The sequence below is a fragment of the Podarcis pityusensis genome (assembly GCF_964106645.2).
Source record: "Podarcis pityusensis genome assembly, chromosome: 1".
NCBI classification, from domain to species: Eukaryota; Metazoa; Chordata; class Lepidosauria; order Squamata; family Lacertidae; genus Podarcis; species Podarcis pityusensis.
The window spans coordinates 56,670,941-56,939,559 of record NC_138028.1 but is presented as its reverse complement, the minus strand read 5'-3'; the positions used below and the strand labels follow the sequence as shown (position 1 = coordinate 56,939,559).

The 268,619-nt window shown below is 42.5% G+C and overlaps 1 protein-coding gene and 2 long non-coding RNA genes across 5 annotated transcripts; 1 reads left to right on the top strand and 2 right to left on the bottom strand.

Annotated features, from left to right (window-relative positions):
• Positions 1–45,895: 45,895 nt before the first annotated feature.
• LOC308464988 lies at positions 45,896–102,379 on the bottom strand. The gene is made up of 3 exons (XR_013980211.1): positions 102,224–102,379; positions 46,351–46,575; positions 45,896–45,929 (listed from the first exon to the last, which is right to left on the bottom strand). It is a non-coding gene; the product is annotated as an uncharacterized lncRNA (long non-coding RNA).
• Positions 101,786–226,560, top strand: LDLRAD3 (low density lipoprotein receptor class A domain containing 3). 3 transcript variants are annotated; one of them, XR_013980081.1, is made up of 7 exons: positions 101,786–101,915; positions 131,059–131,205; positions 165,166–165,291; positions 167,172–167,306; positions 222,502–222,847; positions 225,027–225,949; positions 225,983–226,560. XR_013980081.1 is itself a non-coding variant. In XM_080983861.1 (6 exons), the coding sequence occupies exons 1-6, from the start codon at positions 101,882–101,884 to the stop codon at positions 225,286–225,288; spliced, it is 1,050 nt and encodes a 349-aa protein (XP_080839987.1). In that variant the 5' UTR covers positions 101,786–101,881; the 3' UTR covers positions 225,289–226,560. The 3 variants fall into 3 exon arrangements, 2 of the variants coding, with proteins under 2 accessions (XP_080839987.1, XP_080839988.1); XM_080983861.1 differs by having other exon boundaries at positions 225,027–226,560; XM_080983862.1 differs by lacking the exon at positions 131,059–131,205 and having other exon boundaries at positions 101,867–101,915; positions 225,027–226,560.
• A 1,706-nt stretch (positions 226,561–228,266) lies between these two features.
• Positions 228,267–237,324, bottom strand: LOC308464917. The gene is made up of 2 exons (XR_013980185.1): positions 230,213–237,324; positions 228,267–229,848 (listed from the first exon to the last, which is right to left on the bottom strand). It is a non-coding gene; the product is annotated as an uncharacterized lncRNA (long non-coding RNA).
• Between the last annotated feature and the right edge of the window lie 31,295 nt (positions 237,325–268,619).

Below are 268,619 nucleotides of genomic sequence, written 5' to 3'. Positions count from 1 at the left end.
AGCACATCCTTCACAAGCTGAAGGTCCCAGCTCCGAATGGCATCTCCAAGTAAGGCTGGCAGAAACCCCTGTCCAAAAACCTTGAAGAGCTTCTGCCCGTCAACATAGACCACAGTAGGTGGACCAGTGTTCTGGCTTCGCATAAGGCAGCTTCCTATGTTGTTTTGATTACTTCCTATTTGTTTAAGTCTCCTTGCGTGGACTTTCTACCCTGAAAGTTGGCCTAAAAATATTCTTAAAATTATCATGGAACTTGAGAGTAATAAACTTGTGACCCTTATGAGGGAAAGGTGGAAGCAAATGTTTTTCCACATAGGAAATGTTTGAGGAAGCTGCATAACTGATTATTTAAAGAAAGGATTTGGGAGTGTTGTGGTATTTTTTTAAGGAACGGCACACAAACCATCAAGGAAGTGCAAGAATGGTGGTTTCTAATTATAGCAAGTTAGACTTCTCAAGTTAATGCTTTCTAACTGGAACAGAGGCTCAGTGAAGAAAGGAGCCCGCTAGAAAAAGTTCAGATCTTCTTCAGAAGACTACGAAGGTGGACATATCTGAAAGGACTCACTGGCCAGCATCCATGCAGCGGTGGTTGTGGAAAGTGGTGTGCTAGTGTCCTGAGTGCTGCTATCATTGAGTAACAAGGGGAGAGATGAACTGTTATGCTGCAAGTGCTGCAAGCAGATAGCAGAGCTTCATGGTGGAGAAAGCATCCCATAAAGTCCAGTGTAGACGAATGACATCAGCACACCTTGAAACTTCCTCATGCATTGTTCTGTGAACTTACCTTCACAATGCAGCCTTGGCTCCCCCCTGCCCTGCCCTCCCCCCACTGCCTGTTACAAAAATGCCTTTTTCAGGATCTGTTTTTATTTTTTATTTTTGTTGATAATATGCATACTCTTTCTGCCGTGCTAAAGGCAGGTAAGCTGAAAGTGATATGGAAGCGATGGTTTAAATGTGCATTTCCAGGTAATTAGCCCAATGTCCTTTGCTATGGAAATCACTTGGTGAGATGCCAGTACATTTTGAAGTGACCGTCCCTGGCCCAAACCAATTACCCCTGCCTTATCAATGAGGCTGACACTTGGAAGTGATAAACTGCAAGTCCAGACTCTTTAATGTTTTAAGGAAACACAGCTGGGAAATCTCCTTAGCACAGTAAGTGAAGGCTATTTTTTTATTTAAAAAATGGTCATGGCCACCTGACTTGCACTGAAGTTAGCATCTTAAATTGGTTCAGTTCCTAGAAGCCAGCTCCCATGGGGCTAATATATATATCCCCTTTCCTGGGATTTTTTGTGGGTGGGGCAGGAATGGTTTGGTTTTTTTGTTTTTGTTTTTGCTTATAGATGCTGCCAGTATTCCAACCAGAAATTTTTGTCCATCTGATTGCTAAAATGTGTAATTCAGACTGACTGTCTGGCATATAACAACCGCATTGTAAGGCTTATCTATAGAAGTTAGTTTTTGTTTCTTTTCTACTGTTTCTAGTGTCTTCCATACACAATTGCCTGTGTTATGTTATGATTTGCCTATATCTCTCCATTATCAATTAAAACTATTTCCTCCATTTGCTGCATTCTAGATTGAGCTGAACTAGCACATTTCTCAAACCCATGAACATGCTTAGCTGTTTGGCAACATTTCGGACATAGAATTGTATAGTTGGAAGGGATGTGAGAGGAGTCTGTAAAGGGAGGGTTGAAGGACCCCGGTACTGAGAGAGACAGTATGATTTTATGCATATGTGTGCTAGGCTATCCTCCTTTCTACTTTGGGAGGAATCAGAAAATTTAATTAGAAGGCTGGTAGTAACACAGAACTGGGTAGCTTAGGGGCATGAAATGTGGGGACACAAAACATCTTGGGGAAAAGAGTGGTTTCCCATGACAGGCATATATTCTGCTTGGGCCCCTCTTGTTAGGGCACAGTTTTCCCCCTTTCTACTACAACCCATCAGTTAGCCTTTCTCCATTTGCTGATAACCCTATGGAATCCTTGGAAAATTTAGAGGAAGTGTCACTGTGCTGTAGATAGAACGGGACAGAGATATATGTTGGAGGGAGGCAAATTATACTGAGGGTCTTTCCAGGCAATTATTTCCCCCTCTCACACAATAAAGGTATAGTTCCAGGTTCCAGGCATACTCTTATCAACATAGTGCTTCTGTTGCAGGGATAATATTGCATTCCCCCCCCCCCCATCACTTATCGCTTAGAATTTGGTTGTGAGCATTTGGAAGGCATCTAATGAGTAAGAAAAAATAGGCACATCAGTCCCTTTTGAGGTGTTAATCATGCAAAAAGGGATCTGTGCATAGAAAGGGGCAATGTGTCAACATGTTGAGCATGGGCATTTGAGAATGGGAAGCATACGCCCAGATCATTCTGGGTTGAGAGTTTGTGTGGAATGCTCTGCACTTGGGCTTCCTCTTCTCAGCCCTCCATCACACATTGGAAAGAGTGGGGTGAAGAAGCCACTTGACACACCATGTCATGGTCAGGGGTCAGCTTTGCCTGCTGAACAGCAGCCTGAAGGGGGAGAAGGTGGAGCGACTCCACCTGCAGCTGATCAGCCTTCAAGGACACAGGAAAAGGCAACGATGAGAACCAGCTGACTTCAGCCTTCTTAAGCAGAGAGCAGTCAGATGCTGGAAACTATGCTTGTAGTTCCTGGCCTTACCTTCCTTCCTGCTCATCTTGACCCTTGATCATCAGATTCCCTGACCCCTGATCATCTGACCACATGGATTGCTGTTTCCTTGACTTTAGGACTGGACCTTTACTTTGAATGTTGACTTTGTCTCCAGGCAGGTACACCTCAGAGTCTCTTCTGGTTGGCCTCCCACTCCACTGAACTCTGCACGTCATTTCTCTGCAATGAGACTACAACACACCATACATTTCAACGCATGAATCATGTGACTATCACATGATTGGGCAGACCTCTCTTGGCCCAGAAGTGCAGGAGATAAATTTGATGGTTTTTCAAGCCAATGGCTCTCCAGGGGCATCTGAAAAACATAATTTTTATATAATGATTGACAACTATATTTGAGATTCTTATTTCCCTCAGACACGTAAAAGGATGCAGTATGTGCTTTGTATGAAAACAGACAATAAGAGATACCAGTAATTCTGAAAAAATAAAATTACAACTTCAAAACAAAACTAAAATATAGGCAAACACCCCCTCTCCACTGTCTTCCCAAAAGAAGGATTTAAGTGGCTACTAGCCATAAAGACTATCCTCTATGTCTATTGGAGGCAATATGCCTCTGAAAGCCAGCAGGAAAAAATGGCAGGAGGGGAGAGTAATGTTGTGCTTGGCTCCTTCTTTTAGACTTACTATATGCATCTGTTTGGCCACTGTGCAGGATGCTCTTACGTTCCTCTGAAGCCTCCCATTTGTCTCTTGCTTTTTCTCGAAGAGTCTCTCTCTCACAACTTTCCAAGATGTTCATATGGGCCACTCTTCCGACATTCATTCAGTGTTGTACATTGGATGGAAAAGCTGCTCTCCAGCATCTGTTTCAGCACATACCTCTAGGTATGCTAGCTTGTCAGTTGACCAGTTGTATAACTGCACAAAGCAGGAAAGCAGGTTGCTTACCTATAACTTTCTAGGGTGAGCACCTTGGGCAGTCACACAAGTCACCCTCCTTTCTCGCCGATGATGTTGTGGCTTTTTGGGCCCTGGAATTTTCCTAGTAGGAAGAAAACTGCTAAGGTTGTCCTCCATCCCCTCTACTCATGCACAGGAAATATGAAGATCTGTACCCTAGAAGAGTGAGTACAGCTCCTTCTCTATAGACAGATTCCCAGGTACTGCACAGGTAAAGAACCAGCAGTGTCTGACCAGATAACTGCTTGAAGAGCAAAAGTTACAGGTAAGCAATTGGTTGTTTTCAGTGGCTTTTGTGGTCACCTGTTGTATCAGTAAAGCACAGGTGTGCTTATTCAGCTCTTTTCACCCAGAGAGAGCAACAAAGACCAAGAATGTTTGCAGAGAAATGGTATTCCCAGGTGAAGTTGTTCGCTGGAATTGGGAGTGGGAGTTTAGAGTATTAAATGAAAATGATGTTAAGCTTTCCGCAACTGGACGTAACAGGCTAGTTGTCATAGTGCTTGCAATGGAAATTACCATACTGAACCATTAATGTCACCCAGCCACTTTCATCACCTCAGTTATTAGTAATATATATTAGCCACACGCTGCTTAATGCCAGCATAGACTTCTAAGTGGTTTCCAAAGTATAAAAACCAGTTAGGCAAACATAAAAATGTAAACATCCATACTTAAAATGCACAATAAATCCCATTTTAAAAATTTAAATATAAACATATATAATTAAAATACCTAATAAAACAATCCCATTAAAACAATGCAGCAATTCTACAATTAAATACACAGGGCTCCTAGAATTCTGCCAGTGACCACCTTTCCTTACAACACAGAACGTCCCATAAATTGTGGCTTGGCATACAGATTCCTAAAGTCTTGTATGCCCATCATTCAACAATATTTGGGTGTGTATTTTTAGGAGGCAGACAGTGGTATTGCAAAGTCTGCTGCAGCTACATGCTACTACCCTTGGATAGAGAAGAGCAAGGGCAGCATTAAGGAATAAATCCAGGGGTTTTTAATCATCTGAAAAGGCTTTCTTGTCTATCACAGATACGATGCTGAAGACATGCTCTGAAGGAGGTGATAAAATGTTTATTGGATATAGGAGGCTTTTGGCTACACAAGGGCTTTCCAGGGTAAATTGCCTTTCGTTGAGCCGATGGCTATTCTCAGTAAGAAGCTTCTGTTTGGTCTTGTTGGCATGGCAAACCCCCGCACCGTTTGCCCAGGGTCCTCTTTTAGCACATTATCAGTTTCCTTTCATGCCTGGGCTGAGTGACACCTCTTCCTCATTTTTGGCTCAGTAAAAATGACACGGAATTCAGTTCTGGCCTTCTAAGCAAAGAATCCAGTGGCAGAGCTCCCTAAGCAAAAGGGCAGCTCCAAACCCTCTGCAGTGTGTCCAAGCCACTGCCAACACTCCCAGCAGACGCTCCCATTTAAAATGACAGATCAAATAGTGCAAATGCCTTTTGCCCTTGAGATGGGATGCTGTCTGCCTGCATATAAAATATTAAATTCAGTATCAATTATAAGAACGTTGAGCTGCAAAAAAAGAAATGAAATGCATTCTGTAAGTGAAGACTCTAGGCCAGAAAAAATGATTTAAAATGGGGTGTTGTTGTTTTTTTAAAAAAGAAAGCAGCCTTTTAGGGGTTTTTTTTAACTGCTCTTAATTATTGAAATAAGATGTTGACAAATAAATCCTTGAGAGATAATGAGGATACTAATGAGAAGTAGCAACATAAATATGTTCATAAAATATATATTGAAAAGTAACAAAGGCAAGGGAATTTGATCCGGAAAATTAGCCTCCTTTCAAAGAGCAAGCTAATTAAGTAAGAGAAAATAAAGCATAGGACTAGATGACACATGGTTCAATATTAATAGCTACTGCTCAAAGCTTCAAACACATCCATGCCAGTCTGAAACTGGTTTCCAGTGAACAGAAATGGGTTGCGTAACTTCTGGTCTGAAACCAGTTCAATATTTTCTTCTAACATCAGATCCAACAGCAAACTAAAGCAGTTCTAGGCAGTTGTGTGTCACTGTTGTTGTTTAGTCATTTAGTCGTGTCCGACTCTTCGTGACCCCATGGACCAGAGCACGCCAGGCACTTCTGTCTTCCACTGCCTCCCGCTGTTTGGTCAAACTCATGCTGGTAGCTTCGCGAACACTATCCAACCATCTTGTCCTCTGTTGTCCCCTTCTCCTTGTGCCCTCCATCTTTCCCAACATCAGGGTCTTTTCCAGGGAGTCTTCTCTTCTCATGAGGTGGCCAAAGTATTGGAGCCTCAGCTTCAGGATCTGTCCTTCCAGTGAGCACGCAGGGCTGATTTCCTTAAGAATGGAGAGGTTCGATCATCTTGCAGTCCATGGGACTCTCAAGAGTCTCCTCCAGCACCATAATTCAAAAGCATCAATTCTTCGGCGATCAGCCTTCTTTATGGTCCAGCTTTCACTTCAATACATCACTAGGACACGTGTAAATGGGGAGTTGCCTGTATTCATTTTGCAAGGGGGTGAGGTGAGAAGAAATATTTCCAGTACTTACAGGAGTAAGAACATAAGCCTGCTGGATCAGGCCAAAGGACCAAAAAGTCCAGCATCCTGTTCTCATAGCAGCCAACCAGATGCCTGTGGGAAGCCTGTAAGCTGGACAGGAGCACAGCAGCACTCTGTGCACCTGTGATTCCCAGCAACTGGAATTGAGAGGCTTTCTGGCTCTGACCACGGAGGTAGAGCACAGCCATTATGGCTATAGCAAAAGACAAGTGTGCATTTATTTCTGTGCCTTCTTCCCCTGTCTCCCCATTTCCTATCTATGGATTAAACAACCCACGCTGAATATTATTTTGGACTTTTCTAGTCGTGGGTGTATGCATATATAGCTGCAGGAGTTCAAGTAAGATGGTGAGCACCAGGTGCTTCAACAATAATATTAATATTCAAAAGGGTTTCTTAACCAATATTAAGCCTAAATTCCCCCGGGGGAACTGCTTAATAAAAGTCAGGATCTTTGTGCCGAAGGCAGCACATGACAAAATGGGGTGAGGAGGGGCGAGGAGAGGAGAGCCCAGCCCCAATATTCATTCACAACTTCACAAATTACGGTTTATGGCATCTCAAATGGTTGTCCAAACGAGGCACTCAGTGCAGTCATTAATTTCCACCCCCTTAATTGAAGTTTGCGTCCTTCGCATTACATTATCCAAACTGTAGTGGCTTCATTCTGGGAACATAAAATATTTATATAGGGGGGAAATAGCCTAGCTGCTATTTGTTTTAAGAACTGCAGCATCCAGGGTGACTTTCGGGGAACCACACAATACGAATAACTTCTCACGTAGATGCAAAAACTCAACCGATGCAGACGGAGAATAGATTGTAACTTGAATCTCCTGAGGAATGCTCTGCGAGGAAGGCAAGTGTGTGCTTGCTTCACCCCCTCCCTCAAGTGTTCAAGCTAAACGACTCCTGTGTCAGTTCCTGTGCTACTGTAATGGGTTTCAGATGAGCCCCATGAGCTGTCTCTGTTCTGGAAGTTAATATTACATTACCAACCTATTGCTGAGACACATGGTTCAAATTATTATCAAAGCGCACTCGCCATCTCCAATGACGACGGGCTGTTTGCACATTGGCTTTATCACTTAATAACAGCAACATCAATTGATGCCTTGCATATGGGAAAGGGCCATTGCAGATATAACACATATATGACCTTACATAATGCTTTTTGGTGGCATTCGGTTTATGAACCAAGCCAGGAAGAAGAAGAAGAAGAAGAAGAAGAGTTTGGATTTGATATCCCGCTTTATCACTACCCGAAGGAGTCTCAAAGCGGCTAACATTCTCCTTTCCCTTCCTCCCCCACAACAAACACTCTGTGAGGTGAGTGGGGCTGAGAGACTTCAGAGAAGTGTGACTAGCCTAAGGTCACCCAGCAGCTGCATGTGGAGGAGCAGGGATGCGAACCCGGTTCACCAGATTATGAGTCTACCTCTCTTAACCACTACACCACACCACACCACACCACACCGGAGAGACAATGGCCCCCACCATATTTGAGAGATCTGCAGGCATTCGTTGTTTTTTATTTTAATTCCCCCCCCCCCCATTTTCTTGAGTCCAGGCAATGCTTAATTTTATCCCCCATGTATATCCTATTAGTAAAGCCTCAGGTTTCTGGTGTGCTACATGACAACTCACATTGGGTTTTTGCCCTGTCTGAAAAGTCCCATTGCTTGATATGCAAGATCTGCAAGAATCCAGCATTGCAAAGGTTCCTCCATCAATTGTGGCGCTCTTGCAGAAGGGTAGAGCCAGGAGACAGGATCTTACAGCTCTGGAGGTCCTCCTTGCCCTTTTGGGATCAGGTACCTATGCTGAATGCTTTTGACCAGGGGAAAGAGTAGAAGAGGGCTGAATCGCAGAATCATAGAGTTGGAAAGGGAGCCAAGGGTCATGTGGTTCAACCCCCTGCAATACTGAGTGGTTACCATTTTAAAGGTTATAATATGGGCCAAACAGAAGTACTTTTTATTCTGTTGGCTGATGATGGTAACTTTGCAGCTGCAGCCCCATATTTCTGAAACACCATCATGTAACCATCAATGGGTGTATTAAAAAGAAGTCAAGATTTTTCTCTCTAAAAGCAAGCAAGCAAGCAAAGGAAATAATGTATTGGGAAATTTAGCTTTGTAATAACCTTCAGCAATTGTGTGGGGACCATCTCGGCTACGCGAGTGCTCAGCTTTTTATTAAATGTCAGTTTCCTGTTCCCTCTAGGAGTTTGCTCTCAGAAGCAACTCAGAGTTGCAAGAGGGACTTTGGGCATATTTCAAATAAAACCATATTTAATCACTGAATTATTCAGATTTTTCTTTTTAAAAAGTTTCACGCCGATACAAGTTTTCAAGTGAAAACTGCACTTCAAAATTAGAAACCCTACAATAATCTGTAACTGGGCAGATCCCAGGCTGAAAATCATCCTAATGCTTTTGGAATCGTTTCCAGACTCTTCTTCCTGTCTTCTGCTGTCCAGAACACCTGATGAAACTTGGAAAGAGGACATTCGTTAAATACAGCGCAGTGGAAATGTGCGGGGTTTCTGCTTAATGCATTTTTATCAGTTTAAACCCTGCCCTATTCCTCATGATTGCTACAGCAGGTTCTCATAAACTCTTCGAGTACCACATTAGTCCACGAGCGAAAGAATTACATTGTTTCCATTTTGTTCTGAGGCCATGCTGTGCAAGCGCTGATGTATTATTTAGATTGGGCTGAATTATGTTTTGATTTGACAGGGACTGCGCTGCTCAGAGGAATCCTGAAGAGGCCTTTATCAGGAAAGCAGAAAACAGCCTCCCTTGTAATGATTCATAGCTTAATAAAAAAAAGGGGGGGAGGCTGTTGCTACATAGACTACAAAGACAGGAGTTTATGTAGTATGTGGTCGGGCTTACAAGGGAATTGAGAGGCACTCTTCAGATCCTGGGATAACAATATGGCTTGGTCCAGCTCTGCTTGCTTGCCTTCCTTTGTGCACTGCTTTTCTTCCCAAAAGAGATGTTGCCATCAAATGAGAGAAGCTCCTCTGAAGTGTTGCTGGTTTGAAAAAGTGGACCAGCAAGCTGCCTGTAGTGGCATGACAGATGTTCTCAGGGCCTCACACCAGAGAGTAAAGGAGAGCCATAGTAAGCAGAGCCCTTTGCAGACAGCCTGGAGAGGTACTCGGATTTGTTGCTTTGGCTAATGGCAGTAGGGAAGAGGCAGCAGCTTAAAGCCTACTAGTCAGTGTAAGCCTGAGGGCAGTTTTCAATGTGGACACGGGCCCCATCAACTATTCCAGGAGTTTGGAGAGGCCTTCCGTACCATAGTGACTCAGAAAAGGTAAAAGAATGAAGCAAGAATATGAAACTTGATGCTATTTAAGGTACCACCCGATCCACTGCTTCACCACAGAAATGAGAGTCCATTGTTTTGTTTTTTTTATAGTCCATAATTCAGTTTAATTTTATTTTTTACAATGATTTTTTTAAAAAATATTTTATTAAGGATTTTCTTGTTTTACAGAAGTAAGTGTAATGCCTCGTACTTTTCCCCCCATGTAACATTTTTACAAATCCATTTCATTTGTTGAGGCATTAGGGGGAGAAGAAAAAAAAAGAAAGGAAGGAAAAAGAAAGGGGGGTGGAGGGAGGGAAGATGGATGGGGGTGGGGTCGGGTGGTGATGTTTCTATTATGCTTAATGTATGTAGAGTTTGGTGTCAGCGTTACTTGTGTTCCTTTGGTGGTGAGAGAGGTTGGGGTTGGCCTAGGGTGTGATTGGCTGTGGTGATCTTTGTTTTCGTGTGTGAGTGAGGTGAGTGGGTGTTTTGGATCAGGTTAGCCATATTGATTTGTATGCTGTTGGTGGATTATTGTCATTGTCTTGTTGGGCTGTGTATGTGATAAAGGGGAGCCATACCGGGGTGAAGGCGTCTTCTTCTGTTTGTCCCCGTGTCAGTTTCAGTTTATTAGTTAATTTTTCTAGTAGGGCTGTTTCCCATACTATTTGGTACCATTGGTCCATGCTTACTCCTGACAGGTCTCTCCAGTGTCTGGTTATGGTGTTTCTGGCTGCTGAAAGTAGGTGGGTTATGAGTTCTTTGTGGTGTAAATGGGCATTGTTGTCTTGGAAGATGTTTAGTAGGGCCAATTCTGGGGTGATATCTAATACTTGCTTAGTTATTTTACATATTTCTTGTATGGCTGTTGTCCAGAATAGTTGGATTTTGGGACACTCCCACCACATGTGGAGGTATGTGCCTGTGGAGGTGCACCCTCTCCAGCATTTTGGTGAGGTTCCTGGGCGTATTAGCACTAGTTTCCTTGGTGTTAGGTACCACCTGTAGGTGAGTTTCAGTGTGAGTTCTTTTCTTTTCGTTGATATGGATTTAAAGGGGGGTTTAGACCACATTCTGGTCCATTGAGTGGGGTTAATCTCATAGCCTATGTCATTCTCCCATTGTTTTTTGATTGTGTCTAGGGGGTTTGTGGGATTTTGGAGTAGTATTTTGTATATTGTGGATACCGTCCCTTTACCGTTTCCCTTTGTTGTTAGGAGGAGGTTTTCGAAGGTTGTCAGGGGCCTAGTTGCTGCTAATTTTACTGTTGGGTTGTTTAAGAGGGCATGTAGTTGGTGTTGTGTTAACCAGGGCATTTGGGTGTCTTCTAGTTTGTTTTGTATTTCTTGTGTTGACAAAGGTTTGTTATTTTTATAAAAGTCTATTAGGCGATATAAGCCTTTGGTTCGCCAGGTTTTTATCTGGAGGTTTTGTGCTGCATGGTGGAATAATGGGTGGTACGCCAGGGGGATTAGTGGGGATGGGGTTGGGGATAGTTTGCCTATTTGTGTTTTCCATGCTTTGAGCATGGTCTGTGTGTACCTGTTGAGTGTTGTGGGAATTTTCTTTAGTTTGTTTGGGAGGAGTGGGTATGTTGTGGTGCAGGTATTTTCAATTGTGTCCCTCTCTAGGTGTACCCATTGTTTTCTCTCATCTTCGAGTATATATGGGATTATATGGCGTATTTGGTTGGCAATGTAATATGCTTCTATGTTGGGGATTCCCCATCCTCCTTCTGAGGTGGGGAGGTGCACATATTTGGGGCTTATTCTTGGTTTTTTATGTGAGAAGATAAAAGAGTGTAGTTTTCTCTGCCAACTGCGCAGTTGGGTTGAGGGGATCCAGATTGGGAGGGTTTGGAATAGGTAGGTTAGTTTTGGGAGTGTGATCATTTCGATCATGGCTATTTTGTCTGAGAGAGTGAAATTCATGTTATTCCATCTCTTTAGGTCTTTGTTAATTTGTCGCCACAGGGGCTTGTAGTTGCGGAGGTGCAATTTATTGAGGTTTCTGGTTATTTGTACCCCTAGGTATCTGAACTTGGTGTGGCAAAGTTTTATTTTGGTGACCTTCGTGAGTTCTTTTTGGGTGTGGGGAGGGGTGTTGAAGCACATAGCTTCTGACTTTGTAAAATTTACCTGTAGGCCCGACACCATTGCAAATGTGTTGAGTTCTCTGATTAGGGAGGTTGCTATGCTTATGGGGTCTGGTGTTGTGACCATTAGGTCATCTGCAAAGAGCCCTAATTTATAGGTTCTGCCTTTTATTTCCACTCCCTTGATGTCTGTGGCTGCTTGGATGCGGATTGCTAAGGGTTTCAGAGCCAGGATAAATAAGAAGGGAGACAGTGGGCATCCTTGTTTCATGCCTCTTTGGATAGCTATAGTATTAGAATCCATATTGTTAGTTCTGCATTTTGCTGAGGCTTGGGAGTATATTTGTTTGAGGATTTGTAGGAAGTTGGGGCCAAATTTCATGTTAGTTAGTACTGCTAATATGTATTTCCACTCTAAGCAATCAAAGGCTTTGAGGATGTCTAGGGACATAATTGTCAATGGGAGTTAGTTGCCTTGCTATGTTTGATCAGGTTCAGTAATTTCCTGATGGGGTCTGTTATATTGAGGCCAGGGACAAAGCCAGTCTGGTCTGGGGCTATTAACTTGTGTAGGAATATTTTTAGGCGGTTGGCCAAGATTGATGTGAGTATCTTGTAGTCTTGGTTTATTAATGAGATTGGGCGGTATGATTCTACTTTGAGGCTGTCTTTTAGTGATTTTGGGATGGAGACTATTTTGGAGTGGGTCCAGGTTTTGGGGATGGGGCCCCCTTTTATGATGTCATTGAATAGGCGGGTCAGGTAAGGCATCAAGGGTTCTTTGAATTTCCTATAGAATTCTGCTGTGAAGCCGTCTGGGCCTGGGGCTTTGTGTGGTTTCAGGTTTTTGAGGACCACATCTATTTCCTCTGGGGTGATAGGGCTGTCCATGAATTCCTGTTCCTCGTCAGTTAGGGTAGGCATGGTCAGTCCTGCTAGAAATGTTCTGATTTCCTTCTCTGGTGGGTTATGGGAGGTGTATAGGTTGGAGTAGAATTCTGCAAATTCTGAGATTATTTCTTTGGGGGAGAATGTTATGTTGCCGTCTTTTCTGGTGATGCAGTGTATTGTTGTTTTGAGTGCTTTTTTCCTACATCTATTTGCTAGTAATCTGGAGTTTTTCCCTCCATATTCATAGAAACGTTGTTTAGAGTATAGAATGTTGATCATTGTTTTGTTGATTTCTAGGGAGTCTAGTTCTCTCCTTTTTTGTTCTATAAGTTTTAGGAGTTTTTTAGATCCTGTTTGTTTGTAGCGTGATGAGAGGGCTGTGATGTCTTATTCTATTTTGCTAATTTTTGAGGAGGTTTGTTTTTTAAGGAATGTTTTCTCTTTTATGCAAGCTCCTCTGGTGACCGCTTTCATTGCGTCCCATAGGAGGGAGGTTGTTATATTGTCTACATCGTTTTCCTTGAAGTAGTTTTGGAGGGTTTTTGTGAGACTCTCTCTAACTTGTTTGTTTGTAGTTAGGATGGGACTGAAGGACCATGATGGGGTGGTTTGTGTTCCTTCTCCTATTTTAACGATGACTCCTACTGGGGCGTGATCTGTGATTTTAATGTTACCTATGTTTGTTGATTCCACTGAGTGGATCAGACCCTGTGTGAGTAGAATGCTGTCCAGTCTGGACACTGTATCATGGCGTCCCGATTGGAATGTATGGCTGATGTCTCCCGGGTTTTGCTCACCCCAAATGTGGTAGAGACCCCTGTTTTTTTAGCAATTTTAGTAACTTGTAAGAGTTCCTAGTTGTTGGAGGTTTCCTTCGGAGGAAGGTTGCCCATGGCGTTGTGGGGTGGATATCTTTCAGGGATATACCTTTCATATTTAGATTGAGGTCCCCTCCTAGGATTGCTTCCCCTTCAGAGAAGGAGAGGAATTTGTTTAGTGTCTTCTGGAAGAATTCTAATTGTTTCGCATTTGGGGCATATATGGAGCCGATTGTCAGTTTGATTTTGCCATCTAGTGTCCCTTTAGCGAAAATGAATCTGCTTTTTTTGTCCTTGAGGACTGTTGTGGCAGTGAAGTTCAGGTCTCTACTGAGTATTATGGCTACACCACGAGCTTTTCCTGAGCCTCGTGCAACCCACTGTTGACTGAAGCGGGGGTCGCTCAGGAGTTTGCTGCCTTTGGGTGGGTTGTGTATTTCTTGTAGGAAGGTGATGTGTGGTTTCATGGTGTTTATGTATGAGGTGATGCGTTTTCTTTTGATGGGGTTTCCCAGCCCCCTCACATTTAATGTAATTGCTTTTAGGTTAGCCATCTTGCTTATCTATTATGTGGGGCGATTCCCTGCCAACCCGTTCGGGTTGTCTTGTATCTCTCTCTTCGTGTTGTTTAAAGAACCAGTGGGGTTGCGCTGACCTAGGGTGTGGTGGGTGGGGGGCTAGTGGGATTAGAGTGAGATTTGGGTTAAAGAGTAGGGGGTAAGTTGTAGAGAGTTTCCTATATGTAGTCATATAGGTGTTTGTTTGGGGTATTTTGGGCCATCTAGCATTTAGCCGGTTGGTCCTAGGTCTCAGCTGGTGTGGAAGGCCATGTTCAAGGACAGGCCATCCCCCCTGTTGTTTGCGATAGGGGGTGATCAGCGAGACAGTGTGAAGTGACTTTGTAACGTCGCTGTCAGGCATAAGGTTCGTAAGCAATGTTGCCAATGTTATGAGCAACATTGTTGGTGTGTTGGGTGGGGATGTGGGTGCTGGTACGCTCTGGTGCCACCATAGTGCTGGTTGGGTATCAGATTTTAGCCTGATTGTGGGTTGTGTTATTAAGGTTGGAGTTGTTTTTCCTTAGTATGGAGTATGGGGATGTTGAAGGTGTGGGTGATGGGGAATGTGGTTGAGGTCGTCTGGACTGGTGTTGGGGTGAGGATTTCTGTGGGGGTGCGGGGCTGGGGGGGATGTTGATGGTGTTAACTAAATCTATGTTTTGGTGGGGGAGAGGGGGAAAGGGGGGGGAATCACCAGTCCTTCAGTTTGTGTTTTTTTCCTGGTTGCTTCATTCAGCTGGGGTTGTTGTTGTTGTAGGGTTGTCCATCTGCGATGAATTGGTTTGGTTAATCTTGGTCTGGTTTCTTGTGTCGTATGGCCGGCGGGACGATTCTGAGCGTGATGCTTGTCTGTATTGGTTTGCATTGTTGTGCCGCTTCTGTTGTTTCTTTTTCTTCTGTACCGTCGTCCAGTTGTTTGCTGTTGTTTCCTCGTGGTTGGGGCTGTCACTTGGTGGGTTTGTCGGTTGCCATTCCGGTGGGAGGTCGAGTTCAAGGTTCTTTAGTAGTTGCAGGGCCTCAGGTATGTTGGTAGCCATGTGTTGTGTTGTATTGGTTGTTACAATGAGGCGGAAGGGGAAGCCCCATCGGTATTTGATCCCTGCTTGTTGGAGATGCTGGGTGCATGGGTGCAGGCTTTTCCTCCGGTTTAGGGTATCCTGAGATAAGTCCTGTAAGGCCAGAATGGGGGTTTCTCCATATCGAAGGTTGGTTGAGTTTCTGAGGTTGTTCCATACCTCTTCCTTCTTTTTGTAGCATGTGAAGCATACAATGATGTCTCTTGGGGGGGGCGCTGGGTTTTGGCATAGGTTTTAGGGCTCTGTGAGCCCTCTCCAAGTCATCTGCCTCAAGTTTCAGGCTTGGGATTGTGTTTTTCAGCCAGCGTATAATTAGGTCTGCTGGGCTTTTCTCCTCCGTTTTTTCAGGAAAGTTGCGGAAGCGGATGTTACAACGTCTATTGCGGTCTTCAAGGTCGGCTTGCTTAATTTTCATCTCTCTGTGTTCTGCTTCCATTTGGTTTACCAGTTTGTCCAGTTTCTTGTTCACACGTGTGTTCTCCTCCCGGTATTGCTCTATTATTCTTTCTTGCATTTGGTTCTTGTTCTCTAGAGCTTCCACTTTGGAGGTTAGATTGTTGATTAGTACCTGCATGGGAGCCATTGTGGCCTTCAGTGTTTCTTCTAATCTTGCTTCTAATCTTGCTTGCATTTCCCTCAGGTCTCGTTTCGTTACTGGGTGGTCATCATCTTGGAGGGGAGTTACGGTCTTAGAATTGTTTGCCATCTCCTTGGTTGGTGTCATCTCAGTCTCCCTAATGGTTTTGGTTTGAGGTTGGCTTGGCGTCCTCTTGGAGAAGGGCATGTGGTGGTTAGGAGTTGTGGCAGTGGTGGTTCCTGGGTATTGCTGGGTTGCTGAGCTGATCAGGCGTTCTTGGCTGGTGGCTTTTACAGAGCGTTTGGATTAGGTGGTAATTTGTGTCACTTCTAGCCTGTGTTTTAAGAACTTCTCTAGGGTTTCTGTAGTTGCCTCAGCGATGCCACCAAAGCGGGGGCGGGGGGCAGGTAAGCAGAGATGGGTAGACTAATGGACAGACAGTTCATATAAAGGGAGGGGGGTTAGCAAGTAGAGATGCAAAAGATTAGAGGGGTGGGGCCAGGGGAAATATGTGTTTAGGAGGGGGTTGTATATACCCAAAAGGGGTACTGGGGTCCAGTTAAGGTGGGAGTTGGGGTTGGGAGTGCGCTCAGAAACAGAGACAGACAAATAGGCTATATGTAAAGGGTGGAGGGAGAAAAAGGAAAAAGAAGAAAGAAAGAAGAAGAAGGGGGGAGACGGGGGGAGAGGGGAGATTGGAGTAAAAGAGAAGAGAGAGAGAGAGACAAAAAGAGAGCTAAAGAGAGAGGAGAGATAGTACAGTAATATCAGCGGTAATAGATTGCAGCAATAGTTTTAGCTATAGTATGAGGGGGGCAAAGTATGATACGGTGATATGAATGTGTGTATCATGAGAGTCCATTGTTCGGCACAGGAACCTTGGCAGAGAGTTTTGGAGATGATGTAGCAACTATTAGGGAACCACGTGAACACCACCTTGGGCTCAATGGTTTCTCCAAAAATGGGATATAAAAGTAAGTAAATAAATAAGAGTTTTCCTTTTTAAAGTAGAGATGGCGATCAATATGTGAGATCTGAACAAAAACTACAGTAAATGACTGAGATAACTTAGTCAGTAGAACACCAGACTCTTAATCTCAGGGTTGTGAGTCTGAGCCCCATTGGGCAAAAGATTCCTACATTGCAGGGGGCTGGACTATGGTGCCTTCCAACTCTACAACTCTGTGATCCTTGATAGAAAACATAAGAAATACAGTACTGCCTTATACTTCTCTTGCTTCAGCAAAAGGTTGTTACATGTTATTATGTGAATGTTTTTTAAGTCTCAGGAGTGTCGGCAGGAAGATAGGCACACGCAGCTCAGTTACTGACCATTTATCTTTTTTAACATCCCGGAAAGCAAGGTATTTCTGCAAATCTTTCTGTTCCAGTTTTTGGCAAGCCTACCCCTGTTCTTGAGTTCTAGTGTTTCAGGAAGGATGAAGATATGAACTCCCAATGAATCTACAAAAGCCACAAATCAAACCGTAACAAATCACAGCAGAGCAGAGTGATATATTCTCATTACTCACCTTGGGGTGACGTGAAGAGTCAAACACTTTGAAAGGTCAGAAGCTTCATTTGTAGCCATGAGATCTGTTCACTAGTTGTGCGCCTTTTGTTCTTCAACCTGTCAACTCTGAAACTGTGGTGCATGATTGGAGCAAGGAAAAAAATATGCCCTTCTCCTCTAGCAGGGATTTATATACTCCCTCTGTGAACTTTTGGGTCTGTAGCACAACATCCTGCAGGGAGCATGTTCTTTTGCAACCGTGCAGAAAGCCACTCCTAAGGAAAAAAGCAACTCTATTGTTAGCTTCTTCCCAGAAAGCTGATGATGTGTGCTGCTTTTAATTCTGCATAACTTAAGTTTTTGTGGCAGGGTTTCAGTGCGACCTGGCCTGCATCCACTGACAAAAATCAGTGACAGAACTGGCACACTCTTAACAGCCATATTAAATATTTTTATATATCTGCAGAAATTCACCCCGTACCTCTGCCAAAGGACTATACTGAAACACTTTGGCTCAATGAAAATGATGCGATGGAAGGCAAGCATCTCTGCTTCCTGCAGCCTTAGAATCAATTCTAGCAGCCAGCTTTGGGAAGAGTAATTTGACAATATGAAGCCAAGGATACACTGTACACATAGCACCTCTTTTATTCCATCAGTAGTCTTGGATTTGGCCTGGAGAAACCATTGAAACACAGACATTTGCATGAGCATCCCAATCCATTGCTTTGTCAGCAGGCTGGACTAGGAAAGTCCCGTCCCCTGCCAACACATGAGCTTTAATGATACATAAATAGCCAGATGCTAGAGGTGGTCATCACTGCAGTTTGGCCAAATATCTAATGGGATGCTACAGCAGGGTGAGAAATTTGTGGACCTCCAGATGTTATTAGGCTCCTGTCATCCCTGAACCTCAGCTATGCTGGCTGCGGCCGATGTGAACTGGAATCCAGGATCATTTGGAGTCCCACAAGTTAGTCATCCCTACTTTCAAAGATTTGTGCCTGTGGAACAGCTGCCAAGAGCAATGGATGAAGATGAAAAATGAATGTGCGTGTGAGAGAGAGTTTTCTGGTGATATGAAAATACTGAGTTGCTAACTGCTATTAGTAGAACATTAGGTAACCCAGATAGTAAATAGGTTGCATGGAATTCAGTGTCAAACTGATACAATCATTCTATTAGCACCATCTTTTCTGCTTTCCAGATGGAATTATCTCAACTTTCCTTCCATCCATGCACTGGATGGAAGAGCCAGTGTGGTGTAGTGGTTAAGAGCAGTAGTCACGTAATCTGGGGAACCGGGTTCGCGTCTCCGCTCCTCCACATGCAGCTGCTGGGTGACCTTGGGCTGGTCACACTTCTCTGAAGTCTCTCAGCCCCACTCACCTCACAGAGTGTTTGTTGTGGGGGAGGAAGGGAAAGGAGAATGTTAGCCGCTTTGAGACTCCTTAAAGGGAGTGAAAGGTGGGATATCAAATCCAAACTCTTCTCTTCTTCTTCTGTTCAAGGTGGGCAGGTGGGTGTTTTCGGACCCTCCAGAGTGAATTTTGGGAAGCAGGTGGGTGTTTTCAGACCCTCCAGAGTGAATTTTGGGGAGGTGGGGGCATGCAGGAGGAGGAGTGGGCATAAGTCCTGTTGTGCTAGTAGGAGTCCATGTGCTGGCTTCTCCCAGTGCACCAGGTGAGTTGAATTTGGCCCATCCTTATTAAATAAAAGCAAATGAGAATTTAATCATTCCTTATGGATTCCGGTGAACTATCTCTTTGCAAATGGAACATGAGCCACCTCATCTGTTCTTAGCAGAAAATTCCCCATCAATGATGGGATTGAAAAACAGCAACTTATCAACTGCTATTAAAGAGCACTATCAGTGTTATTAGTGGTTTCGGGGCTAAGCTGTTAGGGGACTAAGCTGTTAATCAGAAATTCACCTCTACCAGAAATTGACTAGATGACTGGCACCCTTCCTCCAAGACAATATATGTGAACTATTTTAACATTATACCATATGCTAGTATACTTGTGTGCGCACAACATGGGGAGTAGCCCAAAATGACAATGAAGAAAGAGAGGAAATATATGCTGGGAGCAGAAGGAGGTTATAGGAAAGGCAACAAGAGCACCATACTGCCTCAACGTAGAATCAGATAATTGTAGGGTTGGAATGGACCCAGTGGATCAACTAGTCCAACCCCCTGCAATGTAGGAACCGCAGCTCTTGTTTGTAGGAACTTTGAGCAGAACCATGAGTCAAACTGCAACTTCTAGTGCTGTTTCAGCCAAGTCCAAGGAACAATGGGAATGTTGTACAACAGGGATGCAGTGTTAGAAACTGAGATTTGAAAGTTAGGAGCTAAATGGCATCTTAAACCTAAGTTATGGGTGCAACAATGGAATGTCTAGGTGCGCTTTTTTAATAACAACAATACAAAGCTGAAAATGAATGAACTGCAGCTAAAATATTATGTTCATTTTTCACATGGTCTAGTCCTTCCCCTGCCCACCCCATATATATATATATATATATATATATATATATATATATATATATATAATGTTGCAATACATACCCCCCTGATATTCTTAAGAGGGTCTCTTCTCCAGTCTTCAGAATAGCTGCAAGTGGGGAGGCAGAAAAAAGCCCTCCTTTCCTTCCACTGCAGTTTTAATCTGAAATCTTAGGCTCAGTACTGCACCTAGACCTCAGAAACTGCTTGCACTAATGAAATCCCCTGTCACAAAATGCGCCTAGAACAATGGGAGTTTCAAACACGGCAGGGATGGGGATGTTGTACAGCTGGGAGGACCATTGGCCATGCTGGCTGGAACTGATGGGAGTTGGAATCATTCAACAGCTGGAGGGCCATAGGTGGTTGTTATTGTATTAATCATCTTCTATGCAATCATCTCAAGGCTGACCAACCTGAGGTAGAATGTTGAACTAAAGACTGGGGTACTAAGCTTTGAAGCCTCTCTCAGCCACAAAGCTCACTGAATGCCTTGGGTCATTCACTGTCTCTCACCCCAACTTATCTCATGGGGTTAGGCCCACCCCAACCATGAGATGGGGTGAAGCAGCCATCTCAGGCGGCAGAAGCCCCCGAGGTGATGCTGCCACAGGTGCCTTGCCCACCCTGCTACCTCCATTGCCAGCAAAGAATCAGCACTGGTGGAGAAACTTGTTTCTGGCAAGATCTCACAAGATCTCATGGAGTGCACAAAATCTCACCAGAAACCCGTACCGATGCTGGCATCACTTTTCTGCCAGAGATGGAGGCGGGAGGACAGGGGGGCGGCAGCTGGGTGGAGTGGCACTTCCTGTTTTATCCCAAGTGGTAAAACAGGATGTGCTTCCCCTGCATAGGGTTGTTGTACTGAAGATGGGATGGGGGGGGGCGATGACCTTGTAAGCCACCCTGGACTCCTTAGTGGAAAACTAGGGTAGAAATGTAATGAATAAAGCTGAATAAGCATATGCTTAAGTTTTCTCGGTTGAACTCAGTGGGACTCACTAACATGGTCAGCTGCTGTCTATTGTCCCAGTAATGTCTTAGTCCTGGGAAACCACATAACAAGTGGCTCATAAACTACCCATCCAAACTCGACAGTCTCCTCTCCACTGAAAGGTAAGATGTGATGCTGGATCAGGGGAAAGAATAAATCCTTCTGTGGAAATGAGCAGTGCACTGCTACTCAAGCTGGGAGGAATATTTCTTCCCAGCGCCAGCTGGTGATCAGTTTATTCCCTCAAATCATGTGGATTGATGGACCTTGTCATCTTATCCTAGTCTCTGGAACTGCAAATGCAATCCTGGTTCATATGAAAGGACAGGCCTTGTTTAAAACTTCCTGAGTCTTTTGCCTCCTGCAGGATTTGATGCATGTAAATTCCAGAGGCTCTAGAAATCAACCCCAAGTGGTGGTGATGGTTTGGGGTAGGGGGGAGCCTGTCTTAGGATCCTCATTTGGGGATAAACTAGGTAAGATGCAGGAGAGCTGTGATCAGGTTCTCCCTACTTTAGATATGTATGGAACTAATTAGCAGGCCCTACATGGCTACTTTGAAGATCAGGGTTGTGGTGCTTGGGAAAGAAGCTACACTCTTCTCAATTAAACCTCTCCTCTTGAAACTGCTTTTAACTCTGCAACGGGGAAAACACTGAGGTGTGTGTGTGGTACCTGAATGTTTTCTCTGTGAAACTAATAGCATCTTTCAGGTAGCTGTTGTAACAAACAATGGGGTTGCAAGTCACCACAAGCTACAAAATCAAGTGGGTGTGAGTCAAACGTGTGGCCTTGCAACCCCATTGTATTATTAGTTTTCCATCTGAGTCTGAAGAGGGCTCCAGTCATGTGATACCTTTTAAATATTTGTGTATATTTAAAATAAAGTCAGTTGCATAGATAAGGGGGAAGTGATACTTAGTGGATTGACCATCTTGGTAGCCCCCACAACATAACTGAGTGCATCTACATTCTGCAACAAATTTCAGCAGGAGGTAGGGAACGCCATCTGTGAGACTCTGAGCTAAAACAGTCAAGAATTCAGCTTCTCTGCTTGCAGGTTATAACCAGTCTTACTGAAGCTAGTTTTCGTACAGTGGTACCTCAGGTTAAGAACTTAATTTGTTCTGGAGGTCCGTTCTTAACCTGAAACTGTTCTTAACCTGAGGCACCACTTTAGCTAATGGGGCCTCCTGCTGCTGCCCCGCCGCCAGAGCATGATTTCTATTCTCATCCTGAAGCAAAGTTCTTAACCTGAGGTACTATTTCTGGGTTAGCAGAGTCTGTAACCTGAAGTGTCTGTAACCTGAAGCATCTGTAACCCGAGGTACCACTGTACTTATTTTGCTCTCTTTTTTTCCTGTGGGTCATCAAGGGTGGTGGTGATGCTGTTAAGAGCTGTGGGAGAGGCATTCAAACTTCCCCTCCCGCCCCTTCTGATAATTGTAAATCCTACTAAGTTTTCACTCTGTCTGCCAAGAGTTTTATCAGGGATTTGCCACATACTTTTGCACACTCTATCTAGCCATCGAAACAAGAAACCGAATGTGTGTGTGTGTGTGCAGTGCTTTTTTCTGGGGGGATGCAGTGGGGCGCATACCCCTAAACATTTTGTGAATCTAAGTTTGGCCTCATTGAGGGGCAGTATTCCAATATGAGTAGGAAAATGAGAGAACCCCTAAACACTTTTTTAAAAAAAGCACTCTCTCTCTCTCTCTGTGTGTGTGTGTGTGTGTGTGTGTGTTTTTAAATGGAATCTAAAATGCTCTATTTTATGACCTCTGAGCTCAGTACTATATTCCATGGCTGTGCAGAAATGGATAATGTGTGCACCCTTGCCACAGAAAGAAGACAGAAAAGATGTGACCAAGTAGCATGAGGGAGGGATGGAGAAAACTCTGTTCAGGCCTCAAAACATGGCATGTGGTGCCAGCTGAACATGAGCTCTCTCCAGGACAGGGTTGTTGGACTCCAGCTTCCATCAGTCCCAGCAGAATGGCCAGTGGCCAGGGTTGATGGGAGCCAAAGTCCAACAACATCGGAAAGATAATAGGTTAGCCCCCCCTGCACTAGGCAGGGAGTGAGGGTTGCTGCGGGCAACTGCTTAGAAACCAGAGGAAGTTAATAAGTGCTATGTGATCACTTGGCAAGCTGCTGAACTGTGTCATCCTGCCAAGTGGTAAAGACAATAGCCTTGTGCAGGCATTACCAACAGGGAAGCAAACACACTGGGTATGTGAAGGGGAGGAAGCGGGGGGAAATGCATGAGCTCCATCCCTCTTTCTGTCACCTTCCAGCTTGTGGGAAGTGCCTGTGTGAAGCAAGGAGCCATTTTGTATAGGAAAGTGCCTTATACTGTGTCCCCCTAGCTCAGCATTGTCTACACTGACTGGCAGCTGCTCCTTGGAGGCTTCAAACATGGGCCCCCCTGCTTTCTTGACCCTGCCTGGAGTTGCCATTGATTGAACCAGGGACCTTCTACATGCAAAGCAGCTGTTCTCCCCCTGAGCTGCAGCCCTTCCCCAACCATGGATCCTCCCCAGGTATTTTAGAGTTCTAGAAGGTGCGAGATGCAGCCCCTGCTACAAAAACGTTCCTTGCTTCATACAGTCACATACCACTAACTGGAAGGCAACCGAAACAGTGACAGAGCAAGGGCTCTCATCCCACTGCCCACCTCCTATAGGAATCTAAGGAACTTGGAGATTTGCATAATTTTCCTCACTGCTCAGCAAGACAAGGGCCTCGTCCACACTTCTGCTTGTCCCATACATAGAAACCATGGACTTAAGCAGCTTTCTGCTTGCTCTGCACTTTCTAGGCCTGGGTCCAAGCAGTGTTGCCTTTACCCGGCCGCTTTCCCCCGGAAGATGCACTCTTTAGTGCTAAACTGGAACAAATGGCAATCTGTGGCGAACCTGACTGCTGTTTGTTCCGATTCAGCAGGAGACCATGCATTTTCCCTGGGGGAAAGTGGCAGGCCTAAACAGAGTTTGGAATAGGCCCAAGGTGACCAACTGGGTTACTTGGAAATGGTGGTAAAGTGCCCCTGTTGTCTCCATTTCACCTTCACAGAAGCCTATAAACCTGTTTGCTTAACACATTTATTTCCTTATATGAAGCCAGTGACGCCTTGAAGAAGTTGGGCTGGCAACATGTCCCTCAGAAGCGGTTTCTCTCATTGTCACGGCACCTGTGTGGTGGCAGCTACTACAATAGTGAGGGAAGCCACATCTGCTCAACTTTGTGACTCTGCCTGTGCACGGTTCAAAGGACAAGCAGTCCTGCTAGAAGTGAAGAAGAAGAAGAAGAAGAAGAAGAAGAAGAAGAAGAAGAAGAAGAAGAAGAGTTTGGATTTGATATCCCGCCTTTCACTCCCTTTAAGGAGTCTCAAAGCGGCTAACAATCTCCTTTCCCTTCCTCCCCCACAACAAACACTCTGTGAGGTGAGTGGGGCTGAGAGACTTCAAAGAAGTGTGACTGGCCCAAGGTCACCCAGCAGCTGCATGTGGAGGAGCGGAGACGCGAACCCGGTTCCCCAGATTACGAGACTACCGCTCTTAACCACTACACCACACTGGCTCTCAGCGAAGAAGAACAGCGAGAGGCTTGGCCAAGCCTGTATACCACGTGCTCCACTTTCCACTTGCTTCACCTGGAGCACAAGCCATTGTAAAATGTCTCTGAAAGCTTAAACCGCTCTTTCCATCTGGCTAAGTAACTATGGGAAGGAAGCTGGACCACTTCACTGGGCCTTGGATGACAAAGTGGCTCTTCAATTTATCTTGCTTGTACAATATTTGATTTGCTATCCAGCCCTTGCTTGACATTTATTAATGTTTTCTTCCACTTGTGCCGTCCTGCAAGCTTTAGGTGAGTGTTTCTTTTCAGTGCATTCAATTTATTTTTCTGCACAAAGTTTCTATTAAACATAACCTCTCTAACAGCAGGCGGGATTACGTCGTAATAGGATCCTGTAATAGCATAAACAGTCGCAAAGACGAGAGGATGAAAACTGGCTCAAGCACATTTGCTTCCTAGGATCTGACTTCCAAGACACAATCCAAACAGGGTCCAAGAGGAAGTCTATAAATTCTGGGGGCTTTAGTGTTGATGCCTGTTATGCAAAGTCAAGTCCAAGTGGGGAACAAATTCAGTGCATATTGCTTGCGAAAAGGAGATGCTGCAAACCATATTAAAATCCAGAGAGGAAGGGGCCTGCCTTTCCCAAAGATGAGCATTCCCTGGAAATTTCAGAGGACTTATGCATTTGGAAATGACAGACAGAGTAATGGATAGATGACAAAGTGACAGGTGCATGGCATTTCTTATAGAGCTGAAGCACTGCACTGAATCATGGTGTTTTGCTTTCCCAGGCAGTCTTTTCAATCTTCCCTTTAAGACTTCTGGTTTCATTTCATTTCATTTACATTTCATTTTGGTTTCATTTACAGATGTGCATTTAGAGCAAGAGTGGGAAACCATTGGCCTCTCATTCTCATCGGCTGTGGCCAGCATGGTCAGGGATGGTGCAATTTGTGGTCAAACAACATGGAGAGGTGCCACAGGTTCCCTATCCCTGATTTAGTGGGATTGGAAACATAGAAAGATGTGTGTGTGTTTGTCTTCTGTGTAGAAAGGAGCACTTTGGCAAGTGCAGCTTAACCTGCAGATGTGGGAAAAGCTGAATCTACTGATATCTTCTCTTCCGCATGTTAAAGGTACAGGACCCTTGGGTCCTTTTTGCACTGGCCTACCCTAGTCCTAGATGTTGAGTGCAGTCAAAAGGACCACAAACTCATGAAAGTCTTTGCAAAGGTCTGGCAAGATGGCTAAGCTGCAGACAACTGAAAAGATGAAGGCACACAGTGAGGACATTCATAGGCCACATCATATGGTGTAAAAAGGATGTGGTTGTTGCTGGATGCCGACCATGTGTCGTCATATTCCAGTGGAACCCATCATGTGACATTCACTTCCCCTTTAACCATTAGTGTTCACTAGGACAACATGCAGCAGGTTGTTGCCAGATTCCAAACCAGAAAATATGGGTGCACTTTTAAATTCCTAAGCAGAGAGTCAAAATAACCAACCACAACTGATCCTTTTTGCTTCCAGTTGACCTGTTGGTTTTTCAGTGGTGGTCTTTCTCCTCCTAACACAGCAGAGAAACTTATCTGCTGTTGCATGCAGGAGAATAGAGTAGATCAGAAGAGCTCCTCCTTTCCCCCCCTGCTTCATCAAGGAGTTTTGGGGCACACACCAGTTCTGTGAAGCAGTCCTCAGCTTATCTGACCTCAATTCACATTTTAGCTTGTTCATGTGAAGAGTCCCTGAAGTTAACTTGCTTCTACTTAAGAATGTAAAATCCAAATTCCTAACCGAGTCTTTGGAACCCGGCAACCAGCCCTCAGTGATTGCAATGCAGCTTATTATTGTTTCAAGGATTAGAAGGCAAACTTTTTTCCCCCCTACTCTGGTGAGGAGAGAGCTGTGGAATGCTGTCTGGGGCCATCTCAGGCAAACAAAGATCTCCCCAGACCAGGTGCTTAATGCCTCGTGGATTCAGTTAACCACTTGCATGCTTCCATTGCAGGCCATTTTTAAACTACTGTGTCTAAATAGAACTCTTAGCCATGGCCGTAGTAGTCAAGGGGGGCAGGGGGGCAGGGAGGGGCAGCTGCCCCCCTAAATCAATAAAAATGAATAAAATTACATAGCTAAATGAGGTCCCTCCCCCCCCAACAAAAGGCTTGCCCTCCTAACAAAAATCCTGGCTACACCCATGCCCTCAGCCCCAGCTAGTAGACACCCAGTAAATATTATTTGTGTACAATACATTCGTGTAATGATATTGGGAGGAGGGCAAGTAATCTAACATCACATTCCTGTCTACTCAGAAGTAAGTCCTATTGAATTCACTGGGGCAGAACGTACTGCCAGATAAGCATGATTTGGATTGCAGCCCATACCCTCCAGCATTTCCCCAATGAAAGTAGGGACGTCCCATTCCATAATGATAATTTTACTATTTATACCCCACACATCTTACTGGGTTGCCCCAGCCACTCTGTGCAGCTTCCAACATATATAAAAATGTAATAGAACATTAAATGTTAAAAAAAAAACTTCAGACGGCTCGGGGGCTGGATAACTCCATACCCTCCAATGAAAATAGGGACATCCTAAGGAAAAGTGGGACATTCCAGGATCAAATCAGAATCTGGGATGGCTTCCCTAAATCAGGGATGTCCCTGGAAAATAGGAACATTTGGAGGGTCTGGCAGTCTATGAGAGACTATGAAGTAAAGAAATAAGATGTTTAAACATGCAGGGTGGCATTCAACTAACTTCTATTCAAGGCGAAGCTATTAAAATTAATGGATTTAATAAGGCATGTTTGTTCATTAACTTCAATAGGTCTACTCTGAGTAAAAGCTATTTGACAAGCACCCACATTTTTAGTAACATTTAAAAAGCATTTTAAATTAAATTGCAAGGCTTACTTCAATTGCTGTTAGTAGTTGTATAGCAACTATTAAGTATATAAGCAGCACCAAAAACATGTTAAAACTCTGGGCATGGAGTGGATTCAGATGAATCCCAAATCTTGAATCAAAGTGAGATTCTGGGTTTGCCTGAGGTGAAGCAGGATTTGCCTGAGGCACCCTGAACTGATGTGAAGGCCTCCCAAGCTCTTTCCAGCTGCATTGTGGGTGGACAGTGGGTACCCAATTTTTACTTTTAAATGGTCTGTCCATTGTCAATAGACACAGTGCTCTGAGTGTCAGGCCTGAAAATGTTTCAGCTGACCTCCATGAATTGGAAAGTGAGACCAAAAGGCACCAAACTCAAACTGGGTACCCGGATGATATATTAGTGCATTTTACTGATACTTATACCTAATAAGCATGGGATTCCATTTTGTTCTTTACTGGATACCACGTATTACTTTGCAAATGAGCAAGAATCATTTTATTCGCCTTCAGACTTAATTTAACCTCAACTGGCTAAGGGACTTTATACGTTTATCCTATACTGCAGCCAGACAATCATCTGGAAATGTTGCCTGTCCCTTTAGAAACGCCATGGTGCTAAGAAAGAACAGAGCTCTGCTGGGCCCACCATCCTCTACTACCTGCCTGGAGAATCAATCAGGTCTCTCCTTTCTCCTACAGCAGATAGGAGAATGGGAGAGCAGCAGTCTGATACACCCATTTTCAGCCTCTCAAAGCTCTTTAAGGGACAGGCATATCAGAACTTTACATAAGAAATATGCTGAGACAAAGGCTGACAATCCTACTTCCACACATCAGGAGGGTGCATCCCTGTTCCTTTTTTAAATGCTACATGGAGCCAGTAATTTAGCAGAGAAATTCAACTGGCAAGACTTTTCCAAGTTTTGAAAACGATGCCTGCTGTGTAGCTTGAGAAGTCCAGTGGACCTGCCAGGAAAAACAACAACAACATGGTACCCTTTTATGTAGTACAGTTGTACCTCAGGTTACAGACACTTCAGGTTACAGACGCTTCAGGTTACAGACTCCGCTAACCCAGAAATAGTACCTCGGCTTAAGAACTTTGCTTCAAGATGAGAACAGAAATCGTGCTCCGGCTGCGCAGCAGCAGCGGGAGGCCCCATTACCCAAAGTGGTACCAGGTTAAGAACAGTTTCAGGTTAAGAACGGACCTCTGGAACAAATTAAGTACTTAACCCAAGGTACCACTGTACTTGTATGTGACAAACCTATGAAGAAAATCAATTATTGTTTTAAACCGACAGTAGCAGAGCAGAATACTGAACTAGGATCTGGAGAACTAGAGTTTGAGTCCCTGTTCAGCCCTGAAGCTCACTGGGTGACCTCAGTCTGGTCACGATTTCTCAGCCTAACCTACCTCACAGGACTGTTGTGAAGATGAAAGTGGGAAGGGAAGAAACTACGTATGGGCTTCTGAGACAAAAAATGGCATGTGATGATAACAGCACAGGAAACTTGTGAACACTGCAATTACACGTTGCTTTTGTGCCATTTCATTTTTTTAAAAATTACAGGATTACACCTGCCCACTGCAGAGGGTGAAATGGGGTAGGGGGTGGGTGGAGGATCATTGTTTTATTGCTCCTTAGACATCTTAGTTAATAGTAGCTGAATTCTACATAAGGAGAGGAAGGAGAGATTAGGCTCCCATCCCTTCTTAGTGCTTATTCCATTTTATAGAAGAGCCACCCACAGAGCACTTATGAAAGAGAAACAAATCTGGGGAAAGCAAATGCAAAAGAGGCAGGGATATGCCACCTGCCTCTCAAAGGAGGTTTAGATTCTCAGCTTCAGAAAACAACAGGCTTTTGTATTTTTTGTTGTTTCTTGTTTTTCTTCCCTTAAACTGCTAAATTGCCAGTGAATGTTATTTCATGCACGTATACATGTGTGTCCAAGCCTGCCCAGCTTATTTGTAGAGGAGCTAAAAGATTTACAGTAGGAGGACGTGGTGTTGGTTTAGTTGGTGAAAACTTGTAGCACAGAACTGGAAGAACTCTGAGGATGTGGTTTTGGGGGGATGGTTACAGCAAAGGGTATGACAAATGGCACTGACCAAGAAGGCACATTCGGGACAGACACCCCCCCCCCCCAGTACTCATGGGAAATCTGGATGGGATGAGACAATAAGACAGACAGTATTTGGTCAAGAAGGAGAATGGTAGGGTGTGTGTGTGTGTGTGTGTGTGTGTGTGTGTAGATAGATGATAGATGATAGAGATAGATGATAGATAGATAGATAGATAGATAGATAGATAGATAGACAGATAGATGATTGATAGATAGATAGATAGATAGATAGATAGACAGATAGATGATAGATAGATAGATAGATAGATAGATAGATAGATAGAGATAGATAGATAGATAGATAGATAGATAGATAGATAGATATAGAAGATGATGATAGATAGATAGATAGATGATAGATGATGATAGATAGATGATGATAGATAGATGATGATAGAGATAGATAGCTACATAGATAGATGATAGATAGATAGATGATAGATAAATAGATGATAGATAGATAGATCGATGATAGATAGATGATAGATAGATAGATGATAGATTGATAGATAGATAGGTAGATAGATAGATATAGATAGATAGATAGATGGTTGGAGGTGGTGGCTGAACAGGGGCTGGGCATGTGTTCACATTTAACTCATATCCATGTTTGTGCCACTATTTTCCAACACAAAAGGCAGCCCTGCTTCTGCATTTTGAACAATAACTGGGGATGTGCAGCAATAAAACAAGTGGAACTTTTCCTAGCAGAGTCGTGGACAGGGAAGAAGTTACTAATGGAAAAAGCTTCATTTGCTTCATTTCTACAGGTTCAGCAGTTGTAAAATATGCAGGCACAAGGCAGCAATTAAGTGGGTGGACTAATTCCGCCCAATTCATATTTTGGTAACCAGTCTTTTGTCTAAACAGAAAGCCCAGAACTTGAATGTGATCCTTTGTTAGTGCTAGGATTAAAAGGACTTTGCTGTAGATCACAGAAGGATCTTTCTTTTATATGAACAAACAGAAATAGCTCAAAAGAGAATGATATAAAAAATACAACTGCCTCATAATTTGAACTTGATGAGAACCCGCACGTTAAATGAACCTGTTTCTAATCAATATTGTCTTGAATGCTGCTCGTGTTAAATTCTTCAGAAAGCCTTAAATTGCCCGGTGAACTCTATGACCCACTTTTATGAATTTCATTTCTGTCCTTTCTTGGAACCTGTTTCATTTAACCGAAGAACCGCCGTTGTGAGGGCATGACCTTCTTCTAGCTCTCCCCAACATGCTCAGAAGAATATTCTGTCACAGTCAGCTGCTCCTTCCTAAAGCAACAGTATCTAAGGGCCGGGACACAAAGCCACTCCTTTCCTTTTTATGCAAGAACAGACATTAGCATTCAGCAGAAGCAATCCCATTTATGACTGTGTGCCCTGCAACAACCAATGATTGTCTAGCCCACTGGCACCATCTGTGCCATGTCACCTCTTCCAAGTTCTGGGTTCAGTAAATGGAACACATGCCTAACAATGGGATATGGCCTTGCTTATTAGCCTCACAAAGCTTGGCCTCCCCACCCCGCACTCTGCCTTTGTTTTCCTCACCTTGGAGAGGCCTCAGTTTAACACAATCCTAAAGTGCCTTGCTGGCGGGTGGCACTGTGGTCTAAACCACAGAGCCTAGGGCTTGCCGATCAGAAGGTTGGCGGTTCCAATCCCCGCGACGGAGTGAGGTCCTGTTGCTCGGTCCCAGCTCCTGCCCACCTAGCAGTTCAAAAGCATGTCAAAGTGCAAGTAGATAAATAGGTACCACTCTGGCGGGAAGGTAAATGGTGTTTCCGTGCGCTGCTCTGGTTTGCCAGAAGCAGCTTAGTCATGCTGGCCACATGACCCGGAAGTGGTACGCCGCCTCCCTCGACCAACGAAGCGAGATAGATGAGCGCTGCAACCCCCGAGTAGGGCACGACTGGACCTAATAGTCAGGGGTCCCTTTACCTTTACCTAAAATGTCTTGCTAAAGTATTGGATCAGCTATAGCTTTGTGGCCGACTGTGTAGTTTGCATATACAAGAGCATACGTATGACCCACCTCCTACAACTCCAGTTAGAGGGTCTCAATTGGTAGGCCCAGGACAGTCATTCCCCTGAAACCATGAGAAGATGGATACAGGATGGACATTGCAAAACTTGATAGGTGAAATGGGAGACAGAGCTCCTGAAGATGTAATAGTTGCATACAAGATTTCTCTCTTCTACACAACTCTTAAAGGTGCAGGAAGATTTGACTGTATAGATGTTGCTCAACTACAGCTCCCATCAAACCCAGGAAGGTTGGCCAGTGCCTAGGGGAGTTGTAGTGTATGAGGAGTGAATTGTAGGTGGGGTCCCACGAGGCAAGACACAATGAGAAGCAAGAACCTTTAATGAACTAACAGAACTGAACAACAGAGGCAAAACAGCTGCTTATATATACTTCTGAAGGCCTGGGCCACACCCACTCCCAACATGATTGGCTGTCTAAACTTCCAAGCTTCAAATCATAACTCAGAGTTTAAGGGCCAATGACATAATGACAAATCATAACTCAGAGTTTAAGGCCCAAATCCTGAAATGTTCTGTGATTGGATATCATGTATCAAATCAGAACACAGGGGCTCAGAATTCTTAGTCCAGACTCAAGCTCAGGCAAACACAGGGCACTGAATACATAACAAGGGGATTAATGTTTTGGTTTGTTACAAGAAGCTACAGTTAGAACTGGATATGGAACAACTGATTGGTTCAAAATTGGGAAAGGAGTACGGCAAAACTGTATATTGTCCCCCTGCTTATTTAACTTATATGCAGAATTCATCATGTGAAAGGCTGGGCTGGATGAATCCCAAGCCGGAATTAAGATCGCCGGAAGAAATATCAACAACCTCAGATATGCAGATGACACAACCTTGATGGCAGAAAGTGAGGAGGAATTAAAGAACCTTTTAATGAGGGTGAAAGAGGAGAGCACAAAATATGGTCTGAAGCTCAACATCAAAAAAACGAAGATCATGGCCACTGGTCCCATCACCTCCTAGCAAATAGAAGGGGAAGAAATGGAGACAGTGAGAGATTTTACTTTCTTGGGCTCCATGATCACTGCAGATGGTGAGAGCAGCCACGAAATTAAAAGACGCCTGCTTCTTGGGAGAAAAGCAATGACAAAGCTAGACAGCATCCTAAAAAACACAGACATCACCTTGCCAACAAAGATCCGTATAGTTAAAGCTATGGTTTTCCCTGTAGTGATGTATGGAAGTGAGAGCTGGACCATAAAGAAGGCTGATCGCCGAAGAATTGATGCTTTTGAAATATGGTGCTGGAGGAGACTCTTGGGAGTCCCATGGACTGCAAGAAGATCAAACCTATCCATTCTTAAGGAAATCAGCCCTGAGTGCTCACTGGAAGGACAGATCCTGAAGCTGAGGCTCCAATACTTTGGCCACCTCATGAGAAGAGAAGACTCCCTGGAAAAGACCCTGATGTTGGGAAAGATTGAGGGCACAAGGAGAAGGGGACAACAGAGGACGAGATGGTTGGACAGTGTTCTCGAAGCTACAAACATGAGTCTGACCAAACTGCGGGAGGCAGTGGAAGATAGGAGTGCCTGGCGTGCTCTGGTCCATGGGGTCACGAAGAGTCGGACACGACTAAACGACTAAACAACAATTTTTTTGTGTGCATCAGAGGCATAGCATGCATTCAAATGTTTTCTCGACATATAGGTAAATATACCCCTGACCGTTAGGTCCAGTCGCGGATGACTCTGGGGTTGCAGGGTTGCGGCGCTCATCTTGCTTTATTGGCAGAGGGAGCCGGCGTTTGTCAATAGACAGCTTCCAGGTCATGTGGCCAGCATGACTAAGCCACTTCTGGCCAACCAGAGCAACACACGGAAACGCTGCTTACCTTCCTGCCAGAGTGGTACCTATTTATCTAATTGCACTTTGACGTGCTTTCGAACTGCTAGGTTGGCAGGAGCAGGAACCGAGCAACAGGAGCTCACCCCATCGTGGAGATTTGAACCACCGACCTTCTGATTGGCAAGCCCTAGGCTCAGGGCCACCCGCATCCCGAAATAGTTGTTTTGATTTCTTCAAACCACCTGCTTCCTGAATAACTCAGCTGGAATTGGTGAGACTACTCTTGAGTAAGTGGTTTGCAAAAGAGAATTTAATTGGGGGGCAGCATGGGTGGAAGCCCACCATGATGGAAGGCATTTTTGGTCAGTTGAGGAAAGTTTATCTCTGACAGCTAGCACTGCCTTTGGAGGAACTGGCCTCCACCAGAGTTATAGAGCACTTTCAGATGACCTGTTTATTGAGCATTTATCCTGATTTGTTTGCAGGGAAATGAGGCACAACTGGCTATTTAATGAACACTCATTCTGATTTACTTGCTGGAAGGTTAGATGGCGTTGCACCAAAGCAAGAGTTATCCCACACTTTCCAGGGAATTTTACTGTCTCTTTATCGCAAAAAGTTCTGTATTTTGGGGGGAGCAAGTTCATTGTTCAAGACCTCCCAATCCATTATAATTGTGCAACCTAGATTTGCCAGCATGTGGTTGAATTCCACCTGGATATAGCAACCATTTGGGAGTGCCTGTTGTCATTAGTCATCAAACTTTGGGCTAAGAAGAGACTGCCCCACACCCCATGGTGATTTAGTGTTCTTGCTACCATCTCAGGTCACAATTACTTCAATTTTCCCAGGGCTGGCAGAGAAGCGGAATAAAGAGGGAGTGGCACAGGGGTCAACCAAAGAGAAGAGAAGGATCCCCTGGGGAATAAACATTCAGCAGCTAATGAAGTGTGAATCCAAATGGAGGAAGGGGGGAGTGAATGGCAAGACATTCATGAACTGTAAGAGCTACACTTTAGAACATGATGGCCGCAGTCCATCTAGCTGAATGACTAACAAGGAGTGTGGCTTGATAAAGTGAGATAATCGATTGTGTGGGCTGAGGATTTTTGTGCTGTCTTCTGAATTCAATAGAGGGGGAGGGAGGGTTGCAAATGCTTTGCTTTAGGGCTTTGCTCATGTGTATCTGTCCTGTTTGTAGCATGGATGCTTGCGGATGTAAACGAGGATTGGACCTAAGAAGGAGGGGAAATGGAATCTCTCTTGAAATATTTTGTCTCTTAAGGGTAATAAGTAAAATGCTTTAAAATAACAAAATTGCACAGCTGAATCACACCGCTGCAAATGTCTTCGATCCAAGATTCAGGGACGGTAGTGGCAGTGATGATAACTAGTTAGTAGTTGTTGTGCAACATTCTTTCTTTAAAAATAGAAATAATGATGATAATGCCGGGCTGAGTAATCTTAATCCCTAGATGTGCTGGCTAGAGGGTGTTAGGATTTGGGTGAAGGTGCCTCCCCACTAGGGGATAAGAGTTCAGGTAGCAATGAGGGGACATGTCACTGCAGAGGCCCCTGTTGTCCATGAAAAGTTTTTCAGGTGTAGGTCTACAGAAGCTGGCATTAAGCCCTGAAACACGGCATATCAGGGGGTGAGGGGTAGTGGGGGGGAGTCAGGTAGAAGAGGCATTGGATTTACTGAACCCCAAAACCCTGCTTCTCTGAGACGCTTGAGGACTAGGACCATTTCCTGGAGCTGTCATAAGTAATGGGGGGGGGGGTTTAAAAATGTGGAGGGAAAGAATATGCATTATCCTCTTACCCTGGTAGGGATTGTCTACCACTTCACTGCCTGTACCATTTCGGATTGTCCTGCAAATCAGACTGCAATGAAATGTGTTTTTTTGCAATGCCAAATGTCAAATGTGTTTTTTCTCTGGTTGCTTGAAGAACCAGTCTGGTCCCTTTCAAAACCATTGTACTTTAAATGCCAGGCTATTTTTTTGAAATCTGATCTAAGTATTGCATGTCACGATTAGCATTTGCAGACATTTTTCCTAATCAGTATTGATTAGGAAGCTTCATCTCGCAGTGTGAGCTTATGGATGTCTCCTTACTATGGCAGCCTTAGATTTGTATAATTGTAGATTTCCTTAGATCAATCAATATACATAATGTTAAATTATGATGGCAAGAAGGAAAGGCAGGTTTAGTTTCAATTCTTTCACCACAGCTGCAGATTTACTGGACAAGAATGCAAACTGATTAACAAGCTGCAATCCTGACCCTACCCAGTGGCGTACCGTGGGGGGTGCAGGGGGGGCCGGCCGCACCGGGCGCAACATCGGGGGGGGGCGTGCTCACACTCGCAGCTCTCTGCCCCTACTAAAATCCACGGGTTAGAGGGCGCAAATTACTTGCCTTGCCCCGGGTGCTGACAACCCACGCTACGCCACTGACCCTACCTACCTGGGAGTAAGCCCCAATGAATTTAGTGGGACTCAGTTCTGAGTAGAACTGGCTAGGACCCGCTTTTATTATTTTGTCAAAACAAGTTTTATTCTGCTTTTCAATAAAGTGTCTTCAAAGTGCCTTACAAGAAAATATTGTTTCCACTTCAAATCCAAGTATAGTTGGAACCCCTTTCAGACATTCTGAAATAGTGTCAGATTAACAGTGGTGAACGGAGGAAGGAATCTGGGATTGCACATCCCAGATCTTCATGCATTGATCATTACTTGAGGGACAGAGTTTTTGTCATAGAGAAGCACATTACCTCAAGCTTTGGGTGGCAAAGTGGTCAGTGAAACTGTCCTTGACTGCTGGAATCTGAGAAAAATGACCCCCCCCCCCCAGCATATTATTTTACTGGGGGAAATGTGCTTTGACCTGCTTATTTGTATACAGAATTCACCTGTTGGTTTTCTGTCTGCTAGGCAGCTGTTGAAGGCAGAGAAGCCTTTGCAAAAGGACGTGCTGGAAGCACTTTGCAGCAAGATAAAGGCTCCACACGCTATTTTGATTTGTCACTACAATTCCCAACCATTCCAGCAGGGGGGCTGGTAGCTTCATTCTTTTGCGGGGGGAATATACCCACCTTCATCCACACAGCAAAATATAGACACAGCTCTCTCCCGGATTACAGCAGCTATTGATCAGATTCTCTCAGTGTAAATCCTGCATCTTATTTGACAACTTGGGTGTGCAACAATAACCAGACTGACTTTTGTCTGGAGAAAGAAGTAAATCAAGAGATTGATTTCCCCACCTTCTCTGGAAGGTTGCTCTGTAAGCAAAGCTCTCCTGCTATCCAAAAAGATATATTCCTTAATCTAGGCTAGTCATTGTAGACAAGTGACTCTCAGCATCTGTGTTAACTGCTGTTTTTCTAAAAAAGGAAACCTCAACAGAGCAATTTAACCCAAACTGCATCTTAGAAAGCATTCATTTGCACATATAGGGTGGTTCACAGACATTGAATCTAATAGAGCCATGAGGAAAAGGAGAAAATCTAACATAACAGGGAAGACATTTACCTGAAACCACCATCCCTAATTTGCTCTCCATCCACATACTGTCAGTTTTGACATGAAGTCTCTCACCTGTACTCATAAAGGGTATATTCCCGGAAAGACTATCTCACATGCTTAGGGCAACCTGTTTAATGAGCATTTAGCCTGACTTGTTTGCAGAGAGATAAAATTGATGTTGGTTGTGGGATGATGTTGTGTCAATCGTTATCCTACATATTCCAGTGCATTTTCTTGTCACTTTCCTTATTGCAGAAAGCTTGATCTTTGCCAGTTTGTTTGTGAGAGCTCCAAATCGGCTTTAATTGCACAACCTGGATTTGCTAGGATGTGACTGCCTGGAAGTGTCCTTAGTCTCAATCTTCAATGGGTCAAGGCTGGCCCTACCACCAGGCAGGGTGAAGTAGCTGCCTGATGTCAGGTGTCATGAAATGACAACAGGTCATTAGCTGTTTAATACTGACATATTTCCCTTTTTTTTTTTTTTACTGAGAGGGAGAAGTGCTTGTGAGATTGTCTATCTGGGGGAGTCTCTGCCTCAGATGCCAAAATATTTTCTTCACCTTTGCTGTTCTGCCTCTGGTGGCAAAGTGTCACCAAATATGCCAAAATATTTTGGCCAACCTTGGATATTCTTCACCTTTGCTGTTCTGCCTCTGGTGGCAAAGTGTCTTGAGCCAAACCTGGGCATGATTTCAGTGACATGTTGCTGGGCCTCTCTCTAAAAATGCAGCCAAGTCCTGCTTAGTAATAAAAACTCAGTCCCTTCTCTCAAGGTCTTTTTGCCTCCATGGGAATAGTTTGAATGCTCCTGCACATAAAATATATCTATAATGCATTTAGATGCTAGAAAGGTTAAAACAGAGAAAAGCCTGAAATAGGACCCTTTCCTTCAATACAGTATCTTTCCACAGAGAGAAAATATTTTTATGTAGTGAAGCATTCAAAAATATATGACCTGCATTCTGAACTGGTACAGTCCTTGGTACATACAGATTGGCTCTCAAACACAGTGTTGAGAGTTCCTGCTGAACTGACTTTCAGTGGTGTTTTGAGTACAGTGCTACCTCGAGTTAAGAACTTAATTCGTTCTGGAGGTCCGTTCTTAACCTGAAACTGTTCTTAACCTGAGGTACCACTTTAGCTAATGGGGTCTCCTGCTGCCACCGCACGATTTCTGTTCTCATCCTGAAGCAAAGTTCTTAACCCGAGGTACTATTTCCGGGTTAGTGTAGTCTGTAACCTGAAGCGCCTGTAACCTGAAGCGTCTGTAACCCAAGGTATCACTGTACACATAACTTACAGTGGATCATGCCCTATGCTTAAGTCTTAATCTGTTTCTAGCAATTAATTTTATTTACTCTTTGTAAATTTACATCTGTGCTTCCAGTGAACCATTCATGGAGGTCATGATATAAATTGCATCCGCAGTATATAGATATGTGATAGAGCTTACATCAAAATAATTAGGATACATAAAATTACAGAGAGCTAATTAGAAATGTCTGCCAGTGGCATCTAAATATCTGCAGGCCTGAGGATAATCAGACATAGAATCATAGAATCATAGAATCATAGAGTTGGAAGAGACCACAAGGGCCATCGAGTCCAACCCCCTGCCAAGCAGGAAACACCATCAGAGCACTCCTGACATATGGTTGTCAAGCCTCTGCTTAAAGACCTCCAAAGAAGGAGACTCCACCACACTCCTTGGCAGCAAATTCCACTGTCGAACAGCTCTTACTGTCAGGAAGTTCTTCCTAATGTTTAGGTGGAATCTTCTTTCTTGTAGTTTGGATCCATTGCTCCATGTCCGCTTCTCTGGAGCAGCAGAAAACAACCTTTCTCCCTCCTCTATGTGACATCCTTTTATATATTTGAACATGGCTATCATATCACCCCTTAATTTGAACATGTGGCTATCATATCACCACATCTTCTGACAAATTGTTACAAAGCCTCAAGGCCACTGTTTTTGGGAAACATTTATGTTGGAGTGCTATAAACCCATTGCAATGGGCCCATTTGGTTCATAAGCATTGGATTGTATATTAAAATATTTTACCTCACCTTCCTGTCATTCCAGGCCCCTGAAGTGGCTTATATTAAGTTTACAAAAAAAGAAGCAATCATTATTTTTTAGTTACCCATTATTTTATGGTTTTCTTGCTGGTTTCTAAAGGCATCGCTCTTTCGACAAGCTTTCTAATGTCTTTAACCAGTTGGTATCTGTTTCATTTGCACCAATTGTATGCATAGGCTGCTGTTTTAAACTAAACTTATAATAGTTTTTTTAAAACTGTTTTTATATATGTAACTGTTTTGATATATGTTGTTATATTGCAAATCACTTTCTTCTTCATTGGTGATCACTCGTAGCCAAGTAAGATTGTCTTCCATGAACAGTTTTAACAGTTGAGTCCGTAAATGACTGTGGAAGCCAATTCTGGATCCACACATCCTTCCACAGTGGGGACATTTGTTCCCAGGTGGGAGTTGATCACAGTGTGGATTTGCCAAACATGCCTTCCTCTTAGCACATTTCTCCCTTTCATCCTGAGTTTGAGTGTCTTCAAAACCCATGGCACCTTTGGTAAAGACTTTTCTCCAATTGGAGCACTCGCAGGCCAGTGTTTCCCAGTTGTTGGTGTTTATACTACATTTTTAAAGATTTGCCTTGAGAGAGTCTTTGATCCTCTTTTGTTGACCACCAGCATTACGCTTACCATTTTTAAGTTCGGAATAGAGTAGTTGCTTTGGGAGACAATAATTAGGCATCCGAACAACATGACCAGTCCAACGAAGTTGATGTTGAAGAATCATTGCTTCGACACTGGTGATCTTTGCTTCTGGCCTGGGGCGGGGCCTGAAGCCTCACAAGGACTGCTTGCTGCTTGCTGCCCGGGAGGACTCCCCTGAGTGAGTGCTTGAGGGCACTGCTTTTGCCACTTACCATCTGGCCTGGGGCGGGGCCTGAAGCCTCACAAGGACTGCTTGCTGCCTGCTGCCCAGGCGGACTCCCCTGAGTGAGTGCCTGAGGGCCCTGCTCTTGCCACTTACCATCTGGCCTGGGGTGGGGCCTGAAGCCTCACAAGGACTGCTTGCTGCTTGCTGCCTGCTGCCCAGGAAGACTCCCCTGAGTGAGTGCCTGAGGGCCCTGCTCTTGCCACTTACCATCTGGCCTGGGGCGGGGCCTGAAGCCTCACAAGGACTGCTTGCTGCTTGCTGCCTGCTGCCCGGGAGGACTCCCCTGAGTGAGTGCCTGAGGGCCCTGCTCTTGCCACTTACCACCTGGCCCAGGGCGGGGCCTGACAGGCCTCACTAGGACAGTTGCTGTTACTGCCGGAGGGGCACAGAGTGTTTTTAAAAATTTCTTTTGGATTTTTTGTATGTGGAGGGTGGGGGTGGGATGGATGTTTGGTTGGGCTTGGGGAATTTTTTTGATTTTGATCAATTTTTACAGTTTTTTGTAATTTTTACAGTTTTTTGTTTGTATTGTTTTATTGGTTTTGTTTTGTTTGTTTAAGGTGTTATTTTGTTCTTAAGGGGAGGAGTCAGGGCTGCCGGGGAGTGGGCCCCAGCCCACAAAATGGCTGGGGCATGTTCCACAGGGGGGGGATGCACTGGGACAACCGATCTCAGTGATCACAGGTAGGAGGAGGAGTTACGCTAAGACTAGACCGTGTCATTACAGAGGGGGCAGGTTTAGTCGTTGTCTGAGGACTATTCCTGCCTCCAGGTCTGGTCCTGACCGGATGGATACTAGAATCAGCAAGGGATACCCACATGACCTGAAGGTGCTGCTGTGCAATGCCAGGTCAATGATTCATAAGACCACTGCCATCCATGACTTGATCATGGATGGAGGATTTGACCTGGCATGTGTAACAGAGACTTGGTTGGATGAAGCAGATGGGCCTGTCCTTGCCACTGCTTGCCCACCAGGTTTCTCTTACGCACAGCAACCCAGGTCATGTGGGCGGGGAGGGGGGGTTGCAGTGATTTTTAGGAAGTCATTAGTTTGCACCAGGCATCCTATTGGGAAGACCCAGTTTTCCGAGTGCATGTTCTGGAAGTTGGGCAATAGGGGCAGTACAGGATTCCTTTTGGTGTACCGACCTCCCCGCTGCACCAAGGATTCCCTGCCCGAGCTGCTTCAGGTCATGGCGGATGTTCTCCTGGAGACACCTAGCTTGGTCGTCCTAGGGGATTTTAACATCCATGCCATCACGACCTTACAAGGGGCCGCTCGGGACTTCGTGGAAAGCATGGCCTCCATGGGGCTGTCCCTGAATAAGTCTGGCCCAACCCATAGCCGCGGACATGCCTTGGACCTGGTGTTTACCTCTATGGATGTTGGTGATCTGACACTAAGTAAAAGTGAAACGAAAGAAGTGCCATGGTCAGATCACTTCCTGGTGCAACTGGACTTCTCTGCGACCCATCCCCTCTGCAGGGAGGTGGGACCAATTCGGATGGTCTGCCCCCGCCACTTAATGGATCCAAATGGCTTCCAGAGAGTGGTAGGGGATACTTTATCCCATGTTGATGGCCTTTCAGCTGATTCCCTGGTGGCCCGCTGGAATGTGGAGTTAACCAGGGCTATTGACTGTTTGGCTCCGAAGCGCCCTCTCTGATTGCATGAAGCCCGGACAGCCCCGTGGTTTTCCACGGATCTGAGGGCAATGAAACAATCATTGAGACGGCTAGAGCGCCGGTGGCGGAGAACTCATTCCGAATCTGACCGGACACAGGTTAGAGCTCAACGTCGAGCCTACCAAGTGGCGATAGCGACGGCGAAGAAGAATTTCTTCACCGCCTCTATTGCATCTGCAGAAAACAGCAGCAGGAGACTTTTTCAGGTGCTTCACAATTTAGCGGAACCACCTGCAACACTGGGGCCCAGTACGGGCCACATGTTCTCCTGCAATGATTTTGCAAAGTTTTTTGCAGATAAAATCGCTCAGATTCGGGAAGAAGTAGACTCCACCGTGGGAGCAGGGCCGGGGCAGGAGGGTGCTAGAGTTTTGTCTAGTCAAGTTGAGTGGGATCAATTCCAATCTGTTACCTCCGAGGATGTGGACAGGCTGCTTGGACGAGTGAAACCAACCACCTGTCTCCTGGATCCTTGCCCATCCTGGCTTATAAAAGCTAGCCGGGAAGGACTGGGCGATGGGCTTCGTGGGGTGATGAATGCTTCCCTCCGTGAGGGAGCTTTCCCAGACCCGCTGAAAGAGGCGGTTATTAAACTGCTTCTTAAAAAACCATCTTTAGATGCGGCCACAATGGCCAACTATCGCCCAGTCTCAAATCTTCCATTCTTGGGCAAGGTGACTGAGCAAGTGGTTGCTGAACAACTCCAGGCACGCCTGGAAGAAGCGCACCATTTGGATCCCTTCCTCTCGGGATTCAGGCCTCATCATGGGACTGAAACTGCCTTGGTCGCACTGGTTGATGATCTCCGGCGGGCTAGGGACAAAGGTGAGAGTTGTTTCCTAGTTCTGCTGGATCTCTCAGCGGCGTTTGATACCATCGACCATAACATCCTTCTGGACCGTCTTGAGGGGCTGGGAGCTGGGGGAACTGTCATACAGTGGTTCCGCTCCTTCCTCCTGGGCCGTGTTCAGAAAGTGGTGGTGGGGGATGAGTGTTCAGACCCCTGGGCTCTCACTTGTGGGGTGCCTCAGGGTTCTGTCCTCTCCCCCATGCTTTTCAACATTTACATGCAGCCGCTGGGAGAGATCATCAGGAGGTTTGGGCTGGGTGTTCATCAGTATGCGGATGATACCCAGCTCTACCTCTCTTTTAAATCAGAACCAGTGAAGGCGGTGAAGGTCCTGTGTGAGTGTCTGGAGGCGGTTGGAGGATGGATGGCAGCTAACAGATTGAGGTTGAATCCTGACAAGACAGAAGTACTGTTTTGGGGGGACAGGAGGCAGGCAGGTGTGGAGGATTCCCTGGTCCTGAATGGGGTAACTGTGCCCCTGAAGGACCAGGTGCGCAGCCTGGGAGTCATTTTGGACTCACAGCTGTCCATGGAGGCACAGGTCAAATCTGTGTCCAGGGCAGCTGTTTACCAGCTCCGTCTGGTACGTAGGCTGAGACCCTATCTGCCTGCGGACTGTCTCGCCAGAGTGGTGCATGCTCTGGTTATCTCCCGCTTGGACTACTGCAATGCACTCTACGTGGGGCTACCTTTGAAGGTGACTTGGTGTGATGGCCTGGGATTCCGAGTCTGAGAGTGAACCGGAGGAATCCCAGCCGGCACAGGAGTCCCCGCCTCCAGGGCCGGCTGAACTGGGGCAAGGCCTAGATGCTGAGGAGCCTGCACCTGTGCCAGATCCTCAGGGGCAGGCACCAGGTGAGACCATTCTGGCCCCAGAGGTGCTGGAGGACTCAGTGGCTACAGGTGAGCCTCCCCCGGGGCCCAGTAACCCTTCGGCCTCTCCTGAACTGCAGAGGCTTAGGGCAGAGAGGCGAAGGGAACTGGTCTCTCCCAGGAGGAGTGCTCGCCTTAAGGCCAAGAGAGGCGGGGCTCCTGGGGGCCGGGACCGCCCCCGGCCTTAGAAGAAGATAAAGGTCAGGCAGCCCGGTCCCAGGTTGCGGGAGCAACGTCGTTGTGGAGTACCTGCTTTACCCAGACCTAGATCTGCACTCCCAGTGTGCCTGTTCCACGCCCGGCTTCCTGCTCCTGACTCTCCGGTGTTCCTGTTCCTCGCCCAGCTGCCCGCTGCTGACCCACCAGTGTTCCTGTTCCCCGCCTGGCTCCCTGCTTCTGCTCTACCAGTGTTCCTGTTACCCGCCTGGCTTCCTGCTGCTGCCCTACCAGCGTACCTGCTCCCCCGCCCGGCTCCCTGTTTCGGACCTCGCGTCTCATCTAGTGATTGTCTACCCTGCTAGTGACTCTGGACTGAACTTCGGCTACGGTATTAGTACCTTTCCCCCCCGGGACCAGCACACTCGGAAACTACAACTAATCCAGAATGCGGCAGCTAGACTGGTGACTGGGGGCGGCCACCAAGACCATATAACACCGGTCTTGAAAGACCTACATTGGCTCCCAGTACGTTTCCGAGCACAATTCAAAGTGTTGGTGTTGACCTTTAAAGCCCTAAATGGCCTTGGTCCAGTATACCTGAAGGAGCGTCTCCACCCCCATCGTTCTACCCGGACGCTGAGATCCAGCACCGAGGGCCTTTTGGCGGTTCCCTCATTGCGAGAAGAAAAGCTACAGGGAACCAGACAGAGGGCCTTCTCGGTAGTGGCGCCCGCCCTGTGGAACGCCCTTCCAGCAGATGTCAAAGCGATAAACAACTACCTGACATTCAGAAGACATCTGAAGGCAGCCCTGTTCAGGGAAGTTTTTAACGTGTGATATTTTACTGTATTTTTGGTTTCTATGGAAGCCGCCCAGAGTGGCTGGGGAGGCCCAGCCAGATGGGCGGGGTATAAATAATAAATTATTATTATTATTATTATTATTATTATTATTATTATTATTCCAGTACACTGGCATTAGGATGCCTCATGCTAAGCAATTCAGAAATGAAATGAATAATAATAATAATAATAATAATAATAATAATAATGAATCATCCAGGAACAGAATATGTTTATAGATTAGTGAATATTTTGAGTTTTGTAAGTGCTGAACGTTCCTCTATTGATGGACCCTTCCAGAGTCCAGATAACATATTTTATAATGCATTCAGTGTGAATTGCTTGCACAAATCTTACACAGAGGCTAGGCTATGTTCTGTCTTTATTGAGCATTCATTCTGATTTGTTTATATTACGGTAACATAACAGTGACCATTCTTCCTGATTTGCTTGCAGGGCACTTACATGTCTTCCCATTAATCATTGCTCGTCCCACATCTTTCCATGTTTTTCTGCACTTTCTTAACAACAAAAAGTTAATTTTCTTAAGAACAAAAACTGAAGGTGGGATTCTCCTAATGAGTCCTGTCAGATGAAACCCAGCACAAGTGTGTTTTATTGCGCAATGGGGCTGTCATCCTGTGTGCCCCTAACATTGGCCGTGGTTCCCAACATGGGGCACCCCCCCCACAGGGAGGCAATTTGAGTATTAAGGGGGGCTATTTGAGAATGAGTTATTAATAGTGAATGGCCTTTCAGGCTTCCTCCATGTGAATAGGAGTTCACTTTTTGAATAATAAGAATTATATGTCATGGGGGCGGTGGCATCAGGATTTTAGAGATGCTTAGGTGGGGCATGGCCAAAAAAAGGTTGGGAACCACTGGTGTAGGGGGAGGAAGGTAGAGATTGTTCCATTTGGCAAGGTGAAATGCCAGCCCTGGCAGAACAATTACCTTAGTGAGGCACTTAATTCCTCTTTCATTGTGCAAACCCAAATTTGTGCTTGAACACTCCCACAAGATTGTAACAGTCTGAAGGCACCCTTGTGTTAGTTGTAGTGCCACCATATCGAGACCAGAACACATTTTTCTTTCCAAGCCAGATACTCTTCCGACTCTGCCTTTATTTTGTCTTCTCAGTTTGGTTAATTAATGAGCTTTACAGCAGTCTAATTCCCAAAATCTTTTGTTGCTGAGATTTGTGACATCACAAGTCTGCAAGCTTTATCCTGCTGCCTAGGGAGGGGGAAGATAATCTATTTCTAGTGTTCACCTTGCTCAAGTTCCAACTCTCGTTAAGCTCTGGCGCTGCCACAGCTCCCCATTGGTAGCTAGTGGGTTTTCTGCCAGGATTATGTTCTACACAGTTGTATTCGCTTCGTTTCACTTCGCTTCACTACTACTGATAAAGCCAATGACCACAGGGAGATGGGAAATCAAGTGAGAATGGCTTTCCGCTTGTGAGCGTGACCTGAAGCTTTTGCCAAAACGTTGCTTGTCTCCGATAAGTTTCTGTATACCTTTGCATTTGAAGAGTTCGTTTCGCTTCCTGTCTGTGCCACTCATCCACTCTGTTTCCTTTCTGGAGAACCCTGCCTTAGGCAAAGCCTGATCAGATGCAATGAAAGCCAAGGTTCTATTAAGGTTACATGGAAGAGGGAATTTCATCAGGTGCAAGTTGTCATCCCGTAGTATTGCAGGAGTGTTAAGAGCAGTGGACTTGTAATCTGGTGAACTGGGTTCAACTCCCCGCTCCTCCACATGCAGCTGCTGGGTGACCTTGGGCTAGTCACACTTCTTTGAAGTCTCTCAGCCTCACTCACCTCACAGAATGTTTGTTGTGGGGGAGGAAGGGAAAGGAGATGGTTAGCCACTTTGAGACTCCTTAGGGTAGTGATAAAGAGGGATATCAAATCCAAACTCCTCTTCTTCTCTTCTTCATGTCTTCTTGGCTGCCATGATGACCATAGGGCTGTCCCAACGCATGTGGCAGGCCACATTCTGGACCTTGTTTCTTCATTTATTTATTTTTTAAATGATATTTATTAAAGTTTCAAAAAATACAAAAAATACAAAATACAGAAAAAAAGAGTAAAGTTTTTTAAAATATAACAAAAAAGTAAAAAATAAAAGAGAAACATACAAAATAAAACAGTTTAAAAGACATTAATTTTCCAAACCTATCTTCCCTAGACTTATTTCCCTGGACCTCCTCATACCTCCCTTTTTTGTATTCCAGTTCAGTTTGTTAGTTCAGCAAATCCTTACCATTAAACTTTTGCCCAATTGTAGACCTTTTTTTTTTTTCATACCTCTTAAAGCATTACAGCTAAAAACCTCTTAGTTTCTATCCAATATCCTTCTAAGATTCATTAATTTTACAATATTTCTGTAAATAGTCTTTAAATTTCTTCCAATCTTCTTTGACCTTGTTTCTTCAACTGGGCAAGAAGAGGTTGATCCGGATGTGAGGAATATTGACATCAGTTCCTTGTCATCATGGGGAAGCAGCATCCTGTGGGGCTCTCCTTCCACTCACCTCCTCCTCCTCCTCACTGGTGGTGGTGATAGTGGTGCAGCCATCACTCTTCCCTCATTTGCTGCCTCGCTCACTGGCTCGCTCTCCCCTGCATGCAGCTGGCATGACAACAATCTAGTGCAAATACAGAGAAAAAACAATAAATAATAAAAAGAACATCTGTAACCATATACATATCTGCCTATCTGTCCTTCTCTGAGTATATTTTTTTGTGGGTGGGTGGGTGGGTGGGTTATGAGACCCTGGAGTTTGCCCCCAAAGATCTAGACTTAGCTGCACTACTGCTTATCTCACTTGTTTTTTGTAAATTAGTCCACTCTCACTACCAGACTATGGATTACATTCTGGCCTAATAAAATGTATCTCTCCCCCCCCCCCCCCCGCCACCAAGCTTCTACAGTGTTCTCTTTCCAAAGTATATCATGCTTCCATAGCATGTGGGCCTTGAATTTTCCTTTATTGGCTCAGGAGCATTGCCAGCAAGGAATTTCTCTCATCAGTTTGTAGGCATAAAGGCCATACGGGCCAGTCGTGTCCCACTCTAGGGTTGTGCGCCCATCTCACTTAAGAGGCTGGGGGCCAGCACTGTCCGAAGACACTTCCGGGTCACGTGGCCAGCGTGATGAAGCTGCTCTGGCGAGCCAGCACCAGCACAGCACATGGAAACGCCATTTACCTTCCCGCTATAAAGCGGTACCTATTTATCTACTTGCACTTAGGGGTGCTTTTGAACTGCTAGGTGGGCAGGAGCTGGGACCGAAAGATGGGAGCTCACCCCGCCACGGGGATTAGAACCACCGACCATGCGATCAGCAAGCCCTGGGCGCTGAGGTTTTACCCACAGCGCCACCCGCGTCCCGCGTTTGTAGGCATAGAGACATGCTATTGATAGTGAGGAAGTGGAAACTACCATGTCTCTTCACTGTTGTGTGAACACCAATGACTAGGTTCATGCATTTGATCTTCAGTCTCATTGACCATACTTTCTGCCTGCCATCACTGATATCCCCATCCAGCCTGACATGCAGTCTAGCAACAAAGCCTTTCCCTGTGCATATATTAACTCCAGTTGATGATAATGCCAAAGGGTTGTCTTCCATCATTGTCTGCATGCAGCTTTCTGCGGCTGTCATATCTTATTCCTGCTGCAGGGCTGTTCCTTGCTCTTGTGCGAGGGCACTGGGGTTAGCTGAAGCCACAGTAGCTTAATGAAATGTAATCTTTTCTGACATCTGTAACATCTGCATCATGGCAAAGGAAAATGCACACCTCCATCGCTCAGATATGAAGGAGCCCAGATTGTGAAGGAGTCTGCTCCAGCCGGTTTAGAGCCCAATAGGCTACAAAGTGAAAAGGTGTTTGTTATGCTGCTGAATTACTATGTATACAAATATTTAAATGCATAGGCTGCCCTTCCACCGGAGGACTCTCAAAGCAGCTGACAACCATCTAAAAATTATGAAGCACAATCAGATAACAGCAATGAACTAAATAAACAAGTAAAACCCTTCACAATACAAAACACACAAAGAGAACACCATGAGTCATATTAAAAGAAAAAAAGAGAAAAGCAACAAAAATCCACTATCATAGCAGCAAAGCAATCAGGGACTGGATAGTTGTCCTAGATCAAAGTGTCCCTTAGAATAATATATCCTTTGGCAAATTATTAAGGAGGCAGCCAAGCGACAGAGCATAAAGTGTAGGTGCCACAGCTGAGGGTGCTTCCAGACTGTTATTCTTTTCAGCTGAGATTTGAGGACTCAGCTAGATTGGTAAAGAAAAAGTGTTGTATATGTGATATAGCACTGTGACACCAGATGGCGCTGTGGAGTCCCATCTTTCCCTACCGGATTTCCCTGTATGGATTTACAATGCGTTTAATTGAATCACTTCTTTAACGTGTCTAGATCCAGCCACATACCAGCAAATCCAAATGAACTGCTGCTTCTCTATGAACTCCCTATCAACCACTCTACGCAGGGGGTTGGACTAGATCAGGGGTTGTCAACCTGGTCCCTACTGCCCACTAGTGGGCGTTTCAGGATTCTGGACTAATTGGTCCCTTCCAACTCTACAATTCTATGATACCTTCAGGCCCTGGACTGATTCTATCCACCCTGACTGACCACTGGATCCTACTGGGCAGGAAGCAGTATATTAGGGCTTCCTGTTTCAGCAGAGTCTTGCTCTAGCAACAAGTTCCTCCTGAGCTTTGACATCTTCTTGCATCCTTGCACATTCTTGCAGCTTACTCCTCTATTCTGCCTGCCAGTTCATTCTTCGATCCTGACTTACTCTTTGATATTGACCACTGGCTGGCCCTATGGTTCCAGCTGCCTGTCTGTGACCCAGTCCTCCACCTGCACTATGCTGATAATAATACTGATTTCACCTTCTGTGATTGTTGTTACAAGAATGGCCAAGATACTCCCTGAGCTCCTTGGTGGAAGGAGGATATAGAAATGTTAATGGATTGACAATGAAACACTCTGAATGCTCCATAGCAGCATTGTTATAAGTTTGTGGGGGGTTAGCGCGGGTGGCGCTGTGGTCTAAATCACAGTGCCTAGGGCTTGCCAATCAGAAGGTCGGCAGTCCAAATCCCCATGATGGGGTGAGCTCCCGTTGTTCAGTCCCAGCTCCTGTCCACCTAGCAGTTTGAAAGCATGTCAAAGTGCAAGCAGATAAATAGGTACCGCTCTGGTGGGAAGGTAAACAGCATTTCCATGCACTGCTCTGGTTCACCAGAAGCGCCTTTGTCATGCTGGCCACATGACCTGGAAGCTGTCTGCGGACAAACGCCGGCTCCCTTGGCCTACAGTGCGAGATGAGCGCCGCAACCCCAGAGTCGTCCACGACTGGACCTAATGGTCAGCGGTACCTTACATTTACCTAGACTCCCCCAAATTCCTGGAAGCAGGAAATGGTTAGAATTCAACCAAGTCCCATGAGTGTTTGGAAGTGGCAGGGATTCAGTTGCTGAGTATGGCTGAGTTGTTGAGCAAACAAAGTCAGGCGCCATTTGCAGAGACTCTGTACCAGGCAGCAGAGGGCTGGGTCCCCTTCTTCAGCTCTGTGTTAGTTAGCAGAGTTGCATTTAGGATTGCAGTTTGCCTGATGTGAACTGGGGGGGGGGGAGGAGTCAGTCTGCAAGTGGCAGCAGGCTGCAGAAAGGGGGGTCAGAGCACCACGTTGGCTGACAGTTTGAATCCAGGACTGTGGCCATGGAAGAAACAGGACCCACCTGGAGTGTGCTATTGGAAGCGCCTCCATCATAGGCTCAGGTTGTATATATGTGTAAATAAACCATATATCACAAAGACACCACTGTCTCCTCTGTGCCTCATTTTTCCAAAAGGAAGCACAGACCCTGGTAAGGGCACCTGGAGCTCCCTGAAATCTCACACAGCTATGGAGATTGGGGGTGGCATGTAACAATATAAATCCTAGGACTATGATGAGGGTGATTAATCGAGGCACTCAGGAAGCATAGTGGAAATTGGTTGCATTCTATTTTTTCCCCAAGAGTGGAAATATACGAGCTGCGAGTTCTGAAAAGGAAGCAATCAAGGATGAGGAAGGAAACTGGCGAGGAGCTGTCGAATGTTTCACAAAGTGCTTATTCCGTCACTTTTTACAGCCAGTACTGATAGGATATACAGCCTACAAGCAGATTTAACGCACAGAAAGTGATGCTTCTTGTAGGCATGCATGAAATAGATCAACCGTCCAGAGTAGTTTCCCTTCCCCACCCCAGTCCTCCTTGCCAAATCATCCTTATGTCTGCTCGTTTGGAAATTGCCATGATCATCCACACTCATTCACTGTCTCCCATGACATGTGCGTAATCAGTTCCATAGCCTGTTCCCTTCCCTCATTCCCCATTTATATCAATGTCACCTCACGTTCTTTAATATTCCAGGCAAAAATTCAGCTTCTAAGCATTTTGGATGCCATATATTCTCCTCCAAGCTACCTGTATAGCATACAGGCTTTTTTCTGTCACCATGAAAAACAGCTTTGCAAAGGCCCATCAGCAGTCATAGTGCAATTCCTCTACTCCTTCCAATTTCTGTGTCCTATTTGCTCAGCCCGACATATTTATTACTAGTTTCAGTCTTGCATGATCAACCTATCTAATGTGCTGTGCAGTGCAAAGCAGTAGGGAGAACTCAATAAAGGCAAGTCAGGAGTGCCAAGCTATTCCTTGGGGCTTTAGAAGAGGGAAACACTGCAACCATGAGTTTGTTCCCCTGCACAATGCTAACAATATGCCTGCCGATATTTCTTGCTAAGGAGCAAGCCCAAGATTACTTGGCAGTGGATACTGAGAGATTTTCATTATTTACAATGGGAGATGGTTCCCTTAATACCTGCAGCCAAGTGTGTAAGCTCAAAGGGATGTGGCTTTTTTTCCTGAAGAAGGTGCCAATTTAAACAGAAGGAAAAGGATGTGAGACAGGGGACTTAACATCTCCTGGGACCAAGAGGAAAAGCATAAATTTTCACTTGTAGAATTTTGTACTAGCCCCAAATGCCAAGTGAGTCAAAACAGACATAGTATTGGGTGTTAGAACTTAAGTCTGCAATTCTAAACTTGAAACTAAGTTTCACTGAAATCAGGCTAATGTGCATAGAAACTGTGCTTTTTGTTCCATAAACACTACCTGAAGATTGGCACAATTGGAAGCTACTCTATGTTGTGCTTTTGTTTATATTTTTAAATCTGTTTTCAGAACTGGTGAAAATGCAGAGCAGAGGGAACCCCCAGTGAGATGGAGTCAACTTTTGCCTGGATTACCATGATTTTGCCACATGTAGAATGTGGTTTGGATTAGTTGCTTGAGTCCTTTGGCACTGCAGCATATCTACATTGTCTCTTTTCTACGTTTGTTGAAAATTGCAGATTCTACATTGCACTGATCATGCAGATTAATCTTTCAAGAGATGAATATATGAAGCTTCCAATCTTTATGCAAGGGACTGATCTAGGTAACTTTTAGATACACCAAACAATGATTATGTATTTTCTTTTAACAAGACACAAGACAAGACTATGACACAATTCATGCAGGAACAATTCAATTAGTGTGATCATGTTGATCATCCAGAGATCCAGAAATAGGATGCTTTCTTTTGTTTACAGTGTGGGAATACAGAATCACAGATAAATGTTGACCATGTAAGAATTCCTTAACATCAAATCCATTGGCTGAAGGCATGAAACAATTTGTGTCCATTTCAAAGCATGGTCAAAACCAAGAATTTTTGGAAGTGATTTTCCTTGTAGGGATCATGGTTTGATCTCCTCTCCTTCTGCATTATTATATTTTATAATTATCCTTTAAATTAAAACCTGTACAGTGGGAAAAGAAGCAGGGTAATCATGAGAACATATGAAAGGGTGTGAATGCTCCTTTTCAGTGCTCCAAAACTGATATGTAATAACCACTGCTGCTGTCTCAGGCACAACAGAAAGAGATAGGGCAAAAGTAAACCACTACGGTCTTTGCTCCTCTAACTAGTACAAACCAATAACTTAGAGATAAGAGAAATCACAGGTGTCAACACATAACAGAATTGTTTTTATTCTTCCTTGGGAGAGTATGTGAACTCCACTGGGCAAATTCCAAGGACCAGCAACGTTGTCCCTAGGCAGAAGCTGAGAGTGCTCCTAAAGAAGTAGGAAAAGCAACCCCCTTAACCAAAGTGCTGTTGATACATGTTATCTCCCTGGATTTGTTATTGAGTGTTGCTGAGAAGCCCAGCCTCTCAGGGTAGCTGCACACTAGATCAGCTCTGCTTAAAGTCCTACCTTCAATTATCTCTAGACACTGACATATCATCTGGTCTCAACACTTGGTTAAAGTGGATTCCTCCTGTGGAAAAGAGGCCCTAAAATGTCCAGGAGATTAATAATACTACTTAGCATTTATAGTGTGTGTTCTGAGTGTTCAAAGCATCTGACATGCATTATGCCATTTACCCTGACAATACCCAATTAGGGCAGGTCAGTATTGTTATCTCCATATTGCAGATGGGGAGTTGAAGCTGAACAAAAGTGTCATGCTCAAAACTACCTAGTGAGTTCACAGCTCAGCAGATATTTCGGCTGAGGAGCTCAGTCCAATGGGCCCACTAATACCAGGCAGGTGCTTTGTGTAATGTTGCAATCCTATGCATCCCCATCCCCAACAGCAAAGCAGAAGGCACACACAACTCCCCCTACTTGGTGGGCCTCAACCATACAGTTCCTGACTGGAAAAAATATCAAGAGCCACAACTTCTCCTTTCACAGTAGAGAGGCAGGGGTGGGAGATGCAATTCAGCAATGCAGGTAAGAACAGATGTGTAGATTGTTTGGATTTTGGCAAAGGCATTTTAAGAAACTGCCTAGGCAAACTCGCTTCCACCGCCGAGTGACAGCTGAGTCTTTGAAAGGCTGAAAAGATTTAATCAGTGAGTGATTGTCTATGGTCTTTACACAGTTGTGATTACTTTCCTTGAGAGCAGCACCTCTGAAATCCCTCTGGGTGATTATAATAATGCAGCCTTTAGTATTTGTGCTTCTTTTTGACTCTGATCCCATCAAAGGACCTCAGGCTGTGCCTCCCCCCCAGCATCTGTTTACTTAGTACCTATGAAAACCATGACACTGTTTCCAATATCTTTTCTTGAGATCATTCTTCCAGTAGCACCTTTAAGACCAACTAAGTTAGTTCTTGGTATGAGCTTTCGTGTGCAAGCACACTTCTTCAGATACACTCTTGAGATACAGATACACTTCTTCAGATACACTTGAGTGTATCTGAAGAAGTGTGCTTGCACACGAAAGCTCATACCAAGAACTAACTTAGTTGGTCTTAAAGGTGCTACTGGAAGGATTTTTTTTATTTTGACTATGGCAGACCAACACGGCTACCTATCTGTAACTTGAGATCATTATTAGCTTTAGTAAGTCTTGTTCAAAATACACTCGTGCACTGTTATTTTACCAGTAAATGTCTTCAGGTCTGCTTGGATGAACTGATTAAAAAAATAAATAAGCTGGTTTCCAACCCAGCTGCAAGGCTGAGACTACCTTGGTTGCCCTCACCACTTGGATGGGCTACACCAGGAGATGTTTCTTTTTGACCTTTCAGTGGGTTTCAGTACCAGCAGCTATCATATCCCTTTGGGTCAATTAGCAGGACTGAGGCAGGGACATACTGTTTTGTGTTGGCTGAAGAGAAGGTCCCAGATGGTGGTGTTAGGAAGGTGCCCTGAGGATCATCTGGTCCAACCCCCTGCAAGGCTGGAATATGCAGCTGTCTCATACAGGGATTGAACCTGCAACCTTGGCATTATCAGCACTACACTCCAATCAACTGAGCTATCCATTGAATTAACTCGTTATTGCTTTCTGCTAGCTAACAGGTGAGTGTTGCAACCTTAGATCAGGTGACAAAGGTATTGGGTTGCAAATCTCCATTTTAAAGGGAGTTGCTTTTGAGTCTTTCATCTCAAACCCTGTGGAAGTAAGGAGGTCTAAATGACCCTCTCTGAGTGAGAGAGAAAACATCTCCAGGGAAAATGGATGCTGTGGGAAAGATAGACCTTTGCTTATAGGTCTAGTTAGATCATTTCATATTTTCTAAGGTGCTGAGCCTGTGCTGGACAGAACAAGATATTGTATGGATATTTTTGGATATATCATTTGATGTGTCTGTTTTGTTTTGAAGAATTCTGCAAGTAAAAGTTTGAATAATATTTTTATGGATCTGGACAATGATTTCTTCCAAAAGGAGTCAGTTATTACGCTTCTAGTTCCTTCAAGCTGTGCAATATTAGTATCTGCAATATTCTGCACGTAAAGGATCAGCTTCACCAATGAGCTGTGGTCCATCCTCTCAGGTATGAAGCCTGCCTGAGAATGTCATTACATTAGTGAAGCTGTGCTTTATGGCCTGCTGAATTGTGGTGATGAGCACAAAAGACAGGCCTTTTCAGCTTTGGCACCCAGATTGTAGTTTCTCACTGAACCCAGCTTCTATATTTTACCTGACAGTTTTCAATGACTGCAAAGCTGAATATTTCATAAACAACAGCTCTTGTGTTCAAGTCAGTTGCTGGATTGATAGTACAAAACAGTGAGCTAAAGCCTTTTAAGTTGAGATCTTTCCCAGTCTGCATCAGTATTGGAAATGTTTTAAATGTTTTTATTGCTTGGACTTTGCCAATGTGGACTCATTTGGGTGGAAGGGTACTTTATATGAGAGGGGGGGAGGGAGGTGTGGCTTGAGAAGACAACTCAATGGTAACCAGGCCTTCTCAAGCGTTGCTTCCATTTTTGAAATGATCTCACTCACGGTAACATCATAACAATTTCATTTACCTTCTTGAATGGACATTTGATTCTTTTTTGCCATCACTAAGATTTCAGCCATCTCCTTTTAATTCAAAGGCCTCTACTATTGCAGCATGTGGAGGTTATAAATCTTTCCATACTCCTCCTCAGGGAGGGGGCATAATGGGCACTCTAAAGACTCTGAGATGGTGGAAGCTAAGAAGAGTGAGGGGATGGCTCATCAAAGAGGCCCCTGGAGAAGTATTTGCCTTTGTCAGCTCTTGAAAGATGACCGGCTGTTAGATTAATCGTCCATAAAATATCATTTAGGCCATAGCGGTTTAGCTAAATATGTGGTCTTAAGAATTTCCTATGTTCCCCTTTTGGTTTTACCACAGATAAGAATAAAGAAGCCCAAGTTAGATATATCAGCTTTTTTATTGTGTATACTTTGAAGAGGAATATTCTGTCAAATATCCTGTCATACAATTTTACTGCATTTTATTATGAAAGTCATAACCACAGACTGGCCCAATATTCACCGTCTCACTTGACACACATTTACCCTAACAAGCAAGTGTGACTCTAGTTCATTTGAGTTAAGCTGCTATTGGAAAGTGACCGAAAAAGAGCAGTCCATGGTTGATGTCAAAACCAATGCTGCTTTGCTCGCTCCTTTACAGAAAGTCACTGCTGATCATTTCATAGCACTTGTGTGGATGGAAGATATGAGGAAAACATCACACCTGGATCAGTATGATGCAGATATACAGAGGAGGCCAAAACTCACTCCAAATAACATCTAGTGATCAGGAAAGGCACTAATTCTCACCAGCTGTTGCAAATGAACAGGGCGAGGTCTAGGCACTTTGTAGACTTGTTATGGTAACTGTTAATGAGGTAAATCTTTGCTGTCACTTCAGATTTACGCATGGGAAACTGAGCCTGATAAATAGAGCATAGAGCGCTTTCAGGTCTAACACTGTCTGAACAGATTGCATATTTTATTTAGTAGATTTTATTTAAGAGATTGCATGGTATCTTCACAAGGTGGCGCACAACATGGCCAATGACAAAAACACAATCTATTAATGTCCGCAACATTAAGCAGCAATAACAATAGGACCACATTAAAATTAGCAGGAGAAGATACAACAGTTAATAAAACAAAAATGCTGACCGGAACCAGAAAGCCAACAAATAAGGGGCTATATGTATTTCCATGTGTACCAGCTGAAGTTTCCAAATGGCCTTCCATGGCAGTCCCTTGTAGAGCACATTAGAGTAATCTAACCAGGCCATAACTAAAGCATCCATCACTAAGCCAAATGGGAGGCATGGGAACTGTAATTCAGCAACATCTGTATACATGATGTACTTGTTAAAACCATAGGCTCATATACTAAGAGGAAAAAAGAAGCCAAATTCTCCAGTTCTTTGGACTTGATCTTACTGCTACCCAAGATACAGAAGTAGAAGCTGTTCCCACTTGCAATTGTAATAAAGATCCATATCCCCGCCCCCACAAATAATCTAAATGTGAAAAGCTTTATTGTCCTGAACTGCTACTAAATTGAGCCGACCTGCCTTGCCTATAATCAGACTGTAATATTGTGGTGGTTATGCAGTTAAACATTTGTCCAAGCCACAGCCCTGCCATCTGCTCCATATAGAAGGTCACCCTGCGGCTCGCTCCCATTTCTCATCTCCTTTCTTCCCGAAAACAGGGAAAGGCCTATTTGAACTATTGTTAATTAAACATTTATGATGAATGAGGAAAAGAACTTAAGGCCGTGGCGGCAGCATTTCTAATCTGCCCTTTTTCAAGGCAGAGACTCAGTGGTGAAAAGAGTAGGCTGTTCCTTCCTGAACGCACAGTAGCCACAAGCAATATAGTGCACATCTATGGGAAAGTTTGTAGCATTTCTCTGCTGGGGAGGGAATGGAAGTTTTATGGAGCTAGGCTAATGGACGGTTAGGAAGTAATGGACGGAAACTAGGTTTGCAGAACTACAAATATGTAAATGCTTTTGAGCTTTGTTTGTTTTAGTTCCTCGTATTATCACATTCCTCATAGTTCCTCACCCAAAGCAATCCTACTCAAGCATAAGGTTAATAATTGTTTGTTCTTGGTTTGTGTTGTTAAACAAAAAGTGTTGCTAAAAGGATGAAGAAAAATCTGTGCTACGAAGGAAATTTAACACAGCCCCCGAGCACACTAGGAGCTTGCTTTGGGTTAGCGTGCTGCTAAATTGCACTTGACTTGCTCCTCTTGCACTAAACCTCTGGGAATTGTGATCCTTGTGGTGCGAAGAGGACTGGAAATTAGACCAATTTGTATGTGTACGTATAAGAGGAGCAAATTATTCTCTCTTTTTTGGCACTTTTTAAAAAGCATGCTCAAAGTAGCAGTTTTCATTTGGAAGACAAGTAGTTTTCCTCTTACTGCAAATAGCTGGTGCAAAGGGTTTTAACTTTGTGTCAGCCACCTTTCCCTTATGCCATGGTCCTCATCTATCTTCATCTCCTCTTTCATACCAGCTCTGCCCCCCTCCCCCCACTCTTAAAGCACTCACTCCAGAGCTAAAGACATGAATGGCATCAAACATAGTTTGACCATTCTTCTCACTGCAGATGCTTAACCAGACTTCACCTGTGTGTACTACAGTAAAGGAGCAGCAGGCATCCTTGGAGGAAACTGATAATCTAGGCCCATTCCAATCTTGGTTCACACCCCGATTCAGGACTGAATCTGCTTTGATTGCCCTGATGGATGGCCTCTATAAAGAGAGGGGTGGGGAGAATGTGGTCCTGTTGCTCTTACAAGATCTCTCATCAGCTTCTGATACCATTGATTATGGTGTCCTGGATCATCTAAAGGAGACCGATATCAGGGGCACTGTTCTGCTGTAGTTCTGGTCTGCAATACTCTGGGGGTGGTTACAGGAGGCCACATTGGATGAGTGCTTCTCTGCCGCACAGGGCTCTATATTGCCTTTGTTGATATTAAACATCTATACGATGCTCAGAGCAATCATTAGGCCAGGCTTCCTCAACCTTGGCCCTCCAGATGTTTTGAGACCACAATTGCCATCATACCTGACCACTGGTCCTGCTAGCTAGGGATCATGGGAGTTGTAGGCCAAAAACATATGGAGGGCCGAGGTTGAGGAAGCCTGCATTAGGCGTTGGGAAGCAAAGTGTCATCAGTATGCTGGTGATACTCAACTCTAATTTCTCTTTAACATCTCAACTGGGAATGCCTGAGAAGGTGCACTGGTGGGATGGATGAGGGCTAATAAACCGAGTCTGAATCATCACAAGATAGAAGCTCTGTGGGTCACTGGTTTCTGTGTTCAGGAAGCTGCTAAGTTACCTGCCCTGGGTGGGGTCACACTCCCACTGAAGGAACTAGTGCATAGTTTGTTGGTACTCTGAATGCAGCTGTCACTGGAGATGCAGGTGTCCTCGGTGACTAGGAGTGCCTTTTCCAACTTTGGTTGGTAAGATGGTTTCAGCCTTGCCTAGATCAACCATAGCTGTCCATGCATTGGTAACCTCCTGGTTGGATTACTGCAACACACTCTGTATGAGGCTACTCTTGGGGGTTGGTCTGGAGGCTGTAGTTGGTGCAGAATGTGGCTGCTAGGTTGCTTGTGGAGCAAACTGCCACCAGCATATAACACTTTGCATACTCAGAAATGTGTGAAGAAGTAGGATCATGTCTGTTGGCCACAGACCCTGAAGCCAGCATAGCTATCTGTTCAGCTCCTCCACACGAGCAGGTACCTTGAGCAGCTCTAAAGTCTGAACTTAGTCATCTAAGGTCTTCTTCCTTGATGTATGCCAATATCAAAGTCAAATCTATGTCTTTATCACATATTTGCGTCCTGTCCTGGCTCCACCATGAACATAGACTGGTTAGTAGGTTAAATGGAGATACGTCTATCCCAAGATAACCCAGCAAGCTTCATGGTTGAGCAAGGATCTGAACCGGGATCTCTCAACTCCAACATGTTATCCATAACACCACAGTGGTCTCCTGACCACTCAGCAGTGCCAAGCCTCCAGGAGGGTTCTGCATATTCCCCGTGGACATCATTCAGTATAACTTAGGAGGACCTTCTCTTTCAGCTCATCTCCAAAGCAACGTGAAAGCTTTGCCTGCCAGAGATGCCTGTCATCACAAATGAAACTCATCTCTTGGAAGTCCTCGGAGGGACGGCACTATTGAAAGTCTGACTGCTGTTCATATATTTAAAGTACATTCTCTAGCATGCTGTCCAAGGAAAAGAATCAGGTTACCAAGCAATGCGAACTGATGCCAAAAACCTGCCTTATAAAATTACCTGTGGAAAACTTTCTGTTCATGCTAAATACACGTACCAACTTGCCAATTCTCTACACAGCTGTGTCTGGTTTCCTGTTTGATGATGGCCAAGAAGAAAAGGAATTTGCCCGGTGTTTGTGTTTATAGTTAGAACTGCTCTGTATTCATTCCAGTGCATGTTCTGCTTCCCTTTACAGGTGTCCTGCAATTGGACAACCAGCAGAACACACAGGCTCCTTTTGACTTTAATTATGTTTACCAGAAGTTTGGTTATAGGATGTGGGGGAAGGCACACCTGCATCCTAGGCCTTGAACAATCCCTCTTCCTCACATTGTTTAAAGGCAGTTCAAAGAGGCTTATCTACGGATGCTTTTGTCTCAAAGGAAATAGCATGAAGGCTTCACACATTTAAAGCTGAACTTCCTTGAGTTGCTTCCTGACCACTTATAAGTGAAGTGGAGAAGCACAGAGTTTTAAAAGATGTCATCCCAGAGAGGCAGGAAGTTTCAGGTGTGCTTTGTGCAGCAGAATGCAGATGCATCTCATTTGCTCAGGATTGAGAAAAAGCTGGACTTGACAAGTTGCATCCTATCCAGGGAACATTCACATGTCTTTAAATCCCCAATGTGGTATGGGACTAAGCAGCCACAGCTTCTCCAACCCAGTAGTCTCATCCACCCTCTTTTCCAGGACTCCAGGTGTACTTGCCAGAGGTGGTGGGTGACAAAACTAGGAATGAAGGGAGTTAGAGAAGCCATGGTCTCCTAGACTGAGGCATCATTAGGAAATCTGAAGAAATATGAATGTCCTCTGTGTTGCTGCGTGACTCGCATCCCTAGCTTCTCCTGCTGAAATTATTTGCATCTAGTGGTCATCCTAGCTGGGATTCTTGTTGTGAAACTATCAGGAACTGATTACACTGGGCAGTCCAGTTGACTTAAGTTGACATAGACTGAATGCCCTCTCAATGCTTTTCAAAATGAAAGAGAAATGAGATTTAGGACTCCAATCACAGCACCAAGGTCTTCCAGTGTTTTGCTGAATCCTGGGTAACAATATGAATAGCTGCCCCCACACTGTTCTGTTCTGCAGACTATTTAGTCTTGAGTGCTAAGATTCATAATGTTGTATTCAGTTCCTATTTACAATAGCATCCAGTACAATTCCCCTATCTCATGTGTGCTTCCTAAAGGACCTTACACATAACACCCCCCATGCTCTCCACCTGTGAGCTATTAACCTGTTCTATAGTTTAAATATGCAGCCTATTTAGTCTTGAGTGCTAATATTCATAATGTTGTATTCCGTTCCTATTTACAATAGCATCCAGTACAATTGCCCTATCTCATCTGTGCTTTCTAAAGGACCTTACACTTAATGCCCCCATGCTCTCCACTTGTGAGCTATTAACCTGTTCTATAGTTTAAATATGCGCTGCATGAAGAAGTCCTGAATCTTCTAACATTCAGCTTCATTGGCTGTCAATGAGTTCTAGTGTTATGAGAGATGGAAAAAAACCTGTTCTCTATCTACTTTCTCTATGCCATGCATCATTTTATAAACTTCTATCATGTCACCTCTGGAGGTGCAAAAACTCTTTTATTCAAAATTTGGTTCCACTGCCCACATAGGCTGCCTTTTACGTCCTTTTGCAGATGTTCATCAGCAGAGGTCCATCATCCTTTGCAATCGAGGATCTGGCCCATGTGTGCAAAAACTGCATGTGCACATCAAGTTTCATGCAAGGTTCTGAACTGGGTGGTGGTCTGTGGAAGTCTTGCAATGTAGCTTTGTGTGTGCTAAATAATGATACCTGTTAATAGAACGTCTACTTATTGTGTAGGTGGTTATTCAGTGTCCAGTTGAACAATCTCTGCTTCAACAAAAATATGCACTTGAGATGGATGTGTTCACAGACAGAAAGTACAGTGGTACCTCAGGTTACATATGCTTCAGGTTACATACGCTTCAGGTTACAGACTCTGCTAACCCAGAAATAGTACCTCGGGTTAAGAACTTTGCTTCAGGATGAGAACAGAAATTGTGTGGTGGTGGCGCAGCGGCAGCAGGAGGCCCCATTAGCTAAAGTGGTGCTTCAGGTTAAGAACAGTTTCAGGTTAAGAACGGACCTCTGGAATGAATTATGTACTTAACCTGAGGTACCACTGTAACACGGAACGCGGGTGGCGCTGTGGGTTAAACCACAGAGCCTAGGACTTGCCGATCAGAAGGTCGGTGGTTCGAATCCCTGCAACGGGGTGAGCTCCCATTGCTCGGTCCTTGCTCCTGCCAACCTAGCAGTTTGAAAGCACTTCAAAGCGCAAGTAGATAAATAGGTACCGCTATGGCGGGAAGGTAAACGGCGTTTCTGTGCACTGCTCTGGTTCACCAGAAGCGGCTTAGTCATGCTAGCCACATGACCCAGAAGCTGTACACCGGCTCCCTCGGCTAATAAAGCGAGATGAGTGCCGCAACCCCAGAGTCGGTCACGACTGGACCTAATGGTCAGGGGTCCCTTTACCTTTACCACTGTAATGTCTGTCATGAGAAACTGCCACTCAAAGTATCATTGGGAAGTGTGTAGGGGACTTTTAATGAAATCCACAAAACCCACACCCTTACTCCACCCAGTTTTAGGCAAATCATGCTACCCAATAAAGATTTTTAAAAACAGTCACTAAGATGGGCATCAAAAAAGGTAAGGGAGCCAAGCCCCATCTAGGCCACTCCCTCCCCAAATCTGAAGTAATGAAGCAAATGATTCTTGGGAGCCTCATATATTGATTTCTCCATGGATAGAATTCCTCTGCTAAGCCATCACCACACTGGGTGGCCTTAGGCAAACCACTTTCTCAACAGCAGTTTCTCTTTCTCTAATATGGGTCTTATAATAATCTATTTCATAATGTTTTTGTAAGAAAGAACAGAATAAAGATTACAAATGAAGTAATAACATTCTGGTTCAAAGGCATCAACAGAGTTTGCTGAATGTCAGAGAGCCGCAAATGAGCACTAAGTGGTAGATGCCTAACCCAAGTCTTGGATAGGGACTGGCAAATTCACTTCCCAGCAAAGATATTGGCATCTCCTTATTTATACAACCAGCAAAGACCAAAGACCAGCACTGTGTTTTCTGGCTCAGTGATCAAACTGAAAGATAAGAAGGGTTCTTTGATCTCTGCTGAAAAGATTAATGTCAATGCAGGAGGATTAGTTCACTGCAGAGCTGGAGATTAAGTTTGCAAACTTTCCCATTACTGGCTCCCTACCAGGCGATCCCAACAGGCCACCAGGACCGTCCTTTGCCAAGGCCCAGTCTCCCATTCACCCATGGTTTCCTCTTTCACACTCGCCATATTAAAAGAATCCTCACACAACTGGATTTTCCAATATTTTATTTTTATTTCAGACCCTCCAAGTGTCCATATTTTCCAATTTTCCAATTTCTGATTTAGAGAAGCTGTCTGGTTTCTGATTTGATCCCAGAATGTCCTGCTTTTCCTTAGGATGTCCCTATTTTCATTGGATAAATGTTGGAGGGTATGGACTTATCCAACCCCCAAGCTGTCAGAAGGCAATTCTGTATAGGGAAGGGGTTTTTTTAACGTTTAATGTTTTATTGTGTTTTTATATATGTTGGAAGCTGTCCAGAGTGCTGGGGCAAACCAATAAGATGTGTGGTGTATAAATAGTATAATTACCATTATGGAATGGGATGTCCCTATTTTCATCAGAAAAATGTTAGAGGGTATGTTCTTTTTTTAAGCAATTCCAGTGCATAGCATTTCAGTTTAACCATATGCTGCAAAGACCTATAAACATACTGAGGTAGATGCTTTTGACCATTATTGGTCTCCCTTTCTCCTTCTCTGCTTTCTCACAGCCTAGCTCACAGATAGGCAAATCTGCCCAGCCAAAACATTTTCCAAGGATAGTGGGGTGTTGCTGCTGCTGTTGTTTTTGCTTCAGAATAACTGCCCATTAAGTGTACTAAAGTGGGGCTACTCAGACCTCAAAAGCGTATTTGGCAAGCGAAATATGATTTATGGTGATCACATGGGCTATTGCACGGCCTCCTATTTGAAGGGCAATCAGAAAGGTCAGTTCTCTGATGATTTAAAGATAAAGAACTGTAAAAAGGGAGATAAGTTCTTTAAAATAAGTGGACCATGACTTATTGCCTACTTTCTCACACTTCTAGCTGCAATCCTGAGCCCACTTACCTGGGAGTAAGCTGTATTGAATTCAGTGACACTTACCTTTGAGTAGGCATGTTTAGGATTGCAGCCTTGTTAGGGAACTGCTTGGATTAATGGGACAATTTATTGCCTTAGTAGCAACTCCTTTTCAGGGCTTCCTGTGGACCCACAGATCTTTCCACAAACCATATCAAAGGGAGCAAAAGAATACAAACAAAGAGGAAGTCTTGGAAACAACCAGCTCTGGACCTTGGAAAGGTACCCCCAAAGCGGCCAACATTTGCAGTATAAGCAACTAGCAAGTGCGCCAGATGGAAAGCAAGAGAGATGTGACATTGACGAGGGTGCTGACAGGCTCTGAGTTCACGCAGTGTTCATTCATACCGTGGAGCACTCAAGCAGCTGCTATTCATACAGATAAGATATAGGCCTACCCGTTTCATTTAGAAGCAGAGGTCTATATGGGCTTGCCTGCATTACTAATTTTCTATGCCTCACTGCCACTCAGAAACATCTGTAATCCATGTCCAATGTGCACCATCTGCATTAACAGAGCTTGCTCTATCAAGCAGAGTCACAGCCTGCAAGAGTTAATTCACAAGATATAGCCCACAGGGCAGGAGATTCAGCAGCAAGAACTTTGGAAAAGGGTAGTGAACAGCCTTGTCTCAGAATGAGCCCAGCCATGCTAGGAAAACCCATGGGGATATCAAAGTTGTGTTTCCAATGCAGGGAGCACTAATCATATGGTGAGAGCAATACAAACAAATGGCACATCAAACAGAAGCAAGTGAGCCCGCTGTGTAGCTAAGCTTTCTCTTAGGCCTTGTTCTCACAAACAACAGATGAGACAGTAAACCTCATTTAGGCTACCATGGACTCAGTGCAGTGCTACTCATATCATTGCATGATCCTCCATATAAAAACATTTGCATATATTGATAATAGAATCAAAGAATTGGAAGGTACTTCATTTAGTGACCGCCCTGATGGGTGGCCATCCAGCATCTAACAGAGCAGAGTCTACCACTTTCTAAGGCAGCCCAATTTTATACCCTCAGAAAGTTTTTCCTGGGCTGGATCTAGACACATCAAAAAAACATTTCAGGAAAATGTGTTGTAGACCTCATAATGGGAAATCACGATCTGCAAGAATACTTCTGGCACAAAGATGGAAGCAGGAAGAAATTCCAACTGTGGAAGAATGGAGAATGAAACTGACTGAATATGCGGAACTGGATAAATTGACTGGGAAGATCTGATATCAGAAAGACTAAAAGTTTATCGAGGACTGGGGGAAATTTACAGATTATCTGAAAAGCATATGTGATGCACAGACAACGCTTGTTGGTTTTGAAGAGTCTCTGTGAAAAATTAAGAAATATTGTAAAAAAGAAAGTAGGAGAAAGGAAGAGGAATGGTTAAAGGCAATAATAAGTTCAAAAATGCGTTAACAATAGAAATGTTAACGAAAGATTTGCAGAGAAACTGAGGGAAGTCAAAAATTGATGAATGTGAGAGTTAATATGAGTTGATTGTATAAAAATGTTTGGAAAATGAATAAAAAATTATTATATAAAACATAATGGGAAATCACGTTGCTGAAAGACAGAACTCCATGGTGCCATCTGGTGTCACGGTGTTAAAGTGCAGTTAAAATGCTTTTTCTTTACTAATGTAGCTGAGTCCCTGAAGTTTAGTCTTAGGTTGCAGACACACTGTAAAGAAAGGACTGAGATGCTCACCATTTCCCTAAGCCAAGTCATCACATATCTGCTGCTAGGCATCTTCATGTGCAAGACAGCCTACCTGAGGAAGTGGAGAAAGAACCAAGGCATACACCATGAGCAGGAAAAGAGCTTTTAAAAAGCTGAGCTACTTCTTGCAGCTCTTTCCCCTCCAATCGTCAGGGGATACAGTTCCCTTTCCAGCACCAGGGTTCCATGATAAGATCTTCCATGAAGCTGTCCAGTCTTGCTGATTCTTTGTGAGTAAACTTGAATGACGAGAGTAACGAATAGACTAGGATTGGTTCAGTTTTAGAGCCACAGTGCTTGGGTTTATTTTGTACTCTGTTTGTACCCTGCTTTCCCCTTACCTACTAGTTTCTAATAGTTTCCTAATTTGACTGTTGAAGTGTGTATGTTGCCAACATCAGGGTTTTAGAATTCCCATGTCCCTGGACGCTTGGTATTTCATCTACTGGGAGTTTAGGACTGGAATTATAAGTGACCAGCACACTCTTTTGAGTTTTGGAAGAGACTCAGAGAGAATTTGGGCTGATGCTACACTCTGAGTAAATCACAAAGGCACAGGTTGGACTGAGGAGTGCTAGGGCACTGGCTCAGAACCTTTAAAAAAGTCATTGCTTTAGTTCATCACCAGTTCTTCCCATCTGTGTTACAGAAGTAAGTGGGCGGGTGGTAGCAGCAACTACTGGAGAAGAAGACCCACTGGCAGACCTGCAGGGCTGTTGTGTTGCAGTTGGGCAGCAAAGGGGATGTGAGAGGCTTTCTTGGGCGTACCCCCCTTTGTCACACACACTAAAAAGTTTGTTGCACCAAAGTGCCATTTTTCTCAATCTGGAATCACCCAGGACTGCAATACGTCAAGGACCGCCTCCTTCCATATAAAGGAAGTAGTGATCTTTGTATCTGCTCCCACAACATTGTTGGGCAGGTGTGGATTCCACATCGACTGCCCGGTCACAAACAGGCACACTGCAGGATAATACAGACTCAATCTGCAATGAGGTTTTGTTTTTGAAATGAAATCAGTTTCTCAAGTTTCTTTTCAGGGGCAAAAAAGATGTAGTAAATCTAGATTGTGTGTGGACCATGTAGGGGAAAAAACAAGTACCGTATTTTTTGCTCTATAAGACTCACTTTTTCCCTCCTAAAAAGTAAGGGGAAATGTGTGTGCGTCTTATGGAGCGAATGCAGGCTGCGCAGCTATCCCAGAAGCCAGAGCAGCAAGAGGGATATTTTTTTTCTTGTTTTCCTTCTCCAAAAACTAGGTGCGTCTTGTGGTCTGGTGCATCTTATAGAGCGAAAAATACGGTACTTAGTCGGCATTGATTCTAGAATAAACTGCTGTGTGTATGCAGCCTTAAGGCTGTTTCTTGTAATTTGAAGCTGTTGGTTCAGGTCCTATCTGAAGAGAACAAATGTTTCCTCCACATAGGACACAAGCAATCTAGGTGAAAAGGTAATGCTATATCCCTTTATTCATAATTTTGTAAAGTGTCATTTAGATGGATGGTGATATATAAATAAAGGGCTAGGCAATCATGAGAGAAATGGTAACCCTATTGATTCCAGTGAAAGGATACTGGACCTTGCTTTGGCTAATCAAGGAGACTGACATGTGCTTGCTTTGAACCTGCATATAGTAATTGAACTGGTGTGCTGTTTCTCAGACTCAGTTCCTTGTTTAGCTAGTTTTTAGCCTGTTTCGAGGCATGATTAATACTGACGTTCTGAGAAAGAAAATGCTCCATAGCGTATTTCCAGTTGTGTCGTACTGCACTTGAGCTAAAGGTAGAATTTTCCATTGATCAGAAATGAGGACCAGCTGGCAAAGAATTGACACTGAATGTAATTATCTCTCTCTTGTTGAGGTTACGGTATTAGTGATTGTCACATTGTCAGGCTTCACAAATAGAACAGTGGGTCTTGTAGATATGAGAAAGTACCATATTTTAGTTATTCTTCTTATCACCATGTAATTTTCTTCTTTCCTTACCCCCAAGTATTATACCAGCATAACAACTTTTTTAAAAAAAGAAGCTTGCTGACAAGCATTAAACACTACTTTTTAGTTTAAAAGTATAAAGAAATACGTTTGTGAGTATTTTTAAGCCATTTATTTCATAGCTACTGGCCATGGTTTCTGAAAAGGTTAATCATGTCAAGCCAACATAATGTCTTTCTTTGGTTAGGCTGCAATCCTAGAACTGTTGACCTGAGAGTAAGCTCCACTGAACTAGGCATCAGGCTATATTTGCCTTTGATGTCCATCAAAAGCAAATACAGAAATCGATGAGAATAATATCAAATGCACACACCACAAAATTAGGGCTAAGTAGCTAATGGGACTCCCAAGTAGAGGTAAGGCCAAGTCTTCCATGGAGATGGTTGGCTCAGTTTTGGATGCTGGGAGATCAGCAATGGGAGCCTACCTTGGCTGTTGCTTCTGAGTTCAGTCATTTCCCTCTTCCCACCAGGCCTGTTTTACAACCCCTAAGCTGTCCTAACTGCTCTCAGTGAAGGATGCTGTCCCATCACCAATGTTGAAGTACTAGTCAACTGACTGTCTGGTAAGCTTTTGTAAGTGGGCTCATTCCACCAAGCATCAAAATGACTTGGGGATGGTGGCCCTAAGGACCTAGGCATACAAAGGATGACAAGTTCAATATGGGTGAAAATCAGTGTAGTGCTAAGCAGGGTATGCATGCAGGAAATGAGGTCCATTTGTGCAACGGGACTCCCTACCCCCTTCTTCAATGTACTCCTTATGAGCCCACTAAACCTGTTCTCAGGGTTTACACAATCCTCCAGGGCTCCATGTAGGGCAACGGAAGGAGGAGAGGGAAAGATCCCTTGTATAAGCAGACCTTGTTCTGCACATGTAAAAAATTAGTTGAATCCTGCCCTGTTTTTCCTTTTATTTTGCTGCTGCATCGAAAGGGCTTAATTATTAGAAATTTGGGGTCCAAGATGGTGTAAATAGATGAAGATTTTTTTTTCCCCTACAGAAGTTCTTAACCCTAAGAGAAGATGGGCCAATGGAACGAGCTGCCTTTGGAAGGTTTCTGGTAGGTTCTTAACAAGAATTTATCTGATGTTTGGAGAATCCTAGCTTGGAGGAAAATCTGAGCTTGATGGTCTTCTGTCTTCTTCCAACTTAAAAGTCTATGCTCAGCATGATGCAGCAAATCATCCCTCAAGGCAGGTGGCTCAACGACACAGAACTTTACGCTCCTTGCTCCTTCTTACAGTTATCTCTGCTTGTCCAGTTTTAAGTGCAGCTTCCCTTTTGTTTGTGTGGGCTGTATGAACCCTTGATTTTCACAAGCTCTTGGTTAGTATCTCAAGAGACATTCCCTGCAGTGTGAGATGAAGTGTGAGAGCCAGGAAAAAAATGTATGAGAATTTATTAATCAAGGAAGCATTGAGGCAAAGATTCTTTTTATTATTGCGCTATAAAATGGATTACTTGCACTTTAATGAAACTTTGCCATGATGGGGCCAGGAGCTGGAGAAATGTGTTTAAAAATGACCTTATTAGCCATTTCTAAAATCCAGGCACAGTTTGGTAACCCTGACAATCCTGTATACACTGACCTGGATGCTTTTCATTCTGGGCTTTTGGCAGCCCCCTTCAACCAGAAAATCTGCTTTAGGTACTCTTCCTATACAATAAAATGGCAAGGGGGGGAGGTATATATGGATTTAAATTCTGAGCACTGAGTATTTGATCATAAGCTAAAAGTGAAGTAATACCTGGATTCTCCAGAGTTTACCCTTATTATGGTCAGAGTTTGGTAACTGGCTTTGACTGGTACTGGTACCAGCTTCCCCTATTTCCTATATGTACTTCTAGAACAGTGTTGCAATAACCATAATGGCATGATGCCCACCACATTCTTAACTTTTTCCCTATTGTTATGCCAATATGTTGGCTGGAGTTTCCCACCATTTGCATACAGAACAGAACAGCATAGGTCTTCAATATAGGGCTGCAACATTAAGCCTAGGAAAGGAGTGGTGTTGAGGGAGAGAGAGAAGTGTTCTCCTGGAAATGGTGAATCTTTGCTTCTGTAGTCTCAATGCAAGTCCTAACTACTCTGCAATAAATAGTTGATTCTACGCTATTCTATGGATAGTGTGGAGGGGTGTGTGTGTGTGTGTGTGTGAGAGAGAGAGAGAGAGAGAGAGAGAGAGAGAGAGAGAAACTGGGTTGCCTCAGCCTCTCTGTTTTCTAAAGGGCAATTTACCTGCAGGAGAAGCAGGGTTTGAGACAACAGTTTGGAAGATTGTGCGCAATACACAGCAGTTAGAGAGAGAAAAAGAAGGCAGAGAGTTAGCTGAAGGTGAAGCAGCTGTGGCTGTGGGAATGAGATGCAAGATAGAGGATCTGCTGCCTTGCTGTTGTGTTTGTTTACCCCCACTTGTGCTCTGCTTGCATATTTATTTATTTCAAAACACCAACTATTAAAAAAGAACTGTAACTCTCCCATGCTCTTTCATTCAAAGAAAACAAGACAATGTGGAGCTCCACTGGAACATCTCATCAGAAGAATATGTAAACCAAAGGTGAGGAAGCTGTGGCCCTCCAGAAGTTGTTGGGCTACAGTTTCCATCATCCCTGACCACTGGCCTTGCTGGGTGGGACTGAGGGGAGTTGGAATCCAATGACATATGGAGGGTCAAAGGTTGCCCCTTCCCTGATATAAATTGTGCGTGTGTTTGTGCCTGCCCATTGCATCATTGTCATCATGTTGTGACCTTTGTTCCTTATTTTCTTTTATATGGACTGGGGTGGTGGTGTACACATGCATTCAAGAAAGAAATGGTGTGAGGGTTATATCCTGCTCCAATAATGCCATACTCTGTATCTGCAGGAGTGGTAGCCAGGTGTTCCACTATTTCCCCTGATCACCATCATCCCGTTATAATCCTCCAGAATCAGATTGATCCTCCTTTCTTTGGAGGCCAGAACCTGGCAGTAGCTCCCATCTTCTCGCCAGATCGTCTTCTGCAACCGATTAGCAGTTTCCCCCCTCCGAGACTGGCCTGTTGTCAGCAGCCCATGCCTCTGTGCTTGGAGCTGGAGAATGAACTGCCACCTGGCAAGTTTGGCTCCTGCCGTTTCCTCCTCACAGTACTGTTCTATAAATCAACATATAATGAGTTAGCTAAAGCAGACAAAGGATTTTGCTAGATTGAAAGGAGCACAGTAGGCCTGGAGAGGCTGGAGTAAGTGGAAACTCTTCTATAAATATCCTTATTATTCTGAATTTCTGCCTTGCCCTGTGATTTGTTTAACCTTTTCAAACAAAGGAATATGCAAATAATAAGCACACAGAGTGATCATCAGCTACTATGCGGTGTCTCCAGCTGTTCCCTAATACACAGAATCAGAATGGCTTGGATGCTCTGAATTACGAGGTACTTGTGTCTATTAGCCAGCTCAACAGGTCACACTATACTGGCTAAGCCCCATCTCCCAGCTTGTTGGGCCTCTGCTCATTGCCCTTACCATTCTGGGCCAAGGTGATTGTGACAGTGGTGGATGACCAGCTGGAGGTATGCCTGGAGGAAATTATCTAGACCCATTTCAGTTGGGTTTCAGGCCCAGTTTTAGCACTGAAGCAGGCTTGGTTGCCCTGACTGACTTCCTCTAATTGTGGAGGGACAGGGGGAGTGTGACCCTGTTGCTTCTTCTCCATCTCTCAGATAACTAGATAGAGATAACTAGAGCATGCACCACTCTGGTGAGACAGTCTGCGGGCAGGTAGGGTCTCAGCCTGTGTACCAGATGGAGCTGGTAGACAGCTGCCCTGGACACAGAATTAACCTGTGCCTCCATGGACAGCAGTGAGTCCAAAATGACTCCCAGGCTGTGCACCTGGTCCTTCAGGGGCACAGTTACCCCATTCAGGATCAGGGAGTTCCCCACACCTGCCTGCCCCCTGTCCCCCCAAAAGAGTACTTCTGTCTTGTCAGGATTCAACCTCAATCTGTTAGCCACCATCCATCCTCCAACTGCCTCCAGGCACTCACATAGGACCTCCATAGACTTACAACAACCCCTGTAGAAAATTACAATTCAAATGCTGTGCGAAGGCAATATTCTAGCTGGCAATGGATTTACTATAGCAGAAACCAATTAAAATTGCTTCCAGATGCAAGGAGGCCAAGCTACAAAATGATGCTCTGCCCTCAGCAAGTAAATGGGCTGGGTAGCCACAGCACAGCCAGAAGCATCGCCTCAAGCCTTCTGGGCTCCTCTCTCTGCTAGGAAGAAAGGGATGCAATAGATGCAAAGGAGTTCTGAAAGGCAAATAATTACATTGGCTTTAGGACCTCATCAAATCAAAACAAATATCTCCACTCTCCGGTGGAGGAGTGGCTAGCAAAGACCTAGGATAAGAATCATTGTACTCCCAGTATAGTTTTAATAATACAAGGTTCTGGCAGTGAAGAGGACTGATCCTGTTGCCTAATGGAAGAGCAAATGTTACTCTTGATCAATATCATACAATGTCATTGCAGTTTTGCTTCTTGTAGGTTGCATATTTCAAGAAACTTGAATGGCCAGCTCAAGGGCAAAGCTTGTCTGAGAAATGCAGCACCTGTGAATTAAATCCAAAATGTCTGATCCATATACCATAGTTCTTCTGCCAGCACTCATACATATGCAGAGACGTGCACAAAGGTACATAAATAACACCACCACAACCTTCTCCCTTACTCTTGCAGTCTCAGTCCTTGTGAAGTATTCCACAGGACAAGTGCTTCTGATTCTCATGCTGAAGTGGAAAAAGAAAAGACTACATTCTACAGAAGCAGAAGGAGAAAGCAAGCAAATCATGGGTGCATGATATCAATGTATTAAAAGTGTATGTGCATTATGGATTGCATGTTGCTGTAGAAAGTGCTTGTTGCTGCCCAGGAATTCATAGCATAGATAGTGCAACTTGAAAGTTTGGACCTATTACACCAAAAATTGGTCAAAGTCATGCCTAGGTCATGTTTCGGTCTTGAATCAAAATGGCATCCAGAATTCAAACATCAATGAAGATCCCCACACACCTTGTGAACCCTCATGCTGTGCTTGGCAACAATATACTTAGCGGCAGCCAAACCTATGCCAAAAAAGTCACACCAAAGTCACATACTGGTCCACCATCTTGATTCAAAAAAAGGCATCCAACCTCCAAGCAGTGATGACATCCACCAGTCCTACTTTGGGAACCTTCGTGCTGAGTTTGGTGCCGATATCTCGAGAGGCGGCTGACGTTATATCAAAAAACGGGTGAAATCATGCCTAAGTGACATTTTGGTCCACCAAGTGGATTCAAAATTGCAGCAGGTGTCCAAATGTTGATGACGAACACTGGCCCCAGCTCAGGAACCCACTGCTAAGTTTGGTGAAGCTATTTCAAGAGGTGGATGAACCTGTGGAGAACAGTCAAAAAGACAGGCTGACAAACCACTTTCCAAAATATATGGTAGGTTTGTTTAGTATACTGATGAATCTCACCTCAGACAGATACACAAATTGTGTACGTATCATATGTTTTACCTCTTTGCGATAAGGTATAGTGGAAGAACCTTTTCTTTTGCTTTCCTTAGCAGCATCACTTGTGAACACCTGCATAACAGCCACATAAAAAGAGAGTACAGTGTTCCCAAAACTTTTGTTGACTGGACTCCCCAAAAAGGCAACTTTTGTTTATAACCAAGGTATAAAGGCAGCTGTCAGAGAGGATATAGAGAAGACAGACCATGTGGGGCCTTCGGATCATCTGTTTTGTGTCCCAGATCTTGAATCCCTTCAGTTCAGCTTGTCATGTGTTACAATATCACTTCTTGATACATTAAAAACTGCAGGTTACTGGAAAGAAAAAAGAAAAGAAGTGAAGGCTCCAAATGAAATAATGAAACAGAAAAACAACAATGTAGACCTGGCCAGGGCTCCATTTCAACTATGCTCTGCAAAATACCCCCATCCCAAGGTAAGATACAACATACAAATGGAACTGGCAGACATGCCAGTGTGGAAAGGTTTCCACAAAGTCTGAAAACTACTGTGCTATAGTTCAGAGGTATCAGAAGTGGGTAACTGCTTTTCCAGAAAAAAAACACCATTGAAATATAGTGTTGAGAGTCTTCACAGCCTAGCCTCCTGTCACTGGGAGTCATATATTCTACACCTGGATGAGCTGGATAAGATCTTTCTACTGAAACCGGAGATCTCTCCAAGCACCTTAGTGAAGGGTTTACTGCTAAGTGTCTACTCCTCCCTTTTTGAAGAATGTGACTGGGTTGGGAGGAAGGAAAGCTTCTGTATTCAAACAATCAACACTTCTGGCAAGGCACCTTATCTGCTTAATCTCTTACAGAGGAGGGTAACTTGTTCTAGGGATTCACTCCTACAGGGTAAAAGCAGCTCCACCCATAAGCTGGCAGAAATTCATTGATCACATTCTCTGGCATGCTGAAGAAAACAGCTGCAAAACTCCAGCTGACATACTAAGCAGAAATAGTTTGTTTCTTGAGTGACATGTTATTACAGGACTCAGGGTGTTCTGAAGAGCCAGGAATATGAAGCCACGGGACTTGGAAGCAGTTGCAGTAAGTTATGGCATTTTGAATGGATATGTAATGTACTATTCAGTGCTTACGGTTTCTAGGGAGGACACTCAGGAGATTAGCAACAGAGAAGGGGGACTTTTTGCATCTGTAACTGCAATTCTGTGCATAAGGTCAAATGAAAGAACAATAATTTCAGTGGAGTTTACCTTTGAGCAAGCATGATAAAGGTCATATTCAGAATGAGGATGGAAGGATCTTCCAATTTTGGTTTTCTCTATTTCTCTTTTTTCCAGTCTTAAACCCAGTTCTCCACTTTTCTGTAGCAATTTGTGAATTTTTGTTTTTTAAAATGCCTCAGGATTCCCCGCCTCCTGCTTCCTGCCTCCTCCACTCACAGTCTGTACTCCTTTTCTCCAGGCGTCCTGTTTGTTACTCAGTTACAAGCCTCAACTTTCTTGATCCACCCCCACACGTACCATGTTCCCATTCCCAGTTTCCTCTCTATTTTTATAATCTTCATATTTACACTCCCTCTCTCTCTGTTTTGCCTTGCCTTCTAACCACCCCTTAGTATATGGCTCAGGTGAGTCTGTGAACGAGGGAGAGCTCATATCCGGTAATTAAATATCCTGCCAGCAGGTGGAAAGAAGAAATAATTATGCCCACCACTTCCATCAAACAGAAATTGAAAATACCCGAGTCCTCTAATTTGGAAGGTACACAGAGAGACAGATACACACTGAAAAGCTTCATTCGAGATCCTCAGATCTGCTCAAACATTGCACATCTGACAACTGTGAAGATCCTGCGTCTTCGCAGCTAAGAATCCACACTGGTTAGGATGTGTGAGGGTAATGGGTTAAGGAGGGGGAAAGCGGGTGCAGTGAAAAGCTGGTGGAACACAGGGTTGTCTGGCAATTGTAGAAACCAGTAGCGCAAGGGGCTTGAGGCAAAAAGCAAGCACTTATTAGGAACCATAAGTCTATATCTAAGTTCAGCAAGGCTTTTGCGCTGATATTTGTACTAAGAACAAATTCACCAAGGCTCTCCCCACCCCCTCCAGTTCTCTTCCTCCTGCTGCAAAGCACATTGCATTGCATCCACAGTCTCGGTCACTGATCAGAATCAAGTAACCCTGAATGCTAATGCCTCTGTACTGGTAATATATTCTGCATTTGGTGTTGCTGAGAAATGCTTGGCCGGTGCGGGTATAAAAATAGACTCACGAGCCTGGGGAAGAAATAATGAAGGCATCCATCAGGCCCGGCTTAAAGTCATAGGGAAAATATCAAAGTAGCACCACTATTGAAATAAGATTTCTTATTGTTTTGACTGGTGTGAAATACCACTGCAAAGCCCTCCTGGAAATCCAGATCCTCTGAGGAAAGCCCAGTCCTCAAAGTTTCATGCTGTCTCCAAGCCAATGGAAATGAACAGGGTGTGCCTGAAACCATCTGAGGATTGTAGCCTGCCTGTAGGAAGCAATGCCTTTTTTTTAAAAAAAAGAAACTTCCACGGCAGCCTGATACTTTGAGAAGGCTTTGCCAATGCTCGCATAAATCCCTCCGTTTTGCTTCTCCTGGGTGCGTGCTAAAGTCAAGGGCGTGTTCTGCGTTATTAATATCCTTCTTGTTATTTTCCAGGTGCCTTCCCTTGCAGCCTTCTGCTATTTGCCTTAGGGAAATACTTCAGCTTTAGCCCTGGAATCAGATCCATGTGGAAGTAGCTGCCAAATGCAAATCTCATCTGCTTTGGAAAGTTTTGCCGACAGAGCTACCAATCGGTGAAGGTTTTCAAATCATATAAACGGCAGCAATTAAATGCGTTAATGAAGTGTGGCAGCCTCATTAGAGCATCCCCTCTTCTCTGCGGAGTTCCTGGATATAATGCACCCTCGGAAATATTTTGTTCATAGATTAGATTGATCCGATTTGCATCATATTGCCCGTGGCTCCTGGATGACTGGAGAACTGTGAACTCTTAACCTGCACATAGAACTGTCATCTGGCTCAGGATAGGAAAAGCCAAAAATAGTGGCCTTCAAATTCATTAGTATCAGTGCCTTGTACAGTGCCTCTGGTTACAGATGCTTCAGGTTACAGACACTTCAGGTTACAGACTCCGCTAACCCAGAAATAGTACCTTGGGTTAAGAACTTTGCTTCAGGATGAGAACAGAAATTGGGTGGTGGCGGCGTGGGAGAGCGGGAGGCCTCATTAGCTAAAGTGGTACCTCAGGTTAAGAACAGTTTCAGGTTAAGAATGGACCTCCAGAATGAATAAAGTTCTTAACCCAAGGTACCACTGTATTCCAAAGTAGCATGATGTGACTCATCCCAACAATGAAAGGTTTTCTCCTTGCTTAATGGAACTTTCATCCCTCTCCTCTCCCCTGTGTGCCCCCTAAATCAGTTCTAGAACACAGATTTGGGAAGTCTATGTGGGGGTGAGAAAAGGAGTTCATTGTGCGGATGGACACAATGATTCGATACTACCCAGTATATCCAAAGCAAAACCCAGAATAGTTTGATGTGCAAGGTTTGGATGAAACCCCTTTGGGACATTACAAGGACTTATCTGGATCTCAGAATGGATTGTTATGAATGAAATATATTACAAGGATCATTTCGTGCACTAATCTTGACTCCTTACCTGAAATATCATACCCAAGATGATGATTTCATAAGTGACTACAGTGACATACACTTGGTCAAGGTCGTGAAACCCTGTTTAAATTCCCATGTGATGAGTCCACTCTCTCTCTACCAACTGAATAACATTCTGTGGAACTTGGATGCAGAAATAGTCAAGGAAATTGGCTATGAGTAAATATACGTTAACAGTGCAATCCTATACATGTCTGCTCAGAAGGAAGTCCCACTGAGTTCCCAGATAAGTGTATTGCAGCTTAAATGGGGCATCGGCCCTGGCATCTGGATTCAGTACCAAAGTCCAACAATGAAACATTATTTAACTGCTTGTTTTAAATAATTTACATCACTTTTTGTAGAATCTCTGACTGCACCTAAGGAGATCACACAGTACATTTTATATATATTAACACAGAATGAAAGTTTATTTTACCAGTACACAGACATCAAAGCTGTCTCCAAGAGAAAAATTAGATAAAAACACAAAAAATACAAACTCTAAGAAACATGCAAACCTATTTCTACAAACCCTAAAAGCAACAGAACAGCATTTACAGATATGCAAATAATAGTCCATAAATGAGTAGTTCAAGTCAGGGCTTGTTGTTATACTTCTACTTGACCAAACATGTTTATTCTGCACATGATGGTTCTATGAACATGGCTCAGCTGAACAGTGTGCAGAATGTTAGCATCATTAGAATCCTTTTTCTTAAAGTGAATCTCTCTCCGTTTTCAGCTGATCGCTTGCAAAGCCCATCCTTTTCTGTTTGCTTGCCAAGCTCTGCCAGTTAACTTGCCAGTGCCGTTAAGAAATTTCAGAAAAATAAACACAGGCTTTGGAGTGTGCAGGCTTAGGAGTGGGAACCTTTTTCAGCCCCAAGGCCACATTGCTTTGTGGACAACCTTCCAGGGGCCGCATGCTGGTGGTGCACAGAGCTGGAGGCAAAAGGAGATGGACTCCTAGTCATTCCAAAATCAGAGGTTTTTACACACACACAAACAAACACACACAGAGAGACAGACACACCTTTGCATCCAGGCAAAAAGAAATACATTACCATAGTTTAAGGATGCTTTCTAGCCAGACCAAAGCACTGAAGGAAGGCAAGGAGCAGGGCTGGAAAGGGGCGTGGCCTGCAAAGGGGTGTGGCCTAGGGAGAATACCGAGGTTCAGCTAGTGAGGCATTTGGCCCATGGGCCTGAGGTTCCCCATCCCTGTTCAAAAAACAACCCATCATCCTTAAACCTAAGGAATCTTATTGTCCAAAGGGATACAGTTAGCATATCTACAGGGCTACCTCAGTTGTACATTTCATTTTCATTTCTCCCTCATCTGGCACCATGAAGACTGAACTTTTATACAGCTATCAGAGTCCAAAAAAGCACGTCAAGCTGCAACTGCTATGTTTCCCACTTTTATCTCTGAATTTCCTGTTTATCTGTGCTGGCAATTATTTTTTATTCACAAATAGCGCTTCATATGATATATGCCTAAGAAAGGTTCAAGACACTCTGATACTGTCATCTGATGTTTGTTTCTTATTAGGTATATAGTAGTGAGGTATTTACTGACAGTAAATAGAGTGCTCTGTTTATTTATTTTCCATAAAAGTAAGTGGCTTCCATTGACTTCTCTCCTCTCCATCATTTATTTCTTAAACGGTGTCTATTGCTGTACCAGATGCCACACAAAATTAAGTGTTATGAGCCCACCTACAGGCTTACGATTTCATAAAGCACAATTCACAAAGAATGAAAACCAGGGAGGGCAAGAGAAGGGTTCTTCCAGACGACCTGCTTATTGAATATACATCCTGATTTGTTTGCACAAAGCTTATGCAGAGGTCAGATTATGCTTGTTCTTTACTGACCATTTGTTCTGCTTTGTTTGTGGGGAGCTTATACATCTTCCCATCACTCAGTCATTTATTCCACACTTTTAAGCACATTTCATCATCACTTGCTTAACCACAAAAGTTCCACTTTTTTAAAAAGTGGGTTTGCTGCACCAGTGCAACAGAGCACTTTAATCCAGTTTAATTGTGCAAAACTCTATTTCCAGTATGCAACTGAATCCCTCTCATGAATGAGCGATAGTCTGGAGGCAGTCTCTAGCATACTTTCTCATTGTTAGTTCCAGCCTAACAATGACCATTCATCTTGCATTCATCCTGATTTCTTTGTACAGAGTTTCTACATCTTCCGGTCGATCGTTCATTCATCCCACACTTTTCAGAGCACTTCCGCAGCACTTTCCTAAGGAAAAAAGTCCATTTAAAAATGGATTTGCTACACCAGTGTGCTTTAAATATGCAAACCTAAATTTCTTATAGGTGCTTGAATCCCTCCCACAAACTTCTGGTGGTTTGTGGGTGGCCCAAGACTGATCACAATGAAAAAGCAAAGTGGAGAGACATATTTTTGAAAGTGTCTTACATAAAGGAAGATGAGAAGCCAGCTGGATCAATGGTGCAGTGCTCTAGGAATATGGTGTGGTGGGAGGAAAACAAAGTTGAGACATCACACCAGAGACAGAAAGTTGAGAAAGATGACAAGTATTTGAAGACTGACCTAGCCAAGAAGGATGGCAAAGAGAAAGCAGAATGAGTGCTAAGAAAGCTTGGGGCATGATCTGCTCCAGATCAGAGTGGGCTCTGGGAAATGTGTCCTTCAGTGGGTACCTATCTCCATGCATGGTGAGCTTACCTGGCAATGCCAGCGGAGGTAGTCACTGTTTAAATTCCCCCAATGCCCTGGAGCGATGCTATCTCTGGGCAGCAATGGAAATTCTAATGATGCACTGTTTAGAGACTGGGCTAGGAAAGAATTAAGGTGGGTCCAGCAGGTGTCCAACAATGACATCTGCTGCCACATGAGGTAACACAGATGAAATGTTTCAAAATCCAGCCCCAAGACCAGGAAGGCATTTAAAAATGGATAGTTGAGTTCGGTCCCAAGACCAGGAAGACATAATGAATCAAATATGTTTACAGTTAACTGAGATGATTTATGGAAGAAAGAACTATCAGCATGGAGAGAACAGGAGGAAGACAAAATTTATTGTAATCTCAACTGCCTTCCAACTGCGGCTGTAAATCTCCACCCACAGAAGACAATGGGAACCACTGAATTCCAGGAGAGAGGAGAGGAGAGTCTGGGGGAGAAGTGCTAGCAGGTCCTGTTACAGGACACAATGGATCCTAAGATCTCTGCCATACTTGATGTTCGGAGGACATGTGTACCCTGTAACAAAGACTTAATAAATTTCTAATCTGAAAAATCACTTCTGGGGTGTCCTGTCTCACAACAACAACAACAAACTGTGATTTTGCAAAAAGGCACACATATTTTATTGCCTTGCAGGAAGGTTACCTCCCTTTCAATTGTGTGCAAATGGTGCCATTTAGGCAACACCACTGAATTGCAGACTTAGGGGAAATCTAATGCAGCCCACCCTCTATCAGATGATGCCTTGCTGCAACACAATCTGAATTCTATCTTCCAAACATTTTCTAGAACATTTGCATAGTTTTGGAAAGTGGCTGCATGGGTGACATTGACTGTGTTTTCTCCGTTATTATATGTGTTTCCAAATAAGGCAGGAAAACGCACTCAGCAAAAAATGGTGATGATCTGAACAGTCCTCGCCCCTACCTCCAGCAACAGAAACTTTGATTTCAAATGTGCTTTGCAGTAGGATATGTAGAAATATATTTTGTTTGGGCTAGTGCTATGCCCTGAGAGAGGAGCTAAGATTTCCAGTGCTTTTTAGACCGCTCCCATCCTAGTGTTTTGCGTCAAAGGTGTGGCCATGAAGTGGAACTGACACATTTCCCTGCAGCCACGGTATGCTGTGCCACATCCAACAGAGCCACTCGTGTCAGATTGATTCCCTGGTCACAGTTTTATCAAAAGTCAGATTTCAGAAGAGGGTGATGGCAAGTGGGAAACGCCACATTTTCCACGCTGTTGGCAAATTTGCACAGCTTTCAGAAGAGGCTGCATTAGCAGGAGGCTGGTAAGAGACAGAGAAAGGCACTGCTGTTCTCAGGGGTGTTTTCAGAAAGAGCAGGAAAGGGAATGTGCCTTGACGGGTGCATGGGTGTAATCTAATCCAAGCGGGAATTGTTTCCCATTGGCTCTGCACCAGCCAACATCATTAGGCCAGCCTTGAAATCAGATCCTGCCTACTAGTGACATTTTCCTTCAAGCCCTGAACTGTGAACTGCCTCTAAAACTTCCTGTCTGGAGTCCAGCTCTTATAGGATTCTGTGTCCCATTTATCTTGACCCAGACACAGAGCAAAGGCTTTTATCGGCTACTTGCTGCAAAGCAGATCAGTAGTCATTTGGGGACAGAGCAGGTGAGTGTGAACCACAACTCTTCTCCCTGCAGACACAAAATATAAAGCTAATATATTATCATGTTAATATTTGTGGGGTTTTTGTTTTGTTTTTATGCACCAGAAGAATGTCAGAAACTATAAGCAGAATCCTTAGATCCCCTTAATCCAGTCTAGGTATCCTGTATGTGCATAATCTCTAATGCTGAGCAGCAGTGAGCCAAAGATCTTCCCTGGTGTAACTCCCATCCCTCCGACCCTTATGTGACGCCAGGGATGAACTGCAGCCATGATATCTGGCCCGTGGCCATGCAAGCTCATGCTGTGATCTTGTAAGCTTATTAACATGGCTACACCGGTTCACTACTTAGGTCGCAGGCAAGTCTCCCCAGAGTAAAACTGAATAACTGCCTAAGTCTGTCCCCCAAGACTTCATTAGTGTTTATTAATGTCTGTTCAATTGTGATGTGTCTAGTAACACCCACACTCTTTTATGTTAGGTAGGGAAACGTGGAAGTGCCTGCTTATTAGCAACGGATGCTTGATGTTAAGACAAGAAATGTTTCCGCTGTTTCCGACATCTAGGGGAAAATGTCTCTGCAGTCTGGGAACACCCCTTTCTATAGTAAATATGCAACATATTGGGGGGGCTGGTAAGAGAATCTATGCATCATGCTGCTAGCTTCTCTCTATAATCAGTTTACACTGACTGCGCTCAAAGTGAAGCCATGGAGTTTGAGGGTGGACAACAGGTACGAGGATTCTGTCAACTTCTCTTGGTAACATGACGGGGATAGCTCAGTTGGCAGAGCATAGGACTCTTAATCTCAGGGTCGAGGGTTCAAGGCCCACATTGGGCAAAAAGATTCCTGCATTGAAGGGGGTTTTGACTAGAGGGCCTTTGTGGTCTCTTCCAACTCTACAATTCTATGATTCTAAGCATAACCGGGCTTTTGAGTTCTACAAGCTTTGTTAGGCCAAATGGAAACACCACTAGCTCTTCGTCAACATAATCGCCACCACTCCTTCTAATAATGAGCTCGGGTAGAAAATGCAAACAGGACTGTAGCTTGGCAAAGCTATTGAGAAACTAGAAGGGGGCATTTGTACAGCCAGGAGAAATCTGAGGTTTGCAAAAGTGCTTTTTAATTATGAAATCTGAGGAGACAACACTGCCCCTGCCCCTGCCCTGCCCTGCTCCAAAAATCCCAGTTTGATCTGATCATGTTCAGTACTCCTAGAATGTATACAGTCAGCTGGAAAAGAAAAAGGGAGCACAGGGAAAGCGAGAGGGGAATGCTATCCTTGGAGGAAATGGCTGACAGAAACCCTGAACAGGAACACTCCTTTTAGGGGAGGGAAGCACTGCAACCCCCACCCCAACTACTCTAATTTAGCTTTGTAATGCTCTAGAGTGTGCACAGTGTTGCTTAACGTAGATAGCCTCACAACTACCTTGTACAGGGTCAGGTCTGAGAGGCTCCTGGCTTGCTCCGCTGGAGCGGTTGCCGCAGAAATCTTCACAATCTTTTGGTGCAAAAGGCTCCTCTGTTTCTTTCTCCCTTCTCTTGGTCACCCAGCAGCAATTAGGCCTCCCTGTCCCGGCTCCCCTGTCCCTTCCTTTGCTCTCCAAGGGCCTCCGAAGGCCCATCTTGCTGCCTCCTTCGCTTCCCCCTCCCTTCTTCCAGGTTGGTCATTCTTGTGAACCATCCAGCAACATCTGAATAATGTGATCTTGGGTCATCAGTCATGGTCACACCATTGCCTCCTTTTCAGGTATACCTACCATGATCACAGGTTATCTGTCTGTGTGCCACAGTGGGGCAAATCCATAGCCATCTTCTCTTGGTATAATATCCAAGGGACCAACGGGCCTTTGGGGGAAATGGGAAATTAATGATCCATTAATGCTGAAATCCATATGTCAGAGCCACTTCACGGTGTAAGGACAGCTCTGCTGTCATTGTTTTCTGTTCTTGCACAAGTGCACACCTAAGTACAGAGAATATCCCAAGGTAGTCATTGCTGATTCATTAATTTTTCATGCTCTTTTGCTAGGAAGGGCAGTCAGATATTAGACAGCATTAAAAAGCAGGACTTGAAGTGAGACTATAATAGCTAATCCTCAGCCAGAAACATTTGCTTCAGTTACAGTGACTTCAATAAATCTGCATCTGCTGAGGATCTGAAATTGGTTATGTGTGACAGTAAGCAACACAACCTCCAGTCCTTCAAAGCTGCATAAGGTTTTCTCATCATAGAGATGTATTGATCTTCCATATGTAATTTATATGTCAAAAGTGCCAGTAATGGATCTTTTTGAAGCAATCTTCTATATTCACTAAAGGGACTATTTATTGATCTGGTCATTCATTTTATTGATTTTTCACCGAACCGCCAGATGATCCCCGGTGATCACTTGTCTTCATTACATTTGGGGTTTGGAGAAAAGTTTTTTCTAGTTTACTTGCTGTCCATTACGCTAATGGAAATTATTGATATGGTCCTATTGTCTAGGAAGCGAGTTTAGGCATTTACAGATGATATAATCATGTTGCATTTCTTTGTGTTTTCTGTTATGACTGTTCTTGGATAATTAGCAGTAAATATTAGTGTTTTGAGCAGAGGTGGGAAATTAACGTAATTCATTCCAAAAGGAACTGAAAATGCCTTTCAGACAAAACAATGCATGCCAAATGCTCCGTATTCCTGATTAGTTCCTATGAATAAGAAAAATACTTAGGTAGTTTAATTTTAAAAAATCACCCCAGGAAGAATTATGCAAATCATTTGTCGTCTTCTCTAAATAGAGCTGCCAGGCCTACCCTGCAGACATAACTGTGGCTCAGTTTTAGACATTTACTGATCTGTGCTGGAATCTTAGCACAACAGAGAAGCTGACGCATCCCCTCCTTCCACTGTGTACATAATTTCAAGTGTGGATGCTCAGCTACTGCAATTCTTCACCCACAAGAAGGAGGGGAACATCATGCAGTCTGAGTATAAGTGCAATTCTGGACTACCATATGAAAGCAGATTCTGAGAATTTCACCAAATCATTCTAACATATGGGCAAAAACTTCTTAAAGGCCACTGAAGAAGATATGCTAGAAGCCACCTCTTTTGTGAAAGGGATTCAGTTGCATACTCAAAATCATCTTGCAGGACTGATAATACCTTTGGGGAGAGGAGGGCAATTTTGATTGGGAGAATGGCATGGGAGGAAAGGGTTAAACAACCATTCAGAGCCACTGCTCACCCCCCCAATGAAATTTAGCAGCAGAAAAAGCAAACCAAAATATGGACTACCCCATATTATATTTAGCTTGGCCATAAGGAGTTATACGTTAGGATATGTATAAACAAAGAGCTCATTCATTTCTGCAGCTTACTCTTGAGCAAACAACCCTCAGCCAGCAGATAAATGGATTGGCTACAGGAAGCCCGTTCTTGAATTTAATGTGGTTTAACACTTCCACATCTATTTCACTTGATTCTTTGGAAATCTGAATTTGTCCACATTTAGCAGAATGTTCTGTTCCCAAAGAGAGATGTTATCACCCAGTGACAAACGCATTATGAATCAGCATTCAAACTTAAGGGGCTACAGCACTGGGGAGCTTTCTGCCACAGACAAGATTCATTTACAGCACCAAATGAGCTTGACAAATTTATTTAACTGGATTCACAAAGCTCAAGTTAATTAAAAACCAGGTTGTTTTGCTCGGCGAGAGACATGCAACTAAGGGCATTTGAGCTTTAAGAAATGTAACAAGAGGAGCAGACCTACTGATCCCATCATGCACAGGTCTAGAGCAAACACAGATTACAGCCAATTATTTTGTAAAACACAAGAGAGCAAAAAATTTCTGTTCTGTTCCCTGAAATATTGACTCCATAGAAACTATCGCATCTCATTTAATTTTTTTCAGAAGGCAAAGATGACATTGCGTTTTTGATTATTTGTTGCATAGTGAACGTTCCAAATCTCCATGTCGAATGTTCCCATGACACACCCGCATACAAATAGGAAGATGTCAATAATAGGAAGCATTTATGACTCCTAAATAATATTTGCAGCTTTTTTTTTTGTAAAATAAATAAATCCCAAAGTAATCTCTCAGAAATGTTAAATAAAGTCTACAAAAGACAAATCAACATTTAATAGGAAGTATGCTTTTAGCACCAGGAACATTAATTACAGCTAAATGGGTTTTTTAAAAGGTTGTGCAACAGAATACGTTGCTATATTGGAGAAGGGCTGCATTGCAGCTCAGTGGCAGAATATCTCTTTGCATGCAAAATTCCCAGGTTCAATCCCTAGCATCTCTAGGTAGGGCTGGCAACATCCCTTGCACGAAACGCTGCAGAGTCGTTGCCATTCAGTGGAGGCAATACTGAGCCAGAGGAACCAACCATCTGACTCAGTATGGCCCCATCTGCACTATATATTTAAAGTACAGTGGTACCTCGGGTTACATACACTTCAGTTTACATACGCTTCAGGTTACAGACTCCGCTAACCCAGAAATAGTGCTTCAGGTTAAGAACTTTGCTTCAGGATGAGAACAGAAATCATGCTCTGGCAGCATGGTGGCAGCAGGAGGCCTCATTAGCTAAGGTTGTGCTTCAGGTTAAGAACAGTTTCAGGTTAAGAATGGACCTCCAGAACGAATTAAGTACTTAACCTGAGGTACCACTGTAGTATCATACCACCTTAACTGTCAAGGCTTCCCCCAAAGAACCCTGGGGAACTTTAGTGTGTTAAGGTGGCTGAGAGTTGTTAGGAGAGATGCAGGCTTGTCGTGGGAAGCCGAATTAATTGTTAAACCACTTTGGGCATTGTAGATCTCTGATGGGAATAGGGGTTTTCAGCACCCTAAAAAACTATACTTCCCAGAATTCTTTTTTTGGGGGGCGGGGAGTCATGACTCTAAAGTGTTACACTACTGCTTTAAATGTGCCATGCGGGTGTGGCCTCCAAGGCAACTTCCTGTGTTCCCTATGTTGTGCTGTATAGCCAATGAAATTTAAAGGCTCTGCACAAAACAGAGATGATTTGTCAGGTAGTGTGCTGTCCAATGTTAGTCACCCAGTACGCCCACTGAAATCAATATACTGTATTTTTTGCTCTACAAGACTCACTTTTCCCTCCTAAAAAGTAAGGGGAAATGTGTGTGCGTCTTATGGAGTGAATGCAGGCTGCGCAGCTATCCCAGAAGCCAGAACAGCAAGAGGGATTGCTGCTTTCGCTGCGCAGCGATCCCTCTTGCTGTTCTGGCTTCTGGGATTCAGAATAATTTTTTTCTTGTTTTCCTCCTCCAAAAACTAGGTGCGTCTTGTGATCTGGTGCATCTTATAGAGCGAAAAATACGGAACTTCAGTTGGTCTGTGAGTATGACAGCTGGATATCACCCACTGGTAACTATAATGCAACTGGAATTAGAAGCCTTTCAATTGATAAGTATTTATTTAATTTAATTTATTTATATACAGTGGTAACCTCTGGATACGTACACCTCTGGTTGCGTATCCTTCAAGATGTGAACGTGGCAAACACGGAAGTATTTTTCCGGGTCTCGCCCCGTGCGCATGCGCAGAAGCGGCACCTCCGGTTGCGAATTCCTCGGGATCCAACCGGAGCTCTGGAACGGATTCCGTGTGCAACCGGAGATACTACTATATTCAGTTTCTATACTGCCCGTCATCCAAGGATCACTGAGCAGTAAATACATAACATAGTTAAACAAAAACAATACTCCACCCAAGTTTAAAATGCCATAGATTGTTTGATTAACCAAAGGCCTGGAAGAAGGGATATGTAATGAAAGCACTTGTCAAGCTCCTTGGAGAGACCATTCCACAAGCAGGGAACCACCACAGAAAAGGCTCTTTCTTGTGTTGCCACCCTCCAGACTTCTCATGGAAGAGGAACACCCACAAGGGCCTCAGAGGATGATTGTAGAGTCCTGGTCGATTCATATGCTGAGAGACAGCACTATTTAAGTAGTATTAAATTCAAATATACCTGTAAACAGGGCAACAATAAGTTTGTTGTTGTTTAGTCATTTAGTCGTGTCCAACTCTTCATGACCCCATCGACCAGAGCACGCCAGGCACTCCTGTCTTCCACTGCCTCCTGCAGTTTGGTCAAACACATGCTGGTAGCTTTGTGAACACTATCCAACCATCTCGTCCTCTGTCGTCCCCTTCTCCTTGTGCCCTCCATCTTTCCCAACATCAGGGTCTTTTCCAGGGAGTCTTCTCTTCTCATGAGGTGGCCAAAGTATTGGAGCCTCAATAAGTTTACTTAGCATTATTCTGCTATTTTGGAAATGGTGTTGGCCTAGGAACCTTAATAGGAAAATTGAATCAATACTGGTATTACTGTATTATTCTAATATAATAAAAATGCCCCTTAATTTTTAAAAGAAAGTTCTCAAGGCTGTTTTCAGAGTAACTAGGCTCCCACCATTAAATTATAAGGACATTTGGATTGCAGATCATGTAGTCACTTATTATGAATATGAAGCCATACAGCAGTGATTTGACACTGAAGGACCTGAAGTGTCTCTGGAAAAAAATCTTCCTTCTCTTAACCTCCCCAGATACCTCCACAGTGAAAGAAGGGCATCAGTCATGCAGACTGCATAACTCGCTTGGTCAAGTTTCTCCACTCATATGTCACAGGACAGGGGATCAACATGACCTCAAGCCCCTATAGTATGGACTCCCAGAGAAAGGTGTTTTGCCTGAGTAGACTGTACATTTGCTACAATTGGAGGGGAGAACAGAAAAACGTACGGCATGTGGTCTCAGCTTCTTGATAATGTTTTGTTTTGTTTTTCCTGATAATTCTGTTTCTAGCCCCCCAAAGCCTTGAAGAGAGTCAGTCAGATTTCAATACTAGGCAAGGTGCTAGAACAGGTTTCATAGCAGTTAGTTAAGCATATTGATAACAATGCAGTTATTGGGAGAAGCAGCATGTATTTGTCAACAATAAATCCTGCCAGGCTAACCTTTTTGAATTGGGTTACTAACTTAGTTGATTATGGGAATGCTGTGGACATAATTTATTTTTTAAAAGCATTTGACAAATCCGCCCCAGGCTGTTTCAGTTAGTAAAGTGGTTAATTGTGGGCTAGACACAATAGTACAGTCGGATGGATTCATAGCTGATTGGAAACTCATAAAACTGCAGGGAGGTGACAAATGGGGCATGGGCAGGGGGGCAGCTGCCCCTCCCTAAATCAAGTAAATAAATAATAATAACTAACTGACCAATTGTGTTGCAGATAACTCAGTTTTGGCCCCCCGCCCAACATAAAGCCTGCCCCCCCTTAAAATAAATCCTGGCTACACCCATGAAATGGGATGCCACAGCATGCTGTTCTGGGTCTGGTACCCTTCAATATTTTTTACAATAACAGATGAAGGGGTGGAGTAAATCCTTATCAAATCTGTGGATGACTCAAAACTGAGAGAGAAAGCTAGCACTGCGGAAGACAAAATAATCTTGATAGAATGGAAAATCAGACTGAACATACCACAACGAAATTAAGCAGAGACAAGTACAAAATTCTGCATTTGGAGGAAGGGGGTATCAAATGCAAAGATATAAGATGGGGGATACTGGCTTGGCAGCACTACATTTGAACATTATCTTGGAGTCAAGCAGAACATGAGCTAGCGGTGTGAGATAACTACCAGAGAGGTTAATGTGATGGTTTGTTACATTAATAACACTATAGTTTCCAAGACATAAGAAGTAGTAGTTGCATTTTATACTGCACTAGTGTGATCTCAACTGGAGGAATATGTCCCGTTCTGAGACATATTTTAAGAAAGATGTAGGCAAATTGGAATAGGTTTAGGGAAGGCAGTGAAAATGGCTGGCAGGTTGAAAAAGAAGTCCTCATAAGGAACTGGCCCTATTTAACTGGAGAAGACTGAGAGGAGACATGACAGCACTCTTCAGGGACTTAAAAAGGCTGACACTTAAGTTGCTCATCATTTTTTTTTGGAGGGGGGAACTCGGTATGTAGTGAAGGTATGGAGTACAATGGACGGAAATTTTAGTCAAGAAATTCTGGCTGCAGCTCAGTGGCAGAACACACGACTTGCACATGGACGCCCCTAGGTTCAATCCTCCAAATATCCAGGTTGGGCTGGGAAAGATTCGTACCTGAAACCCTAGACAGTGACTGCCAATCAGTGAAGGCAACACTGGGCTACATGGACCAATAGCCTGACTCAGTATAAGGTAGTTTACTATGTTCCTAATGTGTATCTTAACATGAGAAATGTCTCTCCCTGCCTGGGATTTGGGATGTAGGAAGCAGGAATGCTGGCTTCGCCTTTCAATCCTCTCATGAGTCTGCGGAAACCCGTACCTTTGGACCACTGCTTGGAAAGGTAGCTGAGCTCTTTTTCCTTTTCTCTTTTTTCAGCTTTTAGGATAAATTGCTATATAGCTGGGAACACAGAAAAGCTTTCAGCTTGTTTGGATTTGTGAGAAAACTAGATGGTAAATCAAAGTAGAGCTGAACAGTAGTTAAAACTGATGTTGCTAGTGTTGCATGTCACAATTACTGCTTGTAATAGGCAAAAATATTGAGGTAAAATGGCAATTTAAGTAGAGTAAAGTTAAAAGTTAATCCCAATATAACATATTGTGATCTTTGCACTGAACAGCTAATAGATATTTCATTGTGTGGTTTAATAGTGCATGTCCATATTCTCTTTTGTTTTTCATGTAAGCTGTAGCATTTGCCTGCATATAATGTTTGTTGTATTCTCATTCACCCAATATTCGTTTATGTATAATGTGATTTTCTTATAATAGTCTCTGTGGATTATGCTTATACCTTTCATACACTGAAATGCATTCACTGGTCTTTTGCTGATGCATTTTAAATATAGTTCCCAGACTCTCTTTCTCCAACCTCTGGTCCTGTTTTGTTACTACCCTCTCACCCATTGGGAAGGGTGGGGTAAGTTCAGGACCTTAATTTCAACACAGAACAGAGCAAAGGTTCACTGCTGACTCGGAGCATGGAAAGAGGTCTAAGGAGTTTGTGGGGGAGGGGGTTATTTGTTTGTAGGGGGGGTTGTTCTTGTTTTTTTATTATGTATTTTGTGTTTTTATATTGCATTTTTATGTTGTGAAACACCCTGAGATCTACTGTAGACAAATTTAATGAATAATAATATTAATAATGAACCTAAATTACAGGAGAGCAGGCTTAATTGAACATTAGGAGACATTTCTAGTAAGAACAGTTTGACAATTAAATTGGGTACCGCCACGAGAAGGGGAACACTTTTCCTTCACAAGAGGCCTTCAAGCAGATATTGGATAATTGTCTATTGGGGATGTTGAAGCTCTGGTTTTCCTGCAGGAAATCAAGCAGGAAGCTGGATTACTTGACCTACGTACAAGGCCCCTCCAGCTAACTGGGCCTGGAGCACTGGGCCTCTTAATCTCAAACCCTCTTAATCTCAAACCCCAACCCAGCAGTTTTTCCAAAGAAAATCACCTACAGGCCATAACATAAAGGCCTCGCAACTGTACTTGTATCATAGTCACCTTTGCAAACATCTATTTGGGCCAAACTAGACATGACATTAATTAGCTTCAACTGAAAGCTTTTCTCAAAATGCATATACAGTTGTACCTTGGAAGTCAAATGGAATCCGTTCCGGAAGTCTGTTCAACTTCCAAAACGTTCGAAAACCAAATCACGGCTTCTGATTGGCTGCAGGAAACTCCTGCAGCCATTTGGAAGCTGCGGAAGCCCCGCCAGACGTTCGGCTTCCAAAAATAGTTTGCAAACTGGAACAGTCACTTCCGGGTTTGCAGCGATCGGGAGCCAAAACATTCGAGAACTAAGCTGTTCGAAAACCAAGGTACGACTGTAGTAGTTTGGGAGTAGATATTTCTTCTTCAGGAATGTGATAGGGAAAGGAAAAAGTCAATCTTCCTGCTTCTCATGGCACAGACTTTCCTGCAGGTACTATTTACATAACAAAAAAGTGCATGTTAATTGCATTCACACAATTCACCCATGTCTAGCTTGGCCTCTTTGTCACAATAGATTACATCTAGGTGTAGATGTAAAATTTTCTAGTACACTTTTCAAATGCAATGTACAAAATGGCACTTAATGGCATGTAAATGGTGGGAATTAATACTTCCTTAGCCCACATAATTTCCACTGGCTCGCCTTCATGCGGAATATTGGATGACTAATGAAGACCTTTGTCTAGGTCACTGCACCGCACAATTGCCATTTGGGGCTAAATTTTTCCAGAGTCTTTGGAACAGCTCCTAGCTGGAAGCAGAGTTAAAAGATCAAAACATTAGAAAGCCATAATGAAGATGAATTTTAACCGGTAAATGGATATGTGCTCATATGGTAAGAGGCATGGCTGGTATGATAAATGCTAATGAAGAAGTCCATTTTATAAATGTTTCTAGAAGCCACATTTATCATCTCGGTGTGATATAATTAAAAGAAAAGGATTGTTTGTGATTTTGAATCTATCAAAATCCTGCAACTAAGCATGGTGACTAATTCAAAGACTTACCAAAGCGGCAGCCAGACATTTATGAAATACTGCAGTATATTATTATAAGGTTTTGTCCATAATTAACACGACCTCAAATTTTTATACTCATCAATCTGATGCAAGAGGTATGACAACCAAACACATTCCCACTCTCATTTTTTTCAGCCTGTGTACAAAAAAACAAAAAACAAAAACCCAGGTTGAACAAAAACCCTATACTGTTATATATTACATACAAACATTCTTACGTTCTTTGTGGCCTGTTTATGGGGCAGGGAACCCGAAGCTGCATAATAATTTGACTGGAGAATTAGTGCCTATTTAATGTCTCTATAATTGTTAAAACAAAGACCAGGGAGACAGTTGTGCTGGGACTTCCAATCAGATGAACTGGGTGAGGAGTGAGGGGGCAGAGATGGAGAGGGAACTAATAGTAGGGTATAGGAGCTAGCACCTGAGGCAACACCAATAGAAATGCCTGGGTTGGGTAGGTTAATTTTTTTAAAGCCGAATACTGATGTGCTTGGAGGCAAGTGGGTGGTCCTTGTTCTGTTTGTTTGTGTTTGTATTTGTCTGTATGCGTGTGTTTGTACCAGCAGCTGAAGAAAAATAGGGCAGAGGCTGGAGGAAAAACTGTGAGTGGAAGGGTGCCCTTTTCCCATCCTTTGGACCCCCTGGGAAACTCACAAAATGTGCTGTTGTTTCCCGGATATTCTGGATAGAATTAATGTTCAGAGACTAAGACGTATGGTAGTGACTTGCCTAAGACTATATCGTTTATGTTTGGAGACCTCCCCATTTAACCACACAATCATTCTATATTTAGTTAGGTTCAGTTGGTGGTTTAGTTTGTTCATTAGTTAAATGTGTGAAGAGGGAAATCCTGAGATAACTCATCAAGGTTGCCATGGATTTGCTGAGCTAATCTTTCATTTTGGCATCTCTTGCTTTCTCCCCCTCTGCATCTGTCAATTCCATCTGGCACCAAAAATGAGCACATATCCAGGTGAGTCCTTGATGCTACTTGTTTTGTGTTGGTTGTTAGTCAAGCAGTTATGTAAATTGATAGCTTAGGTCAGAGGTTTTCAACCTTTTGAGTCCACTGCTCCCTTGACCAACTACATTACTTTTGTGGCACCCCTGTGGGGCTCAGGAGCCCAGTTATGTAACACCGTGCCTGTAGAGCTGGCAGCCTCTCACTCTTTTTCAAATACCCTCCCTTGTTCCCTCAGCCTTCTCTCCTCTCCCCTCTCCTTGGGAGTCCTCTGGGCAGGCAGCTGCTGCCCCTGGTTGCATCCCTCTGCCCCAAAGAGAGGTGCCTCCTCACACTGCCCCACAGAGGCTTAGGACTTGTCTGTCCATTCCTAGCAGCAAGGGCTGGCACTGCCTGGCTGGGCTCCCTCACCCGCTTGCTTGCTTGCTTGCTTACTCTGAGGCCACTTCAGCTCCTGGCAACCAGCACCCCCTGGCCAGCCCCAGAGGCAGCATTTGCCTGTGGAGCTTGTAGCCAGGGCTGCTGCAACAAACAGCTGTATAAGCCTTTGGGATAAACAAAATAAAAAAAATCCTTCCAGTAGCACCTTTAAGACCAACTAAGTTAGTTCTTGGTATGAGCTTTCGTGTGCAAGCACACTTCTTCAGATACACTGAAACAGAAGTTGCCAGATCCTTCTATATAGTGAGAAGGTGGGGAGGGGTATTACTCATTAATAAATGGACATAAATCTGACATCAAGAATCACAAAACAGAGAAACCAGTAGGAGAACACTTTAATCTCCCAGGACATTCTATACAAGATCTCAAAGTAGCTGTTTTACTACAAAGGAATTTCAGAAATAGACTGGAAAGAGAAGCTGCTGAATTGCAACTCATTACCAAACTTAAAACCATGGAGAAACCTGGTTTGAACAAAGACATTGGATTCTTATCCCATTATACATGACTAAGCCATTTCTCACCTTCTCACCCCTTGCCTTTTCCTGTAAGACCCATTACAGTCGTTAAGAGTCGTCAGCAGGCTCATCCCAGCTATCTGCCTATCTCCCATTCCCACCACCCTTCTGAGTAATACCCCTCCCCACCTTCTCACTATATAGAAGGATCTGGCAACTTCTGTTTCAGTGTATCTGAAGAAGTGTGCTTGCACACGAAAGCTCATACCAAGAACTAACTTAGTTGGTCTTAAAGGTGCTACTGGAAGGATTTTTTTTATTTTGATTATGGCAGACCAACACGGCTACCTGTCTGTAACTGAAGCCTTTGGGAGTCAGAGATGCAAGAGGGCACCAGAGGAGGGAGGGAAGGAAAGAGGGACAGAGGACAGTGTTGCCCGCAGCATCCCTGACCATCATTCAAGACACCTCAGGGTGCCACGACACAGTGGTTGAAAACCACTGGCTTAGGTTACACAGTTGTGATTTCTAAATCTATGAGCTTGAAAACAATACATACATTGTTATGAGTTTGCAAGGAGTGAAGATCCCCTAAAATTCCTGAGTATTGGGATTTCTGCATAATTTCTGAAATTAGAAAATGTGGGGTTTGAGCAATGGATTTAGCAAGGCCTTAAAAAAAAAGTCAAGCCAGTTTCCTCAGTTGCTTCGCTTAGAGAGGTGCTATCAAATAAAGTGATAACAGAATCAGTACCCTGAAAAAAGGTAAGACATTCAGGGTCAGACAAGAAGTGGATGAAATTCCTCCCCCAGCTGTGCATTAGTTACCAAAAGACAACTGTAGATTTGGGAGGGGGAGGTTGCCAGGGTAACAGGGAGTATAATGTCACCACAGGGGGAAAAGTGGCCTTTTGAAAAACAGGTTTGGAGAAAGGAGAAGTCCATGCACACTGGCTCTGTATTCCCTCCATGAAAAGCTCATGTTGTAAATATGTGTAAAATAAACCATATTTCTTAAAGACAATAGTTTTGTCTCATTCTAAAGGAACACAAACCCTGGTTAAGCACCAAGACCCCTGGAATTTTGCTACCACTCGGCAGAGACTGTGGTGGCCAGTAACACTATTAATAACGCAATCAATGAAGGTGGCAGATCAGCAAAGCTCTTTCCACTGGAGTGCTGGAACAACATGATGCCAGCTTAATATGGTCAAAGGTTGCTGATTGGTATGGAATAATCCATCATTTAGTGAAGACATACTCTGGTTCTCATTCAGCATCAATTAAAGACCAGGCTGTTAGACTCACACACAATGCAAACCTAATACCACGTACTTGGAAATATAGGAAGCCCTTTGCATTAGACATGCTTGCAAGCAAGCTCTTGAAGCTGAACAGCTGGCTGGATTGTGTTGGAATGCATTATATAACACTGTATCTTACTGATTTGGGTTTTTAAAAATCATTTAAATATCATTTCTAATGAAGGGTGGGATATAAATCTTAGACTTTATTTGCACAATCCACCTGTAAGTTCTTTTAAGCAAGACTCCACCCTACTGAGGCTTTTGCCTTAATATTGTATTTCAGAAAACCTGGGGGTTCCCCCAACCATGATAATACTTCCCAGTTGTGCACAGATGGTGCTCCTTTGACTTCATAAGGACCCACACTTGCTATTAGTAATATCACATAGGACAATAATGGTCTAATAAGGCTGTAGTAGGGATTACTGAGACTGTGTATATGAGATGCTTTTAACAATAAAAACTGCTGCATGAATGCTAAGCATGACTGCCTCTCATATTCTTTGAATGCATGCTGTGTGGGTGTGTGGATGTGAACAGTCCCATTGTTCTGGCTCCACGTAGTCGAACATGCTCCATAGATGTGTATTCTTCTGAGCTACTAAGAAGCAGCATCTGTGTTTATTTTAATATGTCTGTTAAATTTGTCTTTGTACTGTTAAATTCATAGAATCATAGAATCTTAGAGTAGGAAGGTGCTCCAAGGGTCATCTAGTCCAGCCCCCTGCAAAGCAGGAATCTCAGCTAGAACATCCATGACAGATGGCAATCCAACCTCTAGTTAAAAACCTCCAAAGAAGGAGAGTTCACCACCTCTTGTGGGAGTCTGTTCCACTGCCGAACAGCTCTTACTGTCAGAAAGTTTTCCGAATGTTTAGTCGGAATCTCCTTTCTTGTAACTGAAAACCATTGTCTCATGTCCTTCCCTCCAGAGCAGGAGAAAACAAGCATGTTCCCTCTTCCACATGACAGCCCTTAAGATCAGGGGTCAGTAACCTTTTTGAGCCATGGGCCAGTCCACCGTCCCTCAGACCATGTGGTGGGCCGGACTATATAGTGGTACCTCGGGTTACAGACGCTTCAGGTAACAGACGCTTCAGGTTACAGACTCCGCTAACCCAAAAATAGTACCTCGGGTTAAGATCTTTGCTTCAGGATGAGAACAGAAATCATGCAGCGGCAGCAGGAGGCCCCATTAGCTAAAGTGGTACCTCAGGTTAAGAACAGTTTCAGGTTAAGAATGGACCTCCGGAATGAATTAAGTTCTTAACCCAAGGTACCACTGTATTTTGTTGTTTTTTTTTTTACAAGATATTTATTAAGGTTTTTTAAAATATTACAATAGAAATGAAAAAGAAAAGAGAAAAATACAAAATAAAAACAGTTAAAAACACACATATTTTCAGTTACTTATTTTCCTTTAGCTCGTTTCCCGGACCTCCTCGTACCTTCCTTTTTTGTATTCCACTTCGATTTATTGGTTCAGCAAATCCTTACCATTAGATTTTAACCCATTTATAACCCTTTTTTTCATATTCTCTTAAAGCATTACAGCTAGAAACCGCTTAATTACTATCCAACATCATTCTATCATTCATTAATTTTACAATATTTCTGTAAATAGTCTTTAAATTTCTTCCAATCTTCTTCCACCGACTCTTCCCCCTGGTCTCGGATTCTGCCAGTCATTTCTGCCAATTCCATATAGTCCATCACCTTCATCTGCCATTCTTCCAAAGTGGGTAGATCTTGTGTCTTCCAATACTTTGCAATAAGTATTCTTGCTGCTGTTGTAGCATACATAAAAAAGTTCTGTCCTTCTTTGGCACCAATTGGCCGACAATGCCCAGAAGAAAGGCCTCTGGTTTCTTCGGGAAGGTATATTTAAATACCTTTTTCAGTTCATTATATATCATTTCCCAGAAAGCCTTAATCCCAAGGTACCACTGTATTTTGAAGGGGGGGAAATGAATGAATTCCTATGCCCCACAAATAACCCAGAGATGCATTTTAAATAAAAGCACACATTCCAGTCATGTAAAAACATGATGATTCCCGGACTGTCCGTGGGCCGGATTGAGAAGGCAATTGGGCCGCATCTAGCCCCCGGGCCTTAGGTTGCCTGTCCCTGCTTAAGATATTTGAAGATGGCTATCCTATTTCCTCCCAGTTTCCATTTTTCTAGGCTAAGCATACTCAACTCCTTCAAGCGCTCCTCATAAGGTTTAGTTTCCAGGCCCTTGATCATCATGGTTGCCCTCTGCACATGTTCCAGCTTGTCAACGTCCTTCATTGTGCTCATATTAATGCATGGGGCGGGGGTACATTGAAGTCTGTGCGATTACATGAGTGCATTTATGTATTTTAGAACTGGAATGAAATCCATATATTTTATCTTAATTCTTTTTTTAAAAAATCAAGTTTAACCCAGGAATAAGTGTCCACAAACATTTAAGCTAGGATTCTTATGCGAGAAAACTTAGAAAGAGGACATCACTAATCCATTACAGCAGTGGGTATCTGCAAACACTTAAGCTTGAGTTCTACAAGGGGACTTAGCCTCAGAAAAGCCTCTCTGGTGAATCAGGGGATCCTCCTAAAGGGCATGAGATGAGCTAGAGTGGGCTGCTAGAGAAAGTAGGCGTTGCTTCAAACAAAATGGAGTCAGCCACATTCTGTGCACGAAGCAGAATTTTGTCAATTACCTTCCCTTCTCCCCTGAATCCCATCCCTGACTCATCAGAAGGGATTTTTATGAGGAAAGAGGCTGGAAGAAGGAGGGAATAGGAAAGTGTCCTTGTGTGACCTTCCTTTCCCCCCACAGTTGTTAGAATCAATTATTGATGTCTTTGAGCCTTAGAGATGCTCATTTCAACTCTTGTACATTATAGCATGTTTGACAAAGAGGAAAATGGCATATGGTTACCATGTTTTGAAATGGTATGAATTGTCTTTAAAATCTATCAGAAAATTGAATGGAAGGGGCCCTTTCGGGTATCTTGTACTACAGCCCTACCTCTCTCAAAAATGCACTCTCAGCCCATGGCAGATAAACTTCAAAGCTGGCAAGAGATGTCCCTCTTTCATGCAAAAGTGCTAGCACTTGCACAACACAGCTATTGTGTTTTAATCACATCTAATAGTATTAAATGTAGCTTCATAATAAGCAACAGAGACACTTATAAATTCAGGGTTAGTATTACTTCATCGGATGATGGGAAAGGAGCTATGTTTTGAGACGGGAGTTTCAAGGGGAAGTATATTTGATTATAGTAAAGGGAACCCAATGGGAATATGAAATATATAGGCATACAATTTAAAAACAATCCCATAGCTAGGTTTTATTTTTCTTTTACTAAAGCTTACACGGCATTCTGTATTTATGTTCTGTCTAAGCTTTAAAAATTAAGATAAGAATTAAGAGTAATTCCAAAAGTGTTGCTTTTGCTCTCTCTCAATGACAGGCTTATCAAGATGTTCAAACTACAGTGTTATTCTGCCTGAAGAGAAGATTTGAAACAAACTTATTGTCCCACAGAGCTCATAGTCCTAGTGGCTAGAATATCTTCTTTATTTTTGGCACTAATTCCTGCAGCGAATAGCCATTTTCAGCTCCAGAAATTAACTGCAAGCACTTGGAATTTAATGACTGATGGGCAAAGCTTCACTCAATCTGTAACAACAAAAAAATGCTAGGTATTAAAATAATAATGAAAAACATTCATCCCTCCAAATTATATGAAATCCTCATCAATAAATCTCTAGAACCCAGGCTTCTCAGTTGGCTATATTAAAAATGAATTACACGAACTCAGCTTGTACCCAGCAGTATTTTTCTGCAGATTAGTTGGTGACAGTTTTAAAAACCAGTTGGCAGCTTTAGGCTATTACATAAAGAATTGAGTTCTTGGCTGAAATAAAGTTACTCAGTAGTTTCATGCTCCTGTTAAATGTATTCTGAGGTCTTTTCTGGGAATAAAGCTGTGTACATATGACAGCTTTGCAAAGGCTTGAGGGCAGTATGATAGAGCCACTGCGGGTCATGGTTAAAAGCCTCAAGGTGGGACAGAAAAACAGATACCTGTTAAACCTATTTAACTGTGACAGAAAAATAAACATCTGTAACGCAATCATAGTTATGCCTTTTTTATTTTTTTATTTCTTCATGTGCATGTTTTTTCCCCTTTATCTGTGTGCAAATAAAGTTTCTCAAATACATTATCTTTACATACCCTAAAAGACTATCAATTCACCCCTATACTCAGAAGTCCAAATTAGTGTCTTCAATCCATATGTACGGGAAGCAGCCTATTTTACATATTATTTATTTAGTTAAAACACTTTTATTCCATTTTATAAAGCTGAAGGCAACCTACATAAAGTTATCAGATTATCTCCTATAAATCCCCAGACCTACTTTGCTTCAGCAAGGTTGTTGAACTTGTATCACATGTCTTTAGGCTATACCGTGTTAAAAGATATTTGGTTTGTGCATTATAGAGACCAGTGGAAAATTACATAAATGAGTGACTGAGTTTGGTCCACCAGATGTTAACAATTTCATTTGCAGTTCTGCAGAAAGACAAGAGAAATGGTTTAACTATAAATATTAGTACAGTGGTACCTCTGGTTACGAACTTAATTTGGTCCGGAGGTCTGTTCTAAACCTGAAACTGTTCTTAACCTGGGGTACCACTTTAGCTAATGGGGCCTCCCACTGCCGCACAATTTCTGTTCTCATCCTGAGGTAAAGTTCTTAACCTGAGGTACTACTTCTGGGTTAGTGGAGTCTGTAAACCGAAGTGTTTGTAACCCGAGGTGTTTGTAACCTGAGGTACCACTGTACAGGTTTGATGTATGACTGGCTTGAGACTGCTATCAAACAGGTTTGATGTGAGATTGCTGATTAGAATGTTACAAATGCAGTATTTGAAGAAATTCTAATTGCCTCTTAATAATAAATGCTAGCTGGCATTTTGAATTTCTTATATTCCAAAATTATCTGTATTTCCCCTGAATTACAAAAAAAGAGAGGAAAATTTTATGAAAGAAGCGTTGACATTGCTGGGCATACGTACCAGTCTTTCGGAGCCAAAGCCCTAGTCAGTGAGCCTTAAATATTTAATTATTACTGATTAAAGAAAAAATATATACGTGAAACCTAATGAAACTTGGGATGTATCAGATGTATCAGGATTTGGTTCATAAACATTTGGTCCATATGCCCACACATAAGCTGTGAAAATGCCCTGCACATATTTCCTTAACCGTGAACCTTGGGGAATCTGACTACTTTAGACAGACTGTAAATTCACCAAGAGAATTCTGATTGATTAGTTATGATGAAAAACTCCATTACTGGCAGTCAACAAGAGATTCCAGGAAGATAAATGTGAGATCAACAGATGAAGAATGAGAGCAGATATGCTTTTTGACACAGAAGAAAACAAGAGAGATTGGCTGCACTGTGAAAAGGAACAGGAGTGTAGGTTTCATAGGCTCCCATCTCATTCCTGCTTTCAAATGTGCAAAGATACAAAAGCTGGAAAACAAGCATATGATGTGTTTACTCAGAAGTAAGTATGCTGGGGCCTACTAAACATGCTTGCATTATGGGATGGAAGCCTCAGTAGCTTGGCTGACTGTTCACATAATTGCAAACCGGATTAAGTACTGCTCCAGGGCTTCCTTAAATTGTAATAATAACAAACCACAGAAAGTAGCTATTGACCAACCTACATTGGTGTACAGGAGTTCTATGGAGTTACAGTCACTCATGAATGGAAACTTGAAGTAACAAAATAAATAAGAAAAGAGTTCAGCACTGCGCTTGTATGCTCCTTCTCTCCCTGACTCCTTCTCAATAATTCAGCACTTTTTCCTGTCCTGACAAAATCAGGTCACCGGGTATCCTTATTAATGAATAATGCATATTTACACAACTAGCCCTGTGTCGGATATCCTGAACAGTCAGGAAACAACAAAAGCAATTCAGTCACAAGAAGCCATACTTTCCATCCTCTCCTGCAAGCATGTTTGTGTGAGGAAGGTATAGCAGGATCATTCTTTTGGCCCACTGTGCGAGAAGCCAGTCAACACCACAATAAATATAGACTATGCTTCAGGAATACCTTCCTGATGGTGCAAGCCGCTTGACAGTAGAACTGACTTCCTCAGAAGGTGGTGGATTCTTTTTCCTTAGAGGTTTGTAAGCAGAGGTTGGATGGCCACGTATCAAGAGCAAAGTTGAAGGTTTGAACCACCTGCTGATGAAGAAAACCAGGGGTTGCCCATACCCCTTCCCCAGGATCTTAAGACACAATTCTCTTTTATTTTGCGGTTCATTTTGAATGCTCTCAGCTTTTGGGGGGGCATGCTACCCTCTTTTGCACTGGCCCATTTGGAATTTTGGGAAAGTGGGGGGTGTCCCAGTCCCAAAATAGTTGCAGCAGGGGTGCGTGGCTTAACACAACATGACTGCCACCTTTAAAAGAGCAGAAAACGAAATGGAGCCACATCGGTGAGAAAAAGGGTACTTATATCACCCACCACTGCACTCACTCACAGGAAGAAACTCTTTGCATCTTTTCTCTGCTCTGCACAAAATAGAGGGTGAATGTCCATTCCTGGCATCTAATAACATGTGTGCATGTTTAAGGATGTGTGCAATGTAGGAGAGGTCAGTCCAATGCAAATGGAAACTGAGAAGGAAGAGCAAGCAGCCTATTGTGCACTCTGGATTTTTCAGGGGATATTTTGCAGGTTGCATAGGAAGTACTGCATAGGAGACGCCCAGACAAAATGACCTTTGAGATCCCTTTGGTGGCTAGGTAGGTGAACCAGAAGGCAACAGCATTTTGCCTTCCCTAGAGTTCATTTAGTCTCAGGGTTAGCCAGACTTACTCTTAAGTTTCACTGACTTGAGTGGCAAGCTAAGCCTGAACACATTTACTTCCAAGCAAGCTAAGCCTCCACACGTTTTGCTCAGAGGGCAAGCCCTTGAGTCCGGCGGGTGTTACTCCAAAGTAAGCCTGTCCACGGAGACACGAGGAGGGGAAGCGGAGCGAGCTCGGGGCCCCTTCTCAAACTGGAGCCCTGCTCGGAGCCGGGCAGACGGCGCTCGGGAAACAGGGGCGCCGCGGGGCAGGGCAGGGCGCGGCGGCGGCCGCCTGGGCTCAGGGACGCCGCGAGGGCGGTGCAATGGCACCAAGTAGCCTCGCCACCCTGCGCTCCAGAGGCTGCGCGCGAACGGGAGAGCGAGAGAGCGAGCGCGTAGACGGCAGGCAGGCTGTCTGGCTGGGCGTGAGGGTCCGGCTGCTGGGGAAGGAGGGAGCCTCCCCCTGGCCCTCCTCCCGCTTCCCCCTCCCCGCCCGCACAGCCGCCTGGGCCTGGGCCGGGCTTGGGCCGAGAGGCGGAGGCGCTCGGCAGAGCCTTAAAACTTTCCGGAGCGGCCGTGGCGCTTGGGGGCAATGTGGCTGCTGTGGCTGCTCCTGGGCTCGGCGGGTGAGTCGGCGCCGGGCGCGCACCCACAGGAAGCGGGGAATGGGGGGCGGGAAAGAGCTGGCTGGGGGAAGGGGAGGCGAGCGCGCCGTGGGGACGGACCTGCAGGAACCCCGGAGGGCAGCGGCGCCTCACGCCCCCCTCGCGTTACTATGTCCCCCTCAGGCTGAGGGTGGCGGAGGAGGCGCGGGCTTTGCGAGGGTCCAGGACCCCTCGGTGTGGACTTGGAAAGGGGGGAGAACCGCCTCACACAAAGCACAACACGCGCAGCAACTTGGGAGTGCGTTCGCGTCTACTCTTTCCAGGATTACCTGAATATTCTCGGACAACGCTGCTTGGTTGCGATAGCCCCAGATGGGGATAAGTACTACGATACCAGCTTTTTGGTTTTGTTTGGGGTGCGTGAGTGGTAGAGTTGCTTATTCCTCTCTTCCTCCCCCCAAACTCTTCACCTCAGCTGGAGAGGCAGGCTGGTGACTGGCAGCTCCAGCTCTCCGCTCTGTTCCTTTTAAGTACTGTAGTTTGTTGATAATTTCTGTAGTGTTTTACAAAGTGCCTTACCACGCCTGTCTCTTCTCACAGTTCAGTTTGTATATTATTATTTTTTTTTTAAAAAAACCTATCAGTCCTGTGTTAGGGAAGGGAGAGCTTCTTGAAGGAATATACAACAACATCGTAAAATATTCCACACCCCCACCCCCACCCAGAGCAGTCATAGTACAGTGGTACCTCTACTTACGGATGTGATCTGTTCTGGGGTGCCATCTGCACCCTGAAAAGTCCGTAAGTAGAGCGCCGCTTCTGCATGTGCGCATGATGCAATAGAGCGCTCCTGCGCATGCGCAAAGCACACAGAATGCTTCTGTGTGCGCGCGTGTGTGACAAAACCCGGAAGTATACACTTACAGGTTTGTCGTGTTCGCAACCCGAAAATCCTCAACCTGAACCTAACACAACTAGAGGTATGACTGTGTTCAGAAAGTTCCTTCCCCTGCTCCATTTGCTTCATTTGCTTAGAACAGCCACATAAGGGGTTAAATGTGACCTTAGTGACTTCTGGTGTTGGGGTTCTTCACATCTAGGTGTGGTGCAAAGTGTCATGGAGGTCCTGGGGTAAACCTTCATTGTATTTCATAAAAATACACATGGAACCACAGGGCCCTTCTGTCCCAAAGGAGCGTCAGGTTTTGGTTGGTGTTTGTGTTGACATTCTCCTTCTCCTTCTTGGAGTTTTGGCTGCAACCTTCCTTTCTGTAGAGATACACTACTGTGTCTTGAGAGGCCCAAGTAGTATCATCAGTCTGACTTTTGATGAGTTTTGTTTGGGGTACATCCATCCAGATCCTCTTCCCTACTAAGGGAGTTTGGCAGGAGTTAGAAAGGTGATATGCAGCAGCATAACTCTAGAAAAAGAAGTATAGTTGGGGAGAGAGGAACCAGACATCTCTGTGATACCACATGTTTGGAAGGGTCCAGAAGTCTTCTGCTCCAGCCCCCTGCTGCAAGGCAGGAACTCTTCCTATCCTCTAATTCACCCAAGAAATCCACACCAAAGAGTGATGAGAATAAGTGCTAAACATAGGCCCTTGATACCTGAAAATATGAGCTATGTATTAAGTCTTCAAAACCTGGATCAATGCATCTTTGCATCTCCACTTCTAGCACTTCTAACAGACATTTTGCTACCATTTTCACTAAATCTAGTAAACAGAAATGGCATTTGAACCTGTGTTCAATTCAACCTGAAAGACATTTTGAATTGCTTCTTTGAAAGTATTTATGCTGTCAGAAAGTTCATTTTGTTTTGAGTTGGGCTCCACAAACTCTGCAAATACATAAAATGTGCCCACAGTGGGAACTGGGAGAATTCTATCAAAACTAAGCAAAGTTGGTGGTGCTAGACATAAAACTCTCCTCTTTTTTTTTTTTGCTCTGACTGCACAACACATCATTCCATCTTGGATTTTCCATTCTCATCTAAGCTGAGTGATTTATCTGCTGTCTATTTGTATTTAATAATAACCATGTGTAAATAGTGATACTTTGCTGCAGTAGATGTTGGCAGAAGATGCTGTGGGTGTACAAAGGATTTTGCTGTAGCAACTTTGCGATTTTAAAAAGTGTTTGCAAAGCTCATATACAGTTCTTTATGAGCTTCCCCATATAATATTAGGAGTGCTTTATCTCCAGATGCATTGATGTCACATTAAGTTGCATTCTTTGCTTTCAGTGTCATACAGTAGTTTTACCATTGCAAGCAGCATCACCACCTGTTGCTGTACAAGCAAAAATGACACACATTTATTAACCCATTTTTTTTTTTACCATTTAAATATTTCATATTTGAAAATTGTTGTTCTTTGACTCGTGTAAGTACAGTGTTCTGCTGGATAAGTTCAGCAAACAGAAAAGTAGCACTGGGAGGACTGTGCCATTTGCTACACCAAGTTTGTAGGAGTACTGAGAATTTCACAGCTGTCTTGTATTTTCCCAGGGGCATCACCTGGGCTTTATTCACTGGAAGCATTTGTACACATCAATAGAATTTGGCTTTGGTCAGTCTTGTGGTCTTCTAATCTCCAAGTTGTCTCACTCTTACAGCCTTGTGTTAACTTGAGCCTTGGGGTCAGTTTATATATTATGGCTGCCACTGTTGTCATATTGGAAATACATTTCTGTTCAGCAGCTTGCTATGCTGTTTGGTGATTTTTAAAATGTCATTTGAGAGCTCTCTCTCCCCCCCCCCGCAAAAAGTGTGGTGCTTGGGAGGGGGATAATACATTCTGTGTGGAGAGTTGTTGTGTACATAGCTCTCATGACATGGTCAGGCCAATGGAAGTTATACAGTGGGTGGCCACAATGTGCAAAATGGCCTTTTAAAGAGTCAGGTCCTGCATAACTCTCCAGGGACCCTTTAACCCAGGGTTGCCTTACTTTTACACACTTGTTTATTGCGGCCTTGTACGTAAGTCCACAGAACTTGCTAGTCTGCTGGCAGAGGAGTGTTGCAGACCACTGCCTTTTTGTCCTGGGAGCAAAGGAGGAATGGAGTGTTTTGCTCACCTGCATGTAGTTCCTTGCACTCACTTGGTATGCAATTCATCAGTTGCTAGGAATTGCAAGTGAAGATCGAGCGCTGTTGCACTTATGTTCTGCTTGCAGACTTCTCGTAGGTTGGCTGTTGTAAGAACGGGATTCTAGACTAGATGGACCCTTTGGTCTGACCAGTTGAGCTCTTCTTATATACCAAGTTAGTGCTTCAACACAGGACTTGTAGTGCTGAAGATATTCTGGAGAAGGCTAGTGTATTTCTGGTTTGCTGTTGTTATGAATAGAAAACCTGCAACATAATAACGAATGATATCCCTACCATTTCAGGAACAAGTGTTTATTGAAATAGTGGTTGTGATTTAAGAACCTGTTATTAACAGATGTATGTGGACACAAGGAAGTGTTACTTATTATCTTTGAGATAGCAAGATTTTCAAAGTTTAATTGCACACCTCTAGATTGTTAGGGTTTTGCATCCTTTCAGTATATAATCTAAACATCACACAGGAAAGCTCTGACAGGTAAGAGAACTGAGATCTCCCATGTTGGTAAAATTATTTTTCCAAAAGATTAGCAGGAATATATAATTGGCTAGATAATGATAATGATTTGCTTTGATGTTCATTAATGTAATGGATTAATACTTAATTGACCCTCACTGGAAAACAAAAACATTATTGGGTAATAAATCAGAATGTCAGGATAAAAAATAATAATGAAATGTACAAATACAAGTTGCCATATTGCTAATGAAGGACAGAACACTTTTTACAATAGTGGGCACTTGTTTGTCAAAATCTGAATACAGGCTGAGGGTTCTTTTTGCATCTTTGATGTAGGTATGAATTTATTGTGTGTATGATACCTGTAGGCATTGTGACAAAGTGTCTGTGTAAAATACTGTATTTTTCGCTCTATAAGACGCACCAGGCCACAAGACGCACCTAGTTTTTGGAGGAGGAAAACAAGAAAAAAAATATTCTGAATCTCAGAAGCCAGAACAGCAAGAGGGATCGCTGTGCAATGAAAACAGCAATCCCTCTTGCTGTTCTGGCTTCTGGGATAGCTGTGCAGCCTGCATTCGCTCCATAAGACGCACACACATTTCCCCTTACTTTTTAGGAGGGAAAAAGTGAGTCTTATAGAGCAAAAAATACGGTATTTTTAAGAACCTAAAACCTTGCTTTGTGTAGCTGTGCCTGTTGCTACATAGCTCCTTGATGGTTAAGTGGTGGAAAAGAGAGAGAAGGACCACCACCACCCCTTGATCAAATTTAGTTTTCCCCAATAACTGTCAGCAACAGAAGTTTCTTTGAGGGGAAAAAACACATAGTTGGGATCTTTAGGAACTTATATCAGACATTTGGTCCCATGGTTCTCTTTAACTCCTAAAAATGAAGCAAACAACCATGAAACGTATGCTGTTATAAACATTTGGATTTCACACACTACAGATAGCTTTCTTTGGCTGCATTGAGATGAATACCCACTGTGATCACAAGTTCCTTCTTCTTCAGTTCCCTCTGATAAACAGGACTTTATTCATTGCTTTCTTTCTTTTTGCCATTATGTCTGAACTGTGGTTTGAACAACCCCTCCTAACCAGGATTGCTAACTGTGGCTATTAAGTTCTGCAAAACAAAATCTCAAATACTAGTTTCCAAGTTCCAGATCTTATTCACTGCAGTATTCTGAAAAGTATAAAGTAATCAGGATTGTAAATGCAGAACGCAAAGATGAATGAGAGAAATTAACATTGGGGTGGGGGGTGGGGACAAGGCTTTCCAGTTTCCCTGCATACATATCAGTACAATCACTGTAAGAGAATAAAATATACAAATTTACCTTGGAGTTAAAATCTATTTAATATGGGTAACTTCCAAAACTAATTCTTGAATTATTATGATACATGTAGTTTAACTTGAAATGTAATATCAGCTTCTGCTTTATTTTTCTAGCTCTACTTTATTACTAAAGGGTGATTTTGTTTTCAATACTAGTCTTCGTTTAACAAATGAAAACAGCTTTCTTTGTTTTTATACATTATGTAGTACAGTAGGAAGTTTTTGACCCAAACTGATTACAGACAAGCAAGGAAACACCCAATTAATTCTACCCACTCCCCAAATCTCCTTCAAGAAGAAGCCTGTGCTTGGTGAATGGGAACCATACCACTGAACGTATTTGTGTTTGATCATTGCATAAGGTAGTTGCATATAGTTCTCAAATGGAGGATACATAAACATAAGAATAAAATATGATGTTTGAACTCATTTGTGTCATGTAATAAAATACTGAGTACTTTATTTGTATATCATAATAAATTCAGGAGATAAGTTAAAACAAGGGAATAAACACCTAATTCAAAATAGCTTCCAATTTCTCATCTACAGGTGAAACTTGAAAAATTAGAATATCGTGGAAAAGTTCATTTATTTCAGTAATTCAGCTTAAAAGGTGAAACTAATATATGAGATAGACTCATGACATGCAAAGCGAGATATGTCAAGCCCTTATTTGTTATAATTGTGATGATAATGGTGTACAGCTGATGAAAACCCTAAATTAACAATCTCAGAAAATTAGAATATCAAATGAAATCAGCAAAACAAGGATTGCAAATAGAGCAATATTGGACCTCTGAGAAGTAGAAGCATGAATATGTACTCAGTACTTGGTTTGGGCCCCGTTTGCATCAATTACTGCCTCAATGCAGAAGAGCTGAAGGCTGCTATTGAAGCATCCTGGTCTTCCATAACACCTCAGCAGTGCCACATTATTAATTTGGGGTTTTCATCAGCTGTACGCCATGATCATCACAATTATAACAAAGGCTTGACATATCTCGCTTTGCATGTCATGAGTCTATCTCATATATTAGTTTCACCTTTTAAGTTGAATTACTGAACTTTTCCACGATATTCTAGTTTTTTTAGTGTCACCTGTAATCAGGCAAATCTTAGGACTATGGAAACATATTTAGGCCACAGCTTAGTAGTTTAAATGTCTTTCCTAATGAAGAAACCAGGCATATATTATGATTAATAATATGTCATCAACATAGCGTATCCTTAGTAGGTTTATACCTTCCTGGTACTACAACTATTGTTGCTGAGTTTGTCAAAATACAGCCAGAGACTTAATTCAAAAACACATGCAAACAAATCACCAGTGTTGCAAAGCATTGCCTATTCAAGGGCTCTTCAAAAGACAAGTGGAGATTTGCCTGGAGAAAAAATGCAATGTTATTGCACTGTTAAAAGTTTGCAGGCATTCCACCTGGCTTCCTGCTGTTTTCCACATAGGAACGCTTATGTTGAAATTGTGCTGTTTTTTTCTTGTTTCCCTTTACTAATGAAGCAAAACTAGCCAATGTTTGTGCTTCTCACTACATTCAGGGCAACAAGAGTTGTATCCTGCTCAGAAACAACGCAGGATTCTAAACTTGTTTGTTGCTAGACTAGATTATAACTTCACTGTGTTATGGAACAGCGTTGTATCAACAATCTGTGATGGAAGGGGAAGTAATGTGATATTGCTGCTGTTGCTTATGAATGAGCTAGTGAAAAATGAGTAGCACCTCTACTTCGTTTTCATAATGTAAGAACACAGGAGTAGTAGATGAATAAACGTGCTGCTAAGCAAGTTGGCAGTGACTGTTTCTTTGAATAACATGACAATGTAGGTGTGCACTATGTCAAATGTAAACCAGTATTTTTTGGAAACGTGCTTTGATTTATATGCACAGATAGGAAAGATTAGTACTTTCCATTGTAGGTACTGCATTGTACACCTAAACAGCCACTGGTGAAGTTTCTCTATACATCAACATTTGCAATAGGTATAAAAGATTTGGGAAGGTTGGACTTTTTCAAGTTACTAATATGTACTGGGCACCAAATGGATCCTTACGTAGGGCAGACAGCTGCATGTGTTGGACTCAAATAGCCAGTAGTCACGTTTTCCTGATTCTCATGGGAATTGCTGGTTACCTACATAGACTGGCTAAGAAGTTTTGATGCATAAGACAAAAACTCTAAATGGTGGTTAGAAATATAATTACAGGCACCTCCCACCCCCTTATGCACATTCTACTTGCGCATGGCCGCTTTTACGCAAGCCGCCACGAAATAAATAAATAGATAAATCACTTTACATTATTTCAATTTTGCATGCAGGTGCCTGGAATGTAACCCCTGTGTAAGTCAGGGGGTATCTGTATAATATATTAAATAACTTTCAGCTTGCTGCTGTTATGATAGCATAGAATTTGATTCCAAATTTGGTCTACCTGCCTACCAGTAGAAACTGCTCTGACCTAACCTCTTAGGTGCCTGTTGCAGGAGAAGTTAGGTGCAGGAGAAGTTCAGTGACAAAGCTGTGTAAAGCAAGCTTTCTAATTCTGCCTATGCAAACATTTAAGTTCTGAGACTCTTCCCAGGCCAGCCTGCAGCTCTCAGACAGTGACTGAAGCGTAGCTGCTTACAAACACAGGGCTGCCATGCACTTTTATGTACACTGACATGTAGGACAGATAGTCACATATTTTGTAAGGTTCTTATGTCTTTTGTAGTACTTAAGCATAGCAAAATCTGTGCCTAGGTAAAATGTAGAATGTATGTTTCAATGTTAAAAATGGCATTTTAACAGTTGCAGGAAAGGCTTTGCTTCATGCCAAGTGAAATGAATTTTGCAGGCCCCTGGTTTGTCATCGTTCAAGTCTCCTGTTTCAGTGGTATTCTCTTTTCAGTGAGTGAGTGGTTTGTTAATAGGCACTTAGAGCAGTGTGTTAAAAGTTAGATTTGACAGCAATTTCAGTTCAGGCAGAGACCGTCAGCTTCTGTGTATCAAAAGTTTAGAGTTACTTAAAAAAGAAGAAAATTAAAAAGAGGATGTTTGTCTTGGCAAAAGGGTATGATGAAATATATTTCTACCGAAATATATTTTAATGTATTGAAACAGGAGACATGATTTTAAAATAGTTCACCAGTGCTGTACCTCCAGACCGCCTACTGACATTTAACTTAAATAGACCATGGGAAACTTTACAGGCTAGCATCATTTGTCATTAATAGCAGTTGGATGGGCTATCTCTTTTACTGCTGAGAAAAGTCTTGTGCTTTTCTCCTTCCTCTAGCTAACAAGCCCTTGACTGTGAAGTACTGTTTTTAATTGACTCTGAAGGGAACATCCTATATTGAGGGAGATTTTGAGGCATATGTTTCTGGTCAGTGAACACCCAGCAAAGTAATGTTGTGGAGTTCTTCTGAGATTGTATCACTTCATATAACTACTGCGCATGACAGTTTTTCCAGTGCAGTTTTCCCATAAGAAAATTCCTGTTTATTTGTCAATTGGAAAGAAACATTTGTTACAGACAACTCTTTCATAACTCTAGCTTTTGATGTCCGGGGCATTCAAAAAGCACAAACCTCTTCCTCCATTATTCTTGTGGTCTGAAAAGGTTCTGTCCCAGAAGAAATCTTCACAATGAGATTTGTTTCGAATGTATAGATTCTTAGTCTTTTTAAATCTGGAAAATTGAGCTTAGGGAGTGCATTACCTATTCATCAGTTTTGCATGATTTGCAGATGCTGAAGTCTTCAGGCAATTGCAAGCAATAGGAATTGTAGGTGAAATCTAATATATTGTATGAATGCTTCCCCCCAGCCCTCAAAAGTAGCTTCTGTGGGCGCACAGAGGCTGTAGTGAGGAAGAGTAGAAGGGGAAGTCCTATTTTGTGGGTAGAAGTTTGTTCTGCAAGCAGGTGGACACAATTGGATATTGCCCTTTGCAAGTACTTATGAAAAGCAATTCTTTGGCTACTAAACCTAGAGTGTTAGCTTCCATATATGCTGTCATTTCTGGAGGTTTTGCTGAAATCAGTGGTAGTCAAGAAAAAGTGATTAGCATTTCAAATGTTCTTCCCTTGGCACAGGCGGAAATGGTGATAACTGGCCTTTTAAAAAAGAGCTTTTGCTACCATAGACTTATAGCTGGCACATCTAGTCATTCCTTCTTGTTAATTTGCTTCTTTATGAATACACTTTATTTGAGCTTTTTTATTAGCGAAAGGCATCTATACAAATTATGGTGAAACACATAATCTAATCAGAATGAGTTTCTAGAAGATTCCTAATAGGACTTTTGAATACTTGCCAAGAGAGTTTTTAGGCTTTCTAGTAAATTTCTTAAATGGACCCGCTGGCCTGTTGGTTGTTTGAGAGCCCTCAGGTTAATATCAGGGCACTTGCTTTCCAATTTCTAAAAATCATCAGTGTAGAGATGTCTGGTTCAGTGGACATTATTATGTAATTAGCAGAGTCAAACTATATGTGAAAACTGAAGCAGCAGCTTTGATCACTCTGACAGTATGGTGAGTGCAAACTGAGGTTGAACGGAGGTGTTGCTTGCCCATATAATTTATTAATTGTTTCCTTGGCTGCCGTCCTTCGTGTATTCTCTGGAGGAATGTTGCTTTTAGTCAGCACACTGATTTGTATAACTTCTAAACCAACTTAATTTTATTGTGTGTAGCACTTAAGCTGCATCTCTTAGTTGCTTTTTGAGGCAGGGAAAATTAGGGATTTATTTATTTCAGGATTTGTATGGTGCTTTTCAGGGCAAATTCTCCCAACAGTGTTGAGCAGTATACATAACACACGTATACTATTTAAACATGATATTCCATGCCATGGTGCTTATCAAGGCTGACTGCATGATTTAGGGGCCCTGGAGCACATGTAATAGCAACAGGTGAGTTGGCATCCAATGCCATCTAAAACCATCAGTACCTCTAACACTCAATACCTGAAGTCAAGCCTGCCAATTCTTTACCATTTGAGTGAACAACTGCTCTGGTTCTTACTTGACTTACTTTATACTGGCCATTTGGAACTTTTCACTTCTGCCCAGATCATTTTGAGTCAGGACCCTTCCCAGGGCCGGGATACGTAGCAGCAGCAACAGGAGTGTAGGGTTGATACACATTAAAGGTAAAGGTAAAGGGACCCCTGACAGCTAAGTCTAGTCGTGAACGACTCTGGGGTTGCGGTGCTCATCTCGCTTTACAGGCCGAGGGAGCTGGAGTTTGTCCACTCCGCAGACAGTTTTTCCGGGTCATGTGGCCAGCATGTGGCAAAACCAGAGCAGCGCATGGAAACACTGTTTACCTTCCCGCCGGAGCAGTACCTATTAATCTACTTGCGCTTTTTGGGGTGCTTTTGAACTGCTAGGTTGGCAGGAGCTGGGACTGAGCAACGGGAGCTCACCCCGTCCACCACCAACCTTTTGATTGGCAAGCCCAAGGCTCAGTGGTTTAGACCACAGCGCCACCCGCGTCCCTTGATACACATTGAGATCATGTTACTGTTGTTATTTAATTAACGCTATTACCCACCCTTCGCCAAGGTGGTCCCAGGGCAGTTGAAGCAATTTAAAACTCAGAGTTTAAAACAGCTAAAACAAATTACAGCCACAGGAATAGGGTTGGTCATGAACCCACCCCCTCCTCTGCTGTAACTGTATCAGTTTTAAAGAATAAAATATAGGAGCATAAATGAATATAGAATACAGTAGGGGTGGGAGTGACACATGTTTTTATGGATTCTTTTGTTGATTTCATTCTCATATGTTTTATACTGCCTTGATATGTTTTTATGAAAGTGTGAATTTTAAATGCATAAATAAAAAAAATACTTCCCACCCACATTGCATTTTGTATTAGCATAGCCAGAATGTGGTAATTTTTGTCTACCACAATTTTCTTATGACTGCAGAAAGAGCCCTTTAATGCCAGATTTGCACAGTTGCATATGTCATAACTGCAACTTGATTTGTGAAATTGTTATAATGGAAACAGTCTTGTCCTGCAGGCACAATGCCTGATAAATTTTGTCTCTGCTGCCAAGTGAAGTGTAAGGCTTATCATTGGATTACTTCCACTTTTAATAGGCCATATGACTTAGAATTATAGAGTTGTTGAGTTGGAAGTGACCACGTGGCTCATCCAGTACAATCCCCTGCAATGTAGGAATATTTTGCCCAGGGTGGGGCTCGAACCCATGACCCTGGGATTAAGAGTCTCATGCTCTACCAAGTGAGCAAGGCTAATAATAATAATAAGAGTATTATTATTGCCACTCTGGGCAGCTTCCAGCAAAATACAAAAACATAATAAAACCTCAAACATTAAAAACTTCCCAATACAGGGCAGCCTTCAGATGTCTTCTAAAAGTTGTGTAGTTATTTATCTCCTTGCCATCTGATGAGAGGGTGTTCCACAGGGAGGGTGCCGCTGCCAAGAATGCCCTCTGCCTGGTTCCCTGTAACTTCACTTCTTGCAATGAGGGAGCTGTCAGAAGACCCTTGGAGGTGGACCTCGGTGTCTGGGCTGAATGATGGGGGTGGAGACTCTCCTTCAGGTATACTGGGCTGAGGCTGTCTAGGGCTTTAAATGTCAGTACAGTGGTACCTCGGGTTACAGACGCTTCAGGTTACATACGCTTTAGGTTACAGACTCCGCTAACCCAGAAATAGTACCTCGGGTTAAGAACTTTGCTTTAGGATAAGAACAAAAATCGTGCTCCAGCGGCGCGGCAGCAGCAGGAGGCCCCATTAGCTAAAGTGGTGCTTCAGGTTAAGAACAAACCTCCGGAACGAATTGAGTACTTAACCTGGGGTACCACTGTAACAACACTTTGAACTGTGCTCGGAAATATACAGGGAGCCAAAGAAGATTCTTTAGCACTGGTGTTATATGATCCCGGCTGCCATTCCCAGTCACCAGTCTAGCTGCCGCATTCTGGATTGTTGTCACTCCTTTGGTGAACAAGTGGTACCAGGGATTACTCCTAAAACAGCTAAGGGGGAACCAGCTAGGAAACTGAGGTTAAAAGCATGGCTTTGTACATTGAAAGCAGATGACAACTTTCTGAAATCCAGCCAAGGTTTTTCAGACAGCTTGAAAAAAGTGCCACAAACTGTGATTATTTCTAAATCTCTGACCATGTACACCCATTTTCTTCAATGAAAAAGTGCACTGAATGTACCAGACTTTCCCTTTTTAAAAGAAAATAAGGACGCTATCTGGTCCAGAGCTCTGGGTTGACAGATCATTCTTAAGAGAGTGATCAAATTAAAACAGTAACCTACAGCATCTTTGCAAATTCAGATTTTGGAAGCAGTCACACCCACTTAACAATAATGTGATGGATGACTCAAGAGCATTAGGTGTGCAACCAGAAGCTATTGTGACTTCCAGAATATGATTGCTTGGAGAAGTAAGCAAAGTGAACTCATTCCAGACCTGGGCGTTTACCTGTAAAACATATGTTTCCCAGGATTAAGGCAAGAATATGTGACTGACTTGTGCTTGCAAAACTCCATAGATCTAATTGAATGCACAAAGAAAACTTGGGGGCAAAAGAATTAAAATGTTTCCAATGTTACATTAGTCTGGCCCAAACTATCTTCTTTAGTGTAGTTGCTGCAAAATGATTGACAAAATAGATTTTGGCAAGGAAATTGGTGCTGGCTTCTCTCTTGGCACATGCTGGGTCTCTACATCTACTAGGGTAATGTATGGGTGGAGTACTGTGAAATGACATGCAGCAATATCCTACAGTCAAAGAAATTAGAGATGGAACATGTCTGGTTTATCTTGTTAATTTCCTTCCACAAAGAAAAATTCTTTGTGCATTGTGCAATGCAGATTATTAGGGCTGGCAGCTTTCAATGTCTACCATAGTATCTTTTAATCTTTTTTTATTTAAATGAAGGTGCCGCTTTGTTTGTGGAAAGTAAAAGAAAAAAGAAAAAAAGGTGACTTAACATGAATAGCTCCCAGCCACTACTGAATGCACATGTCATATATTTTCATTGTTTGCTGTGCATTTGAACCTGGAGTCTAGCCCTAGCTCTCACCCTAACCTTTAGGGAAAAGGAGTGGGTGGGATGTTTGTAGCAGACATTTCTTAAGCTGAAATGACCTAAACTAAATATATTAATAAATCCATTTGAAATAAAACGTGCGCTTGAAAACAGTTACATTTTATTTTCAAACATCCCTTATAGCCTTATAAATGGGTTTATACAGTGGACTCTGGTTTGTATGGTCACTAAGTGCTTATATTCATGGACAGGAAGGAGCCTGATCAAATCCTCAGGCTTGCATGCTGCCCTCGCTCCAAAGTGTTTTCAAACAAACTTGGATTAGTTTAACAAGCCAGTTTTATAACCCATGGCTTGAAGCTGACTTGCTTAAAAATTTAGTAGCTTGTTTTAAACCACAGTCTTTTACTCCTACCTGGCAACTAGGATTCTGTGAAGGTAAAAGAAAACACTAGTGTAGTCCTTCTCCCAGCCACAAGAGAGGAGAGAGAGGCTTTGCTTAGGTTCCATTTATCCTGTGCACTAAGTTCTAAACTGTGGTTTAGTATTATCCGTGAAACAACATATTTCCATCAGTTTTACCGGAGTATTAACACTGTCCATTTGTGTCTCTTATCCATTAGCACTGTGTCCCTTTTTGCATATAAGGAGCTCAGTTGGCATCTTGTTTTTAAGAATGAAATGGAGAAAGAGAAAAGCCCAGTAACCAAAGGATGCCATTGCTGTGTTGCATGTTAAAAGCTGTGTCTCTTGGAATGACATGCCCAAGTATTGGACATAGGCTACCCCAGAATCATTCCCCCCTGCTGACTGTTTCTTCTGGAGAACTTTGAAGCTTGTGTTTGGGAGAAGGATATATCAGGAAGGAAGGGGAAATTACCATTAGCTACTGTTTTTAAGCCCCTTCTGAATGTGAAGGCATTCTTCTTCAAAAGATTTGCTCGTTTAAATGCTTGTTTATGTACTTGGTCACACCAGCACAACTTCATTATCAACAAAGAAGTCATACCAACTTGAAAGTGGTGTAACTAACAGGGATTCTGGTCTGAAAAAGACCTCAAATAATTGCTTGCTTAATTTCTATTCCACTCATCGGAATGGCAGAGCTTTCATGTTGCTCTCTGTTTTCACTCTTTTGTTGTGCAATGTTTATTTAGATAGGGTGTTGCTTGATTTTTATCTCCCCAGTGCAGAACTATTTACACCAAGTTTTTAAAAAGTGCTTGAACATGATTCATAGCTGTTAGCAAAGGGTTTTTGCTGGCAGGGTGTCGCTCATAAAGATGTGTCTTCAAGGTTGTCAGTGTAACCTGGGTCATGTTGTCAGTCTGAAACCTCTTCATTTGCTTAGTCTGGACTTACTTATTTGTTCAGCTTTAACACTGCTCTGTTACACAGTGTTTTCATGAGCAGTTCCCGAAAGATTTTTAAAAACAACAATACAGTCAACAACGTGAAATTTACAATAACAATCAACAAATAAATATGACAGGGATTAAAACAACTCTCCAGTTGAAAAGCCAATTCTCTCATTGAAAAGCCAACTCAGTTAACAGTTTAAAAGTTAAAGTGATGGTGAATTTCATAAATGTTGCATTGCTATGGAGAAGGCTCTTAAAAGTCACATGCTGTATTTTAGTCAACAAGCCAATTTATGATAGAGTATCTTGGGACAAATCTGGGAGGAATGGGGGCTTTTAAGGACCAAAACCAGGATTTTGAATCGATCCTACAAACAGGTGGGTAGATTATTTAGGGCTTGTGTTAATGTAAGCTCTGTGAATGACTAGTTAAAATCCTGGCACTCAGTTCTGGACCAGTTGTAGTTTCCAGATCGTCTTGAAAATCAGCCCCATGTATAGTCGATGACAGTAATCCAATGTTGAGGTTGCCAAGGAATGGATTAAGGAGACCTGATCTTGATGAAGGAGAAGACAGCTATAAGACTGTCAAAGCTGGAAGAGGGTGTGCTTGCGTATACAGCTGCCAGCTAGGAATATAGAAGCATGGCTGTGTAAAGGAGAACACTCAAGGTTGTAAATCACCTTCAGGAAACCAGATTGAAATGGATGCAGAAGTGGGTATGAAACCAGATTGACATGAAGCCTGAAACCAGATTGAAACTGATAAGTATTCAAAAGAATCCACCACCTCTAAGTTGCTTGCTCCAAGGGTATATAAAGACTTGTCAGCAACCCTGTGGATCTAAACAGTCCAGGAAAGAGTGCTTTAGGAATGGCCATGTTACAGCTTCCTTAAGAGGTGCAGGAAGTCCTCACCCCATTGTGCTGGTAATAACACTAATGGCCTTGGCCCACCTCGTTGATAAGGAAGAATATATATTCTGAGCACAGGTGGCTAGTTGAACCATTCCAAGAAGACTATCTGTATCCTTAAGTTTACAGTACTGTATCTCCAGGCCAACCAAACAAAAGCAATGAGATAGAACCAGGGATGGCTCCTGTACAGAGGCATCACCTGAGATCTAGCTAACAGTTGAGAGTCCTGTGGACAACAGGGAGTTCAGCCTGGATCAAATGTGAAGGATTGTACCAGTAAGGTATTTGGCAAGTATCTCATTGGAATACAAATCATCAGCCTAATCATAAGAGAGTCCAGGATTAAGCAATGTATGGATGGCTTGGGACTCCAGTACCAATAAGGTACCGTATTTTTCGCCCTATAGGAGGCACTTTTTCCCCTCCAAAAATGAAGGGGAAATCTGGGTGCGTCCTATGGAGCGAATGCAGGCTTTCGCTGAAGCTTGGAGAGTGAGAAGGGTCGGTGCGCACTGACCCCTCTCGCTCTCCAGGCTTCAGGAAGACATCCGCAGCCCAGGCAGCCCTGCGGGAGTTCCCGCAGGGCTGTCTAGGCTGCGGATAGCAGCTTGCTTCCCGGAGCTCCGGGCGCGCTGAAAGCAGAGCGCCCGGTGCTTCGGGAACACATCCGCAGCCTAGGCAGCCCTGCGGGAGTTCCCGCAGGGCTGTCTAGGCTACGGATAGCAGCCTGCCGCCCAGCGCGAGGGGCGCCCTGAAGCAGAGTCGCGAGGGGCGCCGGGCAGACATCCGCAGCGTGGGGAGCCCTGCAGGAGTTCCCCGCAGGGCTGTCTAGGCTACGGATAGCAGCCTGCCGCCCAGCGCGAGGGGCGCCCTGAAGCAGAGTTGCGAGGGGCGCCGGGCAGACATCCGCAGCGTGGGGAGCCCTGCAGGAGTTCCCCGCAGGGCTCCCCACGCTGCGGATAGCAGCCTGCCGCCCGGTGCGAAGGGCGCCCTGAAGCAGCGTGCCCCGCGCGCCGGGCAGACATCAGCCAGCCCCACAAGCTCGGGGGACAGCAGGGAGGCGCAGCGCCGCCATCCTGCTGTTCCTCAACCTGGTTCGGTTTCCCCGACCTGGTTTTGGGGGGGAAATAAAGAAAAAAAATTTTCCCTTTATTTCCCCCCCAAAAAACTAGGTGCATCCTATGGGATGGAGCATCCTATGGGACGAAAAATACGGTACTCTTTGCACACGTAAATACGCATGCTGCTATATAATCTTTGGAGGCCTTCAACTCCCATCTCATAACTTTTAAGGAAAAGGTTTTTTCAGCAGTGCGTTGTTTGTGTAATGTCCTACTATTCTTGAGCTACCTTCAGGAACAAGCAAAGACTTTAAAAAAAAAGTTATCACAGGCCATTTAGCATCTTTAAGTATAACACAATTTAGCATCTGTAAATATATTTAGCACCCTAAAAGAAACATCTTTATGCAGTTCTGCATAGTCAGATTATCAAGGATTGTTTTTCATTATGTCCAGCAACTGGCTAAAATGTGCAGCTAGTATGCTGTGTAAGCCTCTTTATTGCTACTAATGTTTTAAACTGAAAATTTAATTATTTTTAATATATCTTGCTCTTCTATATGTATCTAGAGTGGTGATTTGAACTCTTCTCATTATTCTCTGGGTTTCTCTGTAATAGGCTGCATAAAGAAACCATTTTGTTTATTCACAGCCATGCAGAATCCAGATCCCATAATTGTTGGTGATAATGGGACATTGGTGTGTTCCTCAACTGTAAGGCTCCTCTATGCTTCTTTAAAGGAGGTACTATTCAGCTGAATATTCTAGCAATAACATTCTTCAATATTAAAGAGCCTTTGGGATGCTTGTCTGCCTAAGAACAATGCACAGCGTTTTATTCTGGTGTTGCTTTTCTGTCATCTATATGCTGCACCTACATTTTATGAGGTGTTAATCAGGAAGATGGCAACACGAATGGTTAATGCAGTGAGAGGTCCTTTTGCTGCATGTTTAACTTCCTGAGTCAGGAATACCTATGTAGATTATTCAAGTGATGAGCATATAACTCTGCCTCCACTGTATGTTATAGAGTATATTGCATTTGAACAGAGGGAAATTAATTGCTTATAAGAGGTTAGGAAGATGGTGGGAAAACCTATAACCATTTATCAACTTCTGCAGCGTTAGTGAGCTTTATAAATCTAAGTTACACAAATTATATTTATTCTTTAAGCTTCACACATTCATCATGTTCCTTTTTAAAAACAAGTCTCTCATCCATACAAATGCTCTGTAGTTTCAAGCAGTGTTATTCACTGTAGGGCCCTCCTGGTATTTGCTTCTGCTTTATTTAAATAGAAGCCTATGCTGCCAACATAATGGACAACAGCAACGTTCAGTCCTTAGGAAAAATACTCCAGTTACATGACCATTAATAGCTAAATGATTAATGCAGTGTGTCTTGCAGAGGAAGCTTCTTGACTGCTGGGTATCCTCTTACATTTGGCACGTTAATAGCTGGGAGCAGAGGAACTAGGTGAGAAGCCTTCTAATATGAGCAGGTCTCTGATTCTGAGCTGAGCACAAAGATTGCTGTTTCTGTATAGACCTATTTCTATAAAATTATGCTTTCTGATGACGGAACTTGTATTTTGGAACAAGTGGGATAGATGTGGATACAGAAATGGAACATTATGTTCCTCAGTATCTATCACTGATCCTGTGCAGAAGTTAATGAAACTTGGATTAGGTAAGAGGCACTTACTTTGGAAAATGGGAACTGTTGCCATTTCAGATAATGTGACATTGTGAGGAGGACCAACAACTTCTTCCTTGTGAATCCTAAACAATGCTGCATATTTCCCCTTGCTTTAACAATTAGTGAAACCATCCTGTTTAGCTGATGTGACAGTGTGTCACAGAGCATTAGCATTTACAGAGATGAGATCCTCACCCTTTGGGAAGTTACCCTAAAGGCATAGGAAAGAGAAAAATAATCTGCCTTGATAGATGGTTTTCATTCAGACGTGAAGGCCCAGTTTGGACGTAATGAATAAGCAATGGTTTTTCATTTTGTTCATGAGCCTCAGGCTTGTGCATTCTCCTTAGATGTGGTGACAAAGGGTGGGATTCCCCTATTGAGTCCTGCTAGCAGAAGCCCAGTGCAAAGACTTCCCACTTGTGCAATGCCCCCCCCCCGCAGCTGTGTTTCCCAGGATTGGCGCGCGGGGGGGGGGGGGGATCTCTGGAACAGCATGCTGGGGAGGAGAGGCAGGATTGTTCTGTCTGGCAATTTGAAATGCTTGCCCCAGTGGACAGTTGCCATAGCGTGTCAATGAATTCCCTCCAATGCATTTGAAAGCAGTTGTTTCCTATTTTATTTAACTACAGTTTCATGTTAGGTCCGAAGCCTAAACTGTAATTGATCTTTAGTGTGGTTTACGGAAACATGCCAACTTCATATATAACTTGTTGAAGTTTGCTTGTTTCTGTAATTGAGGGGTGCTTTAACCCTTTTCTGGCTGAGGGCCACATTGACCTATTGTTAACCCTTGAGAGGTTGCACGTCAATGTGAGTGTGGGCAGTTTCTTTTTTTAAAAAAAAGAAGAAGGTGAGGGGGGAGCTTAGGTGTCACAAAAACCTTTTGGCATCTGCAGGAGTAGTTAGTAAACTAAAAAAAAACCCCTTAAAAAAAACTTTTAAAAATGGCAACAGGATTGCCATAAAAAACCTTTCAGTAAGGTACCTATTGTTCATTTAGCTATAGATATAGCTATTTTAAAACTGAAAAATTGGTTGACGCTCAAGGATTACTGAAATGTATGTGCTTTGAAGCCTCAAAGTATATGTTAAGGATAGGCAATATGCTAAGCGGTTTAACAATAAGGAGCAGAGTGTTTTGAAAACTGAAGTACGGTACCAATATTTTTTTATTGTAAACACCAACTTAAACATGTATTAACAATTTCTGCTAAAAATGTGATATTAACAATGTGTTACCCATGTGAATTGCGTATTAGTTCATGCTTAACAAAATAATAAATAAAAAGTGTTGTTGACCCCCCTCCCCAGTGGCAACTAGACATTTTGTTTTGGTGCCCACAACCCAGGTCCCAGAAGCCATTTGGCTCCACGTTTTTCTATTCCAGTCTCTAACACTGGGGGGGGGGGGTGCGGGGAGCCACTGGTGGAGGAAGGGGGTGTGGTGGGTGCGGTCTGCCCCGGATATCATCCGGGGGGGTGTGTGTTTGACATCGCTGCCCCACCCCCCTGGGATACTAGCCCTGCCCCAGGTGCACAGCATGTGTGCCGTTCTGGGTGCTAGAGCAGCTAGCTCCACCTCTGGGGGGAGCTGCCCCTCTGGCTACACCCATGTCCTGTGCCAGATCTACACTTACACAGTCTTGGAGTATTGCATGCTGTATATATGCCATGGAGTCTTCCTGAGTCTTTGTAAAGAAGCTGCAATTCATCATTGCTCTGCTTTGCAGCTTCAATCTTTCCCTTCTGCGCTTCATTCCATTATTTCCTGCCTGTTCATTGCATTGCAAGATACAGCTATCAGTTAAAATGATGTAATTTGAAGCTTGCTTTGTTTATTGCAAGCCATTATATTACTTTCCTACCAATCGCAAGGTTGTCTTAATATATTATATACTTTACTTGCATTTTGTTGTGGCTATTTTTGTCGGCTGGAATTTGTCACTTGTGCCACACAATAAGATTAGCCCTTACTCTTCCCTTCCTTGGCCATTGGAAAATACAGCACATGACAGTGCACATTTATTTCCTATCTGCATTTGCTGAATATACGTCCTGTTGTAATAGAGATATATATTTTCTTTCAGCAAGGGTTTCTGTTGTGATGAATAAGTAGAGTAGATAAGGTGAAATTAAACTCCCGTGAGAAGAATGGGGCTGACTTCAATATAATGCCTGCTGTGCATCTTCATAACAGTTTGTATCCCATTGACAAAATGCAATGCCATTCATTTGTGTTATTGATTTGCTTACAGAAAGCAGCTGAAATGTAATACATGCAGGAAATAACTGGAGTCGCATTATATTTTGCACATATTCTTAAAATTTATTGCTGAATAGAGCATATTAAAAAGCTGAGACAGTGTCGTGTTTTTCAGAGGGTAACTATGAAAGCTATTATTTCCAGGTATCTGGTAATAATTTCAAGTATTATGCTATTTAAGAGTAAATAAAATAACTATTCTTATTCATTTTATACTGCTTTCATCTGAATGTTTCACTTAAAAGCTGAATATATTGACAGACCAGTAGCCACAATTGGGAGAGCTCAGTTAGACACTAATTAGTTTCTGCACACTCAATAGGACTTTGTGAAGTACTTGGGCATGAGGGATACATGCAGAGTTCATTACATAGTTCTCAGAAAATGCCAAATGTCTTCATGCCTGTTTCAAGAATTAGAGACAAAATTGCCTCCTTCTGAAGATGTGTCTGTCATGAATCTCTCATTACCCTAGAGCAGAGATGCATCTTCTCCCTCCCTTCTTAAAATAGTTCATGAATCTGAGAGTAATGGATATTCTCTTGTTCAGAAGGACTGCCTTTAGCTGAGGCACCTAACATGAAACCATAACATGAAACCATGGTTTGTTAAACTATGACAGCAGTGAACTTTTGAAGCTGATCCTGAGCATGTGGGAATGAAAAGCCAATTACCACTTCTAAACCATGATTTGTCTACCATATTTCTGGAAGCTCAAAGTATGGTGTGGGCTCTCAGCTGTGGTTAGCACAAACCATGGTTTGCATTATGTCTGGACCCCAGCTGGAATCATGGAGGGGAGATAACTACTGAGGCAAAATGTTATAAATGGAACACTGGGATTCAACCCTGATGACAATCCATGTTTCAGATTTCTCCTTTCACTCTATAATTCCAATGCTCAGGGAGACTTCACCCCTCCTCTCCCGCTTTTAGGAAAATTATTGCTTGGCATTTCAGCTGAACATGCAAACTACTGTCTGCACTTACTCTGCAAATCAGGATTAAACTCTAGTTTCTAATTGGGGTTTGCAGGAAGAGTGTAAACCATAATTTGTTAATTCAGATGAAACATAAATCAGTGGTGTACCTTAAACCAGGCTATTTACATCTGACACTAAATCATTTCAGTGGCCTTGTTTGACATAACACTAAACTATTATTACAGAAGCAGCTCAGCAAGTCTTGGGCTCACAACCTCCCCTGCCTCCCAAAATGATTGCAGTTTAGAATTATGTCTCAACTAGACAAACTGGTTAACTTTATCCATGGTTTACTAAACAGGTCTGGTTAAGGTTTTTTAATCAAAAATTTAATACCTCACTAATTAGATACCGTAAATAAATACAAACTAGAAGTAACAATTTTGTGGCATTCCAAAAACAAACTGACAGTAATTTTGTGGCATTTTAAAAACAGCAGCAGCAGAAGCAGCAAACTAACAGCCTTATTACGGTACTTGAGCCTTGGTGGGCAAAAGTTCAAATTCTAACAGTTTTTCTTGAACAAGCAAGCCTGTAGATTTGATCACTTGAAGTACAATCCATTTTATTTGTGTAGTCTTCTAGTTAACGCTTAACACCTGTCACATTATAGCTATGGGGTTTGGTTTCCACCCAGTTCGATTTTAAGTAATTCTTGTATCTCCCAGTAAAATTGATGGTTTTACTCTGGAGCTTGAGGGTATCAGTATGCAAGAAGACACAATGCTTTCACAAAATCACAGCCGCAGCTTATGGATTGTGTATATAACATCATAAATAAGTTGCATTATTTTATCTGTTCAGCTTTGTTTTCTTATTGTTCTTTCAGCTAATTAGTGCCAATAAAAACTGCATTTACACAGCAAAATGTGAATGCTTTAAAACAGGAATTAAAAGCAGGGGTAGAATATTAATAAGGATCTGAGTTGGTAAAAGCTTTTCTGAGTGTTTCTGGGAGTAGCTGAATGTCTTTCAGGATTCAATTTGCAATTTTGGACTCTTAATGGTTCCTTCTCTAGTTAAGAATCTTATAATGCATCTTACATTTATCATGGGGATACGTATTTTTAAAAGAAAATGTACCTCTTTTCTTATTGGAACCATTTATCAGTTATGGGACAAATGTGCTTTGAGCACTGTGCTTCACAACTTCTATGCACTTAGTTTTTATGGGTTTATGGCTTCAGATTGCAGCCCTGCAACAGTTTCAGCTCAGCAGTGCTTAACCAGTTTTAAACTTCCATTTCAATTTGAAGAAGCATTTGCTTAACACAAAATGGAGAGTGGGATGTGTATGTGCATGCATAGATGAAAATATACCTAGCTAATAGGACTTACCTGATATATACATTATCATCTGTATATGAATATTGATTTGAGTCTTCTCATATTTGTGGTTATGTAGCCAAAACTGGGGGACGCGGGTGGCGCTGTGGGTTAAACAACAGAGCCTAGGGCTTGCCGATCAGAAGGTCGGCAGTTCGAGTCCCCGCAACAGGGTGAGCTCCCGTTGCTCGATCCCTGCTCCTGCCAACCTAGCAGTTCCAAAGCACGTCAAAGTGCAAGTAGATAAATAGGTACCACTCTGGCGGGAAGGTAAACAGCGTTTCCGTGCGCTGCTCTGGTTCGCCAGAAGCGGCTTAGTCATGCTGGCCACATGACCCGGAAGCTGTATGCTGGTTCCCTCGGCCAATAAAGCGAGATGAGCACCACAACCGCAGACTTGTCCATGACTGGACCTAATGGTCAGGGGGTCCCTTTACCTTTACCTTTAGCCAAAACTAGACTCCAGCATATAAGATAGAAACACTGGCAAACTTGGGGTAAGATTGAGGTATGTACAAGTACACCAAATGGAAAGAAAATCCTTAAGGTAGAGTCCCCCCCCCCAATAGCCCAATAATAACTTATAAAATGTGAGTTCCAACTAGAAATTTGCTAATTTATACCTCCATCTCTTAGTCACTGTGCTATAGCAGGTCTCCAAGAAGAGATTCCAGATTTTTTAAATTCTTCTCCAGTACACATGTGATGTTGTATTGTATATAAATTAGGATCTTTGTGGGGAGACAGTTATCACAGGTTTGCTAGTTTGCCTCTTTATTCCTTTATTTGAATTAATATGAACTTGATGGGGTTTGCCTTCAGATATTTTTCATCCGCCGGCAGTTGAAGACTGAAATTATTCCAAATTGCTTCCCAGTTTATTTTATTTTGTCCACCTTGCGCTTCCTTACAGAAAGCTCAGAGTAGCTTACATGGGACATCCAGTTGCCTCTGTAACCTGCTCTGACCACCAGCTGTGGTTATAGTGTCATATAAGACCTGAGAGATCTAGTCCCCACTTGACCTCATGGGGTGACCATGGGCAGTCACAGTCTGTCAACCTAACCTACCATACAGGGTTGGTCCAAGGATAAAAAATGGGGTGGGGAGAAAACTATGTACACCACATTGAGCTCCTTAGAGGATAGGTGGGATATAAATATAAAAAGAAATTAAATAAATGACAAGAAATCAGATCCAGATTTGGTTCCCTCACTGCTGGAGGTATGCTTCTGAATTCCAGTTGCTGGAAACCACAGGAGGGGGAAATACTTGTGGGCTGTGCATAGGCACCTGGTTGACGGGCTATATGGGCCACTGGCCTGATCTGGTGGGCGTTTCATGTGTTAGTTAAGTCCAGTTCATTGTGAAAGTGTAGGTATTCAAAACCTTATGGTTTTGAAACTCCTAAGAGATTGAGAAGCTTTTAGGGTTTACTATTGCACTCTCTTGTGGTGTCTGAGCTGTGTGTTCCTTCCTGTTTGTGTAAATGCTGCTCACAGGCTCTCTCACAGGTTGCCAATAAAAATGTTAGCAGTTGTGTTTGCTAAGAGAACAATTAGCCACAGATAGACTTAACAGGAAAAGTAAACTGCTGCATAGACAGAGAACATGTTTTCTTAGCCATGCTAGACATTTTCATATGAAAAGTTAGACAATTGAATGTCTTTATGTTCGTTCTTGCCACCTGCATGCTTGCATACATATGCTGAAATTCACTGCCCCAGTATTTAGTGATGGCCATTAGCTTAAATGGCTTTAAAACAGGGTTCATGGAGTATACGTCTACTAAAAGCTGTTAATCAAAAGCTATATGGAAATTTCAGAGAGAACTAGTGGGTGAGGGATGAAACCCTCAAGCTGTGCCTCTGAGCTTCCCAGTGCAATTTAATTATCCTCTGTGGGAAATAAGATTTTGGACTAGATGCCTGATTCAGCAGGTCTGATCTTGTGTAAGAGCACTTATAAAGAAAAGGTTAAATTTGAATCTAGGGCCAAACCAAGTTAGTGAATAATGGGGTATCAATTTTTAGTAGTTTCCATCTCTTACCATCTCATTCATAGCAAGGGACATGGAACAGTGTTCCTTCTGAGGCACGGTGCCAGATATAATGCGAGTAGCCTCCTAACTGCTGTGCAGTCCTGCACTCCCACCCTATGCAATTTTAAACCGCTATCTTTCCTTTACTAGTATTAGCTAAGGTACAGCTCTGTCTCTGCACCAATGGCTTTTAAAGTTGTTGAGGTTTCAGGTTTTTTTGTTTCTCATTTTCTTAGATAAAGCTGATGTGAAGTCCATTGCATGAATACAATTAATGTATATGTTTTTGTGATGTGAATAGCAGCCCCACAGAAGCTTTAGCCTCTAGGTTATGGGGGGCTGGGCAAAGAAGTTTAAACTCTTTCTTACTTTACTGTGGCATAACAAAAATAGGTTTCTCTGAATCTGCTGTTTGCAATCAAGAGAAGCTTCTCTGCAAAATGCCTGCCCTTTGCACTATAGCACGCATAGCAAGGATTTATGTAGAAGTGTCTTCCAGATTGTTAGGCCCCAGCATTACTTAGCAATTAAGTCCTCCAAAGGGCACAAGTGAAGTTGCCAGTTTGCATCCTAGAGAATAAGTTTTACTTTTAATTCTCTTGTTGCCAGTGAAGTGGGATAGATGCTGTTCACTTGTGTTAATATGAATGCAGGCTAAAAATATGGCTACTGCCCAAGCACTGAAGTGATGTAGCCCAAACATCCTCACCCTCATTCTTATTGTATTATTAATGCTATGGTGTCAACTACCCATAATGCTTGCTATGCAGATATTTTATTTCTCTGGTGTTTAGTCAGAAATGTTCTTTCGGAGAGGAGGGGAGAGAGGCAGGGCTGACAAGTGACATCCCTACCTATGGATGTCGTCTCTGAAGCCTTACTAATGCGTCTCCTGGGGCATATCTGTGTATTCGGCAGAGTTGGGCTATCCATTTAGCCCCTCCTCTGCCACTGGGCCTTTTCCTCAAAAGCTGTGTGTTACGTTCAGTTGTCTGCAGATAAATTCAGATGTGCAGAGCCCCTACACGAGAATAGGTACTCACATACTTGATTTTCTCTGCAGGTAATCACACACAACTCATGAGTGTGGTGGAAATACCTGAGGTGGGGCTAAAAGAGTGGCCCAGCTTCACTGTCAATACAATGCCTGACACAAGTAATGCATGAATAAAAAGTTGAAGGAGCAGTCATGAATATGTAGTATATTTCTCCCCTAGTGTTACTTGCTTGGCTTTGTCATAAGTTTTTATCTGGATAACATGAAGCCCTTCTGTAAAATGTTTTCTTTAATGCTCATTAGTGTTGGAAACACTCTTTTTAGGCAACCACATGGAGCTAGTTTCTTACATAAGCAAGAAACCATGACTTGTCTATCTGTTTTGGCTTGGGTTGGACTTTATATTGATTTGATGCCACCCACAGCTTCCACACAAACTTTATTTCCCAACTGGCACATGTTCCTTGTTTTCTCTCAGCCATTAAAGAGGACTTGTGAGCTTTGTATTTATTTTTGTCTCTACCCAAGCAGAAGCAACAGCTGCTGTGGAGACGCTTAAAACCCGAGGCTGGGGATTTCACCAACAATCTCCAACTGTGAAGCCTAGCCATGTCATGTTTGGTGGGATTAAACCAAGCACAGTCAGTTTGGGGATTAATTATTCTTATTTCTTTATTGGAAATTTTTATAAAGGAGAGGATATGAAAGCATGATGGTAGAGCACATTCAGAATGCATCTACGTAATTTGGTACAAAGAATCTCTGGGGCATGCAACCATCCCTGAGGTAAAATACGACAAGCATTTAGCACTTTCATAGAATCATAAAGTAATAGAATTGTAGAATTGGGAGGGACCCCAAGAGTCATCTAGTCCAACCTCCTACAATACAGGAATCTCAGCTAAAGCATCCATGACAGATGGCCATCCAACCTCTGTTTAAAAACCTCCATGGAAGGAGAGTCCACAACCTCCTGAGGGATAATGTTCCACTGTTGAACAACTCTAGCTGTCAGAAAGTTTTTCCTGATGTTTAGTTGGAATCTCCTTTCTTGTGACTTCTCCTACTCTCCAGATCAGGAGAAAACAAGCTTATTACCTCTTCCATGTGACAGCTCTTAAGATATTTGAAGATGGCTATCATATCTCCTCTCAAGTCTCCTCTTTCCAGGCTAAAGATACCCAGCTCCTTCAACTGTTCCTCATAAGGCTTCATTTCCAGACCCTTGATCATCTTGGTTGCCCTCCTCTGCACATGTTCCAGCTTGTCAACATCCTTCTTAAATGCTGGTGCCCAGAATTGGACACAGTATTCCAGGTGTAGTCTGACTAAAGCAGTATAGAGTGGTACTATTACTATAGTACTAACACTATACTTCTGTTGATGCAGCCTGAACTATTGTTAGCTTTTTTGCTGCTGCATCACACTGTTGACTCATGTTAAGCTTGTGTTCCACCAAGTCCCCAGATCCTTTTCACATGTACTGCTAGTAAGCCAGGGGTCCCCCATCCTATATTTGTGCATCTGGTTCATCGTGCCTAAGTGCAGAACCTTACATTTGTCCCTATTGAAATTCATTTTATTAGCTTGCTCTAATAAATTCTGTGGCATTACCTACCCCTACAGTTTGTTGTCATCTGCAAATTTGATAAGCATCCCCTCAATTTCTTCATCCAAGTTGTTTGTAAAGACATTTTAAAATGCAATGTTTGAACTTTTAATGATCAAAATGACAAAGGCTTAAAGTAACATTGATTATAGTTTCTGGTCAGCGCTGTGTTGCCTTTCATCTGATATGGAATGAAATCAGTACTGAAACAGTTAAGATTTATATCAGAATTTTGAAAATCTCAACTTTTTTCTTAAGGAAAGACATGTTATTAAAAATATCTTTGTTTCTCACTATTATGATTCTGAACTCTCTGAAGTTCTGCATTAAAAAAAATTACATGAGATTTTTCAGCTAACTACTTCATAAAAATTAAGGTTCAAGAAAAGCATTATACAATTTATTCAGCATTGAAAACCATGAGGGAATGGGATCCCAGAGCTCAATATGTCTACTTAGATACAGGCAGCTATCATAGTGTGCATACTGTTTACTGCAGCACTGTGGGGACCAAACACTTGCAGTTGTGCCAGAATAATTTTGTACTTTTCAACCATAATGATAAGATGGAAAATTGTGTTATTACTATGTAAAGCAAATGGTACATGAAAGCAGCTTGAAGTATTGGGAGGAGATGTTAAACATGTGTAGACATTAAAGATATTGCTGAATTTCTTAAATGAGGTTGCCCAATCCTTGATTTACCCTTTCATCTTAAGAGATCTTTTTGTATTATTTGTGTATTCCATGGTATGTAAACTGCTTAAGAAATCAAAGGGTCAGCGATAGTTGCCTGAGTAAACATTATATTTCGGTACTGCTGATGCTACCTCTGCATGTTTTATGCTGGTATTCAAAGTATTAAAACATATATGTCCCCATGAAATCAACAACTATAAACTAGAAATCGTATTTGCAGAACTTGCTTCAAAGTTAACACTGAGTCCCTTCTGAAACTGATGACAATGGTTCACTTTGAGATAGAAAACGGCATACCTTAGTGAGCAAGACTTACTTTCTTTCCAATATCACAATCCTCTATCCTCATTAGTATGTATTTTGACTAACAGCAGTCTTGAGGGTTTCATTTAGTAATATCTTTAGGCCAAGTCTAGAGATACTGGGGATTGGACCCGGGAAATCACATGTAAATAAAAATCCAAGTTTGTTTATGCAACTATTCCTCCAATAATTCTTAGTTAACTAGGGTTAAAATAAAATGTCTCTGTCAAATACGGTACACACAGGTTACAAAACTTGGCAAATTCCATCAGTGTGCATGAACCATTTTTTACTATTATCAGAATTTCAAACTGGAATTTAGAACTTTAGAAATAAACTAATTGTATGAATTGAAAAAAACGGTCCCTCTTTTGTACCACCCACTTCCTCTGTGTGAATAGTGGGAAGTGGAATAAGATATTGGGCAGGTGTGATGGAAAAGCTCTAGTCTGCAGTTCCAGTCATAAAATGGATTGGAGAGGGTACTTTGTAGACTGTGTAATCCTATACATATCTACTCAGTAGTAAATCCCATTGACTTCAGTGGGTATGTATGTATGTATGTATAGAACTGCATCCTTAATAATTGTAGCTTCTCCCAATGCAAAGAAATTTTAGCTTGTGAGATCTTTTCATGTTAAGGTGAATGAATAGTGATTCCCTTTCCTTTGAATATATATATATATATATATATGAACTCAGTTATTCAGCCATTCTATCTCTAGCCCTAATCATAATGGATGGCTCCCTTGTAAGGCAGAGACCAAAACTAAGGCCAAACATGGTATTCTTTAAGGCAGGCACTGTTGTGCCGTTCATGGAAGGGCCTTTGATTCAGTGGGTGCCTCTACAAATGGAAAAGGGGAGCCAGCAGTATTGCTTTAGATGTGAAAGCAGTTTCTGCATATGTAAACACTGTGCATTTTATCTTCTTGTTGCAGAAGGCCAACAGTTGCCTTGGAATAACTTCACAAATGAATGTAATATTCCTGGAAACTTCATGTGCAGTAATGGACGTTGCATCCCAGGAGCCTGGCAATGTGATGGGCTGCCAGACTGCTTTGACAAAAGTGATGAGAAGGAATGCCGTGAGTGTCCTCTACTTGATTGCTACCTTTCATATTTTGAATAGCAAGACTCAGCCATGTAAAAATCAAATGCATTTCAGGGATTAGTATTCAACCAGTGTTACCATATTTCTTATTGGTTTGTCTAACTGAAGTGACTGTTCGCTTCTTGCTTGGTGGCAGTACAATTTATTGTAGGTTGACGAAGACAGTACCTTTCTGAAGGGCACTGCAAATTTCATTGCTGGGCTGGCAATTAAATCTGCGTTTGCTCTATCCAAATTTGTCATGAGCAGATGCAGTCTGTTTGAATATTTTTTGTGTCTCAAATTTGCCCCATATTTCAGTTTAACCCACATAATTTCTAAAATTCTGGAACAGGTTTACCATATTTTTCAGTTTGCATCTCCCCCTCCCGCTCACTTTCCTGGTTAGTGATGTGCAAAAGCAGATGAGCTTGCTGAGTGCAATACCTGCAAAAAGTGATCTGGATGAAATAGTGTAATCACATGATTTCACAACAAAAACAGAAGAAATGTGGATCAGTACTTCCCTGTAAACAACATACAGTAATTCAAAATCTCCAAATGCAGAGAGCAATTCATTTATGCAGAATTTCACAATCATACATAAATAGTCTGGTAAGTATTAGCAAAGTTGTGCATGCGACTTTCAGTCGTAATGCTTGCGTATGTGAACATCATTGTTCCTATAAATTCTGTGTATTGTTCTCCACAAGACTGCAATCCTCAGAATGTTCTCAACCCCCTCTTACGCCAAAGGACGGGGCTTAGAGCCACTCCTAGTCTCTGCTCTGAGGACCTAAGTTTATGACTCTTATCATTGGGTCCAAGTGAGAACAGCCTTCATTTCCACACTTCCTTCTTAGAAACACAGTAACAATTTTCACAATTTTTCTGTGTTCTTTCTTTCTGTTCTGTCTTTGGTTTGTCTTCCACAGAGACTATAAACAGCATAGGAAAGAAATCTATTTGGTGAATATTCAAAACTTGATTGACTTCTTTCTACTTTGATTGTGTCATTTCTGTTTGTTTCAATTGAAAACATTTTAGTTGCAACCTCACTTCACCTCGGAACAGGAAGAGAGGTTAAAATAATCATAATACTTCAGGGAGGAATTCAATGTTGCACTAAAATGATCGTTCTGTCAGGGCAGCTGACAGAACTTCAGCTTGAACTTAGAATGCCTTTTCTGCTTTTTATTTGTCAAATAAATGCATGTGGTCTTTGGTTAAATCTTTGCAAAATGCAAAATGAAACTAAGACCCAGCAAGCACCATGGGTCTTGCAAACACGTTTTCTAAGTTCTATATTGGCTGTTTAGGCAAAAACATTCCATGGCACCAAAACCACTACTGTGAGGTAATGTTTGTTGCCTAAAGTTGTGTGGCCCTGATCGCCTGACAACAAAGAATTAACATTAACAACAAAGAGTGGATTGGATTTCCTTTTTGGCTTACAATTGTATCTTAAATTAGGTGTTCTGGGATTGTCATTATGGGACCTGGGATAATAATCTCTGGCCAAGTTTAGGTGTAATTCAACATTCTTTCCATCCACTGTATTCAAGACCAAATCTTATCCTTAAACCCAGTGGAATACATCTCTCTCTCTCTCTCTCTCTCTGTGTGTGTGTACTCAAAAAGAGTACTCAAATAAAAAAAAAAGAGTTTAAAAAAGAGTACTCAAATATATTTTTATTTTCCTTTTCATATAATTTTGTTTATCTCTTCTTTGCATGTTACCTACTGCCTTGAAAATAAGCAATTAATGAAGTGTTTCTGAACAGTCTTCTTTTTTGCTTATGAATAAGTCAGTAATAGTCTGCCAGTGACCATAGACTCAATTCACAATATTCTTTTGTCACTGAGAATAAACTGGATCCACAAGGTTTTGGTAGTAATTAATATAGTATCTGCCAGTAAAATTTAAATAGCTGCAAAACCTCAGTTCATAAAATTCCTTTCGTCAGTTGGATTGGGTTAATGTCTTGGGATTTGTCAATTGATGTTTTTGCAGAACTATGAAAACCCCCCCCCCCCACTTTTCTAGGTGTGTTAGATTATTAAAATATATTAGCTTGGCCATTTTTCTTTCACCCAAGCACAGATAATCATCCTTTTTTGTTTTGTTTTTCCTTACCTTTGTCTGCTAACTTAACTGATCTCATGAATAAATTTAAAAATAATCCAAAGGAAAAGGAATCTGGGAAGCAGGTGATTCATTTCCTGTTATGCCCCATAGTTGACAGGTGAGGTACATGTAAACAGAAGAGACTGTGGTGATAGATTTTCAGTTTTAAATAACTCTGGAGGGCTGCAGACTTTCATTTTAATTTATTTTATACCCTGACTTTCTCATTACAAAATGATGGCGTAACTTGCCTTACAAAATGGAGAAAAATGGCAAGAGCTCTAGCACTGAGTAAATAAAATCAATGGGAAGAAATCAATCCACTGTTAACATGCCAGAAAGCCCAGAAAATTCAAGATGTAAAACTAGTGTTGTGAAATTAAAAGAATGTTTAAGGTGTGTGCTCCAAGTGGGAAGAGCATAGCATACTTAGGGTGCTGCACGACAGCCCTGCTTTGTAACTCACAGGATTTTACTTATCGAGTAGGGTGACTGGATCAGACTTTCCTGTGTAGATTGGCTGGAGGAAGATTTAGATAGCAAAAAGCACTCCTTCCATTATGTTGGGTCCCACTGTGTATGGATTTAAAGGTAATAATAACCAGCATCTTAAATTGTGCCTCAAAGCTGATTGGCAGCCAGTGTGATCAATTGCACTTGGGTCTTTTGCGCTTGACAACTTGCTCCCCACTCAGGAAGACTGGGGAGCATCATCTGTAGTTCTGAGCAGTCTCTAAGGCTAGCCCCTTGCAGAGTTTTAGAGAAACTAACCCTCACACTTACAAATTATACATGATGGTTGCAAGGTTTCCATATAACAATAAGGGTAGAATTGGCATATAAAATACAGAGGACATAAAATGGCCATGCTTCCATATTCTGTTTGCACTACCAGAGGCAGTATGCCTTGGAGCAACAGTTGCTAGGAATCACAAGTGGGGAAGAGTGGTGTTGCACTCAGGTCCTGCTTGTGGGCTTCCCAGTGGTCATCTGTTTGGTTACTGTGAGACCAGGTGGGCTATTGGCTTGATCCAGCAGGCCCTCCTTAAGCCCTGCAAGACATCTCCTATGATGTAGAACAGCATGACTTTCTAGGACTATAAAGAGAAGGAAAATTTAGAGCAAGCTTAAGGCAGACTCCCATTTCTCACATCAAATAAGACAGGTGGTCCAGTAGCATTTGATTGTAGCTTGTACAGATTCTGAGAGTGCAGTCGTGTTTATGATAGGAGTCGCTACAATGTCCTATTCATTTGTTGCTAAAATCGTGCCCTTTAGGAAAGAATTTCTCCAAAATGCATTGGGCCTGAAATACAGTTCATTTTCAGCACCTGAACTATTTGCTGTCTCACTGACCCGCCCCCCCGCCAAATCCCACAGTTTATCCTAAACCCAGATGATCAGATAGAATCTTGGCCTTTGTCTGCAATCTGACTACAGAGGATTAAGAAAATCCTCTTGAACAATTGAGGCTTAATGCCTAATGCATATACTGTCATCTTGCTCAAAAACTGAACTTTTGAGACTGACATATATATATATATATATATATATAGAGAGAGAGAGAGAGAGAGAGAGAGAGAGAGAGAGAGAGGTAGTAGTGGCACCCTCAGTTCCTGAAGAAAAACATTAACATCAAGAAACTGGGCACATCTATCTCAGCATGATTTAACTAGGCAGTATTGGCAAGGGTCAGGTGCACACACAGAGGTTGAATTGATCTAAGTAATAGGACCAACTGATCTTCGCTGATGGTCTACACTCTGCAATGAAACTGAGTACAGTCGTACCTTGGATCCCGAATGCCTTGCTATTCGAATGTTTTGGCTCTCAAACTGTTCCAGTTTACGAACGTTTTCTGGAACCCGAACGTCAGATGCACCTTCCGCACCTTCCGATTGAGTTCAGGAAGCTCCTACAGCCAATCGGAAGCTGGCACTTGGTTGTCGAATGTTTTTGGAAGTTGACTTGCGGAACGGATTCTGTTTGACAACCAAGGTACGACTGTATTCAGTTCATAAGTTTCTTTTTTTAGCCAAAGGCCATGACAAACTTCTAGCAACAGTATAAATAAAATAATACATATATCCATAATATGAGCCACCATCCATGATACAAAGAGAGAGAAGTTACCAGAGAAACCAACAAACACAAATCAAACTTGTTTATGAAACTGAGTAGGTTTTGCAACATTATATTTGCAACACTGTGGGATTCCCCTCCCCCAAAAAGAAACATCTGTAATTAAAAATGTAACTAAGTGTGTGACAGATCAATGTTACTTTTTATAGAGAGCGACTAAAATGTATCTTTTCCAATTGCAATAATTGGGGCACTTCTTTCTGTACTTGTTCAACTTTTCCCCCAGCACTCCAGGGTGTATTCACATGTATCTCTTTAAGGCACTGCTAAATCCAATCTGGTATTAGCTCTTTATTAACTGGCTTAATTAAGTTAAGCTGATTCCCCACAATCTTTTGTCCCTTATGTCATTGACTGCTGGGAAGCTGCCCCTGGAAAAGCAGTGTGTAGTCCCCATTCCACAAGGGGTAACTTAACCATGGATTTCTGTCTTGTATGTCTGGACGAAGTGGTCCTTATAGTACAGCTACAGTGATTATAAATTTGCCTCTAGACAATTTGTTGTGTTGGTTATTATAGACTTAAAACACCTCTTCTGATGAAAACTGCTGTGGATGTAACCAATAGAATTTTAGCATTTGAATAAAACGGGTGAGGAGCCTGTGACCCTCCAGATGAAATGCTACAATTCTATTGAAGAATATCTGGGCCTGACCTGCAGAGCGGTGGGAGATCAGCTTGAGGCCTCAGCAACCTGGAAGAGCAGTGGTATACAGGTCTAACAAAATAAATATATTTAGAATCACGTATACAGTTCTGTAGACTTGGAAGAAGTTCAGAAATGATTCAGGGATTGGAGCTTCTCTCCTATGAGGAAAGGTTGTAACGTCTGGGACTTATTAGTTTAGAGAAAAGGCAGGTAAAAGTTGATTAGATGTTAGAAGTGTAATAAATTGTGCATCACATGGAGAAAGCGGATAGAGAATCCCCCCCCCCCCAACTCTAGAACTTGTAGCCATCCAATGAAACTGAATGTTGGAAGATTCAGGAAAGACAATAGAAAGTACTTGTTTCTATTGCACTATGTTACACCATAGTTACACTATGGAACTCACTCCTGAAGGAGGCAGTGATGCCCACCAACTTGGATGGCTTCTAAAGAGGATGAGATATATCCATGGCAGGAGGGATAATGCTACCAGTGCCTACTAGCTGCAAGGGTTACCCTCTGCCTCCATGGTTTGAGGCAGTATGTTTCTGAATATCAGTTGCGGAAAACTGTAGGAAGTAAGAGTGCTGTTGTACTGAGGTTCTGCTTTTGTACCACTAATTGGCATCTGTTTGGTTACTGTGAGAGCATAGGGCTAATCCAGGAGGCCCTTCTTGTGTATAAGTTACATTAGCTGTACTCTTCTAAGGCATGACACTTCTGAAGTCTTTCGGAGTATCAGGTTTATGGCAGAAAATGTTTGTCTGGGTCACAGAATCCTTATAACACCTATCCCCAAATCACATTATTTTACACTAGAAATATGAGTCCAGAAGCTATCATTCCTTGGTTCACAATTTGCAATTAGCGGAATTGGAATAGTAGAATGGAAGGAATGGGCCAACATTACATAACTAAATTACTAAGTCCAAAAAGCTGAGTAAAATGGACAATTAGTCAGTGGCCTGGTTTATACATCACACTAAGCCAAATCATAGGGACACAGGTGGTGCTGTGGGTTAAACCACAGAGCCTAGGACTTGCCGATCAGAAGGTCGGCGGTTCAAATCCCCGTGACGGGGTGAGTTCCCGTTGCTCGGTCCCTGCTCCTGCCAACCTAGCAGTTCAAAAGCACGTCAAAGTGCAAGTAGATAAATAGGTATCGGCGGGAAGGCAAACGGCGTTTCCGTGCGCTGCTCTGGTTCGCCAGAAGCGGCTTAGTCATGCTGGCCATATGACCCGGAAGCTGTACGCCGGCTCCCTCGGCCAATAAAGTGAGATGAGCGCCGCAACCCCAGAGTCATCCACGACTGGACCTAATGGTCAGGGGTCCCTTTACCTTTACCTAAGCCAAATCATAGCTTGGTAAAAGCAGGTGGGTTGGGGAGACAGGATTGCAGCTGCTTTGCTTAGGTAAGTCATGGCTTGACTTAGCTTATTGTCCAAACTCAGACTTGTGATTTCACTTTTTCCAGACTAACCACAAGCTGTAAACATAGTTTGCCCTGCGTTTATGGCTGGTGGTTTGTACAGGACAGCTAAACCGTGAGCCTGAGTTTGGATGACACACAAGCCATGCAGTACAGCACTGCAGCAGAACAACTGGGATGGAGCACTTTACATATTTGTGCCAAGCCATGATTTAGCTTAGTGTGCTGTGCAAACCAGGCCAATGTATGGCAAATCCTCATTAAGTGCTCCTGGGTGTGCCACTTCAGTAATTCTCTGTACAACCCTTCATTTCTCATTGTTCCAATGTAGGTTAGTTTGACATCTCTTGAAATAGAGAACCTCTTAAATTCCTTTAAAATAGCTGTTGAGGTGGCTGCTACTAGCCAACAAAGTTGTGAAAAGTGTGTAGCCCTGGTGATTGGTTTTGCATCTTATGAAAGCTGCTTGTAGCAGGCGGAAAAGAATTGACCCTAGGTGGCTTTCTTCAATAGAAGCCAAGATTACTCTTGACACATGCAAAATCCCAAACAAAAGCCAGGATAAATTGAAGGAGCTGGAGGAGACTGTTAACTCTCTTGTTTCTGAAGTCTGTTCTGGTCCCAAGCACATTGGCCAGGCTTGTTCACGCAGCATCTGTCAGTCTGCAGTGAGAGGGCACCGAGGAGAAGTGGACCAGTCTCCAGGTCTGACTGCTGATCACATACACAAAAATAGGAAAGTATGAAAAGAAGTGTTAGGGAAACTAAGGTAAACCTGAGGGATAGGATTATATTGTGAAATATATTTTGTTTCTCATTTTGCTAACAGTATCTCTGGAACAGCTGGGAGGTGTTTTCCCAGAGTCCCAAGCACACATCACATCGGTGTTTAATTGTGAATCTTGTCTTCAGCTTCACTGGGAGTAGGATCCTGATCATGCTGCCATATTTAATTTCCCTTTGTGTTCTGTGTTTCATTCTTTACTCCCCCCACCCTTTCTTCATCAAATATAATCTTCTTCTGTCTAAAATAATCTAATAATATGTGAGCATTGAAAGTGGCTTTTGTCAGCTAATGAGCAACAGCTACTTAGAGAGTTGGTAGGTTGCTGCCTTTGTCAGCTAACGAGCAGCAGATGGTGCATTTTCAAAGTATGGCACATCATCCTAGCTTACTGCCTGACACGATAGGAGCCAAAATTAAAGCTGTACCAAATATCCAGACATTTCTGATTATAACCCCCCTCCACCACCACCTTGGGGGAGAAGAAACTTTTTTCTGCCAGTGCTGTATGCTTTCAGAAATGTGTCTGTAAACCAACAGTGACACCCAGTGACCAGCCACGTTTATCTTTGCTATGCATGACCATTGCATTTAAAGGTTAGAATAGCTAAGCAGAAATGGACTGAATACTAATTTGGTGCTTAATTTTGTGGTGCTTTTAGTGTAAGAAGGAAGGAATTTGTGAATGCCTTCACTGCAATCTGTTCTTGGAATATGAAAATAGAGCAGACTTTATGGCATTGTAAGCGGTTTCTTAAATATTCAGATTAAAATGAATAGTTGCTGATTCACAATGCACCTGAAGACTGCTTTGTGGGAGGGGTGGATGGCATGTGCATAATCTGTTGCTCTCAGATTCCAAGGTCTTCAGCCTGGACTACACATCCCTACTCTACTGTTGCTTCCTTCGGTCATGTGGTGATTCACCTATGGCAGCTTTGGGGAACTGGATCCTTCCAGCAGACTGGATCCTCATCTCCACACATCTTACCATTCACCAAGTCTGACAGGTAGGGCAGCCTACCTGTCAATCACCTGACATCACAATGATGACCTGTGGTTCGAAATCAAACCATGCTGGCAAATATGGGGGTGCAGTGCTTCCCAAGAACCAACTGGTTTTTGTTGCTTGGGAACAGCGGCACAAGAAACTTTGCAGGCACAGCCGATCAGCCTGCAAAGCACCACCTTTTGTCCAAGCACCACCTTTACCTATCCCATTTCTGGCATCATATATTGCTGTGATTTGTTTAAAATGGCCCGGCGGCCAAATGGAGAAACCGGCAGGCCTAATTAGGCCCATAGACCAGAGGATCCTCACCCCTGACCTTTGAGGTTGCTACTCTGAAGGTACAAAAGGAAGCCTTGGCAAGCCACATGTAGTCTGTGTTTTGTTGTTGTTGCCTTAGGACACACGCTGAAAAAACCCAGAAAAGGGTCCTATTAGAATACTCCTCATTAAGAAGTTACACCAATGATCCATCTAGCCCAGTTCAGCAAGGCAGTGCTGGGGTCTTTTATCCGCACTACAGTAAACTTAATGCACATATGAGGTTCTAGTTTAAGAAATTGAGGTTCAGACCTCCAAGAGAGCATCCTGGAAATACTGCCTGTTTCAAATGTAGGGCTACCTAGACAGGCAAAGACAAATGGGACAATTTCATATATCACAGGTCTACCAATGACTAATAGCTACATGGATTTTTCATGTTTAGAGGCATAATACCTCTAAAAATCAGTTGCTAGGGGATAAATAATGGAGGGAGGCTATTGCTCTCAAGTTATTTGGTGATCCTGTCTGTCTGGCCATGGAATCCAGAATCTCATTTCTGTTTCTCTGATCTAGCAGGGTTCTTCTTACTTAGCCTTGTCTAGCTTTATCTGCTCTGTCAGTTGTTCGCCATTGTCTACAGTGGGGGTATTTCTCAGCACTGTGAACTGAGATTCCATAACTGCAAGCTATGAACCACAAAGCTGGAATCACTCGCTACTTCCTGTCCAAAGAGCACCATTAGAGCTGATTATCATTTATTTCAAAGTGTTCAATAAAACCACATACTTTCATGTCTCTACACTTAGCACTTGAAAATTTGCTTCTTCTAAAAATGTTGGACAAATGTTCCCAAGAAGTAGGAAGAGAACTCTACTGAGTATAAAATTGCTTGCAGATCAACCAGGTTTTTTTTATCTAGCTCTCATGCCGTGACAATTAATAGTCTGGTTGAGCAAATTCCCATAGAAAGTGCTCCTTTTACTGACTTTCAAGTGCCCTCTGAGTTTATAGTATAATGCTTTCTTCACCTTTTGATTGAAGAACCACCAACCAGGCAACATCATCTAATGCTCTCATTGTCACTGTATACATTTGTAACAGGTTTTGCTGCCTAACAAATTCACAGAGAAAGAACATAAAGAAAATTGTACTAATTATATACACAATGTTATCTGAGAAGATGAATACAGTATTAAAGGTTTAGTCTGCAGCCAGGACTTTTGATTGTTGTACTGTTAAAAGTACATCAATACCAATTTTAGCTCCAAATTCTGAATTCAAACAGAATAATTTATTCTTGAACTATTGATATAACTTTTTAAAGGGCACATTTACTGAAAAGGCCACAAGTGAGTAGCGTTTAAATATATTTCATATTACAGACTTCCGGGGGCGGCGCGAACGGCAATGGCGGTCCTCTTCTGAACGGGAGAGGAGGCTCCGCAGGCAACGGGTCGTCCGCTACGGCGAAGCGGAGACCCACTCTGGAAAACCCCAGGCGGCAAGAGCCTGGGGTCTTGAGGCTCGGTGGGCGCCTTGAGCGACCCTCCAAGTGCAGAAGGAACCCCGTAAGGGGCTCCGGAGCGCGGAGGGGGGTTGCGGCGCTGTGAGCTGTTTCACAGCCTGAGGAGTGAAGCCGCGCTGCTACTGTCGGTGAGCGCTGATCCCTTTTCCTGCTAAATTACGGATTCGGACGAAAAAGCAACTAACTTGTGAGTAAAAGACTGAGTCACTTGAATTTGAGACTTTGAAAGAAAAACTTAAATTGGTTTGAACTTGGCTGAAAGCGGAGAGACGTGGAAGCAGGAAGTCCGTCTTCCGCAGCCATTGAACTTGAAAAAAAGCAATCAGCTGGAGGAGTGGAGGCTGAAAGAAAGACTCTAAGTTTTACAGATCTAAGCATCTATTGAACCATTTTAAAGTAAAGACTTTAAGCTAAAGATTTGGGATTTTTATTTGCACTTGACTTTCCTCCTTTTATTGGATTACAAATCAGAAGGTGAAACCCAGAGTCAGGAGCTGCCTGAGCACTAAGGGAGCTGTCAGCACTGCAGATTTGGATACTGTATATTGGAACTTGAAACAACCTGAGGGTATTGAGACCTTTTAAATTTGAAACATTCTTTTTGGAGATAAATAAGCACTGTCTGCAATAAAGTGACCATTTATAAACTCTGCTAAACATTTGTATTTGAAGGTTCTTGGACATTAAATTAGACTTTGAAAGACAGATTAAGCTCCCTCTAGAGGATTGGATTAAAACAGTGACTTTACATGTACTTTTTACTTTCGATTCCCTTGCTGTTTGCTTGCTCTGGACCTTTCCATTTCCATGGGAATAACTCAGTGTGACCTTGACTGATAGATAACGTTGGAATGAGTGGCACAAGAAAAAGAGGGAGAGCTAAACAAACAACTTTAACAACTCTAACCTCAGCCTCACAGACACGTAGATCATCTGTGCCTACTTTGCCCTCAGAAGTGGAGGGAGAGGGCGAAGCAGAGCAGTTACAATTGGAAGATATGGCCTCAGGAGCATCTGTTTCTGTTCTAGACAAAATTTTTGAAAAATTGGAAGCTTTGGACAAGAAAGCAGATGCGCAATCAGCAAAGATTGATAAAAACACAGAATGTCTAAATAAATTAACCACACAAGTGGCACAGAATGCACTAGCAATTGGACAGTTAACGGAGGCCTCAGCAGAAAATCGGAAATTGACTGAGGACACCAGACAAAAATTTGAAAATTTAGAGCAAGAGGTAAGACCACTCACTAAACAAGTCGGGGAACACCAGATTTATCTCTCTATGATAGAACTGCGAAACCGTGAGAACAACTTAAGGATTAGATCACTACAAGAGGCAGAAGAAGGGCATCTAACTGAGTTTTTGACCAAAGAATTCTCCAAGTTCTGGAACTTGGAAGAAAAGGACTTTAAAATTGTGTCAGCTTTCAGACTTGGAAGATTTATAAAGAAGGAGAGGCCCAGAGACTGTTTGATAACATTGAGATCAAAGGAGGAAAGGGATAAGATTTTGGGACTACATTTTGTAAAATCACTGGAGGTTTTGGATAGAAGAATTGAAATTTATAAAGATATCCCAAGACTACTGCTTGATCTTAGAGCCGCCTATTCTGAACTTGTTAAACTACTAAGGAGCAACGCAATTCCATTCAGGTGGGAATTTCCCCAAGGAATATCTTTTACCTTTAGAGGGAGAAAGGTTAAAGTGAGAACACCGGAAGAGAGAGACAAATTCTTGACTACATACGGAGAGGACCTTCAAAAAGGAATTGAACTACCTTCTGGGCCTGAGGCAACGCCAGTACCAACATCAGCATCTGTGGAACCTGAAGACCCTGAGAAGATACCACCCCTTGAAAAATAACCAGATAGTTCAGGATGTCTCTGCAACTGTTGAGCTGGAATATTAATGGTTGTAACATTCCGGAAAAAAGGAAGAAAATATTTCATATATTAAAAAAAGAACAATTGGACATTATTTGTTTACAAGAAACACATGTGACGAGGCTCCACAGAAAAGTGTTAATAAATAAAAGATTGGGCCAGGAATTTGTATCGTCCGACAAAGTGAAGAAGAGAGGTGTGGTGATATATGCAAAAGAGAGCCTGTCACCTAAATTCCTATTTAAAGATGAACATGGAAGAATTTTGGCTATTGAGATACAACATCAAGGAGAGAAACTGCTGATATTAGGAATCTATGCACCTAATGAAGGGAAATCGGAATTCTACAAGAAGTTGCAGGAGACAATGCTGGACTACCTAGACTATAACAACATCATAATGATGGGAGATATGAATGGGGTCGTATCAACTAACATGGACAAGTCACAAAGTCAAAATGTTACAAAAGACGGCAGACTACCTAAAACCTTTTTTGAAATGACTGACAATATGGATTTGATTGACATTTGGAGGACAAAGAACCCACTAGGAAGAGAGGGAACATTCTTTTCTGAAGCCCAACTGACCTGGACAAGAATCGACCAAATATGGATCTCCAGCGGCCTGGCACCTAAGGTCAGAAAAGTGGAAATCTGCCCAAAGACCTGCTCCGACCATAATGCAGTAAAGATGGATATGACATTATTACCAACTGGATCCTTTAGATGGAAGATGAATGACAATTTGTTTAGAGATCAGGAAATTACCAAGAAGGCCCAAAAAGTCTTGAAGGACTACTTTGAGATAAATATGAATAACATGGTGGAAAAAAGAATAATCTGGGACGCAAGTAAAGCTGTAATGAGGGGATTCTTGATACAACAGAATGCAGTAAAGAAAAGAACACAAAATGAGAAAAAAGATAAGATCTTGGAAAAAATAAAAGAATTAGAGAAGAAATTAAGAGTGAATCCGAAGTCACAGCCAACTCTGAGAGAAATTAAACTTTATCAAACACAATATTCTAAATTGATAAATCAGGAAATTGAATGGAAGGTTAAATTAATGAAACAAAAAACGTTTGAGTCGGCGAATAAATGTGGAAAACTGCTAGCTTGGCAGTTGAAGAGAAGACAAAGATTAAATATTGTTACAAACTTAGAGGTTGATGGAAAAAACATCCAGAATCCAGTGGACATTAGAAAGTGTTTCCAGAGATACTTCAAAAAATTATACACCCAAGGGCCGCAAGATGATGCTGAGATTAAACAATTTCTGGTAAAAAACGGCCTATCTAAATTGTCACAAGAAAATAGGACAATCCTGAATTCTAAAATAACACGACAGGAGATCGAACAAGCTATCCAGAACATGCAACTTGGCAAATCTCCAGGACCAGATGGGCTGACCTCCAAGTACTATAAGACATTAAAAGACTATTTGATACAACCTTTGATGGAGGTCAGCAATGAAATTATGGAGGGGAAGAGGGCACCGGAGTCGTGGAAGGAAGCGTTTATCACATTAATACCAAAGTCGGAAGCTGAAAAGACACAACTTAAGAACTACCGTCCCATCTCTCTTTTAAATGTGGATTACAAAATATTTGCAGACATTTTGGCAATTAGATTTAAAAAAGTTTTAAATGAAGTAATTCATAAGGACCAGGCCGGCTTTCTCCCAGGAAGACATCTGTTTGCTAATACAAGGAACATTATTGATATCTTGGAACTTTTGCAAACAGACATAAATACAAAAGCAGTCCTAATTTTTATAGACGCGGAGAAGGCCTTTGACAATGTCTCCTGGAAATTTATGATGGGAAATTTAAAAGAGATGGGAGTGGGACGGGGTTTTGAGAATGGGATTGGGGCAATATACTCAGAACAGAAAGCTAAACTGATAGTTAATAATGTGGTTACAGAAGAGTTTAAAATTGAAAAAGGGACACGACAAGGTTGCCCTATTTCCCCTTTGTTATTTATTTCGGTTCTGGAAGTGCTATTAAACATGATTAGAGAGGATCGGTTGGTGGAAGGAATTCAGGTTGGTCAGAAACAATATAAATTAAAAGCTTTTGCAGATGACCTGGTTTTGACCCTGCAGAAGCCAGAGCCCAGTACGAAAAGAGTATTACAACTGATTAATGATTTTGGTCGGGTGGCTGGATTTAAACTAAATAAACAGAAAACTAAGGTTTTGGGGAAAAATTTGACTGATACAGAGTCAGAACGGTTTCAGAATGAGACGGAACTTAATGTGGTTAAAAAAGTAAAATACCTAGGGGTAAACATAACAGCAAAAAATCTAAGTCTATTTAAGGACAATTATGAAAAATGCTGGACAGAAATTAAGAGAGACTTAGATAGTTGGTCAAAATTGAAACTTTCTTTGTTAGGCCGAATTGCTGCTATCAAGATGAATGTATTGCCAAGGATGTTGTTTTTATTTCAAACACTTCAGGTCTTGGACAAAACGGGGTGCTTTCAGAAGTGGCAGAGAGACATTTCTAAGTTTGTCTGGCAGGGCAAAAAGCCCAGAATTAAGTTTAAGATATTAACTGATGCAAAACAAAGAGGGGGCTTTGCCCTGCCAGACTTAAAGTTGTATTATGAAGCCGCAGCGTTCTGCTGGCTAAAAGACTGGCTACTTCTTGAGGACACTGATGTGTTGGATCTGGAAGGGTTTAACAATGCTTTTGGATGGCATGCATATTTATGGTATGACAAGGTTAAAGCAAATAAGGCCTTTAAGAACCATATTGTCAGAAAATCATTGTTTAATGTCTGGACAAAATATAAAGACTTGCTGGAAAATAAAACACCAAGGTGGCTTTCACCTTTGGAAGCCAAGGCCCGAAAAAGACCCAATATGGAGGCTAAATGGCCAAAATATTGGGAAATACTAGAAAAGGATGGAGACAATTGGAAATTGCAGAGTTTGGAGAAAATGAAAGACAAAGTGCGAGATTGGTTACATTACGCTCAGATTAAAGAAGTTTTTAAAAATGATAAGAAACTAGGGTTCCAGGTGGAGAAATCGAAATTAGAAACAGAATTGTTAGAACCAAAGATTAAGGTACTTTCAAGGATGTATAACTTGCTGTTGAAATGGAATACACAAGATGAAACGGTTAAATCGGCTATGATAAGGTGGGCACAGGACATTGGGCATAATATCATGTTTGAGGACTGGGAGAGGTTGTGGAGCAATGGATTGAAATTTACTGCATGTAACGCTCTGAAAGAAAATGTAATGAAAATGATTTATAGATGGTATATGACCCCAGTCAAACTTGCCAAAATCTACCACCTGTCTGATAATAAGTGTTGGAAATGCAAAGAGTGTGAGGGAACGTTCTTCCACCTCTGGTGGACTTGCCCTAAAGTGAAGGCGTTCTGGGAAATGATTTATAATGAACTGAAAAAGGTATTTAAATATACCTTCACTAAGAAACCAGAGGCTTTCCTTTTGGGTATTGTCGGCCAAGGGGTGGCAAAGAAGGACCAGACATTCTTTATGTATGCAACAACAGCAGCAAGGATACTTCTTGCAAAACATTGGAAAACTCAAGATCTACCCACACTGGAAGAATGGCAGATACAACTGATAGACTACATGGAACTGGCTGAAATGACTGGCAGAATCCGTGACCTGGGAGAAGAGAGGATTGAGGAGGACTGGAAGAAATTTAAGAACTATTTACAAAAGTATTGTAATTTGAGTGAATGCTAAACAAGATGCTAGATCAAAATAACTGAGCACCACTAAATTTAGAACTTTTTAAGAAAATAAGTAAGACTGTGAAATTTAGCTCCTTCTGAGAATTATAAGATTATGAAATATAGAAGGGATATAAGAATTTAAATAAGATGATAAATTGCTGACAAAATGTTATAACGATGAAAATGGGAGCGGGAGATGTGAGGAAGTCCAAAGAAAATGTGAAAATATGTTAAGATGAATGTTACATTGTTTATTATGCCTATTTTTATTGTAAAATTTAATAAATTGCTTTAAAAAAAAAAAAATAAATAAAAATAAATATATTTCATATTACAAAAACTTGCAACTGCTTTTTAAATAACATTAAAGGAGATATGAAGGCACTTAAAATTAATAAATTCTGCCACTTCTTGTTAAAAGGAAAGCTTGTTTTAAGCATCAGTCCCTGTTACTGTAACAGACCAGAACCCAAACAGCTTCAATGATGTAAGCCTCATCTCCATATCCTGTACAAATGTTGACCTTGTAAAGAAGCAACTGGTATGGAATGAAAACCAACTAGCCGTAAGTAAAGTCTGGAGAAGCCCTTGTCATCTTTGCTGTCTGGACTTCAGATTTTAGAAGGAATTATTTCCCTGGGGAAACGGCTAAGATCACTAAGTTTCAGCTCTCATGATCAAAGTCTCTTTCCAAACACACACCATTTTTTATGCAAGCTGAATGTTCCCTTCTCTTCAGTCTACCTTCAGGACCTTTTAAAAACAGGAAGGGGAACATCAGTAGAGCTTGCTACCCCAAAGGAAGTGCCTTCTGCTGTCCTCCTGCCCATTTTCGCTGGACTGGATATCCCAGTATTGCCTTGAACTGACACTTTCAGGAGGATTCTGAATAAGCTGAACATGTAGGGACACAGTCTAAATGGATTCAGTCTTCATCAAGCCAGGGACTATTAAGGCATAAAGCTTCCAATAATGAAAATGTTTTTGAAATCAACTGCATCATTAGAAACTTAAGGGCCGGAGCTTACATTCTACGAAGGATGACAGTAAGCTTTTGGTATCCTATTAAATATCGCCTAGTGTTAGTTCCTTAAATGCTACTGTTAGAAAAGTCCCCCCACCAACCAAACTAACTGAACTGTACCTTAGTCATTCTCTGCTACTCAGGACTCCACTGTGCCGTCCCCCAAACATTGTTGAATTCCTTAACTGGGACATGGTGCTTTTGTCAATCTCCTTTCTCTATAAAGCTAGTAGTAGTAAATCAGTTTACATAGAATCACAGAATTGTAGAGTTTGGAAGAGACCACAAGGGTCATCTAGTCCAACTCCCCCCATGCAGGAATCTCTTGCCCAACGTGTGACTTGAACCCACAACCCTGAGATTAAGAGTCACACGCTGTACTGGCTGAGCTATCCCAGCTGCATATCTCAGGCAATATTTGGCTTACACCACCTCTTTAAAAAGAAACACTGAATAATATTAAACAACCACACTAGAAGAGAGTGAAACTGCAAAGCGCTTTCTCTGATAGCTACTTATGATCTTGTTTGCAATTATTTTGGCTGATTTTGCTTGGAATTATCCACACAGGAGTCAGAGGCTAATTAATCAATTTCATGTACAGAAACTCATGAAGGGCATAAATGTAGCTCAGTCTACTCTTCTAGAAATACTAACCTTGAGCACTCATTTACAGGTCTAGGTATTTTGTTAGGCAGAATAAGGATTTAACTTGCTAAGAAATGTGGCTTCTGTTGCAGTAGCAACATGTGAAAACACTGGGGATTGTCTAAAGCTGAGCCTTCCCTAAACAATTCAGCAGTAGCCTAGGAGTCAAAGATCAGCCAAATAACATCTGCAAAGAATGTTGTGGCCTTTTTATAGAGCAACAGAAGTTTGGCTACAATCTGCACACCTACATGGAAGGAAGCTTCATTGGAGCAGTGGGATTTACTTCTGAGTAAGCATGCTGTGGCTCATGCTGTTTTTATTATCCTGCTCTGTCTGAGCACAACATGAACACTCCCAATGTTGATGGCTGGAGAGGGTTAGGATGCAGCATTGGTGAGTTTCCCTTGGCCTCCACTGAATGCCATCACTAGGTGGGTAGAGGAGGTAGTGTCTGCAGGATGGAAGCCTTTGCCTGGTTGGACAGAAAGCTGCCACCCGAAGTAAATTTCAAAATGGGATGTTTCCTAGGCAGGCTGTGGATTTGATGGATCCTGAGGCACCTAAAAAAAGAACACAGGCTGGTGCCACCCGGCAGGATTTAGACAGCGGCTGCTGATCTCCTGTGCCAACCAACCCTTCTTGTCATTTTCCACTTGTCATAACTCTGTGCACAGTACATTGCCTGCAACACTCTACATTGTGTTACCTTGTTTAAGATGGAAACTGTCTGCCATCTGCTCAACTTTAATAAGAACGATGTGCAGTTACAGCAGAAATGGCCATTTGCCAAAGCAAATTAGCAGCATTGGTCCAAGCAGAAGATGCTCTATTGTCACTTAATGGGATGGTCTATTAGAAGCTGGAGTGCATGGATTTCGTATTGGAATGCCAAGATTTAGAATGAGTTCTTCCTGTAGAAAGAATAAATGATGAGATTCACTTGTAATAAAGATCTGGAGAAATCACTGTAGTTCTGTTGGTTAGAGCTTGGGGCTGATAATTCCATGGTTGCAGGTTCAGTCCCCATATGGGACAGCTGCATATTCCTGCATTGTAGGGGGTTGGACTCTACAATTCTGTGATGGGTCACTAGAGCAAGTTGGGCATGTCATGCTGCTGCAAAGATCCTGCATTCAGCACATTGTGGTGTTTTTATGATGGATAGGTTTGGTTTCTATGAATCCTTTCCTTTCCAGGCCATTGTAAGGATCTAGTGGTTTTAAAGCATTGTACAACATACGAATCTGCGACAAAAATGAAATTGTGCTTTATATTGTTATATGTTGAGCCCGAAAGCTTTGAGACTGCTATTCACATTTTTTATTTGTTCTGTGCTTGTTTGGTTCAGTGGTGTTGAGGAAATATGAAACCCATTTATGATCTGAACTGGGGAGAGAAAAGCAATGCCAAGTGTTAATAAAGAAATTAATAGCGTGAGAAGATATTAAGCCCCAAATGTGTCTTTAGGAAACAGCAGCAATGATAAACTGGCTGCAACAACACCATGTAGATGATCCTGCAGGTGTCTGCAATCATGCTGGTTTGCATATGTTATGAAATCAAATATGACAATGTTTGGCTCTGTAGAATATTTTCTGTAATAGAGAATGTAATGATGGAAAGTGCATTGGTTTTTTTCCAGGGGGCTTAGATCCACATAAAGTGCTTGCTCTAAGCAGAATTGCTAAAAATGGCTAAAGTGTTTTCTGCCAGGATTTGATCAGCTTCCTTGGTTACAGTGATAGTGGAGGAGAAATGCAGAGGACCTTTTCAGAGCAGGAGTGACAGTGTCATCTGCTGGAGAGTAGTGAAAATAGATGGACCCTTCTTCATTTGGCATGTGAACAAGTTGATAATGAGTCTTTCAAGCTGGTTTGTGACAGATTGGCATAGAGGAAGTCGGAAGATGATGAAGATAAGGAGAGGCTAGATACTACTTTCCTTTCCTTTGATGGAGTTCCTGTACTTCAGTTTATATGATAATAGTCCTTTGCTGATTAAAAGCAAACCTTTAGGTTTAGGTTGTATTGCAGCTGGCTGAACATCATTTGCTATAGCCCATTGTGTTTTACAAATTGATCCTATGCAGTCAGAGGTAAGTACCCTTGAGCACTGCCTGCATTTTTGTGGTCTTCCTCAGGGTGTAGCTATGGGAAATGTCCTGATGAGCTCTGGTGTTATCACTGATGACAGCTTTCTTTCTTCAAGCCTTTCTTCCTTCTCTTTTTTCTCTTTCTGAAGACAGTTTATCCAGACAGTAAATTCATTTCAGTGGAAGAACTGTAGGGAGATGATTGAAGAAGCTGCCGAGGAGGTTTTTTTTATTAAAAAAATTGGAATCTCCTTGCTAGATGGTGCAGAGTGTAAAACTGAATATCTTAAGAGTGCAGTGTTTATGACTGCCAATAACTTTCTGGGGCCAGTAGATTATTGCACAAAACTGTGTCTCTTTCTGTCTTCATTTTGTGCTTCTCTACTGGATCTACTGGACCAAGGAATAAAATACGAAGTCTGTGTTGTAGAAAAGTCCAAAATGAAGACAGGGAGAAAAAGTTTTGAGAAATAATGAGCCAGATGTTGTTGTTGATGATGATGTTGATGATGATGATGTTGATCATGGGGGTGCATGTTTACCAATTAGCCAATTTTATTGACTTACTATATACCATTAGCAAGATAATTCTAGGGATTATTTTCTCAGTGAAGTATACTTTGAAGAACTAACTCCTAATTCAGACAGTTGCCTCCTCCTCATGTCTCCTCATGTCTCAGTATAGGATGTGAAGACTTAGGAATGATTTTTTACAATAATTTTAATATTCAGTCCTCCAAAGGTTGATATCTTTGCACACTGTGGGGCAGGTTCAGATGTCTGAATGCTTCCACCTATTTCCAAAATGTGTCAAGACTCTTGACTATTTGCTTTCTTCTCCATTTTCCACCCTAAAGGTTTGGCAGGCAGCATCAAGTGTAAACACATAGCAAAGATCTCTTTGCCACCTGGTTGTGACTCAAATATTTATTATTGTGTGTTGAATAGCTAGCTAGAAAGTTTACTCCTGTCAAATTCCGCTTGCATAGTCTGTCACACAATATACCGGGAGTATTTTATAAATAATCATCAATTTAGAACAATGACATCCCTCTGAGATACATAAATACCACCCCTATTTTTAGATAAGTGGCACCAAGACAGGCTTGAATGACTTGCCAGCAAAAGGAACAGAACTCCATGAGCAGTGTTTCCCACTACTACCTGACAAGCATTGGACTGTTCAGTAATTCTCATAAGTACTATAGCAATCTTTTGGAAGCAGATTATTTTCTACTGCATATAGATGAGTACATGAATAAGTCAGCATAATGGAACTGATGCAGAATTTGTCTTCCAGCATGTAATGTTGTTGTTCAGACAAACTTTAGGAAACAGACAACAAAAATAGATCAAAAGTTTTACTTGTTTAGGATCATAACATTGTAGAGCTGGTAGGGACCTTGAGGGATCCCAACTAAAGCATCCATGCTCACCCTCCAGTAAATTCTGTCAATACCCAAACACTCTTATGTTTAGAATTTATTGGAGGATACGCATGTAAGTAGATGCTGCACATTTTAAAGCTGTTTTGGTCTTCCTGTTTTTTGTTGTAGTGTGTACACTTGGTTATTTCATTACACTTAAATCTCTGCCAACAGGGAAACTTTCAGTTTTCAATTTCATTTCTCCCTCTAATCTATTGTTTGTCTTTGGGAAGTTATGACATTGGTTATAACAACAGCCAAAATTAAAAGATGAAAAATGAAACTATAGCATAGGCACATTGGATGAGTAGCTAAAATAACATAGCCCAAGTAAAGATTAGCAACTTTATCAGATCATCTAGTACCATATTTGCCCCAGGCTTGTGACAAGGGTTGCCTTGAAAATGATGGTTCCAATCTATATGTCATAAATGAATGCCAAATCATTTTATATGATATGATATTTTTTTCTAAGTGTCTGGACATCCTAGTCCTTGCTGGAATCTCAAATTACGTGTGACTTTTCTCCATTTTAGCTGTATTCCAGAGTGAGTGGTACCAAGTGTCCAGTGTAAGATTTGGGACTGTTTCCCTTTGAGTTGCAATTACTATTCGTGTTGCCAAGATCAAACAATTCTTTTGACAATATATATACATTGACATCATCAAAAATACTCAGTAACATTGATTTTGGACAACAAACAATAGTTTCCTTAGTAATATTTTACATTTCTGTCAAAATTAAATTCCAGAAATCTTGCATCAACTGACATTCCCACCATAAATGATAATATGTACCAAGTTCATTGCAACCCCTCCCATCAGTTAGGTGACATAGAAGAAAACATTTTTGGCATTTGCCAAGGAGTGCGATACCATCTGTGTAATAATTTTAAGGGGTTGTCCCTCAGAAAACTGGAAACAGATTTTAAGGGTCGTGATTCCCAAATTTTATCGCAGTCCTTGGGAAGAATTTGCGTGTCAATATCAAGTTCCCACATCTTTTTAAGGGTTTCCATAGGGAGTTATGACATTGTTGTCGCTATCCAGAGGGTGTGAAAGTGTTACCATAAAGCACCAATGCTGCAGCAAGCAAAGGCTTTAGCAGCTCAGCCAGCTGCTTGTGGCTGGAAAGCCAGACAGGATGTTTGTGACTGTTGCCATGGAAACAAAGGGGCAGTCCATTCTGTACTGAGCACCGGATGTTAGCTCAGTGTGTGTGTGTTATATGACCTGTGCTGGAAGTACAGGGGAGGAGTGTGAGACTCTTCTGATGGAGTCTGAAGGGAACAGTCACATTTCTATGTACTGTTGAATGACAGGAATAAAACATGTAGAGAGGACTCCTGTCTGTCTCATTTCCCCTCCCTGGGAGAATGCAGGGAGGGAGGAAGGAGGAGGGTGTGTCCTGCTCACGTTTGAGGAGGATCGCCGGTTTGTTTACCTAGCCTGCCGGAGGTCGCAGACGGACGGTAAACATCCAGTATCTCGCTCAATTGCCTCGGGGGAGGCCAGGTACCTCTGCCTGTTGAGCTGAAGATACTGACTTATGGCAGCCTTCGGATGGTTGCGATTCATCGGACATCTGCATGAGAGGCTGGTGGATTGTCCTCCTCTGCTCCAAGGGAGAAGGCAAGCGTCTGAAAGAAGCCAGAGGCTCCACAGACAGCTGGTGGAAAGAAGAGGTGTTTTCCAAGCAACGGAGCTCAAGGTATGCTGCATTTCGGGCTAAAAGTGTGAACGCAGGAAGATTAATTCCCTGGTTCACGGAGCTGCGTTTCAAAGAAAACAAAAGCTCCGGGAGAAGAGGCCTGCATTCCACAAATTCTTGTGGTTAAGATAAGAAGTCCTATTGAAATGCATTGTTGCTAGGTAACGGAAAGTTACTGGCAAAGGGGCTGGACTGTGAGCCTGGGAAAGCGAAACAAAATCAGAGAATGTTTTGGCTACAAAGTTTACGTGCCCTTGGAAGGGACTTTTCAAAGCAGCCAGAGTTTAGCTGCCAGGTGCAAAGAGCGTAAACAACTTGCAGTTTTGCCTGCCTGAGAAAGAAAAAAACAACTGTTGGATTACAGTTTGTTTGACAGTGTGAGAGAGGCTTGGATTCAAAATGGATGCCAAGAAGGGGGAGACTTGCCTAACTCATCTCCCCTGACCAGAGACAGTTATTCATCAGGGTCTGGATGGATAACAACCCCAGAAGGGGTGAGCCAAGATGATGCTGGCCAAGTTCCTAAGAGCTCAACGAAAGCTGAGGAGAGCTTTGACCCCAGAGGGGAGAGTGCAGGAACTGTGGCTGTTGGAACTGTTGGTGTTCCTGAACAAAGTGCAATGGGTGTTGCTGACAGGGGGAGGGAAGAACAGAGTTCAAATCTCCCCACTGATGATGCTACTGGGAAGCATGGAGTAGCATTGAGTGCTGTCCGATGCTATAATTGTGGACAGACTGGGCATCTACAGCGAAACTGTAAGAAGCCGCGCCAGTCAAGAGGAGCAAAGAGCAGCTCTACGAAGCCTGAGGCGTCAGGCAAAAGCCGTACCAAGTGCCAGGTGAAACCTGCAAAGGCTATGATGGCGAAAGGAACCACGCCAGATGTTGGGAACTCGTTCATAATTGACACGGGCGCAACGGTTCACATGTGCCCGCACAGAGCACTATTTTCGACGTTGAAGAAGCAAAGCTTCACTGTGAAACAGGCCAACGGTCAGGAGTTGGAAGCGACTGGAATTGGGACTGTGTATCTTGAAAGTCTGAACTTGACTATAAATGATGTTTACCTGGTTCCAGAACTGAGATTTAATCTGCTGAGCGTGTCGCAGATTGCAAAGAAAGGACTGAAACTGTCCTATGATGCTAAAAGCTGCAAGATCTACAAAGATGGAGAACTGTTTCTTACTGCCAAAGAGAAAGATGGACTGTATTTGTTGACTTTTGATCAAAGTGATTACATGAAATGTAATTCTTCTGATTCTAACAAAATCTCTCTTGCAGAGGTGACCAAGATCAAGAAGGTCGACAGAGCATTTCAGCGGGTGTATGCTGATGTGATTGGTCCTCTAGAACCATCTAGAGGCGGTGCACGATTTTACCTTGTGTGTGTGGATTGTTTCACAAATTATTCTTGGGTTTATATGATGGAGAAACCGCAAGAAACTTTAGAAAAGTTTCAGGAGTTTTGTGACAAGGTTAAAAGTATGCATGATGCTAACATTGATTGTCTTTTCACAGATGACAAACAAGTTTTTCTGTTACAGAAGTTTCAGAAGTTCCTGGATGGAAAAGGGATAGACCACAAAGTTGCTGTCTCGCAGGAAGCGTGGAACAGGGGGGTCTGTGTGAGGGTGAACAAAGAATTGCAAAAGGGGATGCATGCGCAATTGCTGAGTTCACATTTGCCACATGAATATTGGGCCGAATCGCTAGCGTCCTATCTTCATGTGTGGTTGAGAAAAGTCTCAACAGAGTTGGGATGTTCTCCTTTTGAGAAGCTGTTCAATAGAAAACCTTCTGTTGCCTATTTTAAGGTTTTCGGGTCTCATGTGAGAACAGAAGCTCCAGGTGGAGTAAAGAATGCCAGAGGCATTTTTGTGGGATATGAAAAAGGTCTCTACAGAGTAATTTTGTCTGAATCTGGTCAGGTGATTCTCACAAAGTTCCTAGAGAGTGCTCCAGAGCAAGAGCGGGTTGTAGTACAGACATTTCCCACAGGTGACAATTCAGATGATGATGATGATTTTTCTGATGTCACAGATTACAGTGGTACTGACGATGACAGTGATAGCTCAGAGAGTTCAGTTGTAACAGTCATTGAGAGGAAATCTCACACAATGGATAGACCTTCACAGGTGAAGGAAGAACCACTGATAGCTACTGGTTCTCAACAGAGTCCAAAGGTTGAACCAGTGAGCAGAGAGGATCAGAACCTCATACGCAGGTCTGAGAGAGTTACAAAGGGTGTACCACCAAAGAGGTACTCAAAAGAGTTTGCTAACTTAGCTGTTGCATGTGTTGCTATTGTTAACAACTCAAAGCAGGTTGAAGCAGTGTCTAAGTCAGAGACAAAGACACAACAGAGGGTAGCTAACCGAGGTAATGCGAAGTCACACAACCAGAGAGGTACATTGGTTAAACCAGTGGCGGGTAGTTCCAAGGGTGGAACTGAAACAACAGGGGAATGTTATAAATATAACAACTGTTTGTTTTCTTCTCTGAATGACGCTTTGCTCGCAGCACACATTGATACTTTAGGGGGAGTATGTTACCATAAAGCACCAATGCTGCAGCAAGCAAAGGCTTTAGCAGCTCAGCCAGCTGCTTGTGGCTGGAAAGCCAGACAGGATGTTTGTGACTGTTGCCATGGAAACAAAGGGGCAGTCCATTCTGTACTGAGCACCGGATGTTAGCTCAGTGTGTGTGTGTTATATGACCTGTGCTGGAAGTACAGGGGAGGAGTGTGAGACTCTTCTGATGGAGTCTGAAGGGAACAGTCACATTTCTATGTACTGTTGAATGACAGGAATAAAACATGTAGAGAGGACTCCTGTCTGTCTCATTTCCCCTCCCTGGGAGAATGCAGGGAGGGAGGAAGGAGGAGGGTGTGTCCTGCTCACGTTTGAGGAGGATCGCCGGTTTGTTTACCTAGCCTGCCGGAGGTCGCAGACGGACGGTAAACATCCAGTATCTCGCTCAATTGCCTCGGGGGAGGCCAGGTACCTCTGCCTGTTGAGCTGAAGATACTGACATTCAAGAACATGGTATTCAAGAACAAGGAATACTAGTTGCCTCTTCTGTCAAACTGTGGAGCTGTCATACATTTAGCCCCAGTCATATCCAGTGGTGTGATTACTGTATCCATGTAAATGCAAAGGAAAGTTGCCTTGCCAAGAGTAACCACAGTTCTACCTCTGTGAAAATTGGTGAAAAATGTGCTTCCTTGCTGGAGAAGACATGAATATAGCTTCCAAAATGTTGTTTCTCCACCACACCCAACATTTGAGGGTGGGGAATGGGGAACCTAAGGAACTCTGCAAAAACTACAGTTTCCAGAAGGGTATCCAGTTACTTTGTTGTTGAGAAAACAGCAGAATATTGTGGTACCTTGAAGACTAACAGCTTTTTTGTGGCATAAGCTTTTATGGAACAATAGGGGAACAACCTAGCAGGACACACTGTGCTTGGTATCTATACTTGAACAACAACAACAACAACAACAACAACAACAACAACAACAACAACAAAACATTCCAAAATCTCCAGATAGCAATTTATCAGGGAATTCAAATCTGTCACCTCTCAAATGGTTATTGTGAACTTAAAAAAAAAAATCACAATACAAAATTTAATTAGGTTACCAATGCCCCTCGAAATATGGCAAGTACCAACTCTTAGGGTGCTTTGGCTTTTGAGGGCTTATTTGCATGCCCAGGCCTTTAGAGCCGACTTTGACAACTTGGTTGCCCCCCAGATGCTTTGGAGTACAATGTAAAGAACCCTTGAAAACCGCACAGCTATTTAGAAGCTGTTGGTGAAAATCTGCAAGTTCCAAAGGGACTCGGGTAAGATAAGCTGCTGTGTGGATTATCTGACTTTAGTCCCGCCCATGTGAGATGCCTCCGTGTGTATGAGGTCAATAGCCTACCGTCCATGGCACAGAATGGACGAGTTCTCAGCTAGCATACAGAGAGCTCCCCAGCTGTTGCTTATGTTACACATGCCATCAAGCTGAAATTTTTGAAAGTTAATAGAAGTCTGTTTTTAGAAGACTTGAGTGGATTGAAGCAGATGTGGAGCTTAGGGCTAAACTAGACATGACACGCAATTGCTTGCATCCTTCTCCTAACTTCTTATTTTGTTTAACCAAAAGCAGCCTCAGGAGGCTGTGAGTTTGAGCAGGAAAAAAATGACAAAACTGAATGAGCGACTTAACCCTTTCCTTTTGGTAGTTTTCCTGCTCAAAATCTCCACAATTGCTCTTTCCCCATGCAGAAAAATATATCCGTATTTTTTCCACCATGTTTCTTGCATCTTTTTTCTGGTTTTTCATTTTTTTGTAGGGGGTGGAGGGCATCAGGAGAGGGTTAATGTTAGTGGAGAAACAGGACATCTGGGGTGGTGGTGATGAAAATGAGAATGAAAAGTGTTAAGCAGCCATGTTCCTGCTTGAAGTTGCAGCCTCATGAGGCTACAAAAAAAAGAAAAAAAAAGAATTCAGGAGAAAGATATGATCACATGCCACACTTAGCTGAGACTTTACTGTCCTATTCCCAGTTCATTTTAGCCTTGTTTGGATGTTTCCTCTCACATGATTTGCAATTTGCAATCATAAGGGGAAGAATGGGGCAATGCCTGCTTGTCCATTCATTGGGCTAGGGCAGGGGTCGGCAAGGTTTACCTTGCCTGGGCCAGTTCACTCCCACGGAGATCGCTCCTTGGGCCGGATCGCATCTACGCAGATGCAGTTTTCGGCGTCTGCACAGACACGATTTTCGGCTCCGTGGAAGCAAGTTCCCGCTCCGCACTGCGCCGGTTTAGCACAGCGCGCGGGGACTCACCAAGCGAGAAGCTCAAGGGCCGTTTAAATGACCCCCGTGGGCCGCAGGTTGCTGACCCCTGGGCTAGGGGATCTCTGTAGAGGAGAGCTGGGGGTGAGGGTAGGACTAGCCTCTCAGCCCTTCCCACTGTTTATCCTGTATAGCTTTCAAATTGCTTGTTTTAGAGTACTGTTTCCCTGTCCTATTGCTGTGCGTGGATTGAAAATGCTTTGCTTCTGGGAATTGATAGATGATGTAACACAGTGGTTTTCAACCAGTGTGCTGTGGCACCTTAGGGTGCCTTGAGTGATGGCCAGGGGTGACGCAGGCAACAGTGGCCTTTGTCCCTTTTTCTTTCCCTCCCTTCTATGATGCCCTCTCACGTCTCTCCCTCCCAAAGGCTTTCACAGGTGTTTATTGCAGCAGCCCTGGCTACAAGCTCTGTAGGTGAATGCTGCTTCTGGGAGGAATCTCTGTTTGAGGCGGGGGGGGGGGCAACTCAGAGATCAGGGATGATAGCAGCAGCTGCCCGGAGGACTCCAAAGGAGAGGGGAAAGGAGACTGAGGGAACACTCCATAAGGGAGTATGTTCGAAAAAGGGTGAGAGGCTGCAAGCTCTGCAGACAAGGGGTGACACAACTGGGCTCCTGAGCCCCACAGGGGTGCTGCAGAAAGAATGTGGTTGGTTTCAAAAAGGTTGAATACCTCTGATGTAACAAATTAAATCTGGGGATACTAAAGGAATTCTTTTCTTGGGAAGGTTCTGAAAATGTGTTTGTTGAAATTGTGTGAGCATTTACAAGGCTCCTTCCTATCTCTACTGACCCAAGTCATCTTTTGCTTTAGGTAGTTGGCTAAAAGAGTATTCACCCCTTAGCCTCACTGTGAGAAATACAAGCTACCACTACTACTGTGGGCTTTTGATATTCTCTGAATAAATGAGCATATGGGAAATTATGTGCGCGCCCCCCCTTGTAGTTGTGCTGCTGTGTCACATTACAAGGTGCTTTTAAGCTAGTAACTCCATCAAAGCTGTCTGAGGCACCTGATGAATCAAGTCACATGGTGCTGATTTTATGGGAATTCTTCAACATCTGAAGAGTGCCTCTGCTGCAGCAGCACTGCTGGAGTTTGTTGTGGGCAGCCTGGCAGAGAGGGGTTAAGGATGAGTCACTGACATTGAAGCATTGCAGTTCTGTTCACAGGACAATGAGCCTGTGCACCAAGTGGTTGCTTCTGCATGAAAGGGGACCAAGGTTGTAATAGGCCAAATTCATCATCAATTATTATCTGACTGAGACTAATGCTCCTGATACAGCTTCTTCCTGATATTAACCCAGGGATCTCCTGAGGCAACATTCTTGTGTGACACAGTTCTGATAACTTTAATGCATAGTAGTTTACTCTTAGTGGTGATTTGTCACACTAACAGACAATGTTTAGGAGAATTGCTTTAGTAGTTGACATAGTTTGGTGGGAAATATTTGGACATCTAATTTCAAAGTATGTGTTACTGGCCCTAAGAGCTAGCAAAAATGACATATTACCCTTCTGGTTTTTCCAGAGATGTCTGTCCAAGTAGAAGAATAATACTCTATAATTGTCTGTGTACTTCATATTACATCTCTATGTTTCTTCTGCACACTTTTTAAAAAGTTTGTTGCTGGAAAAATCATAAAACAGATTAATCTTTAGAGAGAAGGAAAGTTATTTTTTTTATATATATGCCCTGAAACATAGTAATATGTTCCACTGCTAACCAAGGCAACAGTGTAGTGTTTGCCTTTTCTGTATTGGAACAACAACTACTTAGTTATAACAGAATGCGTTTTATGGAGAAATTTTACCCCCAGGTGGAAGATGACTTGCACAAAGGATCATAAAATAAACTGCAAGTGGAAAAGGTCATTGCATCATTAGATCGTGTTTAAAATGGCATGGTCATTTTTGTCTTAAAACAGAAAAGGTGTTATGAAAATAGGGGTGCTTTGTTAGTGATGGTGGCTTTTATGGTCCATGACGGATTCAAGTGCTGCTGCTCTGGTTTTGGCATAGCACTCAAGGATCTGCTGTAACCATTGCTGGATTGAAGTCTTTCCTTCTTTTCTTTCTCTAACATTTCCCTTCCATGGGTCTGAGGCAGCTTTCTGAGGCACCTGCTTAATGTTGTTGTTTAGTCATTTAGTCGTGTCCGTCTCTTCGTGACCCCATGGACCAGAGAACGCCAGGCACTTCTGTCTTACACTGCCTCCCGCAGTTTGGTCAAAACCTGCTTAATATACATATGGTAACAAAACCCAGTCATGTGCCATGGATGGTGCTTTCCTTGCTTCTTGCTTTTCCCTCTGTCTCCTTTCCTTGTCCTGATGCCATTTGTTCTTACACTATAGTGGGCTTATGTTAGTCATAGAATCCTGACTTCTGTGACTGTCACTGATGTAGATGTTCAGGGATCACAGAAGGACTGCTCTGTCATATTTCAGGCACCTGAGTCTTTAGAGCAGGGATGGAGAATCTGGTTTTCCAGAGGCCGTTGGCCTATAGTCCCCATCACTCCTAATAATTGGCCATGCTGTCTGAGATTGATGGGCATTGGGAGTCCAATAACATTTAGAGCATATTATAACTCAAATTCAGATCCATCAAATCACACCACGTGGCTGGTTATTGGTTGAGTGTACTCAGAACCACTTTACAGAAAGGGACCAGTGAAATCTGTTGCTTATATTAGGGTCACAAATGTGCAGTTAGCCATGTTACGATGTTATCTTCTACAAGGCTATTCCTGTAGGAGGAGGTTTGTCCTATGAGAGTCAACCAAGGCAACCTTACCATTGGATAACACTAGCTATGTGCTTGAGACAAGAGGTCATAGAATAGTTTCTTAGGTTTAGAGTAGTCTATACTGCTCTTATACCTACCCCACTCAACATTGCTTGTACAAGGAATTCTGCTGCTTTAGGAATGGTAGGGATTGAAAGGGATTGAAGGCAGGATGGATGTTGTAGAGCAGGTGTTGCCAACCTTTTTGGAGCAGTGGGCACATTTCGATTGTTGAGAAAGTGGTATGGGCACCAGTCACAAAATGTGGCTGCCATTGGGACAAGGCATAACACAACATGACTGCTGTAGGCATGTCCTAGCATAAAATTAGAGAGAGTACAGTCATTGCTTCTCCCTTCAGGCTCCCTGGACAACTATATTCTTGCTGTGTAAAGTCATCTATCTCCTGCAGATCCTGTATGTGGCGATCACACAATTCTGGCCCTCCTCCCCATGATGCTATTGCTATCGAATTACAGGGAGCACTCCCCAATACTGGGGAAAATATCCACACTCAGGCTTTCTTATGCATACCATAGATACACATCTCATGCACACTTACAGCATACTTGAGTGTAACCCCCCCTCCCAAGTACATTCAGAAAAATTCCTCTGTGGGTGAATGAAGTACCTGGCATTAAAAAAGCCCTACTCCCTCTAAACCCCCCAAACTGGGGGGGGGGGAGCAATCTGGTACATGTGAACACTATGCTGGTAATCTCTGCTGTAGACCTTCTAGCCAAGGTTGTATGCTTGTATGCTACCCACATCAGAACTGCTTATACATGAAACATGGACCTATTAAGGAGTGGAATGTTGTATGAATATGGCCTCAGAGTTCTTCATTGGGTAGTCAGGCTGCTCTAAGAACACTGATTTATTTAAAACCCTGGAGACAGTAGGATTCAGCGTTTGCAGTTTCCAAAAACTCAATGTAAAAAGACCATTCACTCTAAAGGATATATCAACTTGTTGCTTCCCACAAGGGTATTGAATGAGGTAGCAGAACTCAGTGTAACCACACATTCTTATTCATAGTTCAGTTTAATTTAAAATTTGGAAGAGAATTCACTATTCATACAGTATTTCTGTTTAAGAATTTTCCACTGCCAGAATTGGTATGTCATAGCAGTAACTCACAGATAATTTATTTTCCCGTCTCTTCAAAACGATGGCCTCCTATTTCTGAGTTGTCCTTGGTTCCTGGCCAGAAAAATATGGTAGTTGGTGTGCAAGTGACATTTAGTTGATATGTCTCATTTTCTGCTCTACAAGCCCAGCTAAGGACTAATGCATCTGCAAAGGGTGTGTGCCATAAAGGAATTGCATTACTTTGTTTTTGAAAGATAGTAAATCAGTTTAAGAGTTACTGTGGCTGCTTCTTAATAAAAATCCTTTATACATTATTACCTGCCAGCTGGAGAAGCCTTCAGTTCAATGGCAGTCACTTTAGCTCTGAAAAGGATATTTGTCCAAATGGTTGCTCAGCAAGCTCGGCTTTTGTCTTCTCCATAGCTTCTCTCTTTTTTCCCCTTGACCCTTCCTCCATTTCTCCCTTATTGATCTTCATAAACTGCATATTCACACATTCATGTTCATCACTGAGTGACTGCTGATTCATTTTGCACTGGTGAATTTACCATCTCAGATGAAACACCATAGACAGGACATATGCCAAATATAGTGGTTTTTCAAGAGAAGTATCACATATATGCTGCAGATCATTGACTGATACATGCAAATGTGAATCATCTCATTCCTCATTGGCAAAAACCTGGCTGTGTTCAGTTAAGCAAAACACAGGAAAGTCATCATGTTTGCTTTGGCTATGTTCATGTGCAGGTGGTACCCATACTTTGGTCTTGTTCTGTCTCTTTGATTGCATTTAGCATGTAGACTTATATGGCGTATATACTATTTTCAGTACATATGCAGTACAGAGAATTTCTTGCAACATTAAGACTGCTTCATCCAGCTGTACCTACAAGTCTCACCTTTAATTCTTCTGCATAGACTTATATAGTTGTGAGAGCTGGAGACAGAGTCTGTGGGCATAATTCTCTTTCTACATACTGATTATCTCCTGTTTAAGTCAGCTGAATAGAGCTTATGTTGCATGAAATTCTATATACTGCATATTCACTGATAATGCTAGTTAAGTAATATTACAGGGATTCTAGAGCATGATATCACACACACGGGGGGGGGGGGGGGCTGGCTCATTTTAGGCAGCCCTTGAAAACCTTTTTGTCTGGCTCACTTTTATCCGGGTTGGTATTTTATGTGTTTTATGTGTTTGGATGCATTTTAATTGTATTTTTATTTTATTTATATAATTGTTTGCTTAAAGTTGTAATCCATTTTGAGAGGGATTTTTACTGGGAAGGTGGGTTACAAATGCATTAAGTACATGAATCATATAATTAAGTCTCTTTCAGAAAAGTGGGTTCTTTTTCATGTGACCCAGGAAAGAAACCTCTTCGCTGTAGAATAAACCCATCTCTCAGTTCACTGCTAATGGATTACCTATGAAAACGTACTATTGTAATCTATCTCCTTGGTTTGTTTTAGCCAGTTCTGAATCCATTAAATAACTACACTTAAGGTTTCTAAATGATATGCTTTTGGGTGACTTTCTAGCTGTGATTTTGGAATAGAAGAGGAATGTGTCAAAGAGGCCAGAAGCTGTGCAGAACAGATCTTGATGAGGTGGTTTGAGAAATTTTCTTGATGAGCTTGAAAGGCTGTGGAAAAATAAAATGTGGTACAAAGGTTACCACTTTGTCTCTCAAATAATACATTTTTGGAAGGAGGATGTCTTGTTCGTGATTTTTCATTAGTGTGCCTTGTTCAAGGAACAGTGTAGTTGTGATTGCTGTGTGATGCTCTGCTGCTCCCAGTTCTTTCTGTTTCCCCCCCAAATCATGTTCTTATGCAGTGATTTCTGCAGCAACTAGTCCAGGGTTGGGAAATTCTGTTCCTCCAGGTATTGTTGACCAGTCAGTATAGCCAGTGGTCAGGGATGATGGGAGCTAGTCCAGCAACATCTGGAGGGACATGTTTGCTTTGCTTTACAGAGTCAAGGGTCTTTTTTGAAGTCTTTTTTTCATTAATATATAGCAAACAGTTTCGTATCTGTTGAATTGAAATCTTAAGTGCCAGGGCCTACAATTTAAGTTCCCACTTCCCACTCTCCATCTCTCCCAAACCAGCTCATCTGTCCCAAGGGAGAGACAGGTGGGCACAGGGCATATTCAAGCAGGTACACCCAATGCCTTCAGGCCTGTTCTAGACAGAAAAGATAGGCTTGCCTGTTTGGCTCTGAATGGCCAAGTCTCTTTAAACACTTTGATTATGCATCTGTCAAATAATCCCCAGCCTTGCTCCAAACTATGGAACTATAGAGTTGGGAAAATGGCAAAAATTCCTGCGCAACTGCTGTGAAGTTTCAGAGTCTGGCTGATTGTCATACTTGTCAGAAAACAGTGGTCAGAATGAAATCCTGGTGCCAATTCAAACACTGGGAAGTCTTGTGGGTTAAAACTGATTAGGAAATTTAAGGAAGCTTGAAATGTCTAGAACACCAATACAGTAGTGGCCTAGCCCTATGCTATATTGATGGCTTAAAAAAAAAAAAAACACACACACACACACACACACACACACCTGTGTATCACCAGCCAAGCAAGCAGAAGTGACTATTGCGCTTTGACATTAATTAAAATTGACTCTGGCTTTGACATTAATTCTGTTACTAAACATTTAAACTAAGCTTTGGAAACATCCTTATTGGAAGAAGTCTGAGACCCTTGTGACCAGTTCTGACAGAGGCACCACCCATACTTTCTCATTTTCTCCTCCTACAGCAAAAGCCAAATCTAAGTGTGGCTCCACCTTCTTCCCCTGCGCAAGTGGAATTCACTGTATCATTGGCCGCTTCCGATGCAATGGTTTTGCGGACTGTCCTGATGGCAGCGATGAAGAAAACTGCAGTAAGTAGCTTTCTACCTGTGGGCAGAAGGTTTCCCTTTTTTCATAAATAAAGTAATTAAATATATTTTATTAATACCTGAAGCCCAAATTCAGCACCACAATCCTTGCTGCTATTTACAAGTATCTGCATTTGGCTTTGTTAGTGGCAGAACCCATCAGAGGCAAACTGATTTTATAAATGGAAAACTCTCTCTAGAATAACATAAGCCCCAACACCTCTGGAGAATCCTGGAGTTTATGTAGATGAGTAGCTTATCTCTATTGCAGCTTTGCTTTTACAATCCGTGGTTGTATTCCAAGTTTACAAGGCACTTCTCTTTGTAGCTGATCTCTTTTAAATGTTAAGGTCACAATAGGGCAGCTCGTGAACAGGTGGAGTTCAGAATGATAATTCATACCATTTAAGTTACCTGTAAGGAACATTTCTTTTATAAAATAAGATTATTCGTTATTTTACAAAAGAAATGCCACAGTGTATAAAAGTGCATGTTGTTGGAAGTGGGTTGCTTTTTTTTTAAAGCCTCACTTATCTTTGCCACATAGGGGTCTTAATGACTGTCATTCTGTGCAATTCCATATTGCTATATTTCATTCTCTCCCCCCCATCTATCTCTGTTAACATTTCTTTCCACTGCATCTTCTGAGATGTCCCCTGAGTCATGTTGTTCCTTGACCTTGTCAACTAAAAAACAATGTATGTTTCTGTTTAGCCTTACAGAGGCAGCACAAATATGAAATACATTTTCCTCACGCCCGTTGTTGTTGTTGTTGTTAATATTTTTATTATTTTTATTTTGCTTTATATACCACCCTTTATCTAAAGATCCCAGGGGAGTGTGCAACATTAAGTGAATAATTTATGCAACATAATAAAATATAATAACAGTCCCCCCACGCATACACATTTAAGAAGCCATAGTTTATTTAGTGGCTGAAGGCCTGGGTAAAGAAGAATGTTGTTGGCTGGCATCTCAAGACATTTAATGATGGCACCATTTTATATCATCACGCAGTCTTTCTGCAGCTGCAGTTGGTAGAACTGTTGCCACTGTATGATGCATGCATGCATGTATGTATGTATGTATGTATGATACATTTTATGTACTGGTGAAGTGAGATTTTGGGTTGGTTGAAAAGAAAGCTGTTTGCCTGTTTGTTTATATATTTCTCCTGCCATTCTGTTTTCCCTCAATTGTTTTCTTTTAAATATTTGTTCTCTTGAGCCTCAGTCTCTGTCCTGTTTGCCATTTTGTTCTAGCTTTTGCTACGGCCTGCTGCTCACATTGCCATGCATCAGGAAAGTGCAGACAATATAAAAAATTGACATAGTGAAAATACAAGAAGTGGAGACAGGCATAAAGAGAGAAAGATGTGATTGTTTCAGATGCACATATTAAGATTAAGTTGCTGGATTGGTTTCAGTAGAACAAAGCTTTCTGTTCTGTGGAGCTCTGTGTTTCTTGAAAAGTGCCTTTCCCTAAGGAGCAAATGCTGAATGTATTGAAGTGTTGTCCTATGGAAACAGACAGGTTAACATTTGACTCGTGTATAGTGGTAGCTCTGTTGTCGAACGCAATCAGTTCTGGAAGACTGTTCGACTTCCAAAACGTTTGGCCACCGAGGTGCAAAGGACAGTCAGCAAAGTCACTGGAGGAAAAAGAAAAACACGCAGCAAAAGACGTTCGACTTTTGAGGCATGTTCGAAAATGGAAGCAAGTACTTCTGGGTTTTCGGTGTTCAAAGACCGAAACATTCGGCTTCCAAGATGCTTGAAAATTGAGGTACCACTGTACTGTATGGGATTTCCCTTGGAAATCCCTTGCCTATTTGGGTGAAGTCTCAAGTTTAGAGCAAAATGTTGTTCCTTTTGTTTTTACAGCAGCGAATCCCTTGATATGCTCTACTGACCGATTCCACTGCAGGAACGGCTTGTGCATTGATAAAAGCTTTATGTGTGACAATCAGGATAACTGCCATGACAACAGTGATGAGGATAGCTGTGGAAACCCTTCTGGTAAGTAGAATATGATTTTCACAGCCAGGTACTGAATTCTCTCAACCTCATTCTTAATTAACATTATTGCTTTCTTTGCCTGTGTTGAAACATTTTAGCATTCTATTATTATTATATAAATTATATTTAGGGCGTTCTGGACAAACATGTCTATCAGTTTTTGATTTTTTTTTCAGAGCAAGCCTCAACTTTTTTGTCAAAATAATATGCTATTTATCTCCCATAGTGTCTTCTCTGTGAACGTCACAAATTCTTGTAAGTACTGCATGGTGTGTAGCAGACATGTTGCCAGTTCCATAAGCGTGAAGATCATTTCCGATCAAATTCCCACCAGGAAGTTTCTTGGCTTCAGCAAGAGCTTTGGGAACTGTACACAAGGTGTCACAGTCAACAAACCCAGTGGCTTGTTGGTCCTTAGGACGTCGAAAAACAACATGCCCAAATGCCCCTGGAAGTTCAAAAGAAGCAAGGCATTAAGACAACAGCATTCACCTGCTTGTCACCAGTGTTTGGTATTCAGAGGGGGGGGGGAGGTTGTTGACCAGTGCCTAACCTTCAGAAAGCAACATCTAAGAGTCTGTCATACCCAGGTGTTGTGGAAGTGCAGTACAACTCTAAAATCAATGCCTAACCCTCAAAAAACCATGTCTACAACCTTTTGCGGGCAAGTGGCACATATGAAAGAAGGAGAGGAATTGGGTAGAACTGTCTTCAATATTTTTTAAAGGCTAAAACCCATGTGTTATCAACACAGGTGTTGTGGAGGTGTGTACTGTCTTTAATATAACTCTAAAACCAATATTGATAAAGAAGTGTGAAACTGAATAAAACAAACTGTTCCATATTAGTGCTGCCAGATTCCCAATTCTGAGGATTTTCTGTCACTTTGTGTAGGTTTCTAAATGTGACTCAAAGCAACAAAACATGTACAGACAAATTTAAAAGGGAAACAAACAGGTGTGTTTTAAAGATGCTTTATAATGCCATGTGCTATCCATGTGAATTCTAATATATACTTGCAGAATTTCTGAGACCCTGTGAAGAGAATAATTTTAACAGTTGTAACTAATTCACAGAAAATAACTTTGTTAACTTCTCTGGGGGGTTTTGGCTCAGTTTCACCATTTACAAAACCAAGTTGTTCACCCTCTCTTTACTGTTCAGGAGTCTCAGATGGAATACATTGCAATATACTTTTATAAAGTCCTAGTCAAATATACTGCAGAGAATCACAAAAGCTTTGTGGTTATGTTTATTTTTTATTAAGGTAGTTCATTACCTCAAAGCCATATATGGTCCCTTTCAAGCCTACGCCTCCTGTGTTCGTATACGTATTGCTATCTTAAGTTGTATGCTCAAATTGACTTTCTTCTGAGAAGTCCGTAGGTTTGCATTGTAAATCTTTTCTATTTCTTTACCTTATTTAAAATGAAGCGATTGCATGTTCGCATTATCCATTCAAGTATTTCCTTAAATTTAACAGTAATTCTATAGCCGCTTCATTTTTTGTTTCTCAAATGCCCCCCCCCCCCATTTGTGTGTGTGTGTTCTGGAAATAGTGTGTAAATAAAGTCCACCACAAAATCTGCTGTTGCATTAATCCCAACTTTCCTAGTGGACTTCTGTGCCCTCTCACATGCTTGTTAAAAGCTCTTCTTTCTTTTAACCCATTTGACTACTGTGAACTCATTTTCCTTTTATTGCTGTGCTTATTGGTTCCTTAACTGACTCTGAATGATGCTTGCAAAGTGCCAAAGCATGGTAATATCCCCACAATGCTGTTATTAGTTTAATGATAGCATTGTTGCCCAATTACAGGCTGGGTGGTCTGCAAGCCTCATTAATTGTTAGTTCGAGTATTCTATTACCAGGCTTTGAAGACATTCGCCTTCTGATTAGCATTTTGTCTGCACTCAAACCTTTTCCAAGGAAAGAAGAAAAACCTGGCTATTAACCCCACTTGGATCTGCTGAGACTGCAGTCTGGCCTTCAGTGACTACCTTCTTTTAGCCATTTTCCAGTTGCTTAAGGCAGGAGGGATAAGTGATCCATTAAAAGATGCAAGTTTAGTGTTTGTGATTACGCTCAAGTCAGCGGTTCTCTAGTCTCATGCTAACAGAAAGATTGCAGAATCCGATAATGGTTATTGCAGAGCCCTCAACCAATTTGCATGTTACCCATTCAGGCAAGTCCTTCAGCATTTGATGTTCAACACAATCCATATCTCTTCTATTTCTCACATCTTTCCCAATACCAAAAGTAGGTGCCAAACTTATTAAACTTTTCCTGAACACATACTTTCATTTTTGCTTGATAGCGTTAAGAGGAGATAAAACATGAAATTAAATTTCAGAAGTCAGACACATCTCCTTCTATCTTAATACTTATGGAGTATCCCAGCCCAAAGTCTTGTGTTTTCTGTTGAAGATGCTTATAGTCTGATATTGGCCTTTCTTAAGGGCCATCCATCAAGATCTCATCTCTACATTATTTTATTTATAAAAGTATTTATATAACTCCAACTTACATAAAATGCCTTCTATATATATGTATCCTTTATGTGTATCTAAGGCATGTGTGGGTTAAGTCTTTTAAAGCTTCATGGTTTTGTATTATTTTCATGATTTGAAACCAGAGCATTTTAAACCTCTAGTAGCTGCTATATTTTATGTTGGCTTTGGTCTCTAAGAGCAGGCACACACTGTGATATTATTTGATTTTGTAGGACATGAATAATGGTTTCTGGGTTAAGACTATTCAAGGTATGAGTATGCAGCCTTCTCACCAGAAGGAGATGGTGGGAATCATTTCTAGCTGACACTGTGGATTTACTCAGAGGAGTTTGCCAAGGGAACCAAAACCCTCCCAACAAATCTGGGAGCCTTTTCATATATTTTTCATCTGCATGAGCAATCTTCCCTGATAATGTGCTTATGTGGGCAGACCATATGCATGACCTCCACCTTCATCCAGTCTCTGACCACTCTTGACACCACAGGATTGGTGCCAAAGGTTTTGATGGTGTCAAAGCATTACCAAGGTGAAACGAAGTGCAAAGAAACAAGACCGGGATGATTCTTTGAAGAATGATGGACTGTGTACTTTGGAGAACATTTTGACATCTTACTTTCTCTTTACTTTTTCTCAACCAAGAGCGAAGTCAAGCAAGAAGTAATTCGTTAGTACATTACAGGATAAAAAGTACAACTTATTGAAGACACTTCCTATTAGTTCACCCATTGCAATACTAGTTTCCTCTTCAGCTCCTAAGATATCAAAAGTGAATGGTTCAATCCAGAAACTCGACAGTTTACTGAGAAGAAAATGAACCAGGATCAGAACCCTGCTGTGCGGTGGATTCTAGAAATGCCTGCCAAATAGTGCAGGCACATCCTGATTTGCAATGAAATACTCCAGTGTCTTGTTTCTAAAATGGAAATGGCTTCTAGCGCACTCTGACTCACGTTGAGCCTGTAACCAGTCCTTTACACACAGCAGATTGAAATATCCTTAAGCTCACATGGCTGCAATATTGCTTAGACTTCCTGATTCCTTACAGCCCAATTCTGGCTGTGCTAAGTTTCCTTTTATTGAGTCTGTCTTTGGCTTGTTATTTACGTATGCTGTAAACTGAAGCTTAACGTGCAATTACTGTACATCAGCTTAGTCCAAATGCAAACTACATCTGGAGCTTAATAGTTAAAGGCAGACTAAATAAAAAGCAAGAAAATTCTTGAGAACAGATACAAATGAAATGACACCAAAAGCTTAATTAAAGCAAGCCTGTGCTTGTGCATATTTTAGTAGCCACAAATAGCTTGCTTATAGCATCTGGTGCTCAGAAGTAGCTTCCAGAAAGTTTAATCAGCTGGATATAACTTTTCCTGATAAGTTATTCTCTTGCCTATTCCACTCATTTTTTCCACAGTAAAATGTACTTCAGTAGTCTTTAAAAGAATAAGTGATTTTATCATTTTAGGGGACATCTTTTACAAGATGCAAAGCAGATGCCTATGATGAGCTAGTAATTGAATACCATTGTGCAACTATCTTGCACTTGGAGTTGTTTTATTTATTTATTTTACAAAAAATGTCAATTACGCATTCAGTTTTGCAATCTTGCTTGATTTAGAAAGGTGAATAGTTCCGTGTTAATTGGAAAAAAGTGTTCGCTGAAAGCAGGGAAATTTTGATTTGATGGCTCACTTGTCTTGGATAATTCTTTATGTGGTTCCATGCACACTTTTTGTAACCTTTCCTCTCCCCTCGAAAGAATTCATCTCCACAATGCTGAATTTACTTACTTACTCCTTTCCAGTTCATTATTTCCATAAAAGATCAAAATTGAGTTCATTAAGTGGGGCACACCCACCCCCAGTTCCTTATTTGTAATTGTAATCTGAGTTCATCATATACAAACACTGTGCAAAAAATATGGTTTTGATTGGAGAACGTTATTGTGGATCTTAAACATGTGTTTATGACATGGGTTAGATTAAAGCTTATTTTGTATTCTTAGTTCCTTAGTAACTAAACTGCTCTGTTTCAGACTTTTGTGTTATCCAGGAACTGAGAACCAGCAGCTAATTTCTGCATCATTTCTCTCCTAGGTTTTGTAATTATCTGCTCTATCAAGAGAGTAAAGGGAAAGGTTGATTTGTGTCTGGAGATGAATGCTTGCCTCCTAACAGGGTTTGCCACATGTGTTGGTTGCCCACCTGTGTACCCCCAACAGCCTCAGTTTGTCTTGGGATAAGATTGTTGTAGCAGGATTAGAGAACTGCTGGGGCTTCTATTATTGATATCCCCACATCTATATATGTATGTATGGCTTGGTTCTCTGCAGCCTCTTCTCTCAAGCCCTTGGAATTTTAAACAAAGTTGGATGGAGTGCCTTAGGGGGCATTATGGATTGAAATTCCTCCCGAATGATGTCACCTACACTACACAAATACTCTGGGAATGGGATTTTCTGAAGGCCTGCTACACGTAGGCTAGTTTTCAGCAAGCTTTTTTTCTGCCAAAACTCACTGGAAGTCAGTACCAGCACCTCTCAGGTGAGCTCCATTGCTATTCCAAGAGAACAAGGGTGTTCATGGTGAGTTCCGGCACTTCTTTTTCTAGAAAAAAGCTCTCAGGCTAGAAAAAAGTTTTCAGGCTTGACCCAACAATGAATCGTGAACACCTGACCTAAGTGTTCACTACCTAGCTCTTGCTTTTAGGCAGTAACTACAGAGAGGCCTGCCATGCCATTCACGCTCCTCCTTATCCCAGTGGGTCACAATGAGTCAAGTAGTGCTCTTCAACTCCTCCTTTAAAATCCTCATTTCAGACGTGCTTGAACACCTTGGCAGCAAGGTGACCTGCTACTGCTAAATAGAAATCTGTTTCAACTTCTTTGCCTTGACCCACCCTTACTGTACAGGAGTTGGGTTTGATACCATGCAGTTTACTGGATCCTTCTGCTTGCTACCAGGTTTGTTAAACCATTTAGAGTCTTACTGTCGATGGAAACATCAAACTGGTCTTCTGGCAATTAGTAGTAGTCTTTATTACTTTATTTTACACTGAAAATAAACTGTTCAGATCTTCCCTTATGCATTCATTGAAATGTGTAATGCATACATTTTATTTAAATTTGATTCAGCTTTCTTCACTAACAACAGTTTTTCAATAACTTTTTAAACTAAGGCTACCGCTTCAAATCTAGATTGTTCTTCAGAAGACAAAGCAGCTTTGAGCCTGAATCCAGGTGCAGTTGGCAAAGAGCCATACCACAAAGCTGACCACTGTAGCTATCTGGGTGCATTTCACAGAGAACAAAACTGAGTGGGCTACTGTGCTTCCTATAAGTGAACCCTGTAGAATAGCAGTCAGGGAACAGAAAGCTTCCAGAGCAACTGCCTGCAAGGTACTTATGATCTCATAAGGGGTTGTCAGTTCAGACTTTTCATTGCACTAGATTTCACACCAAATAAAACCTAAGTGGATTTTAATATATGCAATATATTAAACTGATTTGTGCTAATGTAATTCTGGTCATTGTGTGCCGATGGGAATGAGTAATTGTTGGCATCCGGCATAAAATAGTACTATCTCTCCCCCTCCTTTCTGGTTTAGAAACTTGCCTTAAATATAGGAAGTAATAATAAGAATCTACTACTTGCATATTATGGTTTTCCCCCTTAGGGAGCTTGGGATGTGTATGCTGTGATACGACTTTGAGAAAGATAGGAATTCAAATAGTTCCTCCTTTTATCATTTGCTTTCCCCCATTTAGTTTGGTTAATTGGTAAATCAATTAAAAACCTCTTGCTATATTAAAGTACCTCTGATTAATTAGGAAATGGGCTTTTTAAAACAGTTAATACAAGTATGTAGGGGGGAAATGCGAATGTCCCACACCATTTTCTCTTTCACGCAGGAGGAAATGCTTCTTTTAGTATGTTTACCTGATGCATTGCATGAATGCATAATATAAAAACAAAGTAAAAATGTGTTTTACTTCAGAACTGTTTTATTAACATGCATACTTTTGAGATATACTCAATTTATTATTCATTCATTAATCCCACGCAGGGTGCAGCTCTGCGCCCACTGGCTCACTAGCTGAGTGGTCTTAGGATGAAGTAGACCCTGCTAGCACAACCACAAATGGAGAACTGCTACCTTCTGCCAGAAACGTACTCATGGAAATGACACAAAGCACTGCAGAAAAGCTTTGACAATGGATTTTCACCCATGGATCCCCCAAAATGGAGTGAAGTAATGGGTGGCATTGGAGAGGAACACATCCATAGGCCCCCTGATTGCACAAACACACCCACAAGAGGAGCAAGAAGTTATGTCTGGATAGACCTGGCATAAGTAATTCTCCTCCCCGTGATTCCAGTAGGAGATTACAGGGTAAAATGGAGGTTACTCCTCCTGCCACACTTTCCCTCTGTTTCTCCCTTCTGAGCTGGGGATTACTTGCAGTTGCGGACATTCTGCAGCTGTAGTTACAGGGATTTCCCCACCCCTTCCAGTGGAAAATATGACTACAGGATTATAGGATAAAATGATTCTCAAGGAGCTGGAGTTTCCTCCCAGATGAAAAGTGCACAACACAATGGCCAATACAGTGGTACCTCAGGTTACAAACACCTTGGGTTACAAACACTTTGGCTTACAGACTCATCCTGAGGTAAGAACTTTACCTCAGGATGAGAACAAAAATCGTGCAGCGGCGGCAGTGGGAGGCCCCATTAGCTAAAGTGGTACCTCAGGTTAAGAACGGTTTCAGGTTAAGAACGGACCTCTGGAAAGAATTAAGTTCATAACCAGAGGTACCACTGTACTAACAACGTTTTGCATTGCTTAGTGTTACGTCTGAACCCAGACAAAATTGGTTAGTCTTACCTATTGTTGCAAGCAGCCAACTTTAAACAATGATTTATGAAGCTGACATGTTTAATGAAGCACATTCAGACATGTGGATGTTGATGTATTTTAATCTTTTTTTTTGTTTACTGTTAATTTTAATTAGCTATTAGATGTTTTAAGTAGTTGTTTTTAATCATTTTTAACCAATAATTCAGATATCCTTTGGAAACTGCTTAAAGGTTTTATTCTAATCAAGTGGAATATACAGTTTGTTCAATAAAAATAAACCAAGATTAACCAGTTTTTTAGGATTCAGATGTGGACTTTGCACCATTAGAGGTAGGGTTGATATCAGCCTTACCTCTAATTGTACAAAGTCCACATCTGGATAATAAAAAAATGGTTAATCTTGGTTTATTTTTAGCTTTATTGCACAAACTGTATATTCCACTTAGTCCTTAGTTATGCTTTGTGATAGGCAGCAGTTGCCCCATTCCTCCCAGGCAGTGTCAACATCCATGTTACACCTACTAGTATATTTTGTTAAGACATCTTCTTTTGGTATAGGAGTATTCACACTTTTTAGTAAGAGATTGCTATAAGTTGAAAGCTCCAACTCTCACATGCCAATAGAAGTTTGCATATTAGGTTGCCTAACCTAACGTCTCAGAATGCAACACACATTTCACCATTTAACAAAGATGTAGAATGGACTTGATTATGGGAACCCTTGCTGGAATTTTCTTGATATTTTGATATGTTAGATTACACCTATGAGCACTGCTGTCTGTGTTAGTACAGTCTCTTGGTTAACAAATGCACATCACACCACAGGTTTCCTTTTGGAAGAGAGCTGGTTCTCAGCAGGAGAGAATCCAGTAATAGAAGCTATGAAGACATAGAGTTTTTCCACTTACTCCCAGTCATTTATCAAACCAACAGTCACACTGAAGCTATGAACACAAAAGGGTAAAGGTGGGGGTTCTTTGCTTTATTGCTTGTTCTATTCCTTACCCTTCTCCATCACTTCTAAGCAACAGGAGATGAAAGCTTGATGCATGGTGATTAATGTTCCGTCTCCTGCCTATTTGGTGATCTCAGTAAGGTGTTTTCTGTCAAAGGCCGGTGGCATGTAGAATGCTTAAATATTCCCGAGACTGTATGATCATCTCTGTGTGAACCAGTCAACCAGATTTGTTCCCTTCCAATATCAGGCAAGAGCAGTCAAAAACCTTAATGGTTTTCTGAATGGCTCTAATGCACCAGAAATATTATGTGGTAGCTATTTCAGTAAGTTAGCTGTCGGAAGGTTGCTTAGAAGAGTTGTGGCCACATAGTGTATCACAGATTGGGGCTGGGTGTCTCCTTTCAGTCTTGGGCAGAACAGGCACTCTTCTGTCTTAAAAAAGACCCTGAAGAAACTCACCTATCTTTCTTTGTCAGGAAGAAAAATATGGTCCACTGGTGCACTAAATGCTTACAGCTATTCAGTACATTCTACTGCCACAGTGCCCAGTCTCTCCTGAAGTAAAGAGGGATTAAATGTCCTCTTGCCATGTGATATACATTGGCGAGGATGGGTGCTTGCTGTACTGTAATTCCTGCTGCTGTCAAAGCAGCCTGTGTGCTGGATCACTGCATAATACTGCTCATATTTTCAACATATGTTCTGAAGTCTTGATGAAGCGCCATAGGTGTATAAATTTCTGTTTGAAGATCAGTTGTTCACCATCTGACCTGCACAGTGGGAATGAAATACTGAGCTGTTCCACTTGCTTTCATCATGACTCATGCTTAATGAGTATAATTGAGAAGGAAGTAGACTGGGTTAAAAATAAAAACAAAATGAACAGTGGAATAAAAGAGACATTTGCAACTCAGTTCTGACAGTGTCATGGCCTTTGCTTGGAGCTTCGAGAGCTTGGAATCGGAGGAGGAGGATGAGCCAGCTGAGTCAAAGGCCGCTGGGTTGCTGGCTAGGAACATGGATCAGGCTTCCAACATTGGACTTGAGGCCCCTGAGCCTGGATCTGGCAGGCAAGATTCTTCAGAAACAGCATCCATTGAAACAGAGCCGTGACATTCAGGAATCCCCTTTCCCTGAGCCCCAAAGGCAGTGTGCCTCCTGACTATCATATCTATCCAGTGATGCTAGGAGAATGCCAGGTGGGGGGTCATAGAGAGAAGTGCCAATCTGCAGACCAGGGGGTTGGCCCTTTAAGAATTGACATCCTTCAAGCAAGTGAGCGGTGCTTAGAGAGGGTAAAGTGGATGTAGGTCTCAGGTCTCTTCAGTCAGTCTTCAAGTTGTTTACTAAGAACTTTCCATGGTGCTGCAGCCACTGGCTTGCCATGCCTTGTGAGTTCCGGTCAGCAGCCAGATCAGGACTGCCAAGATTAAGGGCTCATAATTATGGTTTGGCATGATGTCTGAATTGACAAACCATGGTTTGTATTTGGCTAGCAACCCAAAAACTGGAACCATTCTTTTGCAGATGTGATGTGATGCTCAAATTGACAAACTATAGCTAAGGCTAGAGCATCCTTTCTCAACTGTGGGTCACCAAATTCTGTTTGACTACAACTCCCATCATCCCTTGTAGTCCAACAACATCTGGTGACCCAAGGTTGAGAAAAAAAAGGGCTAGAGGAGCAAGAGAATTGCTAACCGATATCATCTGGTTGCGTATGCGGGTCAGATGACCCTTGGAATCAATCCTCTAGCCCAACTGTGGTTAGGCTTTCGTTTCTCTCTGCCATGATTTCCTCTTTCCTAGGTTTAACATGTGAAGTTGAATGCTGTTACTTTGATTTACTGAATGTGTCACAGGTAATTCTGCTGATGCTTCTTAGTATGCAATTAAGACAGAGGAAGTCATTTCCTGAACAGTTTTGGCATAAAGGGCATGTTTGGCAGCAACATTTTCCTGTATGACTCCACTTTGAACAGAATATTATGGGAAGGGGAGGGAATTTTGAGAAAAGACTAAAAGCATTTATTCTTGGGTTTGACTTGATAGCTTGAGCAGGTTACTGAATTTAACAGCCGAGTTATAGAGTATGCTTTTAAATTTTCCACCCTTGTGTGCTTTTGCTGGAACTGGATCCCAGTCCAACTCAGGATGTGGCTGAAGATTCTTTACAGACAGTGAAGAGTTAGGATCATCAGGCTTCAGATTCCTTGTGTGGCATTTATGGATTTCCCCTGTGAACATGTAATGGGGTTGTGTTTGCTGGTCCCACTGCTGATGTTTGTGGATCCTGCATGTTTATACTTCCAATGCTCAGTCTCTGTCCTGCAAAAACGTAGGATACAGATCAGGCATAGGATGTCTGTATACATTCAGAGGTGCTTGCGGGATGTGAACATATGGAAGTTTAGGGTAGCAAAACTGGGAGGTATAGTCCCTTCCCCTTAGCTGAACAGCTCATATACATCTGAATAGGGTAACTGTATTCTCAGGGCTGTTGCTGGAGGCTGGATACCTTGCAGTCTGGCATCTATACAGGTGTATTTTCCTCTGTCGCCAAAATTGTGCACTACTGTGTTTTGCTCCGTGTCTTGTTTCTGGGAAAAGATGTAACCAGATACCTTCAGCCATGCCAGACAGCTTGTAATCCTATTAATATGTTTCCTGTTCAACTCTGGTTGTCTTTGTTTGAAAAATATCATACAAGAGAGTGAACATGAGCTTGGAAATACCTGGTTCAAATCTCACTGTGTGGTTTTCAGCTAATCACTACTTTTCAGCCTCAGTCCCCCACCCCCCAAATTGTTATTTGGAGGTAGTTATGTTGGCCTGCTTACCTTGCAAAGTTTTTATAAAGATTGCTAATGTAGTGTATGAGAAGAGCCTCTCCTAATTTTTGTGAGGATCAGCAGTAGTCTCTAATTATTATTTTTTCAAGTGCAGCACATCACTTAACCAGGCAGCTGCTGTTCCTCCTTAGTAGGTAAAGGTGGCTGCAGCACATGAAACTCGGAGTCGGTGTGGCATCTGCTGAGCCCTGGGCTGCTGATCTTTCCTCCAAAAGCACTGCTTCCAGCGAAGTAAACCTGCCCTGCAAGCTGTTCCAGTCTCACCCTTTCTCCAGGCAGGGGAGGATTACAAAAATACACCTGCTTCCCTTCTGAGGAGGAGGATACTGTGTGAATTGGTCCTGATTCTAGCCAGTAAATATTTATCAGTGATACAACTCCGTAAATGACCTATTCAACAAACTAACTCAAGGATGGAAAATCTGTGGCTCCTTCCCAGCTATTGTTGGACTTCATGTCCCATCAGTTAACAGCCAGCATGGCCAGTGGTCAGGGGTGATGGGAGTTGCAGCCCAACAACATATAGGTGGGTACGTCACAGGTCCTCCCCCAAAACCTAACTATATGCAATACTTTGCCATACCATTAACACAAGCATACATGCAAATAGCAGGAGTGCAGCCTCTGTAATTCTGATTGTTTAGCTGGCATTTCCAGCCCATTCTCAAACACAGTCAAGTGAAAGCATGTTTTCAGGATTCAGGGGAAAGTATTAGCCAGCCTGAGGGAGGCTTGCTGCTCTTGGCATATTAACCGTCTCTACTTTGGGGGGGGGGGGGTGGGTTACAGTGCTATGTATTTTGTAGTGGGTGCTTATGCCTGGAGTTCCAGTTTCTAAAATAAAGTCTGACTTCTTGCTGTTTAGTCGTTTAGTCGTGTCCGACTCTTCGTGACCCCATGGACCAGAGCATGCCAGGTACTCCTGTCTTCCATTGCCTCCTGCAGTTTGGTCAAACTCATGCTGGTAGCTTCGAGAACACTGTCCAACCATCTCGTCCTCTGTCGTCCCCTTCTCCTTGTGCCCTCAATCTTTCCCAACATCAGGGTCTTTTCCAGGGAGTCTTCTCTTCTCATGAGGTGGCCAAATTATTGGAGCCTCAGCTTCAGGATCTGTCCTTCCAGTGAGCACTCTGGCTGATTTCCTTAAGAATGGATAGGTTTGATCTTCTTGCAGTCCATGGGACTCTCAAAAGTCTCCTACAGCACCATAATTCAAAAGCATCAATTCTTCGGCGATCAGCCTTCTTTATGGTCCAGCTCTCACTTCCATACATCACTACTGGGAGAGTTTTGAGCAAAAGTGATCCACCTGGAGCAGGAACCGGCAAGCCACTCCAGTATCCCTGCCAAGAAATCTCCATGGACAAAGACAACAGGCATATAAAAGTCTGACTATGGTCCCCTAAAACTTCATTCACCCCATGAGTGTGGTTAAATTTAGCCAATCATTAGCAAATGAACAGAGAGACTATTTTATAATATATGTGACTGCACTTTTCATCCTATTTCCTAAGGTACAAAGCATATATGCCATGCACATTTAATTTGTGCCTCACTGTCAGATAAGTGCTGAACTTCTGCTGTGCATTGGAGCATCACTAAATTGTACGTTAGAGATAGTTGCCTGTACTAATTGTTGCCCGGGGGCTTATTGATCGATACTGCTTTATGTTTGTTGGCAGTAAAGTCCAAACCTATCTAAAATGATATATGAGTTGTTAGTTGTTGAAAATTATTGTTAATTAAGGGTCACTGAGGGTATATACATATTTAATATGCTCCTTTCATACTGCAGCACAGACATCTTAAAATGTCCTAAGTTAACATTAAGGCAAACCAGCCAAATTTAAGCACTATGAATTGCTGTTGGTTTTAGTGAAACAAAATCAAGCACATATAGCTTAAACGGGCTCTAAATAGACATAGTTTTCAATTTAGCTTGTAGTTATTGCTTAACTTTTGGTCTTCCTTTATTAGTGTAAACCTGTTTTGTTCCATTTTTATTTCACCATGGCAACCAAAGAGACACTAGTTAGAGAGGCTTGTCAGCAACCTCCAGGTCCAATTGGTCAGCTGTTTCTCAGCAATGCAAAAATAGGGAGTCGGTGAGCCTTACTAAACTAGTGCTATTCATATTTTGTTTTCCATTTTGATGACAAGTTTCAATCACGCCATTCATTCTTGCACAGAGAATCCTTTCTGGATTTTGTTTCTCCCTCTCTTCCCCAGTTTCTATAAAAGCAAACTCAACAAATATGTAGCAGGAGCTTATGCTTGCTGTCCTTTAAATCATTCAGTTCTTTGAATATATTTACAGTGCACTATTATTTAAACCTCTCACTATGCAAAGGGCTAGCATTCACCAGTGAACTTAGTTATACGTTTGTGATTGCTGACCCTTTGTATAGTGGGAGGTTGAAATAATAAGGATGGGAACTGAAAATACTCCATCTTGTGGCAAATACAAAGGCTTGTTATCTCTCTGGATGAAATTATAACTCTTTCCCCCTGTGCACATTTGGTATCTGAAACATCATTTTGCAAATGGGTTTCTTAAGAGAGAGAAAATACTGTTTCCCTTTCAAAATACTGGATAGCTATTTAAATATCCATACAAGCCTCTCAAAAAAGTTGAGACAGAGGCAGTTTTGTCAACTCTTTGAACTCTGCTCTATTACCAGTTGCTATTGCCTTGAAGTCTGGTTTGATTCATCAAGCAAATATGTAGCAAGTATAATTATTTTAGTCCTGAAGGAGACAGTTTCAATGCTCTTCATTCTATTTTTTTTAATTAATTCATATATTCTCTCTTCAGTATAAAGAAGACTCCTTTGGTATAGGTTTTATTTGTGCAGTGTCTTCCAGTTTCTCTGAGTAGCACTGCTGGTAGTGAAAGGGCGCCAGTAGTCTTCCTAAATTAGTACTTTTGTCACAACAGCATTTCTGCCAGATAGAACATCTGTTCCTGAACATCTATTCTTTTCCACCTTACAGCACCTTAATGGTGGATATGTGCATGTGCGTGTGAGAGAAATGGTTTGTGTGACAGTGTATGCCTCCACCCCACCAGATTGAAAATGGATACCAACTGCCACTGAATCCACATAGAGATAAAATTACTCTCAGACCACGCATGCAGTACTTCTAACCTGCCTAACCTAGGATGCAAAGGTCTTTCCTCAGTACCGTTTCACTCTGCACCCATGTTGGTTAAATTTGTATTCTGAGACTAAGTCTTGAAGCCTTAACTTAAATGGTCACATGTAAAAGCACTCCCTCCCATATTGCCAAGGCTCCTGGGAAACTAAGTCTGGAATTCTGAAGAAACTTTCTTACGGTAAGACCAGAGAGCACAGAGTTCCTGCATTATCTTGCTCCAGCTTAGTATAGCTGGTGCTAGTGAATTTTCCATGGAGATTTGCCACACTTTTCTTCCCCTTTCCTCCTGCAACTCACTCAAGGATGGCTGGAGAAAAGCCAGCAAAATTATTTCTTGCTGAGACTTTAAGGCTCCCCAGAGCCACTAGGTCTGTGGAAAAGTGATCTTTCCCTAACAGCAAAACTGTGTAAAATGCTTTTTAGGCCACTTCCCTTAGCAGTCAACTAATGCTTCTTTCTGTTTCATCACTTATTTCCTTGCACGTTTGGTCTTTTATGCATATGTTAACACCTCTCTGTATGCTGCTTTTTCCTCCTTGGCCTGTCTAGAATCCCATTCTTAAAGAAACTATATCTGTGATAGGAAATATGTAGAACAGGCAAACCTAAATTATTTCAGTTTGTGTACTTGTGACAAGTAAGTGAGTTGATGGACAAAGAGTTGCAGGAGTGAGGCACCTGAGTGCTATTTAGTTCTAGAGTCCTGGAGGAGGGAAAGAAGGTTGTGCAGACTGAAGATTTCATGCACCTCTTGCTTTCTGACCTGTTTAATTTTCTAGTAGGTCTGCTTTTAGACCTTCATCGTTTGTAGACTTTATGTAGAAACCTTATAAATGTCATCCTATTCGATGAAATGTTATCAAAATCCTAAGACATACATTGTTGCTGGAAGCTTAAATGCAGCTGCAGCTTTGCAAAATTCTAATGTCTTCAGTTCAGGTTAAGTTTGTCAACATTGCCAAACTTAATTAGAATAGGAAACTAAAAGCATAACATGCATTTAAAATGTATAGATTTTTTTTTAAAAAAATACTGTTTAGTGAAAATGTTGCATATCTAAGAACATGCTTCTTTTCATGCATGCAGTGTTCTCATTAAAATACCATCTAGTAGTTTCCATTCTTAAAAGCAAATTCACTTATTCACTCATTTATTCATCTCTTCATCTCTCATTCATGCACAAGTAGCTTTAACCAGTCTTGAAGAACATCCCTCTCACTCTCCTATTCATTGAAAAGCTTTTCATTTTCCCTCTTAAGGGAGAGTATCTGGAAATAGCTGTGTCTCGTTAGGTGGCCTTCATTTACTGAATGATGGAGGGAGGTCTCTAGTCAATTGGAGGAATATTTTAATGGTTGAAGAGTTCAGAAAGGGCAGATTAATGGATGGATTGGTTTGTTCTTCGTGCTGCTCAGCTCCTTTCTATGTTTCCCTTTAATTAGGAATGTATTCCTGGTCATTTGCAATGTTCTATCAGCCTGAAGAATAGATTCTGATCATCAAAACAAATTCCACTGATGTAACCAGTCACTTATATAAACTGCCTATGAGCTTAGACTTATGTTCGCAATGAGAGAGAGAAAGGTATTATGAGGGAACGAAGTGGGGGTTTCCCTATACTATGAGAATGGTCCCTTTACTTTTTTATACATTTCTTAGGAGCAACATTATATGTCTTTGCTTATATGCTAATTGTAGAAGCTGCCAAGCCAAAATCAATTAAATAAACAGTGCTTAGCATTAAAAGGGCATAGGTATAGGGGGCATATATGAAAGGTGATAGGACAGGGAGACTTATTTAGGTAGAATTGTCCATGAATATAAACCCTATGGAAAGAACAAGGAAAGGTGTATTGGAGGTGGTACTTTTTTGTACTTTAAAAATAGCATAAAATCTAACAAGCTGGAAAAAAGAAATAAAGTCCTTCAAATAATCACTGTAGATTAAATACAAAATAATTTAATACTGGAATCAAACTCTTCTCCCATCTCCTGAACTGACCAAAGGTCTGAGGATGAACTTGGAGTGGAGAAATAAATAACAGAGAAACACACAAAGGATATTGTAACAGTGTACGATTTTAACTATCCTCTGCATCCACTGAGTAAATGTACATTCAAATTGTGACACACACACACACACACACACACCACATTTCTAAATGTGATAAATAAATGTACCATACAGCCAGCTAGTCATGGAACTGACTAGATGAAATGCAGCCCTTGACTATAACCAAGTAGCACCCAGGATCTATTGCTCAACACAAATGTTACTGAGATACCTGGGTATATGTTAAAAATAAATGGGGCAGCAGTCATATTTAACTACAAAAGAGGGAGCTTTTCAAAGATGAGAAGATTAGTTAAAAGAAAGTTGAAATGAAGAGTCAAGAGGGGAAAATGTCTTCAGGATGCTTGGTGGTTAGCATAAAAACACAAGAATAGAAGCGCATATATATATATATATATATATATATATGTGTGTGTGTGTGTGTGTGTATATATATATATATATATATATATATATATTCTCTGTTTTTAGGAACGGTACAGTGGTGCATGGTGTAGTTAAGGATTCACAAAAGATTCCTTTTAAGAAGTGGTCCTACTCAAATGAATAATAATAATAATAATTTACTATTATTATTATTATTATTATTATTATTATTATTATTATTTATTATACCCTGCCCATCTGGCTGGGTTTGGGCAGCTCCCAACATAATATTAAAATATACAATAAAACATCAAACATGTTGCAGCCCAAATTCTGGCGAAATTACCCAAGTGCCCTCACCAATTTAGCCAATCTAATTTGGCTATTTGTTACCATTGGTGCAGTAAGTAGCATTGCCCACGTTGTTCCCCAGCCCCATTGCTATTCTCCGGTCCAAAATGAGTGAGCACATCTTGATGAGCACCAAATTATTCATAAAACATGACCCGCCTGTTCAGTTTGACCCCAATTAACCTAATTTTTAATTGAAAATGAATCTCTTCAAAAAGATTTTTGCAATTCTTAAATGGTAAGAGGTGCTGAAAGATCATATTGTCAGAATGTCTTAACTTTGCTTTGTAAATGGCCTGTTTGAATTCCTTTATACTGTTGTGTTTCAACCCAATATTGACAGACCTCCGAAGGAGAAAAGCTATGTTACAATGTTATATGAAGATCAATCTATTTGTAAATGCATTTAGAACATACTGCCAATTTCCATATGCCAGGATGTATACCTGTGATACGATGCATACCCTTTCTTCATATAAATGTGAATGTGGGACATGTCTTGCAGCAATGTGTCAAACATACACTAAGTAGAAAGGTTCATGATTAACTTGTACTTTCCCTCCCTTCTGTTTGGTGAGGAAAAAGCAACCAATAGAATAAATATTCATGAGTTTCATAACCCCACATTTATATCTTAGATTCAAATTTCAGTGAATACAAGAAAATATGGAATGTGCCTCTCATTTATTTCTGCTTGTGTGTATTTTCATACAATTTTAGTCTTTCTCCCCCACCCAACAACAAAACTTAATGTATGCTTCTTTAGATAAACACAAAATTGGTTTAGTGTTGGCTGAAAACTGTTATTTTCTCCCTAATCTTATCCATTAAGCCTCTGTACAGGGCATGAAGTTGTCAGTTTAATGAATGCTTCCAGCTGAGTATTAATTTTGCAGATTCTTCGTCTAATAGCAGTGCTTGTTGTCTTGAAAAAAGTCTGGTTGTAGCCTTAAGATAATTCATCCAGATTCCTTTCTTTCTGTTTTTCAAGCCAGAGTCACATAAGACCACTGAAGCGCACTGATTCAGCACTGACTTCTCATGTCAAACTCATTAAATATAGCTTCATCATAACAGAATACTAAGGAGTCAGTGTTGTAATAAGAATATTCCCTTACATAAAAAGTGTTTTCTGACCTAAGGGCTCAGCATGGATGATGGTATGTCAAGCCAGAACAAGATGCAACCCCTTTGTCAGTTTTTAACCTCGTTTTCACTTTGTTTTGAGCATACAAGTTGGTAATGGAAAGTGGCTGCTATGGAAGTTACTTTCCATGTGACTGGAAATGGATATACAGTCGTTCCTTGGTTTTTGAATGCCTTGTGAGTTGAATGTTTTGGCTCCTGAATGCCGCAAACCCGGAAGTGAGTGTTCTGGTTTGTGAACGTTTTTTGGGAGCCAAACGTCCAACGCAGCTTCCGCAGCTTCTGATTGAGTGCAGGAAGCTCCTGCAGCCAATCGGAAGCTGCGCCTTGGTTTTTGAACGTTTTCGGAAGTCGAACGGACTTCCGGAACAGATTCCGTTCGAGAACCAAGGTACGACTGTACAGTAGTGTGGCAGTCTGTACAGAGAGAATGCTGAATGCACACACATATTAAAACAATGTTTCCTTGCTTCCAAATGTTGCATTTCTCAGATCAGGTACATCCACATTTGTTTAAATGTAATAAATGAATACAGATCAAACAACTTAAAACCCCCCAAACCATTTCTCAGATCATAATCAGTCTTATATTCATACCTCCTTTCTTAACATGCTCTGCTCCATGTGGATTAAATTTGGGAACCAACAATGCAAACCAGTAGTTTCTGCAGACCTCACTGTTCCTCTCCAGTGAAAAGAGGACACCACCTAAATTCCCAAAAGGAAGTTAGATTTCATGATGCATGTCTTTGGTGCACGTCTTTTGCCTCTTGGGTAGAGCAAACTGAAAAAAAAGATGTGGGCCTTTTTAATACCAGCCAGTGAGCTTCCATTTCCTCTCTGTCTGTATATATCTATTTTCTGAGCTATCCAGTCCCATGGTAGTTAGTTAGATCTTTAATAATTGTCTCCCTTGATACATGGTCTTTCCCCCCCAAGGATCAATCTATAGATGTTTAGTCAGCAGCTTGTACATCGAATGGCAGAGTTTCTATAGCACACAGGTTTAATTGATCTGGATTCAGTCCGTGGCTGACTGGTTCAATGCATCATGTGCATTGAGAAAATTTGCTGACCTGTAATTTTTCCCCAATATTAGTAATGAACCAAAGAACACACTGCCCAATTTTTAGGGGTTTTAAAGGCTCGTTTGTGGCTCTGTGGTAAATAGTGTTAGTGGTTTAAACATATTTACCCTGTTCATATATGTGCTGTTGGGGGTAATATGCACAATCTCTAGGGAGTTGGGAATTTATGAGGTCACACCTGGCCATCTCAGGATTGCCTGCTTAGTCACAAAACTTCCAGCCCCAGTTCTTCCTTGGCAAATTATGCTTTCCCCAAACCATAGTCCTGTCCCCAGCTAGTGGTGGAGGAGCATGGAGGGGAGATGAAGAGCTGTGCTATGGTACATCTAAGTGGGAGTGGGGTTAATATACTACACACACAGGCATTGGCAACAGTTCTTTTTTTTTTTTAAACTTATCTGATTTCTGTGGAAATAGTAAACTTACAAGGAAAAATAAACTTCTTTATAAGTGCCTGGCCATTATGGTAAACAGCCAGCAAATGTAAAGAATGAAAATCACAATTGAATAATCATTTCAAGAGCTTGTTAAATAGATTTGTTATTTGAACTGAAGCAACATAAATACAACTTTCTGAACAAAGAAAAACCGATTTGTTAACTGTGTTTTTTTGCCCTCTGCATCACATAGATATTAATCCCTGTCTTCTGTGCAGTATTTCTGAACATCTAATATTTCCATGGATCTGATTGTTGACAGCATGTTTATACAGATGGTTCCTTTGATGCCATAGGGGCGTGGTAAATGTAAAAAGGAAAATGAAGGTATCATTCCTATAATTTCAAGCTTGAAAGAAAAGCTGTAATGATAGGAAACAGACAGGGAAGGGCAATAAAAAGCTATTGGGGCTAGAAGCAATCTGCTGGTGCTCTTCTCTTGAAGGAAATATGAACAATGCCAGTGGCAAACACTATTTGTTATTGCACTATTGATATTAACAGTTCCTGAACTGCAGAAGTTATTAAAATTTAGAGAGCCAGAAAATACATTTGAAGAACAAGAAAAAACCCTATCACATATGTTGTGCCTATTCCATACCCAACAGCAGCTGAAATGGAGCTGCAGTGGGTCTGAAATCGTAGTAGAAAAGATATGGACTCGGGGAGTGGGAATGGAAGATAAAAAAGTTACTCCCAATGTGGATTCCAGAAGTGCCACAGATCCCAGAAGGCCATGCTGGCACATCCACCAGGCTCTCATTGCTTCCTGGCATGGAGACATGCTGCTGAGACTCTGGCTGAGGAGAGATGATCCTGCAATTTTACCATAGTTTCCACTCTCATTTTGTCAAGCCAAGCGATATGAAAATCTTGTTTGAAGCATGGTATGAAAGTCTCGCGGGTCAGTTGCTTTAAAACAGTTCTTGGGCATTGCACTTTCTACCTGGCTGTCATTTCTCCCTTGCATAGTGGGACCAGCAAGGCAAGGTTTCCAGCAGAGAAGCAGTAAATAGAACAAGGCCGCTTAACCCTTCCCTTCCCTCATTTTCTCTGTGCCTCTCTGCAGGGTGGGTTCCATTTCCATCATATGCACAGGCCTGGAGCTCAAGGTGGGCAGAAAGTGTGGAGGGAAGAACCGGAGGAGGAAGGTGGTGGGCAAGAGAAGGGTCCGTTGGTCTCCTTTCTGCTGCCAGTCACTGCTGTGCAAAGGCAGAGCATACAGCCCTGGCTTTGATTTCCATGGAATGTACACTTGCATTGGTCCTCTGGTCCTCTTGACATCAGGAATTAAAATTAAGTAGTTACTGTGCTGACAAATATAAGCTCACAAAACCTGTATCTATTTACTGAGGAATTGAGTATCATTGAAGATATTTCTGAGTTAGCATTCATAGGATACCTCAGCAACTTTTGTTTATTTAGACTACAGTACTCAGATGGCTGTTTTTAGATGTGCAGCATCACATCATTCCCCATTTTGCCTACTGATCCCAATGTCCCTTTGGTGAAAACATTAAATTGAGACAAAGGCAGAGGCTTGAAATACTTGTCAGGCAAAGGTGGTGAACCTCAGGCTTGGGAGCCAAATGTAGCACTCCAAGCCTCTCTATCCAACACTTAGGACTATCCCTAAGCCACGCCACATCCCCTCTCCAATGGTGCACCTTCGTCTAGTGCTTTTGGCTGACTGCAGTGTGTTCTTTTGTGGGAATAATGCTTGCCTGGATGGAAGGTGGAAACGTGGGGTGGCTGAATGGTGGTGTAGGTGTCGAAACTTCTGTGTTTTGCATGTCTGGAATCTGCAAAGGTAAGAGTCACTTCCAGTGCTGTTTTTCTAGAAAAAGAGGCACCAGAACTCATCATGAATGCCTCCCTTGTTCTCTTATAATGGCAATGGAATCCACCTAAGAGGTGCCGGAGCTGAGTTCTGGCAAATGCCAGCTAAATAAGCACTGGTCACTTCTATTGCTCTACCTACTTTTGTCACTTGTTCCTGCTCACCGCTAGCATACATGCAGCCCACAGAATGTTCTCCACAACATTCTGTTTCTTGCTTAGTTTTTTCCCCTCTTTCTAAAATTCCTTGCCTGGTTGTCACAGAAAAAAAAAAGTGATAGTAGCAGAAGATCTTGCTCTTTTGCCATTTTGTTATGCCTTCTGGCATGGGATGCAGGTAATTGGTGTAGGAGTTGGTCCAGCTTCCTGTATACTGTTGGAGATTTTCTTCTCCCCTCACTCTCGCCTGGTGATGTTCCCAAGTGGCCAGCCTTCTGTCAGACAGTTGTGTTCTTCAGTCCCTCTGGCACAGGAGAAAAAGGAAAATGAGGCTGGAAATCTAACTTGAGATTTCTGTGGCTTTTCCTCTCTGTTCAAACAAATGGGTTTGGTCTGAAAAATGCATCTGTCAGAACTAAAATAGTGTATCGGTAAGCATGCTGTTATCATCCGCTGGGATTTGAAGGAATGTGCCCTTTTGAATATGAATGAAAGTTTACATAATCCTCAGAGACTGCTGTATAGCAGAAGACTCCTAGTCTTTTAGTGAGCGGCTGGAGGAGGAGAGAAGTGTTCACGAAAATAGCTTAAGTATATCCTATTTTTGCTGCTCCTATTTCTGTCACAATCAACAAACATTTCTGCATAGCATCAGCTGTTCCTTTTCAGTCTGCTTAACTCAGATTAACTCTTTTCTACTTCAGGTATAGCTAAACTAAAAGGCCGAACCAGATTAGAAATACTGTCTTTGCTTTGTATCTAATGGCGACTTCACTTTAGCAGAAATGTTTCTGCTTAAATGAGTCAGGGCACCCAATTTTTGTCAGCCCCGCCCCCAATAAATTCTTTCTTCCTGTATTGTCAGGCACTGCTATTTTGATATGAGTTGTTTCTTGCGATTTTTATTTTATGAGTTTAATTTATTACATTTTTTGGTAACTTGCACTGGGACCATTTGTTGGCAGTCTGTAAATACAAATAAATAAATGATGGTTGTGTTTGGGGCTGGGGGTGGGTTGTTCTACAAAAATCAGGTGCACAGATGTGCATGAATGGAAATTCTATGATTGATTTAGGTAATTTATAACTCTTCATTAAAATCAATACCAGAGTGCAGTACAGCATACAAATATAAGTAATACATAGTAAAAGTAAGCACTTGAAAAAACTACTCTTCTAATAATTATTACTGGTAATTATAATGGGGAAAAATATTTCCTTTTCCTTCCTTTGGTTTTATTTTCTTGATCCTCCTCTGGCATTCCAGTGGTCAAAGGTGCTCAGATATTCATATGCAAATGAGCTGGTAGGGCAGTTACAGTGTTAATGATTGTGGTCATTTTGACAGTCTCTGAACCAAATGTAGCTGCAGGGAAATGGTACTTTTCCCACTTCAAACATAGGCTTAAGATAACAGGCAATGATTTTAATTGTGCACCATGTGTCTTTTTCTTCTTATGCATATCAAAATACTATTCCTATGAGTCTGTATATATATGAGTAGTAGCATCATGATATTTTATGGGTGACTACCTACATAAAAATTATTAACCTAGTTAGAATTAATTTCTATAGCACCCTTAAATGAGTCAAAATGTTCCTAATTATTCATCCTCTTAACATCGTAATGAGGTAAGAAACTGTTTTCATTGGACTGCTGAGCTGCAGCCACAGCCAGTGACTTGCCCAAGGTCTTCCAAATACTCCAGGGCAAAAGTGGACTGCGGACTTGTTTCATGCAGGTTTGAATTTATCAGGTGGAATTCAATGCCACACTATGATCCCCTCTTCTCACCCTGCACACTGTTATGATGGTTCTTTTAACACACACATCCCGAGCTGGTTTCAGAGGACATGATGGGAGCAGAGAAGGGAAAATTCCATAGCGCAAGTGGAAACACTCCATATGGGGTGGAGGATACGTGCCTACTCTCCTAAGCCTACATCAGGCGTCAGCAAACTTTTTCAGCAGATGGCCAGTCCCTTGTTCCTCAGATCTACTTGGGGGCCGGACTATATTTTGAAGGGGAAAATGAACGAATTCCTATGTCCCACAAATAACCCAGAAATGGATTTTAAATAGAAGGACACATTCTACTCATGTAAAAACACGCTGATTCCATCCGCGGGCCAGATTTAGAAGGTTATTGGGCCGAATCCGGCCCCCGGGCCATAGTTTGCCTACCCATGCCCTACGTGTTTGCTAGGGCAAGAAATAAATCTCCTATGTCACAAAAGGTTGCATAAAGTGTGGTATTGGGATTTTCTCCTCTCCTAAGGAGAGAAGGTGAGGTAGATTGGGTGCAAGAGGGAGAATGTGACAGCAGTGAAAGAGATGTTTTTAATGCATTGTTATTCAAGCTTATTCAAATATGAGTTATGAAATGAGCAGCAGGCTGTAGCAAAGCTCCCCCATATTGAAAGTACCAAATTCTGATTATGAAAGGAATTCAATCCAGTAACAAGCCATCCAGGGTGCTTCCAGTTTGGGACTTAATTTGCTAACAGATAGTTGACATACTGCAAATGGGTTGTTGGCAACAGATGGGCAACAAGTAAAAAACAATAAAAAATATTTGATTTCCCTGTGAAATAACAAATCTAGATTAAATTGGGGGGGGGGGAGTGGTATTTTGATACCAATAAAATCATGTGGATGTTGCAAAAGTTCTTCATGCATGAGTAGTACAAATCCTACAAAGAATACATACCTGGACGCATTTCAAACCATACATGTGGAGAAACACCCATTCCTGCCTTTGGTAATGTAGTTGGATCTCTCTCTGAAAATTCGTTTATATCTTGCATAAAACCAATCTTTAAAACCACAAAAAAACCTGTTGAAATTAAAATAGCTTTGTTTTTCAAAAGACCTCACTGCTAACCAAATTTGAATTTAATACAAAATCCATTTAGTCTGCAGCATTCTTCAAAAGACAGTTTGCGCTTCAGATGTCACTGCTTCATACATTTTCATTCATTTCCTGCAAGATATGTAAAGGTGCAGTTCCCCTCTTGCCTTTCTATATTTGCATGTATTTTCAATTGACAAGAGTATGAGTAGTGAATGTTGCTGAATGTTAATGCCAAAAATATAATGTATTCATTGTTTTATTCCTCTGCTGTAAGTAAACAAAGATAAATAGAAGTCAACTGCATTTCCACCTTTTGCATTACGTTCTGTACTTTTGTAGGAAAAACTTGAATAGCCAGATTCTAGAAATAGGCTTCCATGAAAGAAAGTCCCACAGAGAGAGATAATTCTATTTTTCAAGCCCAAGTTAAGCATGGCATCCTGAATAACAACTTGCATTTCAGGCCTTTGGGAGCAGACGGGCCCAAGAAAGTATTTATGCACTACTAATTGCTGCTATATGAGTAGAAAGTCACCAACTAAAAGTGAGAGAAAAGCAAAGTAAACTCAGCTACAGAGAAAGGGGTGTGTGTACAGTTCTGAGATTGCAGATTCTGAATCTGCCAAGTCCATTCTACTGCCCACCTGTGACCAGACATGAGATAATTGGCTAGCTAAGTCCTGGCACTACATGGCCTACTCAGTGGTTTCTTTCATCAGGCTAGACATCTTGGATAGGCCACACAGTTTTGTTTCTGCACCTTCGTTTTATACATCTTTGGGTGGACGTTTTCGATAGTCTGTTGTATGGATAGCTTTCGGCATATCTGAATTTTTATCAAGCTGATAGATACAGCAGACTCTGCAGCTTGAAATGAAAACTCATACCCCATGAGGTAATTGGGAAACTTAAGGGAATAAACGAACTTTTAAGAGAGGAAACAATAGCATTTGGATATGTTTTCCTTAGACCAGGACCATGAATGGAATTCCTTTTTTAAAAAAACACCCAAACAATAATATGTGAGAAAACTGTCTGGGAAAGATACAGGAAGTATTGTTATGGTTAAATACCAGATATCTTCTCTAGCCATTTGACAATTTTATTGCAGCCACTACATTTTCTGTAGATAGAAATAATTTATTAACTCTATAAAATCCAGTAGTATCAGCTAGCAGTGGTAGAAAATATGAATGAGAAAGAATTGATGGGGCTTCTTTCATACATCAGATTGTTTGGTGGGATGGGCTTGGCATAGTGTGATTTGTAGATTTTTAAAAATGATTTACGCAAATCATTATTTTGGAAATTTCTTTTTAGTATTGGTTTTAGAATATAGTGTGTATCTATTTTGTATACTTGTGAATTGAAGGTATTCCATTTCCCTTTTGAAATCTGATAGTTGTATCTATCAAAAGATGGAAAGAAGTTGGTGATTATCAGCCTTAACCTTACAAAATTTATTGTATTAGTGCAATCTTCCTTTCAAGCAAATGACTAGTCAGGCAGAAAAATCGCAATGGGGTCAGGAAAATTACCTTGAAGTGTATAACTTCCTCAGCTGAAAAGGCCAAGCGGAAAGAACAGAGACTGGAAAAATTATTGAGTTTTATAGTAGTCTCTGAACAATAAACCACCAATCCATTTCCACACTTCTGCACAATGATTGTGCTTTTAAAATAATTATGATTAGCTATCTGAAAGCTTTGCCATGCTGAAGTCAACCAATGTTGATGAAACATGGCAAGTGCTAGGAGGCAGGCTCAGAGTAGAATAAGGAATCTTTTCCCCCTGTCTTTGAAGAAAGAAAAATTGCTATTTAAATGTTTTGGAAATTTCAACTGGTGTGAATATTGCGGGCTGATGATTAACCAGAAGAGGCTGCAGAAAACATATGCCAGCCTTCTGAAAGTCTTATGGGCTTCCACTTTGTTTCCAGTTGTACTTCAAAATGCTGGTCTCAATCCACTTGACACCAGCCTATGGTACTTAAAGGGAAAGGCTTCTTCTGCAATAGTACCTCCCCCTTTGCTGACAATATCAGCTGAAAGACCTGGTTCAAGTGCCATAGTCTAGTGAGGCTGAAATATGGTGATAAGAAGTGGAGCCTTTTGGGTGGCAGGACCCCTGCTGATCCTCTCTCTGCCCAAAGTGGCCCGCCAAGGAACCTCTCTTCTTGTTTTTAGCCAGCTTGCAAAAATATTTCTGTTTCAGAAGGCTTTTAAATGTCTACGCTGAATTACTGGGTTAAACTTTTATTTACGAATTCTACTATATTTATGTAGGCCGCTGAATAAATAATGCATATTCCCTGGGTAGCTCACAGAAAATTAAAATAAAATACAATGCAAAAGCAAAACCATTGAAATGCGTTAAAAATAGCTCTAGCATTAGAAGAGTCTTGTATTAAAACAGTATAAACAGTGTGAGAATTATTTTCTCCAGCAGAGCAGTGGTTCCCAACTTTTTTGGTATGGCGATCCTCAAGTCCATTTTTTGGGGAGGGTATGGCAGTGCATCATTTTATTGTCACATGAATTTTGGCCCTAAGGTCTTTAGCAGCCATCAGTATCCTGACTTTTAACTGCAAGTTTGCCCATTTCTAACCATTACTTGAGGAGTCAGAGGGTAGCCTCCCTTTTTATCATTACATGCCAGATCCCTTCCCCTCTTCCAGTGTGGCTGCAAGGAAGTCAGCATTGCAAAGTGTGGTTAGTCTTAACTATGATTTCCTAAAATGATCCAACATCTAGCCTTGCTTAATGTTTCAATAAATCATAGTTAAGATAAACGAGTTGGTCTGAGTTGAGACAGAATGCTAATTCTGATCTGACAGCTGCCCCAAGGGAGGAGAAGCAAGGTTGCATGATCCTGGGATGCATCTCACAGAACAATAAGGCATAGTTTATTGTTAGTGAATGCAATCACTGATGACGCAGGAGAAGTGAAAACAAGGAAGTAGATCCAAGGGGAATGAAATTTTGAAATAAGTTGAGAGAGAGAAAAAAAACCTACTGAGAATGCATGTAGGCTTGTTCTTTTTGTTTTGTGGCACAGCTCATATTTGAGCAGATTTTGAGTTCTTCATTTGTCATGTTTGCCTTCTCTCCCCTTAACAAGCCTTGCCTCTCCTGATCTGGTCTGGAGCAAAATGGACAGTCTCTTTCCATCTAGAATAGATGTGTTTTGACTTGCTCAGCCAGCCAGCTTCTGCAGGCACATCTGTCAGGCTCAGGTTTTTCCCTTGCATCATTCCTTCAGTTGAAAATGATTTTACAAAGAACAGGCTACAAGGTCAGAATCAGACAGTGACTGAATTTAAAACAACAACAACAACTTTCATGTGGACTTGAAAATAAAACTATTAGAACATCAACATATGTTGCAGAAAATCCCTGAAGCTCTTCATCAAATAGTGTTCAATGAAGTAGAGTTTCCAGGTGCTTAAAAAATGAGGATGTGGTGGGGGGAGGAATAGGGGAATTAATTGCAACAGTGAAAAGAAATAGTAAAAACCAAGTGGATCAGTATAACATGGATCACATAGAATAGGTGGCTGAGAATTTATTTCATTTTTTCTATATGGAAGAACTTTGGTGCAGAGGTTGGACTAGGAACCACATGCTTGGCAGGAACACTTTTGAATAGAAGAGATTCTGATGCCAAAGAGGCAAGCTGTTGTTTAGTATCAAATTGTGTTTCCCTTCTATGGGGAAAAAAAAAAACCTTTCCTGCTTCTGCAGATACATTCCCTGGAGCTCCTTACTATGATGCTGAGTTACAGGCAAAGGATACATGCAAATATAATAATGGATTGATGGGATTGACTGTATTCTAACAGGCCTTTTCTGAAAAGACCTCACTCATATTTTTGTGTGCACCTTAATTTCCTTGCATTCAGACTACAACAGAACTGCTTGACAGATCAAGGGAAACTGCATTTGTTTTTATTTGAACAAGCTATATTAATGAAAATGCCTCCCGGTGGGATAGCAGTTTGCTATAAGCAGCACGTATTTCATTAGCTTTTTTTAAAAAAACCACAACAACAAGTAGGATCATAAACTTAAAATTGCTTTAGCCTGAAAGCTTTCACAGTTTAATAGATACAGTATAACCCAACAGCAGAACAATAAACATGGGTGCAAACCTTTGAACAGTTCAGAATGTGTGTGTCCTTTAACATAATTGTGTGCGTGCGTATATTTAAATAGCAGAGCAACATGTTGACAACAGACAAAGATTATAAGGGTTAAGTTAAATTCATTCTAAGTTGTGCTATCATAAAAGGGTTATAGTGATCATGATCAATGGTGATGCAGTAGTACTTGATATGAAAAAAAAATTGATATAAGTATTTTTGGAAGGTTTCACAGTTCTCACCTGTCAATCATGAGAGTAAGAAATGGTTATGTGGAAATATCAAGCCCAAGGCCTGAGGCATTCGATGTATTTTTAACTACATGTTATATTACTTCAGGGTTTGTTTCTTGTGCAATTTTTTTTTGAATCCTTATAGTAATAGGTAGCTTCTTGATGAGGTTTGTGTACATTACACTTTCCGTTGAATCCTGTGTAGGAGTGATTGCCAGATACAAAAAACATTTATAGAAGCATTACTCCAGGAAACGGAGGTGGGGGGGGGGTGTTGGAGGAGACTTGAAACCGTTTCATTCCCTACATGGATAATAATAAGTTGCTTTGTAACATCACAATATAAAGAAAACATGAAGCTTTTCACCAATCCACGAAACCACATTTCATTTCATTTTTAATGTGTTCACCACATTTTTAGTTTACTGTACCCAGGGCAGTTTAAATCCCTAGTAATGACAAAGTATTCACCAAAAATCACATTGCCATCCTGTAACATCTTAGCAAAAGGCAATAGCGTAGAGCATGACCAGACCACACCGTGGTATAAATATTTCCAGCGGGGTGGCAATTTTGGTCTCTTGCAGTGAGACTAACAGATATCCAACATTATTCAACGTCGATCCATTGAAATCACTGGACTTAAGTAATCTAAGCCTGTTGATTTCAGTGAATCTGCTACTTCATTATGCCGTGGGCTTATACTGACTGTGCAGACTAAAATCAGCTATAGAACAAAACCAGAAAATTATATGATAAATGAGATGAGCCAACGACTAACCAACTGATTATCATAGAGTTGGAAGAGACCACAAGGGCCATCGAGTCCAACCCCCTGCCAAGCAGGAAACACCATCAGAGCACTCCTGACATATGGTTGTCAAGCCTCTGCTTAAAGACCTCCAAAGAAGGAGACTCCACCACACTCCTTGGCAGCAAATTCCACTGTCGAACAGCTCTTACTGTCAGGAAGTTCTTCCTAATGTTTAGGTGGAATCTTCTTTCTTGTAGTTTGGATCCATTGCTCCGTGTCCGCTTCTCTGGAGCAACAACCTTTCTCCCTCCTCTATGTGACATCCTTTTATATATTTGAACATGGCTATCATATCACCCCTTAACCTCCTCTTCTCCAGGCTAAATATGTCCAGCTCCCTTAGCCATTCCTCATAAGGCATCGTTTCCAGGCCTTTGACCATTTTGGTTGCCCTCCTCTGGACACGTTCCAGTTTGTCAGTGTCCTTCTTGAACTGTGGTGCCCAGAACTGGACACAGTACTCCAGGTGAGGTCTGACCAGATACAGTGGCACTATTACTTCCCTTGATCTAGATGCTATACTCCTATTGATGAGGCCCAGAATTGCATTGGCTTTTTTAGCTGCCGCGTCACACTGTTGGCTCATGTCAAGTTTGTGGTCAACCAAGACTCCTAGATCCTTTTCACATGTACTGCTCTCAAGCCAGGTGTCACCCATCTTGTATTTGTGCCTCTCATTTTTTTTGCCCAAGTGCAATACTTTACATTTCTCCCTGTTAAAATGCATCTTGTTTGTTTTGGCCCAGTTCTCTAATCTGTCAAGGTCGTTTTGAAGTGTGATCCTGTCCTCTGGGGTGTTAGCCACCCCTCCCAGTTTGGTGTCATCTGCAAATTTGATCAGGATGCCCTTGAGTCCATCATCCAAGTCGTTGATAAAGATGTTGAATAAGACCGGGCCCAAGACAGAACCCTGTGGCACCCCACTAGTCACTCTTCTCCAGGATGAAGAGGAACCATTGATGAGCACCCTTTGGGTTCGGTCAGTCAGCCAGTTACAAATCCACTGAGTGGTAGCATAGTCAAGACCGCATTACAAGAATATCATGGGGCACTTTGTCAAATGCCTTGCTGAAATCAAGGTAGGCTACATCCACTGCGTTCCCTTCATCTACCAGGCTTGTAATTCTGTCAAAAAACGAGATCAGGTTAGTCTGACATGACTTATTTTTCAGAAATCCGTGCTGACTATTGGTGATCACAGCATTCCTTTCTAGGTGCTCACAGACTGTTTGCTTAATGATCTGCTCCAGAATCTTCCCTGGTATTGATGTCAGACTGACTGGGCGGTAATTATTTGGGTCCTCTCTTTTCCCCTTTTTGAAAATAGGGACAACATTTGCCCTCCTCCAGTCTGCCGGGACTTCGCCTGTTCTCCAGGAATTCTCAAAGATGACTGCCAGTGGTTCTGAGATCACATCTGCCAGTTCTTTTAATACTCTTGGATGCAGTTCATCTGGCCCTGGAGACTTGAATACATCTAAACTAGCCAAGTATTCTTTTACTATCTCCTTAGTTATTCTGGGCTGTGTTTCCTCTGCTGAATCATTTGCTCCAAATTCTTCAGGTCAGGCATTGTTTTCTATATCGGAGAAGACTGAGGCAAAGAAGGCATTGAGGAGTTCAGCCCTTTCTGTGTCCCCTGTTTGCATTTCACCATCTTCTCCTCTGAGTGACCCCACTGTGTCTTTGTTCTTCCTTTTGCTACGAACATACCCATAAAAGCCTTTTTTGTTGCTTTTAACCTCTCTAGCAAGCCTGAGTTCATTCTGTGCTTTAGCTTTTCTGACTTTGTGTCTACACGTGCTGGCTATTTGTTTGAATTCCTCTTTGGTGGTTTCACCCCTTTTCCATTTTTTGTACACATCCTTTTTTAATCTTTAATCTTAATCTTAACTCAGTTAAAAGTTCTTTAGATAGCCACCCTGGCTTCTTTAGGCACCTTCCATGTTTCCGTCTCATTGGTATTGCCTGAAGTTGTGCTTTTACTATCTCCCTCTTAACAAACTCCCAGCCATCATGAACTCCCTTTCCTTTTAGTATTACTGTCCATGGGATCTCACCCAGCACTTCCCTAAGTTTTATGAAGTCGGCTTTCTTAAAGTCAAGAAATTGAGTCCTAGTATGCTTGACTGCTCCTTTCCGCTGTATAGTAAACTTCAGAAGAGCACGATCACTTGCGCCTAATGATCCTTCCACTTCTACCCCACTAACCAGGTCATCAACATTGGTTAGGACCAGATCTAAAATGGCTGTTCCTCTTGTTGCTTCTCCCACTTTCTGGACAATGAAGTTGTCTGCAAGGCCAGTGAGGAATCTGTTTGACCTTATGCTCTTGGCTGAGTTTGACATCCAACAAATATCCGGGTAATTGAAGTCCCCCATTACTACTATCTCCCTTCCTTTAGCATGCTTGGCTATCTTTCCAGGAAGGCATCATCTATGTCCTCCGTTTGGCTTGGGGATCTATAGTAAACTCCCACAATGAGGTCACTGTTATTCTTCTCTCCCTTAATTTTGACCCAAATGCTCTCACTTTGGCTTTGAGGTTCTAAATCTTGGATCTCTTCACGGGTATACACATCCCTGACATATAACGCCACTCCTCCTCCTTTCTTGTCTGGTCTGTTTCTCTGAAATAGATTGTATCCCTCCATTATTACATTCCAATCGTAGGACTTATCCCACCAGGTTTCAGTGATGCCTATTATGTCATATTTAGTTTGCTGTACCAAGAGCTCAAGCTCATCTTGTTTATTTCCCATGCTTTGCGCAGTGTACAGACATTGAAGTCCATTAATCATTCCCCCGTGTCTCTTATTTAAGGATTTTTTCCTCCCACCACTAGGTCTGCGTGCTGTTTGCTCCATTTGGTCTATGACATTTGGATGATCATCTTCATCAATTGATAGACTCCTACCTTCAGGAGCACTGTCTCCCTCTCCCACATTAGTCAGTTTAAAGCCCTCCTGATGAGGTTTCTGAGATTTTTGGCAAAAACATTTCTCCCAACTGTTGTAAGGTGCAGCCCATCGCTTGCCAGAAGTCCATCTTCAAGAAACTGCAGTCCGTGATCTAAGAATCCAAACCGTTCCTGTTTACACCATTTGCGAAACCAGCTGTTCACTTCCACTATTTTTCCCTCTCTCCCTGGGCCACGTCGTTCAACTGGGAGGACAGATGAGATGACAATTTGTGCATTTAATTGCTTCAATTTCCCGCCCAGAGCCTCGTAGTCTCTTTTGATCTTCTGGAGTCTATTGCTTGCAGTGTCATTGGTTCCCACATGAACCAAGAGGAAGGGGTATTTGTCAGTGGGTTTTATGATTCCTTGCAGTTGTTCAGTTACATCTTGGATCTTAGCCCCGGGGAGACAGCACACTTCCCGAGACATCTTGTCAGGCCCACAGATCACTGCTTCTGTAGGGAATCCCCTATCACCACTACACGCCTCCTCTTAGGTTTGGTCGGGGTTCTTCCGTGAGCTGTCCGTTCCAAGGTCGCCTGCACATTCCCTGAGGACTGTCTTTGCTGCTCGTCTTCATATACCTGATCGACTGTAATGAGGGAGAGATCCTCAAATGGAGTATGCTCTTCGTCTTCCATGCTAGGGAAGACGACCTCAAAGCGATTGTGTATTTCTAAACAATCAGAGCGAACCCTGGGCCTCCTACTTCTTTGAGTCACGTTTTTCCATATATCTGGCTCTTGTGTTGGTGAACTAGCCTCCTTCTCAGGGGAGTCCCCTGTCTCCTCCTTGGTGGAGACGGTGTGCTCTGTTGCTTCCAAGAAGAGCTCCAGCTCTCTAATTCTTTGGAGCGTAGCTAGACGTTCCTCCAGTTGCTGGACTTTGTCTTTTAAGAGGGCAATCAACATGCAATTGCTGCAGGTAAAGCTGCCTGCAACCTTTGGCAAGATGGCAAACATTGCGCAGGAACCGCAGGTGACTGCAGCTGTTTCCTCCCCCTCCATCTTGAGAACGTGTCGTTGGGGGTGGCTACAGCGGTCCTCCATCATAAAAAGCGTGAAGACAGGACAAATAACTCCCCCCCCAAAAAAACCTAGGTCTCCCCCAACAAACGTTTGAGACTAGCTCCCCTAAATCTAAAAGATGGATAAGCTCTGATAAGCTCCTCCCACAGCTAATCACCTGCCTCAACATATACCCTGCCTCCTCTGACCTTTGCACAGGGAGAGCAGCTAATCAGCCACAAAGAAACACACACACAAGAAAACCCTTTTTGCTCCTTCTTCAGCTGCTGCCCTGCAAGCTCTGATAAGCTCCTCCCACAGCTAATCACCTGCCTCAACAGAAACCCTGCCCCCTCTGACCTTTGCACAGGGAGAGCAGCTAATCAGCCACAAAGAAACACACACACAAAATTAATAGTGGTGGTAAAGAGCTGTTTGATGATACTGTTTGTTGATACCTTCAGCATTAGGCTTCAGGTTGTTACTGGAGAGAGTGTACTAAAAGAACATGTATTCCAGGTAGTGGGTCTAAAAAACACAAAGCACAGCCTCATAATAACACAGAATTACTAAAATGGGAAAAATAACATAAAACACAACTGTAAAGGGGACAGTATTAAAATAACAAGCCAGAAGAAGCTTCAGCCAAATGCCTTTTTGAACAGCCTTGCTTTCTTCCTCCAAATACAGAGTTGGTTTTATGTTTTGGTTTAGAAACTGATATTGTTTAATATGAGCCAGAGGCATATGGTTTAGCAGTACAGACCATGGGGCTATCCGGTGTATATTTAACCCTCACTTTAAAATCATTTATAGTTTTAACTGCCCATTTTATCAGGATATATAGTTCATGAAAAGGCTTTATGTTAATTCCATTAAGTGGAGAGAGAAGAAGAAAAAGTATAAATTGCGAAGGAAGACAGGAAGCTATCAGATTTCAGGCAGGAAGATTAATTTCCAAAAGGAATTTTCTCAGCTTGCATACCATGTTAAGAGACGTCTAGAAAAAAATCTTCTCTGCTGCTGAACATCTCAGAGATGGAATATCTCAATTTTTCAGATAGTGGGTTGGGAAAAATGAGAAAGGCGGGGGGAGACCATTTTTAAAAAACTATTTTCACCAATAGGTGCAAATACATCGTAGTCATTCTAACTGAGATAAACATCCAGTCAGGATACCAAGGAAGAGAATCAGGAACACTAAATAGCAGCCTAAAAAGAAAGGCATAAAACTACCCTTTTATAATCAAATATGGTAACTTGAACTTATATTCTGGTATTAAATGGCTGTAAAGGAGCACCCAACATTAACCTGTTTAAATGGAGCTGCTTGGGGGTGCTGAAATGTTCCTACCCACCACCTTCATGTACACACTTTTGGGTGTGCCTGCTCATTGCTTATTCATTCCCCATTGGTTCACCACTTCTAATGAAACATAGGAAGCTGCCTTATATTGAGTCGGCCCATTGGCCTATCTAGTTTAGCAATGTCTTCACTGACTGGCAGCAGCTCTCTAGGATTCCAGGCAGAGTTCTCTTCCAGCCGTCACTAGAGATGCTGGGAATTGAACCTGGGACACTGTGCGTGCAAAGCAGATGCTCTACCACTGAGCTGCAGCTGTCTCTCCATTGATACAGCAAATTGGTAGCAATATTCCTACACTATCTAGCGAATCGGATTTGACTATGTGACTTCTTTCTGAATGGTCAGAGACTCACATATATCTTCACAGTGGAAGGTGTATTATGTCACTATCATACCTTTTCATGAAAAGCCACACACTCCACTGAGCCTCACTTACTCAATTCAGTAATGGCTTCTTCCCACATTGCTGTCAGGGGATCTCTCTCTCTCTCTCTCTCTCTCTCTCTCTGCAGTACCTTCTTTATATTAGAATGAAGCTTAAGTCATTATATGGCAGGAGTGTCTGAGGCAACAGGAATTATTGGAGTAGTAGAAGGCAAGAGCCAGATGAGCTGGGGATTATTTTAGCTCACTTTGATCTACCATAGGACAAAGTTTCCCAGGTTTTCCAGTCTTCCCGGTCTCAATTAGGCAAGTAAGGGAAACATCGTTTTTCTAAGCATCTCCCCTTCCTTTGGCCTGATGCTCTTGGAAAAGCTGAATTCAGGTGATTACTTTCCAGTTCGTAACAATAATGTATAAGGGCAAATGGTGTGGGTATTTACCGTCCAAGTCATGGGTAGGCAGACTAAGGCCCGTGGGCTGGATCTGGCCCAATCGCCTTCTAAATCCGGCCCGCGGACGGTCTGGGAATCAGCGTGTTTTTACATGACTAGAATGTGTGCTTTTATTTAAAATCTCTGGGTTATTTGTGGGGCTTAGGAATTTGTTCATTTTTTAAAAAAAAAATTGTCCGGCCCCCCCCACAAGATCTGAGGGACAGCGGACCAACCCCCCGCTGAAAAAGTTTGCTGACCCCTGGTCCAAGTTGTGCTTGAATAATTACCCCAAGTGTGTGATAAGCTTATGGTAGAGAAAGCCGTAGATGAGACTTTCCCAACCTTGTCCCCTACAGGTGTTTGGGAATCCAACTCTCATCATCCCCAGGCAGTATGGCCAATGATTATAGTTGTAGTCCAAACACACCTGAAGAGCACCAGTTTGGGAAAGACAGTCAGAGATTATCCCAATGAAATGATTTGCTTCATGGAAGAAAAGTTAAGTTGTTGTTAATAAGCATTGTAAAAGGAGCTCCCTGTATAGCGCCTGGGAGAGCAGAGAGAGCCAGTTGGATTCATAGATAAATGGTTGACCCTTCAACTTAGTCAACACAATTTCAGACCTTTCTGCTGTGCACTCATTGCAGGGTATTGTGTGAGTTTCTAATGCAACTGCAGCTTAAAAATAAAATCTGTAGAGTTGTGAGGGTTAAAGCTAAAATTGTAAAGCACTTTGTGAATGAAAAGCAACACTGTTATAGTCATAGTAGTAGCTGCTTACCTATGTGTAACAGAGTTGGGGCGGGGAAAGGATGAGTGGCATATTCAGATCATTTCTGATGCCTTTTCCTTCTGGGTCAAGTCAGGATGCTGAATTGTGAAAGCAAGCAAGCATTCTGTAGTTTGAATTGTGGAGAGCTCATCCTCGACTCTTGTTCTGTAAGGCATGATTTTCACTCCACGGGAACCTGATTTATGGGCAAAAGTCCCCATAGGAGCAACTAGATAAAAGCTGTTGACAATGAAAAACTATTATGTATTCTGGTCTTTGTTTTTTGTCTAGACAGTGTAACACCCCAGGATAGTTCTAAAAATACAGTGACAGGTGGTTATTCTTTCTGAGGGTAAGCAGGGGTGAGGAAGGAAAGAGTGCAACTGGTGTTTTTTTCATACGTTTTCCTGCAACTACTTCTGGCTGAATAGAGCCCACAGCCACATTTGAATGAGTGAGCAAGCAGAGCTTATATCACTGGAAAGATTACAGCATTTCTCTGGTTATGCCCAAAGCCTGGATAAGAAGCGGTTATCCAAAGCACTCTATGAGTTCTACTCAGATGGCCCATGCAGATGTTATGGAACCATCGAGAGCAATTGTAATAGACCCTGCACTTGATTGTTTTTTTCCCTGACAACAGAGATTGAGACCATTTGTCAGGACTCCCAGCTGGAGTAACAACCTGAACTTTGGCTCCAGGGAAGAAAGTCCAGTAGGATTTGTCAGTGGTGTTGGAGACAGATGTCAGGACCCTTGCCCTACGTAGCAGCCTGGGTTGCAACTCTTGACTCAGAGGATCCAATCTATCATTCCAGCATTGTGACTAGACCTAAGCTGCAGCCTGAGGATCAAAGGATATTAAGGTCAGGACCTATGGAATCCATTCCTATGGAGCCAGCCCCCACTGAGAAACTGCCCCTCTCCATACCAGTGACTCATATCCTCATGTCAACGTACTAATGTACCTGCAGGCCTTGTCAGTGTGGAGAGTGCTAGGCTCCAAATCAGATGCCTGCCCCCTTTTAAGGCTTCCCATTCCCCCAGAAAAGGGGTAGAACCAGGAAGAGGTGCTCTGGTCCTGGATGTATGAAAGCCACAGAATTTAAAAGAGCAAGTTGTTCACTGAGACCTACAGTTGCTGCTCCCTCTCCCAGTGCCCTGTGGGCCTCTTGTCAAAACAAGAACTGGACCTATCAAACAGGCTAACAAAGCCTTGTTTAGGGCCTGCGATTTTTGCAGTATGATGCTGATGTAGTCTATAAGTTGCAAGTTCCCTGGTAACAGTTAAAGTAGCCCTTCTTAGCAGCCTGGCTTGGTTCCCATGATTTTCAATTTTTGACAATTTTGAAGAAGAAAAGTTTCTTCAGTGGTCCACCAACCTGCCCCCCGCAGCCTCCCCCCGAGCAATTTTAAAGTGGTGTGAAGGGGGACAAAGTTGGATAACTGCTGGCATAAATGTTTGAGTTAACATAATCTTATGAAGACTTGAACTCCAAAACTGCTGAAGAAAAATAATGACTCAAAGGTAGCACAAAATACTTGACTAGGGGTATATAGAAGCTGCCCACTGTGATGTCCCAGCAGCAGATTTGAGAAGCCCCTGCATCAGTTGCCCTTTGCCCTCTACCCCAGTAAACGTAGCAAGCAATGGGAACCACAAGGGGGAGCTGACATTTCTTTTTCAAAACACTTTCACTAAGTCAGTTAGCTGATGGCACTCAGGCTAGTGATGTGAAACAAGGCTCCAGTGAGGCTGCCTCACCTGCCATCTAAATTTCACCATAATGCCTCTGGGCCCTGCTACTCTAGGCTCAGAGCATTCTGGGAAGATGATGATGGTGGATGACTTCATCCCTGCCTGGTGCTTGACTTTTTAAAAAGAAAAATAGATGCCAGCAACCAGTGTCAGCTCCAGTAGACTTCCTGAGGCCCACGGAGCCTGGCATTTGCACCATTGTGCCAAGTGCCGCAGCTGAGCTTGCCAAGAACACACAGATTTTCATTACCACATGTTATGAATTGTTTGAGCAAATAAGGAGCCCCAGAGATGTCTTCGGTTTCTGTCAGTTCTGTGTGCTTGGAAACGAAAAGGCTTGTGTCCTAATTCACACTCAGAAGAAGAGTCTGAAGAAGAAAAGGCTTGGGTCCTAATTCACACTCACAAAATGGGGCATTCCCTCTGTGGTCCCCATGGCTCATGCAAGTTTGGAGACCCTTGTGAATGGTGTGGGATAGAGCGAGGGATGCAAATTGGGGAGTTGCAAGAACCCACACTTGCATAAAGAGAAGAGTAACTTAGGATTCAAGCCATGTAATCTTAAAAGAGCCGATTCACAGAAGAATTTTATGGGTGGCTCTGTGCTGTGAATATGTACCTCATTTTATATTTATAACTATTCCCAAGCTGTTCTTGCTAATGTATCTATTTGCATTGCATTTAGAAACTTTATTTAAGACAAGGAATCAGTGTTTGCTTGGTACATTAAGAATCCCATTTGTTTCCCCTGTCATGGCATTCTGTTTGGGCGACCACTCTTGTCGTTAAAGGACTTGAAACATGTTTGTAGCTGGACTTTATGGTACTCAGGGATACTAATGGCATTGGAGGTGTGTTCCCAATCAAACGATTTTACTGCATCAGGTTTGTTTTATGTGGCTTGCCAGCACAGGTCAGTGTCAGTATGGCTCTTGCTGATGAAAAAATACAAAACAACTAAAAACCTATCTTTCATTGCTGGTGAAGGAGTATGCAGCCTTGTACTGTTAAAACGGAAACCATCGCAGGAGGTGTTGAAATTTTGGGAGGTTGGATAGTTACAATGGAATGGTGGGGTGCATATTTTTACTCTTATTTATTTATTCTTATTACTTTGTCAAAATATTATTATTTTTAAAGACGTATGCAGCCTTCTGAATTTCATGTACCATGCATGCATTTTAAACATCTGCCAAGCCTGATAAAATCTTCCTCCATCTTACAAATGATTTAGTGGTGATGGTGCAGCTTCCTTATCTTTCCTTTTGTAAACTCCAAAGGTTAAAAATACAACCAAAAGCCAAAGATCCTGACAATGCTTTTCCTTTTGAGTTGCAGCCTCTCGCACCACATCCTATACTTCCCCAGAGGGAAGAACAAGGTAGTTTCAAGCCATGTCAGTCAAGCAGTAGAGCGCTATAGGAATTTCAACAAGAGGGCCAGCGACAGCATGACTTACAAACACTATGTATTTTATGGAGAGCACTATGTTGAAGTTTACAACAATGCACGTGTCTTATTATTGCAAGTAATTAGAGAGTATATTGGCGTTCACTGTTTTCTGGTGTAAACCGTTGTGTATGACTTGGGCAGGGGAGGGGGCACCAAATTTCAAATAAGCATGAAAGGACAAAGTGCAAAATTAACTAACTTGCAATTAATTTCAGTAGTAATTATGCAAAAAATTCCAGGCATGTGTAGAAGACAAGGAGTATGGCATAATTAGTTGTGGTATTTTTTTTTTCCTACTGTAATTACAGTGATGAATATGCATGAGGCAGTTTGGGAAGGCAAGCACAGCAAGCAATTGTATTTAATTAAACTTTTAGCTGCCTTAGCTATAGAAGGTTCTTTTTTTTGTTTTAATCCCCTCAAAACTATTAGAAAATTTCCAGGAAAATAAGCTGTATGCCAGTATATGGAAATGACATTTCATGTTCCATTTTTCACAAGCAGAGTTACTTGGAGCAATATATCATTGCCTGTGCCCTTGGTAGCTATTGTACGTTTATACACTCATTTCTTGATGATTTTAATGTAAAACTCTCTCAAAATCAGGTAAACTTAACGTTTGTGGCATTTAAAAACAAAAGTGTCAACCTTTTTGTGCATGTGAAATGCAGCTTTGAGCAAAGAGTCTTCTGATACCAACAGTGCAGCATTAAAAGATATGCTAGCGTGGTTGGCCAGTTGTCCTACACCAGAAGGAACCCTTAATTATATATATTTTTTAAATCAGTCTGTGGAAACTTTATCCAAAGTCCTATGTGATTTATATATCAGGAAAGTGCTGGTGAGCCTAGTTGCAGAGATGTAAGTAATGAAATTGCTCAAATCTTAATGGATTGGGGATACGTATTCCCTGCCTCTCTGTTCTTTCTATCCAGATCTGAATTTCAGCTCAAAAGTTGTTGCGTGTACATTTTAAGTCAGGAAAAACAGACTTCTGGAGCAAGAGGGTGTCAGTCAATAGGTAGTACTTACTACTGCAGGGTCACCAGTTTATATTCCCAACTCTGCATAATTAAACCATTGCAGTGGTGGGTTTGTATGCTCTTGGAGTGCTTCAAGAAATCTGTGTTAAAGAACCTTGCAAATGACTTCTTTCAGTACATGCTGTTATAGATTTGTGTGTGCTGAAGATAGGGGCACATGCTGTCTTATGCTTGCCCATTATGACTATTATGCTCTAGCTAGGAGGGATTGATTGGGTGGGTCCAGGAAGTGGTTAATGCCTCACATAGGAAGCAAAAGTGGGAGGTGCATTGCCACCTGAAGATTTCCCTGGACCCTGATGTTTCAGATAACTACAGCTCAGTTGTGAACATCTCTTTTCTGGACAAGGTAATAGACAACTTGGTGGCTGGTCAGTAAGCAAATTATCTAGAACCATTTCAGTCTGACATAGTATTGACTTGTTCTTACTGCTCAGGAAGAGCTCCATTCAATCAGACCAAAGGCCCATCTAGTCCAGCATTCCATTTTCATAGTGACCAACCAAATACCGATGGAAAGCCAGAAAGCAGGACATGAGTGTAACAGTGTTCTCCAGCAACTGGTATTCAGAGGCATACTGACTCCAATACTGGAGCTAGTACACAGTCATCATGACTAATAGCCATTGATAGCCTTGTTCTGCACAAATTTGTCTAACCTCCTTGTAAATGCATCCGAGTTGTTGACTATCCCTACATCCTGGGTCAATGTAAGTCTGTGCTCTGTGAAGAGGTGCTTCTTTTTTTCTCCTCTGAATCTCACACCATTCAGCTGCTTTGGATGGGTTTCCTGACTCTTGAGCATAGGTGACCATATTTTCAGGGCAGCACTAGGAGATGTGCTCAGAGTTCATATTAGTCAATGACTACTCCGAGCCAGGAAACTAGTGCATACTGAGAATGCATCATAGTGAAAGGTTAGTGGCTAATTGTGGGGCAGAAACTTGCATTGATCAATCTGTCAATCTCATTAATTAAATTCTGCAATCTTAATAAAATTGTAATATTTTTGTACAGTTCTTGATATTTCCCTTTAATTGCTCATGCACTGATTGCACATTCATCTTTGCAGCATCATACCCACTTTTCCTTCAGATAAAATGCCTCAAACTGGACACTGTACTATAAATGTGGTATTACAAGGTTTCATAAAAGAGAGAACATGTTTTTCTTAGGCTTTAATAATACACCATAGTTACGAGGCAGAATCCTATTAAGTTTCTTGGTATTAATTCTACACACTGAACCTGAACCAAGAATGTGCCATAGTGAAGGTTTTCTCCTCTTGTGTGTTAATAATTCCTAACCTTTTAAACTGGATTTAGCAGTGAATTCGAAACATAAGTAGGCTGCAAACGTATAGTTTAGAGCACTCTCCACCAATTATTCCTACTAGGCAATTTTCTTTTGTTTAAATACGACTTGAATGAATCTCCTCCCCAAGTTACCACTGGAATGGTCAGAGAGCATGCCACAACACTTATCAGTAGATTTGCACCTGTTCTGTATAAGATTTACTATCATGTTGAATATATTAGTCATACTGCTTTTTAATATAATGCTTTTCTCCATATTCTTGATTAGGCCCATATAAATTGTGACCCACAAAGCCAAACGCAGCCCATTAAGGGCTCAATAAATCATGACTGATATAACCCCATTATATTTAGTGTTCAGAATGGGTGGGTGACAGGTTGTTCAGATATGTTGTAGTTTTGAATCTGTTCCTATTAACAATACAACAGAAGTCTTGCCATACTGAATCAAAGTTCCATCCACTCTGTCAAGCATTTTGTCTTCAATGGTATCCAGTTAATTTCACGGCCAAAAGGGAAACCCATTTCCCTGCAAGTGGACAAGCTTGATATGGTCACTTCAATCATGCATTTGCTGTCAAGAATAGTTTTTAAATGGGGGTGCGGTGTTAGGAGGAGAAAAAATTAAAAAAAGAAACTTCCTGCCAAGTGAAGCAGTTTTCTCCTTTTTGTAATTAAAGCAATCTTTTGCTTAATTTATTTCTGCAAAAACTTGCTGAAGTGAGACTGAATCTTTATGCAATGTGTACATCAAATGGGGAATAAGGCGCTTGGATAGAGTCCCAGGGATTGTAATATCTTGATTTACTGCCAGACATACTTTACTGAATCAATCTACAAAAGAAATCCAAGTTAACTTTGCACATCGTTTCAAAAGGCAAGTATTTTTATGTGCTTGTGATTTGCTTGTAAAGTTTTAGAATTTATAGAACTGCCAATTGTGTATAAGTGGTCTAATGAAATCACCTCTGGGATGAGATAATACTTATGTCAAGCACTTGGTGTATTGTATTCCTTTACCGTTTAAATGGAAGACATTCTGAACTTGACCTAACACTGGGTCCTTTTTCTTGTGACAAGATGGATAGAAACATGAGTCCTTTTTCTAATATGTCATTTGTGTGTTTAACTAGCAAAATGAGAATCTATTAGAGAAAATTGTCTTTGCTATCAGTATATAATTAATTATACTCGAACACACACATATCGGTGGCATGTTAATGGCCTTGCTACTCTGCCAGTAGCCAGAAATTCTCAATGCATTCATGCTGATAGAGGAATATTTGGAGTATCTACTCTTTGCATTTGTCAGTGGGATGTGACAGCTTTGCAGGTGCTTGGGTGAATTTGCTAATCTATCTAGTAGTATCCATTCAGAAAGCGGGGGATGACTTATGCTTGAATGGAATTGTCTATCTTCCATGAATTCCATGTATGATTAATAACTGGGAATGGATCTGCTGTTGACTGGGTTAGGCCAGCCTTAGCCACCTACCTCTTTCCCATAACAAAAAATGAGCAAGTTTCACTTCGAGAGAGTATTGGTCAGATGGCACAGGTTGCTGGCAGGGTTCGAAAGTGATTGATTTGTTACATGCACTGGTCGGAATGGAGGCAGATTTCAGCATTTATAGATGGTGGCAACACCTAGAAAGATTCTAAACCAAGTCATTGGCTTGAAAGCATTTCTAATACTTAGTCACCTACTGCTACAGTACTGTTTCAATCTGTTTGCAGATATTAATAATAAAAGACACATGGAAGAAATGCTTTTAAATTGTACACATATTCCCTAAAACATACTTGTATGGATTTCCCTCCTAACTTGTATGAATTTCTCTCCTTGAGTTTGTGCTTTTGTATTATTTTCTATTGTCTTTGTCCATGGAGTTTTCTTGGCAGGGATACTGGCGTGGCTTGCCGGTTCCTCCTCCAGGTGGATCACGTTTGGTCAAAACTCTCCACTATGACCTGTTCATCTTGGGTGTCCTGCTCGGCATAGTTCATAGCTTCTCTGAGTTATTCAAGCCCCTTCGCCACGGCAAGGCAGTGATCCATGAAGGGGACCATAAAGAAGGCTGATCACCGAAGAATTGATGCTTTTGAATTATGGTGCTGGAGGAGACTCTTGAGACTCCCATGAACTCCAAGAAGAACAAACCTATCCATTCTTAAGGAAATCAGCCCTGAGTGCTCACTGGAAGGACAGATCGTGAAGCTGAGGCTCCAGCCACCTCATGAGAAGAGAAGACTCCCTGGAAAAGACCCTGATGCTGGGAAAGATGGCGGGCACAAGGAGAAGGGGACGACAGAGGACGAGATGGTTGGATAGTGTTCTCGAAGCTACCAGCATGAGTTTGACCAAACTGCGGGAGGCAGTGGAAGACAGAAGTGCCTGGCGTGCTCTGGTCCATTGGGTCACAAAGAGTCGGACACGACTAAACGACTAAACAACAACCATTCTTTTCTATGTGTTTTGCCCTAAAATACACATCTGTGTACGCTTTCTCCCACAAAATAGGTATTTTTGTAAATATTTTTCAGAGAAGCAGGCAGTCCAACTGATAACTGCATTCTGATCCATGTATAAGTCCAGGAACTTCACATTTAGGTTGGGTTGCTTTTCATTGTAGACCAACAAAATTCTCCTTCCTGCCTACTTCTGACACTAAAAAAAGAGAAATGTATAATAGTGCCTTAGCTGGTAGATATGAAAACAAGGGAAGTACACTTGTTACCAACCACTTAAATCAATCAGTGAGAGTCACAGCATCACCAATGCTTGCAAGAAATTCAAAAAGAAGTGCACTCAGTAGTTAGCCAATCCATTTCCATAGAGGCACAACAAAGCACAGTTGGAATTCTCTTCTGTCCGCTTTATGGCTTTTTATTTTGTATTACCATCAATACTTTCTATGGATTTGAAATGTTTTTTCTGCTTCCCCTCTCCTCTTTTCTTTTTCTAGGAGAAATATTGATAATGTGGCTATGCCAATATTAATTAGGGCATTACTCATACGGATTGGTTTGCATATCCTTGTGTTTGAAACAGTCCATAAATACAGAATAGTGTACATGGGAACACTATGTGAGGAATAAAACTCGCCTGCATAGAGAAGGAAATGCATAACCATTTGTTTGTGCTTGGAGAACATTGAACCTCAGCTGTGCTTCAAGTTACCTTTAAACTTTTAAAGCTCCGTTGTGGCCAAAGTAATATTTGCTGCTCCCTGAGATTATCTGGAGGATTTAGGGCTAGTCAGCGTTGCCGATATTGCTTTTCTGTCCCCTAGTTTTTGTGTAAGATGTTTGATGAACTTCCTCCCTTGACTAGTGATATTACCTATTAGCATATACCTGAAGTTGACAAACAGTTTTGACTTCACAACCTGTATATTGGGACCTAATTCATGAGTTCTTGAATGGCAGGGTGGTTGCCACTTCTTGGGTAAAGGAGTTGCTGCTTTATCCCCTTTTGGATGGTACCTGAACTGGAGAGGGACATGGGCAAGGATGCAGTGTAAGCTACTTCCAGCCTTGCAGCGTTGGGAAGTGAGTCTTTGTACAACTCTTGTTTGTGGGAGCTATGTAGATAATAAATAGTATACTAATGATTAGATGTTGGAGATAATGTCTGAACATGCTCTGCATGACCTAACGGGCCTTTTTCTTTCAGCTTTCTGGATTGATTTTTCTGCCTTAGTCAAAGGGTCCTGCATATTCTAAATCTTCTGGACACTATCTTTCAGAGAACTAAACCATATGGACTGCTTATCTGACAGCATCTCTTCTCTTGAGCATTTCTTTAGAGCAACTGTGTGTTCATTAAAATAATATGCCGGAGTACATAGATGTTGTGCTAGCAGTTTTTCAGACTGCCACTTTCTGAAAATAAAGTCTTTGAATGACTGCACTACATTTAAAAGTGGATTAAAATACACTTTACAGTATATCTAAATCACGCTTAAGCTAGCAGTATTTCTTGCCAACTGCAGCTGACTCTGCAGGCTCATTAAACCCTTGGATTATAACGGAATCTTATTATCACCCTGCTTTCCCTCCCATGCAAACCAATAGCCTGTAGTATTAATGCAGTATCTTGCTATAAGTTAATTTGCTGTTTCTAGATAATACCAAATATGTTTTCTCTGCGTCCACTCAGTATGCTTAATGTTGGTACCAGAACTTGAAGTTGCATGCTTTCTGTTGTAGCCCAAGAATCAAACTGCATACTAGCTTGGAAAATGTGTATTTCCAAATGTGTGTTTCCTGAAGTGACACAGAGCACAGGGGTGAGAATAGCATTTGTAGGGCTATGCAACAGGCAGGAATTGGGGTACTCAAGCCTTCCTATGCTCACTAATTATCTTCATTGCCATCTTCTTTCAAGCCAGGTTTGGAACTTGACTTGGCAGAGAGGGCTGGGCTACAGGTGGCCAGAGTAGGCATTTGGAGAATTGGTGGGCAGGAAACAGCTAAGCACCCACCCCTCCTGCCCACTGAATTTCTCCTAAAGATGTTCTCCTCGCCCCTGTATGAGACATGTATGAGGTTGGAAACTGTGCTAGCCTTATAAGGTGTGTTTGTATCCCAGATTAAATCTGGAAAGCCCCTGCAGGTTGGTCAACTGTCGGGGTTCCTCACTGAGGAACACTTGCTTTGCAAATGAAATTGTAACAGTGTGTTGCAGTTGATTAATAGTGTTCATTGAACTTGAAAGAACCAGGTGCAAAACCTGGCAGCCATGACATTCTCTGGGTAGCCTACATAGAGACCAGTTTGCACAGTGTTGAGCTGACATCATCCTTTTGCAGCAGATGCACACATCTGGGTTACCAAACAAGCAAGCATGGATGACCTTTTTGCTGCAAGTATCAGGGTCTGGTATAGTTGTGTGAATTATCCCAGAGGCACTGTGCTGTCCTAGCCTACCTTTTAAGGTGATAAATCATTTAAGCTTTGTAACGTGTTTTGTACACCATGGACAGCACTTGATATTATCAAAGCCCATCCCTTTTTATAGCTCTTAAGATTAATTTTAGAACTTAGTATTCATGTGTTCTTGGCTTACTTTCTCACTTTGCTGATTATGTCCTTTCTAGGCCTTTCTTTTTCCCACATTGAAACTGGGACAGGAGAGGTGCTCTGGATAATTATCCAGCATTGTAAGAAATAAAAAGGAGAGAAGGTGAGAGGTGAAATTCTGGGTCTTCTGTCTGATGAGTCAGTGTGCAGTCGTCCTGCAGTGCTAAGCAATAGCTGAAATGAACTATGCAGCCACCAACACTGTTCTTGTGTAGTGTCGCAAGTTTTGTAAAGAAAAGTTCTGTGTGCTAAGGACTAAATTAACAGTTGGCAATAGATTGTGAAAAATATTCCTTTGACTCTGAAAACCTCACACTATATATAGCTTGGTCTTACAGATCCCATTTTCACTTCTACCTATTTGTTAATTGCTGTGATAAAATATAATTGCTGTGGCTTAGTTCAAAGTGGGCAGAATTAATTTGGTTTTGAAGGTTATCATGCTTCATACAGAATTCTGTACGCTGGTTTGGGCAGTTGTGCCCCAAAAGGCAGTTTATAAATCACTTAGTAAAATAAAATAAATAATAAAAACAATTAGATAAATTTATAAGACAATTTTTTTGAATTATGGTGCTGGAGGAGACTCTTGAGAGTCCCATGGACTGCAAGAAGATCAAACCTATCCATTCTTAAGGAAATCAGCCCTGAGTGCTCCCTGGAAGGACAGATCCTGAAGCTGAGACTCCAATACTTTGGCCACCTCATGAGAAGAGAAGACTCCCTGGAAAAGACCGTGATGTTGGGAAAGATGGAGGGCACAAGGAGAAGGGGACGACAGAGGACGAGATGGTTGCACAGTGTTCTTGAAGCTACCAGCATGAGTTTGACCAAATTGCAGGAGGCAGTGGAAGACAGGAGTGCCTGGCATGCTCTGGTCCATGGGGTCACGAAGAGTCGGTCATGACTAAACCACTAAACAACAACATAAGACAAATTTATGGAAGATAGATCTCTTAGTGGCCACTAGCTATGATAGCAACATGTTTTGTTTTGTCTTATTTATTTAAAATATATACCTATTGTCTTCTGCCAAAACTGGTCCCAGAGCAGTTTACTTGTGTAAAATGGAAAAGAAGATTCATCTCCAACGTTTAGACAGCAGAGAGTCTTGTTCCAAAACTCTGTCAGTAAACACCTTCACTGTAGATCCTTTTCATGCATGTGCTGTGACCTTTCACTTTGAGGTCAAGCACTCCCAGCCCCTCACTGAAGGATGCCGCTCAAGTGCTATAAAAATATGTTGCCCAGCACAGAGGCAGGTTCTCTCTTTCTTCTCGCAGGTGGATGGCTGAAGAACTACTTTCAAAGCCAGCACAGCTTAGCCAGACTGATGAACCTGTTTAGCAGCTATCCCCAAGATATTTGTCCAGCCTGTCTACTATTACTGGGATGAACTGAGTTGGACTCACTTTCTCTGAGCAGTTAAGATGGTGACTGGCAACCTTATGGGGGTTACAGATCTTCATGTACAAATGTAGTTTGCACCTGAATACCAGATACTGGAAACAATTAACAGGGCAACCCCTGCCGGCAACCCTTCAGAGGCAACCAGCTATAGACGCTGCTGTACCAAATGGATTTTTGTGTGTGGCTGCCACTGTTCAGGTACATAAAGGAGAAAGAGTCTAAGTGCATGCATAGCTAGACTTACTTTCTGCTGGAATGCCTTGGATAACAAGAGTAGCAAATTGCTATATGTATAGTAAGCACTTGTATATCATTAAAGAAAACCAAGGTGCACACATCATTCACATGGTTGGAAGAGGGGCTCAATGACACTTATGTCTTGTGCCTTTTACTCATTTTCCAGCATGCCAAGAGGTGGAAGCCACTCTAGATAATGCATCTCCATGTCAATGGCTATGCTGTCACTGCTACTAATTCAAAAAAGGAAGATAGGGGATCCTACATTTACCCATCAGCTCTTAAGCAGCACTGCTTCTGAGAGGGGGATTGAGCATCTGTATCAGCAGTGAAGTACACAGAGACAAGTAAGCACGCTGGCTCCTTCCTAAGGGATTTTTTGAGGTCAGGTTCACTTCTTCAAAATTCTACACTTTGTGGCAATAGAGAGACACCCTGAGAGTCTTTTTCATTTCCTCTGCCAATCACTTTGCCCAGTGGCAAGCAGATTCTGACTAGGGACCTGAAGGTGAAAATAGGGCTAGCATGATTATTTGCAATTACCAAGGTGGGGCAAACAAAATTAGCTCCCTGTCCCTCACTCAGCTTGTAATGTCTGGGGTTCTCATACAGTGCATTTTGCTGCACATACTCCAGTACTCCTTTCATGTAAAAGATATGTCCAGTGGTGCTTTAAACGTTATCAGATGTGCAGGGCCCACAGCACTGTGTCAGAACCTCATTTTCTACAAGTTGTATCAAGGACCACAGGGACTTCCAGAAGAGAAAGGGAACAGATCCGCCATACAACCAAGCACATTATTAAAATAATAAGCTGAGCTTTGCAACAGGAGGCTGAGCAAGGCACCCTCTCAAAAACCCTTCTTGGATATTTGTTGCCTGCCGTAATCAGTACCTGCAACTTGTACATTCAGGACTCACAAAGAGCTTGTTTCCACCTAATTCTGATAATAAGATGAATGCAGTGCATGGAGCCTTTGGTTTATGTTTGAAGTTATTCTCACAGAGTTATTCAAACTGGACCTGGGGTGAAGCTGCCTACACCCTCACCCCCACTCACCCCCACCTGTCCTGAAAGCTTTCCCCTTAGAACACACACACACACACACACACACACACACACACACACACTTTACATGGTCTTACTGGATTACACTGGTCAACAACAAATTTGTTGTCTGCATTTTTTCAGCTGATTTAGGACGAATCTGATGCGCTGAATCCAAAAATCACATTGGTTTTGCTCAATCAGGTCAAGTTTTTGAGTTATGGCCACATGTCTTTTTTTACATTTTTGTTCACATGTACGCTTGCGTGGAGCATTTTAGAAGAAGTTGGTGGGGGTAAAATGCCATGTCGAATAATTGTTTTGATTGGAAATGATTATTTTAATGACAAGAAGTATTCAGGTTTGATAGTTCTGGGTGATTATGTCGAAAAGGGATCAGTTTGAAGTCATAAAACCTCGAAATCTTCCATAAATTGGTGCGGCAAAGCATAAAGTTGGGGGATCAAAACCCCTGGCTCACTCGAGTACACTGAAGGAGAACTATGAAGGGGTGAAGTATGTGCTGGAGAAAATTGGTTATGATCAGCATAAGTGGTTTATTTGTATTGACCTGAAGATGGTGAACTTTTTGCTGGGACAACAGTCTGGCTTCACCAAGTACCCATGTTTTCTGTGCATGTGGGATAGTAGGGACCGTGCTCAGCATTACACGGAAGAACGACTGGCCTGTGCGGGAGGAATTGGTGCCTTGCAGAAAAAGGAACGTCATCAACGACCCTCTGGTTGACAGAGGCAGAATACTCTTCCCACCGCTGCACATCAAGCTCAGCTTAATCAAGCAAGCTCTGGACAAGGATGGTGACTGCTTCACTTACTTGTGCCAGGCTTTTCCAGAATTGACCATGGAGAAGTTGAAAGCTGGCATCTTTGACGGTCCTCAGATCCGTCAGCTCATCAGAGATCCAGAGTTCGGAAACTCAATGAACGAAGTGGAACTGGAAGCGTGGAAGGCATTTGTTCTGGTAGTGAAGAACTTTCTTGGCAACAATAAGGCCAGAAACTACGCAGAACTTGTCAACAACATGCTGACTGCTTTCAGAAACCTGGGCTGCAACGTGAGCGTCAAGATGCACTACCTCTTTTCACATATAGACCGGTTTCCTGAGAACCTGGGTTCAATGAGTGACGAGCAGGGGGAGAGATTCCATCAGGACATGAAAGAGATGGAGACCAGGTATCAGGGTCGCTGGGACGCAGTCATGATGGCTGACTACTGTTGGACTCTGAAGAGAGACCTCCCTGCCGCTGAGCATTCCAGGAGTTCCAAGAAACGGAAGTTCAAGCCCTGAAGTTTGAAAAATGGTGAAGCAACATGCAATTTACGTGTACTTACCTTTATCAATGCCCACCATTCAGTTTACAGTAATAGATATTTCTATCAGGTAATCAATATATGTTGTTGGAAAAACTTTTTTTTCTCTTAAAAACATATTTAGGATGATAAGTGTTGACAAAAATCAGCTGATAATGCCACAAAAATGTAATCGATTTTGTCACAAGATCTGATTTTTTTCAAATCAACATAGCACAAAAACCTGACCTGATGGAGAGAAATGGATGCCATTTCCTGATTCAGCAGTGCAAAAATACCCTAAATCAGTTGTAGAAATCTAGACAACATTCAAAAAGTAAAAAATTGTTGCCCAGTGTTATGAGGCAGCACAGAATTAAGGACTATCGGGCAGCACAGAGCCACCCTGAGCTCTTATCCAGCAGCTCTGAGTTCTGTACAAGCAGGGGGTGCTAACCAGCAGGCTTGGTGATTTTGCAGCTGCCACATTTTTTATTTTTTTTAATCTGCTGGAATTTAAATGTGATGTCAAAGTGGTATCTTTTGTTGGGAGATGGGCAGTTACTTGTGTTCATTAAAGCTGCAGATGCCTGCTCCGATTATGTATTTCAAAAGCTTTTAGCCCTGATGAAGTGTGAAACAGCTCGGCTGAGGAGAGACAAAGTAATGGCCTCTCCATTTCCCAGTGTCTTAAGAGGCCTAATACAATTGGTCCTAGACCTTTTTTTAATAATTTTAAGATGGTGTAATTTGTTCATGGATAATAAAACGGTCCTTTGAGTACACCCTGTAATGTTTTTCATTACCATCCCTCTGTTCAGCCATAACTATTTGGGCCTTTTATATATACTTCTATCCTCAAAGCTTCTAGTCTGCACACTCAGCATGTTTTCTGCTAATGAGGTTTAATAGGCGAAAGTGGCATTGATGAACTATCTCTACCTAGTGCTGTTAAAATACATAGATCCTGCTAAGAAAACCAGAGAAGAATGGAAGCCACATGAATCTGAGTTAATTCAGCTTGTCCTCTCTCTCTGTTGTTATGAAACAGAACAAACAGTATTCTAAATCTCCCCGTGTCATCATACCTGGCTCTTCACTGAGAAATGTTCCCTTTGCATTACCAGGAAACTTAATTCAGTAGCTTCATCTGTGATGCATAAGTATTTGCTGAAAGTTATTAGAGCAGAACTAAAAAGCCATAAATTTCTCTAAAATTCTAAACTGAATATCCAGTCAAAATGCTGCCTTATTTCCTTATTTCCAGTCTGGTTTCCAGGTGTGGATCTGACCTCCCCAGGGTTGCTTGGTGGTGCAAGTTGGGGAGGGCTGTATTTAGTGCCTGGGATAGGTGTGAGTACAAGAAGTGTTCCACCAATTCTCCATTTTTCACCTCAACTCCAGGTATAGTGAACATCAACTGATAGCACCATATCATATGCCAATTTTTCTTCTAACTGTTGTCCTAAGATATTTAGCTTTATTGTAATAATTTTACTCCCCACTACTTTTTAAATCTTCAACCCTGTGAAAGAAGCTGAGTTGAGATATGGTGGTTTTCCAAAATCCTCCTGTGTGTTTCATAGTGGAAGGAGGATTTGATCCTACCTATTCCTGATACATATAACATTCAATGCGCTGGTTTTCTTATGCACAGTATACACACTGCCTGTCGTATCATCATTCATAGCTGTCTGTTCTGACAGTGCCAGTCATTGCTGAACATCAAACTCAACCAGTGCGTGATCTGCCCTATCCTAATTGTTAGTGCTTATCTATCCTAGGCATGGGAGCATTCGAGCTCCAGCAGCGAAGTAGCTATGGCACTCTCTTCTGCTTCCTTGGATCACAGCATCCAGGTAGAATTCATGCACCTCTGCTTGCCATCGTATTGGGTCAAGCTGGTTGCTGCAAAAGATGTCTGCTTAATAGTGTGGGCAAGTGCACGACTTAATTCCTTTTGCAAAATAGTAACTGATTTGCTGCTTTTTCTCAAATACTGTACTCGAGTTTCAGGGATTCAGCTGCTTCCATACCCCTGTTTCCAGAGATGTATATATGATGTAGTGGCTAGACTGGACAGAACTGGGAAGTATGTCCTGGGACAAAGCTCAAGAAATGCTAGTTTGCTGGAAATAAGTGATGATGCAGCACCCTAAAGATAGCAGCACTTGTGAATTCATCCCCCAGCCTTACAGGGCTTTAGTTGTGCAGCATTAGATGGCAGTCTAAAACCCTGTTCCATTTTATCTTTCCCCTTTTCCTCTTCAAATTTAGCAGGTGGTGGTGGGAGTATAAGCAATAAGCCCGGAGGCAGCAATAGCAGAAACTGAGTTCTGCTGAGATGAGTGGTTGCCTCACATTGGTGCTTCTTTATTTTAATTTGCTTCAAGTTAAAAGAGGAGAATGTCACAATCAGGTAATCCTGAGTTCCTTAGGAAGGTTTTGACACAATATGCAGCAGGTTAAAAAACAACAACCAGTAATGAAATGCCACAGGGCCATTAGTGGCTCTTATTTCACATTTTTTCAAACAGACACACAAGGGAGCAGTGTGACTTACTGTATGTGTTCCCTAACCGTATTCTCTCATTTCTTTCTTAGCTAGCAAGGCAAGCACTATTTGAATAAATGTTTGGCTTTAAATAATTGAATACATTTAAAATCTGCTATCTTTCTTGACTGGGAATTTTTTGAAGTTGCCCTGGAATGTGCAGACTGCATTTAACAATGTAAGGAGTTGCTGTTTTGAAATTTAAAACAGAGAGGGAGTGCAAATGTTGGCTTTAGGATATTTGGGCAAAGAGCTTTGTGTTGAATTCCAAGAAACCATTTTCATTCTTTACAAAACCATAGAAACGTTTGATGTTTAATACCAGCTGATATGTTAATCATTGGTATCATGTGGCCTGTTGCTTACCAGCATCATAAAGGGCTTTAACAAAATAAATTGGTAGTCCGATTCTCCTATTGCCGCAACACAATATTGTGCTAAGCAAAAGGTTCATTTAGTATTTTATGATGGTTTCATTTTCTTTAAGAGGTGTTTGGTTTTGCTAAGAAACAATTAATGATGTGTATCTTCTTTATGTTTGTTTCAGATTTGCAATGAAACTGTTTGTTTTGAGAAAGATAAGAGAGATGGCACAGCATGGTCAAAATCAATGGCTAACGGAATTGTAAATAGTCGCACACCTGATTGCCTGTAGCACAGAAAATTCACCTCCAGGCAATTAGGCTGGGAAGCTATACAAAAGTTTTCTCTTCTTTCTGCACACAGATAAGCTGGGGGGGGGGAGTGGACAGCTGGTAATTTTTGTGGGCTTGTCAGTTGGATTAGCATCTCACTGGGGTTTAGGCAAGACGTATTCTGTTTTAAGCCTTACCACATGGAAACGGGACGTGACTTTTTCCATTCAGCTGTTTACTAAAAAGTTAAATCATAAGTGCTGATACAAGGCTAAATAAATCTTCTTGTCTTTCCTGTTGACTTTTCTTTCCCTCCACAGCCATGGAGCACATCTGCACAAAGCAGAAACATCTGAGGCAGGCAGAAGGAAATGTGCAATTTCAGTCAGCTGGTCTCCATTTTGGGTGCATATGTTCTTGATAAGCTCATTTTCCACACTTCCTAAAGGAGGAGGAAAACTTGGTGGGAAGCCAGCCAGCGGTACATTAGCAGAGAATATAGCTAGGGAACAGAAGTGCTGCTTCTCTTCCACAGGGACTAATTCTCTCTTTCTCCTTTCTTCTCCCTTGCAGAAGCTGGCAGCGACCAGAATTATGTGACCTCCGAGCCTCAGCTGATCTTCTATCCCAGCATCACCTATGCAGTCATTGGCAGCTCTGCCATTTTTGTGCTGGTAGTGGCCCTCCTCGCCTTGGTTTTGCACCACCAGCGAAAGCGCAACAACCTCATGACGCTTCCTGTACATCGACTGCAGCACCCCGTCCTCCTCTCCCGGCTGGTTGTCCTTGACCACCCACACCAGTGCAGTGTCACCTACAATGTCAACAACGGGGTCCAATACATGTCCAACCAGGCCTACCACAGGCCACCAGACCTGGACTCCCCACCATCCTATTCAGAAGCTGTACTAGACCAAAGGTATGTGCACTAAGCATGCGTCCCAGCACTAGTCCAGTATAGAATAGCTGTCGCTTGGAAACTCTGAGGCACCATCACTTCTGTGCATCGCTGACAGAGGGAACATAGGGTGTTGCTGAACTAGAACTCCCATCTTTCGGAAGCTGCAGTTCAGCAACATCTGGAGAGCCAAAGTTCCTCACAGCTGGCTTTTAGCGCTATTTCTACAAACAATACTTCACTTTTATAGAATACAATGAGAAAGACTGTTTTCTCATAATAGTGGAGTTGTTCATTGTTGTGTTTGAACCAAGAAAGTCATAGGCACTTTTGATGGAAATGGGGAGTGCAGAACTTTCAAAGCACTAAGTATTTTTTAAAATGTGCATAATAGCAGGCCATTGTTGCCAGAGGTTGCGGGGAGGGAGGCAGACTCCACTTTTTCTTCCTGTTCACCATTTTTCCTTTAAGGGGCTACACAAGCACTTTTGCACTCAAATGGTACAGTATGGGAGTCTTCAACCTTTAAAGAATAAATAATTCAAAACAAAATTAAACTTTCAAAAGGTTGCGCACAAGGAAGGGGGCAGGGAATTGTCATTCACCATTAATGGCATCGCTAAGTGCCATGGGGTTCTTGAAACCTTGTTCTGAAACGCACTCACAGTCGCAATTCCCACATGTGGGAGAGGAAATTGCATTTCCCCGACACAAATGCTTAGGTTTGTGCCTTAGGAGAATGCATCATCTCTGTGTGGAAGTGCTACCTTGAGAGAAGACATCTGGAGCCTCTGAAAGAGATAGTACACAAAGCTCATTTATTGTGCAAGGAAGGAAAAAAGCAAGAAAACTCACTTTGTAAAAGACTTTGCCTGTAGGATTCTTTGTTCATAGTTAATTGTGTTGACTAACAGTTAATTAGTGACTTCATGTATTTATTTTGAAATTTGCTTCGGATTTCCCAGATTTTAAAATGTAGCTCTTGAAACTTGCTGGCATGCCGGCTGCACCATCAGACGCTGATCCAATAAAAACATTATCTGCCCACAGTCTGTTGTGGGAGATATGTGGCTACAACAGTGCTTTGTAGGAATAGGAAGCCAATTCATTCATTTTTTGGCTTTACTACCATGGCTGTCATGGCTTTAGTAGTGATTGTGGTGATTGGTGGCAGCAGGCAGCAGTTTTGTAATGTTGATAGATTTCCAGCATGCCTTGAACTTAGGCCAGCAGTCCAGTTCTTCTTCATTGCTGTCCTGGGGCTAGGAAGAATGGCCGGAATCATGTAGAATGAAATGTTCTGTAGCCCAATATCAGCTTGTGCATTTCATTTACCATTTTCATATAGGGGGATGGGGAACGGGAGAATGAAGGTCCTAAATATTCCTTGCCACATATACGCCAAGCATTATTCATGTTGGAGTGCTTACAAAACTATATTTATATAGGACTTGCTATCCTCTCTTATTATGCTACAGAGTAAGTAAGCCCAGCGCTTTCTCTTTCTCTCCCCACCCCCCCATTGGACAGATGGTACTTAACAGCACTTTGAATGCTGATTCAGCCATCTGTCCTGCACCCCATTTTTCTGGCAGGTGGTCCACTTTTAAAAAACATATTAAAATGTATTCATTTAAACTTTTAATTTTTCATTTTACAAAATATTTTTTTTTAAGATTTGCAAAATCATTCCATGGATGGGGCAGATTAAAGTCTTAATGTCACAGGAGTCAGTCAATCTGTGCTCTGCATAGCCAGAACCAAGTTTTCCTGCACGGAAAACAATTTGTGTATAAACAAATACACAACTGGCTTGCCAACTAAGATAATATATGTATGTAGCTAGGTATCCTTTCTCCAGTACATATAAGGTTAGTGTGCTTGGTATACAGTGGTACCTTGATTCTCAGACTTAATCCATTCCAGAAGTACGTTTGACTTCCAAAATGTTCAGAAACCAAGGCATGGCTTCTGATTGGTTCAGGCACCCCGGAAACAATAGCCGACAGCCGCATCGGACATTTGGCTTCCGAAAAACGTTTGAAAACCGGAACACTTCCTTCCGAGTTTTCGGTGTTTGGGTACCAAGGTGTTTGAGTACCAAGGCGCTTGAGAACCAAGGTACCACTGTAGCAACAATCAGATACTTCATGTTCTCTTTGTACCTTTAGTAATTTGCCATCTCATTTATACCTTGCAGCAGACCACCGTGGTTTGATCTTCCTCCACCTCCTTATTCCTCAGAATCAGAATCCCAGAGTCACATAGAACTCCCTCCATATCGCTCTCGGACTGGGAGTGTGGCGAGCACAGATGCTACAGGGGCAAGAAGTCCAGGGACTGTGGACAGTAGTCGAACGAGAAGCACCGCTGCCAGTGTGGACTGTCGCGGCGCACCATGTGAAATTACAGCTGAGCAAAGAGACTCTCTGATCAATTCAGATTCTGTCAGAGTGCTGTAAACAGTAAGGTTCTTATGGATCGACTGCTTGGGCTTGGACTGGACCTAAGAAGTCCAGGGTCACTTGAACTTCTTCTACACAACGACTGCAGTGTATTAGGGAGATTCTCTAGCGCATTCCACACTGAAAGAAACTGGGGCTTTGCAAACACCGTTAACAGCTTTGCCTCATGGGAATGTGAATGACACCAGTGGCCTCAGCCACGTTAGTCTCCAATGTTTTGTTTTGAGCTTGTGGGAACAGTTCTGGAATTTCAGTTCAGATTTAATTTTGACTTTCTGTAACACATCATGCTTTTAAGGTATTTCAAGGGTATTGACTATGTGCATGTGTCGGAATATAATAGAATATATGCACATGTGCCTAGATCTATACCTACATTTCAAACATCTCTATGTGTTTTTTCTTTATTTTTTAAAAAAATGTGTATTTATGTCTTGTAAGTATGTATGTAATATACAAAACTTGCATTATGCAAGTATTGATCTGTGTTGCTGTGGGCTACTGGAATCACCACAAGGGGGCGGGGAGGGGAATCCAAGCCTGAACTGCTATAACAGCCCAATATACCTACGCTACATCCAGTTTGACTTGCTTACTTTGTGCTGGAATACAGAACCCAATTTTGAGGTCAGCTTTATGTCCATGTTTTGATGGTTAGGTGTCAAAATAGCCAGTCTGCAAACTCATCTAGTAGTTGCAGAGTACTTTATGTCAGCCTTTTCCCCAGTGCTTAAGACTCTTAAGAAGTTTCTCTTTCAGGGTTTTGTAGCGGTAATAACTGTGTCTTGGGATTTCAGCTTCCTATCCAGAGTGGGAATGGCTTGACTAGGCATAGGCAAACTCGGCCCTCCAGATGTTTTGGGACTACAACTTCCATTATCCCCAGCTAACAGGACCAGTGGTCAGGGATGATGGGAGTTGTAGTCCCAAAACATCTGGAGGGCCAAGTTTGCCTGTGCCTGGGCTTGACCATTTGGAGGTTCCTTTTGAGTCCCCTGTTCTGATAGATATATGAATGTCTGTCCTCGTCTCAAGATTTTAGGGTGTTTCAGGCTACATATGTGCCAAAATTAATCTTTCTGGTTGCAGTTAGAGGCATGCTTTATTTCCCATTTTAAGAGAGTGAAGTGACATTTTCTTCTCTCTTTTACCCCCTTTCCCTTTTTTATCATTTGAAGTGCCTTGGAATATGCAGGTACCAAATTTCAGAGCTGTAGCTCATCAGGAAATAACTTTGATACTCTATGAATTACAACTGTTTTGATACAGTGGTGGTGGGGGGGGAGAAATCACATTCACTCTTTGGTGTCTGCTGGATGAAATTATGATTCACACTCTATACAGCAAGCTTCATTTGCTACATTTGCACCAGCATTTTCAGGCATAAAGGCAAAGTGGAGGGGCATGTTAGCTCTTTTCTTTGCCTGCTTGCAAACATTCAACTGTCCTGTACAGCACATACCGCTGCAAACACCGGCATACACATAACACTCGCATTGCTGCATGGTGTGACTCAGTCTTTAAAATGATCAGTACTTGGGCATCATTCAGCCCCTGAAATCAAGATACTGTTTATAGGCTTTAATTGGCTGCAGTGTCTCCTCTTTTACCCAATGCATTTCTTTAGGCTGTACATTTGTGTTGAAATATTTAGTTTTGGACTTCTAAAATAAATCCTTTTTTTAATTGTATGTTTGCATCCCTCCCTCCCCCCACAGGTCAAAATAAGAAATGATTTTTTTCCCCTTGGGAAACTAAAAGAAAAGAAAAGAAAGAATAAGCCTGGATAGCTCAGTTGGTTAGAGTGTGGTGCTGATAACGCAAAGGTTGCAGGTTTGATCCCTGTATGGGACAGCTGTATATTCCTGCCTTGCAGGGGGTTGGACTAGATCCCTCCAGATGTTTTTGGCCTACAACTCCCATGATCCCAAGCTAGCAGGACCAGTGGCCAGGGATGATGGGAATTGTAGTCCTCAAAACATCTGGAGGGCCGAGGTTGAGGAAGCCTGGACTAGATGATCCTCAGGGTCTCTTTCAACTCTACCATATTATGATTCTAGGTATAAATAGGGCAGTATAGGAGTATACTGTGCTTTTCCAGCTCACTGCAAGGAACAGCTTGGTAACAGGACAAATACACTAGCATGTCTCGGAACCGTGCACATTTGGTAGATGTTAAAATTTCCTTCAAAGGCAGCCTTATTTTCATATTCATATATCTTAAAATTATGCCTTCTATTGTGGTAACACTAAACCCCTGAAGGGGCTATAACTTTTGAAGAGTGTTGAGAATTTGAATATTTCATAACTGAATTTAACACAAAATGAGGTTTTAAACCTTATTTTAAATAGTAATGCATAAATAGTACATTTCCCCCCTACAGTGCATTAGCTGAGATTCTTCCTAAAGTGTTGCAGTTATTTACATAAGCCAGGATCCAAAGAGCTACTTTAGGCACACCTAAGGGCTTGGGCATTCCTTGTATAGTTTTCTTTTCTTTTCTTACTGTCTGCTATTCATTCTCACATATTTGTCCCTTCAGTTTGACATGGCATAGGAGCAGCTCTTTAAAAAACACAAGCCTGAAGCCTCCATGACCACAAGGAACTTCAGATCCCAGTCAATAGTATTTGCCTAATACAGGGAAGGGGAACGTTTGACACGCCAGATTTTTTTTTGCTGGCTGGGTCTGATGGCACTTGGACTCCAGCAACATTTGAAAGGGTGCAGGTTCCACATCCCTAGTCTAATACATGTTTATTTCTATCAGTGGAGCAGTGCGTATTCCAGGAATAAAAGTTCACATTCTGGTGGTTATATTCCAAATAGGGATGCAATCCAGCAAAACATGGGTGAGCAGACTTAAGGTGTGCAGGATCTACTTTTCATTTTACTAAAACTCCCAAGATCCACGCATTGGAGTCGGGCACAAAAGACTTACACTCAGTGCTATTTTTCTAGAAAAAGAGGTGCCAGAACTCACCCCTTGTTCTCTTATAATGGCAATGGCATCCACTGAGTTGCAGCAAGTTCCAGCTGAAACTGGAACACATAGAATTAAAGAACATGGTGCACATGAGCACCTGCTGAGCCCAGGGACTTGTTTTGAGTCCCAGAACTGAGCTGATGAGTTCCAGTCCTTCACACAAAAATCCATTCCTGGTTATACCCCCACCCACATATCCCTCATTTCAGCAGTCTTAATTTACTGGTGTGGAAGAGTTTTCTTGGCAATCAACCAATAGATAGATCTACCTTCTGCCCACCTCTGATGTATATAATTGAAATGTATTTTGGTTCCCAGGAATAAAAATGGAGTATTTATTCATTTTATTTTATTTAACAATGCTTATATACCTCTTGATTGTAAGTCAATCCTCTAAGTGGTTTACAAGAAATAATCTCCAAATGAATAGTTCAAAACTTCACCAAAACTTTACCCTAAAAGAAGGTTAATATTGGGCAGCAAAAATTAAAATGGCAATCAAGTTGCAGCTTCTGATTTTTAGCTGCGTATTGCTTTTATTGCCTGTTACTAAAATATTGAGTTTGTCTCAAATCTGCGGAATTGCCCTCATTATTTTAAAGATGAAACTGCTGCATGAGCAAGTCAGGCTTTGTCACTGAATGGACACCCACTGTTTTGCCGTGGCTTTAGCTTAATTAAATGAGATGGCAAACATATCTGAGCTGTACAGCTTCAAAATACAGGGGCAGCACACAAAACCCAATGCTTCCCCCCCCCCAAAGAACATATTGTACATAGAAAAAAAATATAATGGAAGCTAAAGCCCTTCTCTCTTATGTTTAGGTTCCTCATGTGCACCCTCTGTATGTGTCCATTTGTATGGACGTTTTTTAAAATCTGAAAGGAACTTAAGTTCCACACAGCGGAAATAGGAAGCAGATTATTGATCATTTCTGGGAAACTTGATGTGCAGACAGCCTTGTGCTATTTTCACTGTCAGATCATAGAGATTCGTGTTTATAAAAATGTTTCATTGCTAGCCATTGGCTGTATTAGTTTTACATTAACTTTAAATTGTGATTTTCACAGGCTTTATAGAATTGTCTGTACATCACTTTGGGAGCAGTTGCTAAAAAGTGCCCTAGAAAACTTGCAAATAAACAGATCTGGTACAGACATGCCCTGAGGTCTCCACTATCAGCCTCTGCATCTTACTCCTTGCCTCTTGAGAAGGTGCTTTCTCCATTATGCCCTCCCCGGTTACAAATTAAACTCTTTATATGATCATAGAGAGATATTGGCCGTCATTCGGCAGGTCTTGTAAGTTATATTCTTAGCAGAAACTCTGCATTTAGAGGGTTTCTTCGGTGCTCTGTTTCTTCTTTGTTGTAGTGGTCCTGAGAAACATTAAACTGCTTTTGAATTCGTCTCCAGTTTTTCCCTCCTTTTTAAAGATCTGAAGTTTGTGGGCAGAAGAGACTATTATGATATATATATAAAATCCATAGCATGTCTTCAGATACTTCTGCAGGCTGTGGCCAGCATATCATACATTTTAAAGGTTCTCCCAACTTTGGCTTAGATTAGCCTCTTGGTAGTCTCAGAAGTGGGATGCGGGTGGCACTGTGGGTTAAACCACAGAGCCTAGGACTTGCTGATCAGAAGGTCAGTGGTTCAAATCCCCGCAACAGGGTGAGTTCCCATTGCTCCGTTCCTGCTCCTGCCAAACTAGCAGTTCAAAAGCACACAGTGCAAGTAGATAAATAGGTACCACTCTGGAGGGAAGGTAAACAACGTTTCCGTGCGCTGCTCTGGTTCGCCAGAAGCGGCTTAGTCATGCTGGCCACATGACCTGGAAGCTGTACGCTGGCTCCCTTGGCCAATAAAGCGAGATGAGCGCCACAACTCCAGAGTCGTCCGCGACTGGACCTAATGGTCAGGGGTCCCTTTACCTTTTCCTAGCCTCAGAAGTGCCCATCTCAGTAAGCAATTCATTTCATCCTTTTGCCTTTGAAGAATGTAGTCTAACAAAACAAAAGCCAGGTCCCTTACGCCTTGCTTGAGAAGGTACAGTAGCAGCAGTGTGATTGAGAAGGTGGGATGTTTATCCAGTTAAAAAGAGCATTGCATCTTTTCAACTGGAATTACGGCATTAAACCTGTATGAAGTCTCTAAACTCAATTTGTACTTTGAACTTTTTAAAACTGAATTGTATCTAAGTATACAATGCCATTGCATCCAGGGTGCAGCTGGGCATAAAAGAGATGGCTGTGGACAGAGGTAACTTCCTTCCTTAGCCAAAACCACCACACAGCACCCTTCAGAAACTATAGTTCCCAGGATTCTGGGGGGGTGCGCTTAAAAACGTGTGGTGTGTGCACAGTCTTGAGCAGGGGTCAGCAACCTTTTTCAGCCATGGGCTGGTCCACCATCCCTCAGACCATGTGGTGGGCTGGACTATATTTTTTGGGGGGGTGGGAATGAATGAATTCCTTGCCCCATAAATAACCCAGAGATGCATTTTAAATAAAAGCACACATACTACTCATGCAAAACCATGCTGATTCCTGGACCATCCGCGGGCCAGATTGAGAAGGCGATCTGATCTTCAGTCTCATGTACGCTCTTCCATTCCCTTTCCACAAGAGTCCTGGTACTTAAAGGGAGCAGCACACCAGGAAACATCCACTCTCAAATGTAACATTCAACGTGTACTGCAAGCTGCCAGCTACACAGTTTTGGTTCAGGCCTCCTTTTCAAGGAATGCAAATGCAGGGTGTATTCAGTCCTCCCTACAAGACTAATATTGCAGCCCAGAGTCTCACTAGCTACGTTTGATTGGTGTATTGGCAGCTTAAGTGAAAATGCTGAGAATTTTATCCCCTGAACCCTTTTATTTTCCATTCTCTCCAACCCATGGAGACAGCCCCCCCCCCTTAAATCGGCTTGGTTTTCTTTTTCACTTTGCTCTCCCAGTTTTATATAAGAAACAAAGTAGGAAGTTGGAGATTTTAAACCCATGCCTGGCTAATGTTACCTGCCAAAAACTGGAAATGTTTCAAATTATAGTCTGGTTTGTTGTCACTTTTGTCAGCTCATTATATAGCTTGGACCATTTTTGCAATATTGGAAGGTCAGCAGCAGCAGCTTGGCTGAGTTCTGATGTATACTTTGTACATTTAACATGTTCTTTTGGGGTTGTTATTGTTCAGCATCATTAAATCTCTTAAAAATGTTGATCTTTCTTAAAGCTGTTTGTGAGCGGGGAAAGGAAATTAATCTAAGTTAGCTGCAAAATGCAGAGAAGTCTCCTTTATTTTGCTTTCCAGTTTTCTGAGTCTCACGTTATTGTCACAAAGGCAGCCTGAAGCCGCGTGTTCTTTTGCCTTTATTAGCTCTCAGCCTTGCCCCCTGATGGCCCCTGTCAGATGCAGGACTTCATTATGTGCAACGAAACTCCTTTAATTGTCTCTTTCATCATACGCTGTACATAAGGGCAAGAAATGTTTTTAATCAAAACTTCTGCAGCGAAATAATTTGGGGAGGAAACATCTTGATGGAAAGGAAAGTTCAGAAATAATAAGGCTTTTGTTGTTTGCTTGATTGCACAGTAATGGCTCCGAGTTCCAGTTTTGCTGACTTGTCTGCAAATGCGCCTCTCTTTTTTTTCCTTTCTCCTGGTGAATTATAACTTAGCAGAAGCTAATATTCACTGGCGTGTTTGGAGCTTTTAAACCTGGTCTGAAATGCCATTTTCCAGCGTTGCTTTACATTTGCAGGTAGCAGAAGGGAAAGGGAACATTTCAGCAATTTTGAGGGGTGGGGACCGCCACCAAGCTTCTGAAACGATGCAACATCATGATGTAAAAAACATCCAGCTTAATGGGGCGTGGTGGATGGCAACACACTGAGAGATTGAGTTTGAGCACCACAAGAACACATGCAAAAAACAACATCCTTCCCATCACTCCTAAGCTAAGCCTTGAAAATCTCAAGCAGTCTTCCTGGTCCCCTAGAAGCTTACCAAAATGGTGCTTCACTTGTACAGCCTGCAAATAAGAACATAAGAAGAGCCAGCAGGATTAGGCCATTGACGCCTCTAGCCCCACAAGCTGTTCTCACAGCGACCAACCAGGTGCCTTTGAGAAACTAGCAAGCAGGATTTGAGCACGCCTCCTGCGGTATTCAGCCACTGGTATTCAGAAGCATTTCTGTCTCCAACCTGTGGAGGGAGAGCATAGCCACCGTAGGTAGCAGCTGCAAAAGTCAGGTAGCATTTTTATTTTATTTTTTTGTCTCGGGTGATCTATTCACATAAGAACATGGGAAATCGCCTTAGACCATTGGTCCATTTAGCTCTGTATTGTCTACACTGGCTGGCTATAATACTTCCCTGATTTGTGCAAACTTCCTCCGATTTTGACAACTCACCGAGATGTGGGAAAATAAGTACAGTGGTACCTTGGGTTACGGATGCTTCAGGTTACAGACACCTGTACCTCGGGTACAGAAATAGTACCTCGTCCTTTGCTTCAGGATGAGAACAGAAATCGCGTGGTGGCAGCATGGCGGCATCAGGAGGCCTCATTAGCTTAAGTGGTACCTCAGGTTAAGAACGGTTTCAGGTTAAGAATGGACCTCCAGAACAAATTAAGTTCTTAACCCAAGGTACCACTGTATGCAGAAATGTTTTCAAACATGAGCTACAGAGTTCAGCATCATTTCTCTCCCTCAGCCCAGGTTAGGATGCCTGGGATTTCTGGACCTAGGTAACATGTTCCCTTCTTCTCTCCTCTGCAACCTGCCTAATGGCAGAGCTGGTCCTGGTTGGCCAGAAACCAGTTCCTGAAGCTAGCTATGTGGTGTGAAATAGCAGGGGGTGGAGAGATGATCCCCCTGTGATCTCTGGTAATATACCTGGCTGGCTTTTTTGCAATATAGCTTGGAGTATTGCAGACATCTCTCTTTTCATGGAGAAACTATTTGATGCTATACCATCAACTAGGCTTCCTAATACTGCTGAATATGTAACTGTTTGACCTGTGCTGATAACATAATAAAATGGGAGAGTGCCAGACGTTTGGGTGAGTCTCACTTGATGACTCAGTTTTGACATTTGCAAATTATATATTTCACTTTTGCTTTTTTAAGTTGTGATGGTTACACTCCATGTGATAAGCTCAGCATTGTATACCGATGAGCTATTCAAGTTACATCTAGAAAGCTGCTCCCAATCAATATAATATTTCAGGCTAGATTACCTGTCAGTCAAAAGTGCCGAAAGTCCCACAAGCTTTGATGTGCTGGATTCTCTGGAAAGATGGTTTATTGATTGCCAGTAAATCAAGGGAATGCTTTCGCATGGAAAATTTAAAGCCCTTTATTAAATATCGCTTTTAAAATCAAAGGCGAGGATTATTTTATTTTTAAATTGCGTACACTTATTCATCAACAATACCAGAGGAAGTAATAATCCATTTAACAACAGAACACAGACTAAGGTACAGTTATATACTGGTAGCTTTACCAAAGTGCCCCAAAGAGACTTGAATGGTCCATTTTTAAGAAGGGGAAAAAAGCATTGTGGCATTTGTGTCACTTGAGTGATGTTAGAATGCATGAAGACAGATTGCACACTTTCCCCTTTAACCTTTTTATTCATTCAAACAGAGCTGGGAAAGACTTCCTGCCAGAAACCCTAGAGAACCACTGCCACTCAAAGTGGACAACACTGACCTGGATGGACCAATGGTCTGGCAGTATAAGGCAGCTTCCTATTTTTCTAAGCTAAATTCTAAATCACGCACGATTTTTGTATACCGTATTTTTCGCCCTATAGGACTCACTTTTCCCCCTCCAAAAATGAAGGGGAAATGTGTGTGCGTCCTATGGGGTGAATGCAGGCTTTCGCTGAAGCCTGGAGAGCGAGAGGCGTCGGTGCTCCGGAGGACGCCCCGTGCTTCACGCAGGTGTCCGCAAGCCTTGCGCGCCTGGGGGGAGTTCCCGCGGGCTCGCAAGGCTTGAGGGCGGCAGCCTGTTCTGGGGGCTGGGGGGGGGAAATAATTTTTTTTATTCATTTCCCCCCCAAAAAACGAGGTCCGTCCTATGGGCCAGTGCGTCCTATAGGGTGAAAAATACGGTACTTTTTAAAATTCTGCTTTCTCCTTTCGTTAAGGCTAGATCTTTGTTTTGGTTTTGTTTAATGTTTAAGGTGTCATCTTTTTAGCCCCCTGTGAAGAGACTCACAATGCTCTTTGTGTTTCAGTGGTATCATCCAAATTTGGTGGCAAGTGTTCAGATATTATTTCATTGTCTGAGAGTTTATGCAATCGATAATATTTTTGCTGGGTTGTGGCACTTACCTCAGGCGGGGGGGGGGGTTGCATATTACATATTCCCCCTGGAATCGAGGGTGCAATGAGATTAAGGGCCACTATCTGAACGATAATCTTGGTCATTTGATTGTCCTTTTTACCAATTGTTGTCTCTCTTTTTTTTTTTTGGTATATATTGCTTGTTTTATGTTGCTATGGCCATTGGCTAATGCGAATAAAGTTTATCTTATCTATCGAGTTCCCCCTGGAAACAAACCCCCTGGACTTCAAACAAACAAACAAACAAACAAAAACAAACAAAAGCAAGCAAGCAAACAAACAAACAAACCTATCAGGGGGAAATGTCAAACCCAGCCTTCTCTGATGTGCTTTTCCAGTGCACATAAGTTTGAATCCAGACTTGGGTAGTCACTTACTAAGCAGTGCACCTCTTGTCTGGAAAAAGCCAGTCAGGGTTATCGGGAAGAGACTTTGGGGCCAGGGTTGGTGGGGCTGTTGAGGATCCATCTGCAGCCTGGTAGGGGCTAGTTTGGCTATTTAGCAGGCAGGGCAGCTTGGAACAAACGGAACTGATGCAGACATAAATCTCAACCTCAGTCATGTAGGGCTGTTTGACTGTTTCATACAACTTGAAAGTAAAAGCAGAGAAGATGGTCCAATGCCAAATGTATTCAGTGAACCACAAGCAGCATCCTTAGGCTGCCTATGGCTACTGATGCCGCTGTGGCTTCCTTTATATATTTGGTCTATGTGAATACTGTAGTTACAAGTGCAATCCAGACCATGTTCTGCTTCAAGAAACTTTTTTGTCATGCCTGAGTGCTAATTCATTAAGTTAAATAGTGCCAATAGTGGTAGCCATTGGCGTTTTTGCTGGAAGGATCCAATTAGAGAGTTGCACCCAATGGGTAGATTGCATAGAGGGCTCCAATGTTAGCGCCATCCTCCTTTTATGATCCATTTTGTGACGCTCAAGCGTTGCACGGAAGCTAATATTGTGCTGATAAACATCTGGCTCTGATTCTTAGAGAAGTCAGTATGGGAAGTGTAGCTAAAAGAGGCTTAATGCCATTGATCTCAGGATTGCACGGCACAGTATTAAAGTCACTGGCCAAATGATGCTGAGTACTCACAGGGCCCAATGCTTATGGTCATCTCCGTACAGTAAGTACGACATCCCAAAGCCCTCTTGGGCATCACCTAAAAGGCGCCTAGAAAGGAAAACCATTAAAATCCAATTGTAGTTCTACAATGTGAATATCACTTCAGAATAACTTTTAACTTTCAATGGCTTGGAAAGAGTAACTGCTTTAAACTAGTGGCCTGAAGGTAGATAAAGCTCCATATCCCATTTGCTGGCCATAGCAGAAGTTCTTACTGTGACCTGCAAATCCTCTGTATTTAAGTGTGACCAATCGTTCAGTAACAAAAGTATGGCCATCAGTTTGTCAACTCAATAACAAGATGTCTTGCCCTCATTTCAACTAAGACAAGTTTTTATTTTTCAACAAAGCAAATAGCCTTCATTTTAATCACAGGTGCCACCTACCACCTTGAATACATTGGCCTTGCAATAATAGTAATGGGAACAATCTATCAGGACCTTCTCCTGCAAGGAACTTTTTGAAATGGACATAAGCAACCAAGCGCAAAAATGGTTTCTATTGCACTCACATTCATTTCAATATAGCTTGTGTATCAGAAATTCCTAATGGGTTGTACACCAGATGTGTCTTTGCTTTAAAAAAAGAAAAGAAACCTCTCTAAAACATAAAAATATTTATCACAGGTGCCCGTGATAGCTTGAAGTTAATCTAGGGCTGTACTACCCCTCCTATTATTGCTCTATGACCAGACTTTCTGGAAACTGGAGGTATATACACAGTGGCTTACTAGCTTCTGACAGACCTAGAGTCTACCATTCATCCTTCAAGTTCCCCTTTCAGATGGCTAGGTCTTAAACAAGCTCTCTAGAAACCACAAGTGCAGTTAATTTCCATTATCATAAACAGGAAGATAAAAGAGCCTTAGAATCATCTCTGGTTTGCTTTAGGTAGCACAAGAAATCTCAAAATCAGGAACATCAGGAGTCCATTTGGAGTTGACTTCATCAATCTCACCTATATTTTGGTTATTAGGTGATGGGCTGCATACACACCATCCATCTGAAGCACATTTAAAACACATTACATCCACCAGAGAATTGTGGGAACTGTAGTTTGTTAGGGCTGGTAGGAATTATAGCTCTGTGAGGCACTACTGTTCCCAGAATTCTTTGGGGGAAGCCATGTACTTTAAATGTGACCTTTTTTTTGTCAGCAGAGGCCAATCAAGGGAAGAATCAAATTACCATTGTTCAAGAATAGTCTCTAAGCAATTTTTTATGTCCCAAAATTGCTGTATCTCTCTTAAGTCAGTCAGAAAAAGCAGACTTTTCATAGTTATTGTCCACCGACAGCATCTGCATCAACACAAAAGACAGACCCACAGCATCAAAGGAGTTTGATGCAAGCAAGAAGTCGCTCCACTGGCCCTGAAAGCTTGTCTGGAATCGATACAGCCTGCATTGATCCTTCGCCTTATAAGACGATATCCGAAGCTTGCGAGAAGAAAGTTGTTAAGGTTGCTTAATTGATATTAATGTAACATCTCAGTGGTGTTGGACTAACCACATGCAGATGCCTGTGAGATTTTCACAGACTGTGGACTAATTATATGTGTCTCCTGTTGTTGCCAATCTTCTAAATGTTAGCACAACACTGCTAATAAACAAAGGACATATCTGACATGTTTGTCATCAGCTTGTTCTTCAAATACCTGAAAGGCTGTCACAAAGATATAGGACCAAGAGCGTAGGAAGCAGCCTTCTACTGAATCAGATCATTGGTCCATCTAATTCAGTACTGTCTGCACCAAATGGCAGCAACTCTTCTGGATTCCAAAGAAGGGATATTTCCTAGTACTTCCTGGAGACACCAAGGACCTTCTGAATGCAAAGTAGAGACTTTTTCATTGAGCTACGGTCCTCCCTCGTCTAATGGGCTTAAGATACAGGTGGGTGGGTTTCTATTGAACCTTAGGAGCAATTTTTGGATGGTAAGAGCGGTTCAACCATTACCTAGGGGGGTGTTGGAGGCCTTCAGGCAGACGCTAGACATCTATTGCTTGGGTGTTCTCTAGCTCTGGATTTCCTACATTGAGCAGGGGGTTGGAGCAGATGGCAGTCAAGACCCCTTACAACTCTACACTAGTGGCCAAAATTGTGGAAACCTTTTGGGAAAAGTGTATTTCTGAGGTTTGATGGCTCATAATACTACTTTTTTTTGGAGTAATACCATAAAATTATATATCAATGGAAAAAATTAAATAAAGAATGTAATGCAATTATCTGTACAGTGGTACCTCGTGTTGTGAACCGTCCCCCTTACGAATTCTTCCTGTTACGTGCTCCACTAACCCAGAAGTAGATGTCCCTTCTTGTGAACTTTGCCCCAGGATGCGAGAGGAAATCACGCTCCAACGGCGTGGCAGCAGTAGGAGGCACCATTAGGGAAAGCGTGCCTCATGTTACGAGCGGTTTCCGGTTACGAACGGACCTCCGGAACGGATTCAGTTCGCAACCGGAGGTACCACTGTATTATATAAAAAGTTATAGCCAAATAACCAGAAAAAGGAAACACAACTTGCTTAGGTTGCTTTCCTTCATTTGAATGTAGCCAATGAGTATGAGTGTTTAGAGAGCCAATCAGGTGTTATGAGCTATCAAATCTCAGAAATACGCTTTTTCCAAAAGGTTTCCACAATTTTGGCCACTTGTGTATGATTCTAAGTTCAGCCTATGATCAGCCATTAGTTGCACTCTTAACATTGCTGTGCATCCCATAGGTTATCGAAAAGTTGTCACTACATGTTTTCTATTGCTTGCCAGTTCCAGGGTGTTCCTTACCACACCCCATGTGTTTCTTGCCACACTTCCCACTTCTATCCCTAATAGGGATAGTTATTTTTGGTCTACCATATGTGGTCTTTTGTGTAACCCTCCTGACAGCTTTAACCATTTATTTGAAAGCAGAACAATTCTTGGCCCCAAACCTTTAAAAGAATTTCTGAACATGGATCTAAGTTCCGTGCCAGAGAAGAACCTCACAGTCCTTTGCTATGGATTTGCAATTATGTCTAGAGGCGAATATAACAACAGGGCTTCCTCATGGCCATCTGCTTAGTTTATGAACAATAGCTCAGTCCTTCTGAATGCTCAGCCAATCCAGACCCAATCAGGATAAGGGTCGTGACTCCCAAACTGAAGAGAAAAGCTTGCAGAGCTTTGCTTCCTGTTTCACCAAAGACATAAATTTACTCAGTGCTAAACTTCACCAGACCCATAAAAATTTGATGGGTCACAGAGAATCCAAACTTTATTTTGAAGGCCAAAAGAGATGGAAAACATACCACTCTCAACGCCATCCAATCCCACATGATTTGTTGGCTGGCTGATCTCTTTCTTTAAAAATTCCCATAATAATTCCACTTACGACTCTGAATGGAATTTCCAGTTAACAAAGGTCTTTGTGAGGATGATCCATGCAGACCAAGGCCAACTGAATTACTGTAATACTGAGCGCATTTAATTCTCAGAAATAGTGGCTCCAGTATAGCTTTCACCTAAGCAGAACCCTTTACATGGGAACATAGGAAGCTGCCTTATAATGAGTCAGGTAGACAAACCAGAGGAAGAAGCCCTTCAACAACACAAGCAAAATAACCAAGTCAAGAAACAAAAAACGCCCCCCTCCAAATAATAAAATAATAATAAGACGCATAAGATCATAACTGTTGTTGATACAAAACATCTCTTGTGGTGGTGTAGTGCCAGTGTGGTGTAGTGGTTAAGAGCGGTAGTCTCCTAATCTGGGGAACCGGGTTCACGTCTCCGCTCCTCCACATGCAGCTGCTGGGTGACCTTGGGCCAGTCACACTTCTCTGAAGTCTCTCAGCCTCACTCACCTCACAGAGTGTTTGTTGTGGGGGAGGAAGGGAAAGGAGAATGTTAGCCGCTTTGAGACTCCTTAAAGGGAGTGAAAGGCGGGATATCAAATCCAAACTCTTCTTCTTCTTCTTCTTCTTTCTTTGCGGTCAACAATCCAAGCAATATACATTGCTATGCATCCTTTTGTGTCTGTTAAAACTTTGGGGTTTTTGGTATATACACTTTGACATAATTTGTATCTGGAGACATTTCTCTTGAATTCTCAGGTGGGTGCCATTGTGGGCCACCTTGAGAGCCAGTGTGGTGTAGTGGTTGAGAGCGGTAGTCTTGTAATCTGGGGAACCGGGTTCGCGTCTCCGCTCCTCCACATGCAGCTGCTGGGTGACCTTGGGCCAGTCACACTTCTCTGAAGTCTCTCAGCCCCACTCACCTCACAGAGTGTTTGTTGTGGGGGAGGAAGGGAAAGGAGAATGTTAGCCGCTTTGAGACTCCTTAAAGGGAGTGAAAGGCGGGATATCAAATCCAAACTCTTCTTCTTCTTCTTCTTCTTCTTCCTGAAGATGATGGTGCTGCTTTGTTTACAACAACCACAGCTTCAGCGAGATCAAAACAGCAATGCATGCGCAGCAGCAGCAGAAGCTGGAGGGAGCACTCCAGCTGCCTCGTGATACAGAGAAGCAATGGTCAAGGCTTGCTTGTCCACAAGGGCACCTGTGCAGCGCAGGCCAGGCTGACGCTGGGGCACATGCCTGGAGGCCGAAGGATGAAGGTGGCGGTGGCTGGATGCTGCCATGGCCATGTGCAACATGGGGGATCTGTGCTACATGGTGGCGCCCGCCAAGTATAGCTGCTTCACACAGTGAGTTGCCTGCAAAGAAACGAGGGTATAAAACAGCAGGATTTCAAGTTGCAGCCTTGAAGAGTATGTACTGTAGACACTTTGCTCTCCATTAATGAGAGAAGGTGCTGGGGGGGCAATCTGAATCTCCCTATAAGATGGTGTAGCCCAGCATCTTGTCACATGGTTTTGGTTTCAAGATGGTGGTGGTGTCAGCGTCTGAGTTGGTGACTGAGGCGATGAGTTCTGGCACTTTTTTTCTAGGAAAAAAAGCACTAATTATAAATATGTGCCAGTAAGAGACCCATGTGCCAGTCCAGTGAAAATGCAAAAAAAAAATGCATAACTAAATCTCAGCAAGTCTGAACTACGAATACGAGTCATTAAGGTTCATATTCTCGGGTTGCCATAGGTCTGGAATTTCCTGGACATAGCAGGAAGCACTGTCCGGGTTGCAAATGCATGGGAAAATCTGAATGTAATGAGAAAAATCACATAAACTTTGCCAAAAGCTTAACAACTTTTGGGTCTGGATTTTCACTTTTGAAATATGGCAACCCTATCATATTCATATCAATGAAATGAATATCATATATAAAAAATACCATGCATCTGTAGAGTTAATGTTACTAGGTAGTAGTACTTAGTAGATTGAACCAGGGATCTTTTGCCTGCAAAGCAGATTCTCCACCTTTAAGCTGCAGCTCTTTCAGTTTCCAGTACGCTTGAGTGCTCCTGTCGTTCACATATGCTGAAACTGGCTTGTACTTGAGCCCTTGTGTGATTCAGATTATATTAATTACTATCCAAATACAGGCAATTCTTCTGTATCATATGTTAAAACATTCTTTAGTACGTTGCTGAACAGAAATCTCACTTATATTCGCAAGAAAGCCATGCCAGGGAAAATGGTATCTGTGCCAAAGCCACCCGTCATAACTGATCACGTATATTCACTCTGACATCTAAACACATTTTCCTGAAAGCAGTGATGGCATTAAAGTTCAAACATCTCTGACTGGTGGTGCGCATTTACTTAGCTTGCAATCTGCAAATGTCGTTCAAAGCTAGTGCCCCTTCCCCTGAAAAGAGTCTCCTGCTCACATTTTAAACTGATGATATTTTAAGGTTCTGTGACTTGAAATTCCGCCAACAGGCACAAGGTGGTAAGTGCTTTGTTAGCAGTTGATACAGTCTGTTCATTGCTGAAACTGACTTGAACTTTAAACAAATGGGCATATCATTTACGGAAGAGCACTGTGGCTACTACTCACTCAGGTCCAGAGCGAAGCATGTCGCATGTAAATGGGGCCTTTACGAAAGCCAATCAAGTTAATTCAGTTGTTGCAGAGGTAAAAACCTTTGACAATTGGGGGATAAAAACTTGCCTTGGGGACAACAGGCCAACCAATGCCCTGCTGACCTGTGCAATGTCCACTCGTACCTTGCATGCATACCAGGGCAACAAACAGCCTGCCCTGATGGGCTTCACACAACATTCCCCTGAGCTCTAGAATGGGGACAATTGCAACTGAGGTTCACAGATGATGGTCCCATTTTGTTTCAAGCATCATTGTTTCAACATAAAGGCCAGTTCGTTCATGAGTATTCAACAACTGATTAAAGCAGTACTTCCCAAAGTGGCCGATACTGCTCCTTGGGAGGTGCTGGAATGATCCAGGCAGGCAGTAGTAGCCTTGGGTGCAATTAAAGGGTGTTGAATAAAAATATGGGCACAGTGGAAGCATAAAGAAAGAAGAAAATTTTGAAAAACCATTTGTACATGTTTTATCTGCTGTGTAATGATGCCTACCACCAAGTTGGGCACCTTTACAGGATGGCAACAGTGCCTCCCCTGGATCTGGTGGTCGTGCTGAAGGCAAGGGGTTTTCCTGGGCTTGGGTGAACCCTTTTCAGGCCAGGAAGTGGATTTCAGCTTTACTATGTTGTAGGACAGGCTTCCTCAACCTCGGCCCTCCAGATGTTTTTGGCCTACAACTCGCATGATCCGTAGCTAGCAGGACCAGTGGTCAGGGATGGTGGGAATTGTAGTCTTAAAACATGTGGAGGGCCAAGTTTGAGGAAGCCTATTGTAGGACATAGGTAGAAATATACATACACAAAAGAACGCGTGTCTATCACTGCATCTTTCAGTTTGTTTGCTTAAAGAAGGTAGGGGGCATGGAGTCTAAAGTGACATTAAGTGGTGACTTTCACAGATCTTACAACATTATGGATAGACTTCTCATCAGTGGGATGCGGGTGGCACTGTTGTCTAAATCACTGAGCCTTTTGGGCTTGCCAGTCAGAAGGTCAGCGGTTCGAATCCCCGCAATGGGGTGAGCACCCAGCTTCTGCCAACCTAGCAGTTTGAAAGCATGCCAGTGCAAGTAGATAAATAGGTACCGCTGTGGTGAAAAGGTAAACGTCATTTCTGTCCGCTTTGTCCACAGACAAATGCCGGCTCCCTTGGCCTGAAAGCGAGATGAGCGCCGCAACCCCATAGTTGCCTTTGACTGGACTTAACTGTCCAGGGGTCCTTTACCTTTAGACTTCTCATCACTTTATCGTCCACTATTTTTGTTTATTTGTTTGTTACCTATGCTAAAACATCTGCATTGGCTGCACATTTGCTATCAGGCCAGGTTCAATGTTCTTGTGTCAATACACAAAGCCCTGAAGAACTTGGGTCCAGGACCATCTGAACCCTTATATCCACCTCAATCACTGAGATCATCTGAAGCAGTGCTATTAGTTGTTTCCCATGCTGCAGAGGCCCAGCTAGTTTCAACCAGAAGTCAGGAATTGGATGGTGTTGGTCCTATGCAGTGGAATGCTCTTCCAGCAGAGATTTGGCAGGGATCTTCGCTTTTGACCTTCAGGCATCTCTTGAATACCCTTTTATGCCAACAGACCTATGTGTCTGTTTTATTTTTATTGACTGATCAATCGATTAGCCAGTTGCTTGAATGATTATTGTTTTTAATGGTGTTTTATCTTCCACACCACTCTTATACATGATGATACAGTGGTATAAAAATACTGTAATAAATAAAAGAAATAACTGTTTGTTAATTGCCCAATAACTTGAGTTCTGTATCTGGCATACAACCAAATCCTTTAAAAACAATTAAAATACTAAATCCATAATGACAATATACATTTTTTTTAAAATAACACAGAATACCTCGTGTTTGCCTGAAAATGACTTCAGGAATTCTCTTTGATGATATATTTGGGGTTCGGGAATTAAAGAATCGTCCCTGCTACCTCTATATTAGCAGAGCATCAAACGCAAGATGACTAGAAGTGTGTGTTGGGGGGGGGGAGCAGAGAAAGTGGATTGAAATTATTTTCAGATCTTTTCCCCCTCCTTCCTTTGAAAATTCAGGTGAAGTTAATTAGATGGAATAGTAGCAGCTTCTGATCTGCAGCAGCTTCTCTTTCATCTTACCTCTCCATTAAAAATAAATGTATTCTCATTTCTAGTTTGAAGAAAGAGAAAAGGGGAGGGACGAGCGAGGGAATGAGGGAGCGAGGGGGGTAACCTGGGCGCCCAGGTCCTGAAGTTCCCCAGATTCATTAAACTTTTCTGGTAAAATCTTGAGGGCACTGGGAACTGCAAGTAACAAATTAATGAGAATTTAGGAACTAATGATCCATTGTGAGGATGGTCAGTGGAAGGAATGGTTCACAATCTCAAAGAAATTGTAAAATATTAATACGCTTCGTAATTTCATTAACATCCTAAATGTGTTCGGCTTAAAACGTTGAGAGCAGCAAGGATGTGGAGATATGATAGGTGTTTCCCTTAATCACGTCTGACAATCTCAGTCAGTCAGGACTCCACATTAACCCTACAGCTCATTAATCACATTTAAGGCACCCCCATTCATCATGATTAAGAACACCCTGCTGCTATCCTAATGGATATTAAAATATTAATAAAGTCGAGCTGGGCAAGGATCGTAGGTTGCCTTTTTAGATTGTATGTGCCTTGGGACGGAGACCTGTCTTCCTGTCACACTGTAAAGCACTATGCATACTGATAGCACTTTTATGAATAAATGCAGGCCCATCCTTTATTTCCAGGGAATGGACCGTGAAACTTTTCTGGTGCAGGAAATTTAACAAAATTAACTGGGCCTTTTGTATCAGAGATTTGTAAGGTGGTCACCTCCTTGTTATCAATTTATACTACTGCCCTGCAAGACTCTGAATAGAGCAGGTGGGATATATTTTAAGGGTGCACACGAGCCCAAAGATTCATCTTGTACATGTATCTAAAAATTCTGATCTGTTTCTTAGCCACTCTCTTTGTTCTCTCCTCTTCAGTCTGTGCTCTGGGTTCCAAGCCACTCTATATAAAAGCTGTGGGTGCCCCATTCACTATATTGGGGAACCAGCTGGCTAGAACTCCCCACCCCCAGCTTTTCCAAAGTGGTTAAAATTGGGGCTGACCTGCTCCAATTAAGTGTACCAAATTGTAAGTACATAGATACATGCAAGGGGTTTTAAGCAAGGGTTCAGATCACCCCCCGGACAGGGGAAACCCAAATTCACTGTTGCAAAGAAGTGAGATGGGTGCTTGATTGATGCCAACATGATATGGACAAAGCAAGTTTCATTCAGATACAAGCAGCTTATAATTTGCAAGCCTCCAAGCTGAGGAGGAAAAAGCTGACAGCGAATGGCACCCCCTGGACTGGTTGTTTGTATGAAGGCAATCAGATGGGGTCACCTGAGGGAGACTGAGGTTGGTGAGGAAGAGTTTCTTTTGCCATAATGATCAGCCTGCACTGCCAGCAAGGCCCCTCTTACCCTAAGAGTTAGTAGTAGACTGTGGGCTCCCCATCCCATTTTAGGGAATGACAACCACTCCACTGACCTGCATAGGGTAAGGCATAGGTAAAGGTAAAGGGACCCCTGGCCATTTTAGGTCCAGTCGTGACCGACTCTGGGATTGCGGTGCTCATCTCACTTTATTGGCTGAGGGAGCCGGCGTACAGCTTCCGGGTCATGTGGCCAGCATGACTAAGCCGCTTCTGGCGAACCACAGCAGCGCACGGAAACGCCATTTACCTTCCCGCCGAAGCGGCACCTATTTATCTACTTGCACTTTGACATGCTTTCGAACTGCTAGGTTGGCAGGAGCTGGGACTGAGCAACGGGAGCTCACCCCGTCACGGGATTCAAACCGCCGACCTTCTGATCGGCAAGTCCTATGCAAAAAAAACCAAGCAGATTTTACTCTCTCTCCACCTAAATCACTATGCTTGGAGTGCACTAGAAAATAATTCACTAGGATTAAAAACTACCAGTAGGTCTTTCTGTCAAAATGAAGAATGATCCTTGAGCTCTGGACATTTCTCCTTTCAGCTTGCTTTCCTTTCTTTGTGGGGGGTGTCAGTAGTGCAAGGTTTTGAGAAACAAAGTCACAGAACCACTCAGAAGCTTAGGGAGGCATGATCCAGCTCAGAAATGTGACAACTGTCCTATAAAATTGTTGTTGTTGTTGTTTAAAAAAAAAGAAATGTGAAAACCTTCCCCGAATCACCCCACCTTGCCTTGTAATTTGAGGTACGCATAGCCAATGCACACACCCCCTAATATATGTTTAAGTGGCTCATTTCCCATAGTGGATCAACCAGTCGGCTGCAGGATGGGAAGAGTCCTTGACATTTGCATGCTGTGCTAATTGCAAAGGGATGGGTCACCTTATTAATTTTTTTATTGGTAAAATTAACAAGGAGAAATGTGAAATAAAATGAGAGGAGAGAAAGGAGGAAGAGAAACAGAAAAAAATGTAAGATACAAATAATACAGTACTATTAACAACAGTAGACTACCACCAGTTCACATTGCAGACATGATGCCCATCAGTGCACAAATCTTAAACAGAAAAGTTCATATAAGTCCCTCAGATGTCCAATAGGTATCCGCATGAAATTGATGCCTATATGAAATACGTTTCAGTGTCGCCAGGGCAGTGATGCCCTCAGACCGTGGCACAATAGACAGTGGGTATTTATCCTTCCAGGCTCAAAGTCTAAGTCTCTTAGCTACCATAAGGACTCACAAAATCCACTTTTGTTGTCAATCTGTTAATCCCCATGCTACAGGAGGGAACACATTTTCCCAGCAATGAAATGTTGTTACTGAGCCCTGAGAAAATATGATTTCCTAAAAAAAACACCGTATTTACTAGCTGAAGGAAATTACATTTGAGTCCTCCTTCAAGTATAAGAGAAAGGGCACACTCTTGCGAGGTAGAACAGAATGAGAGAGGTTTGCTTCTGAATTCCATCGCTGCTGCCACCATGTTGACTCTTCTGAATCTGAAACCAAATATGTGGAGAAGGGGGTAAACCTGTTAGCAGGTTGCCTTTAATTCTCCTTAAAAGCATGCAGCACGGACAACCGATTAGGCAAATGAGAGAGTCAGATCCTGAATGAACAAAGTACCAAGTTACCTCCAAAGTTCAAATTCCAGTCTTTTATTAAACAATTCAAAACGGAGGGAATGAAAGAAAGAACAGTTTGCATTGAAAACAAAACGAAGAACTGTATCTAAACTGATATATTCTCCAAGGAAGATTCAGTAACTTTCAAGCAGAATATCTTTTATGGATGTTCATCCAGGAAACAGACGCAAGGAAACATCTGAAATATATTGGTGTTATGTATGCAGGCATCGTATGCATGCAATGCAGGCCTAGGCCTTCAGGCCTCCTGGCGCTCAGGAGCTTCATCTGCATAACAAAAGACAGAGAGGATTCTAAAACCCTCCAATGACATTGTTAGTAGCTGGCAGGCTGCCAATCCCTGCTGAGATAGGACCAGTGTTGCGATTCGCTAATATGGTGGTACCTCAGGTTACAGATGCTTCAGGTTACAGACTCCGCTAACCCAGAAATAGTACCTCGGGTTAAGAACTTTGCTTCAGGATGAGAACAGAAATCGTGCAGCAGCGGTGCAGTGGCAGCAGGAGGCCCCATTAGCTAAAGTGGTGATTCAGGTTAAGAACAGTTTCAGGTTAAGAATGGACCTCCAGAACAAATTAAGTTCTTCACCCGAGGTACCACTGTATTGGGTTTTTGTTGTTGTTTTTGCCTGGGCCGGCTTAAGGTATATATACTGGGCCAAGTGTCCCTGTTTGTCAGTCGTGTTCTTCTTGTTTCTGGTATTCCAATAAGTCCTTTTGGAACTGGATCTCCATCTTGGGTCATGCCTGAACCCACCTACACTTCAATTATATTCAAAGGAGAAAAGATATTCAATCAAAATGCAGTAAAAGAATATGTGTGGTGTCTGCTCTTTTATGGAAGTGGGTCCTTGTCATTCACAAGGTTTAGGGGAGGAGAAGCGTAAATTGGGTTCCTGTTAGACAGGAAGAAAATAAGCCTCTCGATTTTCCTCTTGAATGAGCCAAAATATGAGGGTAATCGTTGGAATCATCCAAATATATTGATAGATGAAGGGTTTTGCGCTCCTTTGTTCATTTTAAGCTGGACAAAAGCTGTGTACACAGAATATTCATGTACATAAATCTATTTTCCCCCTTTCATTCACACATCAGCACTTTCAGCTGAACTTGGTCTCAGAGTTTCCCATCCACATTATTAGGTGGTATTTGAGAGAGTGTATTGTCCCCTCAGTTGGTACTTTCTTGCTCTCCCTGAGTTCCAGAAACGTGAAGTCCGTTGTAAACCTGCTCACTGGTATTTGCTTACCTGTGCACAAGGGAAATCTTTTTATTAATTTTTGAGGTAGTAGTTTTCAAGTATATCTGACTTGCACAAAACAGTGGGCTAAAAACCAAAAATGTGCCTGTGTTGCGCCTGGTCCCACCAGCAGCCTGCACCACCCATAGAAGTTAGGATTGTGGTGATATACAGCATGCAGCGAAATGTCACCAAACAAGTAGAAAACAACAACAAACTCACACAATGTGCCTCAGCATGTTCACAGTTGGGTTACATGCAGTTTTACATGCCTCTTACCATATTACCTGCCGATAAGGAAAATCCAAATTAAATGGGGGAGAAATGCAGGCTGCCATTTGGACAATGACAACGTCTTGCAGACATAAAACAAAGCATGCAAGCGTGGGATGCATCAAAACTGTGGTTTGTGTACAGTCACAGGAAGGGTTTTATATTTCACCCAGAGAGGTGGACCTTGAGAGTTGATGCAATAATGGTTCCCCTTGCCCTAGTGTTCTATTGCACCAATATCACTCAAGATATTGTGAAGTTGGCCTTGCGAGTGGCAGCTGTCAGCTCTCATTTTGTCTTGCTCTGCAACATTCTGTTTTAGTGTTCCTATCTGGACAATTTGTACACCATCCACTTCCTAAATAATCTGATTTGAGCCTGTCCTCTCTTGCAATTTTACTGGGCCTCTGATTTGATTTAGGCTCCTCCGCCGCACTGGCAGCCTCTAGATCTGCAGGTGAACACAAGAACTTCTCTTCCGGGTCTTCTCTTTACTTTTCCAAAATTCGTGTTGAAGCACCTCACTGCCGAATTAGGCTTTGGGAGGCAGAGCTGTGAACGGAAGGCACTTTTTCTTCCAGCTCAGCAAGAAACAGCTCTCGGAGGCCTTCTTAGATCTCGGGTTGCTGCCGCGTCTCGTGGATATCTGGCATTCCGTGGCGAAGGCATGAGAAATCTCTGCCTTCCACCTCCCTGCTCAGCAGTAGCACTGCGGGTGAAAAATGTGCACTTTTCATGCTTGCTTACCCGCTGCCTTTGTGCATTCTCAAGATAAGCTGCATCTGCCAGCGGCTGCTCGTTAATCACATCCACAGCCAGCCTGTGGACTAAAGCAGGCCTGAAGCGGGCCTACCTTTTCGTTTCCTGGCATCTGGGCACCACCAAGGGGTCCGGGCAGGCAAGTGTGGCTGGCTGACTGGCAGATGTGGAAGGGACAGGGGGGAGGAGGCAGAGAGGAGGAATAATCTTGGCTACTTTTGTACCCTGAAAGCCCATTTCAACTGGAGTTTCTCAAGCGGAGAATACAGATAAATAAACCCACCTAGGTTTTAGCCCAGTTACTCTGACGACAGCTCTTTGAAATGCACCAAGTGTTCCCTTGCTTTATTTATTTCTTTTCTTTTCTCCCGGACTACAAGCAAGCCAGTGTTTTCCAATTAAAGCAGGAGGCAAAGGGAAAGGGATTGGGGGAATCGCAGGAGAGGCCTTCTGGCGCATCTTTCTCTGACAACAGACAAATTGCGCCTCCTTTTTTAATGTTCTGATTGGATATATTAGTTCCAAAGCGTTGATGCGCATTTTTATTTTGAATGCTCTTTTGAACAGTTGACTTAGGCTGCCAGCTAAGCACAAGAGTGGAGAGAGGTCGAAGATGCGGGTGGATTGGAACAGTTCATGGACCCAGATACTGTGAAAAAAATCCCCAATTGATTCCCACAATGGAGAGCTTGCTCATGGCCCCAAACTTGGGTGTAGAAAGTGATCGGAGAGGAACACAGAGTTGTTGCTGTTTAGTATGTCAGCATGAACCCGTTTTGTCTCATTTCTTTCCCCACCATCCTCTTTCTCCAAAATTGATTTCTTCCAAGCTTTTCAGGGCCTGGTAGCAGAGCTTTGGCTCTAACACTCTGTGGGAATTCAAAGTGTTATGCAAACATTTAGGATGGAATTAAGACTCTAAATCCCTGTGAAATGGAGATGGTTGACTTCGCCACTTTAGATAAAAATGCAGTGTTTGCACAGCCTGTTGGAGAGATGAGATGTTTTATCCTGGGCGGTGTTGGCTTTGAATTAAGTGTGCTTATGTTGCGATAATCAGGTACTGCAGAAAGTTCAGGTGCCAACAGTGCTGGGCAAAAGACAATGTGTAGGTACAAGCAGTGGGCAATAAGTCCCAGCACAGGAGGAGGATAGTGGGAGATGGGACATATTTACAACGGTCATCATTCAGACATGTGAGGATGCTTCCATTGTGATAATCACAATCTGAAATGACAAAAAGGTGAGGTGGGTTAAAGGGATGGAGGCAAATAAGTGGGACAGAAAAGGAAGCAATCTAGCATGCACAAAACTCCCACAGGCAAAGGCCTCTCACTTCTCCTAGCTCCTCTGTCTCTTTGCCTTCAGGGAGCCTTGGCCAGCTTGGTGCCCACCAGGGCCCAGACAGAGATGGGGGGGGGCACATTTGCCCCCTGAGCTTGAAGTGCCCCAGATGTACACTGAAAGGTTGTTGTTGGACACAGAGGTCCAGCTCTGGGGGCCTTCTGGCAGTTCTCTCACTGCGAGAAGTGAGGTTACAGGGAACCAGGCACAGGGCCTTCCCGGTAGTGGCACCTGCCCTGTGGAATGACCTCCCATCAGATGTCAAGGAAGTAAACAACTGACTTTCAGAAGACATCTGAAGGCAGCTCTGTTTAGGGAAGTTTTTAATGTTTGATGTTTTGTCGCTTTTTTATATATTCTGTTGCGAGCCACCCAGAGTGGCTGGGGAAACCCAGCCAGATGGGCGGGCCACAAATAATAAATTGTTGTTGTTGTTGTTGTTGTTGTTGTTGTTGCAAACAGCTTCGTGACCGAAAGCACTAGGCATGCTGGCCAAAAACATATATAAGCCTTCATTGTCATATGGTGATAAGATTTCTGGAGGAATTAAAGAAACAGTAAGTGGCAAAGAAGCAAACTTGCCTGAGGTAACAAAGCATCTTATGACAGGAAGGTGCTGAGGTATAATTATATTGCACCTTTTTTACTTCCGTACGAACTGCCTGCATTAACCTTTTCTGCAGAAAGCAGCACTGCCTCTTTTTTTCTTTTTTGGCTGCAAATCTTTATCCAGTTCCTTTCACCAGGACCAAAGCTGACTTTGACAAAGGAGAGATCTTCTGACCCTGCGTAATAATAGAAAAACTGGATATCATCCTATTGCAAAATTAGATCTTTGCCCTCAATCCCCTTCAGGTTTGAGGCTGTCTCTGTCAGCAGAAGTTATATGAAATGTTATTGCTCTTTTCCCTCCGCAGAATAGACATCTCTCCCCCCCTTCTCCGTGATGTTTCCTAAGCAACGGGAAAACGGCTCAGATTCAAGCTAGGAAACCAATAAGGAAAGCGGTCAAGTCAATGAGGCTTAAGCTATTGTCAGACCAGATTTTTAAGCCGATGAGCAAATTAAAAAAGAAGAAGATAATTTGGTCCCCAAATCAGCAGCCCTTCGTCATTATTAAGAACACATCACATGGCTTATTGCACCAGCTGTCCTAAATACTGATGCTGCCCCAATTTGTTTCCTTTCTGCTGGTTTCTCACATTGCATTGTAGACACTGCAGCCAAAGACTGGAAGCGGTGGGAACTACAGCTAGCTTTGCTGGGGTTGCAAACCTTGCTAGAACTCCAGGCAATTAGAGTGCCGAGAGACTGTGATCGAGAAGGTGAAAGGGAGTGGGGAAGGAGGGAATCAGCCAAAAGAGGAGAAAGGGAGAGAGAGAGGTGGGTGGAAGCGACAGTTTTCTCTCCAGGGTGACTGAATTCCTGTTAGGATTTTTGAAACCATACTCAGATTACAGGGGTGCCAGGGGGTCTCCCTTAGGTGCTGCCTTTTGAAAGCTACAAGAAAGGTGTGATTTGGGTGGGGTCAGGGAGTGGGTCTTGTGGATTTCATCGCATCTGCACCAGGCTCTGCTCAGGCCTTGGTGCACATGGGACCAAGCACTCCCCACCTCCCCCAGGGAAAAGTGTTGCACCATCTCTGGAGAAGGAAACAACTTAGACACACGTTGCAGAATTCTCAAAAAAATAGACCAGAGGCAATTGTACTTCATCCAGCAGAGCTTTGCTGCTACGGAAGGCAAACGGGCATAATGGTCACAAATCCAATACATTCAGGATTGGCACAGTCCTTAAAAATCCAGTTGCAGCACTTACAATAAAACTTACAGTGACTTATAATAAAACTTAAACTTAACACTCAGCATACAGAACAGGTCAAAGAGATAGAAGAGAAAGTAAGTGAAACCTAGGCTCCTCTTGGACTGATTATTATTGGCATGACCTTGACAGAAAAATAACAGAACCAAGTGGCAGAGCGTCAAGCTCCGGCGCTTGGGGGGGGGGCGGAGAGCAGGCGGGGGTATTGCTGGCTCGCATCCGGGGGGCATGGCGTGCATCATGGGGGCGTGGCGTGCCGCCTGCAGGGGCGTGGCACCCAGCGCGGGGGGGAGGCAGACGTGATGGCATCCCACCGGGATCGTGCTGCCAGGGGCGGTATGCCCCCCCGCACCCCTGTTCCTCCGCCAGTGAACAGAACCAGTTTAAACAAGATGTACTCAGCTTCCCAGAAGAAATAACCCAAACAAGAACCTTCTGCCTGTTTCTTTCATGTAGAAAGAAAACTTTCCAGAACCCTCTTTAACAAAGAAGAACAGGAAAGATCTCTACACATCATATCAATACTTTCTGTACTAAGAAATGCAAACTGACAAAAAAAACTGGTGCAGTCATAGGAACATTGGAAGCTGCTTTATACTGAGTCAGACCACAGAGCCACCTAGCTCAGCATTATCTGCTGGCACCTGACCTCCACAGATCTGCCCAGAGATGCCAGGGATTGAACCTGGGGACTTCTGCATGCAAAGCAGATGCTCTACCACTGAACTATTGCTTGGTTTTGTGTTCTATTGTTGTAAACCCCTGTGATTATTTTTTAAACAATACAGCAGCATATGAATATTTTTATAAACAAAAAATAAAACAAGCTAAGGTCCTTCATACTGTTTGGATCAATTTTTGAATTTATCCTTTGGAAAGGGGTGAGTTCACCCCATCCAATGCAGTGCTTATTTTGTGGGGGAATCATCAAATTGCATTGCATTGCATTGCATTGCATTGATTGATTGATTGATTGATTATTTAATTTCTTTTCCACTTAACATATTAAAAATACCTTTAAGCTGTGTACAAAACACTGAAGCAACAACAGACAACTTAAATAAAATGTTACAAAAAATACAGCGTTAAATATAAAAATGTTATATCACAACAAAGTTACTAATATCGATAAAAATAAATATCAATTTATTTTCCTTCTGATGCACCCTCCCTCTCAGCCTCCTGGGTCTAAACAAACTCTCAGCTCACCCACAAAAGTCTCACACCTGGAAACAGCAGACATCACTCTAGACTTGCATTTTATGGGCAAACACAAAGAAGATGGTACTACCTCAGGCTTCCCACAGTTGTGTCCCATTCATACAGTTCCAGGTGCAACAGGTTTGTTGAGTTTCTCAGTGGATCCAAAGGACGAGGAAAGGTCTCCCCTCTACTCACATCTCTTTCTTCACCCTCTGTCCTCTCCTCCTCCTCCAGGGGCATACATCCATGTTGCAGTTCCTCCTGACCGGGGTTTCCCTCAAGCTGCAAGGGCCATCAAAATGAAGGCGTGATGCACTCTCAGGAGCTCTGTGTGAGAGCAGGGCTCTTAGTGCTCCCGTGTCAGGTTCAATTATGGCTTCTCTAGATGTGAAAGCTTAAAATACCCTCTTGAACAGCGGCACAGGCCCTTGGGGCAGGGAGAGATGTTTGGGAGATGGGCTTCTTAACTGCCACGGGTAAAGACTTTCTCACTTATGTAAGACAGACTGGCAGAAGATGGAATGCACTTCGTTGTTAATGTCAAACACAAAAAGTGTCCTCTGAGAGATTAAAGAAAGACAAAAAGATTTGTTGATACCTATTACAGGAGAGATGCTGGATGTGGAAATATGTAAGCTCTCCCATCTCTGCCCAACTCTTTTCGTTCTACTTCGCATCCTGCTTAAATTGGGGCTCTGTGAACTAAACGGCAAGTGTCTCGAACTCTTGGCAACTGATCCAACAATGTGCTTTTCACCCTCTTGGGTGGTGTATGTGCCCATACATTTACTGAAAGCATTTCATCCTAGTCTTCAGTCAAAAAAGGCCCCCAGAGCAGTTTACTGAGTGCCATTGATAGGACAGTCCCTGCCCTCAGGTTTAAAATCTAAAAGACATGACAAAAAGGAAAAGGGACTGGGAGCTGGGGGGGGGGGGAGGAAACTCAGGCACTGTTTCTTAGTTACAAGGACATGGGTGGCACTGTGGTCTAAACCCCTTGGGCTTGCCAATCAGAAGCTCGGCGGTTTGAATCCCTGTGGCGGGGTGAGCTCCTGTTGCTCTGTCCCAGCTCCTGCCAACTTAGCAGTTCGAAAGCATGCCAGTGCAAGTAGATAAATAGGTGCTGCTGCAGCGGGAAGGTAAATGGTGTTTCCATGCGCTCTGGTTTCCATCACAGTGTTCCGTTGTGCCAGAAGCGGTTTAGTCATGCTGGCAACATGAAACAGAAAGCTTTCTGTGGACAAATGCTGGCTCCTTTGGCCTGAAAGTGAGATGAGCGCCACAACCCCATAGTTGCCTTTGACTGGACTTAACTGTCCAGGGATCCTTTACCTTTACCATTTTTACCTCTTAGTTAGAGTTCTTGTAATGACCAACTGGAATTTAAAAGTTTCAATAAAAGAAGGAACAAAAGGTTGCTGGCCTTAGTAGCTCAGTGCTAGAAACAAATCTAGAGACCAGTCGCCACCTATAATTTATCAGGCATGTGACAGCCATTTCCTCTATGTTGTTTGCCTAAAGCCTACGTCATGGGTAGGCAAACTAAGGCCCGCAGGCTGGATCAGGTCCAATTGCCTTCTGGATCCGGCCCGCGGACGTACCAGGAATTGCCGTGTGGCTCACCAGTGCGCACGTTCTTTCCCTCTCCCTCATCTCAGGAGGACTGAGAACAGGGCTAGATTTGGGCTTCAAGGCAGACAGAAATTCAACAGAGACCCGGTGGGCAGAAATACAACAAGAGGTGCATTGCAGGGAAAGTGTTTCCTGATGGATTTCTGCCTGTTTGGGATACTGGAACTCTGCCAGAAACAAATCAATAGTGATCACTTATAGGTAGAAAGGATTTTGATAGAGCAGAATAAGCTGGCTGGGACGAGAGTCCACTGAAACTGCTCTGTCCTGTCCTGTCCTGAGGACAGAAAAGGGAAAGCAAATGGAAACAAATTATCCTGGCCTTATTCTCAAGGTGCTTTGGAGCATAGCAGATTGGTATTAAAGTTCACTATATTTATAAATATGTGTGTGTGTGTGTGAAGGGACTAGGCAAAGTGGGGTAAACATTATTTTGCTCAGTCCTATCTGGAAAACTCTTCAGAGAAGAAAGCAGGTTTTTTGGCACTGAATTTTGTTAATGTCTCACTTTTAATGCCTCTGAGCTCTCAGGATAGATCTTCAGTAGATTATGTTGCCTGGCATGGTTTAGACTGGAGTGAGGCAAGAGTGATTAGTTGGGAGTTGGGCCAAGGTTTAAGCACAAACTGGGACTATACTGTGAAAGCACATTACTTGCTCAGCTTCTGTTGAAGAAGACAACCCACCCTGTCCCACAGACCATCCCAGAGCGCTCTTGGTCCTATGAAAAATATACTCATTTTCCCCCTCCTTATCATACAACACAATCTGTAAAGCAATCAGTTTAGCACATGTGTGTTTAGTTTGTATAAGTTAGTTTACGTCATGAGAAACTTTCCAAAAAATTGCAGTGCGGTAAGGACTGGTGAAACGGAATAACATTGAAAGCTGGGGGGGGGGGGGGAGAGATTGTAGCAGTAATGTAGGAGTCAGGAACTAAACTGCCAGCGGAAGACTCAGTTGAACATTTTTTCCTGACATACTAGTTTTCTTTGAGCAGGGAGGTGTGTGTTTATGTGTATATTGTCTCTTCATCTATTAATTGCTTGCCAGGAAATATGTTGCACATTTTCATATATACTGTATAAACAATTGTAATGATTAAAAAACTAAAAACACTTTGATGTCTAAAGTCAGCCTCACATTGACTCACATAATGTAAATCATCTTTAATGCTTATCAGCTATTTATTTACATAATCTGCACTAAGAAAAGGGGGGGAAAGGCTTTTCTTAATCCAGTCTTAAATCATCAACATTTAACAATATTCTTGCCCCCCCTTCTCCTGCTTCTCTTCTTCCATCTTTTCTTCTACTACAGCAGCTGTATTTTCTTCAGTCTTTCACTTCACCTTATTCTGTGTTATTTATACTAAGTAACTTCCTTCCATAATAAAAAAAGATTGCTTAAAGGAGAAGTGCCATCAGTATTGAACTGAGGGAGGGAGGGATTTACCACAGTTGTGCCAAATGCTACAAAATACACCTTAGGTCAGGCCTGGGGAACCTTAGGTCCTTCAGGTGCTGTTGGACTCCAATTCCACCAGCTCCCTCCATCTTGGCCAATGGTTAGGGATGATGGGAGTTGGGAATCCAGCGCCATTTGGAGGCCCAAAGGCTGCCCAGCGCTGCCTAGGCAAAAGCTGCCATATCCCATTCCTGCTAGGTAGCCTTGAGAACTCCATCATTTCCCCACATCTTACTGTCTCTTCCCTCCTTCCCCCTCTCAGCCACTAACCGAAATAAAAACTGTGGTCATCGGAGCATTATTGATGGTGTCACTTGCTTCGCAGCAGTGCCTGCCAGGTGATGGAGAAAACACCAGCCTGTCCGCAGAAATGTCATGTAGACACATAAAGCCGGGATTAACATCAAAGGGCTCCAGTGCAAGGCTCCTGGTGGCAGGCCCGCCCTTCAAAGCATTCTTCAAACTGGCTGAAAATGTGCTAACAAGCCCCACTGAGACAAAAGGAAAACACCAAGCCCGGGAAGATGAGCTGGATTATTTTCAAAGGCAGGCGCACTGGTCTGAGGACTGAGCGATAAAGCCGCCATAGCACCTCAGCCTGCGAACTTGTCAGGTTTCTATTCCTGAGCCAGACTGGCACTGGGCTGAATACAGGGAAAGCAGTCAAAGTACTGTATGGATGACTTGGGATGCAGCACATTGCCCTGGGATACAGTAAAAAGAAACAATTTTCCGCAGCAGAAGCCCCGCAGAGCCCTGCCGCTGGGAAGGCTGCTTTCTTATTACAAAGAACGTGGGCAGATGCATTCATTCATTCATTCTTTCATTTGTTGAAATGGAATCGATGTTCTATACTTCTCTCTCAGGTGAGGATGGTCTAATTCATTGCTGAAAACCACTCCAAGGCATTTTAACAAGGCTAGTAATAATTCAGCGGTCGACCCCAAAGAAAACCACAGCAGTTGTTGTTACTATTATTATTATTATTATTATTATTATTATTATTATTAATACATACATACCCTGCCCATCTGACTGGGTTCCCCAGCCACTCTGGGCGGCTCCCAACAGAATTATAAAAAAGCGACAAAACATCAAACATTAAAAACTTCCCTAAACAAGGCTGCCTTCAGATGTCTTCCAAAAGTCAGATAGTTGTTTATTTCCTTGACATCTGATGGGAGCGCATTCCGCAGGATGGGCGCCACTACTGAGAAGGCCCTCTGCCTGGTTCCCTGTAACCTCACTTCTTGCAGTGAGGGAACCACCAGAAGGCCCTCGGCGCTGGACCTCAGTGTCCAGGCTGAACGATGTGGGTGGAGACACTCCTTCAGGTATACTGGGTTTAGTATCCTCCCTCAAAATACCTATGTGAAAAGACATGCTTTCAGTTGCCACGTAAAAGCCATGAGGGAACTGTATCTCCAAAGAAGGGACCACCATAATCTTTGTGCTTGGATTTCTTCTGCAAAATATGGGGTCTGAAGCCCCCCTCCCCCAGTCCCTTGTCTTCTACCTTGTTCTCAGTTCAAGCAGTCTCCTCACTGCTCTCTCCACTGTTGGCCTTGATCCCTGCCTCAGGTTAACCTCTTGGCATTTTGATTTGCTTTGGCTTCTAGGACACTGGCTTTAATTTCTGGCCTCCTGCCTTTCTGACCTATCTCTGGCCCTTGACCTTAACTGGCTTCCTTTCTCGGCTCCTAATTCCCGAGGCCTTTCAACTCTGGCTAGCCTCAGCAACCTTTCATTGATGATCCCTGACAAATTGCTTTTTCACGCCGAGATTTGGCTGTTAGGTAATCTCTGCTTTATTCCTCCACAAACACTACCATTACGCAGGCTTGCCCGATGTCTCCTCATAAAATGGATTTGGATGTGCCTCTGCATTCCGTTGAAATCTCGCTGCACTTGGGTCAGGAGACCTTCAGTGGCGCGATGGCGTTCTTAATGGGACAGCGTAGAAACTGCCCCCTAAGTCTACCCATATGGAGTGAGCATTGCACATAAGAATAAAATCTGGAGAACAGGGTAGCCCAGCTGTAAAAACAAAACTTTGTGCTAGTTAATCCCGCTCCAGCCTTGATCCATTTAGTAATGCCAAAAATTCCTTTCTGCTCTTGCAGACACATTTGGAATAGCTAAGAAATATGCAGAGAAATCGCCCCCATCCCTCTTCACTTTCATTTTGCCCCCTTAACGGGTCTATAAAGAAGAATGTTAAGAGCACTGAGCTTGCGTGCCATCTGAGGAGTCACATTCTTTTTATCAATGAGGAGTCCCTGGTGCCGGCCGTCACCAGATGTGAAGCATGCTGAAAACTTACGGAGGACAGCTATGCATTCTCAGAAATTGCTGTGTTCTTTCAGGTGTTATGAAGGCCACAAATGTAAGAGACAGCCTGTGATCCTGTGTGCTGCAGGCATGAAGGCAGGCAGTACAGAGATGGTAGTTCTCCAGAGTCTTGGAGACACTGTGGTTGAGTATCATTCCCTATGGCAGTGGTCTGCAACCTGCGGCTCCGGAGCCGCATGTGGCTCTTTTACACCTTTGCTGCGGCTCCGGGGCGGATACTAGCGAGGGGAGGAGGCACATTGTGCACCCCAACACTCCCCACTGTGGCGGGCGCTGTAGTGGCTGTGACGTCGCATGGGGGCCGTCCCGACGTCACCTTCCCGCCCACCCGCCCGCTACATTGTAAGGGGCATGTACGCTGGTCACTGCATTGAAAGGGGGCATGTACGCTGGTCACTGTTTTGAAGGGGAGTGAAGAACACACACACAAAAAAGGTAACTTGTTAATTTAACGTGTATTTCTATGAGGAGGAGTAATTCTGAGGGGTCAAACAAAGAAATAATAAAAAAGTGACAAAAAGGTTATTTTTATAATGACGAGTTTTGCGGCTCCCAGTTTTTTTTTCTTCAGAAACGGGTCCAAGTGGCTCTTTTTGTCTTAAAGGTTGCAGACCCCTGCCCTATGGCATTCAACAGTGCTTAAATTTTTGTGTCCCTGTATGATCCTACGCAATGCCTTTGTATGTTCAGCTGTACATGTATAGGCAGGGGCGGCCCATCCCACGTCGTCACCTGAGGAGAAGCAGGAATTGCCACCTCCTGTCCCCCCCCCCCATGCCCACCACTTTGAGAACAGGATGCAGGACTAAGATGGGCCAGTGGCCTGACCCAACAGGCTCTTCTTAAGAGAAACATTCTTAAGAGAAACATTGGGTGTCACAGTTTTGCCCCTCGTATGTATATGTGTATGTAATGGTACTTGAGCTTAAGAAGCACTGGCATAAAACCATAGAGTTGTAAGGGATCCCAAGGATCATCTAGTCCAACCCCCTGCAATGCAGGAATATGCAGCTGCCCCATACGGGGATCAAACTTGCAACCTTGGTGTTATCAGCATCACACTCTAACCAGCTGAGCTATAGCATGTGTTTCACCCCAGGCCCCTAATATCGGAAGTGCTCATGCGGACTGACCTTCGCCCCTAGCACAGCTGATACAGTAATTGGGAAGCAAGAAAGAAAAATTCACCAGTGGGGCAGCCTCTCTTGCTAAGTAGCAGTTGGCACATGTAACAGGATCCTCTAATCATTCACTACAGAAGGTTTTTACATCTGACACCATTGTCTTTTTCCCAGCTACAGGCGACTAATTTGTCAAGGCTGTACGCAGCGGCTTTCAGGAAAAAATATGCTTAAACTAGTACAAAGCATAACTTGCCCTATTTCCCCTGTGAGGCATGCAAGGAGTAATATTGCATCCATTAGATAAAAAGGGAAATTGAGGACTCCCTCCAAGGATCACACAGCCAGGAGTGATGTTGGGAGTCCGAGTCACAGTTCAGTGGGAGGAAACAGAGGGTAATATCTGTGGTCACCCCATTGTCCTTTCCCTCCCTCCAGCACCCCTGTGTTTATCACAGAGGGGCAGTTATCTGCATGCTCAGTTAAGATACAGCTTGCGATTTGGATTTTTCCTCCAAGCTGCCTTGCCCAAGAACTGTGACTGATCGGATTTCCTTACCTGAAAGTCAAATTGTCTTTCAGGCACTGGTAAACTTTGTGGCTTCTTAGATGATTTCAGCAGAGAGGCGTAATGAGCTTATGAAATTGTTTCCTGCACTCGCCAGTCAGATACAGCCGGGTTCGTTGTCTCCATAGTAAAAATTCATTAATTAAGGTGTCCTTTTGGTACTGATGAAATAATAAAGCAGCAACGCCTTACAAGCAAAGTTCAGCCATCCCTGTAGACAAGCATGGAAACTAAGTGCATGTTATGTGATTCGTTTTTGCCTTTTGTTTCCAATTCATTTCCCCCACCCAGTGTCAGTCTTTTGGATGGGACTCCCCACAGTTCTAATGGCAGGGAAAAGGAAGCTCAATGGGCTAAAAATGGTAGGGAGAAATGCTGTTCTTTCCAGACATCTTCCTAGTCTCCTTTGTAGCCTGAAAATAGGGATAAGCCTGATAAACAGGGGTACTTTGGGGCTAAAATCCAGAGGCAACTGTATACAGTGGTACCTTGGTTTAAGAACAGCTTAGTTTATGAACAACTTGGATTAAGAACGCTGCAAACCCGGATGTGTTTTGGTTTGTGAACTTTGCCTTGGAATAAGAACATGTTTTGCTTCCTGTTGAGTGTGTTCCCTTTGCTATGGGAAAGCACACCTTGGTTTGAGAACGCTTTGGTTTAAGAATGGACTTCCGAAACAGATTAAGTTTGTAAACCAAGGTACCACTGTACATTGTTCCATCTAATGCATGTGAACTGTATTAGGCTACTATTCTAAACACATTTACTGGAGATCAAGCCCACTGAAATTGGAGGGACTTGTTGCTGAGCGTACAGGTAAAGGGTTGCAATGTTGTGAAAGATAACATTTGCCTCACCATTCCTAAGAAGACATGAGTGGCAACATTTTCAGTACTTCCTGTCCATTGATTCTTAAATTATTTTGTGCTGGAAAAGTCAGTGTGGGTTAACTTACATCTTCCTGACAGTCTTCACACTTGATCATTATTTTTCTCACCACTCGTGTGGCAAACAAACCCTGAAAGTTCAGTTACTGGCTGGGACTCAGTGGTAGAGCACATGAGGTGGTATCCAAGTAACATGTTCCATTAGTGCAAGACTTTGCAGCCCTCTCCTCTCCCCACACCTCCCCAAATCTGCTCCAGAGAGTTGGGAAAACCTCTGGAACAGATATAGAGGGTGCACAAGGTGGGGGTGAAGCCACAAGCGGAAATCGCTGTGCTGATGGGAATGTGAATTGGAATAAAACCCATGTTTTGCACGGAGAAGGTCCCCACTTCCGTCCCATGCATGTCTTGGTAGGAAAGCTGCTGCCAGTCATTAAAAAGCAGTGGGCTGGGGCTGATGGGAATGGTAGTCCAAAACACAAAGAGTGCACCAGGATGCAGAAAGATGGTGTACACTGAGCTGGAAAGACCAAGGGCAGCTTCCAATATCCCCCAAGTTCCCTAAGCGAAAAGTGCCTTGCTGCTTCAGCATCTCTGCTATTCCCTCATATCACCAGTTGATAGCCTTGTTTTCTGAAACAAGGGAAGCAATTTGTGTGGAATTATGCACTCTCTAATAATCCTCCCATGCCCTTCCTGAGTATAGCTAAGCTTGGTTATGAGCAACAAATGAAAGCCTTTCCTCCTTTGGGAATCTGGCATCCTCTTCCATTAGATTCAACCCAATCTGGCATGCTGACCCATTGTGAAAAACAAGGTCATGGGAAAACCCACGAGTGAAAACCTGTGTCGATGAATGCTCATATTACTGCTGTTCTACATGGGAACACTTTCAGTGTTTGATGTTTGCCATCTGTGCCCAGTAAAAAAACACAAAAACACAAACCTATCCTAAGAAACAGATGGCTGTGCACATCCCAGCCCTCCCTCCCTCCAACTGCTCCGAATGAAGAGATATGTGTTGATTTAAAATGCATTCATCAATTTTAACATCCTTAGCTCTGTGGACTTCAGCATGAGGTGATCTATTATTGATCTGTTACTGCGTCTGTTTGAATGAAGCACGCTTTCTCCCAGGTGATGTCCTAGCAACATTTTTTAATGCTTGCCAGTGCAAACTGGGAGACACTGGCCTGCGAGCCCTCCACAAGAACAGCCTTTACCAAAGGTGTCATGGGTTTAGAAGACACTCGAACTCAGGACGAAAGGGAGAAACATGCTAAGAGGAAGGCACATTTGGCAAACCCTCACCGTGATCAACTCCCGCCCAGAAACCTATGTTCCCACTGTGGAAGGACGTGTGGATCCAGAATTGGCCTCCATAGCCACTTACGGACTCACTGTTAAGACCATGTTTGTGGAAGACAATCTTACTCAGCAACGTGTGATCACCACAGAAGAAGATATTGAAACAGCAGAGTTTAACAGTGACCAATGTACTAATGCTTCCAAGCACAACCAGTATCCCCACCACTACCATTAAGCAGAAGAAACACCCAGGCACATGGTTCAAATATGTTAGTTAGCACAAGGATGCTATTGCACAAGGAAGCTTGTCCTGCAGTAATTGTCCCCACCCCCATTTTATTGAAGTTGCCCCACTCCAAGAAGTCTAGGGTAGGGTAAAAAAATATATGAAACTACTACATAAAAGCTCTAATTGAAGTTGCCTAAGAAAGGATAAACAAAAGACCATTGTTAATGCCTTCAGCATAATGGCCAAGAGAATGCAATTCTCAACACAGATTGTTGCTGCTAATATTTAATGCACCATCTATGTACATGTTGTTTTATGGAGTAAACAGTTAAGTCTCGTCAAATTTGACTATGGGGTGCGGCGCTTATCTCCGCTTTCACGCTGAGGCAGCTGGCATTTGTCCACAGGCAGCTTTCCGGGTCATGTGGCCAGCATGACTAAACTGCTTCTGGTGCAACGGGACACCGTGATGAGTGCCAGAGTGCGCAGAAACACAGTTTACCTTCCCGCCTCAGTGGTACCTATTTATCTACTTGCGCTGGCATGCTTTCAAACTGCTAGGTTGGCAGGAGCTGGGACAGAGCAATGGGAGCTCATCTCATTGCGGGGATTTGAACCGCCAACCTTCCAACTGGCACGCCCCAATGGCTCAGTGGTTTAGACCACAGCGCCACCCACTCCATTAAGTGAAGAGTTTGCAACCTAAATTTCAACAGTGGCAGTATAATCCCATGCAGGTCTACTCAGATGCAAGCCATGCTAAGTTCAACAGGACTTACTCCTAAGAAAGTGTGCATGTGATTATAATGTGCAGGAAGAAAAGGATGGAGAGGAAATGGATGAACTAAGGACAAATGAACACATGTCCTCAGTAGGACTAGCACTCAATAGTTCTAGTCAAATAATTGTATGAGGGTTAATCAAATCAGCATAGATGTGCATATGAATCTCTCTCTGATTGATACACATATATCAGTAAGTACCTGATCAGTAGTGTTCCTTTTCGTAAAAGAGAAGTAGAAAGTGTCCCTTCAAAGATGCCCCTATACAATTTTTATAGCTGTAAATCAAGAGTAGCCAAAGTTTGCTTTCCAGATGGGGTGAGACTAGAATTCACATCACCTCTGACTGTTGGACATGCTGGCTGGGGATTTATTTATTTCATAAAATTTATACACTGCTTGATTGTAAAAAACCTCAAAACGGCTTACAAAAAGATGAAACCGAGAAAAAATTCCAGTTATACTTTAAAACATACAAAATTTAAAAGACAGTGATACCTTGGTTTACGAACTTAAACCATTCCAGAAGTCTGTTCTTAAATCGAGGCACGCTTTCCCCAATGAGGCCTCCCGCTGCCAGTGTCCTTCCACCATTCGGATTCCGTTCTTAGACCCAGGTAAAGTTCGCAAAACAGGACACTACTTCCGGTTTTGTGGAGTTCTTAAACCGAATAGTTTGTAAACAGGGCTGTTCTTAAACCGAGGTACCATTGTACTAAAACAGATTAAAATTACCTCAACTTTCTAAGCATCTTGTCTAAACAAGAATGTTTTTAGCAGGTGCTGAAATGAGTACAGTGAAGGATCCTGCTTGATCTCAATAGGCAGGGAGTTCCAAAGTTTGAGACGCTGCCACGCTAAACGATCAAGTTTTAACAAATGATGAGAGATCGAACCTAACAACATATGGAGGGAACCATGATGGCTACTTGTGCCACGGAGAATTGAATTTAAAATAATGAACCCTGTAAAACACTGTATTATTATCATTATTTTCTCTTTTTAAAAAATCAGCTGCTAGGGTGGCACCTTTTGAATTGCGAAAAAGGTGTTTAATCATTTAATCATAGTGTACGGAAGTGATTGGCATATCAGGCCAGGAGTTGGGAGACCCAGGTTCAAATCTGTACACAGACTGGTTGACCTTAGGCCTGTCTCTATCCTTCAGCCTAATCAACCTTCCTGCTGGATGGTGCTTTTGATCACTTTCCCATTTTGTTAAAAAACCTCACTTGAGGGCTCTGGTTCTTCTTCTTCTTTTTTAATTATGCAGTTTGTTTCCTGAATCTTATTTGCATAGCTGAGTTATCACCCTTAAATTACAAGAAGAACCAGTGGCAGATTCTACTTAACAACCCCTAATGGATGCCATTATAATTCTGTTGCTAGTTGTTGGCACTGAACTTCCACTGTCTCATCAGCATAAAGGGACACTGTCAGCCTGAAAAACAAATTGCATAGAAAATGAACTTGCCACTGCTGCTATTACAAGCCTTCCCTGAAAGAGATGATGAGGGAGAAGAGGATAAAGATTCCTCTTCTTCCAAGGAAGGAAGCAAAAATAAACTAGAAAAGCTATGCAGGCCGGCAGCTGCATTAAAGAGAAATGAAAGAAGGGGTGAGTTTTTGCTCCTTTTGAGGAAAAGATCGGGACAAATAAATCTTCCATTATTTAAAGTGCTTTGAAGGGTGTCTTTCTGCATGGTTGAACACTGGGGTGGCAAACTGGAGCTGCTGGGGCCAGAAAGTTATTTATTTGTTTGTAATTTTATAGGACAGATTTCCAACCATACACCTTAAAGGCATAATAAAGCAAAACGAAAGACAATCCACCATATGTAGTCACCGCACCTCATCAATGGGTCTGAACTCACCAGAGTGGTGCATGCTCTAGTTACCACCAGCTTCGACTACTGCAACGCGCTCTACGTGGGGCTACCTTTGAAGGCGACCTGGAAACTACAATTAATCCAGACTGGTAACTGGGAGTGGCCACTGAGACCATATAACAATGAAAGACCTACACTGGCTCCCAGTATGTTTTGGAGCATAATTCAAAATTCTGCTGCTGACTTTTAAAGCCCTAAACGGCCTCAGCCCGGTATACCTGAAGGAGCGTCTCCACCCCCAATGTTCAGCCCGGACACTGAGGTCTTCCTCCAAGGGTCTTCTGGCAGTTCCCTCCCTGGAAGAAGAGAGGTTACAGGGAACCAGGCAGAGGGCCTTCTCAGTGGTGACACCCGCCCTATGGAACATCCTCCCATCAGATGTAAAGGAAATAAACAACTATCTGACTTCTAGAAGACATCTGAAGGCAGGGAAGTTTAGGGAAGTTTTTAATCACTGGTGTTTTATTATGTTTTTAAAATTCTGTTGGGAGCTGCCCAGAGTGGCTGGGGAGACCCAGCCAGATGGGTGGGGTATAAATAAATTATTATTACTCAGATACAGCTCTCAGTAACCAGGGCCTTTAGAGGCCCTAATCACTTAAAAGATTTTGAAATGAAGCAAAACCTACAGTAAGATGGAAAATAATGTTTATTTTTCTACATTTGTGTAAATAGTGTTTATTTTTGTTGGTCTATATGGTCCATAGTAAGTACAACAATAGAAAATATCTGTGCTGTCCTCCTTCCCTTGATGCCCTAAGCATGTGCTTATTTTGCTTAATTGTTAATCCAGCCCCATCAGAGATTCTTAGGGTGAAGCAGACAGTGGCAAAACAAGAACTAGACTTTCCAGTGGTGGCTCCCTATTTATGGAATGCTTTCTCTGCTGTCTGGTTTGGGGTGCCAGGAGAAAATATATGTCTCAGCATTTGACCATTAATTTGGAGGGTGTTGAAATACGTTTCTTTGCCTGTCTGTGGTGCTCATCTTGAAGTGGGGTGGGTAGCATTTGTCCTTTCAATAAATGTTGAGAAGCATATTGGGGTATTCTGTTTTATGATTGTTTTTATACGTGGCTCACAAAGTCTTATGTTATGTGTTTCTTTATGTTTTGTAAGTCACTCCGGTACACTTTTGTGTGTCAAAAGTGATGAATAAATATAGTAAATAAAAACAATAGAAATGGTTGTTGAGAAATGGAAGACCTGACACCCTGCAACAAAACCACCCCCATTGTTAGAGATGGAAAATGATTTGTGCTCTTCTGTATTTATGCTACTTTCAGTTTTAAAACTATATATTATGTGCTCAATAATAAACTTTTTAAAATGACTGTTGCTAAACAGGACCATCCTCACAGCGTCTGCATTGAGATGGGGCATAAATAGGAAGATGTGCCCTTGATCTGTCTCCTTTTCCTTTCAAAAGGACATTGAAAGTGTGTGCTCCCACACCTACTGCAAACGCTTTCCGCATCTCAGGCGAAAGGCCTTTTTCTTAAGCAGTAAATAAGTTCTGTTTTCCTCTTTCTTTCACAATTCAAAAGATGGAGAGGCACCTGGTAGGGGAAGTGCTTTGCTGCAAAAGGATTCCAGTTCAGTCCCAAAATCTTTAGGTAGGGCTGGGAAACACACTTGCCAAACTCCATACAGCCATTGCCAGTGAGTGTTGACAAAACAGGATTAGGAAGATGCTTGGCTTAGCTCTGTGTAGGGCAGCTTCCTATATCCTCACTTCACCCTACAGACACACTGTCAACCCTGCTGCTTCCATGAGATTATGCAGTTAAAATCAAGAGTCCAGGGGTGCCATCTTCTGGGGAAAACACGCAAGGCAGAAAGGGGCTTTGCAAAACTGCTATGGCCTCTTTCATTCCCATCCTCCACTATCCAGTTCACTCATTCTCTCCTGGAAGATTTTGAGTAAGATACAGTTGAAGCACAGGATGAGATCAGAAGCATAGATCAGTCAAATTTGTGGGCTGACTCTGACACTGATCCATAACATTCAGAAACAAATTGCCCATTTGTAAATGGGAACACCGAACATTTTCACAGAAGTACTATCTTACTTGATGGCTCGGCAGAAGAATATGAGAAATGCCTCCTTCCAAACATATTTCATTGGGGGAGAAGATCAGGCAACAGGAAAGTACCCTCTAAGAGGGCATTAAGGTCATTGGGTGGTTTGAACTCATCCTGACTTTGGGCCAAAATTAGATGGGGCACAAGAGATCTGTGATTAAGAACACGGGGAAAGGCCTTGTGGGTCTGGCCAAAGATGCATCTTGTCTAGCATCCTGCACAAAGGCTAAATAAACAGCTGACTCTAGGTAAGTAAAAAACGGCACATGAAGGGAATAGCTCTCCCATTGTTTTACTCCTCCAACAACTGATACCTTTTCGTTTTCACCTTATGCTGCAAACATCAGTGGGAAGTGCAGGGGGAGGGCAGCTTCAAATGGGAAAACACCCTTCCGCACAACACCACAGCCCCAAGCCATTCCAACAGCTTCTCCTGCGGCAGCTGCTACTCACATCTTAGAGCATGCAGGAAATCCTAACCACAGACTGCCCACATTAACATCTAGTTGCACCTGTTGTCGTCGTTTCTTCATTTTGCATCTCACTCCCCAATGAGACTCACCAAAGTCTCATTGACTGAACATTGGAGCAGTGAGGGGACCTTTGTAAGAGGGAAGATATGACGCTGCCTTATACCAAAGCAGACCATTGGTCCATCTAGCTCAGTATTCTGTATGCTGATGGGTTTCAGAGATCCTACCCAACGCTCCCTGCAACATTGGAGGGAGGCTCTTTTGCATGCAGAAGGAGGTATTC

Excerpts from the sequence above, each read along its gene's own strand:
- LDLRAD3 (XM_080983861.1), top strand. The coding sequence starts at position 101,882 with ATGTGGCTGCTGTGGCTGCTCCTGGGCTCGGCGG. Across the intron at positions 167,307-222,501 it reads TAGCTGTGGAAACCCTTCTG|AAGCTGGCAGCGACCAGAAT; the intron begins GTAAGTAGAATA and ends TCTCCCTTGCAG. Across the intron at positions 222,848-225,026 it reads GAAGCTGTACTAGACCAAAG|CAGACCACCGTGGTTTGATC; the intron begins GTATGTGCACTA and ends TATACCTTGCAG.